General features: G+C 41.2%; 3 protein-coding genes across 11 annotated transcripts in view; 1 reads left to right on the plus strand and 2 right to left on the minus strand.

Annotated features, from left to right (window-relative positions):
- Positions 1 to 1,698: 1,698 nt before the first annotated feature.
- Positions 1,699 to 127,235, minus strand: wnt5b (wingless-type MMTV integration site family, member 5b). Of its 4 annotated transcripts, none has more exons than XM_063058042.1 (5): positions 127,214 to 127,235; positions 29,328 to 29,476; positions 28,323 to 28,570; positions 17,795 to 18,087; positions 1,699 to 2,394 (listed from the first exon to the last, which is right to left on the minus strand). In XM_063058042.1, exons 2-5 carry the CDS (start codon positions 29,405 to 29,407, stop codon positions 1,936 to 1,938), a joined length of 1,080 nt encoding a protein of 359 aa, XP_062914112.1. In that variant the 5' UTR covers positions 29,408 to 29,476; positions 127,214 to 127,235; the 3' UTR covers positions 1,699 to 1,935. The 4 variants fall into 4 exon arrangements, with proteins under 4 accessions (XP_062914112.1, XP_062914111.1, XP_062914109.1 ...); XM_063058041.1 differs by lacking the exon at positions 127,214 to 127,235 and adding an exon at positions 126,275 to 126,868; XM_063058039.1 differs by lacking the exon at positions 127,214 to 127,235 and adding an exon at positions 125,610 to 126,868.
- fbxl14b (F-box and leucine-rich repeat protein 14b) lies at positions 79,889 to 89,037 on the plus strand. 3 transcript variants are annotated; one of them, XR_010019208.1, is made up of 3 exons: positions 79,890 to 81,509; positions 82,239 to 82,639; positions 84,800 to 89,037. XR_010019208.1 is itself a non-coding variant. In XM_063058038.1 (2 exons), exons 1-2 carry the CDS (start codon positions 80,316 to 80,318, stop codon positions 84,800 to 84,802), a joined length of 1,197 nt encoding a protein of 398 aa, XP_062914108.1. In that variant the 5' UTR covers positions 79,889 to 80,315; the 3' UTR covers positions 84,803 to 89,037. The 3 variants fall into 3 exon arrangements, 2 of the variants coding, with proteins under 2 accessions (XP_062914108.1, XP_062914107.1); XM_063058038.1 differs by lacking the exon at positions 82,239 to 82,639 and having other exon boundaries at positions 79,889 to 81,509; XM_063058037.1 differs by lacking the exon at positions 84,800 to 89,037 and having other exon boundaries at positions 82,239 to 84,773.
- A 14,703-nt stretch (positions 127,236 to 141,938) lies between the features above and the next one.
- The window catches only part of LOC134351632 (ELKS/Rab6-interacting/CAST family member 1-like), a 784,451-nt gene continuing 638,031 nt past the window's right edge, over positions 141,939 to 288,358 (minus strand). For all 4 annotated transcript variants that reach the window (XM_063058045.1, XM_063058044.1, XM_063058043.1 and 1 more), the window contains 2 exons: positions 202,687 to 202,878; positions 141,939 to 155,789 (listed from right to left, as the gene is read on the minus strand). In XM_063058045.1, coding sequence (XP_062914115.1) covers positions 155,652 to 155,789; positions 202,687 to 202,878 — 330 coding nt within the window. In that variant the 3' untranslated portion in view covers positions 141,939 to 155,651. The remainder of the gene's footprint in view (positions 155,790 to 202,686; positions 202,879 to 288,358) is intronic.

The following is a 288,358-nucleotide window of genomic DNA, read 5'->3' on the forward strand; positions in this document are numbered from 1 at the left end:
GCCATTGATAAACTTCTACATAAAATGTTACTTGACACTCAAGAAACAGAGAGCAAGAATTAAATGGTTCTTTCTCAGGGTGGCAGTGCGTTACCACTGGGACCCCAGCTATCTGCAGTACACAGTGAATTATTTGTAATATGTAATGTTTCTAAGTTTGCCAATGTTTAAATTCCAAGTTTAAACTGGATGGGATTTAAACTCGAGGCTTAAACTTTGGTAGGAAAAATAGAAAGCAGAGCACTATTTAAATAGTAAGAGACTCAGATATGCTGATGTACAAAGGTGTCCATGCAGATTGGTCACTAAATGCTAACGTGCGGGTAAAGCAAGCAGAAAAGACAAAGGTGTTGCACACAGAAGCAAAGTTGCCGTACTACAACTATACAGGACCTTAATGAGCATACTTGCAGTATTGTGTGCCATTTTGATCTCCCACAGTAAGAAAGGGTACATATGCTATTGAGAAAAGCTTATCAGATTGATCCTTGGGAGGTTTGGACTGTTTTAAGAGGAGAGATTGGGTCGAATAACTAGATGCAAGATGTTTTCCTGTCAAGTGGGGTGCAAGTCTCAGGACTGAAGTGTTAACAGTTAGGGTTGATATAAAGAGAAATTCAAGGAATGGTGAACCTGTGGAATTCTCTACCATAGAAGGCAAAGTTGCTTAATATACTTAAGAAGAAGAAAAGAAGGAAGGGCACAAAAACATTTGGGGGTATGAAGAGCAAGCAGTAAAATGGCATTAGGGTAATAGTACTGAATGATAGAACAGGTTCAAAGATGACTTACCCCTGGTCTATGGTTCTATGAATTTGGTATGAACAGGTTCTCGTTGATACTCTCAGAATTTACATCCATATCAGTTCAGGAAAACTTATAAAAATTAATAAATTTAAGTCTCATTCAAAGTCAGCAGATAAACACAAATGAAAAGATGGTTCTGTTGTTTTAGGACACTCATTATTTTGAGTTTTAGCTTTCTAAGAACTTTTTTTTATTGAATACGATTTTTCATTTGGTTTCATTCCCACAGATGTAGTATTCACATTCCCAATCCCTACATTTTATTTTAAATCTGTGTTTCCACTTTTAAATTTTAACTATTATTAGAGAGAAATAATATTTATAACATCCTATGCAACCGTAAGATATTTAATCTTAAAATATGTATCTTTGCACAAATCAAAGTTGCAGTATAAATGTAGTTGCATGCCTATTTTCATTCTGGCACATATTTTAAGTACAAGCATATATACACATTTGTGCAGAATGTAAGTTAAAAGTACCTTGCCAAGATGGATAATAAATTTTGCAGAACAACAGTGCAGGTTATTAGGTCGCAAAACACAAAATACACTTACAGCTATTTGAAAGAGAAAATTATTAGGTAACTTAAAATGAATTAAGGTAAACTGATACCCACACCTCACAGGGTCTCTTTCCTCTCTCTTTAGGTTCACTTGCAGGGTTCCTTGTTTGTGAGCAGTCCCCACTATTGGTGTTAAGGTTGTTGGCTTATTTACAACAGATGTGGCACTGTACTGAAATAGCTGGTAAAATTGCTGATGAGAGGAGAAGACAGAAGCTGGCTTTGGAAACTGAATTAAATTAGGTCAGAATGCAAAATTTTGTGACCTCATCTTCAATAAATAGTCAGCAGACAAGACTTGGTCATTAATGCTACACTCATATACATTGTACAAGGAGAGCCTGAGAGGCCAAAGGCAGAGTGCAGTAACTAGATCCAGTTAATTTTTTATATATATATAATATATATTAAGTGATTATAAAGTTGTTCATTTTATCTGGTAAGTGATTCTGTTTCTCTTCTGAAGTCTGAGGATGCATACATTCACCATATTAGCAGTAGTGCTTTGGATAAGTGTAGACTTCCCGGGCACTCATTATATCAGAAGGCTTTTTTTAGTTAAATTATTTGCAAACAAATTGATCAACTATTTGGGTGCACTTTTTGCATTTGACATAACAGCACCAATGGAATTTACAATAGCATCTTTCGACTTGCATAGTCTTGAACTGGTCATAGCCCCGTCCACAACACATTAGCTCACAGCCATCCATTCCCTCTGAAGTCTTGTTACAAAGGCGGCCTGTAGTGCCTAGTGAGCCCGTGGTCTCATTCTTCACACAATAGTCAGGGCTTTGGTCAAGGTAAACAAGATCATCTGCAGTGGGGGGATTGAAGCGACTGTTTACCAGTTCCAGCCTCCCTTTGCGGTTGATCTTCATGGCAGCTGCACTGTCGTACTTTTCCTTCAGCAGATCACCCACCTTCCGGAAGTCAGCTAACTGAAGCCAACATGTCTTTAAGCTGCAGGAGCCGGAAACACCATGGCATTTGCATGCCACATCTGCCAGATTATACACAGCCTGCAATAAAAGGACAATTTTAGAAATTAGGTTTCATGAATAAAATCATCAGCATTAATGCCCATTCATGAATAATACTTCACAGCTCTGTTAATTCCAGCTGCAGAATTAGTAAGTCTGTATTTCCTTCAGACTAACGCGAGCCTGAGAAACAGCTTTCGTGGTCCTGATAGCTAACAAGTGAATGATATTAGAAACACAAGAGTTTCTGCAGATGCTGGAAATCCAAAGCAACACACACAAAGTTCTGGAGGAAATCAGCAGGTCTGGCAGCATCTATGGAGAGGCATAAAGGTCCTGGTAAAGGGTCACAGCATAGACATTGCTTGACCTGTTGATTGCATAATTATTGAGAGACAGTCAGAACCAGAAACATGTCCAGCCATGAGTGAGGAAATACACAGCAGGAGAAAAATCAAGCAGCAAATTTCAAGTAATCCAGGTCATGGAATAAAAATAAAGCACACTCCACAAGAAGCATCTTTTATTCATAAGATTAAATTTAAAACAGATCATAGTGATAAATAGGATTGCTAAGAAAGGCGAAGATTGTTTTTGGATTAATTTCCATCACTCGAGTACGTAGACATACATTGGATTCATGTGTTTGAGTGCAGATGAGGCATCATATGACACAGTATTAAAAACATGAATTACTGCCCCCTGCAGGCAGGAGTTGTGTGATAACAGCTTGCACTTGTATAACTTGCTTAAAGATAATAAGATGATTGGGCCCACGAGTATGTCAAGAGCCACAGAGGTCTCCATGGCAGATTTCAGTTTGGATTGGTGTGAGAAACCATAGAGGAATTTCACTCAATGGACAGGTTATGTGGGAACAGGAAAGTTTGCTTACTAACAAACACTAATCAAGCAATATTTGTCATTGACCCAGGTAATATGCAGAGAACAGAAATTACCATCACCTTAAGCAGGTAATAGCCAGTAATTATGCGAGTACAAAAAGCTTAGGAGACAAGTATAGCTTAGAGAACAGCCCTGTATATAACTTCAACTCAAAGAAGTGAGGGAAGAAAAAAATGCTGAAACCAATCAGTTACAAACAGACTTGAGCCCAGATGCACTGGGACAAATTGTAAAGGTCTGAAATTTGCGAATGGTCACCAGAATATATCCATGAAAATTATTGGATTCTTGTAAAAAAAAATGAATCAGGTTCTTCAGGAAAAGGAACCTTCCATTTGTATCCAGTTTAGCTTAAGCTCCTCAATGATGAGAAAAAAATACAGATATGCTCTCCACGTGCTGAGAATAAATCAAAGTTCAAAATAAATTTATTATCAATATGTCACCATATACAACCCTGAGGTTCATTTTCTTGGGGGAATACTCAATAAATCCATAATAATAACTATAACAGAATCAATGAAAGACCACACCAACATGAGCGTTCAGTCAGTGCACTAGGTACTACAAATGTGCAAATACAAAAAGAAATAATAATTATGATTATGATTATGAGGACACGCAGTCCTCTTATATTGTCATTTAGTAATGCATGCATTAAGAAATGATACAATATTCCTCCGTGTGATATCACAGAAACACAGGACAGACCAAGACTGAAAAACTAACAAGAACCACATAATTATAACATCTAGTTACAACAGTGCAACAATACCGTAACTTGATGAAGAACAGGCCATGGTCACAGTAAAAAAGTTCAAAGTCTCTCGAAAGTTCCACATCTCACGCAGACGGGAGAAGGAAGAAAACTCTCCCTGCCACAGTCCGACTCTGAGTCGTCCGAAAACTTCGAGCCTCCGATCAGCCCTCCGACACCAAGTACCGAGCGCCATCTCTGCCGAACGCTTCGACCCCAGCCTTGGTCGCCAGCAGCAGGCAAAACCGGGGATTCTGGGGCCTTCCCTCCAGAGATTCTCGATCGCACAGTAGCAGCGGCAGCAAACCGGGCATTTCAGAAATTTCTCCAGATGTTCCTCTGCTTCTCACGTCTGCCTCCATCAAATCAGAATTGTGCACGGCATCCTACTTACAAATACAATATCATTTCACTGGAGAGCTGCGTGCACTGCGTCGCGCCACCATCTCCTCCTCCCGCCTAATAATAATAAATGAGTAAGCAATAAATATCGAGAACATGAGATGAAGAGTCCTTGAAAGTGAGTCCATAGGTTGTGAAAACACTTCAGAGATTGTGGGAACATTTCAGTGATAGAGCAAGAGAAGTTGAGTGAAGTTATCCCCTTTGGTTCAAGAGCTGGATGATTGAGGGGTAATAACTACCCCTTGTTAATTTTTATTAACGACCTGGATGTGGGGGTAGAAGGGTGGGTTGGTAAGTTTGCAGACGATGCAAAGGTTAGTGGTGTTGTAGATAGTGTAGAGGATTGTCAAAGATTGCAGAGAGACATTGATAGGATGCAGAAGTGGGCTGAGAAGTGGCAGATGGAGTTCAACCCAGAGAAGTGTGAGGTGGTACACTTTGGAAGGACAAACTCCAAGGCAGAGTACAAAGTAAATGGCAGGATACTTGGTAGTGTGGAGGAGCAGAGGGATCTCGGGGTAAATGTCCACAGATCCCTGAAAGTTGCCTCACAGGTGGATAGGGTAGTTAAGAAAGCTTATGGGGTGTTAGCTTTCATAAGTTGAGGGATAGAGTTTAAGAGCCGCGATGTAATGATGCAGCTCTATAAAACTTTGGTTAGGCCACACTTGGAGTACTGTGTCCAGTTCTGGTCACCTCACTATAGGAAGGATGTGGAAGCATTGAAAAGGGTACAGAGGAGCTTTACCAGGATGCTGCCTGGTTTAGAAAGTATGCATTATGATCAGAGATTAAGGGAGCTAGGGCTTTACTCTTTGGAGAGAAGGAGGATGAGAGGAGACATGATAGAGGTGTACAAGATAATAAGAGGAATAGATAGAGTGGATAGCCAGCGCCTCTTCCCCAGGGCACCACTGCTCAATACAAGAGGACATGGCTTTAAGGTAAGGGGTGGGAAGTTCAAGGGGGATAATAGAGGAAGGTTTTTTCACTCAGAGAGTGGTTGGTGCGTGGAATGCACTGCCTGAGTCAGTGGTGGAGGCAGATACACTAGTGAAGTTTAAGAGACTACTAGACAGGTATATGGAGGAATCTAAGGTGGGGGCTTATATGGGAGGCAGGGTTTGAGGGTCGGCACAACATTGTGGGCCGAAGGACCTGTACTGTGCTGTACTATTCTATGTTCTATGTTCTAACTCTTCCTACATCTGGCGTGCATCCTGAGGCTCCTGACAGTAGCGCAAGAAGAGAGCATGTCCGGGGTGGTGAAGGTCCCTGATGATGGATGCTGCTTTCCTGCAACAGACTCCGTGTAGGTGTGCTCAGTGGTGGGGAGGGCTTTACCCATGATAGATTGGGCCGTATTCACTGCTTTTTGTAGGATTTTCTGTTCAAGGACATTGGCGTTTCTATACCAGGCTCAGATGCAGCCAGTCAATATACTCTCCACTACACATCTAAAGAGGTTTGTCAAAGTTTTTGATGCCATGCTGAATCTTTGCAAATTCCTAAGGAAGTAGAGGTGCTGCTGTGCTTTCTTCAAATTTGCTCTTACATGCTGGGCCCAGACAGGTCCTCTGAAATGATAACACTGGGGAATTTAAAGTTGCTGACACTCTCCACCTGATTTCCTGATAAGGACTAGCTCATGGACCTCTACTTTCCTCCTGAAGTCAATAATCAGCTCCTTGGTCTTGCTGACATTGTGTAAGAAGTTGTTGTTATGGCACCACTCAGCTAGATTTTCTATCTCCCTCCTATATGCTGATTCATCACCACCTTTGAATTGGCTAAAAACAGTGGTGTCATCAGCAAACTTGAATATGGCATTGGAGTTGTACTTAGCCTCACAGTCATCAGTGTAAAGCAAACTGAGCAGGGGGCTAAGCACAAAGCCTTGTGGTGCACCTGTGTTGATGGAGATTGTGGAGGAGATGTTGTTGCCAATCCGAATTAACTGTGGTCTGCATGTGAGGAAATCAAGGATCCAATTGCAAAAAGAGATATTGAGGCCAAGGTTTTGAAGCCTATTGATTCATTTTGAAGGGATGATAGTCATGAATTCTGAGCTGTCATCAATAAAGAGCATCCTGATGTATGCATCTTTGTTGTCCAGATATTCCATGGTTGAGTGAAGAGCCGATAAAATGGTATCTGTTGTGGACCTGTTGTGCCAGTAGGCAAATTGGAGTAGATCCAAGTCACTTCTCAAACAGAAGTTGATACATTTCATCACCAACCTCTCAAAGCACTTCATCACTGTGGACATAAGTGCTATTGGATGATAGTCACTGAGGCAGGCTGCCACGTTCTTCTTGGGCACCGCTAAAGTTGAAGCCTGCTTGAAGCAAGAGGTTAAAGATTTCAGAGATTGAAATCACAGTATCATCAGGGGCTGTTGGAGTTTGTGATGGTTCCTCCATGTTTTGATGGTTAAAGCAAGCATAGAAGGCATTGAGCTCATCTGGAAGCAAAGCCCTGGGTGCCATGTCCCTTGATTTAACTTTATGAGGTGATCCTGTTCAAATACCACAACTGTCGAGCATCCTTCATTGATTCAAGTTTAGCCTGGAACTGCCACTTTGCCTGTGAGATGGCCTTCCGGAGATCGTATCTGAACCTGTTCTAGCTTTCTTGGTCACCACACTGATCTGGCCTTCTGCAGATTGCAGATCTCAAGATTCAACCAGGGTTTCTGGTTGGGGAGGACTCTGAATGATTTTGTGGAGACACATTAATCTACAACTGTTTTAATAAAGTCTGTGACAACCATGATGCATTCATTGAGATCCACGTGAGTCCTTGAACACGGTTCAGTCCACCAACTCAAAGCAATCCCGCAGCCACCTCTCTGCCTCCTGTGACCACTACCTTGTTTTCTTAACCTCTGGAGCCTCTTTAGCCTCTGCCTGTATATAGGTAGGAACAGGACAGCCAAGTGATCCGATTTACCAAAATGTGGTCCGGGCAAGGAATGGTAGCCATTCCTAATCTTAATATAATAGCATTCTAGTACTTTGGGACCTCTGGTGCTACAGGTTATATGCTGATAGTTTTTGGGCAGGGTTTTCTTCAAACAAGCTTGGTTGAAGTCCTTGACTGTGATTTGAAATGCATTGGGGTGGACTGTTTCATGTTTGGAGACAACATCATGCAGTATTTCAAGTGCTTGATTATAGTCGGCTACTGGTGGTGTGTAAACTGTGGTCAGAATTATGGAGGAGAACTCCCCAGGTAAATAGAATAGACAGCATTTGATCAATAGGTCTTCAATGTCAGGGGAACACGAGTTCGACAAAACCATCACATTGGAGCACCACCGAGAGCTTATCATAAAACACACACCTCCAGCATTTTGCATTTTCCAAACCAGCAGTTCAAACCATTCTGTAAATCAAAAAGCTTTCGGTTTGATCACTCTATCTGGCATGTTGCCTGAAAGGCACATCTCGCTCAGACATAGAACCCATCATTCCCTCAGCTACTGCAACCTTGTCCTAAGGTCCACAATTTTGTTCTCCAGAGACTGCACACTTGCTAACAAAATGCTGGGTAGAGGGTGCCTCATCCCCTCTGTGTTTCAGCCTGGCTTGAAGTCTCCCACCCCTCGCCTTGCTTCAGGCCATGGCTGTGAACCCTTGTCCTCTTAAAGGCGCTGTATATGCTTGGTCTGATGAGCCCTTCAGAAGACTGAAATCTGTAGATCATTAAGTTGATTTAAAAGTACATTACTATACTTACCTGCTGCAGATTGCAGTCAATGTAATTCAAAAGAGGTATATTTAGAAGTATTGTATGTAGCCCGCAGAACATTGCCATGGTTGTAGACTACAGGAGGAATGGAGACAGGCTAACCCCTATTGACATCAATGAATCTGGGGTTGAGAGGATGAACAGCTTTAAGTTCCTCAGCATAAACATCACCGAGGATCTCACATGGTCTGTACATACTGGCTGTGTGGTGAAAAAGGCACAACAGCACCTCTTTCACTTCAGGTGGTTGAAGAAGTTTGGTATGGGCCCTCAAATTCTAAGAACTTTCTACAGGGGCACAATTCAGAGCTCCCTGACTGGCTGCATCACTGCCTGGTATGGGAACTGTACTTCCCTCAATTGCAGGACTCTGCAGAGAGTGGTGCGGACAGCCCAGCAGATGTGAACTTCCCATTATTCAGGACATTTACAGAGACAGGTGTGTAAAAAGGGCCCAAAAGATCATTGGAGACCTGAGTCACCCCAACCACGAACTGTTCCAGCTGCTACCATCCAGCAAATGATACTGCAGCATAAAAACCAGGACCAACAGGCTCAGGGACAGCTTCTTCCACCAGGCCATCAGACTGATTAATTCATTCTGATACAATTGTATTTCTATATTATAATGACTATCCTGTTGAACATAATATTTATTATACATTACTATAATTGCACATTGTACATTTAGACGGAGACGTAATGTAAAGATTTTTACTCCTCATGTATATGAAGGATGTAAGTAATAAAGTCAATTCAATTCAATTAGTTCACTAGCGCCATCTTGCAGTCCATTAACATTAGGCTAATTGCAATGAAGTAAGTTGGTCAGCAACACTATGATAGTGGGCTGCCAAAACACCTTAAATTGAATAAATCTGACCAAATAGGAGAAATATATTCCTAAAATGAACAGGCAAAATAAATAGATATGGCCCACAAATATATCAAAGTAAAATTACACAGAAAGTTAAACCCTCCCAGTCTTTGCAGGAGAAAGGGGAGGGGTATACTCAGATAAAAAGGGTGATCAGAAAAGAAGAACCAAGAACTTGTAACAGCAGGAGCTAACGCCAGCAAGAAAAAATATTTTACTAAAATAAAAGGCCATCAAACAAGAGATTAAGTTGCTCAGTAATGCAAACAGACCTATAATTATTTTTCCCAATTATTCATGTGAAGTTTCAAAACATACCCTCCCTAGAGATAACCCAAATAAATTCCATGAATTTAATATAAGTCAGTGTAAGCCATGAGTGAACTGTATAATGCAGTGATTAAATCCCTCCTGTACTGAGACAAGTTCAAAGTTCTGGATTCTGGTTGTTCCTTTTTTTGTTGCTATTTTGGGTGATTTTGAATTGGGGTGGCCTGCAGAAATGAACACTGAGCTAAACTCTGAACTGAATATTCCTGGACTCTTTAAATTTTGTGTTTTATATTTTGTGTTGCTCGCTCATTTTCTTGTTTGCAAGATTGGTTTTTTTCTCGCGTGGGGAGTAGGAGGGTTGATGATTTTCTTTGCGCAGGTTCTGTGGTTTTTCTTTGTTTCATGGCTGTCTGTGGGGAAGACGAATCTCAGGGTTGATAATCATTAATTTTCTTTGAATCTTTAGACGAGCCAACAGACTAATTCTCAGGGTCTAAATAATGGGGGAAGATGAGTGAAATATAGGCTCGCTGGCATGGGAAAGACAGCCAATGGAGAACCTACTGCGTATAATACACCAGAGATTGACAATGAGATGTATTGAACTTCACTTCTGGTTGAACAGTAGGAAAGCATTGGTTAATCCAATTATTATATTTAAGGCTGAAGGAATTCTTGACACATTTCAGTGTATGGACTCCACTTTCAAGGCCAAGAATTAGGAGAAAACTCTAGGATTCTTTAAAACATAACCAAATTTTTTGTAGTTGGAGGAATAAAGTACCAACTGCCATTGACTATCACGTGTGTAGCATTAACAGGCTACTCCCTACTAAGAAGTGTAATAAAAGTTACTATGTACATTAAAAATGGTGTCCTCTCTCCATGATAAAACAGGGACCCATCATCTCTACAAGGACATTTCACTTGCACTTTACCTTTGTCATTTCAGAAAGTGCATTTTTTTTACTTTTCTGGTAACTCTGTACATATTGATACTAAACTGTCGATGTTGTTTTCAGATGCATGTCATACATTCCTACAGCAAAAAGTTGGAAGCTTTCGTTTTTCAGCTTCACTTGTACATTTATTCATTCTTAACAAACTATTTTAAACTAAATCAGCTATTAGTGTGCTGTAAAATAATTCTTCTCACTCTGGACTTCTAATGGTTGACAAAGAATTTATATTGCACCTCCAATTTGTGAGTTTCATGTTCAGAAAGATGTAATCAGAGAATATGACAGTGGTAAAGTATTGGATATAGTCATAAACAGACTATAACAATGAAATAAAACTTCCATTATTCCCTCCAAGCACCATCAAGAATAACCCAAACAAGCTACTTCACAGTTTTGTTTTAGAAGAAGCATAAGACAGTGACATTCTTTCCCCATGTCCCTGTCTTATCCCTCTTTAAGCAAAACTATACTCTGCATGCCTTTGCTCAGATGATGAGACAGGGAAAAATATATAATACTATCTGTTTCCTAGCTCAGAGTGAAGCCAACTCTGTGTAGTCATTACCCTCCACAACCCAAAAGGTAAGGACAGACAGATTTTTGAAGCTGACTGACTGAAACCGGGGAAGAAATGTAAAAAGTCTAATTTTTCATTGCATTGTGTGAAATCAGCAAATGTACATTTCAAATGAATCAACAAAATGCTGAGGATCTGACCAGAAAAGAAGCTTTGTTTAAGTGGTCATAGAACACACTATGTAGATAAGCCTACAAGAGGAGAGGCTGTACTTGATCTGGTATTGGGAAATGAACCTGGTCAGGTTTCAGGTCTCTCAGTGGGAGAGCATTCTGGAGATAGTGATCACAATTCTATCTCCTTTACCATAGCATTGGAGAGGGATAGGAACAGACAAGTTAGGAAACGTTTAATTCGAGTAAGGGGAAATACGAGGCTATCAGGCAGAAACTTGGAAGCATAAATTGGAAACAGATGTTCTCAGGGAAACGTACGGAAGAAATGTGGCAAATGTTCAGGGGATATTTAGTTGGGGTAGATACGTTCCAATCAGACAGGGAAAGGATGGTCGGGTACAGGAACCGTGGCATTCAAAGGCTGTTGTAAATCTATCAAAAAGAAAAGAAGAGCTTACGAAAGGTTCAAAAATCTAGGTAATGATAGAGATCTAGAAGTTTATAAGGCTAGCAGGAAGGAGCTTAAGAATGAAATTAGGAGAGCCAGAAGGGGCCATGAGAAGGCCTTGGCAGACAGGATTAAGGAAAACCCCAAGGCACTCTACAAGTATGTGAAGAACGAGAGGATAAGACCTGAGAGAATAGGACCAATCAAGTGTGACAGTGGAAGAGTGTGTATGGAACCGGTGGAGATGGCAGAGGTGAATACTTTGCTTCAGTATTCACTACAGAAAAGGATCTTGGCGATCGTAGGGATGATTTGCAGCGGACTGAAAAGCTTGAGTATGTAAGAATGTGCTGAAGCTTTGGGAAAGGATCAAGTTTGATAAGTCACTGGGACCGGATAGGATGTAACCCAGACTACTGTGCGAAGCGAGGGAGGAGATTGCTGAGCCTCTGGCAATGATCTTCACATCATCAATGAGGACGGGAGAGGTTCTGGAGGATTGCGGATGTTGTTCCCTCATTCAAGAAAGGGAGTAGGGATAGCCCAGGAAATTATAGACTAGTGAGTCTTACTTCAGTAGTTGGTAAGTTGATGGAGAAGATTCTGACAGGCAGGATTTATGAACATTTGGAGAGGTATAATATGATTAAGAATAGTCAGGATGGCTTTTTCAAAGGCAGGTCGTGCCTTACAAGCCTGATTGAATTTGTTGAGGATGTGACTAAACACATTGATGAAGATAGAGCCATAGATGTGGTGTATATAGATTTTAGCAAGGCATTTGATAGGGTACCCCATGCAAGGCTTATTGAGAAAGTAAGGAGGCATGGAATCCGAAGGGACATTGCTTTGTGGATCCAGAACTGGCTTGCCCACAGAAGGCAAAGAGTGGTTATAGATGGGTCATATTCTGCATGGAGGCCGGTGACTAGTGGTGTGCGTCAGGGATCTATTCTGGGACCCCTACTCTTTGTGATTTTTATAAATGAGCTGGATGAGGAATTGGAAGGATGGGTTAGTAAATTTGCTGATGATACAAAGGTTGGGGGTGTTGTGGATAGTGTGGAGGGCTGTCAGAGGTTGCAGTGGGACATTAATAGGTGCAAAACCGGGCTGGGAAGTGGCAGATGGAGTTCAAGCCAGATAAGTGTGAGGTGATTCGTTTTGGTAGGTCAAATATAATGGCAGAATACAGCATCAATGGTAAGTCTCTTGGCAGTGTAGAGGATCAGAGGGATCTTGGGGTCCGAGTCCATAGGACACTCAAAGCTGCTATGCAGGTTGACTCTGTGGTTAAGAAGGCATATGGTGCATTGGCCTTCATCAATTGTGGGATTGAGTTTAAGAGCCGAGAGGTAACGTTGCAGCTATATAGAACCCTGGTCAGACCCCACTTGGAGTACTGTGCTCAGTTCTGGTCACCTCACTACAGGAAGGATGTGGAAACCATAGAAAGTGTGCAGAGGAGATTTATGAGGATGTTGCCTGGATTGGGGAGCATGCCTTATGAGAATAGGTTGAGTGAATGCAGCCTTTTCTCCTTGGAGCGACGGAGGATGAGAGGTGTACAAGATGATGAGAGGCATCGACTGTGTGGATAGTCAGAGGCTTTTTCCCAGGGCTGAAATGGCTAGCACGAGAGGGCATATTTTTGAGGTGCTTGGAAGTAGGTATAGAGAAGATGTCAGGGGTAAGTTTTTTTTATGCAGAGAGTGGTGAGTGCATGGAATGGGCTGCTGGCGATGGTGGTGGAGACGGATATGATCGGGTCTTTTCAGAGACCCCTGGATAGGTACATGGAGCTTAGAAAAATAGAGGGCTATGGGTAAGCCTAGTTCTAAGGTCAGGTCATGTTCAACACAGCTTTGTGAGCCGAAGGGCCTGTTTTTTGCTGTAGGGTTTCTATGTTTCGATAGAAGTTTTATTAAAAAGGTTCCTGGTCATGTTTTTTTAAATCCTCCACCTTTCTCACTATAGTATGGTAAGTTTTATTTTTTTTTAATTTTATTCTAGAGATACAACATAGTAACAGGCCCACACAGCTCAATTACACCCATATGACCAACTAACCTGGTAACCTGTACATGTTTTTTGGAATACGGGAGGAAACTTGAGAAGCACGAGGAAACCCACGTGGTCATGGGGAGACTGGATCATTTGGTGTACGATGAAGCAATGAAGGAACAACTAACTGTATATTTTCCCATAACATGATATACTTCCACAACATTTTACATAACATTAAATATACTGTCATTAAATACATTTATTATCAAAGTATGTATACTATATACAATTTTAAGATTAATCTCCTTACAGGAAGCCACTAAAACAAAGAAACCCAACAGAACCCACTTAAAAAAGGCCATCATACACTGATAATGCAGGAAAAGAAAACAAATTGTACAAACAATAAAAGTAAGAAACTAATTTTCAGAACTGTAGTTCACAAAAGTGAGTTCACAGTCACTAAGCCAATCACAGCCAGTCCAGGAGCCCGTTAGTTGAAGCCCACAGCCTCAGTTCAGCACAGAGATGAATAAACTTCGTGAGCAGCGAGCTGAACACCAGCTTCTGCCCTCTCCTCTGTCAACTGACACCCTGATCTTTTCAATCTGGCCTGGCGCTTAAATCGGCCAAACTGTGGGCCATTCCTCACTGTCAGACCCAGGCTCTGCCCCTTTGATATGACTTCAGGCCCGGGACCAACAGCCTTTATTTGGCCTATACCTGATCTTCCCAATTTGGCCGAAGGATTAAATTGGTCGAAGGTTTAAATTGGTCAAACATCAACTTGTTCCTTGCTCTTGGGCCAGGGGCCCTGCCACCTCGACTTTACCTCACCTCAGATCTGCTGCTTTGAATCGCCTTCAAACCCACTCCAGCAATGGCCAAACAATGGCTCATTGCCCGCTCTGGGGCCCAGGCCCTGCGCCTCAATTCAGCCCACACACATCACGCTGCAATCGCCCTGCCCCTTTGAGACTTCAATTCACACCACAAAAATGCCAAGTTCCACTGGCAGTTCAAAAGTTCATCTCTGAAGGGGAAGTTACAGGCTGTTGACCGCTGTAATTGTTTTTGAGAAAAAGTGTGATTAGTAGTTTTGTTTGCTCCCAGTAAGTCGTCGCTGTGCCTCACCTGCGCCATCTTAGACCAGAAAATAACAATTAAATATTGATAGCTATTTTTAAAAATTTAAATAGATTTACCTATTGTGAACGTAAATTATAGTGTACATGTATAATATAAATTATAATTTAAAACAAGTTCAAATAGAATAAACATTAAATGAAATTTAATAAAATACTTGTTTGCACTTACCTTTTCAGTCAATGTTAGTAATCCTACTCAATTAGAGAGAGGCCTTGCTACAAGTGTAAAGCTGAGGCAGATGTAAAGTGCAACCAGTTCCTCAGCTCAGGACATCTTTGCTCCAGGACTGGACTGAGTGCTGAGTTCAGCAGCAGCATGTCAAGTCGGACGCAGTCTCTGACTCTGGTTCTTCTCTGACCATGATCTCACTTTGGATTATAACAGAAAGGAACTGACAAAAGAGCAAGTCCCTACATAACCACTTGCAATATGTTTCAGGCAATTTCTCTTAAACATGGAAGTTTCTTCTGTAACAGTTCAAATTGTGATCTTAGCATTAAGAATACCTTTTGCTAGTCTGCACGTGTGCTGCAGACTTTTGCTAAAAATTCCCTTTTTTTTAACGAACCAATCTTGAACTCATTGTTGAATGAGAAGCATCAGAAATAGCAATAGAACAAGATTATTTACAAGTTGGATTAGTTACTTTGAAAGAGTAGAACTCTGAACTTCCAGCACCAAAATAAAAAATTCCATCCCACACAATGCGACTTGATCTAGTGAATCCATTTCAAGTACTTCCTTGAGGGCCAAGAGGCACGGTATGAATAGAATTTTACTTCCTTGGTGTCCGATATCCATAAGTGTACCTCTTCCTTTCATATCACACTCAAATCAATATAATTTACAGAATGCCAAAAAAAGACTTTGTAATGACACTTAAAGGCATTACACAGTAACATATGAAGGGAAATATGAACAAATTCACAAAAGTGATTTTGGGCTAACACAAATAGAAAATCTAGTGGGAAAAGACATACGTATTCACAAAATAGGGCAAATTAAATTAAATGTGGTGAAGAGCTTCATTCTGATGGTGATGTCATCTTCCCCATCAGATTTCTTTTCTTTCAGCACACTATACAGTTGGCACTCAAGTGTCCTGAGATGAGCCCAAAAATTTATGCCAATACTTTATGCAATTAAAATTCATGCGTATTAGCTCTAATGGTATCTCTGATACACACTCTAAAATATTCTACTGGTTCAAATCCTGCTTGACAGACAATTCCAGGAGATGCTATAGTCAAACTGTTGACCTGGTGCACATCCTGACAGACATTGTGCACCACACATAAAAGTTGCTGGTGAACACAGCAGGCAGTAGTTTAAGGTACTACAAATTACCAGAAGGAGCGTTTGATTCTACAAACAGGGACATATTTCACTTACCACTGATAGGCACAGAAAGCAATTATTATATGGCATGTAGCATCATTGTAGTAAAAACTACAAAATTATCAGAAATATCAGCAAGTTAGGCAACATTTGTGGGAAGAGAAACACAGCTAGCATTTCAGCTCAGAGACCCCCACCCCCATCCATCCAGGGCAATTGGTCTGAGGGTCTGCAAAAGTAAGCATGTCTACCCCGGGTGGGGCCTTGTGTGGAGTGTGTAGAGTAAACAGGATTCAGCATGATCCAGTCTATTGTCATAGATTTAATTTTGCCTTTACTTTTATATGCTATACTATATATACTATTATATACTATAACAAAATCACAACCTATTTGAAGACCGTTATGACAACGGGTTTTTAACTAGAATTGGTAACTTCAGACATCTCACCCTGCAAAAACTCATTTCAGGAAGGTAGCACCATCAATTTGCGGAAGACTCCCAGAACTTCCGGGAGCAGTGGGATGTGTGCACTAGAGTAGCTCCTTAGCAGCGAGCCAGCCAGCTTAAATAACGTTAGCTATGCTAATGAACGAATGACGCCTGTTAAACTCACCTCAACATGTCTTTTACATTTTAACCCACCATGGGCAATAGAAAAGTCACTGCTGCAAACAGTGCAGCGAGCAACACTGTCATTATTTTTTACCCCTATTAGGCAGGGTTACACTTTAGTGTAGTCTGGGGTGATGTACGTTTTATAGTTTCTGTTTTTGGAACACTCTGCCATGGCGCTCTCTCTCTCTCGCACTCTCTCTCTCTCTCTCACTCTCAATCGATTTCCGGGATATTGTATATCATTTGCGGGCATCAGGGAGCCACTATCAATATGCGGGAGATTCCCGGAACTTCCGGGAGAGGTGGGATGTCTGAAACTTAGTTTCTCCTCCTACAGATGCTGGCTGACCTGCCGAGAATTTCCAGCATTTTCTGTTTCTATTTTAGATTTTCAGCATCTGTAATATTTTGGATTTTAACACATTGTCAGAATTCTTCTCTGTAGAAGCAGACCGGAAGTAGAAAGTAGAGCCAGAGGGAAGCCCACGGTAAGTTGGTTGATTTCAACAGGAAACTGCAGGCAGCCCTTCACTTAGTCCAACAGTCACATTAATAGTGACTCAGCCCAGAAACAATCCCAGAAATTCTCTCTTTACTGTTACACATAAGACTTCCTTTTTTATTACCTAAAAGAAAACAGCCCGAATTAGGTTTTTTTTTAGCTGATCTTAACAGGTTTCAGGTTACAAATAGCCAATCTAATCTCATTTCCAATACATTTTCTTTCAGAATCACTGGACACCAATGAAATAATAAGGCCATATACTAATTATTCCCTGAGCATAACATAAAAGTTTCCTGCAGAGAGATTGGTTAGAATGATGTTGTTAGAAGTATGCCAAACATAGCTTTTGCTCGTGGGAATGTTCACACCTAGGTGAAATCTTATCGATTCTGAACAGTTATGGATTGTAATTGAAGTTATCTGGTAAATGTGCATCTTTAGGTAGATTAACAAAAGCACTGTATCAAAATGAAAATAATTAAAACTATCTACAATTCAAAAGTACAATAGTCAAAATGTAGTATCAAAAAACAATATTAAACAAAAGTGAATGATTTATTGGTCAGTGGGTGGGAAATATATATATGAAGGTACGTGAAAATATAGAACAGAGGCCAACTAAATGATAAGACAACATTGAAATTGAAGAAGTGGTCAAGAGGAGAGAGAGTGATCAACACCTTGGGATACTGCAGAAGTTGGAACAATATACATGTCCAGAATAAAGCATCCCCATCCATTTCTTACCCTTCTGCCAGCTTCATTGTTTTGCAGGTTCATTAACATCCTGGCATGATCTTCTGAACCTTTGCGATAATTTTTCTCCCTCTCTCTGGCATCCACAAATTCTTTGGCGAACCTATAGCCATACTCTGCGTTGTCTCCACAGCCGCCCCACAGCCAATCTCGGGGGAGATCTTTGGGTCTGGCAGCACGACTGCACCCGCAGGTCGAGAGCTCCCCTTCGCGACATGCTCGACTTATGGCATTCACAACTCCCGCTGCTGATATTGCATAAGTGAAAGCAGTCTCCCGGCTCCCTGAGAAAGGACAAGTAGAAAGTATGGTTAATGTAAAAGGATGGAGGTAACATCGGATACATGGCAACTCTGGCAGGGTTTGCAGAACATTACTTCCTATAAAACAAAACCCAATAGCATGAATGGCAGGGATGCTTCACTACCAGATCAACTCAATGCCTTCCATGCACACTTTGAAAGGCAAAACACAACTACAGCTGTGAAGGTCCCTGCTGCACCTGATAATCCTGTGATCTCTGTCTCAGAGGCCGATGTTAGGCTGTCTTTAAAGACAGTGAACCCTCTCAAGGCAGAAGGTCCCGATGGAGTACATTTTCAACCTCTCACTGCTACGGGCAGACGGTCCCACTTGCTTCAAAAAGGCAACAATTATACAGGTGCCTAAGAAGAATAATGTGGGCTGCCCTAATGACTATCGCCCAGTAGCACTCATATCTACAGTGATGAAATGCTTTGAGAGGTTGGTCATGACTAGATTGAATTCCTGACTCAGCAGGACCAGGATCGATTGCAATTTGCTTATCGCCACATTAGGTCAACGGCAGATGCAATCTCAGTGGCTCTCCACATGGCTTTAGACCACCTGGACAACACAGACACCTATGTTAGGATGCTGTTCGTCGACTATAGCTTAGCATTTAATACCATCATTCCAACAATTCTGATTGAGAAGTTGCAGAACCTGGGCCTCTGTACCTCCCTCTGAAATTGGATCCTCAACTTCCTAACTGGAAGACCACAATCTGTGTGGACTGGTGATAAGATACCCTCCTCGCTGACTATCAACACTGGTGCACCTCAGGGGTGTGTGTTTAGCCCACTGCTCTACTCTTCCATATACACATGACTGTGTGGCTAGGCACAGCTCAAATACTATCTATAAATTTGCTGATGATACAAGCATTGTTGGTAGAATCTGAGGTGGTGTCGAGAGGGCATACTGGAGTGAGATATGCCAATTAGTGGAGTGGTGTCGCAGCAACAACCTGGCACTCAACATCAGTAAGACAAAAGAGCTGATTGTGGAGTTCAGGAAGGGTAAGACAAGGGAACACATACCAATCCTCATAGAGGGATCAGAAGTGGAGAGAGTGAGCAGTTTCAAGTTCCTGGTTGTCTAGATCTCTGAGGACCTAACCTGGTCCCAAGATATCGATGTAGTTATAAAGAAGGCAAGACAGTGGCTATACTTCATCAGGAGTTTGGCATGTCAATAAATACACTCAAAAACTTCTACAGCTGTACCGTGGAGAGCATTCTGACAGGCTGCATCACTGTCTGGTATGGAGGGGCTACTGCACAGGACCGAAGGAAGCTGCAGGAGGTTGTAAATCTAGTCAGCTCCATCTTGGGTACTAGTCTACAAAGTACCCAGGACATCTTCAGAGAGCGGTGTCTCAGAAAGGCAGTGTCCATTATTAAAGACCTCCAGCACCCGGGGCATGCCCTTTTCTCACCATTACCATCAGGTAGGAGGTACAGAAGCCTGAAGGCACACACTCAGCGATTCAGGAACACAGCCATCCAATTCCTAAATGGACAGTGAACCCCAGGACACTACCTCACTTTTTAAAAACATACAGTATTTCTGATTTTGCACATTTTTAATCTATTCAATATATGTATATTGTAATGGATTTGCACGTCACATGCCGGTGATAATAAAACTGATTCTGATTCTGGCTATTTATTTACTGGCTTTCATGATTTTATAATTGCCATTATGCTCTACAGCCAGTGTAGTTATTGTTGAAGTATGGTAATTGGCAAAATACATGGAAATGTAAGCATAGAAGAGCTTATACTGTATATAATAATAAATTATAGCATAGAAAATGGTGATTCATCTCAATGAGTTTACAATGGCTCCTTGTGTAACAAATCCATTGATCCCATCCCATCACTCTTTACCCCTTGGCCAAGTAAATTTATATTTGTAACACTGTTCGACTATTTCCATAACCATTGCAGGTGAGCTCAAAAATCATAACTCTTCTCCACATTAAAAAAAAGCTTACTCCTTATATCTCTTACCCAAAACTGAACCCTTCATTATTAATCGGAATATCTCCTCCCTCTTCGGTCTTACTTTTGAAGTATCACTGATCTACCCAAATCTCTTTTCAACCTTCTTCACTCCAGGAAGAACAATCCCAGCTTCGTTAGCCTAACTTTATACCTGGAATCATTCATCCTGGAAACAGTCCCAAGAAATTCCAGCATGTGCTCTTGGATATTTCCATCCATCATAAATTGCTCTGACCAAAATTGGGCTCAATATTAGTTGTGCCCTACCTACAGTTTTGTACTGTTCTTCTCCATCCCTTTACCTTTCCCACCCAGCCGGGTTCACCTATCATATTTAGCCATTCCTCCTTCTCTCCCCCCCCCCTTTTTATTCTCTAATCTTCCCCCTTCCTTTCCAGTCCTCAGGAAGGGTCTCAGCCTGAAACATTGACTGTTTATTTATTTCTGTGGATGCTGCCTGACCTGCTGAGTTCCTCCAGCATTTTGTGTGTGTTGCTCTGGATTTCCAACATCTACAGAAACTCTTGTGTTCACCATAACCACATGCTTTTGGTAGTTCATGGGTTCAATAGAGCCCCAAGATCCATATAAGAAACAGAATCCATATGCTTTATTTACCACTTTCTATATATATATATCTAGTTCCCTCTTTCACACATGCAGATTAGAACTGTGCAATTTAATCTCTATCAAATGTATTTGTTCTTTCTGGGAAAGCATATATATCAGTTCACAATTGTTTGTATTAAGTTTCATCTGTCAATCATTTTTCCATTTTGCCAGCCTATCTAAACTCTCTTGTAGACTGTTCATTGTTTATTACTCTATCTTTGGTTTGTATCACTATAAATGTTGATACTTTAATCTGCACTCACTCCTACATCATTAACATAAGGAGAAAAAGAAAATTAAGATCCCAGTATTAATTCCTTTCACCATCTGTCTGAAAAATTACTATTTGGCATTACTCTGCTTTCTGCTTTACTATTCATTCTGGCATTTCAATTTTCCTAATAAACCTTTTGAATGGGACTTCATCAAAACCTTTAGAATAAAGAGCATCTATACAAATCCCTATGTCAAGTTCTGTTAATTCATCAAAAATTCAATCAGGTTAGTCAATAAATGATTTTCTTTTGTCATGAATACATGGTGGATTTACTTCCTTTATTATCTCAAAGCTTTTCAAGAGTTGATTGTAAATCATTTTGAACTGTAGAAAATGTATGTCACATAAGAAGTCCTTAGGATCATCCTACCTATGCCAATAGAAGATGGGCTAGCCAGTTTAACTCCAACCCATGTGATGTAGCTAGCAGATCACGACTCTTTAAGTATACATCCAAGTACATTTGGAGGGCTTCGATGCTTTTTTGCTGGTGGGGGGGTGGGGGGGATTGTTGCTTTGCTGCTGCTTGTGCGTGGGAGGGGGGAACTGGCGGTGGTACTTCAGCATTCGATCAGTACAGGCAACATTCTTGTAAATCTCCTCTGTACCCTATGCAGTACAATCACATATTTGTTGTAAAGTGGTAGGAAGAACTCCATGGAGTACTCTAAATGGTATTCTATACTCTTCTAGCATGATGTCTCTGCCTCAGCTAATAATGGAATGCATTCTGAATGTTTCTTTAACTATCTGTTTTGTTTAACTTACAAGATCTTTAGACATATACTCTATACTCTCAATGCTCTTCCACACTATTCAATAGCTTCCATTTATTTCTCTCGCCCTTTTCACCCTCTTAAAATACATTATTTCACATTTCTCTGGATGTTACATCCATAAAGGCCATTTATATCTACCTATGGAGACACAAGAGAGTACAGATGCTGGAATCCAGAACATAAACAATCTGCTGGTGGAATCCAGATGTAAGATTTTGATCTGTCACCTCAACAACTTCAAGGCCCCCCCCCCCCCCCAGAAGCTGCTTGGCCTGCTGAGTTTTTTCCAGCAGGTTGTCTGTATATCTACCTGTGGTCAAAAGTTTTCAGAAGAATTTCTAAACCAGTTCTAAATCTGCTGGTTACATGCCCTATATTGTATCACCTACAAATCATTCCCTCCACATTTAAACATAAACCATTAAGTAATTGTAAATAACCAGGGTACTGAGCTCCATTAGATATCCACTGGTAACAGATTTTCAGTTACTCTTTGCTTCCTGCCACTGGTGTAGTTCACCACATTCTTATTTTTTTACTAGACCACTATGTGGACTTTGCTAATTTCTATACAGGCCATATCAAATGCAACACCCTCACCTACACCCCCTCCCCACCAAAAAAAAAACAGAAGTTAGTCAGACGAGATCTTCACCCAACAAATCCGTGTTGATTGCCCATGACAAATGGGAAGATTTATATCATCCCTTAGAACTGATTCCTATCATTTATTTTCACTACAGAAGTCAAACAGCCTGCAATTTCTCAGTTTATCCCTTTATCCTGTTTTAAACACTGGTACAACGTTAGCAGTACTCCAATCTTTAGCATCATTCCTGTGGTCAGGGAGAATTGAATAATTCTGTAAATACCCATTGTACTTACATAAACAACTTCCCCACATCAGAAGTTAAACTGAATTGTTGCATGTACTGTATATACACCCCTTTTGAATAAGGCTGTTACATTTACATTTTCCAGCTCTTCGGCCCTCCCTCTGAATCTAGCAAGCACTGGTACATTATGGCAAGCCTTCTCCAATCTCAGCCCCCCCCCCACAAAAACTTGGGATGCATTCCATTTGGACCAATTGGTTTGTTATTCTAAGCACAACCAGGCTTTTAGTTACATCACCTTTTACAATTTTCACCCTGTCCATTAATTCTGCTAGTTCCTCACTATTGAGATTTTGGTTGTAACTTCTTCCTTGGTAAAGAGCAGTGCAAAATATCCTTTTATCTTTCCAACTATACCTTTTTTTTTGTCTCAATTGGTGTTTTTCTTCTCATTCTTTGCCAATCTTATTTTCCTTCTCACTTGTTGCCCCCCCCCACCCCAATCAAATTTGTATATTTATCTTGGTGAGCATCTGAATTATTTACCTCACGTGAGCCATTCATCCCCAACTCTTGATTTATAATCTCTCTCTTTGTGATTCATCGAATTCAGCTTTTGGTTCCTTTGCCCTGTCTAAACATGCCTGACCTGTACCCATAATTAAAGAACTGACGGTATTTCAAATTCTTTGACTTCAAATGATAGAAATGAGTAACAGTCTCAATACCAACAATCTGTACCTGTTCATGAGGATGGAAAAAATATTCGTTGTCTTATCTGAAGGACAGAAGTCGCATAGTGGCCTGACCAACTATAAATGCTCAATTCCCACCAATAATAGAAAAAATTAATTTATCTCATTACTCCCAGTAGTTTTTTTTTCCATTTGAGACAACCACAACTACATTTGAAAATGTGTTGGTTGTGAGATACAAAACATTTGAACTATATAAGCTCAAGTTTTCTTTTCATTGTGTGTTTGATAAAGTAGAGAATTCTGATAAATGGTCAAATCCCTGAAATGCACTCCGTTATATTGTTAAAAAGACAAACAATAATTAATAGAGGAAAATATATAATGAAATGGTCTTTCAGATTGGAGACTGTGAGGTTAAAAGAAGTTATGTTTTTGATCGTCTGTTCTAAAATGGCAAAAGCAGTCTATAAATAAGCAACACACAGAAAATGCTGGAGGAACTCAGCAGGCCAGGCAGCTTCTATGGAAAAAAAACTACAGTCCCTTCAGCAAGACAATATAAAAAATATCCTTTTAGGATGGCATTATATTTTATGTCATTAAATGTTTAATGGCATTCACAAAATGAAGCCCTTTGAACCTGAAGATTAAAGTAGCAAACATTTGTAACACCCAGAGAAAGGCTTCACTTCTAATGTAACGAATGGTCTTTCTGTGTGGTATATGCTGCCTTTTTCTAACTCCCCACTAACTGAGGAAGAGATTCCCAACCCTTCTCATGCTGTCAGGTGAAATCGGGGGTGGGGGGAGCGCTATCTGTGGACAGCCTGAGTTTCGGGGGGACTTTTCAAGGGATGAAGCAGGGCTCAGCTGAGGGACAGAGGGATCCAGGTCGCAGGGGGGTACGAGTGATAGACCTGGGGAGGCCTCACCAGGTAGAGCAGAAATATCGCCAGTCGTGTCGGAACATGAAGAAGTAGATGAGGGGGCACGGAGGTTGCAAAGAGTCAGGAGACCACTGGATATGCTGGCCTATGTAGCACCAGGGGGACAGAGTGTGGCTCCTACCGCTTTGGGGAGCTATGTCACTGCCTTTTACACCTGGGTTGGACCTTGTGCTTTGCAGGAAGGATTGGCAAATTATCTCAGAGTCATGAGGTCATGGCTAAGTTTGGTGAGGGGAGAGTGTGACACCCTGGGAAAGGTTTCACTGCTAATGTAATGGTCTTTCTGTAGCAGCAGTTGTTAGAGATAACGGGAGCTTAGAAATGTGCGCCGTCCAATGAGGGGAGTGCTTTTTCTTGTTGTGCGCCTGAGACAGAGGTGATCTGGGTCTTTTGTTCAGCGGAAGATGGGGAGAGAAGATGCCGGAAAGGAGAGGTCATAGACACCAGGACAGAGTGGACGTGGAGTGGGGCTAGGAGCTGACGAAACCAGGGGAAATCGAAGGAGGATCGGCGAAGGGGAAACCGTGAGCTCCAACTTGTGCACATTAGACTGTTTCATTGAAATGGGCCCTTTTCTTTTTGTTTTACTTTAGTCAAATTAAGAATTATAAAGCTAAATTGTTTAATTACATATGGTGTGCAGTCTGTCATTTCGTGGCACTGATTTGTAACAGGGCAATACATCCACCCAATCAGGAGGTTTTGCACCTCAATCTCATACGTTTGGTGGAGCCAGAGATGGTCTTCCCTAGTCTCACACAGCCAACAGAACCTGGGGGGTCACATATTTATTACAGGGGAAGCCCATACCTGATGTATGATACATTCTATATTTGAATGTGTTGATATGTTCCTATACAATGAAGATTGAACTACAGGAGTATCTGAATAATAACACTTCCTCAGAGACGTACAGAGATTGCCATAGAGGGAGTACAAAGAAGGTTCACCAGATTGATTCCTGGGATGGCAGGACTTTCATATGAAGAAAGACTGGATGAACTGGGCTTGAACTCATTGGAATTTAGAAGATTGAGGGGGGATCTGATTGAAACGTATAAAATCCTAAAGGGATTGGACAGGCTAGATGCAGGAAGATTGTTCCCGATGTTGGGGAAGTCCAGAACAAGGGGTCACAGTTTAAGGATAAAGGGGAAGCCTTTTAGGACCGAGATTAGGAAAAACTTCTTCACACAGGGAGTGGTGAATCTGTGGAATTCTCTGCCACAGGAAATGGTTGAGGCCAGTTCATTGGCTAAATTTAAGAGGGAGTTAGATATGGCCCTTGTGGCTACGGGGATCAGGGGGTATGGAGGGAAGGCTGGGGCGGGGTTCTGAGTTGGATGATCAGCCATGATCATAATAAATGGCGGTGCAGGCTCGAAGGGCCGAATGGCCTACTCCTGCACCTATTTTCTATGTAATAGGTGTTAAATTGATAAGGTATCTCAGTTATTATTTTCACATTTGAAGACCATAAGACCATAAGACAAAGGAGCAGAAGTAGGCCATTCGGCCCATCGAGTCTGCTCCGCCATTTTATCATGAGCTGATCCATTTTCTCCTATTTAGTCCCACTCCCCTGCCTTCTCACCATAACCTTTGATGCCCTGGCTACTCAGATACCTATCAATCTCTGCCTTAAATACAGCCAGTGACTTGGCCTCCACTGCTGCCCGTGGCAACAAATTCCATAGATTCACCACCCTGACTAAAAAAATTTCTTCGCATTTCTGTTCTGAAAGGGCGCCCTTCAATCCTTAAGTCATGCCCTCTTGTACTAGACTCCCCCATCATGGGAAACAACTTTGCCACATCCACTCTGTCCATGCCTTTTAACATTCGAAATGTTTCTATGAGGTCTCCCCTCATTCTTCTAAACTCCAAGAAATACAGTCCAAGACTGGTGAGATGGAAATGAAAAATGGTGCTTAATTAAACATTTAAATATAACTTCAGAATATCAAAGGTGACCTTTAACTTTGTAACCCAAAAACACACAAGGAAAAGATGGCAGATGGAGTTTAATGCTGAAAAATGTGGCGTGCTACATTTTGGTAGGACTAACCAAAATAGGACATACATGGTAAATGGCAGGGCATTGAAGAATGCTGTAGAACAGAGGTATCTAGGAATAATGGTGCATAGTTTCCTGAAGGTGGAATCTCATGTGGATAGGGTGGTGAAGAAAGCTTTTGGTATGCTGGCCTTTATTAATCAGAGCATTGAGTATAGGAGTTGGGATATAATGTTGAAATTCTATAAGGCATTGGTAGGGCCAAATTTGGAGTATTGTGTACAGTTCTGGTCACCAAATTATAGGAAAGAAGTCAATAAAATTGAGAGAGTACAGAGGAGGTTCACTAAAATGTTGCCTGGGTTTCATCTCCTAAGTTACAGAGAAAAGTTGAACAAGTTAGGGCTTTATTCTTTGGAGCATAGAAGGTTGAGAGGGGACTTGATAGAGGTGGTTAAAATTATGAGGGGGATTGATAGAGTTGACGTGGATAGGCTTTTTCCATTGACAGTGGGAGAGATTCAAACAAGAGGACATGAGTTGAGAGTTAAAGGACAGAAGTTTAGGGGTAACATGAGGGGGAACTTCTTTACTCAGAGAATGGTAGCTGTGTGGAACGAGCTTCCAGCAGAAGTGGTTGAGGCAGGTTCGATGTTGTCGTTTAAAGTTAAATTGGACAGCCATATGGACAGGAAAGGAATGGAGGGTTATGGACCGAGTGCAGGTCGGTGGGACCAGGTGAGAGTAGGAGTTCCGCACGGACTAGAAGGGCCGAGATGGCCTGTTTCCGTGCTGTAATTGTTATATGGTTATATAAATTAAATAACTGGGTTATCTAAAAATATCTCAATATACAGTATTCCAAACACAGGTGCAATCGGTCAACAGTTGGAAGAGATGACGTGTTCCTGTTGTAGAGCTGCATCTCATTCCGGTTTAAAATTCTAACCTTCTGGTTTCCCCATCATTGCATTTTAAGGATCTCATGGTTTCTTCATAAACATGTGTGCCTCAGAGCAAAATAAACTACAGTAGCGGGGTCGTCATTTTTCCCTCCAAATAGATCATTTTAAAGGGAGAATTTGTGCAAAGAAATGCTTTCCTCATCATGGTTGCATTGTGACCATTGGAGTTTAATCGGCGAATGAATGAAACGGTGACCTTAAATGGCACGTAGCTGTCATTTTAAGAGACAACATCAACATTAGTATGTAATCATATTGAACTAAACTTGTCAGTTGTCTGCACAATTCCAAGTTTATAGAAGTTTCCGTTTCTAAAAATAAATGTTATAAACTAAATGCATGGTATTTTAATCGAGGGTGAGTTCAATTCTGACTTCTAATGCTGCCCCTGAAAATCACCGGATCAGAATAACGGGCATTTTCATTTGCCTCAGAATATACAGGAGTGGCATTAGTGAACGAACTGCAAGTGCACAGTTCACTCTCGGCTCGCTGCCAGCAAACTTTTCAACTAAGTGAGCGGCAAGACCACAGAACGAACTTGGAAACAGCACCATCGCATGTCACTTTTTTTTAAAATAAATTACTTTTCTGACAAGTGGCATCACATCTAAGCGCATTATATAAACAGAAGTAACCCCTTCCCCTCCCATCGCCAGAGAGAGAAAAAAACTGATAAAGAGTATAGCGGTCTAAAGAATAAAGGTGTCCTGGAAATCAAGCCAAGTTGCCAATCCATCTGCTCTGCACATGGCGTTTGGCTCCATCTCTCCCAGCCCCCTGACTGACACCTCCATTTATTATACTGCGTGTCGGTAACATCAATATAGTCCCAGATTTCTCGAAACCCTGTGAATGGATAATTGAATTTCAAAAAGGCTGGGACAATGCATCCAGGCGACACCTTACCATAAACTTAGACGGCAAGGACTAATGACTCGCAGGTCGCGCTTCCAGAGAAAAGGATTGACTTCACTTTTGTTAAGAGAACGATCGAAACGGATCTAACACTTGAGTGCTAAACTTTTGTTTCAAAAGAAGCTTCTTTTGTTATGTAGCGAAGTGGAAAGTCTCACCTATCTGCATTACCCTTCCAAACACGGAGGTGTTATCTACGGTGCTGCAGTTCCATCGCCTCTGTCTGAACTGGTACTGGCATTCTCTGATGCCTGTTTTTGCCCCTTCTCCAATATAAACCATATGATCCTGGTACAACTGGCATAACTTCCTCTGCCCCTGCGACAGGCCGTTCAGTTGACTGCAGAGAGGTTGGGCGCCAATTATATACATCTCAGGCCGTTGAATTGGGTTCATAGCCAAAGACCTAGAGTGGGTTAAAAAAAGATTTATTACGGAACTCAAGAGATTTGGCGTTATTTAATAGGATCAACTTGTTTCCAGCTTCTTCGAATAAAGCTTTTACTCGCTAATGACTTCAAATATTTTATTTTTAATCATTAAGCGGAACGCAGTTAAATTAAGCACTAACCATCGGTTTCATTAATTCTTTAAAGCTTACTTAAAGGAGAAAACTATTCGTTTTAAGAAAATTACATTTTTCATTTCAAGGAGCCAGTTTGAAATTATCGATTGTAGATTAAATTATCCATTTTTTTGGACTACGTACTTTCGAAGATACTGTACGCTGTGCCAAATTATTATCGATATTGTGACTGGAAATATCTTATTCATATTGCGTAGTGTTCTTAACGGGTTGTGTTCATGGGACAACACTCTGCTAAACGTTGATATTAAGTGTCAAAAGTTTCAGACGTCAGCATTGCTGTGAATTCTTCTTTCAACTCAATTTAGACAATGATATAAACTATCTATCTATCTATATATATATATGGAATTTGATTACAATTTTGAATTCCATATCTTCCTTCAAGTGGGGATTCATTAAAGTTCCACAATATCTAACATGTTGTTCTTTATTATCATATATACTCATCCAACACCATCGTTCCCCTTCACCTAACACCGAAATTAACTAAAATGCACCATGAAGCTCAAACCATTCTGAATTAAGTGTGCCGACAGGGAAAAAAATAGTAAGAACAAAATATTGAGGTACTTACCACCAGGAGTTTGCCTGAACCAGACTCTGGGAAAAACTGGATAGTAAAGCGGCGGCCAACAGAAGGCGAAGCCCAGTCATGGTGAGCCTGGCCGGGGTGAATCCTGCATGGAGTGCTCCCTGGGCCAGCAATCGCACCGCCACCGCACTCTGTAAATAAAAGTCCACAGCAATCAGCCCCGCTCTCGGCTAGACCCACACCACCGCGATACACCAGTTACTTTTTGGAGTCCCCGTGGAACGCAATTGATATTCCTTGCTTTGCAAATAGTAGCTGTAGGATCTGGCTGAATCGTAGCGATTCCCCTAATGAAGCCAAGAGTTTTTATGAGGTTCCATCTCCTCACTCCGATTGGTCAGAGACTATTACAATAAATGGGGAAAATTTTAACTTCAGGTCTGACATCTGAAAGTAAGTTTACACATTAAAGTTAAAGAGAAACGAACGTTTTTTCTATCATCAGTCTTCCCCCCGAAACCCGGAGAGGTTTCTATTCAGCAACAAAAAAGAAGGCATATAACTATGTTGTGGTCTGGCGAAGAGGGGGAGGGCGCCGATCCAGCAACAGCAGCCAACAAAACGATCGCACTCTCCCCGAGTGGGTCTCGACCACCAGTGTTAACCAAACACCAAATGGATACAGATTGTGGGCTGTACAAACACGATATCCTGGGGTTGGAGGATGATACACCAGCATACCACAGCACGTCCAAGAAAAGCGCCTTCCCATCTGTTTAACCGTTCAACAAACTTGATAGAGATTTACCGTCTATAAACTTATGGGGCAACTAAAATTCTGAGTGGTCGAAAGGGAACACGTAAAGGGTCCGACAGAAGTTTTGAAACGTATTCAAACAGTATTTATACTAGATTGATGCATAAGGGTATTCGTTTTATAACCGAATGATCAGCAGTTTTCAGACAGGGGCTTCACATTTGAAATATCAATCACATCTGCAATTCATTAGGCACAATACGTCAATTTGGAAAACATAAAGACAATGCAAGATATTTGAACGGTGCGCCACGCGATTATTATCCCGGGAATGGAACAACATCAGTTGATGAAAAGCAGATTTTCCAAACTTGAAATTATTTCCAAAAGGCGACATGCGCTCACCTTTGAGAAGGGTGCTGAAGTGATCAAAGAGCGGGTCCACTCAAAGACATTGTATTATTATGCAGGGACATTTCGGAAATAGCCTGGCGCCCTCAGCCAGCAAATCGTAACAATAGTCACACCCTCCTTCTAAAAGACCTTGAATGTATTCGCGTTTCTTCACCTCCATCCCCCACCACCTCCTGTAAATCTCGCGCTATATAGTAATCTTAAAGATTTCTAGTCTGCCCAGATTTTGCTGATGGTGACAAAACTTTATTGACGTAAACTATCGCTTCCGGTAGCATCAATTCACACTTTCCACTATCTAACGGTGACATAAATGCTGTTTCTGCCATACCAGCGCGACTTAGATGATACAGTAACCACCAGCATCGGGAGCCAGACCAATATAAATTCCCAAAATTTAATTTATCAGATGCCTAAACCGGATCATGAGGTAGTAAAGCACCAGAGATAGCGTCCAATGTTTCTCAGCTCCTCTTACCTGGAGACTATACGTACAGTCATCCAGAATCATGCCGTGCAGACCTCCGCCTGGGTAGCAGATGTTTTTGACCTTACTGTCAAAAATAGTACAAACGCCAGCCTTGCAGTGACCCAGAAAGAAAGAAAAACGATCTAAATTCCCTAAACAGTTCATTTCAGTGTTCATATTTAACATTAAGAGGACCAGACGTCACGCGGATTGCTTGAAATACCACGATGTCTATGCCGTCTAATTACATTTTCTAAAAAGCCAGCTATCAAAAATCCTGTTCTTCCAAATAATGACAACCAGCCAGCGCCTGCTACAGAGCAAAAGTATTGCTACAGAGCAAAATAAAAATTCAATTCGCCAAGGGATCTATCGCCGCCGTTCCATTTCCATTTAATTTAACGGCATAATTTATGTTTTTATTATTTCCTGTGATGTTGGTATAAGCCAACGTTAATTGCCCATCCATAATTACCTTTCAACAGCCATAGAGCAAATGTGCTGGCAAATATAGGGAGCGTCGGGATTTTGACTCATCTCTATGGAAGGTGACACATCTCGATCTCAGACCTGGAACTCAGAAACAACTTGCTGGTATCCAGGGCTTTGGGTTTTGGAGATCATCCCAAAGGCAGCCTTGGTGAGATGCTGGGGTCATCTTATATTTGATAATCTATGTGTTCCCAAAGGTAATGAAGATTATATTTAGGGTGTTCACAGGAACTGCTTTGTCCTTAATCATATTTAGTTACTTTGGTGGTGTTGAAAGGGCTCTCCTCCAGGCAAAAGAAGAATGCTGTCACACATTCCTGACTTATGCCATGTATTTGTTGGCAGGTGGATGGGGTGTCAGATGATAAGTCATTACAGAATATCCAGTCTCTCACTGGCTCCTATACTAGAGCATGGTACAATTGCAATTCTGATCAGGGACAATTCCAGAGTGGGGATCCAGTGGTGGCGTTGGCATTGAAAGGTTGGTGGTTGGGCTCCCTCTTATTAGAGAAGGCATTGCCACTTGCCACTTATCACTGTGTTTATTACAGAAAAGATGTGATTACACTAGGGACAGTGCAGAGGAGACAGACCATGATGTTGCCAAGGCTAGTAATTTTTTGCTGAGGATAGACTGGATAGACTGGGGGTGTTTTCTTTGGAACTGAAAAAGCTGGGGGAGAAATAATTAAAGTGTATAAAATTATGACAGGCTTAACGGGGTGAAGTGGAAGGATCTAATTCCCTTACCAGTGCAGTCAAAAACCAAGGGGATTTAAAATAATTGGTAGAAGGATTAGAGAAGGGATGAGGAAAAATATTTTCATCTAGTGGTCTGCAGCTCACTGGATGAAAGGGAGTGACAGAAACCTTCATCACATTTGAAAATGTGCTTGGAGCTCTGACTCATATTTGTAGTGGACCTATATAGCAAATGAGGGGATTTCTAGGCCATTTCAGAGGGTATTTCTTGCTGTATGGCTAGAGTCATACATGGATTAGACTGGGTAAAAATTTCCTTTCCTAGTGAACCAATGGAACTTTACACAAAATGTGACATTGTTCAGCATGTATTTTCATTTCTTGTTTATTTAATTAACTGAATTTCCAGAGTCACCATGAATTCATTAGGCAATACCTCTGTGCTTATTGTAATGTGATCATTGTGCTCTATCAAACAATTATGGATATTTTTACAGAACGTACTCAGTCATTAGTATGGACATCGCCAGCAATGACAGCATTTGTTGTCCATTTCTAATTATCCATTGACTAGAAAGGCTATTAAGAGTCAACTAGATTGGTGGGCTTAAAGTTACATGCAGGCCAATTGGTAAAGATGTCAGGACCCTTCCCTGAAAGACATTCATGAACCAGATTAGTTTTGAACATAAATTGATAGGTTCGTGGTTTCCATTACACAGACTTACTTTTGTTTGATTTTAGACGTTTTAAATGTTTACGTGAATTTAAACTTTCAGTTATCATTGAATGATTCAAACTCAAGTCCCTGGGTCAATGGTGCAAACCTTTAGCAACTGGTATCCTGCTGTTCCCCTGCATGCTTTAACTTATTTGGTTCTTTCATTAATTATAATTAATGGCAACAAATTCCATGAAAAGATACTCCAGAATGTGCAAATATAAACTGTGTACAAAAAGTCATGAACATTATCAGTATCATATAACCATAGGCGTCACTGTATTATCTCCTGCAGCAGTATTAAATTCAAATCTATTTATATTCCAACTCAAATCAATATTACAACTGACAGATTGAAGTTATAGTCCGGACTTTTGCAATACATTTGCACAGGGTACTAAATTGAAAATACACATTATGAGCCATAGCACAAGTAGGGGGAGCAATTGATGTGCTGTGCTTCTATTCATTACAGTAGCTTTTGAATGAACATTCAATTCATCTATTGAAAATCACTTTACATCCACTATGATGTTTGACTCCATAAACATCGCACAGTCTATCACAGGAAGTTTTTTAAAAATTGATTTTATGTTCAATAAATACATCTCAAAAATCTCTGAGTTGATTTATGTAAGTGGTCTTAAGAGATGTTTAGTATTGCAGTCTTCCTCTACTGAGTATCTTACTTTGCACATTTCACCACCAGACTATAAAACTTAGTTAATAAAACTCCACAGCCATCTGATTTGCAAACTGTCTGATTGCAGTACTTGGGCTGTAGTACTCAAGTCTTCATTTGCAAATAATACCACAAGGTGGCGCTTCAAATATTAGCCTGCTCCACTATGATCATCCTTGAAACAGGTGTTTCATCCTTGAGAAGGATGGAGGAGCACAAGAAGCAGCACATTGTACATTAATGAGGTGAATTAATATTATATTATTTTTGTCACTTATAATATATACAGTATTTGTTCTTGTTATATTAAAAAACCCACTCAAAGTCTAACATCTAAGAACTCGTATTAATAACTTCTTTCAGAGCAGCATATAAATAAGGTGACTGCAGATAGGTGTGGGAACAATAGGGTTGTTATAGTACATTATTTTAACTTTCCTGATAATGACCAGGACTGCCATAGTGCTAAGGAATTAGGTGGGCCTGGGAAAGATTTTTGAAGTTATATGTAGATGGCCCAACTAGACAACAAGCTAACATGTAAGTGAGGGACCATAATACTACGAGCTTCAAGCTCATTATGGGAAAAGATAGGACCGGTCAACAAGTGAATGTCCTAAATAAAGGCAAGGTTACTTGTGATGACATTGGATAGGGACTTTCAAAGGTTGATTGGGTAAAGTTGTCAGCAGGAAAAGGTTATCTGGCATATGTGAGGTTTTTAAGTGTGAGATGAGAAGAGGCCAAGGCCAACAAATAGGATGCAAGAAAATGAATCCCAGGGTAGTATGAGTCTCATACTTTGATAATAAATTTACTATAAACTTTGAAGTTCCTGTTAGAATGTGGGAGAAGGGAATCCCTGCTCTACTCACTTTACATTTATGACTGTGTGGCTAAGTACAGCTCCAATGCCATATTTAAGTTTGCCGACAACACCACTGTTGTTGGGCCAATCAAAGGTGGTGACGAGTTGACATATAGGAGAGAGGTTGGAAATCTGGTTGGATGGTGCCACAACAACAACCGCTCACTCAACGTCATAAAATTAAAGAGCTGATTATCGACTACAGAGGGAAGAAATCAGAGGTCCACGAGCCTCATTAGGGAATCAGAAGTGGAGAGGGGCAGTAGCCTTAAATTCCTTGGTGTTATATCAGAGGATCTGTCGTGGGACCTGCAAGGAAGCACCATCACAAAGAAAGCATGGCAGTGCCTCTACTTGCTTGAAAATTTGTGTAGATTCAACATGTCACAAAAACTTTGGCAAACTTCTGTAGATATACAATGGAGATTATCCTAACTGGTTGCAGACTAGTATGAAAAAAACAATGTCCAGGAATGGAAAAGTTTACAGAAAGTGGTGAATACAACCCAGCATCCTTCTTCACCATTGAACAAACTTACATTGAGTCAAAAAAGCAGCATTCGTCATCAAGGATATTGAGCCTGTGTTCCCTGGATCCTATACCTCCTCCTTGATGTAAATGAGAAGAGGGCACTGGCATCACCTTTTGAAGATGTCCTCACTGCTGGGGAGGCTAGTGCCCATGGCTCAGTTTGCAACTTTCTGCTGCTTTTTCTGATCCTTTGCAGCTACATACCAAATGGTGATTAAAGTCTGTGCTTATGCCGGTTTCCGTGACGTGAGGTGACTGAGAGTACGAGACTCCCCCCACCCCCGGATAGGACGCCAGCTGGGTAGACTGGAAGACTGGAGCATTATGTTTTTTAAGTGCCTTGCTCAAGGACACACATGCTGCCCCGGCTGAGGCTCGAACCCACAACCTTCAGATCGCTAGTCCACACACCAAATGGTGATGCTCTTCATGATACATCTGTAGAAAATTGTGAGTTTTTGGTGGCATACCCAAACTCTCAATGAAATACAGCTGCTGTTGTGCCTTCTTTGTAGTTGCATCAATATGTTAGACCAGGACTGACCTTCACAGATGTTGATAACCAGGAATTTGAAACTGCTCACTCTTTCCACTGCTGATCCCATGATGAGGACTAGTGTGCGTTCACTTGACTTCCTCTTCCTGAAGTCTACAGTCAAGTCCTTGGTGTTGCTAATGTTAAGCGCAAGGTTGTTGTTTTGACACCCATCTAGCTGATTTATTTCACTCCTGTACACCTTCTTGTCACCATCTTAAATTCCGCCAACAATATTTGTGCATCGGAAAATTCATAATGGCATTTTAGCTGTGCCTAGCCACACAAATTGTGGGTGCAGAGAGAGTAAAGCAGTGGGCTAAGCATGCATCATTGAGGAGTGCCAGTGTTGTCAGCAAGATATTATTTCCAATCTGCACTGACTGTGGTTTCCTGATGAGGAAGTCAAGGATCCATTTGAAGAGAGAAGTAAAAAGGCCCAGGTTTTGGAGCTTGTTGATCAGTACTGAAAGTATGATGACGTTCAATGCTGAGCTGTAATCAATAGACAATAAGCAACATAGGTATTGCTATTGTTTAAGCGATTCAAATCCAATTGGACCACTGGTGAGATTGCATCCATTGTAGTTCTTCATCGCGGTAGACATGAGTGCAACTGGGTGATAGTCATTGAGGCAGCTCACCCTGTTCTTCTTGGGGGGTGATATGAAGCAGGTTGGACAACAGTAGTAAGAGATAGAAGATGTCTTCGAACACTCCAGATAGTTGGTTGCAAAGGCTTTCAGTGCCCTACCAGGTACATCATCAAGGCCTGACACCTTGTGAAAGTTCACCCTCTTGAAAGATGTTCTGACATCAGCCTCTGAGACTGAGATCACAGGGTCACTAGATGTTACAGGGATTCGCACAAGTGTAGTTGTATTCTTCCTTTCAAAGTGCGCATAAAAGGCATAGAGCTCATCTGGGATTGAAGTATCACACCCATTCATAGGCTTCACCTGCAAACCTTGCCAGAGCTAATGTGCATCTGCTTCTGTCTCTAACTTCAATTGGAATTGTTTTATTGCTCTTAAAATAGCCTTCCATAGGTCATTCCTGGACTTCTTGTATGGTTCTGGATTACTGTTCTTGAACATCACAGATCTAGCTCTCAGCAGAGTATAAATCTCCTGGTTCACCCACAGCTTTTGGTTTGGGTATATCTGGTATATTCATGAAGGCACACACTCATCTGTACAGGTCTTGATGAAGTTGGTAAAAACGTGGCATAGTCATTCAGATCTGAAGATGAATCCCTGAAGATCGTCCAGTCCACCGACTCAAAGTAGTCCTGTGAGAACTCCTCCATCTTGATGGTGGTAGAGCAGTGGTCAAGTGTGTTGGCTCCTTTGGTTCCACAGGTAATATGTTGGCAGTAGTTGTTCAAAGACTTCTTCAAGCTGGCCTGGTTGAAATCTCCCAGAGTGATAGGGTGCACTGTTTTGTCACTGCCGATTATGGTGCTCAGCTCCTCCAGTACCTGCCTGATGTTGGCCAGAGGTGGATTGTATGTTGCTAGAAGGATGATGGCAGAAAATTCTCTCAACAAATAAAATGAGCGATACTTGACCACTAGACGATCCAGGTCAGTTGATCAGTACTGAGTCAGAACCATCACATCTGTGTACCATGAAGCATATACCCCCTCCTCTACTTTTAAAAGACTCAACTGACCTGTCCTTGTGGAGAATAGTGAAGCCATCAGAATGCAGCGTTGGGTCCAAAATGGTGGAGGTGAGCTATGTTTCTGTGAAACAAAGTACCTAGCAGTCCCTGATGTCTCTCTGACATGACAAACTCACTCTGAGGTCTTCACTTTTATTTTCCAGAGACTGCACCTTTGCCATCAAGATGGTTGAGAGTTGAGGTCTAAAGCCTCTGTGTTTCAGTCATACTTGTAGACCAGACTTGTGGACTTCCCCAATTCTGTTTGCATAAAGGGGAATCGCACTTGAGATCTGAATCTGCCATCCAGGGTCAATTGATTTTGGGATCGATAGATTTTTTAAATGTCTTAAACGATGTTGCTTACTCAAGTACCCATATCTGTGAATGTGGGTTTCCACTGTAGTAGTTCTAAATAGGAATATTTGCTGACTCCTATCGGAGCTGCACACAAAGAGTTAACACTTATCTGTACCATCTTTGAATTATGGAGAGTGAGCTTTTCACTGGTGGAAAGTTACTGGAAGGGATTTTAAAGGACAGGATTTGAAAAGGCAAGCACTGATTACGGATAGTCAGCGTGGGTTTGCTCATTGGAGATCACGTCTCACAAATTATATTGAGGTGGCCAAGAGGACTGACAAAGGCAGGACAATGGATACTGTCTATATGATGTTTATCAAAGCATTTGACAAGATACCACATAATAAGCTAGTCAAGAAGGATGAAATACATGGGATCCAGGGAGAGATAGCAAAATGGATACAAAATGGATGAAGGAGGGAGGAGAAGATGGCGGCATGATGCAGCACGCGCGGCCGTTCTGAATGATATCGTATGTGTTAACTAGGGGCCGTGCACAATCCTGATTTGATGGAGACAGCCGTGAGAAGCACAGAGGAACACCTGGAGAAACTTCTGAAATGCCCACTTCGCTGCTGCTGCTACTGTGTGATCGAGAATCTCCAGAGGGAAAGGCCCCAAATCCTTGGCTTTGCCTATTGCCTGCTGCCAGGGCCGGGGTTGAAGCGCTCAGCAGAGATGGTGCTCGGTGCTCGGTGTCGGAGAGCTGGTCAGAGGCTCGGAGTTTTCGGATGGACTCTTGAGTCGGACTGTGGTCGGATGCTTCCAGGATGCTGCATCAGCAAGTTTGCGGCACTGGAGGTTCACCGTCTGCATGAGATGATGAGACTTTCGAGAGACTTTGAGACTTTTTACCGTGCCCATGGTCTGTTCTTATCAAATTACGGTATTGCTTTGCACTGTTGTAACTATATGTTATAATTATACGGTTTTTGTCAGTTTTTCAGTCGCTTTGTCATGTGTTTCTGTGATATCATTCTGGAGAAACATTGTGTCATTTCTTATTGCATGCATTATTAAATGACAATAAAAGAGGACTGCGTGTCCTCACAATCATAATCATAATCGTAAATTGGCTTGGTGGTAGGAGGCAGAGTGTGGTATTCTAGGCAAACACGAGAAGATCTGCAGGTGCTGGAAATTCAAGCAACACACACAAAATGCTGGTGGAACGCAGCAGGCCAAGCAGCATCTACAGGAAGAGGTACAGTCGAGGTTTTGGACCGAGACCCTTTGTCAGGACCTAACATCAGAATCACGTATTCTTTATATATGATGACCTGAAAAGTGAGTTGGATATTTATACTTAAGACTGGATTATTTTGCACTTTGGTTTATTTCAAAGTCCAACTGAAGCTCATCAGCATAGACCACTCTGTGTCATCACACTTGCAATATCACTTATAACCAGTACTCAACCAACTTTCAGAACTTAAAAACTGATGGTTGAATCCCTCTTTCTTTAAGGTTTGTAAGGAGTCAGCAAATTAAAAGTTGTTTTCTAAACGTTAGCATTATGAGGTAGAAGTGGGTTTATGTTAATTAGTGAATTTGCAGAGCTCAGTTATTTCCTGACTACAGAGTGAGTTGGAGAGAGCAGCATATTACTGTTTTGTACTACTTTAAAGTAGCTGTGACTATTCCCAATGATACCTGTAGTATGATCCTGGCAGTTTTACTGCATGTGCAGGATAGCATCTCAGCTCAGTCACCAATGATACCTGCAGCAGTTTTACTGCATGTGTGGGGTGTCTCAGCTTAGACACCTTCAGAGGAAAGATCATTGGCTTGAAATATAAATTCTGTTCTTCCCTCTCCATGCATACAGATGGTTATCAGTATTTTCTGGGTTTCTTTTCCTGAATCCCTGATTCCCTTCAAATACAGTTTGTATTTTTGAATCTGACTTTTTAAGAACTTTCAGCTACTATTTTGTAATATATGCAACATTTCCTCAAACACTTGCTTCTGTGTTCATACGACAAATGAAATTTTTGTCTAAATTAAGAACAATATTCAGATTTTCCAAATCTACAACTGCAACAAAACCACTGTAAGCTATTGGAATCAAGGGACCTGAAACTGCTGCACTATCTAGTGTTATATTATTTATTCGTCAAAGTTATTTCATAAACTCATAAATACTTTTATTTTCGTTAAGAGCTTGGAAACTGATTTGAACTAACATTTGTCACACATAGTTCTCCTACCATAACAAAGACAGTTGTTATCTACTCCTGGTAATATTAGCAGATGTGTGAGATTCGTTGCTTGGAGCCATTCATAAAATTAACTGGAAACAGTACATGCAGGAAATTAAATTGCCTCACAATGCAGAAGAAATGACAGACAAACTCGCAACAACATCTCTTCAGTGGCATGATATTGCAAGAACCTACAACAATCAATTAAATTCCATCAGCAACTATATATAATAATATATAGTCAATAGCCTACAAGATAGATAGTAACATTCTACAGCTAAACTATATAAGATAGTCACTAAGGTAATCATTTTCTCACCATTTTTTCCCTAAGTGTAGAATCTAGCTGCAGGCTTATTTACACCGCGTGATTTAACATGACAATGGATTTCACAGACACTGCTTCGCAGACAAGTATGTCTGTACTTCTGGTATAATTTATGATCGATTATAATTCCAAATAACTTCTTTAAGTTTTGGCCAATTCAATGATTATTGACAAGATGCTTGGTTAGTTTTGGAGTTGCGATAGAATATTTGTGAAAAGAAAGCGGCCCTTTCCCTTCAGGTTGTTTCTCCATCACCAGTTGCCCGCCATAAGCCCAGTCTCCTACTTACTCTCACATAAACATTAGGGTTTGTCTATTTCAAGTAACTACGTAAATTGCTTCCAAAAGATTCAGATTCAGATAGTTGTGTGCTGTAGCACTTACTTCTTATTCGCAATTATTTTGTAAATAACACTATTCTTTGCATTTTTGGTTAGATGCCAACTGCATTTTTTTGGCTTTGTAACTGTACTCAGTACAATGACAATAAAGTTGAATCTAATTAGGATTCATTTATCACATGTACATCGAAACATACAGTGAAATGCATCATTTGCATTAACAACCTGCACATCCAAGGATGTGCTCGGGGGCAGCCCACAAGTGTTGCCTCACATTCCAGTGCCGATATAGCAGGCCCACAATGCTCAATACAACACACAAGCAGGAACAACAACAGAACAAGACAACAACTGCAAAATATGCCTCTTTCCTATCTTCCCAACCCCTCACACACACAGTCAAGTCAAGCAACACACATCAAAGTTGCTGGTGAATGCAGCAGGCCAGGCAGCATCTCTAGGAAGAGGTACAGTCGACATTTCAGGCCGAGACCCTTCGTCAGGACTAATTGAAGGAAGAGTTAGTAAGAGATTTGAAAGTCTCTTACTAACTCTTCCTTCAGTTAGTCCTGACGAAGGGTCTCGGCCTGAAACATCGACTGTACCTCTTCCTAGAGATGCTGCCTGGCCTGCTGCGTTCACCAGCAACTTTGATGTGTGTTGCTTGAATTTCCAGCATCTGCAGAATTCCTGTTGTTCACAGTCAAGTCAAGTCACTTTTATTGTCATTTCAATCATAACTGCTGGTATAGTACACAGTAAAAATGAAACAACGATCCTGCAGGACCATGGTGCTATATGAAACAACACAAAACTACATGAGACTTTGTGAAACAACACAAAACTACACGAGACTTTGTGAAACAACACAAAACTACATTAGACTTCAGGCCTATACGGGACTACATAAAGTGCACAAAACAGTGCAAGACAGTACACTAATTAATAAACAAGACAATAGGCACAGTAAAGGACAAATTACAATATAATAATAAATGATGGAAATGTAAACAATGTTTTAGCAGGAATTGAGAAAGAAATAAGCAAAAACTGCAAAGGGAGTGGAGTGGTGTTGTGTGTGTGTGTGTGTGTGTGTGTGTGTGTGTGTGTGTATGTATGTGTAGGTTGGTGTGGGAATTGAGGAGTCTAACTGTTTGGGGGAAGAAACTGTTACACGCTCTGGTCGTGAGAGCCCGAATTCTTCGGTACCTTTTGCCAGATGGCAGGAGGGAGAAGAATTTGTATGAGGGGTGCCTGGAATCCTTCACAATGCTGTTTGCTTTGCGGATGCAGCGTGTGGTGTAAATGTCTGTAATGGCGGAAAGAGGGACCCCGATGATCCCTTCAGCTATCCGCTGCAGGGTCTTGCGATCCAAGACGGCTTTCAAACCCCGGGACAGGCCACCTCTGGACCTCCAGTACTTGGCCCTGGACTCTCAAACTTGCAGCCATCAGGCCTCCACCTTCCACTCTGTGGCCAAGACTCACAAACTCAACTAGGGTTGCCCATTTTCTCACTCCCAAATAAGGGACGAAAGTAGCAGTCAAATACGGGACAGAAGTGTTTACTCTGAGAAAGACTACCATGACCATGAAGCCTTGTGCGGGCACCTGTGCACATGCGTGACGTGTGCATACATGATGCGTGCATGCGTGTACATGCCGGCTTTTCTCTACAAAACGGTTTTGGCTTAATCTTCTCGATTCTGGTAAGTGAAACTCCACTGTACATACATTATTTCTACTTTATATAGGCTGTGTATTTATCATATCATTCCTGCTTTTACTATACGTTAGTGTTATTTTACATTTTATGTGTTAATTGGTATGATCTGGTAGGTTATTTTTTGGATCTGGGAACGCTCAAAAATTTCCCCATATAAAATAATGGCAATTCCTTCTTTGCTTTATGCCATTTCGGCTTACGAACGGTTTCATAGAAACGCTCTACTTTAGAGGGGGAAATACAGGACAAGGGCGGTCCCATATGGGACAAACCAATTTAGCCCAATATACGGGATGTCCAGGCTAATACGGGACAGTTGGCAACCCTAGACTCAACCTTCAGGCCTCTGCCTCTGGATTCACTGACGTCGGTCTTCAACCTTCTGGTTTCTATGTCTGGAGTCACTGAGCTCTGGGTTTTGCCTTTCACCAGTTGCCATATATGACCTTCAGCTTTGCCTTCTGGATTTTGCCAACCTCTTTGTGACCTTTGATCCTCAACCCCAGGACTTGCCAATCATGGGCTTGGCCTCTGGATTACAAACGACCTGACCTCCAGGATCGCTGACCTTCGACCACAGGGCACCTCGGGCCTCTGATCCCGGTGGGCTGTAGGGAGGTAGTGGTCACTGGCCCTCATGACTCCCACCCAAATGGACCTCCAACTTGGAATTCGACGACCTAAGGATTGCTGGTCTCCTTGGTGCCTGTTGTCCCATCCTGATCCAACCTCCAGATCACTGATATTCAACATAGAACATAGAATAGTACAGCACAGTACAGGCCCTTTGGCCCACATTGTTGTGCCAACCCTCAAACCCTGCCTCCCATATAACCTCCCACCTTAAATTCCTCCATATACCTGTCTAGTAGTCTCTTAAATTTCACTAGTGTATCTGCCTCCACCACTGACTCAGGCAGTGCATTCCACGCACCAACCACTCTCTGAGTAAAAAGCCATCCTCTATTATCCCCCTTGAACTTCCCACCCCTTACCTTAATGCCACGTCCTCTTCTATTGAGCAGTGGTGCCCTGAGGAAGACGTGCTGGCTATCCACTCTATCTATTCCTCTTAATATCTTGTATACCTCTATCATGTCTCCTCTCATCCTCCTTCTCTCCAAAGAGTAAAGTCCTAGCTCCCTTAATCTCTGATCGTAATCCATACTCTCTAAACCAGGCAGCATCCTGGTAAATCTCCTCTGTACCCTTTCCAATGCTTCCACATCCTTCCTTTAGTGAGGTGACCAGAACTGGACACAGTACTCCAAGTGTGGCCTAACCAGAGTTTTATAGAGCTGCATCATTACATCGCGACTCTTAAACTCTATACCTCGATTTATGAAAGCTAACACCCCATAAGCTTTCTTAACTACCCTATCTACCTGTGAGACAACTTTCAGGGATCTGTGGACGTGTACCCCCAGATCCCTCTGCTCCTTCACATTAGCAAATATCCTGCCATTTTCTTTGTACTCTGCCTTGGAGTTTGTCCTTCCAAAGTGTACCACCTCACACTTCTCCGGGTTGAACTCTATCTGCCACTTCTCAGCCCACTTCTGCATCCTATCAATGTCTCTCTGCAATCTTTGACAATCTCCTACACTATCTACAACACCACTAACCTTTGTGTCATCTGTAAACTTGCCAACCCACACTTCTACCCCCACATCCAGGTCGTTAATAAAAATCACGAAAAGTAGAGGTCCCAGAACCGATCCTTGTGGAACACTACTAGTCACAACCCTCCAACCCGAATGTACTCCCTCCACCACGACTCTCTGCCTTCTGCAGACAAGCCAATTCTGAATCCACCTGGCCAAACTTCCCTGGATCCCATGCCTTCTGACTTTCTGAATAAGCCTACCGTGTGGAACCTTGTCAAATGCCTTACTAAAATCCATATAGATTACATCCACTGCACTACCCTCATCTATATGCCTGGTTACCTCCAACCATGGAGGGTGTCCAAGCAACACTCACAACATGCTGGAAGAGCTCAGCAGGTCGGGTAGCATCCGTGGAAACGCAGTCAACGTTTCGGGCCGGAACCCTTTGTCAGGACTGTAGAGGGAAGGGGCAGAGGCCCTATAAAGAAGATGGGGGGAGGGTGGGAAGGAGAAGGCTGGTAGGTTCCAGGTGAAAAACCAGTAAGAGGAAAGATAAAGGGGTGGGGGAGGGGAAGCAGGGAGGTGATAGACAGGAAAGGTGAAGAAGGAATAGGGGAAAACACAATGGGTAGTAGAAGGAGGCAGAACCATGAGGGAGGTGATAGGCAGCTGGTGGGGGGGCAGAGTGAAATAGAGATGGGGGAAGGGAGGGGGAGGGAATTACCGGAAGTTGCAGAATTCTATGTTCCAAACAGTGTTTCCAAGTGAGGCAACACTTCACTTGTGAGTCTGTTGGGGTCATCTATTGCATCCGGTGCTCCCGGTGCGGCCTCCTCTACATCGGTGAAACCCGACGCAGATTGGGGGACCGCTTCGGCGAGAACCTCCGCTCTGTCTGTCACAACAGACAGGATCTCCCACTAGCCACCCACTTCAACTCTGCTTCCCATTCCCATTCGGATATGTCCATACATGGCCTCCTCCACTGCCATGATGAGGCTAAACTCAGGTTGGAGGAGCAATACCTCCTACACTGTCTCCAGCCCCTTGGTATGAACGTAGAATTCTCCAACTTCCGGTAATTCCCTCCCCCTCCCTTCCCCTATCTCTATTTCACTCTGCCCCCTCCCCCAGCTACCTATCACCTCCCTCATGGTTCCGCCTCCTTCTACTATCCATTATGTTTTCCCCCATTCCTTCTTCACCTTTCCTGCCTATCACCTCCCTGCCTCCCCTCCCCCACCCCTTTACCTTTTCACTTACTGGTTTTTCACCTGGATCCTACCAGCCTTCTCCTCCCCACCCTCCCCCCCCATCTTCTTTATAGGGCCTCTGCCCCTTCCCTCTTCAGTCCTGACGAAGGGTTCCGGCCCAAAACGTTGACTGATCGCTTCCATGGATGCTGCCCGACCTGCTGAGTTCCTCCAGCATGTTGTGAGTGTTGCTTTGACCCCAGCATCTGCAAAGTATTTTGTGTTATGGGGAGTGTCCAACCTGGGCTTCAAATACAGGCTCCTGCCCCATGACTCTTTATGCCTGATTTATACTTGTGCATATGGTAGGGTTGCCAACTGTCCCGTATTAGCCGAGACATCCCGTATATTGGGCTAAGTTAGTTGGTCCCATATGGGACTGCCCTTGTCCTGTATTTCCCCCGCTAAGGTAGAGCGTTCCTATGAAACCATTCGTAAGCCGAAATGGCGTAAAGCAAAGAAGCAATTACCATTAATTTATATGGGAAATTTTTTTGAGCGTTCCCAGACCCAAAAAATAACTTACCAAATCATACCAAATAACACATAAAATCTAAAATAACAGTAACATATAGTAAAAGCAGGAATAATATGATAAATACACAGCCTATATAAAGTAGAAATAATGTATGTACAGTGTAGTTTCACTTTCCAGAATCGGGAAGATTAAGCCAAAACCAATATGTAGGAAAAAAATCGGTACGTACACGCATGTGCACATCACATATGCACACGTCATGCATGCGCACACAGGTGCCTGCGCAAGGCTTCATGGTCATGGTAGTCTTTCTCGGGGTAAGCACTAGTGTCCTGTATTTGACTGCTACTTTTGTCCCTTATTTGGGAGTGAGAAAGTTGGCAACCCTAGCGTACGGGCTACGCCGTAGGCCTGGTTTATACTTCTGGATAGCCCTACACCGCAGCGAGCATGCATTGTTGTGTCTGCATCGCTCTGCAATTCACTGCCAAAACACTAGTTGGTGGTGGGGTTTCTATGCCACTGCGTGAGAGACATGGACGAGGAAATGCATTTCAAATATTTTTGGATGTCGGCAGGTAGATTTGACGATTTGGTTCATCGTTTCCAACCATTTATTCTGCATCAGTGTACGGACATGGCGGAGAAAAGCAATCAGAAATGCGTATGAGGAAATGCGATACTACCAAGCAGACCAATCCCAGTTGTTGCGGTCTGTGTTGCCGTGATGCGTGAGTTACTTCTTTGGGGAGGTGCACGTCACCCTATGGCGTAGGGTACGTGGTACCTACGGCGTACATTTGACGCAGAAGTATAAATCAGGCTTTAGTCCCAGTCATGCCTGTCCTTAAACCATTACCTCACCTATAACTCCCCACACTGTCCCCCAAACCATCCCCACAAACCCAAAAACAAATAACTAAGTCTGAGCCTTGACAGCTCAGCACCATCTTGACTCAAACACCATTACGATAACACCCAATAACAGTTCAGAAACACCAATTTATTTATTATTTATAACCAACCCATTTTTCAATTATCTTAAACCTGTGAATGTCATTTCAATGTATAAGGGAAGCTCAGTTCAGCATTTTCCTTCCATCAGAATGTGCAAAATCTGTTACTTTGGCTCAAAGAGTACAAACAGAACTGAAAAACACACACAGTGAAAACTTATGTTTGCTCATTAAGGACATCCCCCCATAGAGATACTGCACTTATCCAGATGTTGAAACTGTGGGTACTGAAGTTATTTGAAATTACCCCGAGCCATATATTTTCAGTACACAGTGACAGATTCAACCCTCAAAATCACATTAATAAGCTGGTCTGAATAGTCAGTTATTGAATTGCCCTGAAGTTTTAGATGTCAAATTATCTAGCTCAAACCTTTCAAATCTGACAAGCTAAAGGAATTCTAGTTATCTTCCACCAGGAATATAGGAATCATTGTCACAACTGGATATAATTACAATGTAGATAGTGCATGTTATTAGGAGAGTACCATTTCATGTTGGCTCATTTCATGTTAAACAGGCATTAAAGTTAAGAATTTTGTTAGGGCAGCCAGAAATGCTGGATGACAACATTAATTCTAATATTTTTGTGATGTAGGATACCCAGACCTGCATTTGAGCTACTAAATGTGCTGAAAATTATTTCTCCCAGAAATAAACTCTCAGCATTGATTCCATAAAAAGCCAGGAGCAACATTTTCTTCAGAGAGACTTGTGAGAGGGTTCCACTTTGGCACCTGTGATAAAGTCACCATTACTTTACCTCAGTCCATAAACCAGAACCCACTCAGGATCCGTGTAATTACGCAGGCCTGATGCCACCTCACTCCATTATCTCAAAGAGGATTATTCATTTGATAAAACATTTTTGTTCTTGACAAACCATCTCAACAATTGTTTGTCCAAAGGTTCATCTTACTGCGGTGAATTTTTCAGCTTTTGTTGAGTACATTTCATTTTAGTTGTATTTTGGGAAGTGAGCCAGAGTCTGAATCAACAGTATACCAGCTGTTTGCTGTTAATTTTAAAAGATGATGGGTGGAATTTAGAAGTTGATGCACATTCAACCTTCAGGAAACAAGTGACATGAAATATTGGGCAAGAATTCTGATGAACTGATCTAAAGTCACTGGTTACCTGGCACCAAGAGAGTAACCTGCTGTTAACATAGGTCTTTTCGCAATTCTCAGTAGCTGACTCTGCCCCTGAATTGCCTGAATACTAAGTGCAATAAGAAATTCTAAAATGCTTCTCCATATAACTACATATCTAATATATGCCAAGGTCTTCAGTTGTTTTCCTAAATCTGTTGCTACCAGTTTACTTCTTAATGTAATACAGAGAAAAGAAAGGACATAATATACATTCAGTGGCCACTTTATTAGATACAGGTGTGGAACCAGTGTGATCTTCTGCTGTTGTAGCTCATCCACTTGTACATTCAGAAATATTCTTCCATACATCACTGTTGTAGCTGTTCATGTCAGCTTCAACCAATCTGGCTATTCTCCTCTGATATCTTTCATTAACACGGCCTTTTCACCCACAAAACTTCCGCTCACTGGACGTATTTTGGTTTTCCATAAACTCTGGAGACTGTTGTGTGCCAAACTCCCAGGAGATCAGCAGTTTTTGAGATACTCAAACCACCCCATCTGGCACCAACAGGTCTGAACAACAACTGAAACTTTTGACCATGTCCGTATGCTTTAATGCTTTGAGTTGTTGCCAGATGATTGGTCGATTAGATTTCTGCCTAACAAGCAGGTATGCAGGTGTACCTAATAAAGTGGCCACTGAGTGTATAGCTACATTAGAAGATACAGAGAAATAAAGCGGAACAAAAGAATAACAAAAGAAAAGAAAACTAAATCTTTTGAGCTGTTGGGAGTATTTGAACATAAACATAAACTGTTTATACTCTAACGCAGTCAGTTCTGATTCTGGTCCAGGTGAACTCCAGTCTTTTAGCTGATCATAGTTTAACCTAAGTTGCTGATAGAATTTAAGAAGAGGCTAGACAAGCACTTGAATCATATGGCCATGGAAATGAAAGTGTTGGAAGATGGGATTAATGGGGATAGGTGCCCATTGTTCCAGATGATCTGTTTCCAAACTATCACAGCTGAAACAATGAATTTAACATGAACAAACAAGAGAAAATCTACAGATGCTAAAAATTCAAGCAACACACACACACACACACACACACACACAATGCTGGAGGAACTCAGCAGGCCAGGCAGCATCTATGGAAAAGGGTATAGTCAATGTTTCAGGCCAAGACCCTTCATCAGGACAGGACAAAAAAAGGATGAGGAATCAGTGTAAGAAGGCGAGGGAAGGGAATGAAGAAACACAAGGTGATAGGTGAAGCTGGGAGGAGGGGTGAGGTAAAGAGCTGGGAAGTTGAATTTTTAAAGAAATACAGGGCGGGTGAAGGGGTAATCTGATAGGAGAGGACAGAAGGCCATGGAAGAAAGAAGAGGGGAAGGAGCACCAGAGGGAAGTGATAGGCATGTAAGGAGATAAAGTGATAAGGTGAGAGACGGAAATGAGAATGGGGAATGGTGAAGGGGAGGGTGGATTACTGGAAGTTTGAGAAATCAATGTTCATGCCATCAGGTTGGAGGCTACTCAGATGGAATATAAGGTGTTACTCCTCCAACCTGAGTGTGGCCTCATCGCAACAGTAGAGGAGGCCATGGACTGACATGTCAGAATAGGAATGGGAAGTGGAATTAAAATGGCTGGCTACTGGGAGATCCCACTTTTTCTGGCAGAAAAGGTGCTCAGTGAAGTGGTCTCCCAATCTACGTCAGGTCTCACCAATATACAGGAAGCCACACCGGGAGACTGGATACAGTAGATGGCCCCAACAGACTCACAGGTGAAGTTTCACTAAGAAAGTAGATCTTTACTAATCCATTGTTTCCTAAGACAGTTCCAATTAACTACCAGTAGCATTTTTATTTCCATTGTAATTGCAAAGAATTTTTAATACTTATATAATTATTATTTTCACTTTGCAGTACCTTTAAAACACCTGGAACTAAATTATTTGCTTATAAATGCAGCTTCTGATTATTATATACATTAAAACATATAAATATTAATGTATTTTGGGAGAATTTTAGCTGATGAGCAGGTACAACAATGGAGAAGAGTTTAAATGGGTAATAAATGCCAATATTTCTGAAGCTCAAAGCCAGTCTACCAATTTCTGAACTTTACTGAAATATCTAAATACTGGTGAACTACAACCCCCAAGCCCAGGAAAGGAAAGATTTTTTGAAATGCATTTTCCAGGGTGTTTGCATTGGCACCAAGTAAAGCCAGCACTTCCTGCCCATCACCTCATCCATTGTGAGGGTGAAGGGGAGTTTCCAGTACATCCAGTGGTAGCACTCTCACAGCCCAGTAATGAGCTGCAGGATCAAGAACGAAAGATCATGCTGGGACATTAACAGATGCAGGCACATCTCAATTTCCCTTCTGTGCCTACTCCATCATTCAATAAGACCATGTCTGATCTCTTACCTCAACACAACTTTTCTGCGCTAACCCTAATCCCTTGGTTCTCTAAATGTCCATCAATTTGTAATCTGTATCTCAAATTCCCAAATATTTTCCAAGTCAGAATTACGTGCAACTTGGAAGGGAACCTGCAGAAAAGAACGGAGCATTGTGCAGTCATCAGAGAACATCCCCTCGTCTGATCTGATGATGGAAGAATTGTCATTGTTTAGGCAACTGTTAGATAGTCCTCGAGAACCTCCTGCAGCAATGTCCTGGGGTTGGAATGACTGATCTTCAAAAACCACAACTACTTTCTCTCGCAGAATGATTTGTGCCAAATGCTGGAGAGCCTTCCACTGGATAATCATTGACATAATAGTTATTACGGTTGCTTGACACCATGGTGGTGAAATACTGCTTTAATGTTGTCATGGTCAGCCTCTCTCACTACAGCTCTAGAATTCAGCTCTTTGGTTAATTAGGTCTGGAGCCAGGTTGTCTAGCCAAACCCAGAGTGAGTTTTCATGAATAGATTATTGATGTGTAATTGCACCACTGAACACATGGAAATTGGAGCAGAGGTAGGCCACTCAGCCCTTCAATCCTGTCCCAATTTTCAACATGATTGCGGATGATCAATGCTGGCCTCAGTTCTTGTACCTGTTTCCTGCAACGCTTTGCTCCTCGATTTTTCAAATATTTATCACAACCTTTAAATAAAATCCCAGGATGCTATGCAAAGCAAGGGAGGAGATTGCTGGGTGTCCTAACAGGAGATTTTTACATTTTCATTTGCCGGAGGTGAGGTACCAGAAGAGTGAAGGACAGCTAACATTACACCATTATTCAAAAAGAGTAATCAGGATAATCCCGGAAACTACAGGCCAGTGACCCTTACATGAATATCAAGGAGATTGTTGAAATTATTGAATATTAGGTTACATGGTCGGCAAACACATTGTGGGCCAAAGGGCCTGTAATGTGCTGTAGACTTCTATGGTCTATGAAAGAAATATCTAAGTACCATGGAGTTATGCTTTTGAAAGGCAGAGACTGATTACAAGGAGTCAATATGGCTTTGTGTCAGGGAAATTCAGTCTCACAAATCTGATCACTACCTTTTAAGGAGATAAGAAAATTGATTAAGAGGGCATGGTTCACGTGGACTTCAGTAAGATTTTTTACAAAATCCTGTAAGGTAAATCAGTCCAGAAGGTTGGGATCCAAAGGGATGTTGACAAAATAGATCAAATATTGGAGATAGGAGGCAGAGGGTAGTGGTGAGAGGTATCTCTGACTGGAATTCTATAATGAGTGATGTACTACAAGGATTAGTGCTGGGAACATTGTTGTTTGACATACATATGTGATAAATGACTTGCATAAGAACAGAAGTGGTTTATCAGTAAATTTTCTGATGACACCAAACTTGCTGGAGTAGTAGATGACAAAGAAAGCTATGATAGGGTACAGAGGAGTATAGATCAGTCGGAAAATCATGTGGAGCAATAGCAGATGGAATTTATTCCAAATGTGAGATAATGTGTTTTGGGACTTTGAATACAAACAGGACATTTACTGTAACTGTCAGGGATTGCAGGACTGTTGATATACAGAGTTCGCTGCTCCATGAAAACTGTAGCACAGGCGAAAAGGGTAGTGAAGAAAGCATTCAGCATGTTTTCCCTCAGCCTGAGACATCGAAAAGAAAAAGCTGGGATGTCATGTTACAGCTGCATGAAACTTGAGGTATTGTGTGGAAGTCTGTTCATTACTTGAAGGATGTTAGAAAGAGTATAGGAGTGATTCACCAGGATGTTGCCGAGAGTAGATGACTATACTTTACTTATATGCAAAGATTGATATGCTGGCTTATTCACACTGGAGCTTAGGAGGCTTGAGGGGTGGTCATATGAGGTTTATAAAATTATAAAGGACATAGTAAGGTAGATTTTTCCTAAGGTGGGGAGTCAAATGATATAGGGCAAGAGGGCATAGGTATAAGATGAATGGGTTTAGATGTAAGGTGAAAGGGGAGAAATTTAAAGAAATCTTAAGAGCAAGGTTTTCTGCAAACTGAAAGTAGTTACACAGAATGAGCTGCCAGATGTAGTGTAGAGGCAGATGGCATTTAAAAGGTACTTGAACAGGTAATTTGATAGGAAAGGAATAGAGGGAGATGGGTCTAAATATAGGATTATTGTAAATAAGCATCATTGCTGACATTGACCATTTGGGCTGAAGGGCCATTTCTGTGCTATACTCCGCAACTCCGTGACTCAAATGATCTGACCTCCACCAGCTTCAAGGGCAGAAAATTCCAGAGGTTCACTAATCGCAAAAAAAATCTCTATGCACCTCAATTTTAAATGACCAACTATTCAGTTATTAGCTTTGTATGCTGTTCATAACTCCCCCCACCCTGACGACTTGTAGAAACATCTCAACATCCACCTCTTTAAGACCCCCTAGTATGGTTGAGTGAGTCCTTCCCTCCTTCTTGTAAATTTCAAGGAATATAACCCCTAACTGTCTATCCTCTCTTAATCTTTCTCCGCTGAGGAATTAGCCCAGGGAAATATTCTTCAGAACTGCCTCCCATATTACTATATCCTTACTTAGGTAAAAGGACCAAAATAGCGCACAGTGCTCCAGGTGTGGCCTCACCAAAACACTGGACAACTGTAGCAAAATCTTTCTATTCTTAAACCGTTGACAATACTTTATATCATTTACTGATGTTTGAGACTGATAGGACAAATATAATTATGCTCACCTTTTTATCAACAGAACTTGTTAAACACATTTCTACAATGTTGTAATTGTACTGGAACAATTCAGCTAAAGGCACAGATAGTTAAGGAATTCAAATCTAAAATGCTACAACTGGCATGTTGTCTACTCTCTGCTGTATCCAGTGTCCTTGGTCTTTAATATCATACATTTTTTTGTTTTAAAATATTGCCCTTGATACAACTGAGTGACTAGTTGAGGGGGGATTAAATGTATCAGCTACATTACAGTAGTACACATTGACCAGACAAGATAAGAATGGCAAATTTCCTTCCCTGACAGAATCAGATAGTCCTTATATCCTGAGATTCTGTGATAGACAATAGACAATAGACAATAGGTGCAGGAGTAGGCCATTTGGCCCTTCGAGCCAGCACCGCCATTCACTGTGATCATGGCTGATCATCCACAATCAGTACCCTGTTCCTGCCTTCTCCCCATATCCCTTGATTCCACTATCTTTAAGAGCACTATCTAACTCTTGAAAGAATCCAGAGAACTGGCCTGCACTGCCTTCTGAGGTAGAACATTCCACAGATCCACAACCCTCTGTTTGAAAAAGTTTTTCCTCAACTCCATTCTAAATGGTCTACCCCTTATTCTTAAACTGTGGCCTCTGGTTCTGGACTCCCCCAACATCAGGAACATGTTTCCTTCCTCTAGTGTGTCCAATCCCTTAATAATCTTATATGTTTCAATCAGATCCCCTCTCATCCTTCTGAATTCCAGTGTATACAATCCCAGTCGCTCCAATCTTTCAACATATGACATTCCCGCCATCCCTGGAATTAACCCAGTAAACCTCCGCTGCACTCCCTCCATAGCAAGAATGTCCTTCCTCAAATTTGGAGACCAAAACTGTTACACAAAATTCCAGTTGGGGTCTCACTAGGGCCTTGTACAACTGCAGAAGGACCTCTTTGCTCCTATACCCAACTCCCCTTGTTATGATCACAATTATTAAGATGACATTTGCTTTAATTGCAATCTCACATAATTTCATAAATATTATTTAAATTAAACAGCTAAACTTGTGTCGCTGTAGTTTTAACTCAGGCCCCTGGATTATAAGACTAGTAAGATATCATTCCTAATGCAATATTAATTGGCATTTGGGATTTTAATTCAATGTGCAGAAGTTTTTGGAATTCACCAGAGAAATCCCTACAATATCAAACTGATGGGTTAACATATAGAACTGACAGTAAAAGCTGATTGCTTATATCTCATTTCTTGAGTAATCATCTGAAAGGTTTCTGTGGTAAACCATGTATATAGGTTGTAACTGGGTTACCTGTCTGGACACGCCCCTCTGCTGACTGCTCCTGTGCTCCTTCCACAGACCCCTGAATAAAGGCGATTGTGCCACTGCTCCTCCCTCAGTCCAGGACAGACACAGCATGGACGAGGACCCATTTTACTGTTAATAAAAGCCTTTCAGTATTTACTCTACTTCCAGTCTTTTGGAGTAATTGATAGTGCATCAGTTACCCTCACAGAAAATGGTATTGAATGTTTGTTTAGGAACCTTTGGTAGCCTTGTAAACGTTGCTGTTCCCATTCAATAGTTCGGAACAGTCTACTGTTCATTGCACTTTGCACCAATACCAGACATCCCACCTCTTCTGGAAGTTCCGGGAGTCTCCCACATATTGATAGTGGCTCCCTGATGCCCGCAAGTTAGATACAATATCCCGGAAATCGATTTTTTTGAGAGCGAGCGAGAGAAAGAATGAGAGAGAGGGGGAGAGAGAGAGAGAGAGAGAATGAGAGAGAGGGAGGGAGAGAGAGAGAGAGAATGAAAATGCCGTGGCAGAGTGTTCCAAAAAAAGAAGATATAAAACGTACTTCACCCCAGACTACACTAAAGTGTACCCCTGCCTAATAGGGGTTAAAAAATAATGACAGTGTTGCTCGCTGCACTGTTTGCAACAGTGACTTTTCTATTGCCCATGGTGGGTTAAGACTGTAAAAGACATGTTGAGGTGAGTTTAACAGGTGTCATTCGTTCATTAGCATAGCTAACATTATTTAAACTAGCTGGCTAGCTGCTAAGGAGCTAATCTATTGCAGACATCCCACCTCTCCCGGAAGTTCCAGGAGTCTCCCGCAAATTGATGGTGCTACCTCCCTGAAATCAGTTTTTGCAGGGTGAGATGTCTGCAATGCTATAAAGCCCAGCTGAAAACCATAAACAACCGCAGCAACTGTTTAGTGAGGACAGCACTTGAAATATTTTGTGTTTTAAATAAAGTAATGTAAATAGGGCATACGTGGTAAATGGTAGGGCATTAAAGAATGCTGTAGAACAGAGGGATCTAGGAATAATGGTGCACAGTTCTCTGAAGATGGAATCTCATGTGGATAGGGTGGTGAAGAAAACTTTTGATTTGCTGGCCTTTATTAATCAGAGCATTGAGTATAGGAGTTGGGATGTAATGTTGAATTTGTATAAGGCATTGGTAAGGCCAAATCTGGAGTATTGTGTACAGCAGGGGTCCCCAACCTTTTCTGCACTGCGGACCGGTTTAATATTGACAATATTCTTGCGGACCGGTCAACCCCCGGGGGGGGGGGGCGGGGGGGGGAAGGGTTGCCAACGGACAAGAGTACCAGTCAAATACGTTGTATTTACCCAGAGAAAGACTACAATGACCATGAAGCCTTGCGCGGGCACCAATGCGCATGCGTGTGCCTCCCGATTATTTTCTTTTCTCCCCTGCAAATCGTTTTGTGATTCTGTTCGGGAGGAGGGGTGTTAATCACGACCGGAATATAGCTGATAAGTGGCTAATACACTCAGTTTCATTTCTAAAAGGGTTTATCTAACAAATTTAATATTAAACACACAACACATATTTTCCTCGCATGAATATAGTGATAAGTCAATTATCAGGGGAGCTTGAAGTAAGTGTTGAACGAACTTCCAGTAGAAGTGGTTGAGGCAGGTTCGATATTATCATTTAAAGAAAAATTGGATAGGTATATACACAGGAAAGGAATGGAGGGTTATGGGCTGAGTGCAGCTCGGTGGGACTAGGTGAGAGTAGCGTTCGGCATGGACTAGAAGGGTCAAGATGGCCCTGTTTCCGTGCTGTAATTGTTACATGGTTGTATAAGTAAGTCAATAACATCATAACATTTTAAGTAACGTTTGGATATTAAACACACAGCACATATTTTCCCAGTACAAACATATAAAATCATTGCAACACACCAATATCGCTGAATCAGTGGGAGCCCTGGGCTGGTTTCCCTGCAACGAGACGGTCCTATCGAGGGGTGATGGGAGACAGCGATACTCAAAGGGTGTTCCTTATGTCCAGTAGTCTATTCTGCAATTTAGTTTTTGTTGCATTCATTGCAGAAAATTCCGCTTCGCAGAAATATGTTGGAAGCAACGTTTTCAGTGCTTTCGTGGCTATCTCAGGATATTTAGACTTGACTTTGATCCAGAATGCCGGCATGTTATCTCAAACATACTTTTCAGCCCGCCGTCATTTGCAAGCTCGAGGAGTTGGTCTCCTTCCCGCGCTGACATGGATGACGCGTGGGTAATGACCGCACGTGCGTTCAAGCTCAACAGTACGTGACAGGGAATGAGGAAAGATGCAGCTGACTCATATCGCCAAATCATTATCGTTTCCTCATGGCCCGGTAGCGTATGCTTTGCAGCCCGGTACCGGTCTGCGGCCCAGTGGTTGGGGACCACTGGTGTACAGTTCTGGTCACCGAATTATAGGAAAGATGTCAATAAAATTGAGAGTACAGAGGAGGTTTACTAAAATGTTGCTTGGGTTTCATCTCCTAAGTTACAGAGAAAGGTTGAACAAGTTAGGTCTTTATTCTTTGGAGCATAGAAGGTTGAGGGGGGACTTGATAGAGGTGTTTAAAATTATGAGGGGGATTGATAGAGCTGATGTGGTTAGACTTTTTCCATTGAGAGTGGGGAAGATTCAAACAAAAGGACATGGGTTGAGAGTTAGAGGACAAAAGTTTGGGGGTAATATGAGGGGGAACTTCTTTATTCAGAGAGTGGTAGCTGTGTGGAACGAGCTTCCAGCAGAAGTGGTTGAGGCAGGTTCTATGTTGTAGTTTAAAGTTAAATTGGATAGATATATGGACAGGAAAGGAATGGAGGGTTAAGGGCTGAGTGCAGGCCAGTGGGACTAGGATAGGGTAAGAGTTCGGCACGGACTAGAAGGGCTGAGATGGCCTGTTTCCATGCTGTAATTGTTAAATGGTTATATGGTAAAAACAAGAAAAAAAAAATGACAGAGGAAAAAAAAACATAAAATGGAGACTTGGGAATGAAGGCCAAGGGAAAAGGGGTCTCAGGTTCTTCCTGAACATCCAGTATTGTAAACAGAAGTGCCATTTCGCAGGACACACATGTAGGGATGCCAACATTTCCACTTTGAATGAAAAATCTGTAAATAAGGAGGAAATTATCTGTCTTGCACAACATCAGCATAAGATGCCCTAAGTCACATCTGGTTTCCTTGACCATTCCCCACAAAGATCAAGCCCTGGGGCAGGAAGAACACAATGGGCAGGTTTTTGATCTCAGCAGAAAGCAATATTGACTCACTGCTGACCTCAAATATAAATTGAAACCTACTTGCAGCTATTCTCTCAGCAGGGACATCTGGAATTGCTTCAAAGAATCCTTCCCTGCAGTACAAAGTGGGCCTCTCCAAGTACATGAGGAGAGGGCAGTAAGAGCCAGAGGTGATGAACGGAGTGGAAAACAGAGAACTGATAGGACGAGCAGGTAAGATAGTGATTGAAAGGAAAGAAATGTAGGGAAGGAAAGATTAAAGAGGGATGCTCAAAGGGTAGGTGTAGAAAAAGAGTGAGGTTAAAACAAAGATCTGATTTGCAACAGTTCCATATGGATCAAAATTGGCCGCACCACACATTAGTACAGGTTCCTCTTTTCCCACCTAATATAGCTGTCCCAGGCAACTAATGTAAAAGATCACTTCCCCAGCCAGTCCCATGCTGAATGACTGTGTTGGTATTTGTTGGCTCACCATGGAATTCTGAAGAAATTACAATTTTCCTCAATGTGATTCGCCCTGATGGAAATTCTAGGAATTGTTAAGTGGGAATTCTACCCTCTGAGGCAATGTTGGCCACTATATTCTGAGTGTCTCCAGGTGGAAGCAGAGTTTCTCAAATTTTTGAGGAAGCTTGAAGTATCATAGCAGTGGTGATAAACGTTAGCAACATCTTGGCTTAAGACTGCTTCCTGATGGAACTGGTGATCAACATATTTGAAAGTGACAACAGCCCTCAACTTCTTCACTTGGGAACATGTTCAAAGTGGTTGCACTTCTCTACATCTAAGTATATTAGTCAGGTGACTGACATTTTGATGTTTGCTAAAGGTATTTTCATGAACTTTGCCGTTGACAAGACTAATCAGAATGAATGGGAGCCTAGCATTGTGGTAAAGGAATATTTAGAAGGCAAAAAGAAACAGAAACCTCAGCTGGCTGAGAGTTGAGCTTGAGAAAACAGCAAATTTGACACCTGCTCAGCACTGCCTTCAATTGCCAGCATGCGGCAAAGATTGGCATGCCAAGATGGTGCTCTGTGCCACCTCAGACAAGATTCAACACAAAACGTGCCAGCAAGATGCAAACCATCAATCGATGGAATGGGAGACCGTCTATAAATAAAAATTCGCACTATTTCAACAGGCATTTTTACCTGAGCCTATGCTATCAACAACCAGGCATTGAATACTATAACAGTAGCATTATAACTATAATATTGAACAAACAATTCAGATGTCATAAAGTCACACAGGAAAAGAGCTTAAATTTACTTTACTGTTTTTATAGCTTTCCACCCATAAATGTGGTCTGGCCAACATATGATTTTTGGTGCATTGGACAATGTTAACTCGAAATCAGAATTGGCTGACTTTTCATTAAACTCTGTTAACTGCCTCCCTGCTGACTCCCTTCTAATCATCAATATATGCAGGATGACATCAACATCCACTCAGTAACATCCAAAACAGGTTCCACCAGATTTCGACTTACCAAAAGTAAAACAATAAATGCTCAGAATAGTCAGAAAGCCAGGCAGTTTGAGTATTGAGAGAGCAAAGTCAAAAAAGTGAGTGGTTAGTTTTAATCACTATCAAAGGTTTTCGGTCAGTAAATCTCAGACTCCTACAAACAAGAGAAAATCTGCAGATGCTGGAAATCTGAGTCACACACACAAAATGCTGAAGGAACTCAGCAGGCCATACAGCTTCTATGGAAAAACGTACAATTGGCATTTTGGTCCCGAACACCTTCGGCAGAACTGGAGAAAAATAGCTGAGGAGCAGACTTAAAAGGTAGGGGGAGGGGAGAGAGAAATACCAGGTGATAGGTGAAACTTGGATGAAGTAAAGAGCTGGGAAGTTGATTGGTGAAAGAGACAGAAGGCCATGGAAGGAAGAAAAAGGGGCGGAGGAGGAGCACCACTGTCGTGATAAGGCCACACTGAGGTTGGGGAAACCACACCTTATTTTCTGTTTGGGTAGCCTCCAACCTGACGGTATGAACATCAATTTCTTAAACTTCTGGTAATCCCTCCCACCTCCCCCCTTCACTATTTCCCATCCCCTTTTCCCTCCCTCACCTTATCTCTGTGCCCGCCCATCGCCTCCCTCTGGTGCTGCTCCGCCCCTTTTCTCTTCCTTCCATGGCCTTCTGTCTCTTTCACCAATCAACTTCCCAGCTCTTTACTTCATCCCTCCCCCTCCAGGTGTCACCTATCACCTGGTGCTTCTCTCTCCCGTCCCCCTACCCTTCAATCCTACTCCTCAGCCTTTTCTCTCCAGCCCTGCCGGAGGGTTTTGGCCCGAAAAGTCGGCTGTACTTTTTTCCATAGATGCTGCCTGGCCTGCTGAGTTCCTCCAAGTGTTTTGCGTGTGTTGCTCAGACTTCTACACATGTGTTACTGCATGTTGAAAACCAAGGCTTACTATGGCAGATGTGGTGCAACCTGCCACTAAGCTCCATTGATGGACATATCATGAGATTCGAGGCGGAGTCCCGGTTTGCTGGCAAACAGCTTTCCAAATCACATTCCAATCATACATAATCATGAGGATTCTAGGCCAGGAGATTAAGAAGCAAAGTACAAGTTCAATAATGTTTTAATAATTTATTTTAGTTTAAGGCATTCTGCTGTTTCTAAATTTTTTAGGGTTTTAATGAGCTTTACATATACGTCCTTAAGAACTTTTTAAAAAGTTTTAAATAGTTTTTACTCTATGCCTTAATAGAAGAGATATTTAAAAACCACCAATATCCTCAACAGCTTTGATATTTGATGAAGCTCTCCCTCCAGCCATGCATCTAGTTGGGGTTGTCCCAGAGGCAGCCCATCCATACAAAACCACATGGGTCTAATCACTGCTTCTGTCACCTGGGTAAAGATCAGCCCTCTGCATCTGAATTAGGTGAAAACATAGCAGGTGGCAATGGCAAGTAGTGGGCAGGATTCTGCATGATCTGATCTGTAGGTTCCAATTGGTGACCTTTCATCAAAACTCACCATACACCTTCAGGTTCACAGGGAAATAAAGGTCAATCCAAGAAGAAATGGGAGGCTGGCTTCCCTTAACGTTAAGCTACTAGTTGATTAAAGGACCAAGAAGTACAGCCAACAAAAAATTATAGTTAATGAGATGTAGAGAAGGTGGTTATAATTGTTGGGAGACTAATCAATCTGACTGTATCCCTTTGGACTTGTTACAAATGTCTTTGCTGATGGGATGTTTTCATTCAAACACTTTTAGCTGATTAATCCACAGTTTTTTCCTCCATCCTAATGCCAAGTTATTCATTGATGACTAACTTCTGATTGTACTTATAAGTCATGAAGTAACTTGTGTCAGCAGGTAGAAGGCTTCTAACAACATCCAAGCTTGTACTTTGACGTGGCAGGTAACAGTTCTGTTACATGAATATCAATATCAACTATTCATAAAGAAAATCTAAGGCACCTAGGGAACAGCATTAAATGCAACCTTGCCTATGGCAGTCTCATTGCAGAACAAACTAAAAGTTAGACTTTTGGTTGATTACATAATCCTCTTCTCTACTTTTACCATTAATTCAGCTAAAATTAGCATTAATATATACATATTAAAAATTATAGGTCACACTTGCTTCATTTCTTTCCACTCCACAGATTTGCATTTCATCACCATTCTCACTCTACTTACAGCACAAATAAGGGAAAAAAACTAGAAGGAGCACATTTCGTGAGCTCAACGCATCTCAAAGCACTATAAAGCCACTGAATTACTTTCTGAAATTCAAATCTATCTTTGCAGTATTTGAAAAACATCAGACTGTAATATGTTCAGTCCATTTTATTACATGAAACTTATATAGAACCAATTACACCACTAATATCTTTAATAATGCATTTATTTCAAGCAAAAGTACTTACAATCACCACAATTGTGTATAAATATTCTCAGTAAACTCAGTGTTTTGTGACGAGAGTACACATAGATTAAGATGTTAACTGTCCTGTGCTGGCACCAGTGGGATCAGCAGTTGGTCTGCCACCTGTCTTCAGGAGAAAGAGAGATAAGGAAAACAATGGAGCAGCATTTGGAGATGTTAATTAAGGGACGGAAGGAGAGCTGTCAAGATCGGCTGCCCCTTTGAACCCTGAACTGTTTGAAGTTTGATGGACAGGCGATATCCCAGCAGGGGGATAAAAAGGGACAGGTTCGCTAAGGCAAGACACACACGACACCCCGAGGTAACGAAACCCTGGAAGCGGTGCGTCTCCCACAAGTCCGTGGGAAGTTTTGGAGGGCTGGTCGCGGGACCAAGCCATAGATGCACAGGGTGGAAAGGTATGATCGGCGGGAACCTGGTGTGTGTCCGCCCTTGCCTGGGTGCCAGGTTCACCGCAGAGAAACAATCGTATCTGGAAACGGAGGGGTTACGGTCGGTGACCTCAGAAGACATCACAAAGGACTCGCCCGAAAGCTGACTGCGAAGAATATCAAAGGTCTGTGTGGAAGTCGTTTGAATATTCATTCGTTTTTTGCTCTCTCTCTCCTTCCCCCCCACTGTCCATCGCCACGGCAGTGATTACTGTGAACTGAACTGAACTCAGTTGAACTGAACTTTGCGTCACTTTGAAACTGGTCATTTACCCCTAGACGACGATAGAGCTTGATTGATCCTGTTATCCTAATTCTGCGTACATGTGTGTTTATCATTGCTGAACTGTTACATTTATTATCCTTTTGATTAGAGTACTGCGTTGCTTGTTTCTTTAATAAAACTCTCTTAGTTCCAGTAATCCAGACTCCAACTGAGTGATCCATTTCTGCTGGTTTGGCAACCCAGTTACGGGGTACGTAACATAAGTGGGGTTCTCGTCCGCGATTTTGAATGCTAAATTTGGGACGGAGTAAATTGATTGGGTTAAAATTCCCGAAAGAAAGAGAAGACAAACAGCAGAAATGGAGGTTGTGGAATTTATAAAGGCGCCGACCTTGGAGGCATTAGAGGATGCCAGGAAAGCGGAATTGGCAGCTGTGGCCAAATGGTTGAATCTTGTTAAGGGGAAGTCGACAATGAGGAGAGAGGAGATACACAGAGCTATCGTAGAGCACTATGTATCTAAAGGTGTGTTTCCCCAAGGGGAGCTGGAGGTGGTGTCTATTGAAAAACCTGCTGGAGACGCGGTACAGGTGCAGCTTGAAAAACTGAGACTCGAGCACGAGTTCCGGGTATGGCAGCTAGAACACGAAGAGAAAGAGAGGCAATGGGAGCGAGAAGAGAAAGAAAGAGAGTTAGAAAGGCAGGAGAGACAGTTAGAAAGGCAGGAGAGAGAGAGAGAGTTAGAAAGGCAGGAGAGAGAGAGAGAGAGACAGTTGGAGCGAGAAGAGAGGCAGTTGGAGAAACAGAGGGAAAGGGAATTTGAGCTGGAGAAGTTAAAGATAAGGGCAGAGCAGAGGCCCGTGCCGAACCAAGGTGGAGGGTTCAGGGCGACCCAGGAGGTTAGGCTGGTTCCCCCATTTGACGATACCGATGTGGATCGGTACTTTCTCCATTTCGAAAAAGTTGCTATGAGTCAGGACTGGCCGAGGGATAAGTGGGCTGTTTTGCTTCAGAGTGTACTGAAAGGGAAAGCCCAACAAGCTTACTCAGCTTTGTCCGCGGAAGATGCCCAGAGGTATGAGGTGGTGAAAGAGGCCATCCTCAGGATTTATGAGTTGGTCCCGGAGGCATACCGGCAGAGGTTCCGGAATGCGAGGAAGCAGTGGGACCGCACATATTTAGAGTTTGCCCGTGAGATGCAGGCATATTGTGAGTGTTGATGCGCCTCGAAGGGGGTAGAGGGGGATTATGACAGACTGCTACAGCTGATCCTGATTGAGCAGTTTAAAGGTTGTGTCCCTGAGGGTATGAGACCCTACCTAGATGAGAAAGAGGCAGCTATGTTAGCCGCAACTGCTAAGTTAACGGATGAGTATGCGTTGACGCATAAAATGAAGTTTGCCCCGAGTAAAGGCTACCAGAAGGGTAGTCAGGACGGTGGGGAGAGTCCGCCAGAAAAGTTAGAAAGTAAGCCGGGGACTAGTGAGAAGGATAAGGTAGACCGGGAGCAGTCTGGTAGGAAGTCTCCTGGGGTCGTCTGTTATAATTGTGGGAAAGTCGGACACTTTGCGTCCAGGTGCTTTGCCCCAAAGAAGGAGACGGGAAAAGGAAAAACGGTGACTTTGACTGGCTGTATTGAGCTGGTAAACAAACCGCTAGGAGAGGAAAGGTCTGCAAAAGTTCAGGAAGGGCGCGAGAGGTTTATCTCGTCTGGATTGGTGTCAGTGAAGGAGGGATTAAACCCAGTTCCAGTGCGGATCTGGAGAGACACGGGAGCGTGTCAGTCATTGATATTGAAGAGTGTATTAGAGTTTAGCTCAGAGACCCAGACTGGAGAGGTTAAGGTCAAAGGTATTGGGGAAGGGACAGAGGCAGTCCCTTTGCACCAGATACACCTACAAAGCAACCTGGTCTCTGGACTAGTCACGATCGGGGTGAGGCCCGAATTACCGATGAAAGGCGTGGAAGTCTTGCTCGGTAATGACCTCACTGGGGGAATCGTGTTCCCAGCCGTGAGATTGACAAGTCAGCCTGCCAGCATTGAGGCCCCGCCCATGGACTCACAGGTTCATCATGGGGCTGCGGTAGTAAATTTAGCTGAGATGTACCAGGAGGAGGTAGAAAGTGAAAAGAAGGAGTGTAGTGAAATAAGAGGTAGTGAGGGAGCTGAGACAGACTTAGCATTAGCCAGGAAAGAATTTGTGCAGGCGCAGGAGCGAGACGAGGGGCTGATGGTTTTGGCAGAGACGGCTCTCTCTGACGCAGAATTAAGAAAGGAGCCAGTAGGCTATTGTGCGGAGGAGGAAGAGCTAAGGAAGAAAGGGAGACCAAGTACCGTACCCGCAGATGAGGAATGGGGGGTGGTGCAAACGAGTTATGAGGATGAGATTTTTAACCTGGCCCACAAGGTATCCCTCGGTGGACATTTTGAGGTGCTGGAGGAAACAGTTGGTGGAATCATGAAAGAGGTTTACCGGCTGCACAGGAGGAAGGATGTTATTGATTATGGCAGACGCGAACTGAGACGGTCACAGGCTTTTGATATGCTAACAAACCTAGTCGGTGTTAGCGCGGAAATCAATGAAGCTAGGGTCCCCCTGATAAGAGAAAAAAAACCATTTTGAAAAGATGAGTATGGTATCGACCAGATGGGAGAAGGCTATTGTTTTGGCCAGTTCTGCTGATAAGGTCTCTCCTTTAATCCCCGAACAAAGCGACTCTTTAGGAGAAGTAATTAAACGGCTCACACACGTGTGTTTGATTGTCCTGAGGCGATGCAAAGAACTGGGACGTTGAGTGGTGTTTGTTACGCTAGGGCAGCCTAGTGAGCAACATCCCTATAGAATGAGTAATTCAGTGACGAAAGGGCTAATGAACACAGAAGTGTGTATTGGCGATGTCATACGGCTGTCTGAAGCCAGCTTGATAGTAAACCTTGAAAAAAATAAGTTCAGCCACACGAAGGTCATTTATCTGGGAATTGTGGTGACACAGGGGCAGCTGGCAGCGATGCAAGCTAAAGTGCGGGCTATCTCTGACATCCCAACCCCGACAGACAAGAGGGCCCTCAGAAGATTCTTGGGGATGGTGGGGTACTGTAGGAAGTTTTGCAATAACTCTGCGGTTACTACCCCCCCCCCCCACTAAGCCCTTGTGAGAGAAAACTAAGTCAGGATGGGACGACCCTTATTATTGTGGTCTGGGACGAAACCCAATGAGAGGTTACACTGATCGCAATTCATCAGTGTTTTTGGCCACTATGAAGTTTGCTAACTTGGAGCCTGGGTTAAGGGTTATTAATAACACATATAAAAGGAACAGAAAATGTGATGGCTGACTGTCTGTCAGGTGTTGACAACTTAAAATTCGCTGTATTAGCCAAATAGCTGATAAAGATGTATATTTGTGTGTATCAAATAATGAATTTATGTTTGTAATTTTTACCCGGTAAAAATCCTTAAAGGTGAGGGGTGTGACGAGAGTACACATAGATTAAGATGTTAGCTGTCCCGTGCTGGCACCAGTGGGATCAGCAGTTGGTCTGCCACCTGTCTTCAGGAGAAAGAGAGATAAGGAAAACAATGGAGCAGCATTTGGAGATGTTAATTAAGGGACGGAAGGAGAGCTGTCAAGATCGGCTCCCCCTTTGAACCCTGAACTGTTTGAAGTGATGGACAGGTGATACCCCAGCAGGGGGATAAAAAGGGACAGGTTCGCTAAGGCAAGACACACACGACACCACGAGGTAACGAGACCCTGGAAGCGGTGCGCCTCCCACAAGTCCGTGGGAGTTTTGGAGGGCTGGTCGCGGGACCAAGCCATAGACGCACAGGGTGGAAAGGTATGATCGGCGGGAACCTGGTGTGTGTCCGCCCTTGCCTTGGTGCCAGGTTCACCGCAGAGAAGCAATCGTATCTGGAAACGGAGGGGTCACGGTCGGTGACCTCAGAAGACATCACAAAGGGCTCACCCGAAAGCTGACTGCGAAGAATATCGAAGGTCTGTGTGGAAGCCATTTGAATATTCATTCGTTTTTTGCTCTCTCTCTCCTTCCCCCCCCCCACTGTCCATCGCCACGGCAGTGATTACTGTGAACTGAACTGAACTCAGTTGAACTGAACTTTGCGTCACTTTGAAACTGGTCATTTACCCCTAGACAACGATAGAGCTTGATTGATCCTGTTATCCTAATTCTGTGTACATGTGTGTTTATCATTGCTGAACTGTTGCATTTATTATCCTTTTGATTAGAGTACTGCGTGGCTTGTTTCTTTAATAAAACTCTCTTAGTTCCAGTAATCCAGACTCCAACTGAGTGATCCATTTCTGCTGGTTTGGCAACCCAGTTACGGGGTACGTAACAGTTTAAATAACTATAAAGAACAACTAACGATAGCTACAGTCTGACATCTTAACTGTCGTGCTCTGAGTTGGTAACAAAAAATACAGACTGAAGAGGCTTCAGCTTCATTTCTAGATTTTGAATAAATTAATTGGTCTGATTCGTGCCTCTCAGAACAAGCACCTATACTTAGGTGTGGAAAAATTCAATAAAGTACACTGCCCAGGGTTGGTCTCCACCCACACCACTCTGGAAAAGCAGAGGAAAACTGTCCATTTCCAGTAAAGGCTAACCTTTATCATGAGCCTATTTGTAAAGTTCTGTGCTTAACTTTGGTGCTGTATCCCAGCAGAATCTTAGCACACTTGCAAAGGCATAATTTGACAGGAAACTAACAAATCTACACTACCATTTAAGGTAATTAAGCACTTTAAAAGCTGATGATGCTTTTATTTCCAAAGTAATACTTAATTCATAAAATCGGCAGATGTATATAATTCATGTCACTAATTCAGCAGATCATTCCACTTGCATTATTCAGTGTGACATCAATTTTCCTTTACAATTATATCCCCTGCTCTACTTGCTTTGCACCTATGACTGTGTAAGTACAGCTCCAACACCATATACAAGTTTGCTGATGACGCCACTATTCTGGGCCATATCAAAGGTGGTGATGAATCAGCATACAGGAGGGAGACTGAAAATGTGGCTGAGTGGTGTAATAACAACAACCTCTCACTCAATGTCAATAAAGAACTCATTGTAGACTTCAGGAGAGGAAAACCAGAGGTCCATGAACCAGTATTCATTGGAGGATCAGAGGCGAAGATGGTCAGTAACTTAAATTCCTGGGTGTCACTATCTCAGAGGACCTGTCCTGGACCCATCACATAAATATAATTGCAAAGAAAGCACGACAGTGCCTCAACTTCCTCAGGGGTCTGCAGAGATTTGGCATGTCATCAAAAATCTTGGCAAACTTCTATAGATGTGTGGTGGAAAGTCTGCTGACTGGCTGCATTATGCCCTGGTTTGGGAACACAAATGCCTTAGAGTGGAAAATCCTACAAAAGGTAGTGGATTGGGCCCAGTACTTCACCGGTAAAACCCTCCCAACCACTGAGCGCATTGACATGAAATGTTGCTGTAGAAAAGCAGCATCGATCATCAAAGACCCTCACTACCCAGTCCATGTATTTTTCTTGCTGCTGCCATCAGGTAGAAGGTACAGGTGCCTCAGGACTTGCATCACCATGTTTAAGAACAGTTACTACCCCTCAACCATCAGGCTCCTGAACAATAGGGGATAACTACACTCATTCCACTTCAGGTGCTCCCACAACCGATGGTCTCACTTTAAGGACTCTTTATCTTGTTATTCTATGCACATTATTTATTGCTATTTATCCTGTTTACAGTTACTGTTCTATAAATTTGCTACGTATGCCCGCAGAAAAATAATCTCAGGGTTGTACGTGATGATATATGTGCACCCTGATAATAAATTTTGCTTTGAACTTTGAATTTTTGGCCCTGTTTGGCTTCAAATGATTGAAGTAGTACCCTCGGAGAAAAATACCCAAGTCAGACTTATGATAATTACTGAGCCTTGGTCATGCTTGGTTTGCCCCAGGACCACTGTAACCAGCACAATAGTTTCTGAAGTGCAGTAAGATGGAAAGTGCAGATAATGGAATGTATTCCTTAAGTCCACTTTAATGTGAAGGTATGTTCTGAATTTCCATCATGTTATCCATATACTTTTACTGTGCACTTTCCCGGCAAAGCGGTAAGGGTTGATTTCTGTTGGCTGTTGATTTCCACTGCAGTAAAGAAGGCAGTTTTTCTGGGGTATGACCCACTTGCTTCCATTTAAAGTTGATTCTTAACCTTCATTTACAAGATGGGTATTTACAAGTTCCCAGAGAAGGGATGTGTCCTCCTCAGCACCATCCTGGATTGCCAGAGAGGGTGCCATGTTGCATTTATAATTGTTCTTGCCTTTGCTGTGAAACAGCTCTGCGTTTATGGTTTTTTCATTTCCTCCCTTTCCACCAGCACACACCAAACCCTGGATCATTTTCCATCGCCTCTGAGGCCTCTACTCCAGACTTGAGGCTGTTGTTGGGAGTTGACACTATTCCTCCATGTTGACTTGTTACTCTGGATTTTCTTCCTCCTCCTCATTGTGGTGCTTGTTACCTAGGTGTTGTGGGGGCTGGAGTTTTGGTTGCCTTGGAGACATAGGAGCTGAATTAAGCTAATTGGCCCATTGAGTCTGCTCTGCAATTCCATCATGGCTGATTTTCCCCCTCAATCCCATTCTCCTGCCTTCTCCCTATAACCTTTGATGCCCTTACTAACCTGTTAACCTCCGCTAATGACTTGGCCTCCTCAGCTGTCTATGGTAATGAATTTCCGCTCTGGCTAAAGAAATTATTCCTCATCTCTGTTCTAAAAGAATCTCCTTATATTTTGAGGCCGTGCCATCTGCTCCTAGACTCTCCACTATAGGAAACATCCTCTCTGTGTCCACTTTATTTATGCCTTTCAATAGTCAGTAAATTTCAATGAGATCTTCAGTCTTCTAAACTCCAGTGCATACAGACCCTGAGCCATCAAATGTCTCATACCTTTCATTCCCCAAACCATTCTTGTAAACAACATCTAGACCATCAGCCAGCTCTTTCTTAGATGGGGGTCCAAAATTGCTCACTATAGTGCAAATGTGGTCTAAACAATGCCTTATAAAGAATAGGCATTACATAATTGCTTTTGGAATCAGAATCAGGTTTAATATCACTGGGATATGTTGCAAAATTTGTTGTTTTGCAGCAGCAAACACAATAATTTTAAAACTATAAATTACAATGAGAAGTATATATAGAAAAAATAAATTAACTAAGTAGTGCAAAAAGATAGCAAAAAAAAAGTGAAGTAGTGTTCACGAGTTCATTGTCAATTCAGAAATCTGACGGCATGGCAGAGGGAAAGAGTCTGTTCCTGGAACATTCAGACTCCTGCACCTCCTCCTTGACAGCAGCAATGAGAGGAGGGCATGACCTGCATAATGTACGCCCTTAATGGTGGGCACCACCTTTTAGAAGCATGGCTTTCTGAAGGAGTCCTTGATGCCGGGAGGCTAGCACCCATGATGGAGTTGGCTGAGTTTACAACTTCCTGCAGCTTTTTCCAATCCTGTGTGGTGGCCCCTCCCTTCCAGATGGTTAGACTGCTCTCCACAGTACATCTGTAGAAATCTGCGAGAGTCTTTACTGACATATTCGAGTCTCCTCAAATCCTTAATGAAATATAGTTATGGTCGTGTTTTCTTTGTAACTGCATCAGAGGATAGGTTTTCAGAGATATTGACACCCGGAGAATTAAAACTGCTCATGCTCTAGTATTTATATTCTAAAAACTAGAATATGGAACTTTTTTACTTCCTTTCAGAAATCTGATGGCTTCTCGAAATGAATGCTAACAATGCATTTGCGTTCCTTATTACCAAATGATCTTGCAAGCTAACCTTAGGGTAATCCTGCACTAGGACTCCCAAGTCACTTTGCCCCCCCCACTTGCTCCTCATTTAGAAGATAGTTTATGCTTTTATTCTTTCTACCAAAGTGTTTCCCCCTTCCCCCTTCTCTGTTTTTCCATTCCCCATTCTGGCTCCTCTCCTATCCCTTCTCCTCTCCATACCTGCCCATTACATCCTCCTGGCCCCCCTCCTCCTTCTCTTTCTCCAATGGCCCACTGTTCTCTCCTATCAGATTCCTTCTTCTTCAGTCCTTTACCTCTTCCAGCTATCACCTCTCAGCTTCCTACTTCATCACCACCCCACACTCTCCCACTCACCGAATTTATCCTATCACCTGCCAGCTTGTATTCCTTTCCCTACCCCAACCTTCTTATTCTGGTTTATTTCCCCTTCCTTTCCAGTCCTGATAAAGGGTCTTGTCCTGAAACATCACTTGTTTATTCCTCTCCGTAGGTGCTGCCTGATTGCTGAGTTCCTCCAGCACTTTGCTTGTGTTGCTCCTTACAGTTAAGTTGTGTAGAACTAATAATCACATCACTTTATTTCAAAGTCAAGGTCATTGACATTGATATATGTCTTTTTTATATAACAAAGCCAAAGTTGTTAATACACAAATACATCTATGCAAGGCTGCAATGAAGAACTTACTTGCAGCAGTTTCACAGAGCATCATATAAGCAGCATTCACAAGGACATAAACTAAACATAAATTATACACATTTTTTTACAAGAAAGAACACAAAAATGAAAAAAAAAGGTCTATTCTGGTACAAAGTGTACGATTGCTAAACTGTAGTGATTCGGATTTTGCCAGCTGGTTCAAGAACTGAATGGTTGAAGGGAAGTACCTGTTCTTGAACCCTCTGGTGTGGAACTTCAGGCTTCTGTATCTCCTGCAAAAAGATGGCATGTCTGGATAGTGGGGATCTTTGTTGATGGATGTTACCTTCTTGAAACAATGCTTCCTGTAGATACTACTGGTGGTGGGGAGAATATGCCTGAGATGTGTTAGCAGAGTCCACCACTCTCTGCAACTTCTTATGTTCCTGTGCATTTAAATTAGACCAGATATTTTATTTACTTGCTAGTGCTCAATCTTTCCTTCTTTTCTGAAGATAATGACATTATATGTGTAAGGCTTCATTAAAGTCAGTCACCTTCTACATTTTTCCCATTATCGTTAGAGGCCCAAGGTCTGTGAGTCTGAGGCCACGGTCCAGAGGTCAGAGGCCCGATATCTGCAAGTCTGGAGCCACGATCCAGAAGTTGGAAGGCCAGTACCTGTGAGTCCAGGGCAAGATCCAGAGGACAGTGGCCCAATGTCTGCAAGTCTAGGGCCATGGTCTGGAGGTAGGAGGCCTGATACCTACGAGTCCAGGGCATGGTGTGGAGCTCAGAGGCGGCCCGTCCAAGGTTGGAGGCCAATTTTATGTGTATGGGTGCGGTGGGGCAGGATATTCAGAAAGAGGTTTGTTTTGCTATTATTACTTGTTTTATGTTGACTGCATGTTGTTCAGAATCAGAATCAGGTTTATTATCGTTGGCATGTGACATGAAATTTGTTAACTTAGCAGCAGCAGTTCAATGCAATACATAATCTAGCAGAGAAAAAAAAGTAAATAAAATAAAAATAATAAGGAAACTGGCACGAAGTCTATCGAATTAAGGGAAACAAGTAGTGAGATCATGGAAACTGTACAGAATGAAGAGGAGGAGGTGCTTGCTATCTTGAGGAAGATTAAAGTGGATAGATCCCCGGGACCTGACAGGGTGTTCCCTCGGACCTTGAAGGAGACTAGTGTTGAGATTGCAGGGGCCCTGGCAGAAATATTTATAATGTCGCTGTCTACAGGTGAGCTGCCGGAGGATTGGAGAGTGGCTCATATTGTTCCGTTGTTTAAAAAAGGATCGAAAAGTAATCCGGGAAATTCTAGGTTGGTAAATTTAACTTTGGTAGTAGGTAAGTTATTGGAGGGAGTACTAAGAGATAGAATCTACAAGCATTTGGATAGACAGGGACTTATTAGGGAGAGTCAACATAGCTTTGTGCGTGGTAGGTCATGTTTGACCAATCTATTGGAGTTTTTCGAGGAGGTTACCAGGAAAGTTGGTGAAGGGAAGGCAGTGGATATTGTCTACATGGACTTCAGTAAGGTGTTTGACAAGGTCCCGCATGGGAGGTTAGTTAGGAAAATTCAGTCGCTAGGTATACATGGAGAGGTGGTAAATTGGATTAGACGTTGGCTCAATGGAAGAAGCCAAAGAGTGGTAGTAGAGAATTGCTTCTCTGAGTGGAGGCCTGTGACTAGTGGTGTGCCACAGGGATCAGTGCTGGGTCCATTGTTATTTGTCATCTATATCAATGATCTGGATGATAATGTGGTAAATTGGATCAGCAAATCTGCTGGTGATATAAAGATTGGAGGTGTAGTAGACAGTGAGGAAGGTTTTCAGAGCCTGCAGAGGGACCAGCTGGAAAAATGGGCTGAAAAATGGCAGATGGAGTTTAATACAGACAAGTGTGAGGTATTGCACGTTGGAAGGACAAACCAACGTAGAACATACAGGGTTAATGGTAAGGCACTGAGGAGTGCAGTAGAACAGAGGGATCTGGGAATACAGATACAAAATACCCTAAAAGTGGCGTCACAGGTAGACAGGGTCGTAAAGAGAGCTTTTGGTACATTGGCCTTTACTAATCAAAGTATTGAGTATAAGAGCTGGAATGTTATGATGAGGTTGTATAAGGCATTGGTGAGGCCGAATCTGGAGTATTGTGTTCAGTTTTGGTCACCAAATTACAGGAAGGATATAAGTAAGGTTGAAAGAGTGCAGAGAGGGTTTACAAGGATGTTGCCGGGACTTGAGAAACTCAGTTACAGAGAAAGGTTGAATAGGTTAGGACTTCATTTCCTGGAGCGTAGAAGAATGAGGGGAGATTTGATAGAGGTATATAAAATTATGATGGGTATAGATAGAGTGAATGCAAGCAGGCTTTTTCCACTGAGGCAAGGAGAGAAAAAAACCAGAGGACATAGGTTAAGGGTGAGGGGGGAAAAGTTTAAAGGGAACATTAGTGGGGGCTTCTTCACACAGAGAGTGGTGGGAGTACGGAATGAGCTGCCAGACGAGGTGGTAAATGCAGGTTCCTTTTTAACATTTAAGAATAAATTGAACAGATATATGGATGGGAGGTGTATGGAGGGATATGGTCCGTGTGCAGGTAAGTGGGACCAGGCAGAAAATGGTTCGGCACAGCCAAGAAGGGCCAAAAGGCCTGTTTCTGTGCTGTAGTGTTTCTATGGTTTCTATGGTTTCTAAATAAACAAGTAAATCAATTACATATATTGAATAGATTTTTCAAAATGTGAAAAAACAGAAAAACTGTATATTAAAAAAAAGTGAGGTAGTGTCCAAAGATTCAATGTCCATTTAGGAATCGGATGGCAGAGGGGAAGAATCTGTTCCTGAATCGCTGAGTGTGTGCTTCAGGCTTCTGTACCTCCTACCTGATAGTAACAGTGAGAAAAGAGCATGCCCTGGGTGATGGAGATCCTTAATAATGGATGCTGCATTTCTGAGACACCGCTCCCTAAAGATGTCCTGCGTACCTTGTAGGCTAGTACCCAAGATGGAGCTGACTAGATTTACAACCTTCTCCAGCTTCTTTCAATCCTGTGCAGTAGCCCCTTAGTAGACAGTGATGCAGCCTGTCAGAATGCTGTCCACGGTACAACTATATAGAAGTTTTTGAGTGTACTTATTGACATGCCAAATCTCTTCAAATCCTAATAAAGTATAGCCGCTGTCCTGCCTTCTTTATGACTACATCGATATGCTGGGATGAGGTTAGATCCTCAGAGATCTTGACACCCAGGAACTCGAAGCTGCTCACTCTCTCCACTTCTGATCCCTCTATGAGGATTGATATGTGTTCCTTCGTCTTAACCTTCCCTTCGGATAAACACTGGGGGCATGCTACGTTGGTGGCAGAATATGTGGTGACATTTGCGGGCTGCCCACAAACACTCTCAGATTACACTGGTGAATAATGCAAATGACACATTTCACTGTATGTTTCGATATACAGATGATTGATAAATAAATCTAATCTAAGCTCATCTAACATTATTCATTTGTGGCCTTGGTGGTAAGTTACACCTTTCTATACACAATAAAATCACATTTGACCCAATTTCAAACATGTCCACTGCTCAATACCCAGCAACAAAAACAGAATCTACTTTGGAGTGATAAATTAGGAACTCAGGCTGATTTTTTTTCAGCGACCATTCCCTAAAGCCAAATGCATGTCAGTGCCCAATTACTTCTTGCAACACACACAAAATGCTGGAGGAACTCAGCAGGACAGGCAGCATTTATGGAACAGAGTAAACAGTTGATGTTTCGGGCTGAGACTCTTCATCAGGGCTGGAAAGAAGAAGAGACCAGAGTAAGAAGGTAAGGGGAGGTGAGGAAGATGTACAAGGGGGTAGGTGAGAGATGAAACCGGGAGAGGGCCAGGGGGTGAAGTAAAGAGGTGGGAAGAGGATTGGTGAAACAAATAAAGGGCTGGAGAAGGGGGAATCTGATGGGAAAGGATAAGACCATGTTATAGGAGGAGAATTAGGCCATTCAGCCCATCGAGTCTGATCTGCTATTCCATCATGACTGATCCCGGATCAAACTCAAATCCCATACACTTGCCTCCTTGCCACATCCTTTGATGCCCTGACCAATCAGGAAACTATCAACTTCCACTTTAAAGATACCCAGGGACTTGGCCTCCACCGCAGTCTGTGGCAGAGCATTCCACAGATTCACTACTCTCTGGCTAAAAAAATCCCTCCTTATCTCTGTCCTAAAAGGTTGCCCCTCCCCCCCCAATTTTGAGGTTGTGCCCTCTAGTTCTGGATACCCTCACCAGAGGAAACATCCTCTCCCCATTCACCCTATCTAGTCCTTTCAACATTCGGTAGGTTTCAATGAGATCCTCCTGCATTCTTGGGAGGACTGGCCCAAAGTTGCCAAACGCTCCTCATATGTTAACTTCTTCATTCCCAGAATCATCCTCATGAACCTCCTCTGGACTCTCTCCAATGATAAACATCCTTTCTGAGATATGGGGCCCAAAACTGTTGATAATATTCCAAGTATGGCTTGACTAGTGTCTTATAAAGGCTCAGAATTATCTTTGCTTTTATATTCTATTCCCCTTGAAATAAATGCCAACATTGCATTTGTCTTCTTTACCACAGACACAACCTGTAAATTAACCTTTTGGGAGTCTTGCACAAGGTCTCCCGAGACTCTCTGCACTTCTGATGTTTGAACCTTCCCCCCATTTTACCAAAGTGCATTATCATACATTTCTCAGCACTATATTCCATCTGCCATTTTTTTGCCCATTCTTCCAATTGGTCTAAGTCCTGCTGCAATCGCATTACTTCCTCAGCACTACCTACCGCTCCACCTATCTTTGTATCATCTGCAAACTTTGCCACAAAGCCATCAATTCCACTATCTAAATTATTGACAAATAATGTGAAAAGTAGTGGTCCCAATACTGACCCCTGAGGAACACCACTAGTCAGTGGCAGCCAACCAGAAAAGGGCCCCTTCATTCCCACTCACTACCTCCTGCCTGTCAGCCATTCTTCTATCCATGCCAGTAATTTTCCTGTAATGCCATAGTATTTTATCTTGTTAAGCAGCTCATGAGTGGCACCTTATCAAAAGCCTTCTGAAAATCCAAGTAAGTGACATCCACTTCCTCCCTTTGTCCACCCGGCTTGCTACTTCCTCGAAGAACTCTAACAGAGTTGTCAGGCAAGACTTCCCTTCACAGAAACCATACTGACTTTGACTTATTTTATCATTAGTCTCCAGGTAGGGAGGAGGAAGAGGAGGAGAGTGGAGCTGGCGAATCGAAGCAGGTAGGTAATAAATGGGGGGAGGCAAAAAGAAGTGGAAGAGAGAGACTGGAGAGCCAAGGGGAGAATGAAGGTGGAGATAAGCAAGAAGCTAGCAATGCTGTAGTCTGATAAGAAAAGCGACGATGGAATCTGATTTACAAAGCACGTCCACTCTGTCTGCAGTGATCATCCAGAGTTCCCAGATGCATGCTACTTATTTCCATTCCCTATTCCCACACCACCCTGCCCATCCTTGGCCTTTTCATATGGAAAGAGAGTGCAGGAGAAGTTACTAAAGTCTCCAGAATAAAGAATAAGATACAAAGTTTAGGATGAGATAGGAATTTAGCCAACATGTAGACAAAATTGAAAAGAAGGGAGGTGAATATAGGAATGAAGATGTTACATTTAATTGCCGCAGTATACAAAATAAAGTAGACTATCGTGTAGTGCAGTTAGAAATCGGAAGGTATGATATTGTGAAAATCTCAGAGCCATGGTTGAAAGATCACATCTGAGAACTTAATATCCAAGGATACACATTGTTTTGAAAAGATAGGCAGTAGGGCAGTGGGAGTGGGTGGTTTTGTTGTTTAGAAATGAAACCAAATCCTCAGAAAGATGTGACATAGGATCAGAAGATGTAGAATCCTTGTGGGTAGAGTTAAGAGACTGCAAGGGTAAAAAGACACTGATGGGTGTTATATACATGCCTCTGAACGGTAATGACCTGATGAGCGGTCTCAGCCCAAAATGTCAGCTGTTTATTCCCCTCCACAGATGCTGCCTGACTTGCTCAGTTCCTCCAGCATTTTCAGAGTGTTGCCAAGGATCTGCAGTCTCCTATGTCTCTATTTTAAAAGTGGCATTCAATTACATATATATTCAGAAAACATGGGTGAGTGTTTTACAGGGCTTCTGACAAAGATTAATGGGAATCAGAAATGTAGCTAGTAGAACCAGGCAGTCTTACAACATTTAAAAATTATCTAGACAAACACATGAATCACAAAAGCATGGGAAGTGAAGAACCAGGAGTGCTAGTAAATGAGATTAGTATAGATGAATACCAATGGTCAGCATGGACTTGGCTGGCCAAGGAGCATGTTTCACTGTTATATGACTCCATACACATTACATAACAACTACCAAAGAACGAAGAGCATTGCAACAGAGATGCCATGTTCAGATTCAGAGGATAAACCAGTTTGAGTGTTTCTGTCATAACCAGAGTGATAAATGAGCGGATACCCACCCAAATGTGCATTGATAGACATTCATGATTCATAAGAAGGTTGGTATGTCTAAATGACTTAAAAATGGGATAAAAGTTACAAATATAACTACATGTTATCATTTAAAATGCATTGTTTTCAATATAAATTAATTTTATTAAGATGGTTCTGTTTTGTCACAAGTGAAACCTCATAGCTCCCTGACAGCTAGAAAGGTGTAATCACTATTGTTAAGTACTGTATATAGGTATTTATTGCATTCTTAAATACAAATTTCAAAAGCTACCTGGAAAATACTCTGTATTTACATAATCTTCCTTTAACTATTTGCTCTTCAAGTCTTTTCCTCAATATGGGCAAATCAGATTTGGGTTAATGTTTCCTCAAACGAGATTCAGAGGATAAACCAGTTTGAGAGTGCCTGTCATAACCAGAGTGAAAAATGAGCAGATACCCACCCATTGACAGACATTCATAATTCATGATCCCTCCCCTAATACTCAAACAAGCCTGACCGTACTCATGGTATCCACATGAAAATTCTTTACTGTATACATTTCTAGAACATTGATCTATAACATAAGAAAATAGGAGCAAGTACAGGCAATTCAGCTCCTCAAGCCTGCCCTACCATTCAACATAATCACAGCTGGTCTATGCTGGCCTGAACTCCTCTTCTGTGCCAGTTCATTCCACATGACAAATCATTCCATATTTTTAAGGTGGAGAGAAATCAATATTTGATGTTTCAAATATTTATTTCTCTCCACCTTAAATATATTGAATGATCTGGTCTCCATCACCTCAGGACAAATTCTGATGAAGATGGATTAATTTTTCTCCTCCCTGTGTATGGAATCAAGCAACATTAAAACAAACCAAGTTAATGGCAGATCACACAAAGCACCATATTTCCAGCTCAATTATAGGTGACTCAATGCAGTTTTACAGCTAATAAAGAAATATTTGCTACATTTTCTTCAAACTTCCAACAATGATTTGACCATAACTGTGAAGCCATTTTACATTATATATCATAAAAATGCTGCCAAATTTCCAAGTATTTCTAGAGAAAAAGTTTTTTAAAAACATTTTTTCATTTCCATTTTCATATTAAGAGCCTCTTTTTAAAGTTTCTAAGTTCAGCAAATTTCCCATCATTGTAGTATAACAGAAAAAAACACTAAACTGTTTTGTCTATACAGATGAGAATTTTCAATACTCCGCTATTATTACAAATCCGAAAATCAGCACCTCTCTGCAATAATGTGGAAAATAATGTTTCTTGCAAGTCATGGAAGTTGCAGCTATTGCCTGTGCAGTACAACCGAAAGGGGGCAGTCTATTATTTGTTTCCATAGCAGAGAAACAACTTCAGATGACAGAAATAATGAGGGGTGTTTTTTTTCTCTAACAGCCAACAACCAATATACAAACAGATGTGTCTCGCTTTCCCCCACAGCAGGGGAATTAAGGAGGGGCCGAATTGTATTCACTACATGAAAATAATATACTTGAATTTTGAAAAGTATTGTGAATATTTTTTCATTTAACTGATTACTATAACTTTATTCTTTTTTGGTAAACTACCAAGGTCTTTCTGACAAGATGCACATACGTTTAGACAGCAGAAATATAAGATTTTATTATGTTATTTTCCTAACCAAAGCCTTGTATCACAATATACCCATTTTCTGGAATTATTTACTGGGCCCTTTGAGCAAAATGTGCATGGATGGGACTGGCTGTTCTCCCAATTTTATTGTCACGGACGTATATGGAACTAATTGACAAGAATGTGTTCGAAATGATTAGAGCACATATATTATTCATCTTTGTAGATACATCACTTGTGTTTTAACTAACGCTTTGACGAAACGAAAATTCTCACTTCACACTGCTATCCCAACCTAAGGCCACTGGATACTGTCGCACATGCGCCCTGATATGCAATTCAATGGTTACAATCTCCTCCCCTGTCCATACCTTTAAAGGCCCCTTTCTAGCTTTTTTAAAAAAATTAACTCTTTGATGTTAGGCAATCCTACTTTAGAACTGTTCGTCGCCACAAAGTGACTGGTTTAACACCTTAATCACAACGTGTTTTCTTTATATTGATTCATGTTATGGGAAGGTGGCGCCGTTCCTTCTAATGATAAAGAAGCCATTGTGTGATCTATGGTAATATTCACGTACATGATGCAAGTTTAAGAGAATATATAACATTATTTAATGGGGTATAAACCGCTATTAAATGAGAGTTGACATTTAAAAATGTAGTTTATCTAACTGGGTAAAGAAGGTTAATCAATTGCACCAAAATATTGTTTGCATCCTTCGTCATTTAAATCTAAGTTCTGTTTTAAAATCAGATCAAAACTGAGCAACCTCAATCCGTCTGCAGTTATATAAATCTATGCTTTTAAAATTAGACTTTCATTTGAAAAGTGAAAAGCAGAAAACTGTTGCCAGATCTCGGTGCATTATCTGTATTAAAATATACTCTACGTGTTATTTTCTGTTATTTCATAAATGCAGACAAGTTCAAGGATGCAGATGCTTTCTAATTGCAGATTTTTTAATATCCTTCCTTTACTTGGGAATGGGATTGACTCTAATTGAGAGAAAATGACAGTTCTGTGCTTGTTCTTGACCCTGACGCTTTCCAAGCGGTGAAGTAACTGAGGGGTTAATGTAAAGTGAACCGAATTGTAAGAACTTGGTTGCCTAGGGAACTATTCTTACTGTTCCATCCGAGCGAGACCAATGGCAACCCCAACCGGGGGGAGATGACACACCACACGCCGATTTCGCTCCCTAAACCCTACCTTTTCTCCACTGTGCATAAGTAGCTGGCGCGCACTCTCGGCTAGAAATGTTTCTAGGTAAAACATAAGGTTTGAGTTCTGGGAGTGCATTTCTTTTCTGTTTCTAATTTCCGGGGACACCCCCGCAATGGAGAATGCTGCGCGCCTGCCAAGTTGGTTTGAAAAGATCAGACAAAGGCCGCAGGAAGCCCTCCGGCTGCCGGGCGTGAGAGCTCCGATGGGGGCTGGGAGGGTAGCGGTAATTAAAAAAACACAGGTCGGCAGGCCCGCGGCTTTCTATCAGCGTACGATTCTCTCTGGCTTTCAAAGTGATGCGAGGCTAGGTGAAGGCGGACGGGCGGCCGGGGTCGGGCCGAGTTTGGGAGCCGGCCTTTTGTGATGCGCCGGGGCTGGGTGCTCGAATCCGACTGCGCAACCAGGCGGGTCACGTGACGCGGCCCCGGGATCGCGAGCGGATCGATTGGCGGAGGGAGGCAGCGAGAGCGAGCAGGGAGAAAGGAGCGAGGCCGGGGCCGGCGGCGGTGGCGGCGGGGGAGCAGCGCGGAAACATGGAGACGCACATCTCGTGTCTCTTCCCCGAGATCCTGGCCATGATCTTCAGCTATCTGGACGTGCGGGACAAAGGGCGAGCGGCGCAAGTGTGCACGGCTTGGAGGGACGCTGCCTATCACAAATCCGTTTGGAGAGGGGTTGAAGCCAAGTTGCATTTGAGGAGAGCCAACCCTTCCCTTTTCCCTAGTCTGCAGGCGAGGGGCATCAGGAGGGTGCAGATTCTCAGCCTTCGGCGCAGCCTAAGCTATGTGATCCAAGGTATGCCCAACATTGAGAGCCTGAACCTGAGCGGCTGCTACAACTTGACGGACATCGGCCTGGGGCACGCGTTCGTGCAAGAGATCCCGTCCCTGAACGTACTGAACCTGAGCCTTTGCAAACAGATCACCGACAGTAGCCTAGGTAGGATCGCACAGTATCTCAAAAATCTGGAGGTGCTGGAGCTGGGCGGCTGCAGCAATATCACCAATACAGGCCTCCTGTTGATTGCCTGGGGCTTGCACAGACTCAAGAGCTTGAATTTGAGGAGCTGCCGGCATGTCTCGGATGTAGGAATCGGCCATTTGGCAGGCATGACTAGAAGCGCTGCGGAAGGCTGCTTAAACCTGGAATATCTGACTTTACAAGACTGTCAGAAACTCTCCGACCTCTCCTTAAAACACATCTCCAAGGGCCTGACCAAACTCAAGGTACTGAATTTGAGTTTCTGCGGTGGGATTTCAGACGCGGGTATGCTACATCTTTCACACATGACGAGTTTGTGGAGTCTCAACCTAAGGTCCTGTGATAACATCAGCGATACCGGCATTATGCATTTGGCCATGGGCAGCTTGAGACTGAGTGGGTTGGACGTTTCCTTCTGCGATAAGATAGGCGACCAGAGCCTGGCTTATATCGCGCAAGGCTTGTATCAGCTCAAATCGCTTTCCCTTTGCTCCTGCCACATAAGTGATGACGGCATCAACAAAATGGCCCGGCAGATGCACGAACTAAGGACCCTAAATATCGGTCAGTGTGTGCGGATTACAGACAAAGGACTGGAACTCATAGCTGACCATTTGACCCAGCTGACGGGCATTGATCTCTATGGCTGCACAAAAATCACCAAAAGGGGTTTGGAAAGAATAACGCAATTGCCCTGCCTTAAAGTTCTTAACCTGGGACTCTGGCAAATGACTGAAAGTGAAAAAGTGAGGTGAAATTGTTTTTTTTCCCTTTAAGAACACTTGTGTCTCACCGCCATTACTGTCAAAACGAGAGTATTGTTTTTTTCTCCAAAAATTATGATTCTTAAATGACAGAAAACAAAACAAAAAAAAGTGATCGTTCTGTTGTAACTCGCAAGATTTATTTCCACACTGTGCTATTGAAAAAGTTGCAGTATTCCCACCCTTCAGCAGTTTTCATAACAACAAAAAAAAGTAATTCTGACATTGGTCACAGTTGTTTCTGGAAATTGGTTCATACTTTGTTTCGTAGATGGTATGCATATTGCTGATAGACACATTCAAGGCTACCTCGTTTTTTTTGTGTGCCCTGAAATTGAGTTGCACAGTAATACCTGTGCCTAGAGCAACGTTACCCTTCCTTGCTGGTTAGTCTACAGCGTTACTACCCTTTTTGGACAAAAAAAAATATATATACTAACTATTCAAAGAAAATAAGTTGGCTGGAAAATTACAAGAAATCATGAAGCACACGAGGCAGGTTTTTGAGGTCTTAGCTACACCCGAGTCAGAATCGCGAACTATAGTTTTATGCAGAGGAAAAGTACTGAATCTGGAACCTAGACGGCTTGTTCTGGCAGCTGTGCAGGTTTTTTTTTGGTCGACATTTACGCCAGTTTTTTTGGGGGGGGTGGGGAGGAGACTTATTCCCCTTTTTTCTGAAATTACGAAAGCCTATTCTACCTTAAATAGGGGGAGCTCGTCAAGTGAAGACTCATCGATTCCCGAGGACCGATTGCCTGTAAAAGGGCCATGACGCAGAGACAGGCAGTTGCTGGAGGAAAAAGAGAGGAAAAAAAAATATCCTGCTGATCAACCTATATTTGAATTGTACTGTATGTGAATTTGTAAATGATACTTAAACGTTTTATATTCTTACAGTAAACGTTAAAAAGCTGATATTTATATAATAAAGACGGGAAAATATGAAGTATGTTTTGGAAAAAAAAAGTCAAGTGTCAGTGCCCATTGTGTGATCATTTTGAAAAGTACGGTGGTAGATGTGGGCCAATGGCGTCCTGTCAGGGGCGAGATGCAGCTTTGTGGAGCGCAGCGCTGATCAGGTTTCCAATTCCCCCGGATGGGCTTGCTCTGTACGTTTTACACACCGTATGCTGCGACTTTCCAGATGATTTTTTAAAAAATATATATTGAAAGGGGGAAGCGGTAGCAGCAGGGAAGTTAATGGGCAGGGCAAGCCTGGCTCTGGCGCTGCATTGTTGGGTAAAGTTAAAAAGCTACAGTGCTCGCCTTTTCTGCCTGCCCACTCATGCATACCAAATAGCTTAGTGTGCGGCTCCCCGAGGGTTCTCCGCCCGCTTGCCTGCCCATGCTGGGTTTTTTTTAAAGCATTCCTACCCAGTTCCGAGTGCGCTTAATCAACTTTTTTTTTAAAAGCAGAAAGGAACAAGGTTACTCCTAAATTGGCTAGGCCTTAAAATTTAACAAAATTTAAAAGCGTACACGGGAAATCAGTTTTCCAAATTGCAATGGATACGTGATGTTTAGAAATAAGTATTTACAAATATCAAAATCGTACTGCTTTTTTTTTAAACTGTAGAATACTTTGCGATGATCTAATAGATCAGAATTTTGGTTCCAACAGGCATTTTAATATTGTGAAATAACTTGATGATTGAATCTGGCCGGGGTGGTGGGGGGGGGGCGGTTGGAGAAGGAAGAGAATTTTACTCGCACAAACCCCTGCCCGCCCCCAAAGGCTGGAATTTCCCAGCCACCATTTTAATAAATACTCCTGCAATTTTTTTTGAGATGGGCCATGGCTGCAGGATGCAGAAGATATATTTATGGTATATATAATAACATAAGTCATCAGGTAATTGATTAAATCAGTTACAATGATTAAATAAGTCATCAGGTAAAATGATTAAATATTCTGTGAGCTGCTAAAATGTGTCCTACCCTATTCTATCATGCTCTTATATTTTTTAGTATAAAAAACTGTCAATCCAGTTGGAACTAAATGTCATATATTAACTTTATTTGACCCAAAACTCACCTCAAAAATGCTTAAAATGTTAGCGCTTTAGTCAAGCCTTTCAAAATTAGGACAACATGAAGTTGTCTGAAATGGAGAATTAAGAAGATTTTTGAAATGAGAGTAAATGGCAGAAGAGACAAATGAATGTCAGTACTCTTAAGACATTGTGTACTGCAAATCTAAAATAACTTAGTATTGATCATCTGCAGTAGGCAATATCTGTATAGGCTGAACAGGATATTTGAATTTGAAGAAAGCAAAAATTGAGAGAGGAGAATAGATGGCCTACTGTTGTCTTGCATATTCACCTAGCTCTCACATGTGAGCTATTATTTCCAATAGTTTAATTGTCATTTTTATATCTTAACACCATTTCAACTATATGGCTAGTTTGTGGCCTTTAGGGAAAATAAGGTATCATCTTTATCTGATCTGTCCAATCCTATATGTGTCTAGACTCATCAGTGTAAAGATTAGCTTTATTTGTCAGGTGCATCGAAATATACAGTGAAGTGTGTTTGTTTGCATCATATCAGCGAGGATTTGCGGGGTAGCCTGCAAGTGTCGCCTAGCTTCCAACAGCAGCATAGCATGCCTTCGACTCACTAACCCTAACGGTAACGGTACCAATTTGGAACATGGGATCACCCCGGCACCTGGAGGAACCCCAGGCAGTCATGGGGACAGCTCCTTACAGTCAGAGGAGGGAAATGAACCCCCATCTTACAGCTGGTGCTGTGAAGCTTTTTGTTAACTGCTACGCTATAATGCTGCCCCTGGTCACCTACGCCTAAATAGTGGAATGGGATTGATAAAGTTGCTCTAAAAACCAACATTGAATCAATGGACCCCTGTTCTGTTGTAAGAAAGACCAGAAATTTTTTTTTACATTTATAAGATCGTGCATTTTAGCGGGAGTGAGGACAATTACTTGTAATGCTGAAATCAAATTGAGAAGGTGTGTGCATTAATTATCCAGTGAAATTACCCTGGACATGCCATTAATTACTCCAAAACATGTATCATCACTTCTCCCATTTTTAAAAATTAATATTGAAATATATTTTAGCATCCTAGTCATAAAGATACAGGAATAGAAATGCTAGTGATGTTCAGAGCCCATAAGCAAACAAGCCAACTGATTCAACTGGGATTTTTAGAACTTGTATTTAAAATTCACCAATACCAAATCTGCCTTCATATCTAATTCAAGCACTTGTGAAAACTGATCAATTAATTTTGTATTTTGCAGTAAACATTGAAAAACATCCCTTCCAAAAGGGAAGAAAATGGTTGACATTTCTATGCACAAGGCTGAGGATCAGCTAGGAAAGTTCATTTATGCTCATGGCAGGCTTAAGTCCGTGCGAAGAGGCAGAATCATTTGAAATTGACATCCTTTAGTTCCTTACTCCTTAAAAAAATAAACAAATTGTGCAATCTGATCCATTGCTAATAATTATTTCTGCTAAATTGCCATTTCCTATTGAAAAATTTAATGTGCTTTTTGAACATGTCCATTAACACCAAAAATGTGTCAAGGCATCTTGCAAGCACTACAGGTCATCACTGAGATTAAAAGGGCAATGTGGCATGGCAATGAACGGATTTTGGTATTTACTGCTATCCATAAACTGCCTTACAGAGGGGTTTCATGTCTGTCAATTTTCATTATCCAAAGATGGATACAGAGAAAGCAAGAAGTTACTGGATGAGCCACTGCTCGCTAATCATAGATGATAGCTGTGTTCAGTTTAGTAATTCATACCTAACTGTACCCCATCCAAACTGATGGGACTGTAGTGGTATTTATGTAAAGATATCACCCCAATTTAAAACAATTCAGTGCATAATATGACCATTGAAATATAACCAAGTCAATTTTGTCACATTATCAACTTTCTGTGTATATTGTAACAAAGCCAGCAAAATGCCCCCATTTTAACCTGATGATATTAAAAGTACAGTATCAGTATTTTAAGGAGATATGAATTCTGAAGTTAATACATACAACTCATTCTTTAATTGACAATATTGCATTCCATGATGCTGGGAGTAAACCTGATCATAACAGTAATGTTTGGGTGTACTGTTACATTAGTTGAGATATTACCTATAAAATTACAGATTGGTCATAACATGGGAGGAAGCCATTTGGTTTGTTGAGTTTGTACCAGCTCCATATAAAAAAAAAATCCAGTTGGACCCACTTCCCTGTTCTCTCTTCATTGCTCTGCATAAAACACCTGATGATAACATCTATGAACGTTCAGAACTGAATCTGCCCCCATCAGTATTGCTAATGTCTTACAGCTCAGGCAACCTGAGTTTAATCCTGATCTTGCAATGCCTCCTGTGTGGAGTCTATACATTCTCTCAGTGGTAAGAGTTAATAGGCATGAGAGAAAGAATAGAGTACAAGGATATAAATAGTAAAATGGGATTGATAAGGTTGCTCTAAAAACTGACATGGAATCAATGGACGCCTGTTATAAGAAAATTAGAATTTTTTTTACATTTACAAGATCGTGCATTTTAGAGGGTGTGAGGACAATTACTTGTAATGCTGAAATCAAATTGAGGTGTGTGCATTAATTATCCAGTGAAATTGCCCTGGCCAGAGGACATGTGGTTAATTACTCCAAAACATGCATTGTCACTTTTCCCATTTTTAATAATTAATATTGAAAAATAATATAGCATCCTAGTCATAAAGATCTCAGTTTTTTAAAAAAATGAGATTAATTTTTATCAATTGTCACCGATCTCATGATTTGAAAACTGAATTGATGGTTAATATGAAATGGTGGGAAAAATCATTCTGTTGTTTGTAGATGTAAGCTTTTATGTAACCCTGCTGAAAAGTCAACAATTTTTAATATTAAGAGGGCATGATTTTCCAAGACATCAAAAAATGTTGATTCAAGCACTAATTTGGCAGAGCTTTCAATTGTTTTCATGCCTGCTCTAATTAGAGAGATTGCCAATTGCCTGGCTGCCATGTTTTTTTTCCCCAAGGATTCCTATCACCTTAGTCGAGCAAATGCTAACCATTCATCAAAAAGTTAACCAGCTAAATAAACTTCCATATTCTTTATTGAACCAAGAAATTTGAATATTGTTCATTTTATTTAAATATTTTCAATAGACTGATTGGAGGAATAGAAGGTTATAGTTAAATATGGCAGCAGAATATTTTTGTTTATGATAGAAAAGCATAATGCTGGAGATGTAGAAAATCTGAAACTGCCCTGTAAGTCAGGTAGTACCTTGGGAAAGAGAAATTTAGTCTATCAGGTCATCAGAGTACAAAGGTTATCAACCTGAACCATTAAATCCTTTACTCTCCTGGTCTAAGGTGTACACAATTTTATGTTTTTATTCTTTGTTGTAAAGTATGATAGGAATTTTGAACCAGTGGCTCTGAAAGCCAAAAATAACAATTTTTAAAAAGAATATGATTTTCAAACATACAGGGAGGATATTTCCTAATAATTTGTAATGCAGGCAAGGCAGAATCTGGTGTTCTTGTACACATATCACATTGGTGTGAGATCCTGAAGGAATTCAGCTCAGAAGGAACAGTGTTGGGGGCCCCCATTTGATAGTTGAAGTGAGAAACAAAGTGGTTAATCAAAAAAAAATGGTGAGGAAGGAGAAATGGAGTAAAAATTAGTAGCTTCACAATCTAGTATTTTTATATTTGTGGGTTTTATTAACACATTATAGCAACATGGTTGTGAAGGTCACAGAAATTCGCCCTTTCAGAGTTCACAAGTCAATACCCAAATCTCTGGGATGCAGAGTAAAATCCGCTCCCTCAGATTGTGTGAAAAAATGAAAATAAATGAACACAATCCTTTTTCAAGCCATGATACATGCCACGTGCAAAAGTGATGTTGCTTTGTGCCATGGAAAATTATGACATAGGCCATTTTGTAAGAATTGAACCCCTAGCCACCCTGTTTCACAGGTCACCTTTCCTAATGGAAGTTAGCGAATAGGCACGGGCAAGTTCATAGTTCAAATAGCTATAAAGAGAATAAATTATCAGGTGAAATATAAATATCTGGTAAACCATCCCCTTTTCACAGTATTGGGCTGTATTTAATTATCAGTAAAGGTTGTTACAACATTCTGTGGACCGTAGTTCAGATGTAACAAACTCTCTACTGAATGGTTATTTCATGATCAGTGAATCAAAGTACAGTGCTAGCATCACACATCATGCAACTAAGTAGGTGTGCCAACTATAAAACATAGATCAAAGAAGCATTTTCAGTAATTGAGATGTTACCAAAGTGAGTCAGTAACCTGATATCACAAGATTACCAAGATAGTTTGGGAGAGAAAAGAAATGGCTGCTGGGTTAACTGAGTAAGTGGGAAGTATACAAGAAGCCTGTCTAGTGACATCAGAGATTAGATACTTAAATGATTCCGAAATTCACAATTGTAACAAAAAAGTAAACATGATTTTAAGCATATTTCTACATTTGTAGTAAAATTACTGAAATTAAAATATAACCCTTGAAGCTTATCTGAAGTCAGCAATAGAAAACAATTAAGTGGAAATACCCAATTTGAATCATTTAATTTGTGACATTAGTATATTATGTTTGATATGCCTTTATTGTAAATGATAGTAAATTTGAGAGGGAAAAAATCAGTATTTGAATAGCATAGACTGACATTTAAACGGGGGTGTCGCCCCAAACTCCATTCTTTTGCTCTTGAGTTCTCTACCTTCGAAACTGAACGAGACTGTTTACAGCCTTGGTGCGACATCTAGCTATGTAGCTATGGACCACTTACCAAGTGATCAATCAGACTGCAGATTCTAGAATCTGGAATAACAATCTGTTAAGAGGAACTCAGCGGTTTCAACAGCATCTGTGGAAGGAAAGAAACCAAGGAATTGCAGATGTTTTGGGTCAAAGCTTTGCAGCAGTGCCCTGGGACCTGCTGCAGGATTTTACAAGATGCTGCTGGACCTACTGAGGTCCTCTAGTAGATTGTTGATCAGTAAGACCATCTATTCCTACCTCTGCAACACTCATGAATCTGTTGCCATTTTAACCCTCATCCATGCCTTTGTGATCTCTTGATGTATTTCACACAGTGTTGACCTTGCCAATTTCATCCCTGTATGTTTGAAATCACTTAAAGCATTACTGTCCATATTTTCACTTCTACTGAGTACCCTGTAATGTGTAGCTGTTGCCTTAGTTGGTTTTGGGTTGAGCAGTGCCTATTAAAATTTTTGTACTGGGTCCATGTTTTCAAATCAATGGCTGTAATCTCCCTCTATTCCACAGCCCTTTGAGAAATCTGCATTTCCCTAATTCTGGCCTCTTGATTATTCCTGAATTTAACCACATACTGACATATGTGCTTCAGCTGCCAAGATTTTAAGATCTGGAATTCCCTCCACTAACCTCTTTGACATTCTTATTTAAGATATTGCTTGTAATCTCCTTTTTGCAAGCTTTTGGCCAACTACCATAATGACCCCTTCTGTGGCTTTGCATCAGATTTTATCTGATAACATTTATGTGAAATGGCTTGGAACACATTGCTTTGTTAGAAATGCTGTATAAAATTGTTTTTGAATAGGAAGTGAGGTCACAGTAAAATTCAGTTTAAGAAAAGTTATAATCCTGGGTTAACCACAGGGAACAAATTAGAGATCAAGTAACCAGTTTTCTTATACTTAAATCTTGCAGGAATATTGGCAGCTGATTTTCTTCATGTTTTCATGTTCATATGTTATTGACACAAATGCACTTGCAGTAGGAACTAAATTTAATATACATTACATTATATTTCCTCTTTTTGTGTAAAGCCCAAACTCAGTGTGATCACATAGTTGTTAAAGAACACAATTAATGGAGAGTGAATTAACTCCCTTCTGCTCTGAAGGGAGCTCTCCTTTGGTGGGAAATGGTCCCACGGTGACAAGCAGCAATCAAATTTCTCATACTAGGGTCAGTGAGTTATTTAACCATGCATAACCACTAAGTTTGAATCTAATATCAACTTGTGCACTTTCCAGCAGGGTTCACTGCAGGGAGATGATGAACAGGACACCTGACTACACCTCACATGACTGTCCGTCAACTCTCCAAATGCCCTGGAATGCAATTGATGCATTTCATTGAAATTAATTAAGTTGAGAGGGAATCGTCGAGTTTATTCATGTTTAGTGTGGTAGCTCAACAGGTGTTGCATTTATCCACAGCAATTTCAGGAAAGTTGCTTCCATTGACTTAGGTTAACAAAGTCATTGCATATTCACTTTGAAAGAATGCACATTCTTTTAATTAGTTTCTGATGTCCTTTTGGTGTAATCACAGCAGATCACAGCCACATTTAAAGGTGGTTGTAAAATTCCAATTATTTCTGTTGAAATTCAAGCCATTGAGGTGATACAAACCACTGTATTTATTCATCAAGATATAGATTAAGCATGCCCATTCTGTTTATGGTGTAAGGTTATTTTATACTGTTTCACGTAAGTGACATATTTGTTCTCAGGATTTACACTGAAGGTTGAAAGGAGACAGTGAAAAATGGGGATAGTTGCAGGAATCTGTGCAGCTCCCCCTAAAGTTTATGTTGGCATTCTCAAATCTGGCATCACAATTAGGCTTAGCCCCTCAGGAGGAAGTGGAAAATAGCATGGCTCCATTTACAGACAGCACTGACTTGATAAGCATAATATATAATAATTTATCCTGGTGAATGAAAAGTTGTATTTTCCCATTGATCAATGGAAATTGAGTACTGGAAACCTATTTGATTTTAATGGTTCCTTTTTAAAATCAAAGACACTGAAGACTTAACTGCACAAAATGAGTGTAAAAACCTCAACTAGTGAAGTTTTATCAGTGCCTTGGAGTCTGCATTATGCATGTCCTTTGCCATTCTCTAGCTTTCTCAGAAGAAAGGGAATAGTGCTGAATCCCAGTACTAATATTTGACAGCTGGGAGTGTCAAGGAACCAGAAATGTATAGACATACAAAACAAGTCAAGCCTGAAGGGAACAAAAGGAGACATATGGAGAGGGAGGATCAAATACAAGTGTAGAGAGGAAGTCCAGACAGAAACATTCATGGCTCTGGATATAAAAGACATGAATCCAAGGTATCATATAAATAATTTGGTCTATAAATTTTATAGTTGGAATACTAATTTTATCTTTGAAATTAATTATTAATGAAGAAAATAAAAGGTTCAAACATGACCATGTATTACAGCAGCCAGTGTGATACTTAAATCTCACGTTTCGAATGCAGGATTGAAGTTTGAGTTGCTATGCTTTTCATAATGCATTGGAAATAAACACCACAGCAGTATTATGTCTGAACATGCAGAATGGTTAAGCAGGAAAAGTCTAGCTGCTTCATCAAGTGTGTGTGACTTCACGGATGCAGAATCTTTACCGTTACACACTTTACCCCACCTTCACCTTACGTTCACTTCTGGAATCATGTAATTTTTTGGACATTTTACAATTTCAGAACGAATGAGGGAAGATTTGCTACAAAAAAAGTTATCATTTAATCTACTCAAGATTGAAACTAAATGTTACCTATAAAAATTCTTACCTTTTATATGGTCCTGTCTCTATTCCAGTCAGCAACTAGTCCAGGTTCCTCTTGAAGACGGGCATGAAATTGTGACCAACCACACCAGACAAGACTGTCCTCCAGAAATTCTTAATTCTGTAGGAAATACTTCAATATGTTCTCTAACACCGGCCTATATTTATTTATACTTAGTTTAATCTATATTCTGCTCCTCCCATGTCTATTAAACTGGAATAGAAACAAACTAGGAACTCTATCCAGCCCTTTAATTATTTTATAGGCTCTCTTGTATCATTTCTAAGTCTATGCTGCTCAGAAGTAAATAAGACAAGGTCCTTGATCCTATCTGTGTATTGGTTTAACTATGAATCATTCTAATGGTTCTGCATTAGAATTTTCTTTCTTGAATCTCAAGAAACCTGTGATCAATAAAACCGAGATCTTTTTCTCTCCCAGCCTCCTGCAGTAATATTCTTTGGATATATATTAATGCCACGTTGGTTCTGTCACCATACATGATAATCATTTTATATCCAAATCAAATACCTATTTAGTTCTACTTTGATAAGGTAATCATTCAGGATGACACAGTGCATTCTGAAGGGCACATAATATCTAATGATATCAGGGTTACATCTGTTTGATCTCTCCATAGCTTTTGATATGATTGAAAAAAACTGTCCTTTCTGCAGATTTGTACCACTGTTCTTAAACTGTTACATATCTCCACGTTCCAACTTAGTGGAGTTCTTGGAGGTAAAACCAGAGTGGGTTTGCACAATTACTGGGTGATCTGGAGAAACAGTTTCACAAAATAAAGGGGATAGATTAAAAATGAGGTGATGAAAACATCACATCTTAATTAGCTTTTGACTGGATAGAAGTAGCATTTCAGCCATTGCTTTGCTGCAATCTGATCATTGGGTGGCAGATGCAGACAAATAAAAGAGGTACAGTCACCTGAAATGTCGACTGTACCTCTTCCTAGAGATGCTGCCTGGCCTGCTGCGTTCACCAGCAACTTTGATGTGTGTTGCTTGAATTTCCAGCATCTGCGGAATTCCTCGTGTTTGCGTTTTTAGATAAAAGTAACCAGTTTGATTCTTGGGATGTAGGTTTGTTGTACAAAGAGATATTGAACAAACAAGGCATATACTGCCTCAAAGTTAGAAGTATAAAAGGTGCTCATATTCAAATGTACAAAATTCTTATAGACATGTGAGATGTGAAATTGATGTTTCCCCTGGTTAGAATGTCAGGAACCGGGAACACAATCTTAAAGTAAAGGCTTGGACATTCAGGACCAAGTGGATGAAAAATTTCTTTAACCAAAAGTAGTGGTAATTTAGAATTCTCTACCCAAGAGAGTTGTGAAGGCTAGGTCAGTGAATATATTCAGGGCAGAGATAAATAGATTTTAGATTTTTAAGTATTAAAGGATTCAAGAAATAGAAGATTAGTGTAGAAGAAGATTAGTGTATGGAAGTGGTCTGAAGAGAATGATTAGCCCTGATCTTACTGAATGAAAGAACAGGTATTAAGGGCTGAATGGCCTACTTGTGTTCTATTTCTTATAGTAATCCACAAACTAACCCGAACTAGTCTAAAATACATCCTCCTTTTATGTAGACAAGTAGCAGCCGACCAGTGGCACATCTCCAGAATCAGAAAAGCGAATGAAATTGAGCTTTTTTCCCCACATCATGGATGAAGGACATACTTGAGACAACATAAGCCTGTCTTCATGGCCTACAATAATCCAAGCCTGCCCATAATTATTAAATATGATTATTGTGCTGTGTCCCTTCATAGGCTTTATTTGCTCATTAAACTTCCTACAATAAATATCAGTTTGTGGCCAAATTTGATAGGAGCTTTGTTGTGTGTTCTCTAACAAATTTATCAGCTGTTAATATGTCAGGAGGTGCACTTTCCACCAGAAAGTGCTTGACTGCTATTTCTTAGTTTTTCTTGTATTGGCTTGTGATTGGTTCAAAGTAAATTTATTATCAAAGTACATATTAAGGCATCTGTTAGTCTTAAAATCTTCACTCTCCAGGGCACAGGCTTGGGCAAGATTGTATGGAAGACCAGCAGTTGCCCATGCTGCAAGTCTCCCCTCTCCACGACACCAATGTTGTCCAAGGGAAGGGCATTAGGACCCATACAGCTCAGCACCAGTGTCATCGCAGAGCAATGTGTGATTAAGTGCCTTGCTCAAGGACACAACACAATGCCTTGGCTGGGGCTCAAACTCACGACCTTCAGGTCGCTAGTCCAATGCCTTAACCACTTGGCCACGTGCCCACACAAAGTACATATATGCTACCACATATTATCTTGAGATTAATTTTCTTGCAGGCATTTATGGGGAAAAAGAAATAAATAGAATTTTACACGAACAGATAAAGACTGACAAATACCAATGTGCAAAAGAAGACAATCTGTGCAAATAAAATTAATACTGTGAACATAAGTTGTAAAGAGTGCTTGAAAGTGGGTCTATAGGCAGTAGAATCAGTTCAGAGTAGTGGCGAATTAAGTTATCCACACCGGCTCAAGAGCCTGATTGGTGTTGCAGTCTGTACGGTGTACACAGTCCTAAGGCTGGAGATATTCTAAATATTCAGACGCAAGGACTGTTCGCAAACTGTTGTAATCTGGTAGCAGTAAATCCTTAAACTGTTCCCAAAGTCACTTCAGACCTCATTGGATGTGAGAGAAGGTTTCTAAATAAAGCAAATGAACGCATTCATTTAGAAATCTTCAGCACAAAAATGGTCATCTCATACTCTTGTGAAAGTTGACTTCAAAAACCATTAACTGCTCCTATCATCACTGGCCTCCCTTCCTTCCACAGCTCCTAACCTCCATCCTACACTACTAAAGAAAATTACCTGCACAGTTCTGCTGTGATTAATTGTCACCTTTGGAAACTGAACCACTCCAACATATTACTCAGCAAGGTACAAGGTAGGGAAATTCAATTATTATATTACAGCCCATCTCCTCTATGGGCAGATGCATGGTGTACATTCTCTGCCCCATAAAGCTACCATCCACCCCAAATGCAGTTTGTAAAATCTATTCTAGAATACCTAGTGTTGAGCAACTAATCAACCCACAGAGATGAGTGAGAAGTGAAAAAGTTAACAGGACAATATAGAGTCGTTCAGAAACAGTAAATTATTTTCACTGCTTGCTGTATCAATAATTAATCAGTGAAATCATCACAGACTTGAAGGGAGGTGGTTAATTATAAGTAATGTAAAGTTTTAAGAACATGGCATAGGAAATTACCATGTGAAGTGGCAGTGGTAGCAATGTCCATAGTAACTTGGACCAGAAGCAGATAACCATTTAAAACAGAGGAAAATAAAAGATAATGGAGGATGCCTAGAAGGGTTGTTTTTTGACATCTCTGTACCCACTACTCTAACCTTCTGTAATACGCTACTTCAATATGGTCTTTACTGTATAAATCTTACACCAAAACGGAAATTCACAAAACAGTTAATGAGATCAGCTTGGGGTTGTTTTGTGATTCACAGGATATCAGGCTTTCATTCTATAGTCATATGTCTCCCTTCTCGGAAGGAAACAGAAATTGTACATTAAAGCAACATATTAAGTGTGGACATAGCTCCTAATGTGGATAATTAAAATAAATACCAAGTCACTACTAAATAAAAACATTGAATTTGGTTTTCCCAGTCTTGTTATTCTTTGTTGCTAGGATACACGGCTTAATCTTTTTGGTATTGGGTGTTGTTTCTATTTGGGTTTGCTGTTGTTCGGCTGGTTTTAGTTCTGGTTTGCTGTTCCACTGATGTTTGCTTTTGACTTCCCTCCTAATCTGTCCTATTGTGTTGTTTGTAGACTATGGACTGGCTTGACTGAGTCTCTTTTGTTTTATGTAGTGTATAACCCAGAGCTCAATTCTTTTTACAAATGGTAGCTCTACTGTCTTTCTGTAAAAATGATCTTCAGTGTCTATTTGCTCTTTCATTTTTACTAGCATTCATTCCTTTTCCTCTTCACATAAAATAATTCTGACTATTTCTTATTTTCAAAATTTATCATATTTTTGGTACAATTTTTTAGAGTTAGTGACAATTCAAGAGCTAGTGACGTAACTGAACTCTTACTGCAACAACTACTCTTGGAAACACCTGAAGTTGAAAGGCACTCTGGATGCCAGGCATGTAGGTGAGCCCACATCTCAATGATTCTTACCTATGGACAAATAAAACCTGTAAGTTAACTGCGAAGAAATTTGAAGAAAAGAAGATTGGCTAAATTCTTATGTATGCTTTGAACAGATTGCATGCTTCTCCTTGTCAGGAAATGTAGATGAGGTTTGACCCAAGAGAAAAGCAACAGAAATGATATTTTCGTAACAGGCTGCAAAATAGTAAGCCACAAGGGGCCACAAAACAAGAGAAAACAGATAGTCAATACGACAAGGTAACCAAAGGCTAGGAACAACTGGTTGAGGCTGGCTGGCGCAATGAGTAAACAAGGGGTGTGGATTTAACTGGGTTTAACTAGGCTGCAGGTGATGAGTTGTAAACGAGTGGCAAGTGATTCCTGTTAGCTGGGTGCAGTCTGGGAGGTGTCTGCCTCTGCATGCCTGACTCTCCTGTCCTTAAATAAATGTCTCTTGTAGCTTGACTTGAAGGATTGTGTGCTTACCAAATGTAGTTGTGTTTTTGTTCAGTTAATAACCAAATTTTTTTCTGAGAAACGGAGCTCTTTGCATTTCTTCTCTCACTTTACTTCATGGGTTGTATTTTCCTTGAATATGTATCTATATGTTCAGTTCGTCTCTACTATTGCAATGTAACTGATCATGACTTGTAACATCTGATTTGGCTGCCTGCCTTTCAACAATGTCAGGGTCTGGTCCAACAGTTTGGGGATTATGTTTTCTCCTACCATGTACCTTTTTGAAGGATATTTCTTGTTTAAAATACTGCATCAGTAAACACTGTTTTCTTTCTTTAATTTCCCTTCGAGGTGCACATTCTGTGCCACATCTCAGGAATGAATATTTCTTTGTTTCTCGCAGAAACACTAGGAAGCTAAAAGCCACAAGTTTCCATAAATATACCCTGACTTCTGGGCATAACCTGACAGAGTGAGTAGTGATATTTTCATTGGGAATAATAAAAAAGGAAAGACTGACAACCATTCAGAAAGCAGGGAGAAGCATCCACAGTACCCATTTGTTATTGGCTCTCTCAAACTTTTGTGGTCTTGCAAGCAGCCCCACTTCACTTGTAACCTTCTTCAAACAAGGCTAAAGCATTTGTCCCTGCTCTTCATTACCAACTTTTACATTTCCAATCTGTTCTAATTGGAACTCAGTGTAGAGAACTTCTGCATCCCCCTATGATGTGCGTGATGTTACCCAGTGAGACCAGTGGAAACTGATTTGGAGTATAGCCTCTTCTTAAAGGTCTTTCAACCCAGGATGGGATACTTCCAAAATAACACTAAGTTGAATGCATTCACTTTTTTACAGTAATTTTATTTGTCCTTCTGATCCAGATATTCATAAATTCATTCTCATTTATACTTCGTTTCCATTCAGCTGCAAAATGGTTTCAAAAGTATATTGTATATCAGCCAAATCGTGTGGCAAAATCCTGGACTGGAATTTGAACTCTTGACCTTCTAACTTGTGCATGAGTGCTACCAGTTGTAGTTGTATTTCCTGATAAGATAAGGAAACCTGTTACATGTGACTATTATTTTATCAGATGTGGTTGTTAAAAGTGATGCATTCGCTAGTTTCATTACATTTCTTAACACGCAATCATAACATTTCAGTAAAATCAAAGTTCCTCTGCCAATGTAGAGGCACAGAGAGATACAGCACAGAAACAGGCTGTTCAGCCCACCAAGTCTGTGCTGACCATCATCCACCCATTATATATTCATCTCTTTTTATCCTCCTCACATTCCCTCTTCTAGATTGTACCACTCATCAACACATTGGAGGCAACTTGCTACAGACAATGAGTCGGCCAACCAACATGCCTTTGGGAATGTTGCAAGAAGACTACACACTGGAAGAAACTCACGTAGTCTGGGGGAGTACGTGCAAGTTCCATGCAGTCAGCACCCAAGGTCAGAATTGAGCTGGGATCTCTGGCACTGCGAGGTCGAGCTCACTGTGCCGCCGATGAGACAAACCACTTAGGGATTGTGATTTCCTATGGCATTTTACCAAGATTAATTGCTCCCAGACATCCAGCTTTTTTTTTGGGGAGGAACATAATTTGAAGACTCAATGACCAGTGTGATGGCTTCTTAATGGTGCCTAAAACTTCATAGGATATGATTGGCTGATGATATAGTGGAAGCCATAAAGAACGATGCAACACACTGTTGAAGTGATTACATACACATAAAGTACAACAATTGTTAACAGCAAAGTGGCAGGAATCTGTATTTCACTAACAATTCACTGTTTAAGAAGGGAGGAAAAAAGCAAAAGATGGGAAATTATAGGCCAGTTAACTTGACCAGTGATTGGCAAGGTACTTGAATCCATTATTATGGATAAGGTTTTGGAGTACTTGGAGCCACACTATAAAGTAGGCAGAAGTCAGCATGGGTTTTCTTAAGGGAGGATCTTGCCTGACTAATCTGTTGGAATTCTTTGAAGGAACAGTACACTGGATAGACAGAGGGAAGTCAGTGCCTGTTGTTTATTTGGAATTTCAGAAGCTCTTTAACACCATTTCATACACGTGGCTGTTAAACAAGATAAGAGCTCCCAATATTACAGGAAAGATACAGGGATGGACAGAAGAGTGGCTGACTGGCAGAAGGCAATGAATGGGAATAAAGACGGCCTTTTCTGGTTGGCTGCCAATAACTAGTAGTGTCCTGCAGGGTTGTTGGTGTTAGGAACACTCCTTTTCACATTAAATGTTCATGATCTGGATGATGGTTTTGTGGCCAAGTCCTTGGATGATACAAAGAAATATAGACTGAAACTTACTAAATATTGAAAGGCATAGTTAGAGTGGATGTTTGCAATAGTAGGGGTGTCTAGGACCAGAGGGCATAGCCTTAGAGTAGGAGGACATGCCTTTAGAAGAGAGATGAGGAGGAATGTCTTGCCAGTAGATGGTAAACCTGTGGAATTCGTTGCCACAGACAGCTTTGGAGGCCATGTCATTGGGTATATTTAATGGGGAGGTTGATAAGTCCTTGATTAGTCAGGGTATCAAAGGTCATGAAGAGAAGGCAGGACAGTGGGGTTGAGAGGGAAAATAAATCAGCCATGATCAAATGGCAGAGGAGACATGATGGGATAAATACATAATTCTGCTCTTAGGTACTGTGAAAAAGTCTTAGGCACATATATATAGCTAGACCTTTAGTAGAGACCTTTGCACAGTACTGTATTTGTGAACATGGAGTAGGCAGTAGGTTTGTAAATCTGACGAGAGCAAACGATATTGGGGACGGTGAGATGGAGCACCATGGAAGGGGTATGGGACAGGTGGCAGAGAAGGAATGCCAGGGGCAGGGTGTGGCGTGGGTGCAGACACACCCAGCCCTGAGACACCAGGCAAGGTCACTTGATTCCAAACAATTGGTTTATTGATCGATATAGAATATGTCTCTGGTACTTCCTGCTCCCTCCCCTCTCCCTTCCCCTTTTCCCCAACCATCATTCTCCTCTCCCTGCCCCTTTTCCCCAACCATCATTCTCCTCTCCCTGCCCCTTTTCCCCAACCATCATTCCCCTCTCCCTTCCCCTTTTCCCCAACCATCATTCCCCTCTCCCTTCCCCTTTTCCCCAACCATCATTCTCCTCTCCCTGCCCCTTTTCCCCAACCATCATTCTCCTCTCCCTGCCCCTTTTCCCCAACCATCATTCTCCTCTCCCTGCCCCTTTTCCCCAACCATCATTCTCCTCTCCCTGCCCCTTTTCCCCAACCATCATTCTCCTCTCCCTGCCCCTTTTCCCCAACCATCATTCTCCTCTCCCTGCCCCCTTTGCACTCTCAGTCCACAAAAGAGACCCATATCAGAATCAGGTTTACCATCACTCACATATGTCATGAAATTTCTTTTTTTTAATGCAGCAGCAGTACAGTGCAATACATAAAATTAATATAGTACTCTGTAATGTCTTATGGTCAAACCACTAGGGTTTTCTGACATCAGGTAATATTTCAAAGCAACACACACAACACGCTGGAGGAACTCAGCAGGTCGGGCAGCATCCGTGGAAATGAACAGTCAACATTTTGGGCCGAGACCCTTAGTCAGGTAATATTTCAATTCATGTCAGTTGTCTATAAAGATTTACTTACAGTCTAGTTATTTTGATCTTTGGTGCAACCATAAGTTCTCAGCTAAGGGGAAGAGTTCTCATGATTTGAAACTACAGGTGTTCCCTGCTTTTCGAATGTTCACTTTACGCCACCTCGCTTTTACGAAAGATCTACATTAGTTACCTGTTTTCACTAACAGAAAGTAGTTTAACTGTTACGAAAAAAGGCAGCGCGTGCCCCGAGCAGCCAAGCTCCTCCCCTGGAACTGCATTCTAGCCAGCATTGCTTAAACACGTGCATGTGAGCATCTGTGCTTTATGTCGATTTATTTTGGGCAGCCATTAGCAAGGTGAGTTCTAAAGTATTGGAAAAGCCTAAAAGAGCTCATAAGGGTGTTACACTTAGCGTAAAACTAGACATAATTAAGCATTTCGATCACGGTGAACGAAGTAAGGACAAAGTGAATTTGGCTTGTGGAAGTTGACGAAGATGATGTTGAAGAGGTTTTGGCATCCCATGACCAAGAACTGATAGATGAAGAGCTGATGCAATTGGAAGAGGAAAGGATAACGATCGAAACCAAATGCAGTAGCGAACGGACGGAAAGTGAAGTTGTCCAGGAACTGAACGTGAAGCAACTGCGTGAGATTTTCGCTGCAATTGACAACAATGATTGCAGAAAAGTACCACTTTAATTTTGAAATGGTATGTAGGTTTAGGGCATATTTGCAGGATGGTTTGAGTGCTTACAAAGAACTGTATAATAGAAAAATGTGCGAGGCTAAGCAGTCAAGCATACTGTCGTTTTTCAAGCCTTCCACATCAGCCACAGCAGACAACGAACCTCGACCTTCGACATCGAGGCAGGCAGACATAGAAGAGGATGACCTGCCTGCCCTGATGGAAACAGACGATGAAGAGATGATACCCCAGTGTCCCACCACCCCAACCTCTGACGACTCAGCCTAATACACCATCATCAGTGTGCTCGGAGCTGTTTTCCCAATTCCGGTAAGTGATACTACACTGTTCACACATTATTTCTACTTTATATAGGCTGTGTATTTTTATGTGTTATTTGGTATGATTTGGCAGCTTCATAGCTTAAAGGTTACTGGAGACAGTGTTTCTGCCAAGAGCACTTGCACCGAGTGTTTCTGCGTGAGATTTTTGCTGCACTAGACTATGCTTCAATGATTGTAGAAAAGTATTTTTACCTTATATAGGCTGTGTATTTATTATATCTCTCCTGCTTTTACTATCTGTTACTATTATTTTAGGTTTTATGTGTTAATTGGCATCATTTTGTAGGTTATTTTTTGGGTCTGGAAATGCTCAAAAATTTTTCCCATATTAATAAATGGTAATTGCTTATTCACTTTACGACATTCCAGCTTACGAACCATTTCATAGGAACGCTCTACCTTCGGATGGCAGGGGAAACTTGTACACAAGTGAAGCAAGAGAAAGGATGTTGTCAGTCCTGGTCTATCCATAGATCGCCATTTTGCTTGGATATTAGATGAAGAATTGTAGATACAGAGGAAGCTAATGAAATTTTCCTTTACATATGCTTTCCCCAGAGCTTTTCTGTCTTTGTTATGATTGATCTAGAAGAATGTAGTCCTCCAGTTTCAATAAGAACTATACTAAAGATAATACACAACTAAAAGAAAGCTATATTAAAAGCACAGTAGCATAGCTGTTAGTGTAACGTTATTACAGCACTCGTGACTGGGATTCAATGCCAGCCCCTGTCCATAAGGAGTTTGTATGCTCCCCCCATGACTGTGTGGGTTTCCTCTTAGTGCCCTGTTTCCTCTCACATTCCAAAAATGTAGGGGTTAGTAGGTTAAATGGTCAAAAGGTGTAATTCTGCTTGTTGTGTCAGAAGGGCCTGTTACCATGCTGTATCTCTAAATAAAGGAAAAGATCAGAAATAAAACAAAGGAAGCAACAGACATAATTTTTACAATGAAACTTGTCAATCCACAGTATATCTTGAAAATTCAAACATGGTCTGCATCAGATTTAGTACCAAGGTAGAACATGAAATAATGATTATTGCCTTTTCATTTTTCAGTTCAATTCCTGCTCAGGCAGGAAAGGATAAAAATGTTGCCATTGTGGTGTTAATTGCCTTGTCCAGTTTTCAGTTTTCACCCCTAAACTGGATTTGTTTTTAAACTGAGCTAAGTTTAAAAAAAAAACTCTCTTCACTTTAATGGAGCCTGGGTGACACAAGAAATTCAAATATGTTCCTTTCCTCTCTAGGGCATGTGATAAAGCTAACTCTTACAGATAAATAATGCTTTTTGTTTTCTACTGGATATTAGTTGCTGCAGTCTGTTGGCACACTGCTATTTTACCTTCGGGTATTGGTTCAGACATAGCCCATTAAGATTAAATTTAGTCTCTCCTCTTCCATGATCAATTGCGTGTTACAGGGTGTTTGATCAGTTTCGCCTTACTTCTGGGAGATGAAATTCAAATTCAATCCAAACTCTGAAAGTCATTAGTCTCAAAAATCTCAAAGATTTCACCAGTAAATGCAACTGATGTTTGTTTGTACCATTAAATAAATTAATCCAATATTTTTTAAATAAAGGATGCAGAGAAAATAATCAGTCTGTGGTCTTCTATTTCTTTCCGCTTTCATTATACCCAGTGCTGAGCAACCAACCTGCTGATGCCTCAAAGACATTTCACCATCTACAAGGCACAGGTCAGGAATGTGATGGAATAAAATATTCTCTGTTTGAAAGCAGATTCAACAACTCTCAAGAAGCTCAAAACCATCCTGGACAAAGCAGCCTGATCAATTGGTACCCCATAATCCACTCAAAACATTCATTCTGTTCACCACTGGGCGCAGAAACACACTGCAGTCACTTATCTAGGTCACTCCGACAGCACCTCCAAAATCCATGAGCTTTACTATTAAGAAGGACAAGGGCTTCAGGTGCATGACAGTACCACCACCTGTTGATCCCCTCCAAGTCACAAACCATCCTGACTTGGAAATATATTATCTTCCTTCATTGTTGCTGGGTCTAAACCCAGGAACTCTTCTCGTAACACTGTGGGAGCACCTTCACCAAAAGGCTGCAGTACTTCAAAGCACTGGCTCACTACCACCTTCTCAAGGGCAGTTCTGATGGGTAATAAAAGTTAGCTTTACTAGTCATGCCCTAATCCTTAGAAAGGAAATATAAAAACAGAATGATTTAACTTGTATGTATATTGCTCTTTCAAGAATGTTGTTGATTTGTCCTCCACCTTCCTGGATTATGCAGACTAACTTGAAACATTTAAAAAATTGTGCTATTTGGTTTATAGTGCGTGTCTTCATTCTTCCTGCCAAAATATATTCCTTCAGTTTTGAGTTACATTCTACCTGCTATTTTATCAGACCATTTATGTCTATTTAGTGTATTATCTGCCTCACTATTTATGCCATTTCTGAATTCTATATTCCCCAAAGACCTTAACTGAATTTACTGTTCATTCTTGTTCAGGCCATTGGAATATGGAAAAGAACAGTAGATTCAACACCAACCCCTAGGGGTCAGCATTGCACACTTCCTTCACGTCTTTGAAATATTAATTACCATTATTCTCCATATTCTACCAGTTTTTGTCATATGTAACCCTTTAATCCCATGGGTATCAAATTTGTTAATAAATCTATTATGTGGTATTTTGTCAAATATTCTCCAAAGTTCACATATTAGCCAAATTATCCCATTAATATTCTCCATTACTTCAGAGAACACGAACAAGTCAGTCAAATACCATTCATCTGTAGTACAGCTATTGCTAGTTTTCAATTATTTAGCTGTAGTTTCTAAGTGTTATTTACTTTTGTTCTGGGTTAGCATCTCTGAAAGTATCTCCTTCTATTGGTTTTAAACTGACAGGCCTTCAGTTGCTGTTTTATCCTCTTTTGCCTTTGAACGTTGTGCAATATTTACAATTCCCTAACTTCCTGGCATCACACTCGTACCTAAAAGAAAACTGTGTGTGGCCAGGCCTCTGCATCTGTAACCCAACAATCCCAGAAACCCAAGACATATCACGTTCACACTTGGCGAGTTTACCTGAACTCTACCGAACTTCTTATACCTCCTCTATTTTAACCAGCTTATTTACTTTACAGCTTCATCATTTACTAAAGCATCAGCAGCACCCCCTTTTGTGAAATAAAAACTGAAAATGCCAAAAACACTCAGTAGTTTGGAGGGCATCTGTGGAAAGAGAAATACGTTAATATTTTAGGTTGAACCCCCAAAATCATTTCTAGCATTTTCTATTTTCATGCCAGATTTATAGTATTTTCCGTGTTTTTAAGTGAAGGTAGATATACAGTGCTCAGCCCTGCCCTCTGCTGGCACAATTGGGTCCCATGATTTTTTTCTCTCCAGCTCAATGGATAAGTAAGTCACAAAATGGCAGTAGTAACATTTTCAGTCACATTTGACAATGTTCTGGAAATTTGGCTGAGTACAGAAGTCATCTTGAACTACTTGACTAACTTATTCCATACTATATTCCATTGGGAATGTTGTGTTAGAAACAACATTACATTGTCCCAGCAGTAACTGTAAGTGGTAAGTGGTCACTCCCCATGCAATCATTTTTATCGTCGTATAAACACAACATGCTGGAATTATATCCAGGCCTGACCATGTATGGAAACAACCCTATCATCTTGATCCCCCATCGTCTCCCCTCCCCACACTATGTTATTCATCTATCCTCATAAACTTGTTTCTGCTTAATATGTTTTCCTTGTACATTTTAGAATCAGCTTGGGTTTTTACTGCACCACAAAACTGGTATTATTACAAAGCTTTCTTTCCATTGCCTTTTGTCATCCAGGAAACTCAAAGTTCACTTCTCCCCTGTGGAAATGTTCCAATCTGTACCCAATTGTGCATTGAGTGTTTGTTGCCGTTCCTTCATATATATTTATTTTGCTGCTGCCATCGGGAAGGAAATACAGCAGCCTTAGATCCCACACCACCAGGATATCTTCACTCACCTCAACACTGAACTGATTCCACAATCAATGGACTCATTTAGAGTTAAAATCAAAAGAGGGAAAATAGAGCAAGAAAATCCCCATAACTGAGTTGCTCCTGTTTGGGGAAAATATCAGGCATGTTACAGAAAGAGTGAGAGAAGAGTGATACATCTGGGGCACAACTAGTCATTATAACAATTCTAAATTCCTTACATGATGGAAAGGAAAGTCTCAAATCCAAGTTTTCACTGGAAGTACTCTAGGCAGCAGAGTAGGAAATGAAAGCAGGAGCATTAAATTGCACCACTACATAAGCAAATGGGCAAAACTGTGGAAAAGGGATCTCAAATTAGACAGATGTAGATCCAAACAGCATAGAACTGAGTACTCTGTAAAATGTTGAAAACCTTGAAGCAATGTGGGATGTAAACTGTTTTGTAGAGGAATCAGTAGCAATGTCTGGGAGAGGAGAGGCATGGAGAATGAATCAGAAAAGCTAATGGGATGTAGTTTTGTTATCTTGCAGTGTACAAGGAGCCAGATGTAGAAATTATGTAGAGCGAAGCAATTCACAAACGAAAACATTCTGAGCACTCCTGCAGCTATTCGTCCCTTTCAAAATGGATGGACTCGCTGATAAGGTTCAGTGGTCAGATTTCCCAGCAGAAGGAACCACAACAGATTTGCATTCTGTCACTATAATGTTAGAGCACTGTCAGCAAAACCCATGTGAAAAGCAGCCAACAAGTTCACCACCTCTCCAATCCTGACATTGCATTATAGAACTGATAGTAATTTCCAGCAAGTTCAGCCTTTTGATCCAATGCAACTTGCTAGCACCGCAGTTTGTACCCAGCTACTGAATATTTAAATAAACAGTATTCTTTTAAGCGTAAAGTTCAATGCACTGTATACATTATATTAAAAGGCACTGTTCCTTCAATGACTAAAATTACATTAAATGATTGCATGCTTTTTTATTGTAGTTATTGCATTATTAAATGTAGCAACACAAATCTGTCAGAAGAATTTTGTTAGGCATTTAACTTAAAACTAACTTGTGAATGAATACTTTGCCTCATTATTACAGTGTATTGCCATAAATGTCTTTGGAGTGGTATTTCTTTATTTTGAAAGCATAACAGTGTATCTCAGAACATCTGCAAAGGATCCATTGATATTTCTCAAATAAATTTTTTTCTCAAGTATTAATAATAATTTGCTCAATTATAATTAATTTGATCAAGACCTCAAATACATAAAATGGTCAAGGCTGTGGATTATGTCATCTTATGTTGTGTCAAATTTATCGTTGCTATTAACGTACATAATGCTGCTATAATGAGAACATTTTTATCTGCATTCTGCTTGTATAAAGTGTTTGAGATTTGCATGCGGCTTTTATAAGTTACACTGGAACACCATGCAGCATTGCCATAAAGATATTAACCTTTTGATGGTCAAGTGTGATTTGTAGTCATGAGCATATAAAAAATTACTGACCTAACTATGGTGTGCAGTTTATTTAAAGTAGACTGAAATAATCCACAGAAAATCACCGGATGAAGTGTCAATCATCAGGTATTTGTAAGAAATTTCTTATCTTATAAAGTTGTTGTGTAGAGTAGATACAGCTCAGTCTTGCAAGAAAAGAGAGAATAAAGGACACATGAAATAGAAGTTGAAAAAGGCACTTCTGCCTCTCATTCCCATTGTGTCATTTAGTTGATCTTTTACTTTAAGGTCATACTAACCAATATTGTTTGATAGATTTTCAGATATTAGGAGAATTAATCACTTATGTTGACTGTACTCAAGTAACTGAAACTCCACAGCCACTTGATAGAGAATTTCGAAGACTTACTACATTCTTGATGAAAACTCTTTTTCATTTTAGTCCTGAATAGCCAGTCCCTTATTCTGGGACTGCATCTCCTCATACTAGAGATCCCAGAGAGGGGAAACATCAAACCCACATCAACCTCATTAAACCTTGTAGGGATTTTGTGTGTTTAATGAGATCACATTTAATTATTTTGAACTCAAGCGAGCCTAGGCTATGTCTGCTTAAACACTCCTCAGATCATCTAAGGCTTTATCCCAAGAATTGCTTGTGAACCTTCACTACACTTCTCCACGGCAAGTATCCATAAAAAGGGAGCCCAGTACTCAAATATAGTCTTACCAGAGCCATATATAGATAGATAGATAGATACTTTATTGACCCCAAAGGAAATGACAGTGTCACAGTAGCATTACAAGTGCACAAGTATACAAATAATTAGAAGACAAGTCAGAAAGAATAAAAAATAAGTTATTTCTAACAGGAGGGGGTCATCACTTCCCTGGCTATAGGTTGACTCGTTATAAAGCCTAATGGCTGAGGGTAAGATTGATCTCATATAACACTCTTTGGTGCAGCGCAGTTGTCTTAGTCTATTACTAAAAATGCTCCCCTGTTCAGCCCAGGTGGCATGCAGAGGGTGAGAAACATAGTCCAGAATTGCCAGGATTTTCCATAAGGTTCTTTGTTCTACCACAGCCTCCAGTGTGTCCAGTTTGACTTCTAAAACAGAGCCAACCTTTCTAATCAGTCTATTGAGCCTGTGTTGATGCCATTACCCCAGTTTACCAGTGCATAGAAGATTGTACTGGTGACAACAGACTGGTAGAGCATGTGAAGGAGAGGCCTGCATACTCCAAAGGACCTCAATCTCCTCTAGAAGTAGAGGTGACTCTGGCCCTTCTTGTACGCAACCTCTGTGTTGGTGCTCCACTCAAGTCTGTCATCCAGGTGCACCCCCAGGTACTTGTGGGTCCTCACCACATCCATGTTCTCACCATCAATAGTAACAGTGCACATTTCTACTCTTCCACACCCCCGTGTAAAGAAATTTCTCCTCATTTCAGTCCTAAAGAGACTTCACCCTCATTTGAGGCTGTGAGCCCTGGTTCAACATACTTCACCCAGAGGAAACATTCTCACTAATCTGTTGGGGCCATATAACATGTCTGGTGGTCCCGGTGTGGCTTCCTATATATCAGTGAGACCCAACATAGATTGGGAGACTGCTTTGCTGAGCACCTACACTCCGTCCGCCAGAAGAGTGTGCCATGGTTGAATAACTTGCGGTGTTTGCAGGTTCTGAAGCTTGAGAGAATGCAAGGGTAGGGTATGTTGCATGAATATTGAGTCCCTATTCTGATTGATCATATTATTGTACTTGGTGGAGGCCTTTGCTGTTCTGTTAGAAAATTGTGAAGCCTGCAATCCACCCATGTTGTACGAACTCTTGTCAGAAGCTGCAGTTACATTAGAATTGAGTTTCCCAGGCTGCACCCATATGGCATGTCCTCTTTGAGAATTGCGGGTTGCCTTTAATCAGTGTTAACTAACTTCAGTGGTTCTAACTGTGCACATAATTGTCCCCCTTGATACACAAAAGCAATCAGCAGCAACGCTAGTGATGGTTGAACACCGAAATTAAAAGAGCAATATGAGAACGTGTTATTGTTAGTGATATGTGACTGGATGATGATAATAACCAGTGCATTTAAAATGAGGTAATGGCTCCATTAAAATAATTGATAAAGTCATTGGATCTGTTTTCCTCCAAATTCTCAGTCATTTCCAGCATATATTTTAAAACTTTAAAAAAAACAGAATATTTGTAACGCTATGTAACTAGAATCATAGAACTTTGCAGCAAAAGGGGAAAACATTTGGCCCACAGAATTTGTGCTAGCTCATCTGTAAAACTCCCAGGTTAATCCTCCTCCAATTTATGGATTACTGCCCTTCATATTAAATATTCAGCCAATCCTTCTGAGAGAGGTAAACTCCTTCATTTGTGTCATAAATGTGTATCAGCTTATTTGGAAATGGTGTCCCTTGGTTTTAGTTTCCCCATGAGAAACAACATCCTCTCATGTAAAGGGTGTGATAAAGAATCAGAGTCAGATTTATTACCGACATTTGTTGTGAAATGTGTTGCCTGTGGCAACAGTACAGTGGAATACATAAAAAATAACACAAGCTGGATCTGAAGAAGGTGCAGACATTTGGAGATACATTGAATCTGAAATTACCAGGAGAGGGAAAAGGACCAGAAATGTGAGGTACGGGACTGAAATGTGTTGAGTCAATAGATGTGGTGCTGTGTCTTGAGATCACGTTGAGTTTCATCAGAAAAAGTAAAGGGAGCCAAAAACAGATCAGAATGAGATTGGTGAGAGATTGAAGGGAGTGGCAAATGAGAATTCAGATCACCCATGCATACAGAAGTTTTTTGTAAAGTAATCACCCAATCTATATTTAGTTTCTATGATTTAACGATGACTGAATGCAGTACACTAGTTTGGAAGAAGTTAACAGTGCTTCACGTTGAAATTGGTTGGGTCCCTGGGTGGTGGGAAAGGGTAGTTATAGTATAAGAGTCTTCAATATTATCAATACTCAAAGCTGTCTTTGTCCATGCCAAATAATATAAAATATGTAACCATTTGAAAAGCTGCAACAGGAGCATATCTGGACATTGCGCTGACCAAAATACTGATTTGAATGCCCCTTCATTCTTCAAAAGTGTGGTGCGTGGCCAAGTGGTTAGGGCATTGGACTAGCGATCTGAAGGTTGTGGGTTCGAGACTCGGCTGAGGCAGCGTTGTGTGTCCTTGAGCAAGGCACTTAACCACACAATGCTCCAGTCTACCCAGCTGAGAATGGGTACCAGCAAAAATGCTGGGGATTAACCTCGCGATAGACTGGCGTCCTATCCGGAGGGGGGGCGGGGGGAGTCCTGTACTCTCAGTCGCTTCATGCCACAGAAACCGGCAGAAGCACCGGCCCAATGGGCCACAAGTCTCATGACAGACTTTAATCATCTTCAAATAAAATTTTTGGCCCAATAGAGAATTCAAGTGAATATTTCATATATTCCATATATCATCTAAAATACTCTGGCAGCTCAGGAGACTGAAGGGGTTTGACCCCATTGTGTTATAAATTATTGGAAAATATGCATGTAATTCTACTACTTAAATAGCTTAGAGAGGTAAAGTAAAGGAATTATTAAACACGTAGTGTGAGAGTTTGAAATCTTTAAACCCTACAGTTCTGGATAGTGTGCCTGAACACCAAAAATATGTTCAACTGTTTGGGGAGAAGCAGTATACAAGGCTAAAGACAAGGTCATGCCTGATGATTGAGTTTTTGAAGAGTTGGTAAATTTGATGGATGGATTGCCCACAAGGCACAGTGTGAAATCACTCATAAGAAACTGCCATTTTTAAAGTTCATGGAGTTGAAAGAAACTTAGTGAGTTGGTTAGAAAATTGGGGCAGTGCCAGGAGACATTGGGATAAATGGGCAGACAGCCAGTTTGGCATGAAACAAGAATCTGTGTTGGATGACAATTTTTAACCATATCAATAAAAGATGGAAGGGAAAGGAATGTATTCACATATGTTGATGAGAAACAGTGGCGACACTTTGGATAATAAATAAGAAAGCATTAAGTTGCAAAGAAATTTTAATAGATTGAGCAAATCATCGGAATGGTAAAACATGGGTTTCAGTCCTGGTGATCTTGAGGTTACTAACTTTGAATATAGAATAGAAGAGAGTAGTTCCTACATTGTGAGAAACTGGCAGTGGAGGTTTGGAGACCTAAAGGTCCATATACATGGACAGGTGTAGCAAATGAACACCTACAATGGGCAGTGAGGTTACACTATAGCCTGTATACAAAATATTGATTAGACCACACCTGGAATTCTTTGAAGCAGTTCTGGACACTTCAGATCAGGAAGAATATATTGAACAGAATGATACGTCTTCCCATGAAGCACTTACCAGGTTATAGTCCGGTCTACACCAGTGTTAATGCACATGGTTCATTTGCTCATTTTCATACAGATTCTCTGTATCTATTTCCCACTGTTCCCATCACTACCCATGCTGTGCTACCATGGGTTTCAGAGAAGGATTGCCATACTTTTTTTAAAATATGGGGTGGCAATAAGTAAGACCTCGACAGTATCAGTACAAGAGAAGCTATTCACATTTTTTACTGGATAAGTCTTTGAAGGATGCTGCAATAGAGTTATATTGCATGTTGTATTCTCACCAACTCCCAAGCTCCTCCACAGATTGAGCACGTTGTACTCCTCAAGTCGTAACAGCCTGTGGCACTGAGTCTTCAAGATCTAATTAGCTGCAGAAACCTGTGTAAAAGAAATCACTGATGCCTTGTTTTCTTGAGTAAACAACTTCATTTCCAAACTCATGGCAATTGACAACAGCTTGGGAAAACATTTTTTTAATTTGAGTAGTTAATTTCACAAAGGGTTTTTAGGTTACACTTGTCTGTCCCTGCATGTTGCAGTCCACAACGCCAATAGCTACATGAATAGATAACTCGTTTGTCAATGACAGCACTGAATACTGTACGTTAGTGCTTTTTATCATCACGTAACAGTGCCTTCATTTGAAGTAACAAGCCCTTCTCCAATATATCACACCTGATGATGCAAAACAAGTTGAGATTGTGAATACTGAAAGAAATGCAATAAGACTTCAAGGTAATATAGACAAGCTAAGTGAGAGGCAGAAGGAAGATAAAGGGGAAAGATGCAAAATCATTTACTTGTCCTGACCCCCCCCCCATCGTCTCATAGAGGTGTTTCCCATGTGGTCTGTTCCCCCCCGCCCATCGTGTCATAGAGGTGACTCCCATGCATTCTGTTCCTCGACGCCCCCCATCATGTCATAGAGGTGTTTCCCATGCGGTCTGTTTCCCCCCCCCATCGTGTCATAGAGGTGTTTCCCATGCGGTCTGCCCCCCCCCCCATCGTGTCATAGAGGCGTTTCCCATGCGGTCTGTTTCCCCCCCCCCCCATCGTGTCATAGAGGCGTTTCCCACGCGGTCTGTTCCCCCCCATCATGTCATAGAGGTGTTTCCCATGCGGTCTGTTCCCCCCCCCCCCATCGTGTCATAGAGGTGTTTCCCATGCGGTCTGTTTCCCCCCCCCATCGTGTCATAGAGGCATTTCCCATGCGGTCTGTTCCCCCCCATCGTGTCATAGAGGCATTTCCCATGCGGTCTGTTCCCCCCCATCGTGTCATAGAGGCGTTTCCCATGCGGTCTGTTCCCCCCCATCGTGTCATAGAGGCGTTTCCCATGCGGTCTGTTCCCCCCCCCCATCGTGTCATAGAGGCGTTTCCCATGCGGTCTGTTCCCCCCCCCCATCGTGTCATAGAGGCGTTTCCCATGCGGTCTGTTCCCCCCCATCGTGTCATAGAGGCGTTTCCCATGTGGTCTGTTCCCCCCCCCCATCGTGTCATAGAGGCGTTTCCCATGCGGTCTGTCCCCCCCCCCCCCATCGTGTCATAGAGGTGTTTCCCATGCGGTCTGTCCCCCCCCATCGTGTCATAGAGGTGTTTCCCATGCGGTCTGTCCCACCCCATCGTGTCATAGAGGTGTTTCCCATGCGGTCTGTTCCCCCCCCCCACCATCGTGTCATAGAGGTGTTTCCCATGCGGTCTGTTCCCCCCCCCCCCATCGTGTCATAGAGGTGTTTCCCATGTGGTCTGTCCCCCCCCATCGTGTCATAGAGGTGTTTCCCATGCGGTCTGTCCCCCCCCCATCGTGTCATAGAGGCGTTTCCCATGCACTCTATTCCTCCTTTCCATAGATGCTGCCTGACCCACTGAGTTTCTCCAGCATTTTGTGTGTTTTGCTCGGATTTCCAGCATCTGCAGATTCTCTCTTGTTCCCTTAGCTAGCCTCCTTCCCCTCCTCCCACCTTTCTATTCGGGCATCTTCCCCCTTCCTTCAGTCCTGAAGAAGAGTCTCGGCCTGAAACGTCGACTGTTTATTCACTTCCACAGATGCTGCCTGACCCACTGAGCTCCTCCAGCATTCTGCGTGTGTTGCTCTGAATTTCCAGCAACTGCAGATTCTCTCATGTTTATAATACCTCTTCTTATTCATCACATTAATCCTCTACCCTTCCTCCATCCAGACAGTGACAGAACAGCAAAAAGGAAAGATAAAATGCAAGAACACAATCTGGTAACTGCAGACAATAGCCATGGAGCTGAGGTGAGGGGCAGCACCTACCTGCCAGTAGTGAGACACTCACTATAGGCAGCTTACAACCTGAGAGGGGTAGACAGGCACCTATCCCAGTCCCTGCAGTGAAATGGCACAGGCAGAGGACTTGGACGAGAATACTAATGTGACAGTTTACCGTGGGAAACTGATGAATACAGCCAATGAAATACCCTGTGCTTTCGAAAGTCTGCCAGAAAGTGTACATGGAATATCAAGGAGACGAGGGACCCCAGCAAAAAGCTCACACAAAGTTTAGTGCAGTTTAGAGATTGGCCTTGTCAGTGTTGGAGCAATAGACAACTTTATTAACACATTTGGTGGGCACTACTGCCACGGTTCAATGCCCTTTCCTTCTGCTGACACTAATTCCAGCTCAGACACTTGCCATGCAATCTCAGACTACTGCCATCATGGCTGGGGATACTGCAGCTGAGCAGAGCTCCCAGGATGTCACAGTAATTGAGCAAGATGCTTTCCAACAGGGTAACAGGATCGCCCAAGGTGCGGCCCCTAATTTCCATAAAGCACAAATCTGGTTGGGGGTAGGATCGCAAACACTGTCAGGGCAACAATATCTGTGACCCTACCCTTGCCATTTGCAGTTGCCTGATGAGAGTAGTTGAAAGACGCAGTGTAAATCTAAGCCTGTACAGTCCACAGCTGACCCACCTGATCTCAACGTCTGCTGAAGTTGTACTCGTTCATGCTGCAGTCACTAGGACAGCAGGATTTACACCAGCACTAAGGCAATGACTGGAAAGCATACATCGGGTACTTGGCTGTATCTGATTTATCAGTTTAGTTTCTATTCTTTTTTACGGCCACTGGGTACATTCTAACTTTGACTGTTACAAGTAGGGTAGCCGGGATTGTGCCCATGAAGTGCACAGTCAGAATAACTGTTGTCAGACTACCTGGCTAGGAATGAGTTTGCTATATTCCCTCTTCCCTCTGTCTTGCTCCTCCTGCACTGCACCAACTCCGTACGGCAAAGTCTGAGCCCGTGCAATTGTGACAAGGTGCAACATGCAGCAAACCACAACAAAAGTCTTTATTGCTTTAAATGCTGAGGTTCCTCCAGAATGTTCCAGAACATGCCAGTCCCTTACTCAGTTAGATTGGATGGTGCATGGTATTGTTGTACTTTAAGTTCCTCGGCATCTACATCACCGAGGACCTCATATGGTCTATACATACCAGCTGTGGCACAAAAGGCACAAAAGCACCTGTTTCACCTCAGATGGTTGAGGAAGTTTGGTATGGACCCCCAAATCCCAAGAACATTCTACAGGGGCACAATTGAGAACATCCTGACTGGTTGCATCACTGCCTGGTATGGGAACTGTACCTCCATCATCTGTAGGACTCTGCAGAGAGTGGTGCAGACAGCCCAGCGGATCTGTAGTTGTGAACTTCCCATGATTCAGGACATTTACAAAGACAGGTGTGAAAAAAGAGCCCGTAGGATCATTGAGGACTTGAGTCAACCCAACCACAATCTATTCCAGCTGCTACCATCCGGGAAATGGTACCGCAGCATAAACGCCAGGACCAACAGGCTCCAGGACAGCTTCTTCCACCAGGTCATCAGACTGATTAACTCACGCTGATTTGAGTGCATTGCTATGTTACGTTGACCGTCCTATTTATTATAAATTATTATAAATTACTATGATTGCACATTGCACATTTAGACTGAGACGTAATGTAAAGATTATTACTCCTCATATATGCGAAGGATGTAAGAAATAAAGTTAATTCAAATCAAATGCCTTCATGTAAGATTGTGTATCAGAGTCAACAGCCACAGGATAGGATGACAGCACTTCTCATTAAGTGACCATGCTTTCATATGGTGTGCTGGCTCAGATATGTATAGCACTGTGAACTGGTGCAGAATGAATCTATTATGACTGCTTCATGGATACCTGGAAGTAACTGTTGTGATACATTATGTAAAACATACATTCTGGGTCTTGAAGTTCATCCCCAATGTGACAAAAGCCTATCTGATGCAACTCTGCACATACGAGAAACTCCCAGTCTTGTCAAAATCATAGTACCCCTCATCCCATTGTCTTCAGCAAGAGAGATCAGACAAACGCGATTCACCTGGAGTAAAGAAACCCTGTGATACAGCAGGCTGCAGCTTGTTATGTTGGATAGAGGCTGATGTGTAAAAGTAACGTTAAGAGTGAGTGGTGAAATGGTTCTGGCACTGTTGTTCTGACAGTTCTTTCAACCATATTTCATTGAGGACCTCTGAACTGTATTGGAGTTACGTCAGTCTTTGCTCTACAACAGGGTAGACGTAGAAGAGTTGATCTCAGAAAGTCCTTGGTGGAAGCAGCCTGCTCTAGGCCTCCTTTTCTCTATTCTCCCCCTGTACCTCAGCCCTGCCCTTAGGCTCCTCATTCTCTGTATCACTGGTGCTGTGATCTGCCCCCACTGCTTCTCCACGGTGATGTGCACTGCACAAGGTGTCCCTTGTCTGAAACAGTTAGCACAACCTATGCTCTAAGCATCCATGCACGGAAGATAAATTGCACAAACGTTGACTCTGGTAGTGCCCAAGTTGTGGACACCACACAATTTAACTTTGCAGCCTGGTACTTATTTGCAAACTAGCCAAAGGTTCACGTTATAAAGCAGTGTATAGAAAAGTAAAAGATCATTTATAATCACACAAATCTCGAAGAAAGATGTCCACAACATAGTAGTTTCTGGGTACTGACTGCATTATTCTTTGATCTCATTGCAAATTTCCAAGATACTTCATGGAGCTTAGATAAAGAAAAGTGATCTCATCAAAATGCGCAGATTCAGTAGGTTAATTGTAATGGGGAGTCTAGAACCTGATAATAGATCTTTGGTACTGAAAGGAGGAACCTTTGGATTTGTGTTGTGAATCTCTGGAATTCTCTACCTAACTGTAGATGCCGAGTTACTGCTTATGCTCAAAGCCAAGCTCAGTTGTTTTAGGTGTTGGGAAAACCAAATAGGCAGGAAGATGGAGCTGAGGCCAACGATCAGGTCAGCCATGATCTAATGGGTGGTGGAACGGGCTGAAGAGGGGCACAGGCTGTACTCTACTTCTTACCTTATTATGCTTTCGCTATTCCTTCTCAGTCACACTTAACTGCTTGATGCACTAGCTCGTGCACATTCTACTGCATTTCAAAATGTTAATTTCCAAAGCCAAATCGAACCTGCAAACAGTACTGTAACACACATAAAAGTTGCTGGTGAACGCAGCAGGCCAGGCAGCATCTCTAGGAAGAGGTACAGTCGACGTTTCAGGCCGAGACCCTTCGTCAGGACTAACTGAAGGGTTGACTGCACCTCTTCCTAGAGATGCTGCCTGGCCTGCTGCGTTCACCAGCAACTTTTATGTGTGTTGCTTGAATTTCCAGCATCTGCAGAATTCCTGTTGTTAACAGTACCGTAAGGTGCTTTTTGTATACTTGCTACCCCATAGTTTCGAAATATATCTTCTTACTTATTGTTCAAGGTCTTCGAACACAATGGTTCAAACCTTGCATGGTAAATTACTTACAATCTTAGGATCTGTGTATAGATACAGAATTATCCCTACTGCTGTCAGCTGTTTTCAGTATTTTTCAAGTATTTGTTTTAACATTGAACGACTTGTGGAGTTTTGCTGTGTGGCCTGAATTAACTGCAGTTCCTCAACTTTAACTTTGCGGAATCTGCTCATGCAATCTGCAGCAGCTCTGACCTGACACAAAACAAAATCTCTATTCATATATTTAAATTAACTCACTTTTTTTTAAGAAACTGTTTGAGATTTTGTGTTTTCAGAGTCTTTTAATATTTCTAAAATGTTTCAGTTGCCTTGAATTGTTAAAATTGTTTTGGAATGTTTCAAATGATCCGAGATATTCAGATGTGACAGTGTTTTATTACGGGCTAAGATAAGGTATGACTTTCTAAACTGTCTTTCAGATGCTTCATGGCCGGGCAGTCTTGCTACCCCATATGTCAGCAATTTCATACACATGGCCTTGCTACCTGAGAGGAGCTTACCATCAAGGATAGTCAACTGGCCAATATGACCGTCAAATGGACTTGTGGGGTCCTAGAAATGTTAGCCCAGATTTAACTTGTCAGTAGTAGAAAGTTCTACATCACCGAGAATTAATCGTTCAACAAATTGCATTAATTGCTGAGCGTTAATTATTAAAACAATTTGCTCAAACTTTTTTTGTATCTAAAGTATTAATGGTATGTAGAAGAGGACAAGGTGGAGCACAGGCCATGTTTTAATCACCGAAGGAAATAGCTACAAGATTTTGAAATGCATGCACACATAACATTAGGTATGCATGCACAAACCCCTCTAAATTTAAATTTCAGTCTATGGCCCAAAGTGCAAATTATAGTGAAAATTGAGATTAAAAACTTGAAATGTTCACCCACTCATTTAGTAAAACACCCCACTAACTGGTTCATTACTTATTCTTCATTAAACAGGCTACTATGCAAAATTTTAAGGTAGTATAAAACCTCTTTAAAAATTGTTCTGGGAATTCATCCTTTCCAATATCTCTGACCTTCACCTAAAAATAATTCAGTACTACAAAAACATGAATATACATAAATGATTTTTCTGAAGTATTCATGTGAAATCTTCATCAGGGTTCATTGTGAGCAGGATTACAACCTTGACGTTAATCAATCCTTAAATGTCTCAAAGATTTCTTCTTTCTCTGAAAAGCAGCATTTATTATCTTTCTATCTTTCTCTAACTACCTGAGAAGACAGTGATGCTTATACTGACACTGGGAGAGGACCAACAGTGCTGTTCGATAAAGAGTGACTCAAGAAGGGGATTTGTAGTGGACACTGGAAAGTCCTCCTGAAGAAACAGCAGTTATAGACACTGCAGCCATGGTACAACGGTGATGGAGGGGGGGGAGCATTTAAGATCCCATCCAAACCCGATGACTTTTTTTTTAAAGTAGCGCAAGCCTTCCTCGTACCTTCTCAATCAATTTTCATCCCAACCAGGATCTTAACTTTTATTTTTATGGTGACATCATCATCATCATCATCTTCCCAGATCAAAACATGCAAAATACTCACTTAGTATTTAGTTGTGCTACCAGAGCAGGCCAGCATTTTGTTCTCCAGTCAGTCCTTCTCTCACTGCTTTTACTATTTACATAAGGAACAATTTTGGGGAAGTACAGGCAGTCCCCAGGTTATGAAAGGTTTTCATTCTTCAGAGGTGTCCTTAAGGGGTTTTTTTCTGTATGTCAGAATGTTTGTTTTCTGTAGTAACCCATATTATATAGCTCTCTCTCTCTCTCTCTCTCTCTCTCTCTCACTATATATATATATACTTGCCAGAATTCTTTCCTTTTGTTGAATAATCAGCCTTACACCACCCATAATTAAACTACAAACGATTGTAATAGAATATATACTGTTTTTTAGCCATTAATAAATGTCATGATACATTTTATTATTATTACAGCTTTAAAAACCCTTTAAAATGGGCAATTTTTTGGTAAAGTCAGCTTATCCATAACCTTGGGAGCACACGTAGTATCAAAAGCTGACCAGTGTTTTCTAAAACAAAAGCCCATTCACAAAAGAAAACTCAAAATGCCCCAAGTGCAGCGCAAAACAAGTAATTATGCTAAAAACGTAAAGGGCCACACACTTGCAACTTTATTTGTAGATTTTCCCAATGTCCTTTCACTAATAAAGATGGAACAAAGAAACATAAGTGTACAAATGACTAAAAGGGCACAGAATATATGAATGTATAAGATTTATTTTCTAAAGAGCTCTGGGGTATGCAACCCTTCACACTGAAAATTGTTATTTTTGACATTTGGTATGTTTTTTCTGCATTTTGGAATTCACAATAGATCAACTGACCTATTCCACCCTGTCTCTGCAAACCTGTCCACAATCCTAATGATTACAGATGGTTACATGAACAAAGTAATTAATAACTTTGAAATAACTAAGAAAGACTAATATTGGAAAAAAAACAGAAGGCAGAAGCAATAAATTTAATCAAGCTATTAAGTGTCAATGTATAAAGATATATATTTTATTAACCATCATTTCAGTTTGAGCTCAGAATTTGGGAATTTTGGAAAAGTTGTGAAAAACCATTGTTCTCCTGGTTAAGGTGAGCTTACCTAAAATTCAACCAAGGACGATGATGGAATGATGATATACAATCCTGTCAGGATCATATGTGACATGGAGCAGATGATAGGGGTCCTGCAATACTGGACTTCACCTCCCTCTCTAGTCCCACATCCATAATAAATATTTTCGCTGCCTGGCTCCCAGTGAGGCCTCCTGCCCTGGGCAAATCTATGAAGCTGACAGAGTGAGTAATACAAAACAGCCCACTGGCATTCTGACAGCCCTCTGTCAGAATCACAAGTGGTACTTAATCAGAATTAACACATGTAAATTAAATAGTAATAAGAAGTGGAAAAGAACTTACTTTTATTTACATTTTCATGAGGGTTAATATGAAGAGCTGTGCTAGTGTAAAGGGACCAGGTACAAAATCACATCCAGTCCCTGAGCTCAGGTTATTATGGAATTTCCCCCACCCCTACTACCCCCACCAAACTTAATGGTGGGTCCAGAGATAGAGCAGGAGCTTAGTTGCACCAGAGTTTGAACTCCATCATATTCCATCCTTCCCTGTTGCAGCGAGCAGGTGTGGAAATCTGTTCAGTGCAGCTCTGTACAATGCAGCTCATTGGCTGTGCTCTGGAGGCCTGCCAGCTAACCATCCAGATAATCTGGCTTGGTATTACTTATTCTGATTATTGGTAGAAACCACTGCCTGTATCTGTGCACAGCAGGGCCAGGATAACATCCATACATGGTGGATGGCAGTCAATGACCAGCTCAACAATCCCACCAAAATTCAAAGGCACGGCCATTACTGAGTCTCCTAACATTAATATCTTGGGGATCAATAATTATGGGATGCTTTACTGCACCAAGTATTTCAGTAATAACCATTCAGAGAATAGAAATGTTTTGCAAGTGTCTCACTTCCAAGCCATTCAAATCTGCCAAGTTACAAGCCTCATTTTCTGGATACAATTAAATAATTACCACTGACTAAAATAACACTGAAGTAGTTCATAATATCATGTAAAGATCGGTCAAAGAATTAAGTTACTTACAGCATAATTATTTAACTTTGAGTTGTAATCTTTTTTTCGTGAAGCTACTTTGAATTAATGTGAGAGTTTCAATGTAAAATCATAATTAGTTTTAGTTTAAGTTGCATAATCTAGAGATGAAATACAGTTAGAAACAATAGGAAGGCAGAATGTATGCAAATGTATTAACTTATCAGGTGTTTAATAACAATCCGAAAATTATAGGAATTTTAGTAATTCTTGGATTAGATATTAGAAATGGCCACTATTAACACAGAAGATATTCAGTTTTAGTATCTCTCTTAGCTGTTTAAAAGGGTTCATTGAATTTTTAACTGGTACTAGTCTCAGCCAACTAGCTTTCTTCATGTTATTCATGATTTCAATTTCTTGTCAGGTTAACCTAGATGCTTTTCACCACTATGTTCATGCCCCCAATAAGTATTCATGGTCATTTACAAACACGTACCTGTACATATGCTCAATAAGATGTACGAAATACAAAACACCTCAGCTCATTTATATACTTACACATCAGTGCAACCAAATGGACTGCATCAATGCAAACAACATGGAGTGTATAATTCAGACGTTATATCACTCAAAGTAATTAAATGAATAAAGAAAATCTGCTACAGATCTTCAACTCATTTCAGCAAAATGAACTTTTCAGTCACAGGCTTGCCAAGTTCTATTTTTGAAATGATTCTTATTAACTGTGACCAAAACATTAGGTTTCCTGACACGTTACCAGTTAATGTACATTCAGTGGCCACTTTATTAAGTACCTCCTGTACCTAATAAAGTGGCTACTGAGTGTACGTTCATGGTCTTCTGCTGCTGTAGCCCACCCACTTCAATGTTACATGTGTTGTGCTTTCAGAGATCCCCTTTTACGCACCACTGTTGTAACATGTGGTTATTTGACTTACAGTCACCTTCCTGTCAACTTGAGCCAGTCTAGCCATTCTCCTCCGACCTCTCATTAACAAGGCACTTTCTCCCTCAGAACTGCTGCTCACTGGATGTTTTTTTTTTGTTTTTCCCACTATTCTCTGAAAACTCTAGAGACTGCCATGCAGGAGATCAACAGTTTCTGAGATACTCAAACCAGCCCTGTCTAGCACCAACAATCATTCCATGATGAAAGTCACTTGGATCACATTTCTTCCCCATTCTGATGTTTGTTCTGAACAGCAACAGAACCCCTTGACCATGTCTACATGCTTTTATGCATTGAGTTGCTGGCACACGATTGGCTGATTTGATATTTGCACTAATGACAGATGTAAGGTATACCAAATAAAGTCACCACTCAGTGTACATTCAAATATTCACATAAGTGGTTATCAATAAAAATTGCATTTATAAAGGGAGTTACACAAGACAAAGTGTCTGTGTTTCACTGAGGAATATATATCATGGAGAAAGAGCGAAAACAGGAAATGGCTGACAGAGGAAAGTGCAGAAGAGAATGGGAAGGAAGAGGACACAAATAGAAATTCCATTTAAATATATATTTTAAAGATATAATTAAACTTAAAGGCCATCCTAAAGAACTTCAAGCTGAAGTATTTTGCTGCAGAACATTCAGCCATTGTAATCATGAGTTTTGAAGAGGGACTTACAGATCTCAAAAAATAGTAAGGGAAAGTTTTATGGAGGCTAAGGGATACACAGGTGATTGCATGGTGAAGAACATTGCAGGGGTGGTGAGGAAGGAATTCAGGTTAAAAGAGGATTTTGAGATTTGGAGACCAGATAGCCAAAAGAAAAAAAAAGAGCAAGCTATTAATGAACACTCCATTTTGGCATAGATATTAAGCTATTCTCATAAATTTGTCAGTCACGGAGGAATTACACACGGATTTCATATTTTCAAATAGGGCTTAGATGGTAGAACTGAGTAGAAGACAAACTGATCATATTTTACGTATAACGGAGCGAGCGTTAATAATACCTGGGATCTGATCTGTGGACCAAACAAACAGTTATTATTGACAAATGCGGTTTCCTTTTGAACATCAATCTTCATTGCTTGCCAGTTAAACTTCGCTTTAGAAGAATTGGGATGTAATGGGGAACTAAATATCGCATATTTTAAACAGGTCACCATTTTAAACACGGGGTAGAAAATATTCTCCCCAAAATCCCACTCAGGCTGGACCAGGGATGCAGTAACAGAGTTCTGCCAGTGAGAGGCAACATTCACTACAGGTTAGATCTGGCATTTGTTTACTTTTCGATCCCATCACCCGAAGTTCTGCGGATGAACAAACTTGGTGCTGAATCAGGAACTTGAGTGCGATTGGTTATCTAGAGTCTCTTCTCCCTCGGTTCCGTGCTTTGCTGCGTTTTACAAATTGAATTATTCAAAACCTCGATAAATTTCATAAAATGACAGATTTTCTTTTTAGCACAAATTACACACTTTCACAGAATGGCACAAGGAATGAAGCATTGAATCGGGCTATTGTCTTAAAGACATTTCCACGCCTCCACGTCTTCTTTCTTTTCACATTACTTGCTTATCTACAACACTGTTGGTTCAACCACTTCTTACAGCATCAAGTTAACATTCATTTCTCACTCTCATTTCTTCTGGATTCCCTGTTTAATTTTTGGTGACGTTCCTGAATTAGTGGTCTAATTTTTCGCCATACTTTGAAACATTGTTATCGACTCCATAAAAGCATTGTTACCGTAAAGGCCTGTGTACATCACCACCAGCACCGCCCCGACCCCAATTCCGCCATTGTTTTCAATAGAACCACCCCTTTAATTGAAAAATCAAAACAAAATTGCAGATGCTAGAAGTTTTATACAAGAACAGAACATTTTGGAAACAAACAGTAGGTCAGGTAGTATCTGTGGAAATAGAAACAGACGCTTCATAACGTAATTTCTAATTTTCTCCGTTCTGACGAAGGGTCTTTGACCTGAAGCAATGCCTCCATCTCTTTTGTATAGATAGTGCCTGATCTAATGAGTGATTCCAGCATTTTCTGTTACATTCCTCACATTTAACTATATCTTATTCATCGTACCACCCTTGTAGATCTTATTTGCAACCTCTGATGTCTGTAGATCGGTTTTACAAACAGGCGACCAAGTTTTAGTCTAAGTTCTCTATTTCAATTCTAACGCTCTGCAACTGTAAACTAAGTTTTTGGTTTTGAATTGCCATTACTAACCAGAAATTAACATGTTAGGGCTTGTGCACTGACATTCATTTCTATTTTCCATTTTAAATCTTATCTTCCAAATGTGGCTTTTCTCCAAAATCTATACTTTTGTTGAAAATCATTTCCAATTATACAGCCAAGTTCGCTGAAGGCGATTTTTGAAGACCTCTTTTCCTTTTAACTCTGGCAAATTTATAAAAAGAAAGCGACCTTGAATCTAAAGTCCATGAATTAATGTAAATCTCAAATGGTTCTAGCACTAAATCCTTTCAAATCTCACTTCCCATCTTCAGGTCACTTGGAACAGCTATCCCTCCGTCTTCGCTCTTGGTGTCAGTACCCTACCCCATACCACCGTTTATCTTCTGGTCTCGCATTACTCGGGTGTCTCTTACATGGAACCTCATGGAAATCTGGGTAAATCACATTACCCTTGTCTATTCATTTTGTAATCTCCTTTGGTTAGACTTCCCCTCTTTCAGACCTATTCCACGACTATCCGTTCATTGCGAGATACTCTCCTTTCAAAGAGACGTGTTATTTTTATCGCTGATGATCTAACTAACTAGCCTTTGCTAACTTTCAATTCTGTCTACAAACGAGTACAATGGAAAATCGTCGGCAATTGTTCCAAGACCCGCACGGTATGGTTCACGAAAATCCCCAACAAGTCTGACAAAATTTAGCCATCTCTAACCGGCACTGGAAATAGTCCGTGATCCCTTTGGCAGATAGAAAACTCAACTGGGAGCAAATCAGAATATTACACCCAATAAGATTAGTTTGCCATTTTATTTTGATTGTAGTCATGAGCTCAGTGAGAGAGATAAGTTCGGCACCTTATGCTCCTTTCAGAGGTTCTTTAATTTGTGCTCAGCTGGTTGCACGGGTATAGCTAACTGGCGCATTGAGGATTCCGAGCGGTGCACCGCTAAATGGAAATGGTTACTTCGCGAGAGAAATGGAGGGGTCTAGTCTGGATCTGGGCCGCTATCTGGCTTAACGCTGACCTGTTTTTAATCAACAGTACTAGACATCATCGTCCCCTTTATTAACTTCATCTGAACCATTTAAACTACCTCCACGCTTCACCTATCTTGGGTTAGTGTGGAACCGCATGTCGGGAAAAACCTTCTGCGCCTTTAAAATAAATTAAAGTGATTTATGATGTTCACGTTAATGGTTGAAAGAATATTGGATTGCGTTACTTCAACCATAATCAAAGTTATTCAACATTCTTTGGTATTTGGTAAATGCCCAAATGATCGTACAAAACTGATAACTACGGTGCTTTACCCAGGCGCACGCAATCAGCGCCAGTTTAACGTGTTTCATTACAAAGGCTCCAAGGAAAGTTTTGAGACCCATCTTCCCCTAAACTGCGGGCACGGATCCTCTCCCGCGATCTGCGACATTTTGTGAGCGCCGCTCCTGAGCTCGGTCTGTTTTTGTTTTAATTTCTTCACAGAGCACTTTAGTCAGCCGGGAAATGTGCTGGAGCCACGGCCTGGTTCCCCGCACACTGCCTGGCTATTCCCCTTTCTGCCCTCCCCCAAACAAGGACACAGCCACTACATATGAGATAGGGGGAAGGTCACTAAACCCACCCCGGGCCTCCCCGACACACGGGAATCAATTTCATGAGTCGTATCCCAGTCAGTGAAGCCGGCAGAGATCATTCGTCAGTCTAGTGTTCCAGCATTTTAATCTAAGTGTGCCGTATTTTAATGTTCTCAAGCCCTCCAGCCAACATAACCCACAAACGCAGGCTGCCTCGCCTCTCGCAGCCAACCAGCGGCTGCGACATTACAGCTGGAAGGCACATGTGGGTCGTCAGTTTCCGAGAAGAAATTGACTTCTTCCATTTAAAAAAAAATCGTTCTTAATGTTTGTTATTCTCTCAACAAAGGTAGATTTTTGGGGCAGGCAGTGCCGAATGTCTGCCTGGATGCAAATTCTCTACAAATGAGAACTGGGTTTTACAGACAGATACTTTGGTAAAGGGAACCCCCGAGATTCGGCTCTTCGCAGCGAAGTTCAAACTAGGCAAAAGCGAATAGAAACAGTACTTGTAAAATGTTTATTCACGAATGAACCAAAACCTGCCCGTGAATAATGGATTTAAAATCCATTAAAGTTGCAAGAGATATCTGAACCAGTGTATGGAACACAAGGAGATAAGTGCAAGCCAATGTATTGTGAATTGAACGAGAGTTTTAAATGGCGCGGCTGCAATGCAAATAAAATTCCACTAAAACCGAAGACTGTTTACAAGGGGTTCCCATTCCACCTCAACTGTTCGGGTGAAACCCTTCCTCAAAATGTTCTGAAGAGGCGAACGGAGACATATAGCAAACATAACCATATTTTTTAAAAAAAAGTTAGATGGCATCCTTTGGGGTAATTATACATTAAACGCGGCAAGACCACATGTAAACTAATTGGACTGAGGGAGAAAGGCATCTTATCAAAGGCATCGTTTCAAATCTGTAAACACGCACCTCCTAGCATAATAAAACAAACAGCAGTGTAGCAGGAGAACAATACTGCATCTTTCCCGTAACATTCTCCTGTCAAGTGCAAACAACCTATAGGAATTGCGTGCCAACGTTCATTCATTCACGTTTGAATCGTCATTAAACAACACAGAGGGACCCGCACACTCACCTGCATTTTCAGCTCCGAGTTACTGGTAAATTTCAAGGCTCTTTAAACCAATCAGAATGCTTTTCTTGAAAAGCAGTGTATTGGATGGCAATAAAACTCTTACGGTTGAAAATGCCGACGGAGTCACCACGGAGCAATTGGTTCTCAGGATTCCAAGTCAGTACGAGGACTGAAGCTGGCTTGTGTGAGCATGTTGCACCTGTTATTGAACCTCTTTCAGGTTGGGAGCCATAACTCCAGAGCAACACCAGCCCAGAGCGATCCGCGCTCCTCCGCCAGTACTTCCACTCACTTACTTCCCACTCACACGCATTCGGCCAATCTCTGTCCCTTCCTACTCTGGGTGTTTTTCTCTCTCTCTCCAAATTTGTCACTTTCCGTCCTGGAGTCCTTTTTATCCTACCCCTGCCTTTTGACACGTTACTTTTTGGGTTTTCGAGCACTGAATCTGAGATTTTAATTTTGATTAATACTGTACCTTCCTTTTGGTAAATGAGGAGCAGTGCTAGTTTCTTTTCAAATCGAGTGTCACTTCATTTGTTCGGCACCATGCAAGGATTTCAGTCTACCAGACCTGTCCGTCAGAGCCTGGTTTGCTTGCACGGCGGTTCAGCCATTTCACCGTCAGCTGTCCACATGAATTGCAGAAAAAAACGTGAACTTACTTGGAAAAGCTCGCAGGGCGCTCACGAGAACCTTCTCTCACCGATTGGGCTTTGTTTTGTTCTAAGCAGCCTTGTCTAGAGACAGCATACAGATTCAACCCTTACTTCCAGTCTACCGAGTTGCGATCGCTTGGGTTTCTTTTCGAGTTCCCGGTTACCACTAACGGGTTCTTTTGGTGCACACAAGTACCCCTTAGCTCGACAAAGTAACTCATCCAACACTGAAATAATTGCGTTTGGTTTACGGTCACTTGCAGCCGGGTCCGGATTTAACACTGACGTGCACTCATAGCTGAGGATGGAAACTTCTGTAAAGTTTCATAGGAGTTTACAGCAACTTTTTTTTTCAGTATTTCAATCCCCTCTTTCTCTAACTGGCGCGATTTCTTTCTTGCCTTTGGATCAGTGGAAGTTCGAGTCGTTTCTGTTCGGTCTTTGAGCAGGAGATATTGTCCTTTCCTTCGGCTCCTGTGTGACGAGCTCCGGTGGTTGGAGGTCAAGCCGCTTAAATGAAGCAGACTCGATTCGCAAGGCGCTGCTAGCTGACTTCAACTGAACACAGCCCAACGCGGCTACCTGAGCCAGAGAGCTGCGCCTGCGCAGTCATCGCTCCCGCTGCTCTGCGCACAGCCCAGTGACAGGTTAGCGTCTTAAAACGAGACTGCCCCGGATCTCGAATTATATCCAAGTAATTCACAATAAAACCGATGTACTGTTAGTATCAAAACTTAAATAAAATATAATGAGGAGGGAAAGTTAGTATTGATACATTTTATCATAAGTATATGCGAAAAAAGGTTAAGGTTTCAAGTTTCGGTGTACTTTGCTATTAGTGTTGTTTTAACGTTGGCCACATTCTTCTCCAATAAGGACATGAAGTAGAAAATAATGCGCAAATCAAGTAGATAAAAATAATTTAACAGAAAGCTTCAATTTTACCAAACTTCAAGCCACCACTTCGCCATCTACACTGTTCTCTACACAAGCACATCCAAAATCATCCTGATACAGTATTCCCGTCATCTCCCTCGTCCAGTCTTCGAGTCTCCACTCCGCTTTTTTTATTCGCCAGGTTAATATCGTTGGTCAAAATCCTTATCTGAAGCATTCAAATTACTCCAGGACGAGAGGTTAGAAATTCATATCTGTTGATAGAATTGTGGGGCATTGTCTAACCGAATGTACACCAGCGCAACTCCTGGCGGAGCAAACTCTAATTTACTGATTTTTACCACAATGTCGATCTCGATTTGAATGATCGATTGTAAGAAGCTTCCTCGACTTTGTGATAAGTTTGTCTTTCGAACGCTCTACTTCCTTTCATAGTTTGGTGAACGATTGTATTCGAGCACGTACAGTTCATTATTTTTCAAATGAATCTCTAAAACAACCAATTGCCAGAGTATTACCGGGTTATCCTGTAATATGTAGATCCTTTCAAACATCTACACAGGTGAAAGCAGAAACATGGAATATATTTGTAAATACACAGGGGTGCCCATTATGTATGTGCATATCTGTAAAGAACACCCACCTACAGCTGCGACATTCATACATGATCTCACCTCTATAGATATAAGCATGTTGTGATGTCTATTGATACTGGTCTGTACTTTAAAACAAATCAATGCACCAAGTTCCATCGGTAGCTCGCTCCTTGTATGCCATTCAGGCGCTTGATTAATTGTTTTGTGTTTGTTCCCTTACAAGAGTGGCCACAAATCGGTAAGTGTTTAACCAAATGTGAAACATTCGGGACATGCGAAGACTCTTAAACAAACCAGGTCTTCTCGTCCACATGCAAGTCTCATGTCGCCGCGAAATAAACATTCTCTGAAGACCCGACTCAATAGTCTTACTGGATCTTTTACAGAAAATTGATATTCCTGCTTAAAGTTCAAGAAAACAAACATACATCTGCACTGTACGGAGAAACAAATTTGGATATACCTCGGCGTGTCAATGAATTTTTAATAATCTTACTAAATATGGCATTAACCAAATATAAATGGACCCGACTCTTACATTTTGTAGAAACGACGCAAAGTTATTAACTGGCCGTGAACAACAGCTTTTTAACTATTATTGTTGAATGATGTTTGAATTAATAAAAAAGACAGCGCCAGTGGAATTTCATTATCACATTTGTTTTATTTCCCCCACATCTTGGAGATACGATATCTGTTGGATCGCTAAGTAAATTTAAAATCCCTGTTCTCCTCTATTCACTTCTGCCGAATGAATGATGCTCAAATAGTGCGTAGCAAGCTAACAAATGATTCCCGATTCTTGGAATGTTTAAACAAAGTTGCTGATACCATTAATTCCTCAAATAAGCAAGTAATAAGTAACAAAGAATTGTGTATTTGGTTTCCAAGAATCAACTAGTATCTCTGCCGTTAAGTTTCATTTATGCGGAAAGACGTTAACGAACAAGTTGATGGTTTTGAAATGACGAGCGTAATACTCTTCAGAAGGATTTCTTGTTTGGATCAAAGACTGTTTATCTTTCCCCCGCAGTCTGTTACATTGAAACAATAGTAAACAGTCGACAGCTATCCAAAGTAATCTCATTCCGCATTCTGCGTCTTCATAATGACAAGGAAGAGGACGAAAGAACAGGTGCAATGGAATAGTGTTCTGCGGCAATAATTCTAGGATGGCTGATCAGCCCATTTTATCTGGTATGTTTTAGTCCTGTGATCCTTGGTATTTTTAAAAGGAGAAGGGCGTTGTGGAAAGCATACGGATAACAATGTGTTAAGAAATCCCGCTTTGAGCGTACTTCACAAAATAAATCATGGCATTCTTCATTTATCTGGAAATGTTTTATTGGGCGTTAGGAGATTATGTACAATTTCACATTCTTGCTATCCAACTCTTGATTTCGAGCTGTTCTACTGATACCAAGAAACATCCAGTGGAACCAGAGGCCGCTGGTCTAAAATCAGAATTTGTTTATCACCGGGGTTGCACTCATTGTTGAGAGCAGCTTTAGCAAACGAACTGTTTTATTCAACACACTTTCTCTAGAAGATTTTCTTTAATGATTCAATTCAGTTGTTGTAAAACACGGTACTGCAGTCATTTCCAACTTGCGAATTTGGAAAAGTCATTGCACATCACTAAAACACTCTATAACCAAGGTTAACATGTAATCAGTTTTACTGCTCAACTAAACTCGGTAATATTAATCCCGAGATAAATATTGGCCACGACTTTTGAAGATGGTGGGATCTCTGACCTGCCTAAAACGGGCAAGGTTTGAAGGTTTGACACCTCATCTCAAAGCTGGCATCTGCGCACATACAATGTTCTTTCAGTACATATGTCCCATTATGTTGACTCAGACTGAACTGGAGGAAAACTGCTTATCTAAGTTAACTTATATGTTAGGATGTCAAATCCAAAATGAACCAGAATTTAGTTAGGATAATAGCATTTTTTCGCATGACTCTATAGGACTCTACCGAAACCCCAGAACCCACGGAACTGGAGTAGAAGAAATCACCTTCAACCTCAAGAAGCTGCAAATGTCACAGAGGTTAGGCTCTTTATTGACTGTTGGTAAAACTATTTTGTCAGTTCAGGTACAACGCACATTGTCATTGTTCTTACTAATGTTATTAATCCCGAGATTCAGGTGGGAATATTCCGTGCCCGCCCTGTTGAAGAATCCCGTGAGAAGCGGTTCGATATGGCTCCACGTCCTAAGGTGGCGCTCTCTTATTTAAACCAGATAAGACAGATACGTGGAAAAGTAATCCAAAGTAAGGCATTTGCAAACACTTGTAGCCCTGTCGATAGTTAGTCTTTGGTCTTTTCTGCATCCGTATATAAACTACTGTTTCTGTAGATACATTACCTTCATAGTTAAGAGGGAGGAAATAAGACTCTACCGTTCAAATCACTACCGCACCTTCATCGAACTCATTATTTTAAACTCAGGCTGCATCCAGAAAGTAAACAGGTTAGCCACTATGACCTTATCCGTAACCTGTCTTATTTTGAAAAGATATTTCAATGCTTCCAACTATTTGAGTGTGCGGAGGGCATTGGTAGATTTGCTGTATCCCAAAGACTAATTTGGCAGTGTACTAGGATTTTGTTCTTGTAGGCATTTTCATTCAACGTGTTTGATGCCGTTGGCAAGTCAAATCGCATCAACTGAGAAAACATGCAAATTTGGTTAAAAGTGATTCCTCTTCACCAACTCCCCCCCACCCCCCATCAAAGAGCTCCTTCCATAGACGGTCTGAATGGATGTGGATTTCGAGCTGGTTCTAATTCTAAATATCAACCGCTTCATTTCCAAGAATCTACATTTAAAATAATGTCCTAACAAAATTAATTTGTTAATCACCTTAATACAATGACCAAAACAACAAATTTCTGTACTTTCCTCAACACGACCTTAATTCAGTTGAGTAGAATTTCATTTGAAACCGAGCCGCAATCTTTCCAGTCCACTCAGTTCCTGAAAGTCAAGGAGCAGGAGAAATCATGTCACCTCCGCACCAAATCTTGTTCACGTAGATAAGCTTTAACATGGTAACCAGCCTACCTATTGCGGACGTTTGTATGAGTTTAGCTAATTTGATACAAAAAAATGACAAGGTATGGAGATATTTCATGGAAATTCAGTACTTTACATTTTAAGTTGTACGGTGTCGTGGAAGGGCAACAGGTTTGTGAACGTGCAATCCGAATTTCTCGCATATCCAAAGAACCAACTGTGCAACTTCTTTCTTCCAGTTACTTTACTTAATACGTACCCAGAATAACTACCTACTAATGTGTGTTGTCAGTCATAGAACGATGAGTTTTTGTGTTTGGAGGAGCTGATATAGACAGAAAATAAGCGACTGGTGGTCTGTTTCCCATCTGACTGATGTTTAGTTCATCAGGACAACTGTACTGCACAAGACTGAAATTTTAAAAAAAACAAGTTTTAAGAAATGGTGTTATAAAAGATCGAGTAATAGGAACAAACTTTATGGCGTTCGCGCATATAATTATGGACACTTTGTCTAGCATCCCGAAATAATTATCAGGGCTAATTATTAACTTGGAGAATCTAGCAAGAACATTAATTTCATTCGACACTCAAAACGGAATTGTCTTGGTCATTAAAACAACCAGACTTTAAAAGTTGCTCCTAATGATGAAACTATATTACCGTACATTAGGACACACGGCTATTTCCGTTCATGTGCTGTCCAAATTAGAAGTCAAGGGAATGTAAATCTATTTTCCTTTGTAATTGGACGTCAGATGAATTACAATAATATTGCTGAGTGGTAGGGCTTACAGTCGAGGGATTTATGAATAAGGATTTATGAAATGTTAACAGAACATTTTAAAAAGAAACTTAGTGAATCAAAAGTTCTATTCTTACCATTGACCTCAGCTGCTCATTAGCAGAACCAGATTGCACACAACCTCAGGATTTTATTCTGCCCTGTCTGAGCTTTGAACCCTGGTTCCTGTCCATTACTAAAATTTGTTCCATGCTTCCTCCTTCTGCCCTACCCTACCAACTTTGCTACTTAAAGTCTTACCCAATCATTCATTTTGAATTTTCCTTTGGCCTCTTTGCTGTCCCAAACCTCCAGTTTTCAATAAGCCAAACTGTCAGAAGCATTTTTAAATTTCTCGCCATTCTTAGTGGTACAACAGTTGTCATTTTTTTACCCCCAGCCATATTTTAAACCCTTGTCATCATTGCCTCACTCTGTATTACCTTTACAGCGTTTTCAGCCTTGTGTATTCTCCTTCCTATCTACCTTCAGTTTCTCAATGAAACTTCCTCTCAAATCATGCTGTGTCTCTACTTTAAAACTTTCCCAAATACATGTAACTTCTCTAAAATCTTTCATAAAGTATTTTATTTTATTTGGTCAAGTGTGTGGGGATTCTAGTTGACCATCATTTATTGCCCATCCTCAATCATGCTTCATTTGAGGCCCTCTGGAATTGCTACAAATCATTCAGTGAAGTTACGATCCTTACTCCATGTACTGAGTAGTGAACAAGTGGGATGACTCAGCAATGGTATGTGACTTTTTCATATATTTCTTTGTTCTTCTTGGCTCTATGTTTCTATGGTTTGGAAGATGTCATCAAAGTAGGCTTGCTACGTTTGTTCCAATGCATACGGAGCACTTCAGCTACAGTGTGTCAATGGTGGAGGGGTGGGGAAGGTGGGGTCCTGGATGCAAACACCCATCCTCTAACCTGCTTTACATTAAGTCAGCGGCTGACCGAATTAAGTTTCTGGTCAATATTAAACATCCATTATGACTTCAATAGTGGAGGAATTTGACATGGTTAATGTGTTAAGTGTGAAGGAAGTTGATTAGACCCTTGTTAGAAATGGTCAATTCGCTAGCATTTGTGTTTTGCAGCCACAGTAGTTAGATAACCTTGAAGGGACACACACCAATATCTGACATCTTAGAACATTTCAATTACTGCATTGTATACCATAGCATATTTGTATCGGTAGAACTAACGTGTCAATGAAACACACAAAACAAATTTTGGTTAAATACATTTAATTTAAGCCCAAGTGAAAGACTTTAATAGCAAGTAAATATATATTGTGCCTGTTCAGAAGTTTAAACACACACAATGGTAAGAAAAAATTTGATTTCTAGAAATCTAAACGCATGAATCAAGGCATGGAGGAGCTTAGTTTGCTATTATTTCTCAACTGAAAAGAAATCCATAACTTAAATTTAAACAAATGTACATAATTTAATGCAAATTATAATGGAGACTTCTTATTTTCACTTTGCTTCAAATTAGAAGAGACGTTACTTTGCCTTACTCATATTGAATTGATGCATTTACACACACCATCCCAAAGGAGTAAAGTGAAAAACGGAGCAAACAGAGCAATTACATGATCAAATTTATAATTAAAGTTAAGAATAACACATATTGTAACCAAAGAAATTTGTTTTTGTTACAGCAGACTTATCTAAAAAATTAGTTATTTTGGTTTTATTTAAGAGATTCTTCAGCAGCAAAACTGTCAGTTGTGTATTTTTCCGATTGTACTCAGTACCCAGGATATCCTATTGCAAAGTGTACCTCCTAGAAGTAACCATTTATCAACACTATTTCCTTGAGCTCATAATTTAAGAGCATACCTCATTTTTAGGCAAAATGCAATGATTGGATCCAGCACTAAGCCCTTGTAGCTTAGATGAGAAGAAATCCAATAATCCAAGCATATCTGATCTGTCAGTCTCGTTTGATTTTATTAATATTGGGATAGAGAAAAGATGTATAGGGACCCAGGAAACCTCCAGCTGAGTACAGATATCACAAATTTAAGAGCTGTTATCTTTTGTGTTAGCAATGAGTGTGAAATTGATTTAGGCACTCAAAAACTGATCTGTTGGGAAGAGATTAAAAACAGGACCCAAATGTGAAAGTGAAAGCAAATCTAAGAAAATCTTGAATAAAGTAAGGTTTTAATGCATAGTCCCTTTTTTTCCCTGCCTTCTAATGCTAATATAACCAAACTATCCATTATGAGTAAGGTCTATAGATTAAAGTCAATAGGAGTAGCACAAGAGCTACTTGAGATCTGTTATCTTTATGTACAGGAGGTAAGTTATCCAATGTCACTCTAGTGCACACCTTAAAGGCTACCTTCAGGGCACCGTTCACAGAACCATCCACTTTTGTGCTTTATGGCATGGCTGGCAAGTGAGTGAGAGAATGATGGAGAGCTCAGAGGATCTTTATGACATAATATCTTTTCGATCTAAATCAACAGTGCAAGAATTGGTGGAAATAGTGTTACTGGTTACATAACAGCTCAGTTATTTGTACTATTTTTTTACAGCTAATCTTATATCAATATAACAAAATAGAAAACATAATGTTCAATTTAAGAATTTTTAAAATTCCACTGTTGCTGGACATGACTTTAAGTCCTACTACATTATGACATTTATACTGAATACAGAGCAATCCTTCTGCTAAGGTTGTTTCCATGCTTAGTGATTCTAATGTGAACACGGTGTATCTCCTAGCACAACTTCCATGGTTCTTGTGATAAAGGTCGCCCCATTCAGACTGATCCTGTACTTCTTCCATTTATGTATATGCTGTATATTTTTTCACTTCATTACATGCCAGTACCACAATAAAAAAACACGTGGTTCGACAAATCTAAGTATCATCTTAAAGTTTGCAAAATGTTATCCGTATCCAATTGCTATCTTTACATCAGTAACTGAGCAGAAATAATCAGGACACTTAAGTGTGGAGCACATATGTTCACATGATTATCTACCACATTGATGCTTAAGTCGCTCTCTTCATGCCTGTCACTCTCCATGCAGATGGACTAGATGAACTTTGCGTATTCCTGTTAAATTGATTCATAATGCCAAATATGTTTGGGAATGGCAAGCTTCACCTAACAGAAACTATCACGAGCATGCAATTCAGGAGTCAGTAAATTTGGATTGTCTTTTTTCACATTCTGAACAACTTCAAGTTGACTCAATTTGTCCATTTATCTTTAAAATGAATCCCCAATGTAACAGCAGGAAGCGTTAACAATTAGTGTCACCCTGACAGGTCAGAATATATCCTTTGCTTTAAAGTCCAAATTAATAGTCCTCAGTTATCAAACTGACTATTCCAATCAACAACCTTGTGAATTGGACAATATAAAGGATAAGGCTATGAATCATATTTTGACATAAACAATTGAACAGTTCATTTAAAATAAAAGAGACACGTAACCTGCAACACATATTAAGGAATGCAGTTTTAAATCAATCACTTAAGGATTAATCTGAGTTTGTTATCAATTTACATCATTTAATGAAGTGTAATAAAATGGGATGGCTTTCCTGTTTCTCCTCAGTAACACGCATGGAACATATCCCAGTTCAGTTACCAGTTGGTTCATTTCCAATACAAGATGATGAATTACTTGTTTATGAAACATTAACACTAACATTTCAACACAGTATAACTGCAAGAGTTTTGCTGGACTTGATTTCAATCCTGGCAATGACATTCATTTATGCTTAGTAATGGGGAGAAGAGAAAAAGCACAAAGCAGGCTAACACTGTGATTATATCACATAAGCAGAATGAATTAAAGGGAGATTATAATCCAGCAATTGTTTGCAGCAGAAGAGCCAAAAAGAAAATCCTTTTTCTTCCAAATGAAGAAAAGCTCACAAAGGCAAATGAAGGCAGTACATTTTTGTTAATGAAGTTACAGTTAAGCATACAATATTTTCATGTAATGCACCAAAGCCCATTTAACACACCTTACTTAAAAACAAAATGATTTCTAATACATAGACAATGAACAGGCCAAAAGGAAATAAAATTAAACACATTAACAAGTATATAATTACACTATTCTTCCAACACACAGTAAAATTTATTGTTTACATTATTTTGACACTAGAAACATTAAACAAGTTTAAAAAGATAACCAGCAAAACAATTTTGTTCAGTAGGAATTATTGAGCAGTTTTTTAAAAAGTGTATTTTACTAATAAAATGAAGCTGTACTAGTCTTAAGTGTAACGTGTTACTTTGCATGGTTTAGTTCTGCACCAGAATGTGACTTTGGACAAGTGCATTTGCTAAATAAGAATATTGTTCCTTCACCCTTTTAAGGAACAATTTAGCTGCATACTGCGAAGTCAAAGGAATCAATTCAATGAATTCTTTATTGGAATGACAGACCAATTAACTGTAACATCAATTAACCTATCTGCATTCAATGTCTTTTCAATTATTGTTTGCTTTTGATTTTATTAAGGCTTTGTTATTTTAACATAAACTAAAATGTACACAAAAAGTCTGAATTGTAATTTAAGTTTTGGATTTACATAAAATGTAAACATCACTTGAATGTTAAGCTTGCATTTTGTCACCCAACTTAACACTAAAGTTAGTTAATAGGCAACTTCAGTAATCACACCAGGCATCCATTATTCTATGTTAATTTTCATTCATTGTTTATGATTGGTGGGCCAAAGAAAGTTCCATATAAAAAACAGGATTACACTGTCATTTTTGTTTCCGCAAGCCAACAATATTGTAGCATGAGTAGTCAGAAATTTCTACATCCAGCAAGATGTATATACACAAATAAGATTTTCAAGAATCTGAGAGCACACTCTTAAAATACCTTTCTCCATTTTCTTTTACACCTCACAATATTTGCAACACTTTTAATAAAATAAGCTGTTCAATTCTGAATGGTCCATGCTAATATTCATTCTGTGTGATAAGACTTTGCCACTCCATCTGTACCTTCTTGTTATGTATAATATGACAATGTTCACTCCTTTACGTATCAATCAGACCTTCCTTTCAGTGGAGCACAGCTATCTGCATTAGCCATTTCAGATACAGAGTTCCATATTCTCAATATCCTTGGTGAATTACTGAGAGTAGTCCTCAGCTAAAATACTCTGATGTATTTCCTCACTTCATTACCTCAGCTAAGTGTAGACAAAGCATTTTAGAAATACTTTGTAGAAATTTCATGTTAAATTGCAAAAGAACCCTTACTTTTGGAGCCTGCAGCCCTTTTACGTATACAGCATTACTGTTCATTCCTCTGGCGAAGGTACTGACTCTTGCTACAATGTAGTTTCACTGGGGCCACAGTCCCCCAGTACTACAGCCATTTTACACTCTGAACTGAGTGTATGTTGACAGATTAGTTGACCGTGGAAGCTATTTGACCCTGTACTCACTTGATTTCCCAAAAGTGCAATTTCCAGCAGGGTTCACTGGCGAACAATCAGCAGTAGGAACATTGATGTCGGGATATCACTGTTAATTAAGATGCCTTACTGCCCTCTGGCTACCTTAATACAGACCAAGAGTTGAACTTAAGACCTTCCTTCCTGTGTTATTTGGCTGTTATACAGTTGGCTACATTAAATGTTTTCTCTAAGTGGCCTGAGATGTAATGTGCCAAGCCTCCGTTGGCAATGTTCTCTCAGATAGCAATGTAACCACGATGTAGAAGGTTTAGCAAAGATTTGCCAAGGATAATGGCCTCTGGTGGACATTACAAGCAACAAAACAATCTGCTACTAAATGTTTGACAGATCATTTCATGAGGGGAAAGGTACTTTTCTGAAAAATGACCAAATCAGCTGCTTTAAAACAATTATACTCATTGTGTTGTTTTAAGCTTCCTATTGACATAAGTACTCTAATATCAAAATGGGCTTCATCAGAGGGGAACTGACACAATGCACGGAGGACTTTGCAGGCATAAATATGCCACCTGTATTTCAAATCACTCATTAGCCTTACTTCTCCCCATTTCTGTAAAATTTCCCAGCCCTGTAACCATATAGAACCTCAACTCCAACAACAGCTTTTTGTGTATGCGCACTCACTTCCAGTTGCTTTCCAATTGTCCCATTCTCAACTGACTAGGCCCCAGGATCTAGTTCTCTCCCACAGCCTCTCAGATCCTTAAACTTCTCCTTAAATTTTTTTTAAAGCATATTGAAATAGTATATCTTTTTCTATGGCTTAGTGTCAGTTTTGGATGCATCTCAGAGTCAGAGGGAATACTGAGACTGTGTTCTGTCCATTTCCCCATGAGAGCCAGCAAGAGGATGTAAGTGGCCAGTTTAGAGGGGAAGAGCTTGCGGCTGGCCAAAGGTGACTGCTTTGATCTTCTCAAAGTTTAATTGAGAAAACCTCCACTCACTCAGTAATGAATTTTGGGCAATCAATGTGACAATACAGAGGCAGGGGTGCGATCATAAGAAGTGTGATGATGAGTTCTAGGAAGATCTTGTTGAGGTACATATGGAGTTTAATAATGTGGCTTGAAATAATTTTGCTAAGAGGTGAAAATCTATAAGGGACAAGGATGAATCTGCATGACAAAAGTAATAGAAGCCATTGCAAGAGATACACTGTGTATGATAAAACATTTTCAAAGCAGCTTAACTGATCACTCAGCGCACTTTCTCTGTCTGGTGCCCTGCTGTGAGTGAATGACCTGCTGCCTTCAAAGCAATTTGTAACGTGAGTACTGCTGCTGACATCTTAAGATTTGAAAATCACAACATAAATGCAAGTTTCTCTATTCTAATTTAAAAACTATTGTCACACCAAGAGAAATGTGCATAGCATAAAAAAGTCAAAATAGAAATAAGGTTTGATTATGAAACAAAAAAAACACAAGAGAAAAGCTCCGAAGAGACTATTAGAACTAGAGGTTTGGAATCAAAGTGCTGAAACATCAAATAAAGAATTTAAATAATTAGATTATAAATTCAAATAATTTTAATGGAATATGTTTTATAATGAACATCTGGCTTGAAATTGGACTCATTAAAATGGATACTATACATTTTGTGAGATGATCTATGATAGGAGAGGCGAATTCATAACATTGAAACTAAGTGAGGATTATTTATTTAGTTTAATTATTTTCTATTTTGATGTCTCAACAAATAAAGGATGATTTCTCTGTTTTTCACTTAGTAGTCAAACTAATGGCAGAGTGTATTCACTGGTTTACACTAGTTCAACCTACCAGAAATTGGTTGATCAGTTACAGAAGATTGAGGAATTTTGAATGCAAAATAGATTGAACATAAATTGAGCTTTGCATTCTTTATGTAAAATATGTTGCACTGTAAACTGCCCAGTCACTCATATTCTGGAAGGAGGTTACAAACATGCCAAGTACCTCCTGACTGTATTTCTTTCCAACAGTTTGAATAGATTCTTCATGTTAAACTTTATTTAAAGGCAAACATATGTTTTAATAAATGATTAATTCTTAAAATATAATTTAGTAGGAAACCAGAATAAATCAATGAAACTAATTTAATAAATTACATTATATGTTTATAGGTTCCTTAAGGTTGTTATAACTGGGGTTGGTAATAGGGATAAGCTCCCACTACCTATTAAATGCTCCAATTGACGTGTGCCTCAAATAGCTTCTGACAATCAAGTCCAACTCCTGGCCTTCATGTATGGCTTTGCCAATAAGCTCAGCAGAACTGAAATCTACTGACAAAAGAAAGGACAAAGGTGGGTTACTGGTGCCTTAAAACAACTCGCAGATGGGGCTCCTCAGCCATGGTTAGCAGCTTATCTAGGAGGAGGAAAACTCTGATCTCAAACCTCCACACCTTATGGCTATATCCACTCATAGGGAAGGCTTTGAGACTAAACCCCGAGGGAAAAATCTGGAGCTGGGTTCGCTAAGGCAGTCCTACATTGAGTTCAATGTTGGCTGGCAACTCCAGCGACACTGCTGGTGCCAAACTGTATTGGTTTCTTCATTTCCTTTGGGTTAATTTGATGTGTGTGTGTGTGTGTGGGGGGGGGGGTTGGTGAGGTGGTGGCTTGCCACAAGGGCAACAGCTTGCTCTCCATATTGTACTGCCCTGGTTTGCGTATCTAGGCAGCTAGGACACAACATCCATGGTCAACCCTGACCAACAGAGGCCTTGGAATATACATATTAATGTTGAATAATTAAAGTCAATACAGGAATATCAAATTTCATTAAAGTGCTTATGTTTCCTGTTGAACACAGTGTCAGCTATATTAATAAAATTGCATGAGGTCTCCTAACTATATGAATAAATGTTCTAAATGGATGGAAAAAACATGCTCCATTCCACTGGTTCATGGAAGGTTTCGTGTTTGTGAATATCCAAAAAAGTCAGTTTTACTTCACTATGGACCCTTAACTGCAACTCTAATATTTATCTTAGACCTAATATTGAAATAAGTACCAATATTTGGCTGAACTTTTCACAAGATACCAGTTTGTAGTTTGCTGTTTATTCACTAGGCAATTACTTTACTGACAGTTGTAGCCTACAAAGGGTTAATTCAGTGGCTGAATATTCAATGGTTATTTGATTAATATTGATAAATCAAAAAAAAACATGAAATGCAAGAAAGGATATTGTCATTTTACCAACAGGCATTGGTTAATGCTGTACAGATGTATTTGCAAATTGAGCAATGTATATTCTGGCAAGGCTTTTATGGGTATCTTAATCATTCTTGTGGTTGTCAATAAAAAAAACTTCCAAGGCAGTGTTAAGAATGATCATTTTATATGTCTCAGCTTGATTTTATTTTGTCCATATATGTCAGTGGAATAGACTACAATCAGTGTCTGAGGAACAGAGATTACTGTGCCCTAACCATTTGGATCATCACTTTATTATGCATCTTTATGGCTCTCTCTTTGCCCATATATGTCGATGATGATAGGCAACAAAGCTTGTGATTGTGAGGTGAGTTCACAGTGTCCTGACTTGTTTAGTTAATTCTTTTCTCTAAGCAGTCTCAGATTCCTGCAGTGAATAATTACACTGATATATTAAGAAAAAAATTCACATGATGATTCTCAAAAGTACAGCAGTAAAATCAGGCAATTTTCAGACCAGATTTTAGTTTCCGTTGTGATGATAATGGGTACTATCTGTTGGAAAATAAACTATAAATGAAAAGCTATGGGGTAAAAGCTCATCTGTTAAAAATGCACAGACTTGGTCAAATTCTGGAATAATCAGGGGATTCTAGAAAAGCAAAATATTCCCTGACCTTGGTTGGCTGGTAATATTTAAGTATGATGAAGATTTCAGATCAAATCCTGGTTTGATACCCTTGTGTCAAGGGTAGCAGCCTTTAACTTATTCAACAAGTAATCCAGAGACCTAAGGTGATGATCAAGAGATCAAATCACATTTGGACTTAAATTCAGGTAACCTTAAAAGATGTGGTCATTCTAACAAGTCTCTGGTAAAAGGCAAACATGAGGAAATCTGCAGATGCTGGAATTTCAAACAACACACATAAAAAGTGCTGGTGAATGCACCAGGCCAAGCAGCATCTCTAGGAAGAGGTACAGTCAATGTTTTGGGCCGAGATCCTTCGTCAGGACTAACTGAAAGAAGAGATAGTAAGAGATTTGAAAGTGGGAGGCGGAGGGGGAGATCTGAAATGATATGATAAGATAGGAAGGGGAGGGATGGAGCTAAGAGCTGGAAAAGTTGATTGGCAAAAGGGATATGAGAGGATCATGGGACGGGAGGCCTAGGGCAATAAAATGTGAGTACCTGGGATCCTCAGAATGTCCAAATTGCGAGGCTCGAAAATGAATCCTAAAGCCAACTGGAGTAAGCCTCTTCCGGTGATGCCTACACTGAAGAAGTTTAAATTTTCACTTCGATGGGAGTTTAGTGAAACCATCTCTCACTGCTCCCCATCTTTAATTTCTTCGGCCCTTCAACTTTTCGACCACATTTTGACTCAGACTCGCTACTACAGCCATATATCCTTCCTTGGAACGTGTCTCTGCCGCCAACTTACTCCAGTTGGCTTTAGGATTCATTTTTGAGCCTCTCAATTTGGACCTTCTGAGGATCCCAGGTACTCACATTTTATTGCCCTAGGCCTCCCGTCCCATGATCCTCTCATATCCCTTTTGCCAATCAACTTTCCAGCTCTTAGCTCCATCCCTCCCCCTCCTGTCTTCTCCTATGATTTCAGATCTCCCCTTTCAAATCTCTTGTTATCTCTTCTTTCAGTTAGTCCTGACGAAGGGTCTTGGCCCGAAACGTCGATTGTACCTCTTACTATAGATGCTGCCTGGCCTGCTGCATTCACCAGCAATTTTTGTGTGTTGTCTGGTAAAAGGCATTTTTCCTGAGCGCCATGTGTCAATTTTGAATTGATGACCTTCCATCCAACCATATGGACTCTTGACTACAGGCAAGAAATCTTTCTCAAAACACAGAGTTGTGAAAAAATCATTAAACTCTTCTTAAAACCCACAAACTTGGCATTACAAATGAATTATTAGAGGAAGTCTCTTAGCAAGACATACATCAGTAAACTTAATTTTTCTCTGCTTGAAACACTGGATTTTGCCAGGAAATACTTCATTTCTGCAGGAAAACTCTGACATCTTAGTTTTCAGTACCAGTAAGTTTTAGGACTCCCATGCAAATATGGAAGCCCCAAACTTACTGCCAAGCTCCTCTAGCAACTTCTGACTGTATTGCCCTATTGGACTCAAGCAGCAGAGCTGCTTCACTGCATCAGGCTTCCATAGTGAAGCGGTAATTCAGGTTTATGCTAAACGATTTTGCAAAATTTCACTGAAATCTCCCAGTGCTATCCTGGCACAGGATCCAAGGGCTCACTGATGTCACTGCCAGGAATAAATGAAACACAATTATTTGTGGCTTGTTTAATGCTTGTAATTATAGAAAAGCAATTTTAAGCATCTTTAATTGAACTGGAATTGATTATAACTTATAAACTGTTTCATGTTTAATAGTATTTTAACATTTTTGACACTGGTCATTGGGCTGCGTGGTTTCTTGCCGTGAAAGAGGAATTTTATAGGTTGGGCCTATTTTGGGCCATCCATGCCAGTGTTCAGGGTCCTGGCTTTGACTCATATTTAGATAACCTCTAGCAATGTTCTGACTTTGTGGCTGCTTCAGTTGCATTTGTGCTCAGTGGTGACTCTCCCAACATGTTCATGGTTCTGAATCTAAACGGTAGGTGGTTAGGCTTTCTCTTCTTGGAGATAGTAATTGCCTGCCCTAGTGAGGCCCAAGTGTTATCAGCCCATGCTTAAATGCTGTCTAGGTCTTGCCGCGTGCAGGTGTGGACAGCTTCAATTCTAAAAGGATTGTGAATTGGATTGAGTGGTGAGCTTGAGTACACAGAGACAGTGAGTACAGACATCCTGTCTGTGTCAACAAAATCCGGACCTTCAGAAGAGTAAAACTTAATTGCAAGAACTGTATCTGGCAAAATCCACCAGATTGAAGCCCTCTTCCAGAAGAATGAAGTATATGAAAGAACAGGCTGTTTTGAAATGATTGTACTTACATGATAATTGAAGAAAAAAAATCAAAAGATGTGAATAATACAGAAGTGGGGAAGTTTCTAGCTTGATATTGGTCTGTGTGAAATCCCAGAAGTTGGTATGATCTTATTCTATTCTAATGGTATTAGAATGGTATTACTCTATTCTAATCTTGTAAGTTCAATCAGTACTTGTTCCAATAAAGTTTGGTGTGACAAATGTGTCTCAACTAACTACTATAAAGCAATGAAAGAAACATACTGGATCAAAAACCAGGTAGAGAAATGTGAATCAATATTCTTTTCAAAGATTGGTGATTGCTTTCTCCTAGGCTTCACAGTATCAAGAGTTCATAGTTGGGTGTGGCAAGTATATGGAACTAGAATCAAAGGAAATTCATAGAATAATCTCACTATTAAAACAAGATCTCTGATGTTGTATAATCATTTTTTATTACTGAGATGAGTACCAGATTAACCATCAGACTGAACATAATAATTCAGAACATGCTTCATTTTCTTTCTCCTCCATTGTTTAAAGCTGGCCTGTAAAGGGCAGACATTACAAGGCTACCTTTTAGACCTAGAAACTAGTTATCATGGCTGGACAAATAGTGGCTTGCACTAACTCATTTAAATCACCACATTTTAATTACCGTATGCCTATTATTGCAGTTTAGTTTATTTTAGAAGTTTCAGATAATGATAATCTCACAGCTGCATCAATAGAGTTCCAAAAATGATTCCTTACTGGCTATGGTTATTTTAATTGATGTGTGGCTAGAAAGCTTGTTAAGAGTATAAATTGCTAATTACAGTTGCTAATTAATAGAGAGAACGTAATTACGTAGAGATTCATAAATAGTATCACACAATAAGAGTGAAGGTTCTGATCAAATGGCTTCCTGGAGCATTCCTTGAGCAGTTAACTCTATGAACTTAGCTGTGTAGATAGGTCTCAATAGTGATGGAGCCCATAGGAAAACTGAGTCCCAACTCAGGGGCACTGTAATATTTAGAGCGGTAATCAATTAATTTGGTGAAGATTGGTAAAGGAAGTTCTTTGGCAAAGTACAGAACTTTTTTGCCCTTATCCAAAATTTTGTTGCATTGGGATAGAAAGTGCCTTAGTTTAAACTGAGAATTACATGCGAACATACTTGGTCCATAAAAGCAGACAAATACAAAATCTTAAAGGTGAAATGTACTGTGAGTAAATACATTTTATGCATTCCTGTTAAATTCCTTCAACATCCTCATCGTAGGCTTGAAATTATGGACAATGATGTTGGTAATTGTCAAGAAAAGTGGTTTTATGTTACTATCTCTGTTGCAACAACATCTGATTGGAGTTATGTCTACGCTCCTTCCCCATTCATAACGTCACTGAACCAAGCTTTGTCCAAATCACATTTGGGTACTTTAGCTATAACCATTTGTTATCAAGCTACGTTTGAAGTATTCATGAGAAAAAATAATACATCTACATCATTTTCTTTTATAAGGTTTGGGAATATGTGACAGTTTGAGCATCGTATCTCTCTTAAGTTCCAATAGACCAGCTTGTGCGGTTATCAGTTTGATTGGGTTGAAAATGATGCTAGTGTACAAAGAGCAAAGATGACCAGAGCAGCAGAACTAAGGCAGTATTCATGATTTATCATGACTCACTGGGATTAATTTTGAGATTAATGAGACAAAGCAGAAGAATGCAACAGCTGGTTACTGACAACAAAAATAGGAATGAAAATTTTAGGCAAGTCTCTTTTGCATTGAACTGTCAAAATGGTGAGCTGATAATACTCTGAAGAGTAAGGCTACCCAATATCCAGCCTGCACAGGTGTTAGCAAGTGTGTGAGTGGTTACAATTATGAGATCTGAGTTTAGGAGTGGGGAGCCTGGATTTTCATGGAAGAGTAACCTCCGTGAGGAAAAATATTTCAAATTTACATTCTGCTTCTATGTGTATCATAGGATTTACATTTTCATGACAAACTGGGCCATCTACTACAATGGAGATATGAACAGAGTGTAAATACTGTCCTGCTGTGTTGTGTTGTCTCAGGTCTCTCTAGATTGACTAAATTCAGTTCCTAAACAAATAAAATGTAAATGGGTATTCATTTCATGGACTACTTATACTATTTTCAAATATTATAAACTGAGTGAATAACAAAAATACTATTTGATAAATTATAATCATTAGAATTCAGGATTAACTTTGGGAGTGCATAATCTAGGAAAGTAGAAAAGTATGTATTAAAACAACACTGCATGTGGGCCCACGTGGTTTGTGCAAAACCATGTCAGTAGTGTTTTTCAGTATTTGATGTCTAAAGTATCATATTCTATAAAATGGGATTTGTATGCACAGCCTATTTCCTTGCAAAGCTCATGAGGAGGTTAGTTGGGGTGCAGATTATTGATGAGAGATTGGGAGATGCAGGTGGGAGGATATGAGAACTGAACTGAGGCAAGGAGAGATGCAGGTAATGGTGGAACGGTTTGGTGTGGAGGAGGAGGAGGATCTGCCAGGGGTTGTTGAAATGATTGGTTGGGGAAAGCATTTGCCTTGCTGGTCAAGAGAATTGGGGTGCTTGGGCATGAAGGCCATGCAAATGGGGATAAGAAGGACTGAGCAGGGAGAGGATTAGGCAGGGATCAGAACATTGTTTGGCAATCCAAATCCTTAGGAGAACAGTGGAATGATGGGTGAAAAGGTCAGGAGAACCTACCTGGAAGGAGAAGCCCTCGCAGGAGTGGAAGAATTGGGTTCTCATTAACTAATGCTGTAACAGTGCACCACCCTTTAGCTTAGATGTGCTTTATTGCGCGAGGCACAACATTGTGCTTTATTTGGGAGGAGGGAGGAGAGAGAGCAGCGCGCCGCGCGTGCGCAGCCCTCCGGTGAAAATAGACATTGTATCCATTAAATAGGGGCCGTGGACAATTCTGATTTGATGGAGACGGATGTGAAAGCACAGAGGAACATCTAGAGAAATTTCTGCAACGCTCATTCGCTGCTGTCGTTACTGCGCGGTCGAGAATCTTCCGGAGGGAAGGCCACAAAATCCCCAGCTTTGCCTGCTGTTGGCGACCGAGATTGAAGTCAAATCGTTCGGACAGAGATGACGCTCAGTACTCAGTGTTGGAGAGCTGATTCGGAGGCTCGGATTTTTTGGATGACTCAGAGACCGATCGTGGTCGGGCATGGCAGGGAGAGTTTTTCTTCCTTCTCCTGTCTGCGTGAGATGTGGGACATTTGACAAACTTTGAGCTTTTTACTGTGCTCATGGACTTCTTCATCGTTATGGTATTGTTGCACTGTTATAACTATATGTTGTAATTATGTGGTTTTGTCAGTTTTTTCAGTCTTGGTCTGTCCTGTGTTTTGTGATGTCACACCGGAGGAAATATTGTATCATTTCTTAATGCATGCATTACTAAATGACAATAAAAGAGTACTGTGTGTCTTCATAATCTAATATTTTCTGCTGAAATAAATGTGTGGGGGGAGGGGTGTGGGAGTGCCATTGTTTTGCTGCTGCTTGTGTGTGGGAAAGGAGAGTAGGGAGCTTTGGGGTTCTAATGATTTTGCTGTCACTCATTCTTTGGGGCACTCTTCTGTTTTCATGAATGTCTGTGAAGAACAAGAATTTCAGATTATGTATTGTATACATTCTCTGATATTAAATGGAACTATTTAAATACTGTAATTATCAGAACAATTTTGTGCAAATGATGTTGCGACATGTGGTGGACCCGTATGACATTACTGCATATGGCCATTGGACTCCATGATTACATTCACAGAGCTTTGGGCAAAATTGTAGAAGTGCATGATTGAAACTCTTGGTACCAAGTTAATTTTTGATCCTATGTTATTATACAGCACACATAAACATTCTCTACAATAGACTTTAGGCCTATATATGCTTGTACAGAAATGGCAGGGAGGGGGAGGGGGTTATGAAATGTGGTGTACTGGGACCGCCACATTTCATAATCAGCAACAGCCAGACAAAGGGACATAGATTCAGATTAATAGAAGTTAAAAATTGGACTGATACCAAGCAACTCTTCCTCACTCAAAGTGTTATCAATGGTTATATATCCAGGAAGGATAATGGAATCAAGATGCTCAAAGCTATTTAACAAACCGCTGGATGATGAAATGGGAAACTTTAGCTCTTCCGTTGAGACAATGAAGTAATTAATTACTCCTGATTAAATTTTTGTACTATTACATCATAAATAAATAGAGCCAAAGGTCCCCCTTTTCCAAATTTCTCTTCTGGTTCTTATCAATTTTATTGGAAATGATGACTTATATTAAACAGATGTAATTAATAGCAAAAATATTTGTACTACAAAGAACTTCACAAATTGTATTTTTTATTAGAAGGACAGGATTGAATGTGAAAGGCAAGGCACAAATTGGGAAGTTGCTCTAATGCAATGGAAATACTGTATAATTAAACTGATGTGATTTTCTCAAGAATGGCAAGGGTCAGGGCTGATTCCGAATTGTAGGCTTCATCCATTCTTAGGGCTGATGAACTGAAGCAACTGTAACGGCTCATGTAAAAGCAGAATGATGGTGTCATTCTGAAGATTTTGAATCTTGGGCGAGTCCTTTACTATGAATTATTAGCTGATGCACCTGACCTTTTGCTCTATCACTGGATTCAACTCCAAGTCCCAGGGTGAAGCTCTACATGCCGATCTCAGAAGCTACCTTCACTTCATAATAGGTTCATCAGCTTATATCTAATGCAGGGGTTCCCAACCTGAGGTCCTTGGAAACCTTGCTTAATGGTTTTAGCATAAAAAAGGTTGGGAACCCCTGATCTAGTGGGACTCATTCATCTGAATGGGATTGCTCACCTGGATAGAAAATATAAGTGGAGCTAAATGGTTCATTTTTTTCTTAGATTTTGTTTAATATTGGTATTTTAACTTTATTTATATCAGTTCAAAGTGTTATTAATGAATTCATGTAGTTTTATTATTTTTTTAAATCTATTTTAACAGCAGAAAAAGCCATTGACAGTATTATGGGGGCCTGCGGATAGGTCTTACAGACTGCTTGAGACTGAACTGGTTCCTGGGCAGCAAAGCATTCAACTCAATTGGAGATAAAGAGTGACAAAAGGTTACTACAGCTGTACGAATCTAATGAGGGACAAAGGTGAGGTGCTGGCTGCGTCATGTGCATCCAACTGAGTCCATCTGTATCATATTCAAGTACAAAATATACATTGTACTAAACACAGGTACAACTGATATATGAACATAACTATTGATTTGGGATTTTATCAATGTGATAATAACAAAGAGGAATAATAACAACAGAAAGATGTAATTGGGCATCTTTTAAATAAAGCTGATGTGGAGGAAAAGTTAACAAAACCCATATTGAGAGGAAAAAAGAGAATAGTTTTGAATATGACCCATTATGACCCATTTCTTCAAAATGAGGCATTTGTGATAGAACACAACAACGAAGTATTATAACACTGAAAGGGAACTCTCAGAAAAACAGAAAATGTTGGAGATATTCAGCAGGTTAGGCAGCATCTGTGGACAAAGAAACTTTTTAGATCAATGACTTTTCATCAGAATTAAAAACCAACTTCGCCAGCTGCAAACTATCAGTCCATTTTAGTTCTCTGTTCAATTTACTTTGTAGTGCAAGTTAAAAAAAAACACAGAACAAGGGCACAGAAGGATGATTCTGGCAGTGATCCAGCTGAGACTATGAAAACAGCATTAGATACAGCAGGGATGTTAGTTCCTTTGTGACATTTACTTAATGGTTTGATGATACTCTGTTACTCGGGCATCTAGCAGATAGTTTACATGTAAAATCACTGTGTGTGGTGTGTGCAAGTTGTATGCAAGTGTAGGATTGGGATTGAAGGAATGTTGATTGCTTCACCAGACATTTAAAATGAATGACTGAAACACCAGAAACATTGTTTCTTTTGTTATTGGGGACACCTTTGGTACAAAATATGAATATATTTCCTTTGAGGAAATATGTTTAATTAAAGAGTTGTTATATGATTAAGTTGAATAAAGTACAATTTCCTCTTAGTACTAGATCTGACAGCTTCTATTGCAGTAATGTTTCTGTTCTTTTCCCTGCATCCTAATATTATCACTTTGAAATTTGTCTCAAGAGAATGCTCTTTATTGTACCTATAGGGAGTGCATAATGTTTCCTCAACACCTCTTTGCCTCAGCAGAGTTAATATCAGAATAAAGAGAATGCCAGTCCAATGTGGTTATATTTTCCATCAGCAATCACTGGATTGCATCCAGAAGTGGAAATTTTAGCTGATTATTTCAGAGCTACAGAGGACCAAGGTGTACTCAAACTTGAGGTAATCAAATATAACCTAATTCCTTATTTTACGTATAGCCTTGTCCTTTGTTGGTTAATGTATTACTTTTTAAAATTTAAGCAACTGTATACAGTTTGTTCAACAGCATTTTATTTGGTTTGTTTCCCAGTAATCGAGCAATTCCAAAAGTCTGATATTTTTGCAGCACTGGCCATGATGCATACTTTTACTGCAAATGAAACATTGGTAATGGTCTTTATCAGAAATGTAAGCACCTATCATCCTCAATACTCCAAAAATAACATTAAGAATAAAACTATCAACAATATTGTTGGGTGATGAATTTCGGGAATTGTTCAATCTGTTGATCTTCACAAAACACTTGAGATTTATTTTCATGTTATATTGCCCAGCTCACTAAAATTACTGCCTTGTAAACCACAAGTGGTTACTTACTAAACGCTCCTTGTACTCTTATTTTATTTCAAGTATAATTCCCAATTAGCTTTTGTCATCTGCCATCCCTGATGTAAAATACTTTTGTAATCCATTGGCTAATAAATCACATATTCCAGCTTTGTGACTGTAACTTGAATAACTAGAAGGCAGCACCCAGTGCACTTTAAACACAGCTTCATGGCTCAGTGTACCTCTACACTCTACTATGACCCACTACATCTGTAGATCCTAATGCTGCCCAGTGAGGCTGTACACCATCTGTACATTGGTCCAAAGGAAGCCTATGGCATGAACTAAGCACACTTAAAGCTGTCCTATACTTAAGCTGGGTAGTTACAAGCATTGGACTGCATAGCCTTGAATAGACAGTTCATTTTATGTGTTGTGGGAGAAGACTATTCACTGTGAATTACATGCAGAATTGACTTCAAAACGTGCATGGTTGTGTTCAGTAAGGAATCATACCATGGATAAGTAATGCCTGGATAATACTTGTGGACCTTTACAAATCCTGCTTCACCAATAGAACCTATTGTATAATATGCAAAATATTGCATTTCAGAATAGAATTTTTTGGGGAATGTATTGTTTTGGTAGCTATTGCATCCTTTCTAAAATCTGGTAGCCAAAAACATTCATAGCACGTAAAGGGAGATTAACCAAAACTTCATGAAACTGAGCATAATTTCTCTAGCTCTTTATAGGCAGTATTTTAATAAAAGTCAATTAGCCTTCTTGATTTTTTTCTATGCCTATGCACAGCACCTTAATGACCTAATTACATGGAACCTCAAGCCTCTGTGGACTTCCATTGCTTCCAGCTTTTTATACAATCTTTCTTTGATGGACTCAGCTTCCAATGAAATCTATTTGCTATAGTTTAGCTCATTCACATAATCTTTTAATCGCTTTTCAATTAATGCTTGCATCTATACTGCCTAAAATGCTGCCTATCTTTGTGTGATTGGGGAATAAGTCTTCCACCACCTTTACATGGTTTTCTAGAAAGAGAAGCAGCTTCCATTAATTCTTTCCTGGCTTGCTTTGCCTTCTGATTTTTTTTTGTCTGACATTCGATAAAGGAATGAGAAGGAAAAACATGTTAACTAAATAGCATTAATTTGTTATAATTAACCATACTGAAGAATTATATAAATGTATGGCTTAGAAACTGACTACTTTGTCCACGTCAACCATAATGCCCTTCTACTTTAATCTCATTTGTTGACATTCATTTGTCCATATTCCTCTACTCTATTCCTATCCATATATCTGTCTAATGCCTTTTAAATATCATAATAGTCCCTGCCTCCACTACCTCCTCTAGTAGCTTGTTCCAAATATCCACCGCCTTGAACCAAATGTGAGAACTTCACTTGCCCCATCACTGATACATTCCCACATCCTATGGACTCACTTTCAAGGACTCATTTCATGTTCTCAATATTTATTGCTTATTTATTCATCATTATTATTTATTTCTTTTTATATTTGGACAATTTGTTGTCTTTTGCACAATGGTTGAATGCCCATATTGGTGCAGTCTTTCATTGATTTTGTTATAGTTATTATTCTATGGATTTATTGAGTTATCCCACAAGAAAATGAATCTCAGGGTTGTATTATACGTACTTTGAAAATAAATTTACTTTGAAACTTAATTCCTCTGAGTGAAATACTTCTCCCTTAAATCTCCATTAACTTTCCTCCCTCTCACCTTCAACTTGTGCCTTCTAGACTCTCTGGACCTGGAAGAAAGATTTTTACTACCTATCCTGTTAGTATTCCTCATAATTTTGCAAATCACTGTAAGGTTATCCCTCAGCTTCCTACATTCCAGTGTTATTAAACCCAATCTGTCTGGTCCCTTCTTACAACTACAGACCTCCATTCCAAGCAACATCCTAATGAATCTCATTTCGTATTCTCTCTATTGCTACCATACCCTTCGCACAGTGTGGTGACCAGAACCATACAGAAAACTGTGTATTGTAAGATTAAAATTACTCTGGAAAATCTAGATTTTTCAAGTTTCCAAAATTCTCACAAAAAACTGCAAAACAAACTGAATGATTCGTATGGCCTGATTCAATTAGTAGGTGTAATCTTTCCCATTTGATGTGCTCAATGAAATTGGAGCTTTCAAATAGACATCTGTGACCTGTGGCACGTTGTCTACAGAATATCAGTGTTATTGTTACCTGTATTTCAAAACTAATTTCGCAAATTAAATCACTAATGATGTAACTGTAATATCTGCTAAATTAAAATTTCCTTGATTATTTCATTAAAGAACTGGAAATACAATCCATCTAAAGCTACAACCATGTAAACAGCAAAATTAAACAGAAATTTCTTGCTTTCATTGCAGCCTGTTCTAGCAAGAGAAACCAATAAAATGCACAGTTTTGATGAAAAGACATTGACTCAAAATGTTTCTTCACAGGCAGTGCCTGACCTGCTCAGTATATGCAGGATTTTGCATGTTTAACAGGGAGCAAATGAAAGGACACTGGAGATAAACTTATTTCTGGGCAACTCTCATATATCACATTGTCCTAGGTAGAAAGAACTTCAAAGAAGTCTGGATGATGATTGACAATCAATGATCAGAGTGCACTCATGCTAAGAATCAAGAGGGTTTCACCTCAAAATAACAAGGTAAATATTTAAGGAATAATATAGTCACCTTCTTTTGGAGTAGGATTTAGGCTAATGATGATGAAATGCCATAGAATTTTCTCTATTTATTTACATTATAATTTCACAGCAAACAACATTTCCTTGTATATTCATGGGAGGTATGTTGGGGAGTTGGATCCAATAAGAAACCCTTTTCACAATTTACAGAATTGTATATTATTCTGCAAGTCTAACACAGACAAATTTGAGTTCTTGAGGCATATCTGCAAGTTTTAAAGTTTTAAGCTATAATTTATTTCTATCAGTTAACAAAAAGCAAAAGGTAAATTTAGCATTTTTTTGCATAAAAGTTTCTTTTAGAGGTTTCAAATCAAATACCAAAATGATATTCATTAAAATGCTTTTCATTAACAGCCTTGATATAGATCTAACTAAATGTGTTTCTGCAAGGAGGTTGATGGTCAGAATGGTTTCAACTGGCCAAAGAGCTTCCCCCCCCCCCCACACTGTATAACTCTTATTACTTGACTCCTTTTTTTTCCAGTGGCTTAAGTTATTTAAACTCTCTAACTTCAGCTTGAAGTTATTTGATCCTGTGTAATACAATGTAGTACCTACATTAACAGTTCTCCTTTGCACAAAATCATTCCTATTCATTTCTCAAGTTATAACTCAGAAATTATTCTTTCTGTGTTCATCATTAATCATTCATTCATATAGATTTTTGGTGAGTTTCAGCATCAGTAGTTATTGCTACTGATTGCCACATTTTGAGACAAGGACATCTATTAAACTTTTTGTCTGTTCATTACTATTAAATATTACGGGAAGAGGAATGCCAATGTCCAACAGATGGCTTGAGAGTTTTAAAATTTGAGGCATTAGATTAAAATGACTGATGATAATGCCACAGCCATTGTAAAACTGTAAACATTAAAACATAATGTACAGGATTCAGACCGCTGATCCAATTAGAATACTTGAATTAATGTATGTACAGCACTGTGCAGACGTCTTAGGCACAAAGATTTAGCTAGGGTGCTTAAATCTTTTGGTCAGTACTTTAGTAATTTTATCTACTGCTGTCCCAAAAAAAAATTGTGATGTCTGTGAGTGATGATAAACCTGATTCTGATATGTGTCTTTATTGTGGACTGAGAATGGGAAGGGGACAGGGAGAGAGCTATCATGGTTGGGAAGATGGGAGGGTGCAGCAAGCCCCAGTAAGACATTCTGTAATGATCAATAAACCAATGTTTGGAATCGAGTGAACTTGTCTGGTGTCTCAGGGCTGAGTGTATCTGCACCCATGCCACCCTTCTTTCCCAGCCCACCCCTAGTAATCCTTCTCTGCTACCTGTCCTACACTCCTCCCATGGTACTCCACCCTCACCATACTCAACACCCTTTGCTCCTGGAAGATTTACAGACTTGCTCTCCTCTCCACATCAACAAATACAGTACTGTACAAAAATCTTAGGCATCATAGCTATATATATGCCTCAGACTTTTGCACAGTGCTGTATAAAATTGATCAAATGTAAGATAGATTCCCATAGCCTTTTCTGAAACTGGGGTTCATTGGTGTCACCAATGGATCGGTCATAGCTAGCTGACTGCAACATTTTGGACAGCAGTTTCCCTCTACTACACGTCTCACTCAAAGGATCCTTAGCAGGATTTGGTGGACAGAGCTGCACTGTTTTGACCACCACTGCCCCATTTGTTAAGCTTTAAAAGGCCACAATGATGCAAAATTTTAACTGTTTTAACACACTCAGAGTGCATTCATGTAGAAGCACTCCATGGCATGACTAAAATCACGCAATAAAATGCCAACAATTGCACTAGTAAATCAGAATGCAGCATTGCACTCCAGACTAATATTTTAAGAGTGTAATGCTGGACAGCAGGATGTTGTACACAAATGCAAGGTTGCATAGATGGACTGACAAGTACAGATTTGGCAGTGCTGTGCTTTAAGTTCTTGCTTTGTGAGGATTTAAGTTACAACAGTCTTTCTGCCACATGGTGCAATCTCTGTTATTTACACTCTAATTAAATAATTGTCTTCCCAATTATATGTGAGAATTTTCAAAGGCCAATTGATTGCATGAGAAATAAACTTATATTGTAGCCCACTAAAGTTATTCTCCTAATGAATAGCATAAACTACCTACAACTGTCCATGCAATTCATATTATTTTCATGTGTTGCTTTTATTTCCTCAGCAGAAAGCCAAAATCTGGAGGTTCTTGAACATCTGCCAATTTCCATTGCTTACTGTGTGGCAGAGAATGGAAGTTCCATTTTATTAATAAAGAAACTTACAGAGTCTTTTTTACAAATTTATAGCTATGGATTTCTGTACTTTTGCACCATGTTCATTAACAGTATTGATACCATCCAGAGCTGTATTGGACCTGCAATTGCATCAACTCTTTAGAACCCAGAAATGCTGAATGAAACTTGTTTAAGTGTCTAGGTCCTTTGAGGTACCTGGTAAAAATAAGGAAGGACAACTGCTTCCATTAAGAAAATATCTCAGGCACACCAATTGAAAGAATGGTCAGGTCCAATCACTATTCCATGGAATTCCATGGAGAATTGGTCAGTATTTCACCTGAATTTGTGCAAAGAGATGTGGAATGGAACCTGCCCATTATCAAGGGAACTTCTATATATCATTTAGGAAATGTGACATTGGAATCAAGACACAGTATTTAGTGTTAAAAATATGAAACTCAAAAACATTCCAAGACAATTACGAAATTCCACATATGCACACCCCTTTAAGTTTGTACCATTTGGGGGTTTAATGTTATATTAGAATCTAAAGGGTTCAATGGAAACAGTTGTAACTTGGTGCTTTACCTTTGCTTTTACTAAAAGTTGCATAGAATGTTCACTGCAATAAGTGTGGTCAATGTCATGTGACCATAGTAAATTTTACAGAAAAGAATATAAATTCTAAAAAACTACAGGAACATTGTTTCTTAGCTCAGCACTGATGTCCAATCACGGTGACTCACGAGGATTCTTCTAAGGCATTGACTACCAGTTCAAGGATGTCAGGGCAGTGGTCTGCAATCTGCTGAAGAATAGTGTTGGCGTAGTCCTGAAGTTGGGAACTTTCCTTTTCACACTGTTCAAGCTCAGCATTCAGCTTCAAAACAAAAATGGACAGAAAAGATCTTTATCAATTCTACTGAACTCAGGAGAATGTTTTTGATGAGCAGTAAAGACTTTATAGATATCACACTACTTTCAAGACACCATGACAAAGAAAACTCCATGTATATTCCTTCAATGACGGAAAGATATAGCTAGAACTCCATTCACTACAACTTTCATATATATTGCTCTTAGAAAACTCTTCATCCAAGATCTTAATGTTTGGTGGTCAGTTTAACAAAAAAAATCAAGAGAATTTTAGTGAGGTTATTTGCGTTATCCAGTGCATTCTTGGGGTTGGACATAATCTTCTATCTATCAGCATCACAATTATTTCTTTTGAAGATATCATCTGTGTTCTTTAGATGTGAAGGACATTAATATTTGTGATAATATCAAAAATGTGTACACTGCAGTGTAATTGCCAAGGTCTGTGAGGTCAGGAAGGGAAGAACTGACCTTTACATTCCTTTCAATTTGCAGTTGCTGAGAAGTTTACAAGGGATAGACTTCTTGATGCTATTTTGGATTAAGATTTCATGGTTAAAATCTTCAAAGAGCACCAGTGTAACCATTTTTATGGGTGATATTAAAACGTGCCACATTGATCACACAGGTTGTAAATAAATGTACAATATGAAAATACTGGACATAGAACTTTATTACATTAACTTATTAACAGATTTTTAAAAATTCAAATGCATTTTATGCAGGAAAGTAATATTTTTTCCTCCAGTATTAATCTCCAAAGACTAACACATCTTCCAGTTTCAGTTATTCAGTGATGCAAACATTTCACCTACATACCAAAGAGACGTTTGTAGAAAATTAAGAAAAGTAATTAACCTGAAGTCAAGGTATACTAATCTGAAACACATTATATGGAATATTGTGGACAATTCTACTACAGATAAGGATCCTAAGGTACTGAGAGAAAAAAAATTAAATCAGATTTTTGAAACACAGATTTTTGACTCATTTTGTTGAAAGAAGTCCCTGAACCTGTCCAGCTGATAGATATTTAGCTTAGCTCCAATTGGTGACAGTCTTTTGCTGGCTCTCCTAAATCTGTGCTGGCAAAGAGTAATTTATATCAAAACAGAACTGTCTCAAAAACCTTGTACAGAATAGATAAAATAAACAAAACAACTAACGAGTCAAGTTCGTGTGAACATCTCCAAACTAACACCATCTCTCCCCACCCAGTCCCACCTGAAAGATTTCAAATGTACAGTATGGTAGATATTCCAGTTACTTCCTTGTCACAAAAGGGGTGCTGGGAACGGACCCAAATGCCAGACACAGACACTGAAGTACAAGGAACCGGACTTGACTAGAGTAGGGACGTGACAGGATCCAGGCAAGGAGCAGGGACAAGAACGCAGAGCTGAGCTAGGGAAAGCGGGACCAGGACTAGGAACCATGGACTAGGAGACAAGGCTTGGACTCCGAGCCCGAGACTGGACAAGGACCCAGAACCTGGGTCTTGCCTCGGGCTCGAACCCCGGAACCAGGCAAGGACATGACATAGCTTGAGGCTGGGGTCTTGGGTGTAGAGCTTGGCCTGGGATCTTCGAGGCTTGGGGTCTTGGGGCTTGGGTTCTTGGAGCATGGCTTGGGATCCTCGAGGCTTGGGGTCTTTGTCTTGAAATGCAAAGGCTGATAACTCGGAGACTGGAGCTGAGAGACAGACTGGGAACTGAACATCAACATAGAGCCAGGACTTATTCTTCGACAAGCCAGGACTCAACTTCATCTCCACACCAAGGTGGGACAGGTCTCCCCGTCAGGTTACGGCAGAACGGCCAGACTTACCCAACAGAGGAAAGGACAAGACAAGACAGGTCCCCCCGCAGGGCAATGGCAAAACGGCCTGGCTTACCCCACAGAGGCTAGGATAAGACAAGACAAACACCAAAGAAAGACAGACAGTTCCATCTCTGCTCCAGGGAAGCTCCGAGTCTCAGTTCAGCCAGCAACCTCAGCTGGCTACGGAAACAGCCAGATCCCTACCTAGCTTGGAGTGGCTGGCAGCCACTCAGCTGGCCCGGGAAACAGCCGAATCCATACCGCAAAGACCACTCCAACAAGTGGCAACAAGGCTCCATGAAGCAGTGGTCCTCCAACCAGGCCTAGAGATCACAAATGGTTTCACTAGCCTTCCATCAGCAGGTTGCTCCAAGGGGGCCTGACAAGACAAACCAGCAGCCCACACTCAATCCCAAGGCTAGTTATATTGCAAGCCTAAAGATGAGAATCAGGTGCCTTTGATTTAGTCAACCAAGGGACAGCTGGAAGACCTGGAGTCCTGAATCCATGGACCGGACCGTGAACCGGAATGCGGACTTCATGACCCAGACCATGACATTCCTAGATTTACATCATATCACCAAGACATTTTTTTTTTGCTTACAATGGTTGAGCAATGTCCAAAATTTTTTTTTACACAGGTATTCAATGGTAACAGGACCTTAAATGGAGTCTTTTCCTCCTTGAACCAGTCCTGATGAAGGTTCTCAGCCCAAAATGACTATACTCTTTTCTATAGATGCTGCCTGGCCTGCTGAGTTCCTCCAGCATTTTATGTGTTGTTTTTCGTCTTTGACCTTTTATAATGATTATACCAACCATCAGAGTGTCCCTCAACTATTAGCCCTGCACACAGTAATGAACCAGCCTTGCTTCTTTATTTGTGAACAGCTGTGTGGATTTCTGAAGAAGAACACTCTAAGTAGATCAAAATGTGATCTACATTTCTAAATCAAAATCCCCTTATTTCACCAAGCTGATAATATCTGTCCCAATGCACACTCTGGGAACAACCTGCACAGCACAAGGAAGAGCTCTGCACCTACTTCTAAAATATTTTCATAAATTTATGTTCCAGAGGAGATGTATGAGAACCTCTTCACCACTGAAGCCATCTTAGGGCAATGTGTGGATGGTGGTGAGGGAAGGTATTTCATACAACCAGCCAAGGTCTTGGAGTTGTTTACAAGTTCTGCAGATGAGATTTTCTCCCAAATTACTTTCACAGTCTGCCTGGGGAACCAGCCAATGACATTCATGATCACCTTTACTCACAATGCCTTGTGGATATTGGTGAACTGTTGATTGGAGTACTGTGCAGCTGCAACAGAAGTGTTTCCGCACAGATCTTTAAAAACCAAGTCTCTATAAAAGAGGGGTACCACCTAGTAGAGCGGCTATCGTGGGAGCAGTTGTTGTCGGAGTAGTCCGAGGCAGAGTAGTAAGGTTGGCTCAGCAAGAATAGGCAGAGGCAAGATGAGTTCATTCCTTATTTCTTGCTTAAATCTTGACAGAATAGGGGGTATGTCTGCAGAACCAGTGTTGTGTTCTGGGTGTCAGATGTGGGATTTCCAGGAGATTTCCAGCCTCCCCGATGGCCACATCTGCACCAGGTGCATCAAGATGCAGCTCCTTAGTAACCATGTTAGGGAACTGGAGCTGCAGCCCAATAACCTTCGGCTTGTTTGGGAAAGTGAAGCAGTGACAGACAGGAGCTACAGGGAGGTAGTCACCCCAAGGCTACCCCAAGACTGATAAATGGGTGACTGTCAGGAGAGGGAAGGGAGAGTGTCAGATAGTGGAGAACACCCCTGTGGCCATCCCCCCCAACAATAAGTACTCTATTTTGAGTTCTGTTTGTGGGGGGGGAATGGCCTACCTGAGGGAAGCAACAGCGGCTGCGCCTCTGGCACTGAGTCTGGCTCAATAGCTCAGAAAGGTAGCTCAGAAAGGTAGGTAAATGAAGAGGATGGCAGCAGTAATAGGGGACTCTATAGTCAGGGGAACAGATAGGCGATCCTGTGGGCACGAAAAGGAAACGTGGATGGTAGTTTGCCTCCCAGGTGCCAGGGTCCACAATGTTTTTGGACTCGTCCACAATATCTTGAAAAGGGAAGGTGAGCAGCCAGAATTTGTGGTACGTATTGGTACCAACAACATAGGGAGAAAAAGGGAGGAGGTCCTGAAAAAAGAACATAGGGAATTAGGAAGGAATGTGAGGAGTAGGACCTCAAAGGTAATAATCTTGGGATTGCTACCTGTGTCACGTGATAGCAAGGATAGGAATAAAATGACATGGCAGATAAATGTGCGGCTGAAGAATTGGAGCAGGGAGCAGGGATACAGATTTCTGGATAATTGGGACCTCTGCTGGGGCAGGTGGGACCTGTACCAAAGGGATGGGTTGCACTTGAATCTGAGGGGGACCAATATTTTTGCAGGCAGATTTACTAGAACTGCTGGGAGAGGTTTAAACGAGTATGGCAGAGGGATGGGAACCAGGATGATAGAGTGGAGGATGAGTCAGCAGGTTTACAAGTAGATAATAGGTGTAACTTGAATACAAGGAAGGACAAGCCAATGATTGGGTACAAATCCAAACAGCACGAAGAGTTAAATCGTACCACAAAGGCAAAATTCAAAAGGGTGAAGAATGCAGGATTGAAGGTGCTGTATTTTAATGCATGTAACATTTGGAATAAGGTGGATGAACTTGTGGCGCAATTAGAGATTGGTCTGTATGATGTTGTGGGCATCACTAAGTTGCGGCTGTAAGAAGGCCATAGTTAGGAGCTTAACATCAAAGGATATACTTTGTATTGGAAGGACAGGTAGGAAGGCATAGGCAGTGGTGTGGCTCTGTTGATAAGAGATGGAATCTCTCTCAGAGAACGTTGAATCTTTGTGGGTGCAGTTAAGAAACTGCCAGAGGAAGCAGGATCTCCTAGGGGCTCACACATTTTAATTCCACATCCCATTCCCACTCCAATATGTCAATCCATGGCTTCCTCTACTGTTGAGATGAAGCCACACTTAGGTTGGAGGAACAACACCTTATATTCCGTCTGGGTAGCCTCCAACCTGATGGCATGAACATTGATTTCTCTAACTTCCGTTAATGCCCCTCCTCCCCTTCTTACCCCATCTTGAATTTATTTATTTATTTATTTATTCCTCTCTTTCCCTCTCACAATAACTCCTTGCCTGTTCTCCATCTTCCTCTGGTGCTCCCCTCCCCCTTTCTTTCTTCCAAGGCCTTCCATCCCATGATACTCCCCCTTCTCCAGCCTTGTATCCCTTTTGCCAATCAACTTCCCAGCTCTTGGCTTCATCCATCCCCCTCCTGCCTTCTCCTATCATTTTGGGTCTCCCCCTCCCCCTCCCAAATCTTTTACTATCTCTTTTTTCCGTTAGTCCTGACGAAGGGTCTCGACCCAAAACGTCGACTGTACTTCTTCCTATAGATGCTGCCTGGCCTGCTGCGTTCCACCAGCATTTTGTGTGTGTTGCTTGAATTTCCAGCATCTGCAGATTTTCTCGTGTTATGGGAATCATATATAGGCCTCCAAATTGTAGCCAAGACGTGGGGTTGAGAATGCAAAGGGAGTTGGAAAAGGCATGTAACAAAGGTAGTGACACAATTCTAATGGGGGACTTCAATATGCAAGGGGACTCAGAAAATCAGGTTGGTGTCAGATCGCAAGAGAGGGAATTTGTTGAATACCTACGAGATGGCTTTTAAGAGCAGCTTGTGCTTGAACCTACCAGGGGAAAGGCCATCTTAGATTGAGTGTTGCGTAATAAACCAGATCTTATTAAGGAGCTTAATGTAAAGGAACCCTAAGGAGGCAGTGATTATAACATGATTGAATTCATACTGCAGTTTGAGAGGGAGAAGCAGAAGTCACGTGTTATCTGTATCGTAATGGAATAAAGGGAATTACAGAGGCATGAAAGAGGAACTTGCCCAGGTGGATTGGAGGAGGATACTGGCAGGAATATTGGCATAGCAGGGGTGGCTGAAGTTTCTGGAAATAGTTCACAAGGTGCAGGATAGATACGTCCTGCAGAAGTAGTTCTCAAATGGCGGAGTAGGCAGCTGTGGCTGACAGGGGAAGTTAAGGACTGCATAAAATCCAAGGAAAGGTTATATAAGGTAGCAAAAGTGAGTTCAAGTTGGATGATTGGGAAGCTTTTAAAATTCAACAAAAGGCAATTTAAAAAGCTATAAGAAGGGAAAAGATTCAATATGAGGGTAAACTAGCCAATAATATAAATCAGGACACCAAAAGATTTTTCAGTTATATAAAGAGTAAAAGGGAGGTGAGAGCTGATATTGGACCACTGGAAAATGATGTTGATGAGGTAGTAATGGGGAACAAAGAAATGGCAGATGAACTGGATAAGTACTTTGCATCTGTCTTCACTGTGGAAGACACTAGCAGTGTGCCAGAGGTCCCTGAGTGTCAGGGAGAGAGAGTGTCATTGTTATTACAAAGGAAAACATGCTAGGTAAACTCAAAAGTTTTAAGGTAGATAAGACCTGGACCAGATGGACTACATCCCAGTGTCCTGAGAGAGGTTGCTGAAGAGATAGCAGATGCATTGGTTATGATCTTTCAAGAATCACTTGATTCTGGAATGGTCCCAAAGGACTGAAAGATTGCAAAATGTCACTCCACTCTTTAAGAAGAGATGAAGGCAAACAAAAGCAAATTATAGGCCAATTAGCCTAACCTCAGTGGTCGGGAAAGCGTTGAAGTCTATTATTAAGGATGAGATTTCCAGGTAATTGGAGACTAATGATAAAATAAATCAGGTCAGCATGGTTTCTGTGAAGGGAAATCTTGCCTGACAAATCTGTTAGAGTTCTTCGAGGAAGTAACAAGCAGGGTGAAGAAAGCAGAGGTAGTGGATGTCATTTACTTGGGATTTCAGAAGGCATTTGATAAGGTGCCACACATGAGGCTGCTTAACAAGATAAAATCCTATGGTGTTACAGGAAAGATACTGGCATGGATAGCAGAATGGCTGACAGGCAGGAAGCAGCAAGTGTGAATAAAAGGGAGCTTTTCTGGTTGGCACCAGTGACTAGTGGTGTTCCTCAGGGGTCAGTATTGGGACCGCTACTTTTCACATTGTTTGTCAATGATTTAGATAATGGAATTGATGGCTTTGTGGCAAAGTTTGCGGATGATATGAAGATAGGTGGAGGGGTAGGTAGTGCTGAGGAAACAATGCAGGATTAAAAGAATGGGCAGAAAAGTGGCAGATGGTATACAGCGTTGGGAGAAGTCTGATAATGCACTTTGGTAAAAGAAACAATAGTACGGACTATTATCTAAATGGGGAGAAGGTTCAAACATCAGAAGTGCAGAGGGACTTAGGAGTCCTCATGCAAGACTCCCAGAAGGTTAATTTACAGGTTGAGTCTGTGGTAAAGAAGGCAAATGCAATGTTGACATTTATTTCAAGAGGGATAGAATATAAAAGCGAGGAGATAATGCTGAGCCTTTATAAGAGACGAGTCAGGCCGCACTTGGGGTATCGTCAACAGTTGTTATTGGAGAGAGTCCAGAGGATGTTCACAAGGATGATTCTGTGAATGAAGGGGTTAATATATGAGGAGCGTTTGGCAGCCTTGGGACTGAACTCACTGTTTTATTTAGAAGAATACAGAGGGGGTGGGGGTTCTCATTGAAACCTACCGAATATTGAAAGGACAAAATAGGGTGGATATGGTAGAGGATGTTTCCTATGATGGGGTATCCAGAACTAGAGGGAACAGCCTCAAACTTGAGAGGTGACCTTTTAGAACAAAGGTAAGGAGGAATTCTTTTAGCCAGAGAGTAGTGACTCTGTGGAATGCTCTGTCACAGACCGTGGTGGAGACCAAGTCCACAGGTATATTTAAGGTGGATGTTGATTGTTTCCTGATTGTTCAGGGCATGAAAGGATACGGTGAGAAGACAGGTGTATGGAGTTGAGTGGGATATGGCATCAGCAATGATGGAATTGTGGAGCAGACTCGACTGATGGGCTGAACGGCCTAATTCTGCTCCCATGTCTTATGGTCTTGTGTTCTAACTGAACTGCCAGTTTCTGGATATACAATTTCATATCAGAATTTATAATGGGCATTTTCATAGCTTTTTATGGGGAAAAGTCCTCTGACATATTAGATTAGATTAGATTATGAGGACACTCAGTCCTCATTTATTGTCATCTAGAAATACATGCATTAAGAAATGATACAATGTTCCTCCAGAGTGGTATCACAAAAAAAAACAGGACAAACCAAGACTAACACTGACAAGATCACATAATTATAACATATAGTTACAGCAGTGCAAAGCAATACCATAATTTGATAAAGAGCAGACCATGGGCATGGTAAAAAAAAAAGTCTCAGAGTTCAGATTGACTCCCGATAGTAGGTGGCAAAAGGGAGAAACTCTCCCTGCCATAAACCTCCACGCGCCGACAACTGCCGATGCATTGGAAGCACCCGACCACAGCCGACTCTGAGTCCGTCTGAAAACTTTGAGCCTCCGACCAGCCCTCCGACACCAAGCACCGAGCACCATCTCTGCCGAGCGCTTTGACCCTGCCCCGGCTGCCGAGCAACAAGCAAAGCCGAGGACTCGGGGCCTTCCCCTCCAGAGATTCTGGATCACACATTATTTTGAATCTCTACCAAAAATGTTTTGTTCAAAGCAAACTAATCTGTACAGTTAGACATTGAATATTCACTGTTGTGGAGAAGGCAGGCAGCTGACCAACTTTCCAGCAATGTTGCTAATTGAAATCACCCACAAGAGTGAACATTCCTCCACGTTTCTTTGCTACCCAGACACAGTTACATTTCAGAGGTGGCACTTCTGCATGTTGAGAAAAGGGATAAGCTTAAAGGCACACATTCCTATTCCAATGTTCTGCAGCTATTCAACCTCTTGCTTCTGAGGTTGCCAGCTTCTCAAAGAAACATGGTGACCTGCCTCAATGACTATCATTCTGTGGCAATTACATCAACCGTAATAAGAAGTTGGTTATAGTGCAAATCAACTCCCGCCTCAAAGGCAACCTGGATATGCTCGAATTTGCCTGCTGCCACAACAGGTCAACAGCAGATGCAGTTTCTCTGGCTCTTTTCTTTGTTCTGGATGGTCTGGACAACAGGAACTCATACTTCAGGCTGGTGTTCAGCAATTGCTGTTCAACACAATCATCCCATCTAATCTCATTGTCAAGCTTCAGAACCGGGGCCTCTGTACCTCCCTCAGCAACTGGATGCTCAACTTCCACATTGGTAGATTTCAATAAGAACTGGTAACACCTCCTCCTCATTGACCAATCAACACAGGAGTACCTCAAAGCTGCAGGTTCAGCCCACTACTCGATACACATGACTGTGTGGCTAAACACAACTCCAATGTCATCTTCAAATTTGCAAATGACACTTCCGTTGAAGGACAAATCACAAGTGATGCTGAGTCTGTTTATCAGAGTGAGGTAGTCATTTAGTTAAGTGGTGCCACAACAACAACTTCTCACTTAATCTCAGCAAAACTAAAGAGTTCATTGTTGACTTCAGGAAGGTGAAGAAGGGTGAACATGTGCCAGTCTACATTGCAAGATTGGCGGTGGAGAGAGTCATCAGCTTTAAATTCCTGGGCATTAACATTTGGGATGATCTGTCCTGGGACGAGGGTGTAATCATAAGGAAAACTTACCAGCGTCTTTACTTTCTTAGGATGTTTTGGAATTTTGGCTTGTCACAAACACTCTAACAAACTTCTACAAATGTACTGTTGAAAGTCCCCTGACCAGCTGCATCAAAGCTTGGTATGGCAATTCAAATGGACCTGAAGGTAAGAATCTGCAGAATGCAATGGATTCTGCCCAATACATCACGGGCACATCCCTTCCCACCATCGGAAGTACCTATGTGAAATACTGACACAAGGCAACATTTGTCAAAGATCACCGCTGTCTGAGCCATGTATTCTTTCTTGTAAAAAATTGTGGAAAATTTATGATTAAGTTATTCTTGTGAATGCTGCTTATATGATGCTATGTGCCTGTGATGCTGTTACAAGTAAGTTTTTCATTGCATCTGTGCATCTGAGAATACACCCAACTTGACTGGAGTTACAGACCAGAGACTCCCAATCAGCTCTTGGGTGTTCTCTGATGGAGTTTGGAATGTCCTCCCAGTGACTATGTAGGTTTTATCTGGGTGCTCCAGTTTCCTTGCACATCCCAAAGAAATGTGGGTTGGTAGGTTAATTGGCCACTACAAGTAGCAAATGTTTTTAATGAGATGATGAAAATGAGGGAGCGAGGGAGAATTAAAACTATATTTAATATACAGTTATGGGTGATTGATGGCTGGAGTGGGATGGTGGTTGAGAAGCTTATTCCATGCCTCATCTCTCTATGACTATGACTTTTAATATTATTCACCATGTAAAATGTACAAAGACCATTGCACCTACCTAAGTAACCTGAATGTTCACAGTCTAAAATCCAATAACTTTCATTAAGAATCAGTGAAGACATTCATAGCTAAGCCAATCCATGAACGTAAGGAACATTATACAGGTTGCCTTGCATAAGAACACAAACACAATTGAAAATATCTAAAGGCTGAAATGTCAATGTACTGTATGCTGTTTTAAAAGAAGGCCTACAACTTTGAAGGTGCAAGGTATTAGAATCAGGTTTAATATCACTGGCATATGTTGTGAAATTTTTTGACTTTGTGGCCGCAGTACAATGCAATACATAATAATAGAGAAAGAAACTCCATTATAGCTTCCTGTAAGTAAATCCTACATTTAATTGGAGATTCTTTAATGTGATTTCCTGTAGGAATCACAGGAAAATGTGTTAGGAGAATGAAGTAATTATTACTCTTGATTTGATGTAGCACAAAAATGCCACAAAATATAAAACACAATAAATATAAATACATATGATAGCTTATATACATAGATTGATTGTATGTCCATAAAATGATACTAGGCTCTACATAAGGTGACTGACAGGAAATAATAAAGTAGTGGAGGAGTTAGTGGGTGGAGGCGTTGATCAGCCTTACTGCTTGAGGAAAGTAACTGTTTTTGAGACTGGTGGTCCTGGCATGGATACTATGTAGCTTCCTCCCTGATGGGAGAGGGACAAACAGTCCATGAGCAGGGTATGTTGGATCTTTCATGATGCTATTGGCCTTTTTACAGCACCTTTCTGTATATATATCCTTAATGGTAGATAGCTTGGTGCCAGTGATGCATTGGGCAGTCTTGACTACCCGTGTAGAGCCTTCCTGTCTGTCACAATGCATTTTCTGTTCCAAACAGAGTGCAGCTTGTTAGGATGCTCTCTACTGTAGAATGATGTGAGTGTAGATGTACAAAGTCCAGCTTTCTTCAGCCTTCTCAGAAAACAGAGATGTGATGAGATTTCTTGACTGTGTAGGATGTGTTCTGAGACCATGAGAGATCATGAGTGACGTGCCAGGAGTTTGAACCTGCTTGCAGTTTCCACTGCTGTGCTGCCGATGTAAAGAAGAGGGTGTGAATGGTGTGAGTTCTTCTGAAATCGATAGTCATCTGTTTTGTCTTCTTGACATTAAGGAAGAGGTTATTTGTCTGGCACCAGGCCTTCAGCTCTTCCACCTCCTCTCTGTAGGCCATCTTATCATTGTTGGTGATGAGCCCCGTCACTGTTATGTCATCAGTGAACTTGAAAATGTGATTGTTCAGGTGTGTGGCCATGCAGTCATGTGTGAGCAGAGTGTACAGCGATGGGCTCAACACACAGCCCTGGGGGAAACCTGTGTTGAGGGTGATGGGGAGGGAGGAGCAGTTGTGCATCCCGACTGTCTAAGGTCCGTTGGTTAGGAAGTCCAACACCCAGTTTCACAGAGGTCTAATTAGACTAAGAAGGAGTTTGTTCACCAAGGTCTGTGGGACATTAGTGTTGAATACAGATTTGAAATCCAGCAACAGCATTCTGACATGTGTTCTTGTTTTTAGGTGTGTCAGGGCCAGGTGACTGACAGATGCTATGGTATCTGTCATAGAGCGGTTCTGTCAGTAAGTATATCGGTGCGTGTCCAATGTGGCAGGAATGGAGTTTTTGATATGTGCCATTATCAATTGTTCAAAACACTTCGTTGGCCTCAGTGTCACTGGGCAGTAGTCAAGTTAGTTCTAAAGATACATTGTTCTTTGGTATAGGGATGATGACGGCTGATTTGAAGCATGTAAAGACAGCAACCTCGATAAGTGAAGTGTTGAAGATGTCCATGAGGAGGTCAATGAGCTGGTGTGCACAATCCTCAAGTACTTGGCCTGGGACACTGTCTGGCTTGGCCGCCTTACAAGGTTTGACTCTGCAGAGTCCTTCTCATTTCTGCTGCTGTTATAGACAGAGGCTGTTCACCTGGGAATGGGGTAACTTTCATGGCCAACATTGTGTTGCATGCCTCGAGGCATTTATAAAAGTTATTTAGAGCATCAGGGAGGGAGACAGCACTGGTCGATTCTGTTTTTCCTTGCATAGTCAGTAATGCACTTGATGCCCAGCCACGTATGCTGGAGATCATTATCAGACAGATGTTCCTGAATTTTTTGTGCATGAGCGGTCTTTGTCCTCTTGATGTCTAAGATGAAGTTTCTCCCGGCTAGATTGAGAGCTGTTCTGTCACTGGACTTGAAGTCAGCATCCCGGGCTTTTATTAGGGAGCACACCTCTACGTTCATCCATCCTTCTGGTTGGGCTGTGAAATGACTGTTCTTGAAGTACCAATGTCGACTACACACTTACTGATGTAGCCAATGACAGATGATGCATATTCTTTGAGGTGGTTTGGGTTGCCTCCTTGAACATCTGCCAGTTGGTCCATTCAAGACAGTGTTGAAGTATGGAGATTGCCTCATTATGCCATACAGTGATTGTTCTCTTGATTGGCTTCTCTGTTTTCAGTTGATATACTAGGGTTAACATTATGAAGATGTGGTCAGACAGGCCAAGACAAGGTGTGGGATGGCTTTGTAAGTACCGTGTCTGTTTGTGTAAACGTGGTCCAGTCTATTTGTTCCCTCAGTGGCCATAGTGAAGTGTTGGTGAAATTTGGGTAAAATGTCCTGCAGGTTAACATGATCGAAGTCTTCTGCAAGTATGAAGAGACCATGACCAGATCTTCAGGAAAAAAAATGGGAAACCTGATTACTTAATGAATAACCTGATCAGTTCAGCTTCATTTGAATGAGAATCAAATCAGTTAAATATCCTCATGTTTCATGGCATGCAGTAATTTAGGATCCTTAAAATTTGTGTTTCTGCTTTGCAAGGAGAATGTCAAGATATATCATAATTAAAATACATGGATTGCAACACCACAAAAATAACAAACATATTTTTGGGTATAACATTATCACTATTCTTTCTGGAATCACATAATGTGATGAAGCTGGGCTACAGGGTGAGGAAACCAACCAGTTTCTAATGCATTATGATGCTGTGCCGATAAGAATGCCTATTACTAGAATTATGCTGAAGGGAATAATTTCACAATTCAATGCTCTCAATGGGGAGTGTTTTCTCAAAGTTCCAAGAGTGTAGTCAATGATTTACCAACTAAAAATAGATGTGCTCACTATACACTCCCTATTGGAGCCACATTACCATCTTAAACTCCCTCTGATGTCTCCCTGTCTTTCCCATTGTCTGCTCTGAATATCCAGAGGGTAGAATTTTGGATGTTTCAGGAAAATAAAGGAAAATTTATTATCCTGAATATGAGATTCTGAAATCTTGAGCAACACAAACAAAATGTTGGAGGAACTCAGCAAGTCTATGGAGATAAGTAAGTAATCAATGTTTTAGACAGAGACCATTTATCAGGACTGGAAAGGAAGGGGACAGAACCCAGAAATCCTACCTTTTCCTGATTTCCTGAAATCCAACTTAAAATGAAACTGGTTTGTGAAAAGAAATACACTGTGAAGAAAGATAATCATATCCACCTTGTGCCTGCTACATGTATTAACTTCGTTCTTTGTAATATTTTTATGTGCTTGTTCTACAATAGTGTATAACTCTGAATACAAACAGACAATATAAATTTAATCTAAATACCCTGGTAGTTTTACCTTTGATTGCATGACTCTGGTTGGAAGATTAAGAATATTACAATGACAACTATTTGCACTTGGCTTCTATTGACTCCCACTGTCACTTTAATAGATTTGAATTTGTGACAGATTTGTCCATATCGCCATGATTTGTAAACTGTCATAATATTTGTATAGTCTAATCTATGACAAATAACTGCCTTGGAGAAAAATTTATAGCCTTCCTACTAGAGCAAGGGTTCCCAACCTTTTTTATGCCATGGACCAATACCATTAAGCAAAGGGTCCAAGGACTCCAGGTTATAATGTAAGAAGAAATTCCCTTGGTGGTGGCTACAAAGAGCTTTGCTCCTTTACCATGCCATGTTGTTTCCTTAGTGGGTTGTTCTCATTCAAATTATTTTTCTTTTTGCTTGATGATCACTGTCCTTGAACTTTGGCCACTGATTCTATCTCTTAGCAGGCTTACCCTCAAATTTACCAAAAGACCAGGAAAGGTTTTCTGTTGTATTTAAGCATAGGTGTATGAACAATATTCTAATACCATATCTCGGTTAAAGACCATATTCATCACGGCCAGGGATGAAAAGTAGAAAAGAATGGAAAGCCCTAAGTCACGGTACAAATTTCATGCAACAATAGCCACAATTTTCACCATGCAACAAGAAAAGTTCAAGGTAAAGCCTTAGAAACCACATATGACCTTAACTGAGTCAATTGAGAACTGTAGAGAATCCTTTTCAAGTTTGGCTGCCATCTGACACCTAAACTCTGCTAGCAACATCAGCTAGCAAGCTGTCATATTAACCAATAGATTTTACACAGACCCAATCTCACCAGTATGTCACTGCTCTAAGTTTCATATTATTCCTCTTCACTGCCATGTTGCTCTTGATGGTTAAGAAGGTCCTTGATGGAGAGAAAACTGAACTACAAGGTGAATGGGAAACTGTGCAATCTTTGTTGCCTCCACTCTAGAACCCAAGTCACTCCAGGCTCAGTTATCAAGCTGGGGTAAGTAGACAAAAGTGCATATGTGCATATTTGGAGGATGAGCTCCAAGCATCTACTGACTCATTTGCTGAGGAGTACAGACGGACCCCAGGTAATGAAATGGTTCTGTTTTTACACGTCCATCATTCATCTTGTCAGCTCCATCTTGTGCACTAGCCTATAGAGTACCCAGGACATCTTTAGGGAGTGGTGTCTCAGAAAGACAGCATCTATTATTAAGGACCTCCAGCACCCAGGGCATGCCCTTTTTTCACTGTTACCATCAGGAAGGAGGTACAGAAGCCTGAAGGCACACACTCAGTGATTCAGGAACAGCTTCTTCCCCTCTGCTATTCGATTCCTAAATGGACATTGAAGCTTTGGACACTACCTCACTTTTTAATATACAGTATTTCTGCTTTTGCACATTTAAAAAAAATCTATTCAATATATGTTATTTATTTATTTATTGTTTTATTTTATTTATTATTTTTTTCTCTCTCTGCTAGATTATGTATTGCATTAAACTGCCGCTGCTAAGTTAACAAATTTCGCGTCACATGCCGGTGATAATAAACCTGATTCTCATTCAATTTTTGAAACAAAAGTCAAAATGTACACAATAATCACATGGTAACAATACATCCACAGTATTGTAATTAATAGCAACAAAATACATAAAATTGATAAGCAAGAACAACTAGTAAAAGTGAAACTTATTCTACCAGGAACAAACTGATATCCTTATGTTGGGCCATTGAACTTAATAATATTATGAGAGCTCATTCTTAGAGTCATAGAAAAGTACAGCACAGAAACAGGTCCTTCAGCCCATGTAGTTCATGCCAAAACATATAAACTGCCTACTCCAATTGATCTGCACCCAGACCATAGCCCTCCATACCCTTGCCATCCATGTACTTATCCAAACTTCTCTTAAACATTGAAATTGAGTTTGCATACACTACTTGCGCCGGCAACTCATTCCACACTCTCATGACCTTCTGAGGGAAGAAGTTTCCCCTCATGTTCCCCTTAAAACTTGCACCTTTCACTTTTAACCCATGAACTCTAGTTGTAGCCTTACCAAAGCTCAGTGGAAAAAGCCCGCCTTATCTATACCCCTCAAAATTTTGTATACCTCCAACAAATCTCCCCTTAATCTTCTAAGTTCCAAGGAATAAAGTTCTAACCTATTCAATCTTTCCTTATATCTCCGGACTTCCAGTCCTGGCCACATCCTTGTAAATTTTCTCTGTACTTTTTCAACCTTATTTATATCTTTCCTATTGGTAGGTGACTAAAACTGCAGACAATACTCCAAATTAGGCCTCACCAACTTCAACATAACATCACATTTCCTGTATGCGATACCTCAATTTGTAAAGGCCAATGTGTCAAAAGCTTTCTTTATGACCCCAGCTACCTCTGCCACCACTTTCAATGAATTATGGACCTGTATTCCTTGATTCCTTTGTTCTATTGCACTCCTCAGTGCCCTACTGTTCACTGTGTGAGATCTACCCTGGTTGGTCCTACCGAAGGCGAACAGCTTGCACTTGTCTGCATTAAATTCCATCTGCTATTTCTCAGCCCACTTTCCCAGCTGGTCTAGATCCTGCTGCAAGCTCTGACAGGCTTCCTTGCTGTTCATTACACCCCCAGTCTTGGTGTCATCCGTAAATTTGCTGACCCAGTTAACCACATTATCATCCAGATCACTGATATGGTCATAGTCATAGCAGTCATAGTCATACTTTATTGATTCCGGGGAAAATTGGTTTTTGTCACAGTTGCACCATAAATAATTAAATAGTAATAAAACCATAAATAGTTAAATAGTAATATGTAAATTATGCCAGGGAATAAGTCCAGGACCAGCCTACTGGCTCAGGGTGTCTGACCCTCCAAGGGAGGAGTTGTAAAGTTTGATGGCCACAGGCAGGAATGACTTCCTATTACGCTCTGTGTTGCATCTCGGTGGAATGAGTCTCTGACTGAACGTACTCCTGTGCCCAACCAGTACATTATGTAGTGGATGGGAGACGTTGTCCAAGATGGCATGCAACTTGGACAGCATCCTCTCTTCAGACACCACCATCAGAGAGTCCAGTTCCATCCCCACAACATTACTGGCCTTACGAATGAGTTTGTTGATTCTGTTGGTGTCTGCTACCCTCAGCCTGCTGCCCCAGCACACAACAGCAAACATAATGACAAACAACACTGGACCCAGCAACAGTCCCTCCGGCACTCCACTAGTCATAGGCTTCCAATCAGAGAGGCAACCATCCACAACCGCTCTCTGGCTTCTCTCACAAAGCCAATGTCTAATCCAATTTACTACCTCATCTTGAATGCCAAGTGAATGAACCTTCTTGACCAACGTCCATGCGGGACCTTGTCTTATGTAGGAGTTGTTGTTAAGCTGGGCATTCTTAACCTGGTGAGGGCCTGTACATGACTATTTGTGGTCACAGTCTCAAATTCACATCCAGGTATGGCGAGTTAAAATCTATCACTGGTAATGAGTTAATACACAGGAGGAAAGGAGCATTGAATATATTCTCTAACACAATGGTGGCGAATATTAAGTGCAACTAAATGCAGATATCTAACTTGCATTTTGTTTCCATAGATTAGCTATCAATAGATTTCATCTACAGTTCTGGTTGGTAACAACAATGATAAATGGATAATTATTTGCACTAGAAGTATACAAACTATTAAATAGTTTAATATACATGGAATAAATAAAATTTCGGTAATGTACCTCTGGAATTTCACTTGAATAAATATTTATACTTGTTGCTGATCACTGCAGCTGTTGAACGGCTTTAAGCAAAATCAAACAAAAACAAAATGCGTGCAAGATGAGAAGATGGTGTGGGAAGGAACATGTTTGAGGAATCTTTATTATTAAACTGTGTGCACTTATTCACTCAAGGATAGTAATATCTCCTCCGTGTCTCCCTCCTCCAGACTGTGAGCTGGGCTAATGATAACAAGACAATAACTCAAAACACAAATTCATAAAACTTCCAAATTCAGTCAGATTTCTATTGAAGTGCTTTTTGCTACAAATAAATTGTGATAAATTCATACAAGTTTGGTTAGAAATGTTATGTTTTGCATCAGTATCTTGTAATGACCAAATATATGAAATTGTATTATTTCTGTCTCATCATATATTCAGCAATAACTGATTGTCAAATTAAAGAAGTTTCCTTGCCTTTAAAAAAAGGCAAGGCAAATGTGTAAAGTGATCAACATGCAATGCTGAGAGTGTTAAATTAAGACTGATAATCAGGGTAGCCCTATCTGCTCAGAGCAAGACTATTTTAAATGTAGTGACTGGATCAGGCATCTTTGGACTACGAATGAACAGGAAATGATTTTATACATTGAAGTGCTATCCTTGGATCAGCCATGAGTCACCTTGATCAGACATGATCAGACCTTGAGTCAGCTGTGGTAAAGGCAGGCGATAAGGGTGGCATTTCATATAGATATTCTTTTTTAGATAGCAGCAATCGAAGTAATTGCAAAATCAGTCCTGCACTATTCCTTTGGTCAACTACATTCCTGAAATAGGGTGCGCTAAGAGGATGGTTGAAAGAGAGGCATAGGTCAGTGTAAGACAATAAACCCAAAACTATCTCAGGGGTAAGGTCACTATAGGGAACAAAACTAAACTGTACAGCAAAACTTCTTTGAGTCAGCTGAGGCCCAGCTGATAGCAATGTCATCTTTGACTCAGCAGGATGTGGCTTCAAGTCCCACACCAAAGCCTTTGGCACAAATACCTAGAGTAATAATATTCAGTGCAGTGCTTTAATGGGTTCAGCCCTCCAACCAAGTGGTTAAATTGAGGCTCAGCACAGCTGCTCAAGAAGAGATAATAGATTTTATGGATAGTTTGAAAGAAAAACATATGTGATGACCAGATGTGCCAACTGGTATTTATCTTTCAATCAAAAATCCAAAATAGATAAATTTGCTCACTATCATATTACTTCTTGTGGGAATTAGTGACGGTGCACAAATTGGCTTCAATTCCATATTACAGTATTGACTACATTGGAAAAGATACACCTTTGGTCTTAATATGAATTCTGGATGACCTTAGTTTGTAAAGCTTGTAAAGTCAAGTTTATTGTTATTTAACTATATACATGTATATAACATATATAATCATGTATATAGAGAAGTGAGGCAACATTTCTCCGAACCAGAGTGTAAAGCACGGTACACCGGATAACTCATGAAGTTAAGAATAAAATCTACAGATGAATCACGTATAAATAACAAACTAAAGAGCATAAATTAAATATTGTAAGGTAAGGAACAGGTTAACCAGTGACACTTCAAATGTGATGCGCAGGGAGTATAGAAGCCTAATGGCCTGAGGGAAGAAACTGTTTCCCATCCTGACCGTTCCTGTTTTTATGCTTTGGAGTCACCTGAATGTATATAAATAAGTTTTCCTTTCTTCTATGTGCATTGGATGCCACTCAGAACGCCTGCACAAGGTTAGGCACCAAGTAAGCAGGCTTGGCCGTAGCACTTTTCAGAGAAGGAGAGTCTGCTAGTACTCACAGCGAGCTCGATGACAGTTTATGGTTGGATCTTTCTCAGTAAAAGGGACTTCTACTCCTTGTAGATGCAGATTGCAACAATACATTATGGATTTAGCAAGTAATGTAAGGGATGTTTTCAAATGTTAAAATTTGGCTCTCCCAGAACTCTTATTTAATGATGTACTGTGATTATGAAAACAGTGCTGTGCTGCATTAAGGCTCACCTTGTTTTTTTTAAAAAGTCATTGACATGATCTAAAATTATATTGTCACCTTAACAAGTCAGGGCAGGCTTGGAAAGATTTTCCACCTTGAATGTCCAGCATTGTTCCGACCCTTCTGTCTCTTTCACACTTCAGCCATATTAAAAGGGCTGGACCAATGTTACTGGGAGGACCTTCTGGTATCTGTGGAAGCAAATGTGCAACGGTGGCAGTGCTCATGATGATTGGATTTATCTACTTCCCATCTAACACTGTTGAAAACAGCAGGGCACAGCTGATTACTGATATCATCCATTAAGCGATAATTGTCATCACTGTCTTAACAACTTCTCCATTAATGTGGTGACCTTAGAACAGCACAACAAATCTATTTTCCCTATTTGATTGTGCCAATATCAAGATCTGAAGAAATCAGTGTGACATTAGTGTACCCATTCCCTTATGGTTCTAATCTATATGAAAATCAGTAAACCTAAATAAACATTCTTTTTTAATGCAGTAAACATCACTTCAATTACCTGGGAAGGATAAATATTCCCAGATTGTAAATTCTGAATTTCAATGATAATTGCTCACATTGGCAACAAAAATAGTAATAAAATATACAGAAACACTGGGCTTTTAATTGCAATTGATTATGTATGTTTTTTTTTCACACTTCCCTCTCTTTGGCTGGTCAGAGACAGAAATGATTCTGTAGAACAGCAGAGAGTTTGGAATAAATCAATTCTATACCATCATTGAGTTTTACAGCCCAGAAGATGAATATCATTCTCAGCAGTCCTAGATCATCTCTTTGAATCTGATTTTCCGCCCCATAAAGCTTTTCTACTTATATTCCCCAGTTATTCACTTCTGATTTGATCATCTTTATACTCTGTCTTTTTTTCTGATAGCCTAAAAAGTCACCTTCATTTCTTAGGAATGTCCTAAATTGGCATTCCCTGCTTGTTAGGCTTCTGACTACCAAAATAGTTTTGCAGATTTGTCTTTTTAAGACATCTGAGAACTAACCACGTCAGAAATAACTGATATATTAAGAAGAGGGATAAGAGAGAAGACTAGAGAAGGGAAGACTCTTTGTTACCTCTTGGAGTTGGTACTCGTACTTAAATTACTAACATTGTTAAAGGGATCCGTTAGTCTTGCGAGACCATGGATCTGCGCCTGGAAAGTCTTCACTCTCCAGGGCGCAGGCCTGGGCAAGATTGTATGGAAGACCAGCAGCTGCCCATGCTGCAAGTCTCCCCTCTCCACGACACCGATGTTGTCCATGGGAAGGGCAAGGGCCGATACAGCTTGGCACCAGTGTCGTCGCAGAGCACTGTGTGGTTAAGTGCCTTGCTCAAGGACACAACATGCTGCCTCGGCTGGGGCTCGAATTCACGACCTTCAGGTCGCTAGTTGAATGCCTTAACCACTTGGCCACGTGCCCTTGTATAGCAACAAGTAACCACCCGATTTTCCCACTGTGATCATGATCCTTTGCATAACCGCTTTGGAAAAGATGTTTAAGGATTTTCTCTGCAGAAGTTTATTGATAAACATTATATTAAACTGAGCATACTGGTGTGGATAATGATTGGATGCAAGATAGAAATCATAGTGTACTAAATTAGGAGAAATGTAAATGGTCAAATCCCCCAATCATCAGTACCCACAGTTTCTTCTACTCAAATATAGCAGGGGTTCATACATCTTAAAGTGAATGATTGGACACACAGCTAAATCATACTTTTCTGTTTCTATTGGTATTTATTTCTATTTTATTGTTGCCAAAGATAGAAGCTCCAATGCCATATTTAAGTGTAATGGCTTCTCTGTAATGATAACTGATGAGGTAATGGTTTCTCTGTAGCAGCAATGTTTGGGTTATAACTACAGATAACGGGTGGCTCTCCAATGGGAGAAATGTTATTCTCTCTTGTATGTCTGGGAGCCGGGGTTTTCAGTCGGGGAGAGTGAAGAGGAAGGACACGTGTGGAGAGCACTGGTAGACCACCGGACGGCAGAGACTGGAATCCAAGGGTCCGAGACATTTCGGTTGAGGTCGATTGTGGAGGAATACCTGCTGAGTGAGCTCCAACATATATTGAGACTTTAACTTGGGCCCTTCTTATTTTTTGTTTGTTTATTTTCATACTAACCCTATACTTGGATTAAGAGTCATAAAGTTTATCATTTGATTGCATATAGTGTACTGTCTGATATTTTGCATTGTGGGTTTGTGAACGGGAGTACATTACGCAACATCCACCCAAACTTGAAGACCCTGTTTGGCGGGGCCGAAAACTGACTCCACTAGATGAACGTGAGCGGCGAGCCTGGTGGGTTACATTTGTGGGGGCTACGTCCTGGGATTGATTCTATTGGATGCTGTGTGATCGCCCTGTTTAAATTAGTGCTGATATGGATGCTGCTGGGGTCAAATGCCGGTGTGCATCTGAGGGATTACCGGTAATTAATGCGTGTGTGTTGAGTGGCAGTGCTCTGAGGATGAGAAGCGACAGAGATTGGTTGAAAGTTTGGGGGGAGTCACGATTTCCGGCTGGGGTACTGGTGAGGCCCGAATTGCAAAGGCCCTCGGTTGTACAGGCGAGCAGGATGGCTGTGATCGTCAGGAACATTACGAAGAGGGCGGTCACTTTCAAGAGAGGGATGCCCCTGGCGCATTTGTTCCCGGTGTCAGTAATGTCTAGTGCCCCTGTGAGGCCCGCTGGGAAGAAACTATTGGGAAAAAGGGAAAAGTTGACCGCTAAGGCATTCAACTACAGGGATTCTCCAGTGCAGCCGGGCTGGAAAAGGAAGCTGGTAGAGAAGATGTTGAAGCTGGAAGGTGTCTTTTCCATCAGCAAGTTTGATGTGGGTTGTTCCAAGAGCACTTGTCACACCATCCGGGTGACCGAGGACACCCTGTTTTAGAGTGAGGCCGATAAAGAGAAGACGGCAATTACATGTCCCCTGGGATTCTTCCAGTTCGAAAGGATGCCCAGGGCATATCGGGAGCCCCTGTCACTTTCCAGAGGGTCATGGAGAGGATGGTGGGGGATATGAACTTGCTTGAGGTGTTGGTATATTTGGATGAGCTGATAGTATTTCGATCCACCTTGGAAGAACACGAAACAAGGCTACTGAAGGTGCTAGGCCACCTGAAGGATGAAGGGTTAAAACTTTCCCTGGACAAGTGACAGTTCTGCAAAACGTCTGTTAGCTATGTCGGGCATATAATCTCGCGGAATGGAGTAGGCACAGACCCAGCTAAGATAGAAGCAGTGACCACTCGGCCGAGGCCCCAGACTGTGAGCACTCTGCGCTCGTTCCTTGGGTTCTGTGGTTATTATCGGAGATTCGTGAGGGCTATGCCACAGAGAGTCACCCCTTGAATCAACTTCTGTGTGGTAACCCTCTCTTGGGGAAGAAAGGGAAAGGGAAAACAGGACGGGAGGTTGGAGAATATCTAAACCCATCAGAGCCCTTTTGACAGAGGTGGGATGCAAAATGTGAGGAGGCTTTTCAGTCATTGGAAGAGTTGCTGACCCAGGCACCGGTGCTGGCTTTTGCAGACTCCCGATTGCCATATGTACTACACACAGATGCCAGCCGAAAGGGGTTAGGGGGCGTCTTGTATCAGGATCAGGGCACTGGGTTGAGGCCTGTGGCGTTTGTCAGCCAGAGTTTGTCGCCCTCTGAGAGAAACTATCGCACCCACAAGTCGGAATTCCTGGCGTTGAAATGGGCGGTGGTGCATAAGCTGAGTGACTATCTCTAAGGGGCCAAGTCTGAGGTGAGGACAACAACCCTCTAATTTATATTCTGACCTCGCCGAAACTGGATGCCACAGGACATCGATGATTGGCAGCGTTGTCTGCATATGACTTCAGCCTGAAGTACCGGCTGGGGAGCCCGAATGTCGATGCAGATGCTTTGTCCCGATGGATGCACGAGGGACTGGACAGGGACGAGGAATGGGAGAGCGTTCCTCCTCCTGGGGTGAAGGCCATGTGTCAATTTGCCGTCACTGTGAAGGCAGAGAAAAAGGAGAGGCTGGGTCGAGCCATTGATCAATTGGGGGCTTCTGATGACGCCCTACCCCAAGTGTACTGTAACCTGACTGCGCTGAAGACCAAGCAGCTGCCAGACTTGAGTTCTGGGGAAGTGGCAACTGCTTAGCGAGATGATCCGGGCATTGGCACTATTTGGTACGTGGTTGGAAAGGGGGATATGGCTCAGGTGGAGAAGAGGAAACACATTTCAGTGCCTCCATTACTGAAAGAATGGCCTCGGTTGAAGTTGAAGAACCAAATCTTATACCGGGTCATGTCATCCCCAGACCGACCTCAGCGTTGGCAGCTGGTCCTGCCCGAGAAGTATCGGAGGATTGTGCTGAGGTCACTTCATGATGATTCTGGAGATTTGGGGGTAGATAAGACCTATGGATTGCTCAAAGACTGGTTTTACTGGCCTCGAATGAATTCGGAGGTTGAAGGATATTGGAAGTTGTGCACTCGCTACATAGAGAGGAAGACACGGCCTATGTGTGCAGCTCCTTTGTCCTTCTTGCAGAGTGCCGGGCCCCTGGACCTGGTGCGTATGGATTTCCTGTCCATAGAACCCAATGTCAGCAACACGGCGACTGTCTTAGTCATCACGGACCACTACACCAGATAAGCTCAGGCTTTTTCTACCAAGGACCAGAGGGCGACTACAGTGGCAAAAGTGTTATGGGAGAAGTAGTTCGTTCATTATGGCCTTCCCCAGCGGATACATAATGACCAGGGACAGGACTTTGATAGTAGACTCATCGGTGAGCTACTGGGCATGCTTGGAGTTGAGAAATTGAGGACCATGCCCTATCATCCGCAGGGCGATCCCCAGTCTGCGAGGTTTAATTGGACCTTGCTAGACATGCTCGGGACTCTGGAGATCAGCAATAAGAGCAGGTGGAGTCAACCTATTGGGCACCTGGTTCACTGTTACAACCGTATGCAAAATGAAGCTACTGGGTACTCACCAAATCTGATGCTTGGGCGGGAGGCGTGGTTGCCCATTGACCAAGCAGACCCGAAGTATCCCCAGTAGCGTCTGAGCCAGAAGAGTTAGGTGAGGAGGTACGGAGGTCTCAGAGAATTAGGAATCCACCAGATAGGTTGGCCTATGTAGCACCTGGGGAACAGGGCGTGATTTCCACGGTTTTGGGGAGCTATGTCACTGCTTTCTGCATTTGGATTGGGCTCTGTGTTTTGCAGGAAGGGTTGGTGAATTATCTCAATGTCATGAGGGCATGACTAAATTTGGTGGCGGGAGAATGTAATGGCTTCTCTGTAATGTTAACTGCTAAGGCTAATATAATGGCATTTCTGTAATGATAACTGATGAGGTAATGGTTTCTCTGTAGCAGCAATGTTTGGGTTATAACTACAGATAACGGGTGGCTCTCCAATGGGAGAAATGTTATTCTTTCTTGTATGTCTGGGAGCCGGGGTTTTCAGTTGAGGAGAGTGAAGAGGAAGGACGCATGTGGAGAGCGCTGGTAGACCACCGGACGGTGAAGACTGGAATCCGAGGGTCGGCAACGTTTTGGTTGAGGTTGATTGTGGAGGAATACCTGCTGAGTGAGCTCCAACGTATATTGAGACTTTAACTTGGGCCCTTTTTATTTTTTCTTTGTTTATTTTCCATACTAACTCTATATTCAGATTAAGGTTCATAAAGCTTATCATTTGATTGCATATGGTGTACTGACTGATATTTTGCATTGTGGGTTTGAGAACGGGAGTACATTACACAACATCCACCCAAACTTGAATACCCTGTTTGGCGGGGCTGAAAGCTGACTCCCCTAAACAAACGTGAGCGGCGAGCCTGGTGGGTTACTTAACTTTGCTGAAGACAGCACTGTCATTGGCCGAATCTAAGGTGGTGACAAATCAGTAAATCAGGAAGGAGAGGGAAAATCTGGCTGAGAGGTGCCACAGCAACAACCTCTCACTCAATGTCAGCAAAACCAAGGAGCTGATTATTGACTTCAGAAGGAAGAAACTGGAGGTCCATGAGTCAGTCCTCAGCAGGGGATCAGAGCTGGAGAGGGTCAGTAACTTTAGGTTCCCCGGTGTCCCGGGCCCAGCACATAAGTGCAATTACTAAGAAAGCATGGCAGCACCTCTACTTCCTTAGGAGTTTTCAAAGATTTGGCATGAGATCTAAAACTTTGACAAACTTCTATAGGTGTGTGTTGGAGAGCATATTGACTAGTTGCACTATGGCCTGGTATGGAAACACCAATGACCTTGAACAGAAAATCCTACAAAAAGTAGTGGATATGGCACAGTTCATTAGGGGTAAAACTCCCCTGCCTTTTGAACACACCTACACAGATTGCTGTCATAGGAAAGCAGCATCCATTATTAAGAACCCCCACCATCCAGGGCATGCTCTCTTCTCGCTGCTGGTATCGAGAAGGTACAGGTGCCTCAGGACCGACACCACTAGGTTTAGGAGCAGTTATTACCCCTCAGCCATCAGGTTTTAAACCAGTGGGGGATAACTTCACTCAACTTCACTTGCACCATCACTGAACTGTTCTCACAACCCACAGGCTTGCTTTCAAGGACTCTTCATCGTACGTTCTTGATATTTATTGCTTATTTATTTATTATTATGATTTCTTTTTGTCTTTTGTATTTGCTCAGTTTGTTGTCTTTTGCACATTGGTTGTTTGTCCATCCTATTGGGTGGAGTCTTTCACTGATTCTGTTATGTTCCTTGTGCCACAAGGAAATGAATTTCAGGGTTATACATGGTGGCATATATATATATTGATAATAAATTTACTTTGAACTATCATTTCCAACCTCACTAAAAAAAAATCAGTTTCCTCTCTCAAGGAAAGAGACTTGGAATTCATAGTCTGAGAGTATTTATCTTGCCTTCCCAGGTACATTAATTGAAGGGAAATTTACTGCATTAAAGAAGAACGTTTACTTAGGTTTACTGATTTTTCATGCAGATTAGAACCCGACAAGAATGGATACACTACATCTTGCTGATTTCTTCTTCAGGTCTTGATATTGGCACAATCGGAGAGCTGAAATATATGTTTTGTGTTCCAACATCATCAAGCTGGTGGAGAAATTGTTAAGGATGTGATGACAAACATATATTGCTGAATTGGGTGATATCAATGATCAGCTGTGCTCCTGCTGTTTACAAGTGTTAAAGGGTGTTAGAGTGAGTTTTTGGGTAGATTATCACTTACATTTAAATGACTCTGGCCACCAGTCTTCTGTTTGATGAAGTACTGTGGATTGAGTTCACAACAATGCACTTCCTACAAGCTGTGAGTATCGGAATATTAGCCAGACGGTGCAGATGGAAGTGGGAAGTTTACAGGTAGTTTCGAAGACAGCCTTATCCATACCTTATAAATATTAATTGTCCTCTATGTTAGCACATAAAATACCAAATAAATGTATTGTGGATTTGACTTGCACTCCTAAAGGCTGGGAGTACCAACCCAGACATGTTGGCGTCGGGAGGAAAGGATGAAGTCAGAAGTTGTGATGTTTTGTATGTAGCTTCAAAAGAAAGCATTGTTTATGCATTGTCTATAACTTCGTAAGTAGGAATTGTCCTTTGTGTTTAGCAAATAAATATCGAGCCCACATTGGGCTAGCAGACCTTTCCACCGAAAGCGTCTCTGTCCATATGATGCCTGCTGTACCTTGTTGTGTCGAATAAAGAAGCTGCTTTGTATCTACCAGTAACTCTGTCTCTCCGGTGGTTTCATCCACACCACAACAAAGGGAAAAGTCTATAAATATGACTATCACAACACTGTCACCCTTGCATATTTGCTTCCACAATTAATGAGGCTTCCTCCTAGTGATTTCCAAGTCCAGTCCTTTTAACATGGTTGACTATGAATGAAACAGGATCACAACAAAGCTGCATATTCAAGGCAGAAAAACCTTCTCAGCCCCTTCGTGTCAAGATGATGCCATGAAATTTATACAGATTTTTTTAGACATTTGAATCATAGAATCATAGAAGGAGGCCAATGCCCTATCAATTCCATGCTGGATTCTCGTAGTACAATTCGCTCACCTATTTTCATTTTACATAGCTGGTAAATTGTTTTCCATCATCTATCCATCTCAGACAGTCCTGGGTATCAATAATTTCAGATATGCAGATGACATTGTGTTAATTGCAAGTATTGAGGAAGAACTACAAAACTTAATTGATATAATTGTTGAAGAAAATGCAAAAATGGGTCTATCTATCAATTGCAAAAAGACAAAATGTATGGTGATATCCAAAAAGAAGGAGAATCCTATATGCAGGCTGAGAATTAATGGGGAAAACATAAAACAAATAAAGAACTTTTGCTACTTAGGAAGCTGGGTGACATTGGATGGCAGGTGCGACTTGGACATCAAAAGAAGAATAGGGATGGCAAAAGACACCTTTATGAGAATGAAGAGTATACTGACCAATACTAAACTAGGCATAACAACCCACCTCAGAGTACTGAAGTGTTACGTTTATCCAGTTATGTTATATGGCTCAGAATGTTGGACAATATCTAGTAACATGAAGAAATGAATTGTAGCAGTAGACATGTGGTTTTTGAGGAGGATACAAAGAATATCATGGACAAAATGAATATCTAACGAGGATGTCACGAACAGAGCAAACACAAAAAGAGAAACAATGTATGAGATCATGAAAAGGCAACGTAACCATGCGACATGTGATTAGGAAAGAGGAGTTAGGATGCACGGTAATTATGGGAATGATTGAAGGGAAAAAAGAGGAAGACAAAGAGAAGTGATGATGGAGACAGCAGCCTCCAATAAATACCAATGAATTGATCCACTTGACCTGAAACAGGAGTGTGTGGGCCATGGCAGTCAAAGCTCAAACTGGGCACGGCACCTGATGATGACGATGATGATCTATCTCAGAAAGCTGTGAATGACTGTTTCCACCAACTTTGCAAACAGTGATTTTGGATCTTAACCATTCTCTGGGTAAAAACAACCCTCATATCCTCCCTGTTGGCTCTGAAGCCACACTGGCTCTCTGGGAGGTGTTCTTCTGCAATGATGGGTACCAATCTGTTCAGGAGTACTCTTGCGAGGATTTTTCCTGCAATAGAGAGCAGAGTTATCCTCCGGTAGTTGGAGCAGTCGGACTTTTCCCCCTTGTTCTTATACAGGGCGATGATGACTGCATCACGGGGGTCCTGTGCTAGTTTACCTTGTTCCCAGCAGTAGACAAAGAACTTGTGGTGTTTGGTGTGTAACACTGGGCCCCCATGCTTCCAAATCTCAGGTGAAATTCCATCAACTCCCGCTGCCTTGCCACTTTTCAGCTGCTCTATGGCCTTGACTGTCTCTTCAAGGGTTGGAATCTTGTCCTGTTTTCTCTGGCTGTTGTGGGATGCGATGAATTGCTGAGTCTTGGACCACGCGGTTGGCGCTGAAGAGAGTCTGAAAATGTTCCGACCACTGGTTCAGGAAGAATGCCTTGTCGGTGAAGAGCACCTGATTGTCTGCACTGTGCAAGGGACTCCGCACCTGGTGCGATGGGCCGTACACCGCTCTCAGGGCTTCATAAAACCCTCTGTAGTCACCGGTGTCTGTGCAAAGCTGAGTTCTCTTTGCGAGGTTGGTCCACAACATGTTCTGATTCTCTCGAAACTTGCGCTGGAGGTTGCTGCATACAAGGCGGAAGGCTGCTTTCTTATCAGGACAAGATGGCTGAGCAAGGTGCGCCTGGTGGGTAGATCTCTTCGCCAGCAATTCTTGGAATTGCACCACCGACATAGTATTTGTTCTCAGGCAGCTCCAAGAGAAATGTAGGGAACAGAACAAGGGATTGTACGTGACGTATGTAGACCTTACCAAAGCATTCGACACCGTGAGCAGGGAAGGTCTGTGGCAAATCATGGAATGACTGGGATGCCCCCCAAAGTTCCTCAACATGGTCATCCAGCTACATGAAGATCAGAGTGATCAAGTCAGACACAACAACAACCTCTCAGATCCCTTCCCAATAGGCAACGGAGTAAAGCAAGGCTGTGTCCTTGCGCTGACTCTCTTCACCGTCTTCTTCAGCATGATGCTCGAAAAGGCCACAGAAGACCTTGATGACGAGGATGGTGTTTACATCCGATACCGCACCGATGGCAGCCTGTTCAACCTGAGGCGACTACAGTCCCACACCAAGACATTGGAGCAACTCATCCGAGAGCTACTGTTCGCCGACGATGCTGCCTTTGTTGCCCCCTGCAGCGCATAACATCCTGCTTCACAGAGGCTGCCAAGCTCTTCAGACTGGAAGTCAGCTTGAAGACAGAAGTTCTTCATCAGCCTGCACTTCAGGAAGATTACCACCCTCCCCACATCACCATCGCTGAGGTAGAGCTGAAGACAGTCCACCAGTTCAGCTACCTGCGGTGTACCATCTCGTCAGATGCCAAGATCGACAAAGAGATTGACAGCAGACTGGCAAAGGCAAACAGCGCATTCGGCAGGCTGTACAAAAGAGTCTGGAACAACAAGCATTTGAAGAAAGGCACAAAGATCAGCATGTACAGAGCCATTGTACTGACCTCCCTCCTGTACGGCTCCGAGTCGTGGGTCACTTACCGTCACCACCTACGACTCCTTGAGCGTTTCCACCAGCGCTGCCTCCGCACCATCCTCAACATCCACTGGAGTGACTTCGTCACCAACATCGACGTCCTTGAACAGACGGAGGTCACCAGCATCGAGGCCATGCTGTTGAAGATGCAGCTGCGCTAGGCAGGGCACGTCTCCAGGATGGAGGATCATTGCCTGCCCAAGCTTGTGCTGTATGACGAACTCTCCACTGGCCACCGTGACAGAGGGGCACCGAAGAAGAGGTACAAGCACTCTCTGAAGAAATCCCTTGGTGCTTGTCACATTGACCATCGCCAGTGGTCTAATCTAGCCTCCGATCGCGAAGCCTGGCAACACACCATTCACCAGTCTGTCTCCTCCTTCGAGAACGCACGCAGGGCTGGCATTGAGGACAAAAGGAGACGGAGGAAGAACCATGACACAGCAGCTCCAAACCCAGAACAGAATTTCCCTTGCAGCTGCTGCGGCCGGACCTGCCTGTCCCATATTGGCCTCGTCGGCCACCAGCGAGCCTGCAGCAGACGTGGGCAGCCCCTTTCCTAAATCTTCGTTTGTGAAGCCAAACCATGATCCTCCCTGTGTTCTCTGATCCCTGAACGACTCACTCTAAATTTAAAAAAGCTTTTACCTTATATCACATTTGATTCCTTTTCTAATCATCTTAACATCTGATTCTGGAACATCCAACCAATTTCCCACTAACTACTTTGCCCATATCCTTTACAGGTGTCCCCCGCTTTTCAAACGTTCGCTTTACGAAGCCTCGCTGTCATGAAAGACCTACATTAGTTACGCAAACAACAGGAATTCTGCAGATGCTGGAAATTCAAGCAACACACATCAAAGTTGCTGGTGAACACAACAGGCCAGGCAGCATCTCTAGGAAGAGGTACAGTCGACGTTTCAGGCCGAGACCCTTCGTCAGGACACAGGTCCTGACAAAGGGTCTCGGCCTGAAACGTAGACTGTACCTCTTCCTAGAGATGCTGCCCGGCCTGCTGTGTTCACCAGCAACTCTGATGTGTGTTGCCTACATTAGTTACCTGTTTTTGCTAACAGAAGGTGTTTTCACTGTTACGGAAAAAGGCAGTGCGCGCCCCGAGCAGCCAAGCTTCTCCCCCGGAACTGCATTCTAGCCGGCATTGCTTAAACACGTGCCTGAGAGCAGCCGTTAGCAAGATGAATTCTAAGGTATCGGAAAAGACCAAAAGAGCTTGTAAGGGTGTTACACTTAGCATAAAACTAGACATAATTAAGCATTTCAATTGTGGTGAACAAAGTTAAGGACAAAGTGAGTTTGGCTTGTGGAAGCTGACGAAGATGATGTTGAAGAGATTTTGGCATTCCATGACCAAGAACTGATAGATGAAAAGCTGATGCAATTGGAAGAGGAAAGGATAACAATCGAAACCGAATGCAGTAGCGAACGGACCGAAAGTGAAGTCGTCCAGGAACTGAACGTGAAGCAACTGCATGAGATGATAGAAAAATGCACGAGGCTAAGCAGTCAAGCATACTGTTGTTTTTCAAGCCTTCCACATCAGCCACAGCAAACGACGAATCTCGACCTTCGACATCAAGGCAGGCAGACATAGGAGAAGATGAGCTGCCTGCCCTGATGGAAACTTACAATCCCCAACCCCCGGGCCGCAGACTGATACATTGCCGCGGAGAACCCAACACACCTTTAAGAAAAAAGCCAAAATAAACAAGCTAATTAATTAGGTGCCGCCCGGCACGTAAATGACGGCCCAGATCAGAGGCAATTGCCGATTGCGTCGCCTTTGATTTGAGCCGACATTTACGTGCCAGGTGGCACCTAATTAATTAGCTTGTTCATTTCGGCTTTTTTCTTAAAGATGTGCTGGGTGCGTCCCGGCTACCGCTGCACCCCTGCATTCTTCGCGGATTGGTATCGGTCGGCGGACTGGAGATTGGGGACCACTGCACCACCCCAACCTCCGACAACTCAGCCTAACACACCAACATCAGTGTGCTCGGCGCTGTCCTCCCGATTCCGGTAAGTGATACTACACACATTATTTCTACTTTATATAGGCTATGTACTTTTATGTGTTATATGGTATGATTTGGCAGCTTCATAGCTTAAAGGTTACTGGAGAGGGTGTTTCTGCCGAGAGCGATTGTGTGAGATTTTCGCACTGGCAATGATTATAGAAAAGTATTTCTACTTTATGTAGGCTGTGTATTTATCATATCATTCCTGCTTTTACTATATGTTACTGTTATTTTAGGTTTTATGTGTTATTTGGTATGATTTGGTAGATTATTTTTTGGGTCTGTGATGCTCACAAATTTTTCCCATATAAATAAATGGTAATTGCTTCTTCACTTTACAACATTCCGGCTCACGAACTATTTCATAGGAACGCTCTACCTTTGGATGGTGGGGGAAACCTGCATTCTATTTACACTTTTCCTAATACCTCCGATACATCTCGCCTCAACTGTCTGCACTCTGAGGAGAACAGCTGTAGCTCCTTGTGATATAGTCTGGTCAATTTTTATCCTCACCTACCATTTAATTATCTCTCTCAAATTTCAGAGAGCAACACTCCATTTGTGGGCAAGTTCCAGAGAAGCTGATCATAATTTCGACGATTATTGCTCAGGTATTTAATGCCAGATGCCCTCTTATCCTCTTTCTCTGTCACCTTCACATTTTTAAATGCAATACTCCCAGATTCTTCTTTTCTCGAACTAAATTTCTTATACTGTATGACTACTCATTACACCATCTACCATTGAGCTGATACCAAGATATGTGCCATATGCATTTTTATATATATATAAATATATTTGTCAAAATATTTATTTATTTATAAAATACCCTTAAACATTTATACATATATATTTCGGGAACAGTGCTGGAGCCTGCACTAGTCCCTGGGAGCATTGCCATTAAATTTCCTTCCTCACCTTTTGAAAGTTCAACCCTACTGGAAGTATTTGGCAGTAAGGAATGAGGTTCTGCAGTTCTGCAACAGAGGCAAGGCTGGGATTCAAAACCCCATGGGGTAGGAGGCAGGGAATGGGAGAGTTCTCCTGTGAAAGGGGAACCTTGAGTTTGGGAAGTGAGGCACAGTATATAAATTTCGACTTATTGAGAGATTTTTAAGTCGGGAAGAACTAATTTCTAGATTTCCAATTCATCAATGCAACTACTTAGAATTAAGTATTGGAGGAATGTGTGTTTTGTTAGACAAATATGCATCATCAATAAATAAATACATAAATAAATGTATATTGAATTCTGGAGCTCAGTCTCTCTGAAAGAATAATTAAAGGAACCATAAAAATAAAATCTTACTATAACAACATTATGACAAAACACCAATTAAGGACTGCAAAACACAATGAGCAATTTTATATCAATAGTGCCAGAAGGAACAAGGTCAGCAATCAAAAATCTTTTGCAAGTAAGTAATGTTCTTTTCACTCACAATTATTGAGAAATTAACTCAAAACATTATTTAATAGACAAATTGGGGTCTGCAAATTTTTGATAAAAATCAGACAACACAATATTATATACAGTATTAGCAAATAATACACATAAAGCCCCTTAAACAGTTGGTGGCATTTTCCACTCAACAGCTAATAATTAGCATTTCATTCACTTAAAACAGCTGTATAAACAATTCTCACATCATGATTAACTGTAGACAATGGGACACTGTTTCTCTCAACCTGACACTTAATGTAGTTAAAAAATGAAGTTAGTATTTTTCATTTAAAAGTTTAGCCGAAAACCTATTCAAAATTATATTCTCATCAAATAACACCAAAGACAAACAAAATACTGTTCTGTGCAAAAGCACAAATTTTCCTTGGGAAAATAAATTATCAATGTATTCATAACTAAACATTAGTGCAGCAACAATTGTGTAAATGATAGTTTTATCTGGTTTGTTTTCTCTCACACAGTGAACTTGCTGGTCTCAAAAATGCTCAACAAAAATTCAACTGAATGGAGGTTTTGAAAGTTTCTCTAGCTCGAATAATATTATTCGACAGATAGCAAGAGAGGTTGAAGGGAAAAAAAGAATTTGGTTGCTCTGCTAAAATGCTGCCAATGCATCTTGGGAAATTCTACCTCCAGATAAAATACTGTGGGTTGTGAAAATTTGAAACAAAAACAGGACACCATGGAAAAAAATGAGCAGACCAGACAATGTATGTGGATCAAATATGTAATGAAGTTTTAAGATGCAAAGTAAATTGATCAAAGTGGGGAGGAGAGAACATGGGAAGGATCTCTGGCAGAGAAGAGAGAGATTAAATTACAGGGGAATGATTGCTCAAAAAAATGGCAGTGATAGGATAAGTAAAGGAATAGAAGGTCTGTTTGGAAAAAAAGGAAAACAAAAGGAAGAAGAATAAACAGATTCCTAAAATTAAAAATGTGAATGCTGTAAATCTGAAACATAAAAAGCTGGAAACGTTGATTATCTGAGATTGGTAAACTCAACGTTCAGGACATATGGCGGCAAAAAGTATAGTCAGAAGATGACATATAGTTCCTTAAGCTTACATTGAGTTCCATAAAACAACATACTGCAGGCGTTAAGGAGAGTGAAAGAGCAGGACAGAGAATTAACATCTGAAGCAACTGAAAGAATTAGGGTCATGTTGAATGGAGATGTCTTAAAACACTGTGAACCATTCATTATGGAGGAGATCACATCACGAGCAATAAATACAGCATACTAAATTGAAAGGATAAATAAAACTTAGTTTAACCTTAAAGACTGGGATGCCAGAGAGTAGAAAAGGAGGTTAAAAAATAGCAGGTATTGCACTTCCTATGGCTGCAACGCCAAGCATTGGCTGATAATGGAATGTATTATTCCTCCCACACAATAGCCAGTCAATGACAATCTCCAAACTTGTTCTTCATTTCAATGGCATTTGCATCACCATTAATTTTCTGGGGTTACCACTGACCAGAATCTTAATTGCACTATCATATAAATACTATGGCTGGACAGCAGGTCAAAAGATGCGTGTTCTGTGACAAGTTATGCAGATTGACACTTCAAATTCTTTCCACTGGCTCTGAGGCACAAGTCAAAAGCATGACAGAATACCCACCCCTTGCCTGGATGAGTTAATCTTCAACAATACTCAGGAAACATGAAAGCATGGAGGAGGAAAAACCTACGCAAATCTGCATACCTGGTCAAGTGCTGAGGGATTGTGCGCTGAACTAACAGAGGTCTTAATGGATATCTTTAATATCTCTTTGCAACAGTCTACTGTTCCTGTAGGCTTCGAGGCAGCCATCGTCATTCCAGTGCCCAAGAGAGTGATGGTAACAGGTCTAAACGATTACTGTCAAGTGGCACATACCTCAACAATCATGAATAATCTGAGCAGCTGGTAATGGATCATATAAAATCCCACCTTCCAGCTACATTGGACTCTTTCCAGTTCAACTACCACTCAAAATGGCCACTGATGATGCCACAGCTTTGGCTTTCCACTCCGTCCTGTCCCATCTAGAAAACAATGCCTCATATGTGAAAATGTTGTTCATCAACTTCTGCACAGCATTTATCATGGTTATCTCTCAGAGGTGGATAAACTGTCCTTATTGGGTCTCAACACCCCTCTCTGTAACTGGATCTTGGACTTCTTGACGGAAAGACTTCAGTCTGAGTTGGCAGCAACATCTCAAGCTCCATCATTCTGAGCACTGGTGCCCCCAGGGGTGTGTGCTCAGCCCACTAGTGTTCATGCTGCTGACTAACGACTGCACTGTCAGATCCAGCTGAAACTGCATCAAGTACGCTGATGATACAACAGTGGTTGGCCTCATTAGCAGTAATGATGAGTCAGCATACAGAGAGGAAGTAGAGAGGCCTGTCAAATGGTGACAGCACTTCAACCTGCGTCTCAACATGGACAAGACAAAAGAGATGACTGTGGACTTTAGGAAGGCAGGTTGATCACTCTCCATTGCACATCAATAGCTCTGCTGTGGAGAGAGTGAAGAGCTCAAAGTTTCTTGGTGTGCACATAACAGACAATCTAACCTGGACCCACAACACGACCCCATAGTCAAGAAGGCACAGCAGCGTCTACACTTCCAGAGGCAATTGAGGCGTGTAAGGCTCCCCATCGGGAGCATCATCGGGGGTATCCTATCTGGCTGCATCATTGTGTGATATGGATGCTGCAAGGTGTTGGACTGTAAGACCCTAAAGGATAGTAAAAACTGCTGAGAGGACCACTGGGGTCTCCCTCCCACTATTTGAGACAATTACTGGGAGCGTTGTATGCAAAGGAACCAAAGCATTGTTGAGGACTCTACCACCCATTCCACAATTTCTTTGACCCATTACCATTAGGAAGGAGGTATAAGAACATCAGAACTAGGAGTGCCAGACTGGTTAGCAGCTTCTACCCCCAGACTGTGAGATGATTGAATACCCTGCCACCACCAAGGTCTTATCACGAGGACAGCAAGCTGTTTACTGCACTGTTTAATGTTTACTGTTTACTTATGCTGCACTACAGGCATTTTGAATTATACTTTATGAACTTATTTGTGGTAATATTTTGTTTTATGTGCTGTGTGTGATATATGTATTGTGGGTAATCCATGGTCTGAAGGAATGTTGTTTCATTTGGTTGTATATATGCACAGTCATATGACTACAAGCTTGAACCTGAACTTGATAAAGCAGCATGCTTCACTGACACCTTATTTACAACCAGCAAACCTCCTTCTCTTCATTGGCTAAGTTCTGGAATTTCCTACCCAAAAATCATTGTGGGAGAACATTCATAAGAATAATTGCAGTGGTTTGAGAACACAGTTTGCCACCACTTTCTCAATGAGATTCAGAGACAGACAATGAGTGATGCCAGCCTGGCCTACATACTGCAAATACATTGAAACAATCCGACTTTTCTTTTCCAGATCCACTATCTTCAAAACTAGATTTCAGCAGCAAGTATTCACACTTCCCACTGGGCTTCTGAAACCGTGTTAGTGATCCTGTATATACTGAATGTAATCATTTTTAAAACTTTCAATTACAAGAAATATATATAAACATTTATAAACACATACACATGATGGATGCTACCTTCTTGAAGCATCGACTTTTGAAGGTGTCTTCGATACTGGAGGCTAGTGCCCATGATGGAGCTGGTTGAGTTTACAACTTTCTGCAGCTTTTCTCTATCCTGTGCAGAGCTCCTCCATACCAGATGGTGATGCAACCAGTTAGAATGCTCTCTACGCTACACTTATAGAAATTTCCAAGAGCCTTTGGTGACATACCAAGTCTCCTCAAACTCCTAATGAAATATAACCACTGTTGTGCCTTCTTTGTAATTGCATCAGTATGTTGGACCCAGGATAGATCTTCAGAGATGTTGACACCCAAGAACTTTCAACTGCTCACCCTTTTCACTGCAAATCCCTTGATAATGACTGGTGTGTTCCCTTGACTTCCCCTTCCTGAAGTCCACAATCAATTCCTTGGTCTTAATTATGTTGAGGACAAGGTTGTTGTTGCAATACCACACAAACAACTGATCTATCTTGCTCCTATACGAGGCCAAGACCAAGTTTCAGGATGTATCTCCTCCATGCATCATAGTGAAATTGTTATTGAGCAGCTCAAAACCATTTTGAGCATAAAAATATACTAACACAAGGAAGAGAAGCAGGGCATTTGGCCTTTTATGTTTACTCCGCCATTCAAAATCATGGGTGAGCTTTTACCTCAGTCCTACTTTCCTGCACTGATCCCACATCCCTCGCTGCTCTTAAGATGCAAAAATCTATTATTTCTGTCTTGAATATACTCTTGACTTGTTCTCCACCACTCCCTTGGGAATAGAACTCAGAAATCCATCGCCCACTGATTAAGGAATTTCTGCTCTTCAGTTTTGAAGGACCAATGCTTCATTTTGAAGCGGTGACCTTTGCCTACACACATCCTTGCTAGATGAAACATCAGCGCCACTTCTGCTGTGTAAAGATCCATAAGAAAATGTTCATTTATATGGCCATGCAGCAGTAGTCCAAAAATCAGTAGAAATGCGATAGGACTGAGATCCTACAGAAAGGTTTGAGAGAACTAGGGAGAAGGGAACTCCATACACAGATGTCAAAGCTTGAATATACTCTTGACTTGGTCTCCACTACTCCCTTAGAAATAGAATACCAGAAATCTACTGCCCACTGATTAAGAAATTTCTTCTCTTCAGTTTTGAAGGATCAACTCTTTATTTTGAGGCTGTGACTTTTGCCTCCATGCATCTTAGCCAGATGAAACATCAACACTATATCTGCTGAGTGAAGGTTCATAAGAAAATGTGCATTTATATGGCCATGCAGTTGTTGTCCAAAATCAGTAGAAATGCTGCAGGAGTGACATCCTACAGAAAGATTTGAGAGAAATAGGGAGAAAGAAAATCCACACATAGATGTCAAAGCTTGACATTGCCATTACTTATCATCTGCCTTAAATTGTGACTATAGAAATAGGAGGTTAAAGATGGCTACAGAGATGATGCAGGAACAAGTCCTCTGAAGGTCTAGAATATTGAAACATCTCTGGGGCAACTGGGACTTTTAAAACTAAATGGATTACAAAAATCAATAGAATGATGAGGATTTCTCCTTGTGTTCTTGGGAAGAGTTAAAACTAGCCTGGGAAGGGAAAGAAAAACACATTGTACATTTAGAAGGCAGAGATACAAGACCAGAAATGACAGATAGAGAAATAGTAAACAGGTTGTAAAGCAGAGGAAACAAGCTCAAGAAAATAGACAACACTGGAGTTTGGCTACATTTAATAGAATATACATGAATGCAAGAAATATGGTAGACAAGGTGCTGGCATAGATGCATTTTAGGAAATTTGATACCGTAGCTATCATTGAAATACGGTCTAAAGGACAGGAATTGCAGATCATCATTGCATGTACAGTGCTTTCAACTAACATGGAGGAATTAAAACGAAAATGTCAGTGGTTGGGTAGTTCAAAACATTGTTTAAAAGGACCATTACAGCTCTGAAGAGAAAGATCCCGTAGGGTGAACTGATTCAAGTATAAATCAGGCATCACAATCTGAGAGGATATTTGAGACCCCACAGAGGGCATATATAGACACACTTCTTAAAAGTACATAAACTACCAAAATTATGAACTGGTACGGAATCAGCTTAAAAAGGCTTGGTCGGTACTGAATTCGTGAAATGCATTCATCACGACTGTTATAGCCAGCATGTAATATGTTCAACAAGGGGGTAAGTTCTGAACATGCTATGGAAACTGAAACTCAGCAGTGGAAGAGGTAACTGTGGGACAGCACTTTGGTGATGGTAATTATATTTAGCTAAATTTAGCATAGTCACAGAGAGGTCTAAAGATAGATCGGGGTAACGTTCTGAATTGGGGGAAGGGAAGCTTTGCTAGGCTGTGATATAATTTAGCACAAGTAAATTGGAAACATCTGTCTGAAGATAAATTAATGCCAGAGCACTGACAGGCATTCAAGAAGGTGATAGTGAAGGTTCAGAGCAAATAGGTTCCCTAAAAATTAAAGGACAGGATTCTCAAATCTAGAATGCCTGAATGTCAAAGGGCATACACAGGCAGATCATGCAACAAAAGGGAAACTTATATCAGAAACCATGATCTAAATATAGTACAGAAAGATCAAGGTAGGAAGGAAATTGGAAACGCAGTGAGAAAGCATGAAAACATATTGACAAGTCTAAATAAGGGATTTTTTTTTTAAAGTACGTGAAAAGCAGGAGCATGATTAGGGACAGACATGGTCCTCCTCAAAACTGAAATGTAATTTGCATGGCTAGTGCAAGATTTGACCATACTACGTTGTTTGAATTTATATCAATCCTCCATCTTTACAAAATATGAACAATATTCACAGTCCTATTAAGGAGGGGAATTTTGAAGTATGGAATAAGTTAAATTTAGAGTGAGAAAATAATAACGTAATATTAACAAGCTTAGCACCTACAAATGTAGAAAAATCATTAGAGCAGAATGAAATGTATTTTGGAGAAGAAAGAAAATAGCAGTAGGTCTTCTATAAGGAAGAACAAGTGAGAAATTTTCACTGGAGTTGAAAATAATAAGGTAACCATAATGAAAGAACCAAGATCCTGAGGGTTTTAATTGGAGATAGTCTCAGATTAAATGGATGATCATGTAGGGCTGTAATGAGGAATTTCTTTATTCAGTAGGTTCCGAGTTGTTGGAATTCTTGACTCATACAGCAGTATATGCTCACTTGTGCAATATATCGAGATCTCTGGAACCCAGAGCAACCTTAGAATACAGAAATCAGGTGGGAGAGAAGAGTAGGGGAAGATTAACTTCGATTTTGAATAGCCATGTGGCCTACATCTATTCTTTCTTATAAATTGACATACAATTGCTGGTCAGCACATTGCAGAAGGGAGACAAACAAGATTTACAAAGATGTTTAAAGAGTATCCTATTTATGAAAGTAAATGAGTAAATGGAAGTTCTTCTACAGATTGCTGGGGGTCTGCAACTAATTGCCTGAAAGGGTGGTAGAGAATTTGGATTTAATTTAAAATGCCATAACCTAGAAGATTTGACATTGGAATTGTGTTGGGTAGCTTTTATTTCAGTTGTAGGGATCTGGTGGGTTGAGCCACCAGATTTGTAAAATATGTTTTATGTAAAATTGTAAAACCAGATTGGATATGTAAAATTTGATGTCTCTATAATTTGAAGTTTGATTTAATGTTGATGGGTCTTTTCTTGCCTGCAACACACACAAAATGCTGGAGGAGCTCAGCAGGCCAGGCAGCATCGATGGAAAAGAGTACAGTCAACGTTTCGGTTGAGACGTTCTTGGGCAAGACTGGAGAAAAAAAAGGTGAGGAGTAGATTTCAAAGGTGGGGGGAGGAGAGGGAGAAAATTCTTGCCTGTGTATTTTAATCACTCTTTATAAAGATAAACACCCATTAGCCTGTTTCTAGTCTGTTATTGTCTAGTGTTTCCCTTAAAATGATTTCACTGTTTCAAAGTTATTGCCTAGTTTTTCATTGTACTCTGGAATACCAGCCAATTCTATGAATTTATTTATTTAGTTCGCGATCTTTTAACTCAAAACTCTGTATAATAATCTCATTTATACACTCTGCTACTTGGTGTGGCTCTAATAACTTGTTAAAAAATTAAAATTTCATTACAAAATGATACATTATGGCTAACAGACTGTGTGGTCCATCCTAAAATGTCTTCTGTTTATTTAAGAAATCTATGAACATCTTAGAATGATATTCATTTGAATCCTACTCAAAACTTCCTCTCCAAAAATAAAGATAACAATTTGTGTTTTTGGCATTTTATTACAGGCTATCCTTCCAAAGGCCACAGTTTATATTTCTTGGAACAAGCTGACTTCTCTAAGGAACTGCTTTTAAAATAGACAAATAAACAGATGCAGGCAGGCAAGGACACACACACTGCTAAACTTGACCAGCAAATACTGTCATTAGAATACATCACATTTATCAAGTTTGCAGACATATTCTAAAGCAAGCTTTGGTTAATCCATCCCTGCATTTATAGAAAGTCTAACTATAAGTTTATTTCTCATTTCTGGTATCCACTGTTATTCTGGTTTCCAAATAACATAGGAAAGTTATACTTGTTGATTGCAAATCTGTGGTGAAGTCTGCGAATGTTTGGCTCACTATGGAAGAATGGTCAAATGAAAGCTGTCTCAGAGAATATAAAAAAACTTTAAAAATCTTATTCTATAAAAGAACATAACACTTCTATTATTTTTGTTTTGATTATAAGCATTTTATACTTTTGATATATTTGTCATTATCTGCACATTAATTTAAGCTTTGAATTCTAAATAATTAAAAATGAATACTTTTCATTTGGAATCAATGGACAAATAAATAGTATCTGGATTGTTCCATTACAGAAAATTATCTTCTTTGACTGATCTGTTTCAATATTTTTTTAAATGTGAAACCTTTTCTTATAAATCTAAGACATTTACAAGGGCCAAGTACCCTGTAAAAATGTTAGTGGATGGTCGCTTCCTGTTAAACTTAACCTTCTGCAGCCAAATAGCTTCTCCTTCTGTGCACTTGTATTAATGATTCCCATGTGTTCCATGCCAGGCAGCTGACAATGTCAATTACCTATTACTCTGGAGGTTTTACATCTTACTTAACCCTCTGCATTTGCACTGATATGGGTAAGCATATGCATCTGTCTCCATCAGAACATTACAGATAATTTCTTTGGGTTTTATTTAGATTTCAATCCATTACCCTCATAGTTTTTCTCAGACCATCTCCTTATTTTCCTGCAATTATATAAAAGATGAGATAGTCTGTGAACCTACTGCAGCTCTCAGTGTATGATGGCCATAGGGGGGAATGTCGACTCAGACCATGAGAGACCTGTGTCAGGCATTTTCATGCCTTACCAGGTGCAGATTGGAAGTCTGTGTGGGGCGCCACTCCTTGCTCAGACTAGAGCAATGTGTGATTAAGTGCCTTGCTCAAGGGCACAAACACGCTGCCACAGCTCAGGTTTGAACAAGCGACCTTGAGGTAACTAGACGAACGCCTTAACCACTTGGCCATAAGGAACAGTAAACGAAACAAATCCAACATGGTATCATTCTCATTCCTATGTCTTATCCATCCAGATTGTAAAAGATTGCCTCTAACTGTTGTAGCACTTGAATGGACCAAATAACCACATACATTGATTGAGCTGATCAACTCCAACTCATACTTAGCTGCACACATACCACTGTTGAGATGCAACAGAAATATTGAAGTGAGATTTCTCAAGACATGGGTGAAACTAGCAAGGCAGCTTTCACTGCTCATCCTTTGTACCTGAAGTGACAGTGGACCCTCTTAAAAAGTGACGAAGACTCTTGAAATAGTCAGATGTAGGACATTCCAGGACTTTGACTCAGTTTGGTGAAAGGCACCAAAAATAGAGCTCTGAGTTTCAGTTAGCAGTGCTGATGAGAGGTATAGTTACTATTAAAACAGCAAACATTATAATTATTCCCAGTGATAAAAATTCAAAAACATCATACACTTATTTCACTTTCTCTCTATCCAATTAGAGTCCTCATTTCTATGCAAATGCCAAATCTAAGAGCGGTGCTCACACAAATGGTAGATCTATGGATGGTGAAAGACTGATTTATTATCAGTGGTGATTTCCCATTCGCAATTTGAATGATCCAATGGTTCTCATGGGACAGAATCGTTTCAAAGTAAATTTAATGTCATAATATTTATCCAGTATAATAAAAGTCAACCGGCTGAAGACTTTTCCTGCACCACATAGTGGATGGGCTTGAGCAGAGGTGAAACCAAGAAGCAACTTGTCCTTCTAGCCAGGGATTTTCCCAACAATACTAGGAAATTTCATTAAAGATTAAAGACTGGGAAGATACATTTTTGATATTTAAAGTTCATTAGAATACCTATCACATAGCAGAACATTCACTGACACATAAACTGGTGCAAATCCACAGTTTGATAGATGGGCTACTGGAGTCACAGTTTCTTCAGAATTCATTTAATTCAGAATTAAGTTATAACGAGAATACGCTAGAGTCACAATACTAAAAAACACATTTTTTACTTCTCACTTGTTGGCATAGTGCTTGGTACTGTTTGTTGGTCTGGTGTATGATTAATACACAGTCAGTAGTGGTTTTCATTTATAATGTCACAGGAGCCAAGGGAATATTAAATTGCACCATTAATTACACTGTGCCATAATCTGCCACTGATACAGGAGATGCTACTGAAAATACATCAGCGCATTCTAACATGTTGTTGTTGCCCTCAAATTGACACAGGTTTGGAAATACATTCCAAGATAAATGAGTATGACTTCAAGCACTGCTCCGTGCATTGCCAAGTAATTTGAAATCCCTGTAAAGTCCCAGTGCAAGATATGACACTTAAGATTTATAACCAAAACCTTCTGTAGAGTTGCAGCTATTGAAAATGAATTTTGACAGGATGCTGGCTGATGTCACTTCATCAGAATTCTTACCAGCTAGATTTGTCTTCTTTCACAAATGGAAATTTGCATTGACAGCAGACAATTCACGAAGCTGTATCAACATCTGCGGTGAAAACTAATTTCTTATTGGCTAATGTCTGTGGTGCTGTGTGTAATACTTACAAGTTTGCGATAAATCTTGTGAAGAATATGTGGGTTGGCTTCATTACTAGGGCATTGGTGTCATTTACTATGCTGTTAAGGACATCTACAAGTAGATTAAAGATCAACACACATTTTAAATGTTGGTTCCAGTGAGTTCTGATGAAAGTTACACATCTGAAATATCATAATTTGTTTTGGTGCTTCTAGATTATAATAACTATGTTGTGCATTTCCAGCACCTTCCATGTACAATAAATAATGCTATAGGGCACACACAATAACAGTTCCTGACCACGTTTTATGTTGCTTTTCCTTCAATGTTTTGTCTACAAGAAGATCTATTAGCTCCTCTTCTATTAAAATCCATAATTCCCAAAGGCTCCACAGAAGAATTTAGGAAATGGCACCAGAAGGTGTCTGGTAACAATTCAACATGGGCTCTTCATCTAAATACTTGATTTCTCTTGAATGCAAGTACTGACAACACAGATTAACTAGGTGAGGAATTTCAAGTGCCATTAATTCCTTTTATTTCCTTGACTACAATTTATGTAAATAAACTGCAGCCATAATGTATTATTAATGAGGCCATAGTTCCAAAACATTGGCAGAGGTAGGAACCTGAAATTTTGCAATAGAGTGCAAATCAGATGTAAGCTTTTAGAGATATTAAATGCTTGTTTGAGTGGGTAAGATCTAATTTTACACCTCTAGTTTCTGATTTCAACATACTCTAGATTGATGGAATAAAAGTTTACTCTGTTAATTGCGTTAATTTTCTGCAATAGCCTCCACTTTATATTATTTTGGCATCTTAATTGAGGCCACAGGATGGGTGATGTGAAAACTTGTTGAAAATCTTAATACTGGCATTATGGTAAATTCAGGGTCTTTCTGAGGTTTGGCTAAAGTAAGACATTGGGGAAAGGCAGAGAAAACTTTATTCTTTTAGTTGTGTAATACTGGACTTGGGTGTGTTGACACTGGCTGTCTGAACTTGTAAGAGCACAATTGCATCGGTAAAGACTCTCACTTTGGTAAAATTAAGCTACTGCACCATAGTCAGTTTTGATTTCATTATAATTAAGCTATTCTTTCATTTTATTCCCTTTCTGATGAACAATGTAGAACTCAGGATTGCATGAAGAGCTCCCTTGTACATAACCCAACATAAAATTTTTAAAATGTATGATATACACACTACTTACCTCAATTATAGACTATATTGAAAAATTCAAAACCTCACTGTTTCTACACTCAATTCCATCTTTGCAAATTTGTCTGACCATTTTAATAAATGATCCTGCAGAACACCAAAGCATCACAAGTGAAGACATCTTGCAAATTGCTGGATGACAACGTAAAATAACAACATCTTGTTAACACATACTTTGTCGGGTATGTTAACAAAGATTAAGATTTGTTTGCAAATATAATGAAATCTTTTATTGCCATAGCAAAACTTTCCAATTTGTAGAAATAAAGCAGAGAGTTCTCTCTTTGGCATCCTTTCAAATGTCGGCACAGGGCAGTCCAACTTCCCTCTGTGAATTTGTTAAGTTGAATTAAAATATTTGAACTGTAGTAAGTACCCAACTGGATTATGCCTTTAATTGATACACATCAGTATAGAATAGCAAAGTCAAGAAATCCTGTTTTCAATGAATAGAACTCCATTATCAGTGATCTCATTTTATTTTCTCATCTCATGATTCCATTCACCTTTCAATGACAACTTATGACTAGTTCCAGTTAAATAAAGATTACTTCCAGTTTTCTTTCAGGATCTCTGATGCAAAACATCATGATGTTCTCAGGCAACCAACAATATACACCTTAGCTAGATTCACACCACCTATTCCCCATCTCTTTTCCTTTGTATGAAGACTTCTAAGATATCTTGATAACTGTTGTGATAATGGCAACAGTGGCAGCATTGGTACAAAGCAAAACTACACTACAGATTTTTATTGTCAACTGGATCATTCACAGTATGAATAATACTGTTATAACTTTGGAATGATAAATGTATAAACAATTTTTACAGCAAAAATAAATTAACATTAAATTGTGAACTTATGGACTTATTAATTCAAAAAGTCTCTGAATCAATAGCCTATTTTGACAGCTGTGGGAACATAACTGGCAATATACAACAGATATGTGGCAAAACTTCAATGACCTGTTTTCAGTACAGAAGAAAGAAAATCATGTTTGACCAATTGCTATATATTCCTTTCACTTACCTGCTCTGAGCTCATCTTCTGCAGTGCTTCCTCCCACATTGCCCTATTGTTATCAATACCACCATATGCTGCTGGTGGTGTCAATCCTTGAAGAATTTGTGAGTCGCGGTCCTGACACAAAGCCATGAGGTGTCCTATGTACAGCTTCAGTTTACTGCGATTTTGGTTCAGTTCTAACAGTGACTGGACGATCTGTTGGAGGAAAACACAGGCGACAATCTATTGAAATAGGGGTACTTTGTCATTGCTATTATGGCCATTGCCACTAAAACAAGCAAAGCTGGAAGCCACTGCCAGCACAAAGATGATCACCAGGATAAGCATTGGGACTGGAGGGAGGTAATCTGCAATGCAGCTAGAGAAAGAGAAATAAAAATGAACACAAAATAATGTGACTGACACCCAAATCACACAAACAAAGAGCATGAAACACATTGCAATAGTAACAGTGCCTCCCAGCAAACAAGGCAATAAAATCAAGGGAGCATGATAAGAAAATCACTTTCACTTTAAAATAAAAGTAATTATTTTAAGTATACGGATCTCCTTTCTGTGGTCTTTGACTCCTGACATCAATGTCTATATTTTATTTCTGATCAATCCTGATTGTGAGAGATACACTTCATATTCTCACCACCATCATAACCAACCTGTTCTGTGTTAAACAAGAGTAAGGTTCTAAACTATTGCATCTTTTACCTTCTCAAGATGTTCCAAAGTAGTTCACAGCTCACACAGTACTTCAGAAGTATAAACACTGCTTGTTTATGGACAAAAGCAGCTGCATTTTCCACATGGTAATTGAAGGCATGTAGTTTTACTATAGTGGTAGAAGAATAAAGGTTGGCTGAGGCAATAGTAGAACTTTTCTACTCTTAGATATGTAAGAGGCTACAGTCTAATGTCTTGTCTGAAAGACATTTTCTTTATAACATGTACATTGGTTTCTGGCTCTGACTCGGCTTTCAGACAATGGAGCAGGGACATTACCATTGAATTAGGTTGACACCCTTAAAATTGAGACAAAAATGAAATAAATGGAGATTTGGAAGTAACTAAAAAAATAAATTGGTAGAAATACCATTCCATGGAGAATAACAACATCCATGGAGAATATAAGTTTCAGATCAAAGATAGTCATTCATTTGAAGATCAGCAATTTCTCTTCCCAAAGATGCTGCCAGACATGCTGAGTATTTCCAGTATTTATATTTTATTACTTAAAATTGGGATACTGCAGTCTTACACTGCAGAATACAGTCAGGGGTTATTTTAGCATTTTGCAATGCAATGTTCAGTTCACATCTGGAATACTGTGTTTAATTTAGGTCACCAGGCTAGTAAAAGGACATATGCACAGCGTATATTGGAATGGATTTAGAAAGAATAATAACAAAACTGATGCCAAGTACAATAGGGATGAGCTATGGGTAAAGATTAGAAGATCAAGTTCTAAAGTTCAGAGAAAAGTTTAAAGAGAAAATTCATTCAGGTGTACAAATATTAAGTGGTAATGGATAAGAAAACCTAGACTATTACTTCAATGTCAAGCTGTAGAGCCAAAAGCATAAATTTAGATCCATGCAAGTAAATTAGACTAGACATCAGAAAGATTTCTCAAAATCAGAAGTGATAAATGTTCTGCATAATCTGGCAATGTGGAGAAAAATAAAAGCATTCAGAAAGCAGCTGAATAACTGTCTGAAGGAATTAGGTTATTTTATGTATGAATTAACTGGGTGAATGTTATTAAAGGCTCATAAATTGACATTGAGGTATCTTCAAGCATGGGGTAGATGTATTCAACTGGTTTGATGCTGTATCTTCTGTTTAGCATGATTTAATTGCCTTTCATTAAAAACGTCACCACAGTCAGGATGGTAGCAACAGAAGCCAATTTACACCGCTTCACCAAGCACCTATGCTCCATCCACCAGAAAAAGCGGGATCTCCCAGTGGTCAACTATTTTAATTCCACTTCCCCTTCCCATATGTCCATCCATGGCTGCCTCTACTGTCGCAATGGGGCCACACACAAGTTGAAAGAACATCAACTTATAAACTTATACTCCATCTGGGTAGCCTCCAACTTGATGGCATGAATATTGATTTCTCAAACCTCTGGTAATGCCCCTCTTCCCCTTCTCTATCCCCATCTCCTTTTCCCTCTCTCACCTCATCTCCTTGCCTGCTCATTGCTCCCCTCTGGTGCTCCTCCCTCTTTTCCTTTCTTCTATGGTCTTCTGTTCTCTCCTATTAGATTCCCCCTTCTCCAACCCTGTATCTCTTTCACCATTCAACTTCCCAGCTCTTTACTTCACCTCCCCTCCCAGTTTCACCTATCACTGTGTGCTGCTTCTTCCCCCCTCCCTCCACCTTCTAACTCTGACTCATCATCTTTTCTTCTTCACTCCTACTGTAGGGTCTCGGCCTGAAACATTGACTGTACTCTTTTCCATAGATGCTGCCTGGCCTGCTGAGTTTCTCCAGCATTTTGTGTGTGTTGCTTACACTGTAAGGGTGGGGAAGGGGATGCAACCTGTGAGCCATGGTAAAACAACACGGTGCACTGATAGCCTGTCGGGAAAGTTATCTATCCTCAGCTATATTGGCCAATATTTAGTCAGAATAACAGCATTGTGACTGACACCAAGTACTATCTTAACTGTACTCCATTGTACTAAACGATGATGACAAATATAAAAAGAATTAAATTGGACTGTGGTAATTACTGGATTAGGATACAAAGGAGAAATGCAGACCAGCCTAGTTGAGTGGTGCTGCAAAAACAACCTGTCCTCAGTAAAACTAAATAACTGATTGTTGACTTAAGAAGGAGGAAGGAAGACAAACATGCACGTGGAGATCAGCAGTTGAGAAGGTCAGGCACTTTAAATTCATGGGCATGAACATATTAGACAACCCGTCCTGGACACAGTACCTAGAGGTGGACCAGAATCATTACTTTCTTAGAAGGTTTAAAAGGTATAACATGTCACTGAACATTCCAGCAAACTTCTACAAATGCACTACTGAAAGTATCCTGGCCTACAGTTTCTGGTGCAGCAATTCAAATGCACAAGAATATAAGAAGCTGCAGAGACTGTTAGGCTCAGCCCAATACATCACTAGCACATCCCTCCCCATCACTGAAAGTACCTACATGAGGCATTGCCCAAGAAGGCAACATCTATCTTTAAAGATCCCCACCATTTGGGCTATATCATCTTTTCACAGCTATCATCAGGCAGGAGTTACAGAAGTCTGAATCTCCACACCACCTGGTTCAAGAACAGCTACTTCTCTTCAATTATTCAGTTTTTGAACACAAAAGCACAACTCTAATCACTACCTCAGTATAGCAACACCATGAAGACTTTGCACTACAATGGAGTTTTTGTTCTAACTGTATCCTTTCTTATTTAATTTTGATAATAGATATTTATGTTTTTCTTGTGAATGTTGTGTATCTGATGCTTTGTGCCTCTGACTTGATTGCAAGTTTTTCATTGTACCTGCGGAAATGACAATAAACTCAACATTGACTTTGCAATAACCTCCATAGAAAGAAGACACTTTTTTTCTGTGGGGTGTGTCAAATTGATATCCAAGCCTTTGACAATGATCATTCATGAGAAATATGTTTTACTTTAAACATATACATCAAATAGTGAAAATTTTGGTTATCCTCAAAGCATAAATACTGTAATTACTATTAAACTCTCACCACTGCTTCACTGCTCGTCATACTCCTCCTACTGCATTACTCACTGTCCTCTCACCATTTCATTTGCCACATCTCGAGTGCCTCTTTTCACCTTGCAAGTCCTGTGCCCACCACTATTACAAGGTGAAGGATATTTGCACACTATACCACATAGCAATACTCTACAGTCACCACAGACATACACTCAGTGGCCACTTTATTAGGTACACTTGTACACCTGCTCGTTAATGCAAATATCTAATCAGACAATCATGAGGCAGCAACTCAATGCATAAAAGCATGTAGACAAGGTCAAGAAGTTCAGCTTTTGGTCAGACCAAACATTAGAATGGGGAAGAAATACGATCTAAGTGACTTAGACCGTGGAATGATTGTTGGTGCCGAAGATGTGGTTTGAGTACTTCAGAAACTGCCGATCTCCTGGGAATTTCACGCATAACAGTCTTTGAAGTTTACAGTGAATGGTGTGGGAAAAAAATCATTTGGTGAGCATCAGCTCTGTGGGAAAGAAGGCCTTGTTAACGAGAGAGGTCAGAGGAGAATGGCCAGACTGATTCTAGCTGGCAGGAAGGTGACAGTAATTCAAATTACCATGCACTACAATATTGGTGTGCAGAAGAGTATCTCTGAATGCATAACATGTTGAATCTCGAATGGATGGGCTACAGCAGAGGAAAGCACACCAGGTTCCATTCCTGTACCGAATAAGGTGGCCATTGAGTGTATACCCACCAACACTGTGACTGTTTTATAGTAACAGACCCATTTCTACCATTTCAGTACAAAGCTAGATTCTGGAGGAGGATCTGGATCTGGACCCAGATGATTGAACTAGTCTAACATAGCTCCTTAGTTTGTCACCTTTGAGAATTTCATCACTGACCTAGTCATCCTACTTTGGAGAGAGCCCCAAGCTGGAAGTGAGCTTTGGGTGTGGCAAAGTGGGGTGCTGAAAATGTTGCAGGCTAGACATATCCATCCCCATGAGTTATTTGTGGACCATAGTATGTCATACACTACAATTCAGCAATAAAGTTTGGAAGTATGTGTTTAAATTGAGCAAGATAGATGGAGACTCTAATATCTAACACTAAGTGAGGTTGATAGCTCTGAGTTAGCCAACTCCTGAAGATCAGAGCTGTCGGGCTGGGCTTGAATTCATTTAAGAAATCAACTAGTCAATTTATTCCAGTCAAGATGGTGCCAGTGTACAACGTTCCCTCAGTTGACATCTTTCAGATAGCCCATGAAAATGCCTATTTTACTTCTTTTACGTCTGTTTCTCATCTTAAAAATGTTTCTGGGACTGTTAGAGCCCGCGATTTACAGTTTGGAGATCAGTTATGTGATCCAGAGTTCTGCTGTCTCCGAGAAAATTTAGGGAAGTGAGTGCACACTGTGACAGCTTTGATGCGAAGAAACTTAAGAGCCGATGTTTAATTCCATTTTGCTGATTAAAGCATCGAGGGGGATTGAGACATCGAAGCAAATGAGTTCGGCAAATGAGTTCAGCACTGACTGCCTGCATTGTCTGTGAGCGGCCTATCGCTGTGTGGCTCGCCGTGGCAGGTGAGCTGGCCTCTACCTTGTGTGGCGTTCTTCTCTTTCGATAAATGTCAGAGGACGTTTTGTGCTTCCATGTTTATGGATTGGATTATTGCGTTTATGGACTGTGGACTTTTACAGACACTGTTTTTGTATTCTGTGTTCTCATCCATTCCTTTTCCATTTTGTTGTGTGAGTGTTAATGTTCTTGTTGTGTACTGTTTAGTTTTTTTTGTGCGAGGGAGGGGTTGTTTGGGTGTTCTTGTTACTTTTGTGTGGGCAAGGGGAGCTTGGAGGCCAATGTTCTTGTATTCTTTTTTGGGGAGGGTTTGGGGTTGATGATCAGGATGCCATTCTTTTTTCAGCGAGGGGTGGGTTTGATGTTTCTCTCTGAACAACTTTCATGTTCTTTGTTTTGTTGCTATCTGAAGAAGATGAATCTCAAAGTTGTATATGGATACATACTATGATAACAAATGAATCTTTCAACCAACTTGCCTCATCCTCATGAATTCCCTCTTCTCCAGATACACCACATTCATTACAGTAATGGAAGGAATGACCACCCACAAACTTGCCTTTGTGGAGTCAAATCCCTGGACTCATTCTGCAGACACCTTCTATGGTGCTTTGTTGTCCTATCATCATTCAACAGACTAAGAACTTGAAAGATGCTGTGACCCATCAGCAGAAGCAGAATCACTTTTCGCCACAATCTATAAATCCTTGAGTTGTCGTTTCTCTCACATTATCAATAAGCCAGGAACTCAACCCAAGTTCAATGAGGAATGTATATGCGCATGCCAAGAACAACCTGTCAACCGAGCAAAAATACAATGCAAGACTCTTAGCAACACACACAAAGTGCTTGAGGAGCTCAGCAGGTCAGGCAGCATCTATTCCTCTCCAGTCCTGCTGAAGGGTCTCCGCCCAAAACGTCGACTGTGCTTTTCCGTAGATGCTGCCTGGCTTGCTGAGTTTCTCCGGCGTTTTGTGTGTGTTGCTTGGACCTCCAGCATCTGCAGATGTTCTCGTTTGTAATACAAGACTCCTCCCTTCTTTGGCAGTCCCTCAGAATTAGGATAATTTGCTTTGATTCTGGTTCTTGGGATCTGGAGCGACTGTTGAAGTGGTGGCTGATAGAACATATGGGTGCATGGATTGCCTATGTGGGATATTCCTTCAATCATTTACTCAGGGCTGAGAGTGTACCCAATTCATGGACTTGCTCCAGAATTACAATCATGGTATACAGCAGCAGCATGTTATAGACAACATCAAGGGAATCTCTTCAAAATACCCAACTGGAATCATGAGACATGATTTTCCATGCACAAATATCCCTAATCACTCCTTGCAGTGTCTGCTGATCACACTGAGCAGGCTACTGTGGTTCAAAGTGGGGAAGGCAGGGGGAAAGGAACTGTTATGTTTCAGGTTGAGATCCTGCATCAGGTCGGGATGATGCAGAGCCTCAGCCCAAAACATAAGCTATCCCTTTGCCTTCACAGATGCTGCCTGGCCTGCTGAGCACTTGCAGCAGTTTGTTTATCACTCCTGTACCATACAGCCTACTGTATAATATGGGACTATTTCATGTCGTAGTAACACGTTATTGAGCATGCGGTATTAGGCATGCATTGATCTGTATATATGTGTTCAGTTCGGGTTCCGTAAGTAAAAGCCCTGGCTAACTTAGCTCCAGTTTCTAGCGTTTTTTTTTAATGATATTGTTGCATAAACGGCCACATCACAACAAATTGGTGACGAGGTTAATGAACCTTCATCGTATCAGAACGCCGTGTTTTAAATGATAACGGCACTCAGAAGAGGCAGAGTGAGGCCGCGAGTCTGAAAAGAAGCGGGAGTTCAGCCGGAGTTAGGAATGTCGGGAGACTGAAAGACACAATCGGAGCCGCGGCGCGTCCAGGTGAGACCACAGCTGGCGCTGAACCACAGGGCTGGCGGTCTGCCTGCCTCAGAAGGGAGATTAAAAAAAACGACCAGCACACGCATCTAGCCAGAGTACGCTGGTGACGCTAGCAAAAAAAAAGGTCATGTAAATCAAAAAGAAAACAAGGGACTAGGGTTAAATTAACATAACAAGGATAAATTAATACAACAAGGATGGCATTAATTGGAACCATTGCTGCATTTGATAGTGGCATTGAAGACTGGGCAACTTATATTGAAAGAATAGAGTTATATTGTTATGCTAATGATGTTAATACAGAAAAGAAAGCCAGCATCTTACTTAGTGTAATGGGCACGAAAACATACGGCCTACTACGGAGCTTGTTAACCCCTGAAAAGCCAGCTGACAAAACTTTCAAGCAAATAGTAGACACTCTCCAACAGCATTTAAACCACAAACCGCTGGTCATTGCTGAAAGATTTTTAAATTCCATAAACGGAATCAGAGCAAAAATGAAAGCATTTCTGAATATTGTGCTGAATTGCGCAAATTATCAGAACATTGTCAATTTGGAGCTGGTCTATCAGACGCATTGAGGGATAGGTTAGTGTGTGGCATGCGCTGTGAAACCACACAGAAGAAGCTTTTGTGTGAAAAAGACCTTACATTCGAGAAAGCGCTAAACATCTCAATATCATTAGAAATAGCTGCATGAGGTGCTTCAGAGATACAACAAAAATCTCTGGAATATGCTAGGAATAAAATGTCACTGCGCAGAAGTGAAGGAAAGCAATGTTACCATTGCTGGAAAAGATCACATGACCCTGATGGTTGTTGGTTTAAAGATAAAGAATGCCCAAACTGTGGCAAACAGGGCCACACTGGCAGAGTATGCAAAGCTAACAAACAGCAGGAAAAGGGCAAAATACAGAGAAACAAGAAACCCCAGAAAGGAAAATACAATAATGTGCACAAAATGAAAGAAAGCAATTCTGATGAAAATGACTCAGACAAAAGTGAATTGTCTTGTCTGCCACTTCACAGCGTGGAAGAGACAGATGATCGAAGAGTAATATGGATCACTCCACAAGGTCAGGCGTGAGACTGAAACTGGAGTTGGACACAGGCTCAGCCTTAACAGTGATCTCTGTACATGACTACAAACGACTGTTTTCGCACATACTTCTGAAACGAACTAAACGAACTAAAGACTTGCACAAGACAGAAAGTGTGTCCCAAAGGCAAAATTAAAGTGATGGTGACCCACGGAGGGAAAACAGAGCAAATGAACCTCTATGTACTAAAAAATGGAGGACCATCATTGCTAGGACGTGAATGGCTCAGGAAAATTCTGCTAGATTGGCACACCATCAAGGCACTAAATGTGTCAGCAAAAGAGGGCAGCAAGGCTACATCTAAGGGACTGTCGCAAATACTTGCTGACTCTGAGGAAGTGTTCATGAAAGGAATAGGAACACTTCAGGGCATAAAAGCAAAGATTGAGATTGAGGAAAATGCATGTCCAAAATTTCACAAAGCCAGGCCAGTGCCATATGCATTCCCTCCTACAGTAGAGGCAGAGCTGAAAAATCTGGAGCAGACTGGGGTCCTGTCAAAGGTGGACTGCAGTGAATGGGCCGTGCCTATTGTTCCAGTGATGAAGAAAACCTCCAGCGGACAAAACCAGAAAAACCAAGCAAGGTGCACATATGTGGTGACTTTAAAGTGACTATCAAACCAGTTCTCCGCACAGTACAGTAACCTCTACCTCATATTGAGGACACTTTGGGTTCCCTGTCAGAAAGGGAACATTTCACAAAAATTGACTTGACCCAGGCTTACCTTCAAATGGAAATTGAGGAAGCATCCAAGAAATACCTGACAATAATTACACACAAAGGACTTTATCAGTACAACAGGTTGGTGTTTGGGATAGCATCAGCACCTGCAATCTGGCAAAGGGCAATGGACCAGGTTCTGCAGGGGATTCCAGGGACTCAGTGTTACCTGGATGACATCATTGTCACTGGCAAAGGTTACGACGAACATCTTTCTAACCTAAAACAAGTGCTCACCAGGTTATGAGAATATGGGCTCAGAGATAATCGACAGAAATGTGAGTTTTTCAAAAAGGAACTTTCATATTGTAGGCATGTGATCAACAAGGATGGCTACATATGTCTCAAGACAAGATAGAAGTGGTGCCAAAGGCACCACCACCTGAAAATGTGTCTGAGCTGAGAGCATATCTTGGTCTAGTGAACTACTACCACAAGTTCCTGCCTAACCTATCCACAGTACTACACACACTAAATGCATTATTACAGGCAGGGACACAATGGAAGTGGGCTGAGAGCTGTGAGAAAGCATTTCAAGAAACTAAAAGACTCATAACTTCAGATGGGGTGTTCGTGCACTTTGACCCCTCCTTACCTATCCGACTAGCTTGTGATGCCTCGCCCCATGGGATAGGAGCTGTGTTATTGCACAACTTCCTGAAAGACCAGTAGCCTTTGCCTCAAGAATAATAACTTCAGCTGAATGCAACTACGCACAGATTGACAGAGAGGCCCTAAGCCTCGTGTGGGGAATCAAGAAATTTAGTCACTATCTGTATGGCCAAAAGTTTATTCTGTTGACTGACCATCAGCTGCTCGTGTCAATCTTCAATTCAAGAAAAGGTGTTCCAGTGATGACAGCACAAAGGCTACAGCGATGGGCTCTGTCCTTAGGAGGTCACAGGTATGACACCGAACACAAGGGGACCAAGCAACACAGCAACACAGGTGGTTTGTCACGTTTACCACTGCCCACTTCCGAGGTAACCACGCAAATGGATTCAGCAGAGATCTTTCACACAACAATAGTTGAACAATTACTAGTAACAAACAGCTTCATTGAAAGGGAAACACGCAATGACCCTACGTTGTCAAAAGCGTACGACATCATGGTAAAGGGATGGCCAACGCGGGGTAACACACTGTTTCCAGCCTTCTCAGTGAGGAAGGTGCAGTTGTCAGCGTGTCGGGGGACACTAATGTGTGGCGCATGAGTTGTGATTCCTCCCAAGTTACGCACCAGAATGCTGGAGGAACTGCACGAGGGGCACCTGGGTACCATGAAGATGAAAGGTCTTGCCCGTGCCTCTGTGTGGTGATCAGGAATCGATAAACAGATTGAGGACGTGAAAAGATCCAGAACACACCACCACAAGCCCCTCTCCATCCGTGGGAGTGGCCCTCATCACCATGGCAGCGAGTGCACATTGACTTTACTGGACCATTCATGGACTCTATCTTTTTAATCGCCATTGATGCACATTCCAAATGGCTAGGGGTCATCAAAATGAAGACAACCACATTGGAAAAGACCATTACAGTGCTGAGGACCATGTTCGCCAGGAATGGCATACCAGAGCATATCTGCACAGTCAATGGACGACAATTTGTCTCTGAAGAATTCCAAAGTTTTGGGAAGAACAATGGAATCAGGCACTTTACATCAGCTCCTTACCATCCATCCACAAATGGCTTGGCAGAATTGACCACTACAACACAAGATAGACAGTTTCCTCCTTGCCTATCGTAATGCAGTACATGCAACCACTAACCAGACTCCAGCAATGATGTTTCTGAACAGGAACCTGAGGTCCAGCATGGATCTTCTCAAACCAAATGTACGGCATGATGTAGAGAACAGACAGTTCAAACAATTGAATGCTAAGTCAACACAGAGCTTCAATGTGGGACAGTCAGTTCTTGCACGGGATGACCGTACTGAAAAGTGGCAGCCAGGTATAATTTCCGCCATAGACGGGTCACTGATGTATAGAGTACAGGTGGGAGAGAATGTACGGAGACGTCATGTGGATCAAATCCTGGATGCTCAGGTGAAAAACTCAACAACACCTTGCCCGGACTCCCCGGACACAGAAGCAAACACTCCTGATGTGACCACATCAGCCTCGCCCACAGATAAGCCTGTCATCAGTGCTGAGGACCCACCTGATGTACCTGTGGAGACTAATTCCCCAAATCAAATGTTGCAGGGCAGACGTTACTCGAAGAGGCAGAGAAGGCCCCCCCAGAGACTTCAGTTATAGTTATTATAATTATTATTATGACATTACTTTGTTATAATTTCATATTATTAAGTTACTAATTAAAAAGTTGGTGGGCATTTGCATATTAAGGGTACACATACAGTATTTGTTTAGCCTAGTGCCCCTAAAAAAAAATTGATACACTTTTAAAATAAAAGGGCAGGAGTGTACCATATAGCATACTGTATAACATGGGACTATCTTATGTCATAGTAACACGATATTGAGGATGCACTATTAGGCGCGTATTGATCTGTATATATGCGTTCAGTTTGGGTTCCAAAAGTAAAAGCCCGTTAACTTAGCTCCAGTCTCTAGCATTTTTATTAATGATATTGTTGTGTAAACGGCCACATACACAACAGCTCCAGATTCCTCTTCCTACAACAAAATCATTAGCTCTTTCAAAGACATGCCTGCATGCCTTGCTAGTATTAACAGCTTTTCAACAAAGCTTTTCTCAGAGTAAAATCAATCATGGGCTCTGTTAAGGCTACCATTGCAAAAGTGATGTAATTTTTCAGGTGTCTACGGGTTGGCAGTAAAAATGCAGAGACTTTAGGTCTTTGCCTGTTTCAATCTGGTTTGAGTAGCTGATATTCATATAATATACAAACGTACATGAACCAATGCACCAACATTGAAAACAACAAATGGTATCAAACTTGGTGATATTACATAGGCTAGTGTCAAATTGCCAAAATTAATTTTATTTTAGTACATCTTAGTTTAAAAGTTATTTCAAGCAATATTACATAAAGTGTACAATACTATGCATGATTCAAAACCCTCTTCATGTAACCAGCTCCTAGGCAGGATGAAGAATAATCTGAAGTGACTTTTATTAAAAAAAACCTCTTCCTTCATTTGCCCTTTGCTGTTTGATTTACTTGATGTTTTTAAGTTGTTTCATCACCCATAAAATTCAGAAGTTGGACATGTGTTTACAAATCTGAACGTTGCCTTCTTCTATTAGAAAACACCAGCCTGGGAACAATCTCAAAATTAGTATTTTGCTGTAAAAATCATGATGTTAATCAAAGACCAAAAGGCGGCCAAAAATAACCTAAATTTTGGAAAGTAGTAAAATTCTGCACTGAAGAAACTAAGTTGTAAGACACAACTCTAGAATGTTCCTATTCAGTTATTAGTGGGCAACAGTAAGAAAACTTGAGCTCCCAATTAGGAGGTTCATTGCTCAGAAATGAAATTCCACTGTATTTCTGTCAAAATCAAATACTCACCAGCCATTTACAATAGCTAGCTCAAGTGCAAAGCCAATTTGATTCTGTCCAGAAAGCACAAGAATTTCATTTGCAGAAGCACATATTTTCCCTGTATTCCCCAAACTATCCAGTCACATAGTCTCTGTATGATTTAACCCGTTTGGTACTGATCTATTCTGAATTACCAGGCAGTTTTAAAGTAAAGTCTTGTGCCCTCGATACCTGCCCAAGCCCATTTCCTGGAGATATTTATAGTCAGTGGAAAAGACTATTTTTCTTTTACATAGGTCAGCTTTCAACTGAAAATCCCGAAAGTGAAAAGATCAGTGCTTCAATATTAAACCAACTCTTCTCATTTGAGCTATTGATTACACCAGGGGTGCCCACACTTTTTTGCACCACGGACCGGTTTAATATTGACAATAATCTTGTGGACCGGCCGATGGGGGGTGGGGGGGGGGTGTTAATCATGACCGGAATATAGGTGATACGTCAATTATAAGTCACTTATAAGTGGCTAATACACTCAATTCCGTTTCTAAAAGTGTTTATCTAATGAATTTAACATTAAACACACAACCATAAAGAAATCTGCAGATGCTGAAAATTCAAGCAACACACACAAAAAATGCTGGTGGAATGCAGCAGGCCTGCTGCGTTAAACACACAGCGCATATTTTCCTCGCATGAATATAGTGATAAGTCAATTATAAGACGCTTATAAGTCAATAGCATCATAACATTTTAAGTAACGTTTGGATATTAAACACAGCGCATATTTTCCTCGTATGAACATATAAAATCATTGCAACACACCAATATTGCTGAATCAGTGGGAGCCCTGGGCTTGTTTCCCTGCAACGAGACGGTGCCATCAAGGGGTGATGGGAGACAGCGATTCTCAAAGGGGGTTCCTTATGTCCAGTCTATTCCGCAATTTAGTTTTTATTGCATTCATTGCAGAAAATCACGCTTCGCAGAGATATGATGTTAGAAATGGAAGCAACGTTTTCAGTGCTTCCATGGCTATCTCAGGATATTAAGCCTTGACTTTGATCCAGAATGCCAGCAGAGATGTTATGTCAAACATACTTTTCAGCCCACCGTCATTTGCAAGCTAGAGGAGTTGATCTTCTTCCCGTGCTGACACGGATGATTCACCGGGGACATTCACAAATGGGTCACGGACCTATTCCTTTGCACATCTTGGGTCATTTGCGGTTGGGAATTAACGCTCGAATTCTGTCGACAGCGAAGATCGGTGATCGTGCACCAGCTGTGAGAAAGACGGTGAAGCCTCAGTCTCTCCCAAAATCCCAGCTAATGTTGGGAACATGTCAAAAATGCCCCTGTCCACTCGCCGTTCCCACAGTTCCAGTTTGGCTTTGAAAGCAGACACTTTATCTGCCAACTTGAAGGCAGTTGTCATGCTCCCCTGAAGTGACAAATTGAGTTCATTGAGCAGGCTGAAGATGTCACACAGATAGGCGAGTTTTGCTATCCACTCCTCGTCACTGAAGTGTGCTGCCAGTGGTGACTTTTTTCCTGAAAGAAATCTCTGCAGCTGCTCTCTTAACTCAAAAATCCTGGCCAGGGCTCTCCTCCTTGATAGCCACCTGACTTCAGTGTGCAAGAGAAGCGTTTGTGCTCTGCATCCATTTCTTCGCAATGCTGCTCAAACAGATGTTTCTTAGCCTTAGCAATACGGCTAGCCACGAAGTGCGACGCTCTCAGAGCAGCAGCATTTGTGGAGGTAGTGGCTCTCAGCACTTGCTTCTGTCCCGCTTGCTCTCGTTTCCTCTGCTCAAAAAACTCAGCGGGTTTGTCTTTAAGTGCAGGGTGATTGGACTCAAGGTGCTGAAGCAGTTTTGAGGGCTTCACTGCCTCATTAGCCAGCTTGTCTCCACATATCACACACAGGGGGCTTGGAGTGTGCGAGTCACCAGTCACAATAAAGCCATATTTTATATACGACTCGTTGTATTTTCTGTTGAAGAAAGCTTTCTTTTTTTGTAGTCTTGGCCTCAGCTGTCTCTGCGTTATCATCGTTAGGCCTTTTATGTCCCCTACCACCTCTTCTAAGGAAACTCTCAGGCGACATTTGTTTTTTACTCATCATACCACCAAATCATATTGTTTCCTCACAGCCCGGTAGCACATGCTTTGCGGCCCGGTACCAGTCCGCGGCCCGGTGGTTGGGGACCACTGGATTATACTGGCAATCACAACTGTTGAATGGGCTCCAGGTTCAATGGCCTTCCATCAGACTAAGTGGACACACAAGTAAACTTCATTACAAATAAAAAACGAATGAATTGTGCAACCATACTTTCAATTTGATGGACACTTGACCCAGTCATTTGGTGAACTGGGATGACGATAAGCGTCAGTTCACTATTTTACAGCGATTCAGCTGTTTTCACAAAGCACTATGATCAGCCACAAAGACATCCACCAATCATGAAAACACAGAAAACAGTCAACAAATATAATCTCTACAAACGTCCACTCTGCTCAACTCAAGAATTTAGCACAGATGGCACATTATTTAAGAGATTCTACTTACACTTACACGAACCCAGTTTTCTAATACTCTATGGTTCAGCAATTCTTTCCAACAAATGTCCTAGTATTATTATTATAGTTATTGCTCCTCTCCTAGCCAACAATATATATAAAAAACTACAGTTACACCAATGCTCATCAAGCTTCAATTTATCTTTTAAATTAAGAAACTCCATCGAGAAAGATTTCCCACAATAATCAAAAACAAAAGAATGATTTGTGCTATTTTAAACCATCTTTTCTTGTTCTCTTGCTTCAAATATGTTTATTCAACCTATTCTTTAGTTCCTTGGGACTTGGCAGTCTGCAAAATTGGAACTGTGGCCTGCCAACTTTAGTCTGCTGAGCAGACAGTGATACATCTAGGAAGCTGCACAAATTCTAGGCTACAGCACATTTCATAGGTACTGGCGTCTGATGTGCTTAAAGGCATCTCTAATAAAGAAAATGTTAGTCTACATGCAAGTTTAATCATGTTCTTAACATTTGCAATTTTCTATGCTTTTATTTTATTACAAAGCTTACTTCAGGCACTATATGTTCTCTGTGTTGTAGAACCAAAGTGAGTGCCTAGAAGGATTTTTGTAAAATATCTGAAGTGATTTGACGGGGTTGCTGTCATTTTTGAAAAACAAATTAGTAACCTTTGCTGACTACCCTTTTTATTTAGTTCACAGCTTTTATAATAACAGGCATGATTGAAACAATTTTATCTTTAATTTCTTCCCCTTCCTCATCTATATTCAACCTCTTGGCAACATTATCTGACATTGCTTATGTTTCTTAACCCTTCCATTGCCTGTGTATGCAAAATGACGGGCAGATATCCAGCCTTGGTTGATCTGTTATTTTAGAGTCATAGAAAAGCACAGCACAGAAGCAGGCCCTTCAGCCCATCTAGTACATGCCCAACTACTCTACTCCCACAGACCAGCACCTAGACCATAGCCCTCCATACCCGTACCATCCTAACTTCTCTTAAACTTTGAACTCAAGCTCACATACATTTGCGCTGCCAGGTCGTTACACACTCCCATGACCCTCTGACTGAAGAAGCTTCCCCTCATGTTTCCCTCAAACTTTTCACCTTTCTCCCTTATTCCATGACCTCTAGATGTAGTCCCACTCAACCTCAGTGGAAAATGCTTGCTTGTAATTACCCCATCTGTACCCCTCATAATTTTGTATACCTCTATCAAATCTTCCCTCAGTCTTCTATGTTCTATAGTTACAATATCATAATTCCATGTGTTGATTCATGCCATGAGCTCATCTGCATTTCCTACAATAATTCTTGCATTGAAATGTATACACCTCTCAGAACATTAGTTGCACCATGCTCGACCTTTTGATTTCTGACTTTGTCTGAGGTCGTAACAACATCTGTTACCACAACCTCTCCACTATCTGTTCTGGTACGCTGGTTCCCAATCCCCTGCAATTCTAGTTTAACCCCCCCACCCCCATGTAGCACTAGCAACCCTTCCACCTGGACTCTTACTCCCCCTCCAATTCAGGTGCCAACTATCTTTCCTGTACAGGTCCCGCCTTCCCTGGAAGACAGCCCATTGATCTAAAATACTGCCACCCTCCTTCTGCACCAACTCCTTAGCCATGTGCTAAACTGTATGATCTTCCTACTTCTGGCCTCACTAGCATGTGGCACAGATAGCAATCCTGACATCACAACCCTGGAGGTCCTGTCCTCTAACTTAGCACCTAACTCCCTGAACTCACTTTGCAGAAACTTGTCACTTTTCCTACCTGTAATATGTCATTGGTACCTACCTGAGCCATGAACTCTGGCTGCTCAGCTTTTCATTTAAGAATGCTGAGGACTCAATCCAAGATGCCCCGGACCCTGGCACCTGGGAGGCAACATACCAACTGGGAATCTTGTTCTCGTCCACAGAACCTCCTTTCTGTTCACCCTACTAATGAATCCTTTATCACCACAGCTTGCCTCTTTCTTCTCCCTTTCCTTCTGAGTCACAGACCTACACTTAGTGCCAGAAACCTGACCGCTGTGATTTTCCTCCGCTATGCTATGCCACACCCCCAAAAGTATCCACAGAGCTATACCTGTTGTTGAGGGGGATGGCCACAGGGGTACTCTGCACTGGCTGTTTAACCCTTTCCCCTTCCTGACTGTAACCTAGTCTCCCGCGTCCTGCACCTTGGGTGTAACTACTTTTCTATATGTCCCCCCTTAGCCTCTCGAATGATACGGAATTCATTCAATTCCAGCTCCAACTCCTTAACGCCTTAAAAGCTGCAGTGGATATATTTCTCACAGGTGAAGTTGCCAGCAACACTGGAGGTCTTCTTGCCTTCTCACATAAGGAGCATTCAACTATTCTGCCTGGCATTCCTACTGTTCTAACTGTGCAAATATAAAGAAGGGAAATAATAAATAAACTGGAAGAAAAATCTACTTACAGTTTTTCGCTTTCTCACACACAAGTCCTCTACGCTGAAGCCTTGAAGAGCTAAAGCCTCAAGTAATTATAACACTGTCCACCAACAGCAATGGCCCCTCCGCTTACCCCTGCCTTTTACAATTTGTTCTTGCCAATCAATCGTGATTGCTGATTGGCTGCTGCTCAAAACAACAAACTGCCGTGAATTAATGCCGTATCTATTTGAAAAAAGAGCTAATGCTTTCCCAGATAATGATGAATAAACTCTTCTTGGGCTTCCAGCCGGGTACAGATTTTAATTTTAACTAATGTTTTGAGGACAAACTCTGCCATCTTCATCAGGGATGATGCCTGGGTATATCTAACACGGTGCTATATATACCCCCGTACCTCTCTCATCCAATCAGGTTTCCGCTGCCCCACCCTGTTACAACCAAATTCCAGTTCTTTCTTACAGCAAAATCTTCATCTTTGTTAAAGTTTTATTTCAATGGCTTCTTTTCACCTGGCAATCCCAAAAGCCATGGGGTGACAGAGCAGTTTTGTGCGTCGATGTCAATCCTATGGCCATTGTGAATGCAATGCTCCGCTACTGCCGATTTCTCCAGGTAACCCAAGTGGATACACTTCCTGTGCTCCTTGATGCAGGTTTCCACCATGCATCCCATCTGGCCAACATATGTTGCTTTGCATTCACAGGGAATCCTGCGAATGCCAGCCGACCTGAGTCCCAGGTCATCTTTGGCCTGCATAAGCTGTGATTTGAACTTCCTTACGCATTTGTGTATGGTATCAATCTGGTATTTCTTTAGCATCCTGGTGATCCTTCCAGAAACTGTGGAAATCTCGCTCCAAGTAAGAACTGGAATTTGATTACAAATAAATTTGATTGTAAACAGCAGAAACCTGATTGGATGATGAACAACCAATCAAGAAGGACGGATGATGGGGGTATGTATACCAGTGGACCAGATGTGCCTAGGCATCATCCCTGATGAAGATGACAGAGTTTGTAATCCAAACGTCAGTTAAAATTGATACTTGTACTCGTCTGGAAGCCCAAGAAGAGTTTATTTGCTATATGTACTTAATTGGTGAATCTCAGTAGCTATGTCTTCTCAGATTTCGATCACTGATTGGCTACTCCCCTTGACGAGGAAGACCCTTACTAGACACACTGTGCCCTCACTTTAGACTCCACCCCCTTTCTTTGTCTCAGACTGAACCAATTGCTTAGTAATCTTTGCAACACATTAAATACCAAGCCAAGATCCCCATATTCACACCTCATTATCATTGCCTGTTTATAATGTGCTAAAACACTCACCCATGTTACTCCCATCCTAGACTGAATGGTTCAGATATTCTCAACGGTTACCATTCCTCACACGCAAGAATGTTGATGAACGCTCCCTTCTCCTACTCTATTACCCCATTACACAAAAGTGCTGATAAAGTTCTGATCGCTTCTTTCACCCATTCCCAAAGAAGAGTAGGTAAATCCTTTATCCCTCCTCCCCTCTTCCATCACTCCCCTCTTACATCCACATAAAAATGTTGCTAAATTCCTAATCCTTCCATATCACTGCTTAAACTCTCTTCAAACACACACACATACAAAACTCGGATCCCTACCTCCATACACAGCACAGCAACCACCAGCATATTCTTTTGTCCAAGTACTCTCGTCACTGCAGCGTTTCCCCCTTGATTTCTAGCAGGGGTCATTGAAGCACACTTAGTTCAAATGCTGCCTTGACATAAAGAACAGTCACTCTCATCTCACCTTACTATTCTAGTTCTTTAGGCCACATTTGGACCAAGGCTGTGATGAAATGTGGACTGATCTTGGGGAATAAAGGAACTGGTGCATTGGTGACTGGGTTTTGGTTAAGTGTTACTTAAAATGCCATTGACAATATTTCCCTGAGGTAAATATTCAAAAAGAAATACTTCTGAGTATTTTGTGAATTTTGATTTTATTTCATGCAGTTTCTTTTCTGAGTAGGGGTGTAGTTCCAGCTAGTTTTCAGTTTCACTGAGTACAACGTCACAGTGATAAATCACAGCTGTGAATATAACAGCATAAAAAGGAGAAGAAGGGTATGGAATCTACTCCACCATTCATCAGGATCATTGCTGTGCTTTTACTTCAGCACTATATTCTTGCACTATTCCCATAACCCTTGATTCTTCTCTGTGGATTGTCACCTTGTCGTGGTGGAGAAGCTTGTGTGGTCCTGTGATCCCGAGAGCGACGCCGTCTGGAGCTATGCTCCTGGTAGGATCACCCATGGCGGTAAGGTCGAGGGTGAGGTCCCTGACAAAGAACAATCCAACCAAGACCCCAACGGTGGAACAGGCGGATGAAGTTACTTCGAACTCAATGGCTGTGAAGGCAGATGAAGGTTGTAACAAATCCATCAGCTCCAATCATCGTGGTTTCCGTGCCATTGGAATCAGTTGGTTGATTTGTGAAGTATCGTGTGCTTCCTGGAGTGCAACATCAAGTACATGTTAAACAAATACATGCACAGGTGTCTTCACTCTGTGGGCCACTTCTTCAGAATGAAGACCATCATCCTCGACCTCGAGGGATAGCCACAATGACAACGACCCTTGATTCTCCTAACATCCAATAAATCCATCAATCTCTGCTTTGTATGAACTGAAATAAACAAATCTAAACAGTCCTTTTAGATGGATAATTCTGTAGATTCACCACCCTACGAGTGGAAAAAAAAATCTTTTCCTCTGTCTGAATAGGCCAGACCCTTTCCTGAGACAGGATCTAAGATTCTGGATTCTCCCAAAAGAAACATCCTCCCTGCATCTGTCCTTTAAGTCTCAAAAGAATTTTGTATGTTTCCTGAATTCTTTTTCCATTTTTCTAAATTCTCATGAATTTTGACCTAGTCTTCTTAAACACTCTTTGAATGGCAAACCTGGCATCCCTGAAATCCCATCTATTTACCGGATACATTCCCCAACATGATTTTCCTTTCAGAAATCTGTGCCGACTCTTCTTAATCTTACTACCCTATTGAAAATGGCTTATTATATACTTAATTATAAATTCCAGCTTTTTCCCTTCTACTGATATTAGGCCAACAGATATTTCTCTGCTTTCTCTCCCCTTACTTTCTTAAATATTGGGGTACATTTGCTACTTTTCAATCCACAGGAACATTCCTAGAATTTGTAGACTTTGGGAACTGATGACCAGAACTTCCACTACTGTCTCTCAAGCCACCTCTTTCTACATCCAACTGATGTAGATCATCAGCTCCCTGGGATTTATCAGTTTTCATGCTCACTAACTTCTCCTGTAATTTCTTTTAAACTAAAACTTACTTCAATTCGTCCCATCTTCTAGAAAATCCCTGGTTTTCTAATATTTTTGGTAGTGTTTTGTGTCTCCTTCTGTAAAAACGTTCCCTAAATAGCTGATGAATTCTTTGGTTATTTCCTTCATCCTTATTACACTGTAAATTCTACCATCATCAGTAAGGCACCCACAAATAAACTCGCTAGTTTTTCCCTTTTACTCATATTCCCTTCGGACTTAGAAATGCTCTGAGAGGTGGTATCGCCTTCTGTCAGTCTCTTCCCTTTGTTATTTTCCCTATAACCAACTTTCTCACTCACTCCTAATAATCCCAGATTCTCCTACTGCCATATTACAGTTGCCTATTAACCTAAAAACTAGCATGTCGTGGAGGCAATGTTCCCTTTACTTTTTTTCTACAGCTGGCAGACCAACATTGCTCTGAACGAGAAACTCTAATTCAGCCTGAAAACTCTGAGGCACTTTAAATGTGTTTTTTTAAAATATAATATGCATACTATGGATATTTAGAAAGAAAACTGAAAATTCACATACTTTTGATTTTATTTATAATGAAATACAGTACAAAAAACTTTCGCATTTCATAAACTTTTTCTCATCTGCCTTTATTCCAGTTGTGTGGCAACAAAGACTATGTGCATGGGAGCATTTCAGTCACTGCGTGGTCGCACATCTGCACAACGCTTGTGGCAATGGGAGAAAATCCATGTGGTTACAAGGAGAAACTGCAATTCCTCAGAAACGTTACTGGGTCACTGCAACTGTGACACAGTTTCACCATCTACATGCCACTACTCTGCAGCAACTGTTCTACACTCCATTTTGTGCTAGTCTATTCTCACATTCTATTTTGCCTTTTTCAAAAAAAAATCTACTTCTCGGCTCTCCTTTACTGAGTTCTGAAATGCTCCCAATGCTCAGGCCCACTGCTATTTCTGGCAACCTTATAAAGTTCTCCCTTTGATTTAGTGCTATCTTTAAATTCTCTTGTCAGCCATGATGAATCACTGTTCCCTTTGGGTTTTTGTGCTTTAAAGGAAAGCAAGTTATGAATTATTTCACTAAATACTAGCCACTGTCTGTTCCCCATCAAACATTTCACTGTATTTTCCCAAATAACCATAGTCAACTCTTCCTTCATAACTTCATGGTTTCCTTTGAGATTTAAGATCTTAATTTTGGATGTTATGGTTACTCTTCCCTATAGGTCCCTCTATAAGATCCCTCTTTTATTGCACAAAACAGGCTCTGTCTGAGGTAACCTTTTCCCTCAACTGGTTTCTTGACATAATGATCTAAAAACCCATCTTGTACACATTTCATGTACTGTACTTGTTCTCTGTCATTCTGTAGTTAAATGATTTGCCACATCAATAAATAAATTAAAGCCCTGTATGATTATTACATACACTTACACACCTCTAATTTCTTAGAAAATGCCAAATTTTGGATCTCTCGCTAAATGTCACTAAAAAAAACCTCAGCGATGCTTAAGTGCATTTCAACTGACTGATATTCAATGTAGTTGGATAAACAAGCTTTATGTAAGCACTGAATTGAAAATATTATAAATAGGGCAGTCTCTTTTTCTTTTATCCCTTAATTCCCTTACAGAATTAAAGTTGATAGTTAAAAGCGGAAAGGTTTACACCATTTGTTTCAATGTATCGTTTACAGGCCAAGTGTATATATTTTGCAGGAATAAAGCAGATTCCATGCATTGTATTACAATTGCTATGACAAGTCTCTTGACTTCACAAAACTTGAAATATTTATTGCAAGCTCCAGATACAGTTCTATTGTGGAGTTTTACTATTTTGTGTTTTTGGACAGGATAACAATAGTACCATTTTTCAAGTTTACATCCTAGGCTTTTTGTGAATTAGCTTCTAACAATTATCCATTCGACTGAGAAACTGGCTGTGGACTTCAGGATGGGCAAGTCAGGAGAATACACACCAATCCTTATTGAGAGCTCAGTGGTGGAAAGAGTGAGCAGCTTCAAGTTCCTGGGCATCAACATCTCAGAAGGTCTATCCTGTGCCCAACACGTTGAATCAATCATGAAGAAACAAGTGGCTCTACCTCATTTGGAACCTGAGAAGATTTGGTATGTCACCAAAGACTCTAGCAAATTTCTGCAAATGTATGATGGAGAGTTGCCAGCCTGGTATGGAGGCTCCAATGCATAAGTTCACTAGAAGTTACAGAGGGTTATAGACTAAGCCAGCTCTATCATAGAAACAACTCTCCCCAACAGTGAGGAAATTTTCATGACACTGTGCCCCAAAGAGGTGGCATCCATTACTAAGTACCTTAATCATCTGAGAAATGCACTCTTCTCATTAACACAGTGTGGTAAACCATGTATATATGTTGTAGCTCGGTTGCCTGTCTGGACACACCCCTCTGCTGACTGCCCCTGTGGCTCCTCCCACAGAGTCCTGTATAAAGGTGTTCGCTTTGCCCCTCCCCCTCAGTCCGGGGGCAGACACTCACTGTGGAGGTCATATTGTACAGCGAATAAAAGCCTTTCAGTATTTTACCAAACCTCAGTCTTTTGGAGTAATTGAAGGTGCTTCAATTTTATTCGCTGTACATTTTGAAGCATGGAACAGTCCCTGAGACCAGACAAATTGGACCTCGATCTGCAAATGCCTGACGCTGGAAATGCTTTCGAACTCTGGCTGGCCTGCTTTGAAGCGTATCTAGAGGAGATTAAAGCGATCGACCCTGTAGCGAAGCGCAGAGTTCTACTCTCCAGGGTCAGTAAACGGGTTTATTCGCTGATCAGAGACCAGCCGAACTACGACGGCGCGATGAACGCACTCAAAAGACAATACCTGCGGCCGATAAACAGCATCTATGCTTGGCATCGCTTAGCGACACGGCAACAACGGTCCGGGGAATCGAGTGCTGAGTTCATCCGGGCCCTACAGACACTCGTGCGGGCCTGCAATTGCCAGGAGCTGACGGTGGTGCAGCATGCAGAACTCCTAGTGAGAGACGCCTTCTTACGGGGACCAGGTCACTGTACGTGCGCTAGCGGCTGCTGGAAAAAGCCGATCTTACCCTAAGTTCGGCGATCGAGCTGGCTGATACGTTGGAGGCCGCTCTGCATAACTCCGAGGCTCTCCAGGCACACGATTCCCCGATGGCCTCGTGGGCGCCGCAGACCCCGCAACCCGCCGGCGAATCGACCTCGGCTGCAGCCAGTCGTGAGTCCGCGAAGTGCTACTTCTGCGGACTGGAGAAGCACCCCCGGAAACGCTGCGCGGCCCAACAAGCTACCTGTTCCAGCTGCGGAAAGAAGGGCCACTTCGCCAAGGTCTGTAAGTCAAAACCGCAAGCGGGATCGAGCAGCGCCGCGTGCGAGACATGGGGGTTGCCATCTTCCCTGCACACTGCCACCACGTGCGAGACATGGGGGCCGCCATCTTCTCTGCACGCCGCCACCACGTGCGAGACATGAGGGCGGCCATCTTGGTTGGCGCCACCTCCCACCGCCTACAACCAACGGGTGCTCACGGGCCACCCCACCGTGCCGGTCCAAGACAGCGACCCCACCCTGGCTTCCGTGACCCTTGACCAAAGCGCTCCCCATCAGCTCGCAAGGTCAATGATGGACATCCTGGTGGAGGGGCACAGGACAAGCTGCCTGTTTGACACAGGCAGCACGGAGAGTTTTATCCACCCAGCCACGGTGCAGCATTGTGGACTCATGATACGGCCGGTAAGTCAGAGGGTCACCATGGCCTCCAGGTCGCATACAACAGACATCCGGGGGGGTTGTACAGCGACGCTAGTGGTGCAGGGCACAGAATATCGGGACTTTAAGTTACTGGTCTTGCCTCAACTGTGTGCCCCTGTGTTGTTGGGGTTGGACTTCCAGAGCCACCTGAAAAGCGTGACTATGAAGTATGATGGGCCCCTCCTGCCAATTACTGTCATAAATCCCTTGTTTTGTAGAGATATGTCACGTACCCCGCTACTGACCACACACACACATCGACCCACGCATCCCACCCAACATCATGCCAACTGCCACACTACTGACACCACTTGTGGCCTCTCCACCCTCAGGATCCCTCCCCCACCGCTGTTCGCCAACCTGACCCCCGACTGTAAACCCGTGGCAACTAAAAGCAGGAGGTACAGCGCGGGGGACAGAGCTTTCATTAAGTTGGAGGTGCAGCGGCTGCTCAGGGAGGGGGTCATTGAAGCAAGACAAGTCCTTGGAGGGCGCAGGTGGTCGTTGTTCGGAACGGGAAGAAGAATAGGATGGTCGTGGACTATAGCCAGACCATCAATAGGTTCACACAGCTCGACGCGTACCGTCTACCCCGCATCGCGGATATGGTCAATCAGATAGCACAGTACAAGGTGTACTCGACCATAGACCTAAAATCCGCTTACCATCAGCTCCCCATCCGCCAGGAGGACCGCCCTTACACTGCCTTCGAGGCGGACGGCAGGCTTTCTCAATTCCTGCGCGTCCCCTTTGGTGTCACGAATGGTGTATCTGTCTTCCAGAGGGCAATGGACCAGATGGTGGACCAGTGCCAACTGAAGGCCACGTTCCCATATCTGGATAACATCACCATCTGTGGTCACGACCAGCAGGATCACGACAACAACCTCCAAAAATTTCTCCAAGCGGCCAAATCTTTCAACCTCACCTATAACAAGGACAAGTGTGTATTTGGGACCACCCGACTTGCTATCCTTGGGTGTGTCGTGGAGAATGGAGTCATTGGCCCTGACCCCGACCATATGCGCCCCCTGTTGGAACTCCCTCTTCCCAATACCCTCAGAGCCCTCAAAAGGTGCCTGGGCTTCTTTTCATATTACGCCCAATGGTCTCTAACTATGCAGACAAGGCCCACCCCCTGGTCAAGTCCACCACATTCCCCCTCTCTGCCGAGGCCCACACGGCCTTCAACTGCATAAAAGGGGACATTGCCAAAGCAGCAATGCATGCGGTGGATGAGGCCATTCCCTTCCAAGTAGAGAGTGACACCTCCAACTTTGCGCTGGCTGCTACCCTCAACCAGGCAGGAAGACCAGTGGCGTTCTTCTCCCGTACCCTTCAAGGCCCTGAAATTCGGCACTCTGCGGTAGAGAAAGAGGCCCAGGCCGTAGTGGAAGCTATAAGGCACTGGAGGCACTATCTTGCCGGCAAAAGGTTCACCCTGCTAACTGACCAGCGCTCAGTCGCGTTCATGTTTAATAATCAGCAGCGGAGCAAAATTAAAAATGATAAAATTCTGAGGTCGAGAATCGAACTCTCCATCTACAACTATGACATCATGTACAGGCCTGGGAAGCTCAATGAGCCCTCCGATGCCCTATCCCGGGGAACATGTGCCAGCGCGCAGATCGACTGGCTATACGCCCTACATGTAGACCTTTGCCACCCGGGAGTCACCCGGCTTTTCCACTTCGTGAAAGCCCGGAACCTGCCTCACTCCCTTGAGGAGATCAGGATGATGACCAGGGACTGCCAAGTCTGCACAGAGTGCAAACTGCACTTCTACCGACCCGAAAAGGCACCACTCATCAAGGCCACCCGCCCCTTTGAGCGACTGAGTGTTGACTTTAACGGCCCCTTCCCTCCACCGACCGCAATGTGTACTTTCTTAACGTAATTGACGAGTACTCGCGGTTCCCCTTCGCCATCCCCTGCCCCGACACCACTACCACGTCAGTTATAAAAGCCCTGCGCAAGCTCTTCACTCTGTTCGGATACCCCATGCTATATCCACAGTGACAGAGGGTCCTCGTTTATGAGTGACGAGCTGCGCCAATATCTACTGGCTAGGGGAATTGCAACCAGTAGGACCACGAGCTATAATCCCCGGGGGAATGGACAGGTAGAGAAGGAGAATGGCACAGTGTGGAAAGCCACACTCTTAGCCCTCAGGTCAAAGGGACTGCCGGTCTCCCGCTGGCAGGAGGTCCTTCCCGAGGCACTCCACTCCATCCGCTCCCTGTTATGCACAGCCACCAATGCCACCCCCCTTGAGCGGCTCTTTTCTTTTCCCAGAAAATCGACCACTGGAACCACCCTACCAACTTGGCTGACGTCCCCGGGGCCAGTGCTGCTTCAGAAACATGCGAGGAGCAATAAATATTCTCCGATGGTCGAGAGGGTTCACTTACTTCATGCGAACCCCCAGTATGCCTACGTGGTTTTACCTGGTGGGCGGGAGGACACGGTCTCCATCCGCGACCTGGCGCCCGCAGGAGCTCCGGGCCCCTACCCTGAACACTCCGTGGTGACTATTGACCCCGTACCAACCAATGTATGTACCTACGAGACGCCGTGCACCCCAAACCCTATACAGACACCACACGACACTCCCATACCGGGCGCGACGCACACGCACGAGGGATTACCGATGCCTAACGTGCTGGCAAAACCATGCCAGTGGATAATGAGGCACAAAGGACTGGTGAAAGAGGCTCTCTGCATCTAGCCCAGGTTAACTAAATTGTGGTCTGACCACTAATCTCCCATTTTTACATTAATCCTATCAACTTCCCCCCAGCATCTGTAGAGCCTATTACACATCTGGGGCTATTTATGAGGCCAAAAAATCTCCCACTACACACATTTTTTGGACATGGGAGGTAACTGGTGCACTGAGTTGGAGACAGTTCCTTGTAGACTTTACACATTTTATGAGTTTTAAAAAGAGAGTTGGACCCGCCAGGACTTGTCTGCAGAGTGGGAGATTGATAGGGCTAATTAGCAGAGGCCAATAAAAATAAGAGCAGTTTGAGCGGAGTGGTTAGTATGTGAGTGGACAGTATTAGAGTGGTCAAGCTTTGGTTCAACAGGCTTGGACGAGAACAGGTGCAGGTGAGAACTTAAGTCTGAGAAATTAGAAACATAACAAGTGTAGGCAGGATGGTGGTTTAGCTAGTTGAATGCGCTTCCTGTGAGATGTGGGATTTCAGGCTACCAAATGGTCTCTTGATGACTACATCTGCAGGAAGTGCACCCAACTTCAGGTCCTGACTGACAAGATCAAGGAACTGGAGCTGGATGCACTCAAGATCATCTGACAAGCCAAAAACTTTATAGATGAATCTTCTACTAGGTGGTCAGTCTCAGAGTGCAGGCTTCAGATAGTAGATGGGTGACCACCAACAGAAGTAAGGTGAATAGCAGTCTGTGTAGGGTTCTCCTGTGGTGATTATTATACCCCTGCATCAGCAACAATTACATCACTTTGGATATTGCTGGGGTATGACCTGTCAGGGCAAAGAAGCAGCAGCCAGATCAGTGGTACCAATGAATGAGTAGATGAGGAAGTGATGCAGGGGACAGGGTTTCAGATTTCTGGATCATTAGGATCTCTTCTGGGGAAGGTACTGTACGACCTATACAAAAAGGAGGTTTTACACTTGAACCCAAGGGGGACCTTTATCCTTGTAGGCAAGTTTGCTAGAGCTATTGGGGGATGGTTTAAACCAATTTTACAGGGAAATGGAAACTGGAGTAATAGGGTTGAGGATGGTGCGATTGGTATATAAATTGGTGCAGTGTGTAGTGAGATTGTGAGGCTGGACAGGCAGATGATAGGGCAAAATTGCAGTCAGGGCGATGAGGTGACATGCAACACAGTGGCAAAATCAAAAAGGGTTTTTGAAGGTGTTACATTTGAATGCATACATTATATAGAGTAAGGTAGATGATCTTGTGGTGCAGTTAGAGATTGGCAGGTATGCCATTGTGGGCATCACCGAGTTGTGGCTGAAAGAAACCATAGTTGCGAGCTTAATGTCCAAGAATACACCCTGTATAAAAAGGGAAGGCAGGTAGGTAGAAGGGTAGGGGTGGCTCTGTTGGTAAGAAAAAAATCATATCCTTAGAACAAGTGACATAGAATCCGAAGATGTAGAATCCTTGTGGGTAGAGTTAAGAAACTGCAAGGATAAGAAGATCCTGATGCAAGTTATATACAGACCCCCGAACAGTAGCCAGGATGAGGGATACAAATTTCAACAGGAAATAGAAAAGGAATCACAGGGGATTTCATGGGTAGATTGGAAAAACCAGGTTGGTGCTCGATCCCAAGAGAGGGAATTTGTAGATGGCTTTTTAGAGCAGCTTGTGACTAAGCCCACTAGGGAAAAGGCAATTCTCGATTAGCTGTTATGTAATGAACCAGATTTGATTAGGGAGCTTAAGGTAAAGGAGCCTTTGGGAGACAGTGATATAATTCACCTTGCAGTTTGAGAGGGAGAATATAAAGTCAGATGTATAGTATTACAGTGCCGTGTCAGGGATACTATTACAGCTACAGAAAGGGTGGGTAATGTAGCAGGATCCTCTTTTGAGTCAATATGGGTGGAAGTCAGGAACAGGAAGGGAATAGTTACTTTACTGGGGGTATTCTATAGACCCCCTGGTAGCAGCAGAGATACAGAGGAGCAGATTGGGAGGCAGATTTTGGAAAGGGGCAAAAATAACAGGGTTGTTATCATGGGTGACTTTAACTTCCCTAATATTGATTGGCACCTGATTAGTTCCAAGGATTTAGATGGGGCAGAGTTTGTTAAGTGTGTCCAGGATGGATTCCTGTCACAGTATGTGGACAGGCCGATCAGGGGGAATGACATACTAGATCTAGTACTAGGTAATGAACCGGGTCAGGTCACAGATCTCTCAGTGGGTGAGCATCTGGGGGACAGTGACCACCGCTCCCTGGCCTTTATAATTATCATGGAAAAGGACAGAATCAAAGAGGACAGGAAAATTTTTAATTGGGGAAAGGCAAATTATGAGGCTATAAGGCTAGAACTTGCGGGTGTGAATTGGGATGATGTTTTTGCAGGGAAATGTACTATGGACATGTGATCGATATTTAGAGATCTCTTGCGGGATGTAAGGGATAAATTTGTCCCGGTGAGGAAGATAAAGAATGGTAGGGTGAAGGAACCATGGGTGACAAGTGAGGTGGAAAATCTAGTCAGGTGGAAGAAGGCAGCATACATGAGGTTTAGGAAGCAAGGATCAGATGGGTCTATTGAGGAATATAGGGAAGCAAGAAAAGAGCTTAAGGGGCTGAGAAGAGCAAGAAGGGGGCATGAGAAGGCCTTGGCGAGTAGGGTAAAGGAAAACCCCAAGGCATTCTTCAATTATGTGAAGAAAAAAAGGATGACAGGAGTGAAGGTAGGACTGATTAGAGATAAAGGTAGGAAGATGTGCCTGGAGGCTGTGGAAGTGAACGAGGTCCTCAATGAATACTTCTCTTCGGTATTCACCAATGAGAGGGAACTTGATGATGGTGAGGACAATATGAGTGAGGTTGATGTTCTGGAGCATGTTGATATTAAGGGAGAGGAGGTGTTGGAGTTGTTAAAATACATTAGGACAGATAAGTCCCCGGGGCCTGATGGAATATTCCCCAGGCTGCTCCACGAGGCAAGAGAAGAGATTGCTGAGCCTCTGGCTAGGATCTTTATGTCCTCATTGTCCACGGGAATGGTACCGAAGGATTGGACGGAGGCGAATGTTGTTCCCTTGTTCAAAAAAGGTAGTCGGGATAGTCTGGGTAATTATAGACCAGTGAGCCTTACGTCTGTGGTGGGAAAGCTGTTGGAAAAGATTCTTAGAGATAGGATCTATAGGCATTTAGAGAATTATGGTCTGATCAGGGACAGTCAGCATGGCTTTGTGAAGGGCAGATCGTGTCTAACAAGCCTGATAGAGTTCTTTTAGGAGGTGACCAGGCATATAGATGAGGGTAGTGCAGTGGATGTGATCGATATGGATTTTAGTAAGGTATTTGACAAGGTTCCACACGGTAGGCTTATTCAGAAAGTTAGAAGGCATGGGATCCAGGGAAGTTTGGCCAGCTGGATTCAGAATTGTCTTGCCTGCAGAAGGCAAAGGGTCGTGGTGGAGGGAGTACATTCAGATTGGAGGGCTGTGACTAGTGGTGTCCCACAAGGATCTGTTCTGGGACCTCTACTTTTCGTGATTTTTATTAACGACCTGGATGTGGGGGTAGAAGGGTGGGTTGGCAAGTTTGCAGACCACACAAAGGTTGGTGGTGTTGTAGACAGTGTAGAGGATTGTCAAAGATTGCAGAGAGACATCGATAGGATGCAGAAGTGGGCTGAGAAGTGGCAGATGGAGTTCAACCCGGAGAAGTGTGAGGTGGTACACTTTGGAAGGACAAACTCCAAGGCAGAGTACAAAGTAAATGGCAGGATACTTGGTAGTGTGGAGGAGCAGAGGGATCTCGGGGTACATGTCCACAGATCCCTGAAAGTTGCCTCACAGGTGGATAGGGTAGTTAAGAAAGCTTATGGGGTGTTAGCTTTCATAAGTCGAGGGATAGAGTTTAAGAGTCGCGATGTAATGATGCAGCTCTATAAAACTCTGGTTAGGCCACACTTGGAGTACTGTGTCCAGGTCTGGTCGCCTCACTATAGGAAGGATGTGGAAGCATTGGAAAGGGTACAGAGGAGTTTTACCAGGATGCTGCCTGGTTTAGAGAGTATGGATTATGATCAGAGATTATGGGAGCTAGGGCTTTACTCTTTGGAGAGAAGGAGGATGAGAGGAGACATGATAGAGGTGTACAAGATAATAAGAGGAATAGATAGAGTGGATAGCCAGCATCTCTTCCCCAGGGCACCACTGCTCAATACAAGAGGACATGGCTTTAAGGTAAGGGGTGGGAAGTTCAAGGGGGATATTAGAGGAAGGTTTTTTACTCAGAGAGTGGTTGGTGCGTGGAATGCACTGCCTAAGTCAGTGGTGGAGGCAGATACACTAGTGAAGTTTAAAAGACTACTAGACAGGTATACGGAGGAATTTAAGGTGGGGGCTTATGTGGGAGGCAGGGTTTGAGGGTCGGCACAACATTGTGGGCCGAAGGGCCTGTACTGTGCTGTACTATTCTATGTTCTATGTTCACTGATTGGCAATAGATTCAAACATGATATGAGGATATTTTTATATATAAAGTGAGTCATTAGGTGTGGAATGTGTTATGTTTTGTAATTACAAAATATAAAAACTAATTGAAAGGAAAAGACGGAAGTTCGAAATGTGAGTCTAACTTAGTGTTTACTTTAAGCGAGGTGTGTTCATAACAAGGTGGTGTGATGGTGTATGCCATTTATGTACAGCAGCAAGTGTTTCTGACAGCTCTGGACACCTTTCTTCTCCTTCCTTTCTCTTCTTTTAGCCTGTATATCTTGATCTTTGAAAGGTCATTTAGTTCACTGAAGTATTCTCTTACTAATCTTTCTATTGCTTCCTTTATGATCTGATCTCTCTTCTTAGTTTCCTCACCCACAACATCTGATGAATCATGTTTTTTGTATCTCCACTGACACCTTTCTTTTTGGCCTTCCAGTCATCTAGCTGGGCTTTGCATCTACTTTTACAAACAACTTTTTGTCTCCCACTTGAACTTCATGCAAAAACCTTAATGCACACAGAGTAGATTTTGGTTCTTTATATCAAAAGTCAAATATTTACAACTTTTCTGAAGTTCCTTGAACTCCCAGCTTAAAACCAAACCCAATTTCGCAAGTAGCTGCCTGATTAACATATCAGAAGCTTTCTCAGGTGTGTTGCCGACAAAAACTGTTGTTAGTTGGAGCACTGCTTTCAACACTTCCACGCTTCCTCTGAGCAGCATGGTCCTTTCTTGGTCCAATATACTTTCTAATCAGAGGCACAGAGGTAGGCACCAACACCTGTTTGCCCTCTATTGGGCAATAGTTCATGGTATACAGCATGGAGACAGTTGCGGCATCATCCAGTACCTTTCTTAATTTGCTTTCAGTTGACTCTCTTACAGGGAATGAGGCACACATATGGTGGATGGATCTCCACTGAAGTTGTGGTTGTCTCAGACTCTCCTATCCCCATAATGCTGGTCCTCCCGTTTTTAATCACATACATGCTCAAAGTGGTTTGTTGGTTGTTGTATTTCATTGTTACAGATGTCATTCCCACCGGAGTTATCTTTTCTCCAATACAAGTGCTTATTTTGATATCTGCAGGCTTCAGTTCAGTATCTTTGAAATGCCACTCAAATTCATGTTGTGGAATGCCTGAAACAGCAGAGCCAGTGTCCAGTTCTATTCTAGTTGCCTTGCTGTTCTCTTCTGGTGTAAGCCATATCGTTTGTCTCTCATTAGCTTTTACTTTGCAAATCTCAAGGCTACCAAATCCTGTGTCACTTTCATTGTTAACAGATTTTTCATTAATAGCATGTAGATTAGTGCTCTTTTTGAAATTGTAACTGAATTTTTCAGCTTTCTCTCTTCTCTGTGCAGTCCATTTATTTTTGTCTGCCTGACATACTCTCTGTGCATGTTCAACTTTGTTGCATTTTCTGCCAGTTTCACCTTTAAATCTGCTTTTATCTGGTGTATGTGTGCCCCTGCCACAACAGTAGCACAAGTTTTTGGCAATTTTGTTCATGCTCACTTTTATTCATGACTGCAAATCAATTGTGTCTCTGTCTGCTATTTTCAGTTATACAGCTATTTTAACTGCTCTTTTAAATACAAGTGGTGCTTCAGTTAGGAGCCATTTTTGAATGCTTACTTGTGGGATTCCACAAATTGAATGATCTCTCAGTGCATCATTAAGCCCATCACCAAAATAACAATGCTCAAACAACTTCTTCAATTCAGCTAATTATGCTGAAATGGACACCCCTTCCTTTTGATTCCACTTATGAAATCTAAAGCGTTTTCTAATCGACAATGTATTTAGTTCTAAATGTTATTGTTTAACTTTCACAATATCATTGAAACTCATTTCAGATAGTTTGGTTGGAGCAGTTAACTTTCTAAGCCAACAGATTGTCTTTAAACTCAATGCACTCAGCAAAACTGGCACTTGCTTCTCATTGACTATTTCATGTGCTTCAAAACTGTGCTCGTTGGGTTAGTATATATATATATATATATATATTCCATTTATCTGTTGTGCAATCAAGCACATCAACCATTCTGATTTAACCAGCTATTTCTGCTCTTTCTTTTTAATGATTATTTATCACCTAGTACTGTTCATGAAATGGTGAATTTTTCTGTCTTCTGCCTTTTTTTTAAAAAAAGACTTGACTGTGTCTGTCCCTTTCCAAAGAAGCACATGCTGCACTTTTTTTTAACTTGACCATTTCTCGCTGTACTTCTTAGAAAAACTTGAATATCCTGCTGCATTTTTTTAAAAAACATTGAACTCTTGCTGCAGGTAGGTAGTCATTTCGGAGTCATTTAAAACTTCATTGTCATCACTGTTATGTTTTGTAACTCCAAAACACAAAAACTAATTGAAAGGAAAAGACCAGCGTCCAAATTGTGAGTTAATCTTCGTGATTACTTTAAGCGAGGCATGCACATATCATATGGTGACATGATGACATATGTCATTTATGTACTTTTACATATAACCTGCAATGCATTATGTAAATAACAAAGAAAGCTTAATCAAACAATATTTACAATATTACTCAAATATTAATGAAATATTATAAAACAAAATGTATTGTCATGTGGTAGGGAAATAGATTTGATTGTGGCACCCAAAAGGGAGCTAGATATGAATCTGAAAGGAAAGAATTTATAGCCTATGCAATGAGAGCACTAGTAACTTGATTTTAAGCAGAGCCCAAATGGACTTAATGGACCAAATGGGCTCCTTCTATTGTGTAACCATTTTGTGATTTTGTATCAACTTTCCTGGGGCATAAATTTAGTTTTCAAAATCTTCTAGTTCAGATTAGTTAAAATAGCCATGTCCGACAGATTCACAAAACCTTAAAAAGAATTTAGCTTATTAACAACACAATTCAATGATCAAGAGGAGCCCATGCAGAGAAGTGAGGTCTGGTGCTCATGCAAGAAAAGTCAGTGAACACTCGTTTGACTAAACTCCACATCTGGGCTTGGTATACAAGTAAAATATGAAACACACAACCTGCATGCAATTTAGATGATGTGCACCATTATCAAACCATGTGTTTAGTGGTAATAGCACCATTTGTAAGCCACAAGTGAGATGTATAGAAAAGGATTAAACCGTGTTATAAAGAAAACAAATGGCTGCCACGTCTGTTACTGAGAAACTCTCAATTGGCTACAGCTTTTGTTCTCAAATTAGGTGGAAGCATTTTGCTTCAAGGTTTAAGCTCTCCTGTATACATGATGGGTCTCAGTCATCCTCTCATATTTAAAGATATCCAACTATAGGAAATAGTTTGTTATGGTCTCACACTTTGTACAAACTGAAAGTAGTAATGCTTTTAAAATTCAAAAATATGGTTATTATATTGAATCAAAAATAGTGGTCACATATCTGTGCTGAGCTGGGATCAGAAGCTGAAAAAGTTGACTGAAAAACTCAACTTGATCTTATCTACCTCACATAACTGTTATCATCCCTTATTCATGGGTAGTCCACAAGCATTGAAATTGAGTATCACAGACTAGACTTCATAAATTAGATTTGAACAACACAAACAAATGAGACCGAGATTGCAAGTTTAAATTGCATTAAACCTTACAAAGAACAGCCACTGGGTCAGACAATTCCACATTACAAATTCCGTCTAGTTTGTACAATTATTGTCAGAAGAATCACAGAGATGATGAATAAAACCCATTTTCATCAGAAAAGCATTCATTTTTAAAACTGCACAGACTCTTGTTCACAACTTGCACTAAAATAAAGAGCAAAATTGGCAACACATTGTCAAGATGTGAATGGAGGGTGTGAACTGTCAACTGTGTCTGTCAAAGATTTCAGTGCTCTGCAGATTCCTCACAGTATAGGTATCACACTATCTATTGCCATGATGTTTACAGATTCTCGAGTCTGTGCCTTATGGCGAGCTTAGGGCCAAAACGCACTCCAGAACTCCACCTATGTCAATAATTGAGAATGAATTGGGTAGGAATGTGGCTGCAGTAATTATCATGCAAGTTATTGCCTTGGCAGCTTTCCCTTCCTTCTGCAAACTCTGCAGTTAGCTGCCACTTAGAATTGTGCTGTTCTTTGAAAAAATGCAGCAATCAGCGTGTAAACTATCCCAGGGGTCCCCAACCTTTTTTGCATCGTGGACTGGTTTAATATTGGCAATCTTCTTGCGGACCGGCCGACGGGGTGGGGGGGGGGGGTCGTTAATTACGACTGGAGTATAGGGGATAAGTCAACTATAAGGCACTTATAAGTGGCTAATACACTCAATTTTGTTTCCAAAAGGGTTTATCTAATGAATTTAATATTAAACACACAGCACATATTTCCCCCGTATGAACATATAAAATCATTGCAACACACCAATATCGCTGAATCAGTGGGAGCCCTGGTCCTGTTTACCTGCAACAAGACGGTCCCATCGAGGAGTGATGGGAGACAGCGATACTCGAAGGGGGTTCCTTATGTCCAGACTATTCCGCAATTTAGTTTTTGTTGCATTCATTGCAGAAAACCCCGTTTTGCAGTGATATGTGTTACAAATGGAAGCAACATTTTCAGTGCTTTTGTGGCTGTCTCAGGATATTCAGCCTTGACTTTGATCCAGAATGCCAGCAGAGATGTTATGTCAAACATACTTTTCAGCCCACTGTCATTTGCAAGCTCGAGGAGTTGATCTTCTTCCCGTGCTGACATGGATGATTCACCGGGGACATTCACAAATGGGTCACGGACCTATTCCTTTGCACGTCTTGGGTCATTTGCCGTTGGGAAATAACGCTTGAATTCTGTCGACAGCGAAGTTATGTGATCACGCACCAGCTGTGCGAAGGACGGTGCAGCCTCAGTCTCTCTGGAAATCCCAGCTAATGTTGGGAACATGTCAAATATGCCTCTGTCCACTCGCCATCCCCACAGTTCCAGTTTGGCTTTGAAAGCAGACACTTTATCTGCTAACTTGAACACAGTTGTCATTCTCCCCTGAAGTGACAAATTGAGTTCATTGAGCAGGTTGAAGATGTCACACAGATAAGCGAGTTTTGCTATCCACTCCTCGTCACTGAAGTGTGTTGCCAGTGGTGACTTTTTTCCCTGAAAGAATCTCTGTAGCTGCTCTCTCAACTCAAAAACCTTGGCCACGGCTCTCCCCCTTGATAGCCACCCGACTTCAGTGTGTAAGAGAAGGCATTTATGCTCTGCATCTATTTCTTCGCAAAGCTGCTCAACAGACGTGAGTTAAGGGCTTTTGCTTTGATGTGATTGATAACTTCAACAACGTCACTCAATACACTGTTAAGATCAGGTGACATTTTTCGGCTAGCCAGCATGTCCCTGTGTATGACACAGTGTGTAGACTGCCTCTGACTCGGGTAGTGAAACCAGACAGCCGTCCAGTCATAGCTGCAGCCCCGTCTGTGCATATTCCACACAGAATGACCAGTCCAGTTTGCCTGACATGTAGTCAAAGACTTGAATAGTTCTGCCCCAGTTGTGTTAGTTGGCAGCGACAGTGCACACAACATATCTTCATGCACATCGTCTTGAAATATATATCGCACATAAACCAGCAGTATTGCCTTGTCGACATCGGTAGATTCGTCGACCTGGATAGCATACCATGGTGACTCGTTAAGCCGTTCCAATAGCTGTGCTTCGATGTCCTCCGCTATGTCATCGATTCTCCTTGAAACCGTGGTAGCTGAAAGAGAAACCTGTGCCATCTTGTTAGCTGCAGCTTCTCCCAACAGTTCACGGCACATGTCCTTAGCAGCAGGCAGAATCAATTCTTCACCAACAGTGAAAGGCTTCTTAGCCTTAGCAAAACAGCTAGCCACTAAGTATGATGTTCTCAAGGCAGCAGCATTGGTGGAGGTGGTGGCTCTCAGCGCTTTCTTCTGTCCCGCTTGCTCATGTTTTTTCCACTCAAAAAAACTCAACGGGTTTGTCTTTAAGTGCAGGGTGCTTGGACTCAAGGTGCCGAAGCAGATTTGAGGGTTTCATTGCCTCATTAGCCAGCTTGTCTCCACATATCACACACACGGGGCTTGGAGCGTGCGAGTCACCGGTCACAATAAAGCCATATTTTATGTAGGACTCCTCATATTTTCTGTTGAAGGAAGCTTTCTTTTTTTTTTGCAGTCTCAGCCTCAGCTGTCTCTGTGTTATCATCATCGTTAGGCCTTTTATGTCCCCTACCACCTCTTCCAAAGAAACTCTCAAGCGACGTTTGTTTTTTACTCATCGAGTAGTTGTAGGTTATACCGACAGATGACCTCGTGCGGGTAATGACCTCACGTGTGTTCAAGTTCAACAGTGGGTGTGACAGGGAATGAGGAAAGGTGCAGCTGACTCATATTGTCAGATCATAACGTTTCCTCGTGGCCCAGTACTGGTCCACGGCCCGGTGGTTGGGGACCGCTGAACTAACCATTTCTAAAAGGTATATTTTCTTGATTACTCACTTTTTTTCAGAGATTCCCCAATGGAAATTAATTGAGTGCGAATGAAGTTGTGGGCAAAACAATACTGTGTTCTTTTTTTAAAACCTCCTTTCAATGCCACCCTACTTCACTATGTCTCTTCTTTTGATCCTCAGCAGAAAATGTTCTTCAAACTAACAATATATTTCACCTATGCCATCAATTATAACCTCCAGACTGTCAAGTATTTAAAAAATAATGTTTTTTGGTCACTTCTTCTGATCTCAAGGACATACACTAACAACATTGCAAAAGTAGTTGGATAGGTACTGTACATAGACAGGAAATATTTAGAGGGATTTGGGCCATTTAGATGGGATTGTTGGATGCCATGGACTAGTTGGGCCAACGGGCCTGTTTCCGTTCTCTATGCTCTACCTCCAGCAGTTTCTAATAATTTCCCCTCAAGAACATGAAAATTGGCAAACTCTGTTTTGCTAGAGAATATATAACCATGCTGCTCTTATGTCCAACTGTGAAAAACTGATATATTAGGGAACAGAAGAGTTAGTATTGCCCTCTTTACAATACCACCAATTTTCTCCAGGCTTTAAACACAAGTTGGTTTCAGTTTGTCATCCAATTTTTCATTCATGTTCCTTTCACACTATTTAAGTCTTTGAGGATCCTTGAAAAAAAATGAAAATCCAACACCACACTTTAATAAATATAAATGACCAATTTTCAAAAAACTTGTCATTTAACATTAAAACTTTGACAATCTCCATTTCATTTCCAGTTGCTTTTTCAGAAATGTAACTAGTTATTGAGAGTTTACTTTTACCCTTTCTTGTTGCCAGTTCCCTGGTGATTGAATTTGCTTTCTTTCTGAAAGCAGGTGCAAGTTTTTTTTCTCTCATTTCCTTGCAAAAACATCTTTTCCTTACTGCCATTATCAGTAATCACCTGAAAATGCTCCATGCACAAACAGCCATGAAGTTATGTGTTCAGTTAACACCAAGGGTTTCTCTCAGCATGTGTCTGACAAATAATGGCACAGTTAAATAAAATAACCAAATAAAACATATTCATACAAATATTATATAAGCATTTTGTTGATACCTGCAACTGCTTAGCTTAATACTGATATACTGAGAATGTCTATTGAAAAGTTCCACTGAAGACAATTTTGATTTGAAATAAAATGGGCCTTTCTTTGTCTGAACACCATAGATTGCTGAAGGATTGTAAGTAAGTGTTTAAAATTAGGACAGAATGGGTTACCATTATTAGAAGCAGATTATTTCCCAAAGTTTAGGGATCATGAAGAATTCTGAGAAGGGGTCTCTGATGCAAGTTAAATATAACTGATATAATTAGAAAGAAAGATAATTAGCTTCATAGAAAACTGAGACTTTGAAATAGAGCAGGTAACTATGATTTCTAACCATTTGATCACATGGAAGTAACTGTCCACATGAAGAGTTCAGCTAAATGCTCTCCAACTATTTGAATGTATTTTTACACATCAATTTCTGAAAGTATACAAATCTGCATGTCTTTTGTTCTTTGCACTATGAAATTTATTGCTTAGAAGAATGACATTTGACAAAAGCCAGAAGCCTTTCAGTTTCTTCAGGGAGTGAGACATATCAAAAAGATTTACATGAGTCTGCGACAGCCTGTCCTCTTCAGTAAGAGTTTCCCCTTTGGGCTATTATGAAGACAATTTAATAGCATACATGAACTGTTTGTTTTATTCCTTCAAGAATGAAAAATTTAAATTAGGATGATTATGAAGCCAATGCATAAATGTTGTACACCATGAACATTATAAGCAGCCTGCAACAACTCTAATCAGATGCTGAGACAACAGTTGTGTTACTACTGAGAATGAGGCTATCATTAATAATGAAGCAAATCAAATAAACTAATAGCATTGGAAGAGGCTTTTGGTCTTTTTAATTCTGTGCTGACTTTGTAAACGAGCTGTTATCCTTTGTCCCATCAATCTGTAAGCTTGTAAATTTCTCATTGAATACCTGGCCAATTCTGTTTCAAATTTATTTATGGAATCATTTTCCACTACCTCATCAGACAGAAATATTCTGATAGCATCAACTCCAAGTGAACATGTGTAACTGGAGAGTTTCGTTAACTTGATCACCAGGAAGAATCATTCTCTGTATTCTATCAACACCTCTCATTACCCTGAAAATCTCCATTAGCTCACATTTAAGTTTGTCCCAGGAACAATAAACTTTCCCAATCCCTTTCAAGTTGACACCCCTCATTCCTAGCAATATCACACTAAACATTCTTTGTGACCATTCCAAGGACTTAGTATCGCTTTGAAGAACAGTGCCCAGAACTTTCCTGCAAGGCTTGACCACTGTTTTGTAAAGTTTTCTGTTGAGCACTGTGAAGATTGGTGGAGCGTTGAGGAAACAAGTAGGCTACAGAAGGACTTAGATAGATTAGGAGAATGGGCAAGAAAGTTGCAAATGAAATACAATGTTCGAAAATGCATGGTCATGCACTTTGGTAGTAGAAATAAATGAGCAGACCATTTTCTAAATAGGGAGAAAATTCAAGAATCCGAGATGCAAAGGAACTTAGATGTCCTTGTGCACAACAACCCAAAGGTTAACTTGCAGGTAGAGTTGGTAGTGAGGAAGTCAAATGCAATGTTAGTGTTCATTTCAAGAGGTCTAGGATACAAGAGCAGGGATGTGATGTTGAGGATTTATAAGGCACTGTTGATGCCTCACCTTGAGTATTGTGAAGAGATTAGTTTGCCTACATTTTTAATATGACTACTGGATTTTCTTTTTGGTGGAATTCCCCCTTCTGTCCTCCCTCCCGCCACAGCAGCCACAACAATTTTAATTGCAAGATAAATTTAAGTAAGCACAGTGTCCAAAGGTATCTCACATATCATTCAACAAAAGCTTACAACAGATTCCAGAAGGAAATATTAAGACTTACATTAAAACCTTTGGTCAAAGAGGCAGGGAGCATGGTTAAGGAATTGGTAGGTAAATAAGGTAGTGTGGCGACCCACTTTCTGGCACACACGAACCGGCTCACAACAGCGCGCGCAGGCAGAGGGCCGGCCCCAAAAAGGGCGCCAGGCCATCTTCACCAGCAGGGGGAAAATCCCGCGCGCAGAAAGGGTCTGGGAATATGCATTCCCCACAGCAATCCTGCCCAGGGAAGGCGGGAACGGGAAGGCTTTAAAGCAGGCCGCGAAGTTTGAATAAATCTCTTTCATCGCAACTCTAACTCACCGACTCCGTGTGATTATTCTAGCGCTGTGTGTAGCACACTGCTACAGTAGTGTGGTTTAGTTGAATTCCTGAGCTAGGTACCCGACTTGAAAGCATCGTGGCCAATGCAATATTATAAATTCAAGGGCAAGGATTTTAAAGCCAAAGAATCACTCATCTAGTTGTTAACCTGGGTGAACAATCCTGGTGCTATTTAGGATTCAATAAGTGGAGATTTGGATGATGTTAAGTTTGTAGAAATTAGTAGATAGGAAGATAACCAAGAGAGCTCTAGATCTAATCATGGCTGGTGGTATCAGAAGTATGGATAAGGCAGGGATGGCCAACCTTTTAGATTCCATACGTCAATTTTTTCACGCACGAGTTCAGATGCACCATACAACTCTTGTACCCTCATTCAATTCTTATAAAAATGTTAATATAGACATATTTAGCATTTTTACATGATATATTGATTTAATATAAAAACAAGATAAACATTACTTACCTTAATGAGACTTGTAATATATTTTGTCTTCTTTTGATTTCTTCCTTTTTCTTAACTCAGACCCAAGCACTAGCTTCAGTTTTCCTTCTACTTCAGTCTGATGTTGTGTTTTATAGTGTCTATTAAGATCACGTCTTCTATTATGTGAGAAAGTGTTTTCACAAACAACACACAACAGTTTTCCTGACGGACTCGCTATAAATAAGAACTCATTTTCCCACTGTTCATTGAATTCACACTTACTATCACTTTCTGCTTTTCTTTTGCACCGTGATGGGTAACTGAATGTAAAAACAAGGCTAAATTTTCGAAAAAGTACAAAACTGCAAAGGTTCACAAAGGACGAACAAAACACAACTCCGTAGCGCATGAATGTCAATTGTACACTGACTGGCAAAAGCCTGCGATGCACCACTGGTGCAGACGCTTGGCGCTTCAGGATCAAACAAGTATCAAACATGCATTGAACAGTTATGGAACGACTGCAGAACAAAAGTCCTTCTTTCCTAGTTTGACTCATTGAACATTTAAAAAAAAATTGAAAACAGATTAATGTGAAAGAAGATAACATTTGCCAAAAGATGTGCATGAAATAATAAAAATTGCTAAAAATAATGCGCCAATTCTAATCATCCAATGAGCCACTTCTGGCGCATGCGCCATAGGTTGGCCATCCCTGGGATAAGGATATCAGGATCAGATGGGCCGAATCAGGCTCAGCCATAGTTTAGAAGCAGAACTAAACAGTCCCAATGAGAGGATAATTGTTAGAATCTCACTTCAAATCAAATTGGATAAAACCAATTGCCAACAGTCTGCTTGTGCCTAAGGCAGTGGCTAGAGAGGGAGACAGAGTCAGTGGCTAGAGTCTTTGGCAAGGACAGAAGTAGAGGAGGGCTATAAAAATAAAGTTGAATATACATAAGATCTGACCATGATGTGATTTTAAACTCAGTCATGGATCACAGAAAAAGGCATTTTGATCCACTGAATCTCCACTCATCATGAAACCTTCATTTATGCTAATCCTACATTAATCCCATTTTATTTTTCCCTCTTTTCCATCAATCTCCCAAGTTTGATCACTCATTGACACACTAGGGGCAATTTAGAATGGCCATTTAAATGATAATCTGTGAATCTGGGATACGAGTAGAATCTGGAGCACCCAGAGGAAACACATGTAGTCACAGACAAGTGGGCGAACTCCATACAGACAGGATAGAACCAGCTAGTTCACTGGAATTGTGAGCCCGCAGCTCTATAAGCTGCACCACCCTATGATCCTTGCTACACAATGGAAATGGAGGAGAATGGGACAATTAACTGAACAGCGCTACAGGAAGGTGTTGTCAACAGTCAGATTGGCATTTTAAACAACATTGAATCCTGTTAAACTCTCAGTGTTGAATGGCACCTGATATCTCACCCAACCTGCTATTTTTTCATGAGCAATCTTAGAATGCAAATGTTGGCTTGAAGTTCAACCACGGATATGAATGACAGCTAAATTACATGCCACCTCTCTTAACAAAGTCACTGCGGAAGTCAAGGTACAACTTGAAAAAAAATCTTAGAAAGGGATTTCTTGTCTTCCTTTTCTTCCCAGCTCCCCGCCCCTCCCAGAGATCTATGTACAATCAGCCACAGCTGAGATTAAGAGGTTACATGAAGTCTGCAATGAATGGACATGTATCCTCTCACTCAATAGTGGACACTGCTATATCTTTAGTACATTGTATCTGTACATTACCCAGGGTAATTTGTTTTAATGCTGAGGGCAAGGTTATACACTTTGTTTCAATAAGAAACAATTAGGCTTTTTGGAATATCTGTGAGGGGAACAATACTTCAAGAAAAAAGCAGTTAGTCAGCAACCTCCTGACCTTTATCCGGTTTAGTTGTCACCGATGTAAATTATGGTGTGTCAGACAAACTTTGATGTTCATTCTCAAAACCACATGCTCCTGGTCACATAAATAATGGGCCTGGGATGTAGGAGTCATGCCTTGCTGGTGTTCCTCGGGGATGGCTCAAGGCAATCCTTCTCCCACCCCCCACCAACTTCCAATTACATTCCAAAGAGGTGCACTTAACTGCGTCCATACGAAGAGGAAAAAGCTGACAGACATCATGGCAAAAAATTGCGCCACTCCCTGGGACTGCTTTTCATGTTTGGACATCGTTAGCAGTTAACAGGCTTCCAGAAGTCAACCAATAGGGTGTTATGGTGATACACAGGTCACCAGTTTGTGCTTGGTAGCATTTTAGTAGCAGTTCTTCTACCACCTCTCACCTACTCCATGACAGATGTTACCGAGCTGTTTGGGAGATGAGGAGCAGAAAAGAAAATATAGGCAATAACTAATCCAAAAATGTGTCCATAATTAGTAATCCATAATCTGTCACGAAGGAAATGCCAGAATAATATAATCACAGAGAAGCAGTACGATTCAAGTAATACAAACAAAATGCTGGAGAAGCTCAGCAGGCCAGGCAGCATCTATGGAAAAAGAGTACAGTCAACGTTTCTGGCTGAGACCCTTCAGCAGGACTGGAGAATTAAAAATGAGGAGTAAAGTTAAAAGGTGGGGTGGAGGGGGGAAGGGAGAAACACAGGTGATAGATGAAATCAGGAGGGGGAAGAATAAAGTAAAGAGCTGAGAAGTCGTTTGGTGAAAGGGATACAGGGCTGGAGAAGGGGAAATCTAATAGGAGAGGACAAAAGGCCATGGAAGAAAGAAAAAAGGGGGGAGAGGAGCAGCAGAGGGAGGCAGTGGGCAGGCAAGGGGATAAGGTGAGAGAGGGAAAAGGGGAGAGGGAACGGTGAAGGGGGGAGCATTACCAGAAGTTAGAGAAATCGATGTTCAAATTCAAGTAATTCACGTAATGCTGCCTGATTTTACAACAGAAAAGGAGAGTACAGGGCAATTGATCGATGCAGGAGACACTGAAAACATTCTTGATAAGAAATTCAATCACACAGATCTGTTTTCATCTGTACTATGCAACTGAAAATTATTGTTTTGTCTCTCTGGAAAATAGACTGAGAAATACCATGTCTGAGTAACCCTTGTTCCCTTGACGTGTGACCTATATCAGGGCACAGGGAATGACATCATTCCCTATGCACATCTTTTTTTTTTGTAGTAAGAGGAGGAAGTAGGTGCAGAATCATTAGACCATGTTACCTTAGGAGTGACCATTGTTGTCTTCCCAAGACAAATCTGGATTGGGAAACCCACAAAGTAAACCCCTTGTTTAACTTCATTGTTCCTGATCCTCATTCTTAGCCCAGGTCCAGACCGTCCAATTCCTCAATCTCTTGATCCTCAGAGGAAAGCCCTGATCTCCTCATCACAATTGCCAGTATCCTTAATTAAGGCTTGATCTCTAGGCTTCCTTGCATCACCACTTAACTTATCATCTTCACCTATTCTTGGTCTATTGTTGGTCCATTTCTGAATCCTATGCCAATCCTAAACAGTGATCAATCTCTCCAGTAACTGAAGGCACTGGTCCAATCATGCTCACTTTTTCACCCCACTCCATCTTTTTCTCAGTATTCCTCTCAAGCAACTAGCACAATTCCTTTCTTAACTCAATATAGGTGCATAATCTCTTCTGCTTCCACCAATTGGCCCCAGAGCAAGTTTGATCCCATGGCTACCAGCTATTCCAACTTTCTCAAACTTGGTCAAGGATTTTAATTCTGGCTGATCATGCTAAGACATAGGAGCAGAATCAGGCCATCTAGCCCATCGAGTCTGCTCCGCCATTCAATCATGGCTGATCCTTTTTTAAAAATCTCCTCAACCTCAGTTTCAGGCCTTCTCCCTGTAACCTTTGATGCAATGTCCAATCAAGAACCTATCAATTTCTGCCTTAAATACACCTGACAACCTGACCTCCACAGCTGCATGTGGCAACAAATTCCACAAATTCACCACTCTTTGGCTAAAGAAACTTTTCCTCATCTCTGTTTTGAAAGGACGCCCCTCTATCTTGAGGCTGTGCCCTCTTGTCCAAGACTCTCCCACCACGGGAAACATCTTTTCCACATCTCCTCTGTCTAGGCCTTTCAACATTTGAAAGATTTCAATGAGATCCCTCACTCATCCTTCTGAATTCCAGCGAGTACAGATCCAGAGCCATCAAATGTTCCTCGTATGATAACCCTTTCATTCCTGGAATCATACTTGTGAACCTCCTCTGGACCATCTTCAATGCCAGCACATCTTTTCTAAGATGAGGAGCCCAAAACTGTTCATAATACTCAAGGTGAGGCCTCACCAATGCCTTATAAAGCCTCAGTGACATCACATCCTTGCTCTTGTATTCTAGACCTCTTGAAATGAATGCTAACATTGTATTTGCCTTCCTCACCACTGACTTGACCAGCAAGTTAACCTTTAGGGTGTTCTACACAAGGACTCCCAAGTCCCTTTGCATCTCAGATTTTTGGATTTTCTCTCTGTTTAGAAAATAATCCGTATATTTATTTCTACTACCAAAGTGCATGACCATGCATTTTTCAACATTGTATTTCATTTGCTACTTTCTTGCCCATTCTCCTCATCTGTCTAAGTCCTTCTGCATGCTAATTGTTTCCTCAACACTACCTGCCCCTCCACCAATCTTTGTATCATATGCCAACTTGGCAACAAAGCCATCTATTCTTTCATCCAAGTCATTTATATACAGCATAAAAAGAAGTGGTCCCAACACCGACTCCTGCAGTACACCACTAGTCACTGGCAGCCAACCAAAACAGGATCCTTTTATTTCCACTCGCTGCCTCCTACCAATCAGCCAATGCTCTAACCATGTTAGTAACTTTCCTGTATTACCATGGGCTTTTAACTTGGTAAGCAGCCTCATGAGTGGCACCTTGTCAAAGGCCTTCTGAAAGTCCAAATATACAATATCCATTGCATCTCCTTTATTTATCCTACTTGTAATCTCCTCAAAGAATTCCAACAGGTTCGTCAGGTAGGATTTTCCCTGAAGCAAACCATGCTGACTTTGTACTACCTTGTCCTGTGTCACCAAGTACTCCATCACCTCATCCTTAACAATTGACCCTATCATCTTCCTAACCACTGAGGTCAGGCTAACTGGTCTATAGTTTCCTTTCTGCTGCCTTCCACCTTTCTTAAAGAGTGGGGTGACATTTGCAATTTTCCAGTCCTCTGGCACTATGCTGTGTGGTGCGTGACCAAGTGGTTAGGGCATTGGGCTCAAAATCTGAAGGTCGTGGGTTTGAGTCTTGGCCAAGGCAGCACATGTTGTGTCTTTGAGCAAGGCACTTAACCACACACTGCTCCAGTCCACCCAGCTGAAAATGGGTACCGGCAAATGCTGGGGGTTAACCTCACGACAGACTGGCGTCCTATCCAGGGGGGGAGTCTCGTACTCTCAGTCACTTCATGCCACAGAAACCAGCATAAGCACTGGCCTGATTGGCCACAAGGCTCCGGAGACACTTTGACTTTGACTGGCACTATGCCAGAACCCAATGATTTTTGAAAGATCATTTCTAATGCTACCCCTTTCAGAACCCTAGGGTGCAGTTCATCTGGTCTGGGTAACTTATGTACCTTTAGGTCTTTCAGCTTTTTGAGCACCTTCTTTCTTGTAATGGTAACTGCATCCACTTCTCTTCCTTCACATACTACAACATCAGACATACTGCTAATGCTTTCCACAGTGAAGAGAGAACAGAAGCAAACTACTCATTTAGTTCATTAGCCAACTTCTTGTCCCGTTATTATCTCTCCTGCCTCATTTTCTGGCAGTCTTATACAGGTTTCCCCCGCCAGCCGAAGGTAGAGCGTTCCTATGAAACGGTTCGTAAGCCGAAATGTCGTAAAGCGAAGAAGCAATTACCATTTATTTATATGGGAAAATTTTGTGAGCGTTTGCAGACCCAAAAATAACCTACCAAGTCATTCCAAATAACACATAAAACCTAAAATAACAGTAACATATAGGAAAAGCAGGAATGATATGATAAATACACAGCCTATATAAAGTAGAAATACTTCTCTACAACGATTGCCTGCACAGATCTCCGTAGCGAAAATCTCATGCAAGCGCTCTCGGCAGAAAACCTCACGCAAGCACTGTTGGCATAAACACGCTCTCCAGTAACCTTTAAACTATGAAGCTGCCAAATCTACCAAGTAACACGTAAAAATACACAGCCTATATAAAGTAGAAATAATGTATGTACAGTGTAGTTTCACTTACCGGAATTGGGAAAACAGCGCCGAGCACACTGATGATGGTGTTAGACTGAGTCGTTGCAGGCTGGGTGGTGCAGTGGCCCCCACCCTCCAGGCCGCCGAGCAATACATTGCCGTGAAGAACGCAGTGGTAGCTGGGAGGCACCCAGCACTTCTTTAAGAAAAAAGCCGAAATAAACATGCTAATTAATTAGGTGCTGCCCGGCTTGTAAATGTCGGCGCAGATCAGAGGCGATTGCCGATTGCATCACCTCTAATCTGGGCCGACAATTACGTGCCAGGCGGCACCTAATTAATTAGCATGTTTATTTCGGCTTTTTTCTTAAAGACGTGCTCTGTGCCCCCAGCTACCGCTGCGTTCTTTGCAAATCGGTACAGTATCTGTCTGGGGCCCGGGTGTTGGGGTAGTGGGACACAGGGGTGTCATCTCATCGTCGATCAGGGCAGGCAGCTCATCTTCTCCTATGACTGCCTGCCTCGATGTCGAAGGTCGAGGTTCGTCGTCTGCTGTGGCTGATGTGGAAGGCTTGCTTTTCTGCTGAGCCTCGTGCACTTTTCTATCATACAGCTCTTTGTAAGCACTCAAACCATCCTGCAAATATCTCCTAAACCTACATACCCTTTCAAAATTAAAGTCGTACTTTATCATTGCAGCGAAAATCTCATGCAGTTGCTTCACTTTCTGCATTCGGTTTCGATTGTTATCCTTTCCTCTTCCAATTGCATCAGCTCTTCATCTATCAGTTCTTGGTCATGGGATGCTAAAACCTCTTCAATATCATCTTCGTCAGCTTCCACAAGCCAAACTCACTTTGTCCTTGCTTTGTTCACCATGATCGAAACGCTTAATTCTGTCTAGTTTTACGCTAAGTGTAACACCCTTACTCTTTCAGGCTTTTCCGACACCTTAGAACTCATCTTGCTAACGGCTGCTCAATGCAACCTGTTTAAGTAATGCCGTTCCGAATCCGGGGGAGAGCGGCTGCTCGGGGCGCGCGCTGCCTTTCTTCGTAACAGTGAAAACATCTTCGGAAAGCGAAAACAGGGTACTAATGTAGGTCTTTCGTAACAGTGAGGTTTCGTAAAGCGAACGTTCGAAAAGCAGGGGACACCTGTATCCACTCTCATTTCTCTTTTATTTTTGACATACTTGAAAAAACTTTTACTATCCACTTCAACATTATTTGCTAGCTTGCTTTCATATTTCATCTTTTCCTTTCTAATGATTTTTTAGTTGCTCTCTGAGGGTTTTTAAAAACTTTCCAATCCTCTATCTTCCCACTAATTTTTGCTTTGTTGTATGCCCTTTCTTTTGCTTTTACAATAGCATTTACTTCCCTTGTAAGCCATGGCTGTACTATTTTACCATTTGAGTATTTTTTCATTTTTGGAAAACACATGTCCCGCACCTTCCTCATTTTTCTCAGAAACACGCACCATTGTTGCTCTGCTGACATCCCTGCCAGCAGCTCCTTCCAGTTTACTTTGGTCAACTCCTCTCTCATACCACTGTAATTTCCCTTACTCCACTGAAATAATGCTACATGATTTTACTTTCTCCCTATCAAATTTCAAGTTGAACACAATCATATTGTGATTACCGGTACATAAGGGTTATATTATCTTAAGCTCCCTAATCGCCTCTGGTTCATTGCATAACACCCACTCCAATATAGCTGATCCCCTAGTAGGCTCAACGACAAACTGCTTTAAAAAGCCATTTCTTAGGGATTCGACAAACTCATGCTCTTCAGATCCATTACCAACCTGATGTTCCCAATTGACCTGCATGTTAAATCTCCCATGACTACCATAACGTTGCCCTTTTGACATGCCTTTTCTATTTCCTGTTGTAATTTGTGGTCCACCTCCCAGCCAGTGTTGGGAGAACTGTATATAACTGCCATCAATGTCCTTTTACCCTTGCAATTTCTTAACTCAACCCACAAGTACTCAACATCTTCCGATCCTATGTCACATCTTTCTACTGATTTGATGCCATTCTTTACCAGTAGAGCCGCACCAGAGCCTCTTCCAATCTTTCTTTCCTTCCAATATAACGTGTAACCTCGGACATTCAGCTCCCAAGTACAATCATCCTTCAGCCACAATTCAATGATGGCTACAACATCATACCTGGCAATCTGTAATACTGCAACAAGATCATCCATCTTATTTCTTACACTACGTGCATTTAGATACAACACCTTGAGTACTGTATTCGCTATCTTTTCAGATTCTGCATCCCTAGTGTTTTGATACTCAGCCTGTTGGCGGCAAATAAGTCCCATCACCTGCCTGCTCTTCCTGACAGTCTGACTTCATGTTACCTTTACTTTTTTACCATCCGTCCTATCCTGAGACCCTTCACTCCAGTTCCCACCCCCTTGCCAAATTAGTTTAAACCCTCCCCAACAACTCTAACAAACCTGCCCACGAGAATATTGGTCCTCCTTGGATTCAAGAGAAACCCGCCACTTTTTAAACAGGTCATAGCTCCCCCAGAAGAAATCCCAGTGATCCAAGAACCTGAAGCCCTGCACCCTGCACTAACTTCTCAGCCACGAATTTCTCTGCCAAATTATCCTGTCTCTACCCTCACTGGCACGTGGCAGAGGCAGCAACCCAGAAATTACTACCTGGGAGGTCCTGCTGCTCTGCTTTCTACCTAGCTCTCTAAAATCTCTTTTCAGGACCTCTTTGTTTTACCTTCCTATGTCATTGGTACCAATGTGTACCAAGACATCTGGCTGCTCTCCCTCCCTTTCCAACATGTTGTGGACGCGATCTGAGACATCCCTGACCCTGGCATCTGGGAGACAACAAACCATCTGGGTGTCCCGTTCACGTCCACAGAATCTCCTGTCTGTTCCCCTCACTATCGAATCCCCTTTCATTACCGCTACCTTCTTCTCTCCCTTTTCGTTCTACACCACGGACTCATGCTCAGTGCCCATAACTCAGTCGCTGTTTTTCAATCCTTGAAGTGTGTAAAACCCAAATATTTGCCTCCTCTTCCCACATCTCTACTGCTTCAGCTTCAGGTGCAGTTAACGTTTACAGTGAAGGATTCAGACCAAAACTGCACACCCCTTCTAGCATCAGAATTTCTGGGTCACTGTGCTTTTCTGTGCTGATTGTGAATATTTTGTAAAAAATCTTTGTTCCCTAAACTCTAGGTAGTTTATGGTGTGAATGACTGTTTATAATAAATACCAAAGTACTGGTACTGCTAAAATAATCTGTTATAGAGTAAAGCACAAAAGAAATAGTATAAGTAAGGGATGGAGACAAAACATTTTTGTTACATATTCATAATCTTACAAACATTATTTAGGAGATTTTAAAGACAGTTCTTTATAATTGTGTTATTCACATGATCACCTTGTATGGAAGCAGAATGCATGAGATTTTTCTCCATTAAAAAATTTATACATATAAAAAAATGGAAAAGGTAAAAAAAAAGAAAAATCAAACCCAAATTATAAAAAAAAGTTCTGTGCTACTGTCTCTGTAAAACAAAGTATTTAAGACCATAACACATAGGAGCAGAAGTAGGCTATTTGGCCCATCGAGTCTGCTCCGCCATTCAATCATGGGCTGATCCAATGCTTCCAGTCAGCCCCACTCCTGTGTCTTCTCCCCAGACCAGTTGATGCCCTGACTAATCAAGAACCCATCTATCCATCTATCTCTGTCTTAAATGCACCCAATAACTTGGCCTCTACAGCCGCCCGTGGCAACAAATTCCACAGATTTACCATTCTCTGACCAAAGTAATTTCTCCGCATCTCTGTTTTAAATGAACGTCCTTCAATCCTGAAGTCGTGCCCTCTAGTCCTAGACTCCCCTACCATGGGAAATAACTTTGCCAGATCTAATCTGTTTAGGCATTTTAACATTCGGAATGTTTCTATGAGATCCCCCCCTCCTTCTCCTGAACTCCAGGAATACAGCCCAAGAGCTGTGAGATATTCTTCATATGGTAAACCTTTCATTCCTGGAATCATTCTTGTGAATCTTCTCTGAACCCTCTCCAATGTCAGTATATCCTTTTTAAAATAAGGAGACCAGAACTGCACGCAATACTCCAAGTCTGGTCTCATGAGTGCCTTATAAGACCTTAACATCACATCCCTGCTCTTATATTCGAAACCTCTAGAAATGAATGCCAACATTGCATTCGCCTTCTGCACCACTGACTCAGCCTAGAGGTTACCTTTAAGGTATCCTGCACAAGGACTCCCAAGTCCCTATGCATCTCTGCATTTTGAATTCTCTCCCCATCTAAATAATAGTCTGCCCATTTATTTCTTCCACCAAAGTGCATAACCATACACTTTCCAACATTGTATTTCATTTGCCACTTCTTTGCCCATTCTCCTAAACTATCTAAGTCTCTCTGCAGGCTCTGGTTCCTCAACACTACCCGGTCCTCCACCTATCTTTGTATCATCAGCAAATTTAGCCACAAATCCACTTATTCCACAGTCCAAATTATTGACATACATCATAAAAAGCAGCGGTCCCAACACTGACCCCTGTGGAACTCCACTGGTAACCAGCAGCCAGCCAAAATAGGATCCCTTTATTCCCACTCTGTTTTCTGCCAATCAGCCCATACTCCACCCATGCTAGTAGCTTCCCTGTAATTCCATGGGCTCTTATCTTGCTAAGCAGCCTCCTGTGCAACACCTTGTCAAAAGTCTTCTGAAAACCCAAGTACACCACATCCACTGCTCCTTTGTCTACCTTGTTTGTAATTTCCCCAAAAAAATTGCAGTAGGTTAGTCAAGAAGGATTTTCCTTTCGGGAAACCATGCTGGCTTTAGCCCATCTTGTCTTGTGCCTCCAGGTACTCCATAATCTCAACCTTAAGAATCGATTCCAACAACTTCCCAACCACTGATGTCAGGCTAACAGGTTTATAGTTTTCTGCTGCCTCCCACCCTTCATAAATAGTGGATTAACATTTGCAATTTTCCAGTCATCCGGTATAATGCCATAATCCATCGATTCTTGAAAGAGAATTGTTATTGCCTCCACAATCTCTCCAGCTACTTCCTTCAGACACTATGGGTGCATTCCTTCAGGTCCAGGAGATTCATCCATCCTCAGACCATTAAGCTTCCTGAGCACCTTTTCAGATGTAATTTTCACTGCACATACTTCTCTTCCCTGACACTCCTGAATGTCTGGTATACAGCAGATCTCTTCCACTGTGAAGACTGATGCAAAATACTCATTCAGTTCCTCTGCCATCTCTGCATCTCTCACTACAATATCAGCGTCATTTTCTACTGGTCCTATATCTACCCTCAACTCTCTTTTACCCTTTATATATCTAAAAAAGCTTTTAGTATCTTCTTTGATATTAGTCACCAGCTTCCTTTCATATTTCATCTTTTCCTTCTTAATGACCTTCTTAGTTTCCTTCTACAAGTTCTTCAAAGCTTTCCAATTCTCTTATCATCCCACTATCTTTGGCTTCCTTGTATGCTCTCTCTTTTGCTTTTACTTTGGCTCTGACTTCACTTGTCAGCCACGGCAGTGTCTTTCTTCCATTCGAAAATTTCTTCTCATTTGGAATATATCTGTCTTGCACTTCCCTCATTTTTCGCAGAAACTCCAGCCATTGCTGCTCTGCTGTCCTTTCTGCTATCCTTCTTGCTAGTGTCCCTTTCCAGTTAACTTTGACCAGTTCCCATCTCATGCCACTGTAATTTCTTTTATTCCACTGAAATATTGACAGAGTGGAATTTAGTTTCTCCTTCTCAAATTTCAAAATGAATTCAATCATATTGTGATCACTGTTCCCCAAGGGTTTCTTAACCTTAAGCTCTCTTATCGCCTCTGGATCATTGCACAACACCCAAACCAACACAGCTGATCCCCTAGTGGGCTCAACAACAAGCTGTTCCAAAAAGCCATCCCTTAGGTATTCTACAAATTCTCTCTCTTAAGGTCCAGTACTGACCTGGTTTTTCCAATCCACTTTCATGTTAAAATCTCCAACGATTATCATGACATTCCCCTTCTGACATGCCTTTCTATCTCCTGCTATAATTTGTAATCCGTATCCCGGCTGCTGTTTTGAGGCCTGTATACAACTGCAATTAGGGTCCTTTTACCCTTGCCATTTCTTAACTCAACTCACAGAGACTCTATACCTTCCTATCCTATGTCATCCCTTTCTACTGATTTAATATTATTTCTTATTCACAGGGCCACACCACCCCCACTGCCTACTAACCTATCTTTCTGATACACCGTATATCCTTGGACGTTCAGCTCCCCATGGCAGCCATCCTTGAGCTAAGTTTCAGAGATGGCCACAACATCATACTTGCCAATCTGTAGCTGAATTTCAAGATCGCTCATTTTATTTTTTATGATGTGTGCATTCAAATATAACACTTTCAGTCCAGTATTTGTTGCTTTCTGTATTTAATTGCACCACGCCTCTACTGCCCTGTAAATCATCCCACTGACTGTGATTATGCTTCATCTCCTGCCTGTCCTTTCTATCATCTCTGTTGCACACTATCTTCGATTTATTTCTGTTTTCCCCTTCCTCCGCCCCATCACTCTGGTTCCCATCCCCCTGCCAAATTAGTTTAAACCCTCCCTAACAGTTCTATTAAACCTGCCTGCTAGGATATTGGATCTTTGGGTTCAGGTGTAACCTGTCCTTTTTGTATAGGTCGTACCTCCCCCAGAAGAGGCCCCAGTTATCCAGGAACCTGAAGCCCTGCCCCCTACACCAGTCTCTCAGCCACGCATTAATATGCCTGATCATGCTATTCTTGCACTTGTTTGCACGTGGCACAGGCAGCAATCCTGAGATTACTACCCTGGATGTTCTGCTTTTCAGCTTCCTACACAACTCCCTGAATTCTCTCTTCAGGACCTTCTCCCTTTTCCTACCCATGTCATTGGTACGAACATGTACCAAGACTTCTGGCTGTTCATCCTTTCCCTTCAGAATACTCAGCATCTGATCTGAGGCATCCCATAGCTTGGCACCTGGGAGGCAACACACCATGCGGGTAGCTCTATCAGACAGACAGAACCCCATCTGTACCCCTCACTATGGAATCGCCTATTACTACCGCATTCCTATCTTCTTCTCCTCTCCCTTCTGCACCATGGAACCAGGCTCAGTGCCAGACGTCCGATTGCTGTGGTCATCCCCTGTCAAGCCACCCCTCTCAACAGTATCCAAAACGAAATAATGATTACTGAGGGGGATGGCCACAGGGTGCTCTCTGCTCTGAGCTCCTCCCTCCCCTTCCCTGACAGTCACCCACTTATCTAACTCCTGCAGCCTCGGGGTGACTAACTCTCTGTAGCTCCTATCTATCTCTTGCTCACTTTCCCTAATAAGCTGTAAGCCATGAAGCCACAGCTCCAGATCCCTAACACAGTCTCTCAGGAGCTGCATCTCAGTGCACCTGGCGCACATGTGGCCATCTGGGAGTCTGGAAGATTCCCAGGATTCCCACATCTGACACCCAGAGCAAAGTACTAACCCTGCAGAGATGCTCTCTATTCCTCAAAAAAAAATGCAAGGAAAAAGCAAAGTCGACTTACCCACTTACCTTGCCGAAGCCCAAATGAACCAAAACCCTACCACTGTGACTCAGACCACTCCTTTGATGACTGCTCCGCTAGGCAGCGTTTCCCTTTTATGATTGAACCTTCCCTGCTCTCCAACACACTTGGATTATTTCTCTTGGTGAGCTGATTTTGAACACTACAATCTATTCAATTGCAGAGAATCAGTCTCTGGTTAAATATGTAAAAACAATATTTAAATTAATATCTAGATCCATGGCCCTTGTTACAAATGTTACTGTAGATTGAACATTCACTAAACAATTAATAATCATAATCCTCATGAAATCCTGCTCTCCAAAGTTTGTGATGGAGATGGTTGGTCTGATTAAAAAAAATGAATTTTACTAATCAGTTAAATACCTGGTCTCTTTCTCCCTCCACATGTCACAAACAAATATCTTGATGAATGCCATAAGTAGCTGATTAGAACATTTCAATAGATCCACAGATCAATACACTTTTTATTGGAAAATCTTTTGTCTTTTTGCTCCAGCAACAACTTAATTGATAATAGTTGAAAACTGGATGATCAACTTGATTTAATTTGGGACTCCAGGGCAAAAATAAAAACTTTAAGTTGATTTCAAAAGAAGTCAAAATAATTCTTCAACAAAGTAAATGGGAAGATCATACTCCATGAAAGTTATATAGATCTTGATAAACAATAACTTTTATGTGATCAATGAGCCCAACCTCATTGGTTGGGGAAGTGTTGGAGTCCATTATTAAGGATGAGGTTACCGGGTATTTGGATACTAATGATAAAATAAGTCAAAGAAAATCTGGTTTTCGTAAAGGGATATCTTGCCTGCCAAATCTGCTAGAGTTCTTCCGGGAAGTAACAAGCAGGGTGGATAAAGGAGAGGCAGTGGATGTCATTACTTGGGTTTTCAGAATGCATTTGATAAGGTGCCACACATGAGGCTGCTAAACAACATAAAAATCCCATGGCATTACAGGAGAGATACTGGCATGGATAGAGGAATGCCTGACAGGCAGGAGGCAGCAAGTGGGAATAAAGGGGGCCTTTTCTGATGGTGTTCCTCAGGGGTCAGTATTGGGACCACGACTTTTCACATTTGTTTGCCAATGATTTAGATAGTGGATTTGATGGCTTTGTGGCAAGGTTTGCAGATGATACAAAGATAGATGGAGGGGTAGGTAGTGTTGAGGAAGCAATGCAATTGCAGAAGGACTTAGACAAATTGGAAGAATGGGCAAAGAGTGGCAGATAGAATACAGTTTCGAGAAATGTATGACAATGCATTTGGTAAAAGGAACCACAGTGTGGACTACTATCTAAATGGGGAAGAAATTAAAACATCAGAGGTGCAAAGAGACTTAGGAATCCTCATACAAGGTTCCCAGAAGGTTAATTTACACGTTGAGTTTGTGGTAAAGAAGGCAAATGCAATGTTGGCATTCATTTCAAGGAGAATAGAATATAAAAACAAGGAGATAATGCCGAGGCTTTGTAAGACATTGATCAGGCCACACTTGGAGTACTGTCAACAGTTTTGGACCGCATATCTCAGAAGGGTTTATTGTCATTGAGGAGAGTCCAGAGGAGGTTCACAAGGATGATCCCAGGAATGAAGGGGGTTAGCGTATGAGTAGTGTTCGGCAGCTTTGGGCCTGTACTAACTAACTGAAATTTAAAAGAATGTGGGGTGGGGGGGGGAATCTCATTGAAACCTACTGAATGTTGAAAAGACTAGATAAGGTGGATGTGGAGAGGGTGTTTCCTATGGTGGGGGTGTCTAGAACTATAGGGCATAGCCTCAAAATTGAGGGGCAACCATTTAGAACAGAGGCAAGAAGGATTTTTTTTACATAGACAGAGTAGTGAAATCTGTGGAATGCTCTGCCACAGACAGCTGTGGAGGCCAAGCCTGTGGAGATATTTAAAGCGAAAACTGATCGTTTCCTGCTGGTCAGGGCATCAAAGGATATGGCAAGAAGGCAGATGCATGGACTTGAGTGGGATCCTGGATCAACCATGATGGAAAGGCACAGCAGACTCAATGGGCTGAAAGGCCTAATTCTGCTCCTATGTCTTATGGTCTAAGAAAATTGATCTAAAGAATTAATTGAGCCCGATTCTCAAAATTTGCAACAAATCTGGAAAAAAAACACTTCCTACACAAGGCTAGTAATGAATCTTAGCCACTGATCTTAAGTGAGCAATCCCCACTGCTATAATATGACATTTCCATATTTCACATCCTTCTTACAACCTCTTCAGAAACCACTGAATTTGTTCAACATAGCGTATTATCAACGTATACTGTTTCTTCTTTACTTGCGGTATTTTTTGTGTCAGTTGCCTTTTCATTTCAGAGACCAGCAATGATCAAGAACTAAGCAAGTCTTTCCACATACAAACATGGAAAGTTTGCTTAGTGAAGGAATCCCGCAGTATAAAGCTAAACAAAAGTATTGACAAATCTGCAGTTTATAACGTAATTAGAATTTTTTTTACAGATCATTTGTAATGACTGCCTGTAAGACTGGTACAGGCAGAACTCCTCATCATATTTAAACAATATGAATATTTACTTGAAGAGATTTGATATGTGGAGCAACAAACCAGCTGCTGAAGATGGAATTAGACTGGGTGCCTCTTTTTTGATCAACAGACAAAACAAGCCAAATGGCTTCCTTGTGTATTTTAAATTGCCTATCTTTCTGTAATTGCATGAACTCTTTTACCTATAGTTCTATTTAAAGTTGTACGGATGAGCACAGCTCTATGCCCGGGTGCCTGTGTTGGTTATCACATTCAGTGATAATATAGCATCATTATATTCCTGATTTTCTCCTAAAATGTGCTCCCTTAAACTAATTCTCCAAGATTTATTAAACTTTACTTTAATTGTAATTAAACTTTGCACCATACTTCTTTATTTCCCCTTTCTTTCAATTTCTTTTCAATAAAAGGGCATTGATCATGTGAATAGTCAAGAGGCTTTCCCCCAGGAATGAAATCGCTAGCACAAGAGGGCAAAGTTGTAAGGTGCATGGAAGTAGGTACAGAGGAGATGTCAGGGGTAAGTTGTTGTTGTTTTTTTTTTACGCAGCGAGTAGTAAGTGCGTGGAATGGGCTGCTGGCGGCAGTGGTGGAGGCGGAAATGATAGAGTCTTTCAAGAGACTCCTGGGTGGCTACATGAAGCTTAGAAAAATAGAGGGCTATATGGGTAAAGCCTAGGTAGTTCTAAGGTAGGGACATGTTCAGCACAGCGTTGTGGGCCGAAAGGCCTGTATTGTGCTGTAGAATTTCTATGTTTCTAAAGTACCTTTCTAGATATATGCACGGGTATTTACAGTATTGAGAGATGGCACATGGAGATTAATAGAGATGGGTGCCCACAAGTTGGAGTGAAGGTGGTGGGTCAAATGTAAGGCAATGTATTTTAGGAAAATGAGGAAAAGGCATTCACTGTGAATGGCAAGGTCCTAGGGGGTGCTGAGGAACAGGAGACCATGGCACGCAAGTCCAAATATTCTTGCAGGTGGCACTGCAGGTCAATATTAAGATTAAGATGGCATTATCAGATACTGATCTTCATTAGTCAGGGCATTGTTTAAAAGGGCAAGAAAGTTATGCTCTAACTTTATAAAACATTGGTCAGATCTGAACTGGAGTACTCCATGCATTTCTAGTCTCCACGCTGTCGGAGAGATTGCACTGAAGAGGATGCAGAGACATTCACTCAAATGTTGCCTGGAATGGAATGTTGCAATTATGAGGAGGCACTGCACAAACTAGATTTGTTCCCTTCCTGGTGGGGAGGGAGGCTAAGTGGGGACATTATTAAGTATTACATTATGAGGGATATGGATATGCACTATATACCACAGATAAATTATGAGGGGTACAGACTGCAGCAAACATTTCCCCTTACCAGAAGCAAATAAAACTAGAAGACATACAGTTCGGTAAGGAGCACACTCCCTATCTCTATAGGTCAGTAGCAAACTGCAAGGGGAAGCTTTTTTCACATTTACAAATATGACCACACAGAGAATCCATAAAAGTGCCCGGAATTAACAATGACTATCAATACCTCCAACTCCGACAGTCCAATCAGCTTCTAGTACTATAGTTATATTAAAAGGTGTGAAGTTAAACTTACTGTAAATGCAAGTCTAACATTAATCAACCTTTTTCACATGCACTGTTAGCAAAGCAGTTTGATTAATACCAATCTTCAGGAGAGGAGAAGACGGCGACATGATGCAGCTCGCAGTGGTCACTCCGGTGGTGATGTCTGTTATCTGTCAAGTAGGGTGTCGTGCACAATCCTGATTTGATAGAGACGGACGTGAGAGCACGGAGGAACATCTGGTGAAACTTCTGAAATACCTGCTTCGCTGCTGCTGCTACTGTGTGGTCCGAAATCACTGGAAGGGAAGGCCCAGCGTCCTCGGCTTTGCTTGTTGCTCGGCGGCCGGGGTGGGGTCGAAGTGCACGGCAGAGATGGTGCTCAGAGCTTGGTGTCAGAGGGCTGGTAGGGGTTCGAAGTTTTCGGACGGACTCAGAGTCCGCTGCGGTCGGGTGCTTCCAATGGTGCTGCATCGCCAAGTTTGCAGCGTTTGGAGGTTCATGGCAGGGACAGTTTCTCCCTTCTACTGTCTGTGTGAAATGATGAGGCTATCGGGACTTTTGAGACTTTTTTTTACCATGGCCATGGTCTGTTCTTTATCAAATTACGGTATTGCTTTGCACTGTTGTAACTATATGTTATAATTATGTGGTTTTGTCAGTTTTAGTCTTGGTTTGTCCTGTGTTTGTGATATCATTCTGGAGGAACATTGTATCATTTTTTAATCCATGCATTTCTAAATGACAATAAACAAGGACTGAGTGTCCTCATAATCTAATCTAATCTTAATTCTATAGTGAAAGTACAGAATGGTGGGAGGAGAGAGGCAGCGCACCGCACGCGTGCGCAGCCCTCCAGTGAAAATGATATCGTACCTGTTAAATAGGGGCCGTGGACAATTCGGATTTGATGGAGAATGGACGTGAAAGCACAGAGGAACATCTGGAGAAATTTCTGAAATGCTCGGTCGCTGCTGTCGTTACTGCGTGGTCGGGAATCTTTCGGAGGGTAGGCCTCAAAATCCCCGGCTTTGCCTGCTGTTGGCGACCGAGGTTGTGGTCGAATCGTTCGGGCAGAGATGGCACTCAGTTCTCGGTGTCGGAGAGCTGATCAGAACTTGAAATTTTCGGATGACTCAGAGTCGGACTCTGGTCGGCATGGCAGGGAGAGTTCTTCCTTCTCCCGTCTGCGTGAGATGTGGGACATTTGAGAGACTTTGAACTTTTACTGTGCTCATGGACTTCATCAAGTTATGGTATTGTTGCACTGTTGTAACTATATGTTATAATTATGGGGTTTTGTCAGTTTTTTCAGTCTTGGTCTGTCCTGTGTTTTGTGATATCACACCGGAGGAAATATTGTATCATTTCTTAATGCATGCATTACTAAATGACAATAAAAGAGGACTACGTATCTTCATAATCTAATCTAAGTAATCCCTGATCACTAGATTTGTAGCAACACACAAAAAACACTGGAAGAACTCAGCAGGTCAGACAACATCTATGGAAATGAATAGTCAATGTTTCGAGCCAGAACCCTTCTTTAGAACCATAGAACATTACAGCACAGAAACAGGACTTTTGGCCCTTCTTGGCTGTGCTGAGCCACTTTTCTGTCTAGTCCCACTGACCTGCACCTGGACCATATCCCTCCATACACCATGTACCTGTCCAAGTTTTTCTTAAATGTTAAAAGTGAGCCCACATTTACTACTTCATCTGGCAGCTCATTCCACACTCCCACCACTCTCTGTGTGAAGAAGCCCCCCCCCACAATGATCCCTTTAAACTTTTCCCTCTTCATCCTTAACCCATGTCCTCTTGTTTTTTTCTCCCCTAGCCTCAGTGGAAAAAGCCTACTTGCATTCACTCTATCTACACCCATCATAATTTTATATAGCTCTATCAAATCTCCCCTCATTCTTCTACACTCCAGGGAATAAAGTCCTAACCTATTCAACCTCTCTCTGTAACTCAGTTTCTCAAGACCCGGCAACATCCTTGTAAACCTTCTCTACACTCTTGCAACCTTATTAATATCCTTCCTGTAATTTGGTGACCAAAACTGTACATAGTACTCCAAATTTGGCCTCACCAATGCCTTATACAACCTCACCATAACATTCTAACTCTTATACTCAATACTTTGATTTATAAAGGACAATGTACCAAAAGCTCTCTTTACAACCCTAGCTACCTGTGATGCTACTTTTAGGGAATTTTGCATCTGCATTCCCAGATCCCTCTGTTCCACTGCACTCCTCAGTGCCCTACCATTTACCTTGTATCTTCTACCTTGGTTTGTCCTTCCAAAGTGCAATACCTCACAGTTGTCTATATTAAACTCCATCTGTCATTTTTCAGCCCATTTTTCCAGCTGCTCCAAATCCCTCTGCAAGCTTTGAAAACCTTCCTCACTGTCCACGAGATATCCAATCTTTGTATCATCAGCAAATTTGCTGATCCAGTTTACCACATTATCATCCAGATCATTGATATAGATGACAAATAACAATGGACCCAGCTCTGATCCCTGTGGCACACCACTAGTCACAGGCCTCCACTCAGAGAAGCAATCCTCCACTACCACTCTCTGGCTTCTTCCATTGAGCCAATGTCTAATCCAATTTACTACCTCTCCATGTATATGAAGCGACTGAATCTTCCTAACTAACCTCCCATGCGGGACCTTGTCAAAGGCCTTACTAAAGTCCATGTAGACAACATCCACTGCCTTCCCTTCATCTACTTTCCTGGTAACCTCCTTGAAAAGCTCTAATAGATTGGTTAAACATGACCTACCACGCACAAAGCCATGTTGACTCTGCCTAATAAGTCCCTGTCTATCCAAATGCTTGTAGATCCTATCTCTTAGTACTCCTTCCAATAATTTACCTACTACTGACGTCAAATTTACCGGCCTATAACTTCCCAGATTACTTTTAGAGCCTTCTTTAAATAACAGAAGGGGGAAGGCACCAGAATAAAAAGGTAGGGGGAGGAGAAGGAGGCTAGCTGGAAGGTAATAGGTGAAGCCAGGTGGGTGGGAAAGGTCAAGGGCTGGAGAAGAAGGAATCTGAGAGGAGAGTGGATCATTGGAGAAAGGGAAGGAAGAGGTGTTAGGTAGGTGAGAAGAGGTAAATGGTCAGAATGGGAAATTAGGGAGGGTATTTAAAAAAAAACTGGAAGGAGAAATTGATACTCATGTCAGCAGGGTGGAGGCTACCAGATGGAATACAAAGTGTTTGTATCTTCGAATCAGCAGGAAATTTTATTATTGCTTTCAAGTACAGGGCTTCTTGAGCCATTAACTTGCATTTATCTCCCACTGAAATTGATCAACATTGGATTAGCATAAAAAACTGCAGTGCTATAACTGCCTTCAAAAACTGAAGTAGCATGTCCAGTCTGAATTCAGTCCTTCCATAATGTGAGTATAAAGTGTAAAACTACTGCATACCTAGTTCAGTATCACAATGGTTGGATTTGCAAACATTTTCATTAGCAACTACTTTTCTACTTTTACTGCTTCTCTATAACTATTGTATTATCTTCATTCTCTAACTATACAATCTTCCATTTCATAATTGACAAAGTGAATATTAAGGTTCAGATACTGTAGTTTATTGTCATATACACAAGGGTGCAATGAAACTTAGAGTTGGCAGAATACATGGTAACAATAAATACAATAACAAGCAAAATAGCAGAATGGTGCAAAATGAAATACTAAATTGACAATAGTGGTATAATCAAGAGGGATAGAATTAAAAGACTGAGATATGACTTCCACCTCGACATTTCTTCAGCTGCTCAGTAGACATTATATGATTTGTCTCAGATATGATCTGGCGCTATTTCCTATTGTATGGAAGTACTTCCTTCGCAACTACAGCTTTAAAACATAAATCAATAATGTACACTCCCATGATGCATTGAATTGGAATATCTTATTTTCATCAGACTTAGTAACATTTTCTAAAAGTTAAACCTTAACACAGTAAACTACATTTCCCAAAAATATTATAAAAATGACTGCAGATATGCAGGCAGTTAACAGCAGGTGTTCAATTCCAAATCCTGGTGACTCTTACAAGTACAGTAGTCCCCATCCTCACTCAACTGATTTCTCAGTTACAAATATTCTACCTCAAGTCCCATCATGGAGTGTGAACATGGGAATCAACATCCTGGAGCAAGATCACATCACACAACCTGTTCAGGGTAATGGTGGGTTTAACAGATTGACAACAAATTCGTGCAGCTCATCCATCAGCAAAATATTTGAAACAATATATTGAGAGAAAATGGATATTTCAGTTTGTGAAGGAGGATTGGCAACTTCAAAAAAAATCCACCAATTTAGATTTCCTGAGTATATATATATATATATATATATATATATATATATATATATAAAAAAAAAAAACAGCAAAAAAAAGTCTCCCATGACTCTTGGGGTTCCTCTTAATAAGAACTTACATTCTTTCTATTCCTGTCTGCTGAACCAGAGATGAAACATAAAACTCAGTACTGGCTGGTCTCCCAGAAAAGAGCCACAATGTCAGGAGGAGATTCCTTGCTCAATTTCCTGGCTGGGGATTGCCAACAGAGGGAGAGGACGGAAAACTTAAAACATTTAAAGCAATAAGCAAGAGTATAGCCTACCACAGTAGATACCTTTATCTGATTAAATTTAATTTACATCTCATAGCTGTTTATCTAACGGTTGTTCCAGATATATACATATTTATTAGATGTTAGTCTTTACAACTAGACACCAATTTTTAAAAAAATATGTGCCAACTATAGATTTAGCAACATTCCAGTACTTTAACTGGAGAGGGAATGTAATGTTTTCAAAAGATATTCTTTTGACTGTGACCTGTTGATACAGAGACAGAAGGTGTACGGTTCTTTTAAATGTTTCTCAAATCAAAGAATGTTTACAACACAGATTGAGGCCATTCTGCCAGATGCTTTATGCACGAGCAATGCATCTAAATATTACTTAGGATGGAGACGTTGGAAATAACACAAATAAACTGCTAAGTTAGAAGAAGGGACACAAAGTCACTTCCTGCCAAAACTAATTTGTAAGAGTAAAATGTTCAGTTTTGAAGGTACTAAAGCCACCTTTTCTAAACACCCTTAAATCAAAACACGTTGTTTAATTATAAAAATCACAATGTGGGTCACACGAATTTTGACAGATCAATATACAAATGTACACCACTGTCCGAGAGTGCATTGCGAATCGTAGATTAAATGAAAACTAGCAGCATGATTTACAAGGGACATTCGATTTGCGTTTAGTTTTTTTGCAGATTCTACGCGTTGGCCATTTTCTTATTCAGAATCAGAACCAATACTGGAGGGTCAATGTAAATCACAATTTAAGAGCCAACTGCAAACCAACAGTCAAAAACCAAATGAATTTCTTTCATGGATTTGTGCAATCTGATACATATGAGATAAGCAAAGAATTGAATGTACAAGTTTGAAATCAGACTTTTTTTTCCTAATTAAAGGCCCATCTTTATCAAAGGAGGTAGAGTTAAATAATCACAACTGGGGCAATAGTTGATGTACTGTCCATTTGGTTAAGCAAATCTGCTCCAACTGATATTTAAAATCTTATGTTACCAAGTGTACACCTCTGTTCAGAGTTGGTGCTTTATAGTGTCTTTGCTATTGTAACATTACTTTCAAGGTTCCACAGAAGTTTACTTCAGGAAATGTGAAGGGAAGTTGGTTATCCATCAATAATAAATAGATAATAGGAAACTGGATGGGATAACTTTGTATATGCCATAAAGACTTTATCCATCTCCCAATAAAGGACCAAATTTACAAGAACCAGCGTCTGTGTTGTCTCATTGCAAAGGCACTTTGAAGAAATCATTGGCTTCATTAGTGGAAGTACAGCAGTCATTTCTCAGTCAAAAAAAACTTTATATTGGACTGTCAGAAAAAGACCTATAAAATTCAACCAGGTTACAGCTCATTAAACAACTTTCCTGGTGAGTAATATTATTGATTAGAAAAATAACACCCCCTTCCCCCAAAGTGCTATGATTTCTCATCTGAAGAGAATTTGTTTCCAATATCCACATCAATGGTTATGGTGAACCATTGAAGAGCTTTGAGAAGTATACTTTTGGAAGTCTAAACAAAGCAGCAATTTTGTGATACCCTGAAGGATTCAGCAAAATTGACTTCTGAGAATGCAGGTATGGTCATTATTGAGGTGGACCTCAGCCCAGATTAAAGCATTGAGGCCCAAGAGTGCTTGAATCTTTTCTGAAAATCCTTCTTCAGTGACTGCAGGTGTAAGCAGTACTCTTGCAAATCACCATCTGTGGAAGAGAGTGCCATACTTTCCATGTAGGGAAACTGAGAGCATTGTTCTCCCAATGTCTTTCTTATATATTTCCAAAAAGTGGACACTGCCCTTTTTGCCTAGATTAAATAGAAATTCACACCCTGCAGTTTCATATATAGAATGTTAATTTTGTCATACAGATTGGCTAGGTATGTCACATCTCCATGTAGAAGTTCAATCTTGTTTCCCAAGCTCTTGTTGACTTTGAACAAAAAAAATCAACCAGAGTCAAAAAGATCAAGAAAAGCTTTAAACAACAGTCTTTTGACAGCCAAAGCTCTTCAGTGTGAAGAAGCAAGCATTCAAACTCTTTATTGTTATCTTGACATAACTCGCAAAATGTTCTTCTATTTAATGGATAAGCTTTAATTTTGTTGATAGCAGATATTACAAGAGTCATGCTTGAAAAAAGTCGCTGGCTGAGTTTTTTGGCTGTAAGATGTTGGCAATGAAGTCCACAATAGGTTACAAACAGACTTGGAATTTCTTTAATAAATGCTACTAAATCAGCATGGTGACCTGTCATACATGGCGCTCAATCCGTTGCACATGAAATCATGTTCCTAATCGGAATACTTTTAGCCTCAATATACATTGAGTTTGTCGTAGATAGGTTCTCCAATGATATTCGTTTTTAACTTTTTACGCAAGAGAATCTTTTCATAAACTTTTTCATTTTTGATAAACCATACATACACCATTTCATGGACACCCCGCTCTGGTCTTCTGCCTGCTCTGGATCTCTTTATTGCTAACTGCCGACGGGACATCAACTGTCTCAACTTCACCGCACCTTGTTCCCATTCCAACCTCACTCCTTCGGAACGCTCTGCTCTCCACTCCCTCCGCACTAATCCTAACCTTACTATTAAACCCGCCGATAAGGGGGGTGCTGTTGTAGTCTGGCGCACTGACCTCTACTTTGCCGAGGCACAGTGATAACTCGCGGATACCTCCTCGTATTTACCCCTCGATTGTGACCCCACTAAGGAGCACCAGGCCATTGTCTCCCACACTATCACCGACTTTATCTGCTCAGGGCATCTCCCATCCACTGCTACCAACCTTATAGTTCCCACACCTCGCACTTCCCATTTCTACCTCCTACCCAAGATCCACAAACTTGCCTGTCCTGGCAGACCTATTGTCTCAGCTTGCTCCTGCCCCACCGATCTCGTTCCTGCATATCTCGACACGGTTTTATCCCCCCTTGTTCAATCCCTTCCTACCTATGTTCGTGACACTTCTCACACTCTTAAACTTTTCGATGATTTTAAGTTCCCTGGCCCCCACCGCTTTATTTTCACCATGGATGTCCAGTCCCTATATACTTCCATCCCCTATCAGGAAGGTCTCAAAGCTCTCCGCTTCTTTTTGGATTCCAGACCTAATCAGTTCCCCTCTACCACCACTCTGCTCCGTCTAGCAGAATAGTCCTTACTCTTAATAATTTCTCCTTTGGCTCCTCCCACTTCCTCCAAACTAAAGGTGTAGCTATGGGCACCCGCATGGGTCCGAGCTATGCCTGCCTTTTTGTTGGCTTTGTGGAACCATCTATGTTCCAAACCTATTCTGGTATCTGTCCCCCACTTTTCTTTCGCTACATCGACGACTGCATTGGCGCTGCTTCCTGCACGCATGCTGACCTTGGTGACTTTATTAACTTTGCCTCCAACTTTCACCTTGCCCTCAAGTTTACCTGGTCCATTTCCGACACCTCTCTCCCCTTTCTAGATCTTTCTGTCTCTATCTCTGGAGACACCTTATCTACTGATGTCTACTATAAGCCTACTGGCTCTCACAGCTATCTGGACTATTCCTCTTCTCACCCTGTCTCTTGCAAAAACGCCATCCCCTTCTCGCAATTCCTCCCTCTCCGCCGCATCTGCTCTCAGGATGAGGCTTTTCATTCCAGGACGAGGGAGATGTCCTCCTTTTTTAAAGAAAGGAGCTTCCCTTCCTCCACCATCAACTCTGCTCTCAAATGCATCTCCATTTCACGCACATCTGCTCTCACTCCATCCTCCCGCCAGCCCACTAATGCCCCACCTCCCCCAGTACCCCATCCGTTATTTATATAGACACATTCTTTCTCTCTCTCTCTCTCTCTCTCCTTTTTCTCCCTCTGTCCCTCTGACTATACACCTTGCCCATCCTCTGGGTTTTTCCCCCCTCCCCCTTTTCCTTCTCCCTGGGCCTCCTGTCCCATGATCCTCTCATACTCCTTTTGCCAATCACCTGTCCAGCTCTTGGCTCCATCCCTTCCCCTTCTGTCTTCTCCTATCATTTTGGATCTCCCCCTCCCCCTCCCACTTTTAAATCTCTTACTAGCTCTTTCTTCAGTTAGTCCTGACGAAGGTCTCGGCCTGAAACGTCGACTGTACCTGTTCCTAGAGATGCTGCCTGGCCTGCTGCGTTCACCAGCAACTTTGATGTGTGTTGCTTGAATTTCCAGCATCTGCAGAATTCCTCGTGTTTGCATTTTTAAAAACCATACATACATTAGCAATGCCTTGTTGTCTCGCACAGTTGTCTCATCTAGTTGTATCCCAAATTCTGTTTTTTGAAGCTCTGTGCATAGTTGATACTCAATGTCAATACGTAATGCTTCTTTCATCTTCTGGAATTGAGTAGCTTTTTTTAGGCTGTCTTTTACTGACATGTTCCTGCAATCTTGATGGTTTCAAGGCTTCATTAGACAGTACAATATTACAAATATTTGACAAGAACAAAATAAAACCATGCTTCAGGTATGTAACATTGTATTGACGCACTTTCTGTAGTTTCTGTTTCTTAGCAGGGTTAGAATTCAAGGCTTCACCACTGTCAGACTCAGGTTGCACTGTATGTATTTATCCATTATTACCAGAGCTAAATTAAAATAAAAAATTAATATAAACTGGAAGTGCCTATCGGATGTTGACGACAGCAGCGAGTTGACACGGTCACTCAGGTTTCATGCCTCAGGTTAGGGTGCCACTTACCGCTCTACTCCAATGACTTCTAGTTCCCCTAACACTCCCTTAGGGCACGTAACTGGCCCTGTTGGGAATCACTGGTTCAAGCAGACAAACAGATATACCTTTTCAACTCCTACAACAATATTTATTCCTTAGCACTAATTTGATTCCCCTACCAAGCCACAATCTATATTAAATGAGACTGTTTTCAATCCCAATATCCTATTGGGAGTTGGACTTGGTGTCTAACCCATATTGTTTCACTCACCAAGAATAGCCATTTCTGTTGCCATCGGAGTTCAGCCAATCCAAAAAAAAAGCCAGTTTTTTGCTGCTTGCTCCCTACTTTCTCAATGTGCTTGTTTTAAAATAATAGGCTGCATTTTCCAGAAACAATATTGAGCAATGACTTGAGAATTATAAAATCAATCACATTTCATGTTTCAATAAAAATTACTGCACAAAAACATTAGTCAAAGGCCCTTCCAAATTCATATTTATCATTTTCAATTAATCTAGCAATTTAAGTGTGCTCATGACAATGATATGCACTTCCACATTGATGCATATTGGCCTACAATATAATCCTATTGCTGAATGAGACTATACTCCTTTCGTCGTCGTGCCTATCCCTTGAGGTCGAGGATGATGGTCTTCATTCTGTAGATCTACTTATGGGCTCTCAAGTGTTTTATAAATCCAATCTTGGATTTGAAAGTTCTTCCACATTCAGGACAGGTAGCTCCAGATGGCAGATCGAGCCTTGTATCAGACCACAGTGGCATATATTTGAAGGCTATCTGGTCTCTCATACATCATGTGCAGCTGTGGAACATTAGTAAGATTTTAAAGATTGTGAACACCATTGTCACAGGTTACAAAGGAAACCATTGGGTAAATTAAATGAGAAACACACAGCCCATTTACAAGGTGGCTGCAAAGCAGTGCACAGCCATTCAAACAGTCCCAATAGTTTTGAATGTTACTGAAAACAAAAGAATTTTAAAAAATGGGAAAAATAAAGGTGGTGCTATTGTTACAAAATATAGGCTTAACATGGATTGACATGAAAAGAAGCAGTCCTTTACATTATGCTAAATGTTTTTAAAAAAGTTTCACATTACAACTTGAAAATCTTTCCAATGACTAAAGTTGTAAACAACTCTTTCCATAACTTACAAGGAAACATAGTCAAAATAGATAAAAACAGCTTTGTGACACGGTGATAATTCTATCTTATTCTAAAAACATGAGTTCCTACAGAAGCTGCAGTACAGTACTGAGGGGGTGCCGCAAAGTTGTAGTTTGGATGAGATCTTACAACAGTTCACAAATTGCTTTCCTAAGTGGACACAATAAGCTTCATAACACGATAAAAGCAGAAACATTTCTCAGTATCCTGGTCAAATGTAGCCTTCACTAGTGTAGGTGGCCTACTTTGCATAAAATGCTGCCGTCATCCCTTCAGTAACTGCAATCCAAGCCTACTTCATTAAGTTTAAACTAGTATGGAATGGAAGAGGACATGAAATGTATTATATAAATGCAAGTTTTTCCTTACCAAACCACGTTCATATTATCTTCCATCGTGCTCTCCTTTGCAGATATGAAAACTAACATATGTACTTGGAGACTGTACAACTTCTACCTTAAATGTCTCAAATAGAAATTCCTTTCTTGCTGTCTTGGTGACCAATGGATCACCAGCTGGAAAGATCCTTCAGAGATGAAAGCTCTGGTCTTTGTAGGCTGCATCTGATACTTCCAGGCTTCATTGTTGCACTTTGCAAGTACTTGATTCAAGATTATCCTCCTACAGCTGAATCTTGTCATCAACTCAAGAAACTCTGAGGAAAGCCACAGCACTACTAAAGAGATCAAGTCATAGAAATTCAGTGTTCTCACTAATAATGTGGAGAACCTGGCCCACAATGCACAGTCTGAAAAGGCAGCTCAGATCTTTTGAAATAGTCACTCTGGGATAGGAAGCAGTAAACTTTAGCTCGTAGGCTTGTTATCATTAATTTGGTCATAAACAGGACTGTGATCACTCAAGGTCAAGAAGTGATGATACAATACAATGATATACAGGTAGAAGGGTGCAATGGGTCACGGCTACTGAAGCATCCACACAATGCCTTATGCTGAAGTAAAAGAATAATCATACAAGATAATATCTTAGAAGATTTAAGTAAACCGTACTTTGTACTGTTAACAATGGAGCACAGAAATGAAGAAAGCAAGATTTGTCAAAGCAGAATTCACCTCATAAGTATAATCATCAGTGCTGTCACTCATAAGCAGTGAGCAGCTTGTTGTCAGGTTAGTAACAATAACTGTTGACTGCTGGATTTACATATTCATGTCTTATAAACGGAAGATAACTTCTGATGAATGGAGACTGATTAACTGGCATCTCCAATATGTTATTATGCTTATATTTATATGCACAAATATTTGAATCTGAAGGGAGAGAGAGCATATAAGAATAATTTTTGTGGAATAAAGTCAGCCCCCCTCCCCCCATCAGTATAAGAGGCATGAATAATGCAAACAAGGGAAGAATGAGTAAACATAGGAAGGGTACTGAAGGACTAGATAAGACAACTCTAAACTACTTTGCCAAAGCTTGCTCATAACCTAAGGCTGTCTTTGATCCATTATATCTGATCAATGTATGAAATTCAGTGACAGTCTGTACTCTGTTACGTTATTAAAAACTTATCCTAAGCTGGGGAAGAGGCAGATGGTTTCATCATGTTCAATAGGACATTGGGCTACAATATAGCTGGAACCTGATGAAACCATGCAAGGGTTGAAGAGTTTCAATCTGAAATGTTCAAAATTCCTTCCCACCACCAACAGATACTGCTCCCTGCTGTGTTCTTGCAGTAGATTGTTCCATACTGTACTATTTCTGTCAGAATGGAAAGCACATTAATGTTTTCTGGGTCATTCAAATCAATGGGCAGACAATATACTGTTTTCAGCTTCGGAGGGCCTGAAATAACAACAGAAAATTCCGGAAATACTCAACTGATCAGGCAGTATTCTTGGAAGGACCTGACAAACACATTAACCCAAACCAGAATTGCAATTAATATTCCTACATTGTTGATCACAAATTTTCAACAGTTAATGAAATAGAGTTTCAGAGTACATCTGATTTATAGGCCTTAGAAAGAACTGGCAAAATTAATGTTTCTTGTTATATAGGACAGTCTGTACAGTTGATCCTTTAAGCATGTGATACCCAAATTCTTACCCTAAAATAATAAGATTGTAATGTAATGGTTCAAATCTTTTAAGAGCATTTATGCAACATTTATGATAAAACACAGAAATAAAACACAAATCTTTGCCTCATTAGAAATAAGCATTCTGCTTGTCTGAACTGATTGAATAACATGTTTTAAGTTTGCCAGTTCCGGAAGGTGGAAATGGTCCACTGGAACTGTGGTGAAAGGTGGTATTAAACAGATCAAGGAGGAAATTATCCATGTTTCAGCCAGCATTAAACTGGGAATCTAGAAAAGAAGCAAACAGTCTGTGGTGGCCAGTGCTATCATGTTTGCCGTTGTGTGCTGGGGCAGCAGGCTGAGGGTAGCAGACACCAACAGAATCAACAAACTCATTCATAAAGCCAGTGATGTTGTGGGGATGGAACTGGACTCTCTGACGGTGGTGTCTGAAAAGAGGATGCTGTCTAAGTTGCATGCCATCTTGGTCAATGTCTCCCATCCACTACATAATGTACTGGGTGGGCACAGGAGTACATTCAGCCAGAGACTCATTCCTCCGAGATGCAGCACAGAGCGTCATAGGAAGTCATTCCTGCCTGTGGCCATCAAACTTTACAACTCCTCCCTTGGAGGGTCAGACACCCTGAGCCGATAGGCTGGTCCTGGACTTATTTCATAATTTACTGGCATAATTTACATATTACTATTTAACTATTTATTACTATTTTTCTATTACTATTCTATTACTATTTATTATTTCCATGACTATTACTATTTACTAATAGTAGTATTACTATTACTTTTTCTATTACTATTTATTTTTTATGGTGCAACTGTAACAAAAACCAATTTCCCCCGGGATCAATAAAGTATGACTATGACTATCCAGGAATTAGATATTCAGACTGGCAGCCAATATTTTACCAGACCTTATTCCAAAATATACACAACAGTAAAGGCTAAATCATCCACATGATCCACAAATTGCAATTTGATTCATCTTTAGGCTGGTCAGCAATCTGAAGCCAGGCATTAAAATCAACACAAATCCTGGAGTATGAGAGCCCAGCTCTACACTCCCAGAATCTTATTGATCTTGACAGATGCACAGACAACAGGCAATTCAGTGCACATACCATGTGATTAGGTCTACACACAGCTAAAACATGGTGCAATTCTTTTTGTTTAAGATTCCCATCTCATCTCTTTTAGTATGCTTGCCTGGTACTTATTGTCTGGTCACTACAGAAAGCTGCCTCTATGTGCTTTGGCACCTCATTGCCCAAATAATTTTTTGTGTAATTTTTGCTTTAAAAAGGTACAAAAGTTTAAAGTACAAAGTACATTTATTATCAAAGTATGTACACTATAGAGCCTTGAAAAAATATTCAGACCCCAATCTGGTGTTTACATAAATGAGTATTACTATGAGTATAAAAAAGTATCCACTCTTTCAGAAAGGAGGAAGGAAATTATAGACCAGTCAGTGGTTGGGAAGATGTTGGAGACAATTGTTAAGGATGAGTTTATGGAGTACTTGGTGACACAGGACTAGAACAAAGTCAGAATGGATTTCTTAAGGGAAAACCATGCCTGACGAATCTCTTGGAATTCTTTGAGGAGATTACAAGTCGGATAAAAGGGAGGCAGTGGATGTTGTATATTTGGAATTTCATGAAGCCTTTGACATGGTGCCACACATGAGGCTGCTGACCAAGTTAAGAACTCATGGTGTTCCAGGACAGTTACTGCTATGGTTAGAGCATTGGCTGATTGGTAGAAGGCAGAGAGTGGGAATAAAAGGATCCTTTTCTGGTTGGATGCCAGTGACTAGGGGTGCTCTGCACGGGTCGGTTTTTGGACTGCTTCTTTTTATGCTCGATATCAATTATCTAGTTGATGGAATAGACCCTTTATGAGGATTGGTGGAGGGGCAGGTAGTGTTGAGGAAACAGGTAGGCTGCAGAACAACTTAGACAGATGAGGAGAATGGGCAAGAAAGTGGCAAACGAAATACAAAGCTGGAAAATGCATGTTCATGCACTTTGGTAGAACAAATAAATGTGCAGATTATTTCTAAAAGGGGAGAAAATTCAAAAAGATGAAATGCAAAGGCATTTGGGAGTCCTTGTGTAGAACACCCTGAAGGTTAACTTGCAGGTAGAGTCAGTAGTGAGGAAGGCAAATGCAATGTTAGCATTCATTTCAAGAGGTCTAGAATACAAGAGCAGGGATGTAATGTTAAGGCTTTATAGAGCACTAGTGAAGCCTCACCTTGAGTATTGTGAACAGTTTTGGGTTCCTCATCTAAGAAAAGATGAGCTGGCATTGGAGAGGGTTCAGAAGAGCTTCACAAGGATGATTTTGGGAATGAAAGAGGTATCATGTGAGGAACGTTTGATAGCTGTGTCTGTACTTGTTGGAATTTAGAAGGATGAGGGGGGATCTCATTGAAACCTTTCGAACATTGAAAGGCCTAGATAGAGTAGGTGTGAAAAGTATGTTTCCCATGGTGGGGGGAGTCTAGGACAGGAAGTCACAGCCTCAGGATAGAGGGCGCCCTTTCAAAACAGAGATGAGGAAAAGTTTCTTTAGCCAAAGGGTGGTGAATTTGTGGAATTTGTTGCCACATGCAGCTGTGGAGGTCAGGTCGTTAGGTGTATTTAAGGCAGAAATTGATAGGTTCTTGATTGGACATGGCATCAAAGGTTACAGGGAGAAGGCCTGAAACTGGGGTTGAGGAGGAGATGTGGAGAAAGTTCTTTAGCCAGAGGGTGGTGAATTTGTGGAATTTATTACAACAGGCATGTGGGGAGGGCAGGTCGTTGGGTGTAATTAAGGCAGAGCTTGATAGGTTCTTGATTGGACATGGCATCAAAGGTTACAGGAGAAGGCCGGGAAGTGGGGCTGAGGAGGGGAAAAAAGGATCAGCCATGACTGAATGGCAGAGCAGATTCAATGGGCCAAATGGCCTAATTCTGTTCCTATGCCTTATGGTCTTATTACAACCAAGAATTTTGATCAATTTAATTGAGAATTTTTATTTGTGAATCACATGCTCCTCCCCCGCCCCCCCCGCCCCACAGGACAGTCCAAAACCAGGGAAAATTACAAAGTATGATAAGCCAAAAATTCAAAAACTGAAATGTCAGCAATTCATTCCCCTTTGCTCAGTACTTAGTTGAAACACTTTTCACAACTATTACAGCCAGCAGACTTTTCAGACAAGTCTTTATTAGCTTTGCACAATGTGATAGAGCAACATTTACTCATTCCTCCTTGTAAAATTACTCAATCTGTGGCAGATTAGTTGGGGAGCAGCAGTGGACAGCAAACTTGAGGTCTTGCCAGAGATGTTCACTTGGGTTAAAGCCAGGACTCTGACTGGGCAACTCAAGGACATCAATTTTTTTCATTTAAAGCCACCCCATGATTGCTCAGGCAATATGTTTTGGGTTTAAGCTTTCTGGTAGAGGGTAGCCGGTTTTTATCCAGAATCTTTCTGCATTTTGCAGCATTCATTTTCCCATCAATCTTGACCAGACCTCCAGTCCCTGCTGCTGAAAAGCATCTCCATAGTATGATGCTACCTCCACCTTTCTTTACAGTAGGGACGGTGTTACCTTGGCTGATGCACCATATTAGATTTAAGCAACACATACTGCTTAATATTGAGGCCAAAACATTCCACTTTTGTCTCCACCAATCACAAGACCTTCTTCCACATTTTTACAGTATCTTCTAAGTGATGCTTTGCAGTGTCTTTATGGGTAAGGATATACAGATTTTTTTTTAAAAGCCAGAGCTTCTTCCTTTTCTCTCTTCCATAAATACCCTTTTAGTACAAGGCTTTAGAGATTGTGGAGCCATGAACTTCATCTTCTGAAGCTCACTCAGAGCGTCTGTTGGTGTCACAGTAGTCTCTCTTACAGGTGCTATTCTTCTCCGGCAACTTACATTAGAGGCGCCGTCTAACCTAAGTGATGTGGCCTTGGTTTCATATTTTTTCAGCTTTTCATGATGGATTGCTGAGCTCCGAGTTACGTTCAGTGGCTTTGAGATGATCTTGTACCCTTGCCCAGATTTTTTCTTCTCCATTATCATTTCCCTGACTTGTCTTGAAAGTTCCTTTGTCTTCTTTTTGGTTTGGTCTGTTGAAAGTCTATCATACTGTTGGACCTTACACAGAGAGGTTATTTACAGATTCAGCACAGAATTCATTGAAAATAGATGATCCTCCAATTCTCTACATCAACAAATTGGGTGAGTTGGTAAGGTAATATACTGCTACTGAGGAAAGTTAGCATTATAATTATAAAGGGAATGATTACTTTTTCAGCCACACAATTCTGATTATTATTTTTTAGTAAATTGTTGACAGATTTTGGATTTTGTCTTTTGAATTGACATGATAAACAATGTTTTGTAGATTAGCTCAAAAATCCTACTTCAATACATTTTAAATTCAGAAAATGAGACAGTAAAATGTGAAAATAGTTGTGGGTGCTGAATACTTTGTCAAGGCACAGTATATACAACCTTGAGATTCGTACTCTTACAGGTAGGCGCAAAACAAAGAAATCAGTAGGACCTATTAAAAACAAGAAGACCGTCAGACACCCAATGCGCTGAGCAAAATAAAACGAAAAACAAAAGTAGGCAAATAACATTCAGAAATGAAGTTTACGGAAGTGAGTCCTCAGTCATGAAGCCAGTCACAGCTGAACAAGCAGGCTGTTAATTGCAGGCTTCAGCCTTAGTTCAGCGCAGAAATGAGTAAACCTCGTAGAGCAGTGAGCTAAATCCAGCCCATCCCTCACCTTCAGCCGACACCCTAACCTTTTCAATCTGACCTGGTGCTTAAATCAGCCCAACCTTGGGTCATTCCTCACTCTTGAAACTGGGCCCTGCTGCTTCGATACGCTCTTGGGCCTGGACCACAGCGCCTCATTTCTGTCCGTACCTGGCCTTTCCAATCTGGAAGTACTATATTCTGATTTTAAATCCAAGTGGATTTTGTTCAGGTAGGTGGCCACATGACTTTGAAACCGACCCAGAAATAAGATAGGAACACAAGTCTGTGGTTAATGCAATCATAATTGTTGTGTTGTATGTTTTTACCAAAACAGTCTCAATTTATGCTGGTAAAAACATTCAAATAACTTTAAAATATTGGTACAAGTCAAAAATGCACAGTGCAATAAAATCCTGACAAATGCTGATAAGGCAATTTGCAGAAGTGTTTTATTTTGACCAGAATAAACTCTAGTCAAAAACAGCCAGATGGAAAATCTCTCTACTATATTGTACTGAAATACTGTAGTCACTTGGAGGATCAGTCTGAACAAAAGCAAAGGAACCCAAAGTAAAACACGAATTGAAATTAAGTCTTGAGAGATATAAAATACCTGCTTTGCTCTGGCAAAGTTTTGTTGTTATTCAATTCAGCAAAGAATCAAAATTAAATCATATTTCAGTTGAGGTCAAAACTCTGTTCCATAGCCCCCCACTGTATGTCCCTCTGTGGCCATTGTCTGAAGTTAACACATACAATTCCAATTTGAGGTAAGATTTTGATCATATCGCTATACTATTTAAAAAAAATTCTTGTTTTCAGATCACTCCATGATCTCAGCCCTTCCTATGTATATTATCCCTTCATATTCTTAAAGCTCTTAAAAAAAAAGCGCTGTTTCCTGAAAATAATAAAATATTCCAAGGTGGCCACATGAGCAGTACAAAAACAAAATCGCACAAATAAGGAGACATTAGACTACACAAGTTAAAGTTTGTCTAATTTAGTGTTTAAGAATGCTTTATAAGAATGAAACAGAACTCAGAAGGTAAAGCATTAAATAGTACATCTAGACCTATAATTTTGCATCATTCAAACTTAGAGTGATCAAGTGAAGGTCAGAACCTAGTAACACAAATATCTTGGAGAATTATGGGGTTGGATGAAATTACGGAAACTGGGGATGGGAATGGGAATGGTAATGGTACAGCAGTAATGGGCAGGGGCATGGGAGAGATCTCATTAATGTATTTGAAAAAAAATGTTGAAATTGAGGTGTGGCCCAAATGGAAGCCTTTATAAGTCAGAAAGCACATAATATGTAAACAGGACTTAATGGATGATAGAAATTAAGTGCCAGAGTGCTGAATAATTTCAAGTGTACGTAGTAGAGCTACTAGGACTTGATGTTTCAATCTCTATGGTAAGTTGGCACTCTTGATGTTGGCAGTGGGTTTGGAGTGGTGACAAGGAGGGAGGGTAGGTACGTCTTCGGGGTTATCAGCTGGGCACCCTCCTTCTTTGACGTTTTGTTGATAAGCCCACGATGTCTCCAGAGGGCTCAACGGTGCTACCTGGTGTCCCAGATACACCCCCCTCAGTTCCATAGCCTCCTGTCTTCATCTTGCAGCCCAGTTGTTGTCTTTCCTTTTAATCCAAATCCAATTGCTGCTTTCTTCTGCTGCATTTGACAAGGACTTGATTGCTTGTTGGAGGGAGTGACCCCTCACCCCCATCTTCTTCATAGACTGATCGTAGATGCAGCAACAAATCCCCTGCATTCCACTTCTACAGGGAAAATCTTGGTCTTCCAGCCATTCTGGGCAGCTTCAGTTGCCAGTTCAGAGTACTTGGTCTTTTTCCTCTCATAAGCTTCTTCGACACCATCTTCCCATGGTACTGTCAATTCCACAACATATGCCAGCTTGGCTGTTGTGGACCACAGGACCATGTCTGGTTGGAGTGTTGTAGCTGCAGTGTCTGGGGGAAACACAAGCTTTTTTTTCCAAGTCCATGTCCATTTTCCAATCCCGAGCAACCTGCAGAATGCTTACATCTTTTGATGTTATATGGTGCCCTGGAGGTTGGCCTGCTGGTACATATCGTATAATGTGGACATTTCCTGCCGATGTTTGTGGGAGAGCATTTGTGATGATTCGCCTCTGTTCCAAGATTGATGCCAGCTATCTGAGAACTTGGTTATGCCGCCAAGTGTACCACCCCTGGGTGAGGCTCGTGGTGCATCCTGTTAAAATGTGCCTTAGTGATCCAGGTGCTTGACAACGAGAGCAAGCGGGGTCTTCTCCCCACCACTGGTTCAGGTTCTGGGGTGTGGGTAGGAGGTCATAAGTGACTCTGATGACAAAACTTAGCCAAGATCCCTCCATCTCCCAGATGTCACGCCAGCTAAGTTTCGTTTTTTCCAGGCTCTCCCAATTAGTCCAGTGGCCCTGCTTGGTTATTGAGACAGCCCTGGCGTGTCGCTCTGCCTCCTCCTGTCTTCTCAACTCCTCCACCACGAGTCGTCTCTTCTGCACTGATGTTGCCTTGTGCCATTGAGGAGCCTTTGGGACAAGCCCGAGCCCAGCTCTCCCATGTTAGACTTGGCCAACCACATCCCTGAAGCGAAGAGCAGACTTAGCACTCTGAACAGATTCAGATGGGGCCCACTTTCTCCCCGTTACCACACGGGGGGCCACTGTTCAAATAACAGTATCTTCAGATTCAGTGAGGGTCATGACCAACCTTGCTTTGATGTGTTTGAATTCTTCCACAAGACTTGCAATTGGTAATTCCAATTTGCCGTTCCTGTACAGTCCAACAGGACTTAAGCATCGTGGAAGTCCAAGCCACTGTTTTGCATGTGTGCTGATCATTCTTTCAAGCTTTTCAACCTTGCTGATGGGGATTTCATACACTGTTAAAGGCCACATGAGTCTTGGGAGTATGCCGAACTGGAAGCACCACAGCTTGAGTTTTCCTGGCAGCAAGGTCTTGTTGATGCGAGCTATGTACATGATGGTATCCTTTTTGAGTTTTTCAAACTGCTCAGTGTCCTTGAGCTTAGCACCATACCATCGGCCCAAGCTCTTCACTAGCATTTCTGAAACAGTTGGGATAGGTGTTCCGTCAATCTGAAATCTTTTATCCGTAACTTGACCTTTGACAATGGAGATGCTTCTGCACTTGTTGGGCTTGATCTTCATCTTCGCCCATGTGATGTTTTGATGAAGCTTTTCCAGAAGTCTCTTGGTGAAGGGGACAGTTGTCGTCAGTATCGTTATATCGTCCATATAGGCTTGTATCGGTGGTAACCGTTGACCAAACTGTAGCCCTTTTCCTCCCGCAACCCATTTTGAAGCTCTGATAATGAGCTCCATTGCCATAGTGAAGGCCAATGGGGAGATGGTGCACCCTGCCATGATGCCTAATTCCAGTGGTTGCCACACTGTGGTGATGTCTGATGTTGTGAGACAGACTTGCAGATCCTGGAAGTAGTGTTTTACCAGATTTGTTGTTGTTGCAAGCACCTGAAAGAATTCAAATGCAGTCCACAGTCGGGAATGAGGAACTGATCCATAGGCATTGGCCAGGTCGAGGAACAAGACAAGTAGATCCTTTCTTTCTTCCTTAGCCATCTGGATTTGATGCCATATGACGCTGGTATGTTCAAGGCATCCCGGGAAGCCTGCTATGCCGGCCTTTTGGATTGACGTATCGATGAAATATTTTGTTTCAGATACTTTGTAAGTCTTTGCGCCAACACGCAGAAAAAGATCTTGCCCTCTATGTTCAGAAGGTTTATTTGGCGAAACTGCTCGATGGTGGACGAATTCTTTTCTTTTGGGATCAGAACTCTCCCCACTCTTCTCCAGGCTTTGGGGATAATTTGCTTTTCCCACACAACCCTCATGTTTTCCCAAAGGAATTTCAGAACATCCGGGGTGTTCTTGTAGACACAATACGGAACACTGTTAGGGCCTGGCGCTGACGCCGATCTTGCCTTCTTCACTGCCTCTTTCACCTTGCTCAGCTTGGGAGGGCTGATGTTAAATTGATGTTGAGGGGGTGAGATTGGTGGGATGTCAGCTGGGACAAATATCAGTTCATCTTTTCGCTTATCAGTGTGGATGATTCTGAGATGTCTTTCAACCTCCTCTTTTGATACTTTCAAGTATCTGCTTTTCTCTTTTGTGAAAATACCTTTCACATATTTAAAGGGATCTTTGTAGGTCTGTTCTTGCTTTTTCCTTCTTCGTGCGTTGTTTCCTTAAATTCTCTGCTCTGTGCAGTTTCAAGAGCCTGTGTCTTAGGTCCTCTTGAAGGAGGTTGATGCCCTCCCTTTCTTCTGCTATTGCTTTTTTCCACACCTTCCTCAGGCCTCTTCTCTCTTTAACAGGTCGTTGGATTTCCTGGAGATGACAGGATTTGGGGGAGGCACATCTTTCCTGCTGACTTGTTCCTTCACTCCAAATTTCTCCTTTCCGTAGCTGTAGATCAGGTTACCCATCCTCTCCAACTTCTTTTCTGCTGATCCCTTGATGCCTCTTAAGATCAGGCTCACATCTGCATTGATGGTTTCCCACTCCTTGCTGTTAGACTTTGGCCATTTCACCAACGGCTCACGTCCTTGCATGTTCTCCACTTTACGATGTGCCTGGCTGTGTCTTGGACTGCTGCTTGTGCCTGAAACTTCTTCCACATCCCGTAGGGTGCTGATACTCTGCGGACTGTGGGTTTCTTCCTGCCACTGAGTTTCATCTGACTGATTTGACCTTCCTCTTAACAGAATCTGGTCAATGCAGGGCCCTGGGTTGAAGATTTTCAAGCATTTCTTCCGTCCTTGATGAATTTTTAGACCATGAGTTGATGTTACTTTAGTCCAGCCACACCTACAGGTCTGAAGAACATGTCCAGCTGCTGCTTTCTCAAGACTTTTGCCATTTTCTTGATTCATTGTCATGTCCATGCCAAGGTTCGTTACTGGGAGGTCAGTCAGAGAGTCTTCTTGCGCCCCTGCTCTCACAGACTCTGGGGGTATACTTCTTTTTAAACTTTCTGTAGCCAAGTGAGGGTGGCTCTTGTGCCCTGACAAGGTGACGGAGCCTGCTGTTATAGGTAGCTGGCCCATAACAGCCCCGCTGGGGTCTATTTTCTCCTGTCAGCTGTCTCTCCAGCTGTCACACGGTCTTTCCCTTGTCGTCAGCTGCACTTTTACAGCAGTCACTGGTTTTCTTCCAGAAGATCAGCAGAGCTACCATGATTTGATGTTTCTATCCCTATGGTAAGTTGGCACTCTCGATGTTGGCAGTGGTGACAAGGAGGGAGGGTAGGTACATCATCGGGGTCATCGGGTGGGTAGAAGGGAAAATGAGGGAGATTTGTCAGAAGAGCTTTGGACCCATCAATTCTAGAGGTAGCAAAGTCATGGAAGAAAATAAACAGCAAGAACAGCCACCTTAAGAACTCCAGTCTCAGCAGGGTGACACATACATAGGTTCATGCTTTGCATTTGACTTTTGAACTCCATTAAAAGTCAATGAAGTGCACCACTTATGTAGACAACATGTAATACATTGTGCACCTACAAAAATCACTTTGATGCATCTGGAGCCAATCCTGTGCATGGCAATATTTCAGCAAGTTTTTTTATGCATTGTATGAATTGTATGCCAGTTGCTTTACCTCCAGTTGTATCAACCTACAGATTTTTTAAAAATTGTAGTTTTTAAACAGATATTGAAGAGGGGAGTGGGAAATATATTCTTGAACAATATTTGTTAATTTGTATATGTAAGTATCAATGGCCCAAACATCTGCAATGGCAAGTTATAGCTCACTTTTAAATTTAATGTAAGTATGATAACACCTACAGTATGATATTCACTTTCAAGACCATAAAGAATGAATATATATGATGAAGTTTGTGTCAAGTTTCAGAATTTAAGTCTGACAATGTCCATATTGAAACCTTGAACTAACCTTGCCAAATGGTGTGACACGAGAATTAAATTGAAATCACAAATATACCTGGTTAAAACAACCACTTATACTAATTGTAGCACATGGAAGTATATGTTTTCAATTGAAGAGTTTAGTTTCAATCCCACCTTGTCTGACCTAGAAGTTGCAGGATACCAAGTTCTGGCAATAATATTCTGTAAAGCAACAAAGTGTTGAAGCTGGCATCAATCACTCCCACCTATTCAAACACTAAAATAAGTTTCTGCTTTCCTTCACTATTACATATGAGCAAGGTAACACAAAATTCCTCGAGTTGATCAAATAACTCCAAGATATAGAGTCCAACGAGGGTGAATACTGACAAACTGAAAGACTAGAATACACCAAAGTATTTCAGACTGTGTCTCTACTTGGTACAGATGAGAGGAAGAAATAGTCATCAGATACCAAAATAAATACATTTCATTTATCTCATTATATTCTTTCCCAGCTTTGTGAATGGGCCTGTCATGGGGCAGGAACCAAAATAAAAACAAAATCCTTCCCTGCAGGCAAATGTTTACATTGTTCTTATCCTGCTGACTTCCACTTCAAGGGCCTCAATCAGCTGGTGGTAACAGAGCTGAATAGTGGTCTTCCTGGGCCAGTAAATGGATTCTACAAGCAGCAGCGTGATCCCTGTAATATTATCAGGATGTCAGCACTTTGCACATGTGAACTGGCCAAATTTCACAGTCGTTCTTTGCATGTAGACACACAGACATTTCCAGTTGCACATATGAAAAATGGATTCCAGTCTGCAGTCAGCAGACGTGCCGAGCAGCTGCAGGATTGAAATGTCCATGTCAGAAACTGATGCTTTTGGTTCACTTAATGAGATAAAGGAATCCAAAAGTATTGCTAGAGTCTTAAATATTTCATAATTCATCCCACTCTCTCCCACTGGAACTTGATTTACGTAAATAAGTCAATACTATTGGTTTTCTGATCAATCTGAAAGATATTTTATACTGAGTCATACCCAAATCTGCACGGAATTAAAGCAAGAGTTTTTAGACAAATACCAGTGCAGTCATCAAATGCAGGTCATGAAAAGCACCAATTTCTTCCTCAACCATCCCTAAATATTCACATTCCTGTTGGAAGATCATGAGTAAATATGTGATTTCTGCATCTCTGTTCTTGTATGAGGGGTGATTGATAAGTTCGTGGCCTAAGGTAGAAGGAGTTGAGTTATTAACTTCAAACCTTATGCATTATCACTCAAAGAGTTGAACTGCACATGCATGTAACTAGAGCGTCTTGGACCTCCAGGTGGTCCACAGCAGGGATGATTGATAAGTTTGTGGCCTAAGGTAAAAGGAGATGAGTTACACAGCTCTCATTACACGCATGTGCAGTTCAACTCTGAATGAAAATGTAGGAAGTTTGAAGTTAATAACTCATCTCCTTCTACCTTAGGCCACGAACTTATCAATCACCCCTGCTGTGGACCACTTCTGGGGGGTCCAAGACACCGACTTCTACAAAGAAGGGATCCGTATGCTCCATGACTGCTGGACTAAGTGTGTAAATGTAGGAAAAATAAATGTGCTAGGTTTTCTAAAATTGACTCCTTCTACCTCAGGCCACGAACTTATCCATCACCCATCATAACTCTTGAAATGAATGATTTATGAATTACTTAGTAAACCTGATACTCAAGAATTTGTGAACATGAAGAATCTGTGAAGATCAATTTTTATCAATACAATTAGTTTTTAAACAACAATTTTATTATTTCACATTGATGTCACCATTTTCTATGGGAAACAAGGTTACAATTTTAAGCTTTAATAGTACATAGAGTCACACAGAGAAGTACAGCACAGTGGATTCTGGTTAATTGAGCCATTGGTTAAATAGGGCACTACTTATTTGGGACAATTCTTTTTTTTTGGCGTATGTTGCCTGCGTGCGTGCGAGACTGTGCGTGTGCGTGCACGTCTGTGCATGTGAGTCTTCGTGTGTGCACCGTGATGATGTCTTTTTCATGGCTTTTACAAGGCGCGGAGCGAGAGAGAGACTGTGTGACACGCCACTTCTCACACAGACATTTTCACAGTATTTTTCCCTTTATTTTATGAGGTCAAGTTGCAATCTCGACACTCAAACCAGCACGGATGGAAAGCGTACTCGGGAGCAGACCCGACTGGTTTCGAACCCAGGAACCTCCACTTCTGGGTCCGGCACCGATGTCATTTCGCCACCAGCCGGCCTATTTGGGAGAATTCTTAAAGAAAAAAAAAACTAATTGAGAAAATAGCCAAAATTCCATTTGTTTATTTGGGACACT

Source organism: Mobula hypostoma, chromosome 9 (assembly GCF_963921235.1).
Source record: "Mobula hypostoma chromosome 9, sMobHyp1.1, whole genome shotgun sequence".
In the NCBI taxonomy this organism is placed as follows: Eukaryota; Metazoa; Chordata; class Chondrichthyes; order Myliobatiformes; family Myliobatidae; genus Mobula; species Mobula hypostoma.

Coding starts and splice junctions, on each gene's coding strand:
- fbxl14b (XM_063058037.1), top strand. CDS start 80,316: ATGGAGACGCACATCTCGTGTCTCTTCCCCGAGATCCTGGCCATGATC.
- wnt5b (XM_063058039.1), bottom strand. Junction 18,088..28,322: donor TGGAAGGGTAATGCAGATAG/GTGAGACTTTCC, acceptor GTCCTTTCTCAG/GGAGCCGGGAGACTGCTTTC. Junction 2,395..17,794: donor ACAATGAAGCTGGCAGAAGG/GTAAGAAATGGA, acceptor CTTTTATTGCAG/GCTGTGTATAATCTGGCAGA.